Genomic DNA, 288,358 nt, shown 5'->3' with positions numbered 1-288,358 from the left:
ATTTAAAGAATCAAATATGATTAAAACTACATAAAATATACAACATCATATAGCGGAGAAAAATGAGTGGGCTGGTGATCAATAGTCTGTAAATGCTTGGGTGAATTAAAAAGAAGTCTTCAGTTCCTTGCAGAAACACACCAATAAAGTAAAATAGAAAAATTCCTTCGGTAGCACCTTAAAGACCAACTAAGTTTTTATTTTGGTATGAGCATTCGTGTGCATGCACACTTCTTCAGATACCAGATATCTGAAGAAGTGTGCATGCACACGAAAGCTCATACCAAAATAAAAACTTAGTTGGTCTTTAAGGTGCTACCGAAGGAATTTTTCTATTTTACTTCGATCCAGACCAACACGGCTACCTACCTGTAACCACACCAATAAAGGTTCATGCTGGATCAGCCAGAGAACATTAAGGAGGTCATTAAGGAGAGACTGTCCTATAAAATGCTACATAGAACAACCTTCTCCTGGTTTTGCACCTATTTATTGTATCCCACATTTTTATCCAAGGAGATGAAGGTGGTGTACATGGTTCTCCCGCTCCTTAATTAATCCCCACAACAACCCTGTGAGGTAGGTTAGGCTGAGAGGAAGTAATTGGCTCAAGATCATCCAGTCAGCTACGTGGCTAAGTAGGGATTTGAACTATGGTCTCCCAAGTCCTGGTCCGGCACTCTAACCACTGCGCCATAAGAGCCCAGTAAAATTGGGGGGAAATGTGTCTACCAAACTGCTTGACCTGTCCATTAACTTTCTTGTTAAAATCCCTTCTCTAAACCTGGCAACAGCTGGAAACTGGCAAAGCTTTTTCTTTTTACTGCCTCAAGTTGAGGGAGGTAACTTCCATGCTTTGGATATAACGCTCACCCAAACAGCGTCATATGGTAAGCACGCCATTGAGCAGGGGTTTCGTTCTTTTAGAAATAAATTATTAAAAGTTTATTGGCATAAGCACATACCAAAGAAAATAAAAATGATGGATATGGTGAATAAAAATGATGTAAAAGTTCAAAAATAAAACACAGATAGAGAGGAGGGGTAACCCCACCCCCAATAAACTACTGAAAGTACAACGTCACTTTCAGTTGTTACACGAGGAGAAAAAGATGGGACAATTCAGTTCTAAAACCTCTCCACATTCTTGTCTGTAAAGCTGGGGGTTTAGTGGGCTGTTCAGTTGAGTTGGCATAGGAGAAAAAAAACTTATGCCATATTGAGTTAAAAGGATCCATTTATGATGAACCATTAAGGACTCTCCGTTTATATGTCAGATATCCTGACAATGCAATGTCCCATACTTTCACTAGCCACTCCTCCTGAGAAGGATGTGATTTGGACTTCCAATGGGCAGCCACTATCAATCTGGCTGCTGCAAGAAGCAGCTAGATCGTTCCAGGGATTGAGCCTCAAGCCAAAATCATGTGTAGTTAAAACTCATTGGGTTCAATGGTGGGTGGGATAGCCAAAGTGGTTTTTTCCTGGAACTCTGCCCTCTTCCCACCCCTTTTAAATTTATCATCATCCTCATCATCATCATTATCATGCATGTGAAGCTGAAAGCGTACAAGTTAACTGTGCGTAAGTTGCGGGCTTGCTGTAATTCTTTGCAGATCATTTAAATTTAATTTGTGTTCAGAAGGAAAGTCCAGATTCTTTTCAACTGAGCTATTCTGAACTAATTACCCTCAATCTTTATTCTTATGCATTCGGCTTTTCACTCTTATGACACCTTGTTCTTTTGTTGTTGCTTTTTTGGATTGACTTCGGTCCAGTTCATTCATTCGTGGGGTTTTTTAATACTGAGATTTGTGTGAGCTGAAAATGTCACAGTGATATTCTCCAAACCTTGTACCAAGGTAAGTAACAGTTACTGTGCCACAGCACTTGATAAGCAAGCATAAGCCACTTAGAAGCCTTAAGGTTGGGTTGCTAGTAATGGATTTAGGGTATGGCAAAATGTACAGAAGGGAAAGGAGGAGGTGGGGATTATAAGGAGAATGATTTTTAAAAATCTGCCTGTAGTGCATCCATAGTGTGATCCTAGAAAGCCAAGTTCTCAACAGTTTGCTTACATTTACTTGAATAATAATAATAATAATAATAATAATAATAATAATTTATTTATACCCCGCCCATCTGGCCGGGTTCCCCCAGCCACTCTGGGCGGCTTCCAACAAAACATTAAAATACAGAAATCAAACATTAAAAGCTTCCCTAAACAGGGCTGCCTTGAGATGCCTTCTAAAGGTCTGGTAATTGTTGTTCTCTTTGACCTCTGGTGGGAGGGCATTCCACAGGGTTCCCTGTAACTTGGCTTCTCGTAGCGAGGGAACCGCCAGAAGACCCTCGGCACTGGACCTCAGTGTCTGGGCAGAACGATGGGGGTGGAGACGCTCCTTCAGGTATGTCTATGTCCTCCTTTAAGCTTGTAAAGCACTACACTGCTTACTACTTCTGCATCTGTTCCACAGGGACACCAGTAGTTTCGAAACCGTTCATATGAAACTGGCCTATCCTTATTTTTGCTGCAGTTGGGGAAACAAATTAGTAATACAGGAACTCTTATACTGGAAAAAGCTCAACACTTCTGGCAAAGGCCCTGAGAAAGTTTTGTCTTTGGCTTGGAATATTCAAAACTATTTGATAGAATGTGACCCTTTCTCCAAACTTTCTAAGATCCAGAACAACAGACTTCTAAGTTTGGGTCCTCCAAAGCAGAAAATCTCTCATGATTACAGAAGCTTTATACATGACTGTTGCAAACTTTTTAAAAAATTAAATGCAATACTGCTGTTATTTTCGTTACGCTCTGAGAAAATAAAAACTTATTTGTTTAATGAAAACTTAATTGAAGAGCTTTGCAAAATGAATGCATCTGCCAAGTGATATTCTTAGCTCCCTGTTTTCCCCTTATTTTTGTAATGTGTTTCCTGATAAATTCTTGGCTTGTTCTCATTTTCTGTGAGCCTTTTTTTTTTTTTTTTTGGCCTATTGAACTAATGCGTTTAAAGTCATGAATAGAGCCAGAACTATGTCACATGAGGGTCACAGATTCCATAGCTTCCTGTTTATTTGTAAAAGGGTTGTGGAGGTTATTCCCAGAAACTTAATTAGAAAAAAGAGGCAGCTGGGGGTAAAGTTAACTTATTTTCAGAAGAAGAAATCTAAAACATGAACACGCAGCCCCTTTGTATCCCAAAGTCACAAACACCATTCAGAATAAAAGAATCAGGTTAGATATGGTTGTGGAACTTGCTTCTCTTGAATGGTATAGAATCTCCTTCCTTTATGATTGCCAAAGAAAAATTGGATTGGCATCTATTGGATATATGTTATCCTATGAATTGAACAGATGACTATGGGTAAACCACTGAGAAGATCTTTTGAACAGGTCTCATTTCAAAAGAAATAGGAACTATGCAAGTATATACTGCTCCCGTTCATTTAAATGAGGATTGTGCAGGAGAACGCCTGGCTGGACTGTCCCCAAGAGGATCCTTTGCAATCCAGTGACTTGAATCAGTTGACTTAATCAAGTAGTCTAAGCAAAACAGATGGTGTAATCATTACATCTGAATTAGCAATCCCCCCCAAATCCTTTTGTTTCCTAGCCAAAGCACATACCAGATCCTAAAGCCATTTGATAGATTTGTAAAAGGCTAATTTGTAAAAGGCTATCTTTCCAGAAGTTGGTGTGTGTGTGTGTGTGTGTGTGTGTGTGTGTGTGTGTGTGTGTGTGTAAAAATAATAAACACAATATTGATTGAATTCAAGTACTGTATTTGAAAGAGACTGTGTTGATTTACTGAAGGGACCTGTAAATCCTTGTTCCCCATCATTCTCCCTTCCTAAACTAGCTTGGGGGGGGAGTGATGATGGAGCCTCCCAGGCTGCTAGGATTAGATTAGATTCATTCAGTTTATGTATTGCTTCACAAAAAAGGGTTGCCAAAGAGATTTACAGGGACAGCATAAAAACCATTGGGACACAATAAAAATTCATTGGGAAACTTTTAATATTCATGATATGAGTGCCCTGGCAGAAATTCCTGAGGAATTCATGGCTTCCATTGGTCTCTCCCAAGAAGATGCCCTTAACACTATTCTTTCATCTTTTTACAGGGCCAATGTGATGTGGACAATGACCTATCAGGCAGGTGAACCTATTACAGCTGAGCACCCGGGCCTTGCACCATACCTTTTGCGCTAGCCGCTAGGCACCATTTTATCACCCTGTTTATTTTTAATCGTCTTTTAATTAGCAGTAAAACACACACACACACACCTATATTAGTGGAACACCACTTAAATGAGTGTTATAACAGTATAACAGTAAAATGCTAATTTAGAAAATGCTTTTTAAAAAAATCATTTCACACACACATGTATATGCTTCCATACTGCCTACCAATCTATCTGTCTCTCTCTCTGTGTGTGTGTATGTGTGTGTGTGTGAGTGAGAGAGAGAGAGAGAGAGAAGTGGCGAAAGTTTTTTGGTGTTAATAAAAAGATCAATGTATACTTCTTGATGCTTTGGTTGAAGAAGATGACCTCACTGAAGACCACATATTATTAATGCCACCTGGAAGCAACATCAATCTGTTTTGCTTGTCTGTTTTGGTGCTCAATAAAACATAAGTGACCTGGGTGTGGTGGAACTTTCAGTAATTTTGTTGTCGTGATAAGATCACTATCAGGTTCCTTTTAGGCTTCTGGAGCACTGAGCCTCTCCAGGGATAGAGTACCGACTAGGATGGTCCCTCCTAATGGACTCATGTATCCAAATGGTTTCCTGGCAAATCTTAGGGATTTCCCTGTCACTTATCAGGTAATTTTGTCGAAGGCCTTTAGAACACAGAAATAGACTGAGGAGTTGGCATGATTGCTCCTGACCACCCTCTCTTATGTAGGAAAGCCAAGCAAATCCCCTGGTTCTATGGGGAGCTTGGAGTGATGAAACAAATGGGACAACATATAGAGTGATATTGGTGGAAAAGTAAGGATGAGCCTGACTGAACATGCTCTAGAGCCCATTTAGGGCTCATTCCTTGACACTGGTAGTGATGAAGACATTTTTGTTCTCCACCACCATTGTCTCTGCACAGAGTTGGGTGGCCAGGGGCCTATTGCACCCAGGCCCACAATATGGTAGTGAGGTCTATTCAATAGCCTGCTATGACCAATTTGCAAGAAGCCTTTCAGCCAAAATGATCATAGCCATTCTGACTTGGATGCCATAAGAACACAAACCACGGTTATTGCAGATCTAGGTTTTGCAGCTTGCTCTTAACTTATCCAGTTGTTATGGATACTTTTCAGTTTGTGGATCTTGAGGTCATGCACAGAATTGTTGGAGAAGTGATACAGATCCCATGATGTGTATGCCCTTGCCCTTCATGGTATAGAAAAGCCATCAAGGGGCAACTGGCTGAGTAGGTAGTGGGAGTGGTGAATACCTTTCTGCAAGAAGCAACTGTTCCACTGGGAATAAAAGAGATGGTAAAGGTACCCCTGACCATCGGGTCCAGTTGCGGACGACTCTATAGGCCGAGGGAGCCGGAGTTTGTCCACAGACAGCTTCTGGGTTATGTGGCCAGCATGACTAAGCTGCTCCTGGCAAACCAGAGCAGCGCACGGAAACACCATTTACCTTCCTGTCGGAGCTGTACCTATTTATCTACTTGCACTTGTCATACTTTTGAACTGCTAGGTGGGCAAGAGCTGGGACCTTCCGATCGGCAAGCCCTAGGCCCTGTAGACTACAGCGCCACCAGCATCCCTTAAAAGAGGTGGTAATAAGGCCTTATTTTTTTTATAAAAAAAACCCGTCCTGAACCCCAACATGCTGGATAATTTTCACTCCAGTTACAATAAAGGAAAAAGTCAGGTATAGATTGCCCCTCTGCAAGATGAAGAGAGAGAGGATTATTTTTCCAATTCCAGCTTGAAGCTACAGAATCCTCTGTATTACAGCCAAATCTTGATCAACTGCTTTGCTAACTGATCCAACTGCTTGAACAAATTATATCCATTATTTCAGGGGCTATCTTGTTATTTTATTAAAAGGATTGTTTCATTTCTATAGAACACCATTAAGCGATTCCATAGTCCCCTACAGAAATAATCCTGCCATTTTATATTTCAGCCAAAAGCAAAATCTGAGTTGTTTAGTATGTTTGTCTTTTTTAAGCAGTTAAGCAAGGTCTTTTTTTCTTTTTTCTTTTTAACTGGCGGATGGTATTACAGCCAACTACCATTAGGTGTCCTCTAGCAATAACTATTCCTAAATATAGAACTCCCATGTAACAATGGAAGCCCTGCACTGGTTAAGCTCAAAGGACTTTGATTCTGCTCAGTTTTACAGAGCAAACAAAAAAAGGACCTTTGTTTGATTCTAGGAATGCATTCAACGTCTTAAAAAGAACAACAAGTCAGGCTTTGAGGTGAGAAGGAGGACAAGAAGTGTGGAAGCGTTTTTGCTGATGTGGACTATATATGTCTTTTTCTACCTTTTCCATCAACACAGGCAGTCAAAGCCTACAAGCGTTGTCGTCTGATGTTTGTCAATACACGACTGTATTAAAGGAACCCGATGCGTGCCTCCCCGTACACATCTGAAAAAGTGCCTCTCCCTCCCTTTCGCCAGCAGTTCAGAACCGTCACAATTTTCTCTCCGTGCTCAAACACGCTAGTTCTTGGCTCCTCGCCAGTACAGGCAAACTACACATGCAATTTTCCTTTTACAGAACCTGGAGGCTGAGCAAGAGGGCACAGAGGTACGTGACTAAAACATCCGAACTTCCTCTTTCATAAGCCCATCACATGATGGAAGCAATTACAATTCCAGCCTTGTCTCTGTGAATTGCAGACGCATTGCCTCACCCTAGAAACCCGTCTCCCTCCCTCTCCCCTCTGCCTCTCTCCCCTCCTCTTTATGTGTAGGCAGCAGTTGCTGCAGCCGGCTTGGAAAGGATCCAATTTCACTCTGGAGAAAGAACGAGGGCAGAGGGTGGAAGACAAAAACAAAGATCTGTTTACTAAAAGTATACAGCTTCTTCGGGTGGTGGGGGGGGGGAGGAAGGCAGAGAACGCAGCTGACAAAGAATTCGGCAGAACAGAACATAAAAGGCATGGCGGCTTTGGAACTGAAAACAAGCCGCGTTAACTCTTGCCTGTCCAAACAAAAAAAAATGAAGCGGAGGTGGGGAGGAGGTGCCGCAGTTGCCATTTCTTTTCAGACAAATTCCAGACGTTACTGATGGCCGTCCATTGTGAAAAGAAATACATTTCTCAGGGAGATCCCAGCTTCCCTGGTTAAACAGCGCCCGCACAAATGTAAATATTATATAGACGTGCCGATTTCGTTTCCTGCACACACACAAAATGATCCTGCAAGGCTGTTTTATGAGGTTGGACAACGATCGCATTGTTTGACGGGGCCACGGAGGGGAAGGAGCGGGAGTGGGCGTAGATGACTGGCTCAGAGCTGTGTGGGGAAGCATAACTAGGCGAAGAAGGAAGGGCAATGTTTACGTTTCATCTAGCCTCGCTGGGGAGGTATCAGAGGGCAGGAAACCATTAACCCCTCATTGCACGGGCGGGGCGGGGGATCGAATTTCTCTTAACGTATCACCGGTTGCAGTCTTCTCCAGTTTAACGGGGAAGGGAATTGCTTGTGGGAAGGGGGGGGACTTTGCACCATCTCTTTTGCACAAGTCGGCTTGTGTTCGGCTCGGGTAGCCTTCAGCAACCCCACTGCATTGGTTTGTGTGCTGATTGGATTGGCTGGCAGCCCTTGAAAACGCATCGACAGCATCGACTCTGGAAATCCCCGCGGGAGTCCTGCCATATATAAATGATTGTGAAAAACAACACGGAACGTGTTGATACAGGATTAAATGCCTTCTACGATATTTCGGAACAGGTTTATTAATGTGATCTAACGAGGTCAATAAAACCGAGGGTGGTTTGTTGGGGGGCGGGGGCGGGGAACCAAACAAACCCTTCCGCTTCATTAGGAAAAGCTGTTCAAACAGTAACTGCATTTTCAATAGCAACACAGCAGAAGCGTCAGCAAGATTCCTCTCCCCGCTCGCTTTGCCAATCCAGTTGTAAAGATAATAATCTACACTCTGCTCTTCCAACTCACAACCAGCTCATTCCAGTTCAAATGAGTTTGGTTTAAATAATAATAATCTGCCCTGGGAGTGTTTGAAAAAAAAAAAGACGGTAGGAAAGTTGACAGCTCATGTAACTGAGTTTGCGGATGGCGGAAGAGTTAATAGCAAAATACTGCAAATTCCGCCTGAAGGCCAGCGGGCTGAACTGCCGTTGCTAATCGGCTCACACGCCAGGAGGGTCTGTAACTGTAAAGCAGGCTTAGGGTACGAAAAGCTGCTGTTGCTGCTGTTACTGCAGCAGGGAGTAATTGGTCTTATGGCGGCGGCAGCAGCAACAGCAACAAAAATGTGAAAGCTAGCCAGGTTGTAGCACCCGGATGTGCAATGCCAAATCGTTCTCACACCACCCAGCGAAGTCTGAATGAAAGACGAGCGCTGCGCCTCGGTTAAAAAGCAGCAGCAGCAAAGGCTGGCAAGGCGTGCAAGACCTAGGGGAGAAAGGCGCAGCACATTTCGCCATTTTGCACCCGTCCTCCACGGCAGCCTACAAGGAGGGTTTCATACTACCTTAAGTAAAAGTTAAGCCTGGGAGGAAGGGAGCGCTCATCGCCCAGAAATAGCAGCAGAGAGGGCGGCGCTTAGCGCTGTGACGGCGCAGCGGCGGTGCTGCCTGTAAGTCTTTCTCCGTCCCTGGAATGTGCATTTCGTTTAACAAGGCATCGAGTGCCAATGGCATAGAGTCACGTCTCCCGACTGCGGCTGCGCACGCCAAGTGTAGCAGAAGCCCTTGAACAAAATGCGAACGTCAGAGCTCCCTTCTCCCTCCCTTCCCCTTTGTAACCTACATAACTCAGCAACAGCAATACTGTGGGAATGGTGACCTAGACGCAAGAGTTTTAGGGAAACGCTTCCACTTTGTTTACTCGGCACAATCCCATGCGCGCACACAGTGGCACTAACATATACACACACAGTAGGATCACGCCTTTCCTTCAGGAGAAACGGGGTTTCGTTTGAGGTTTTTATTTTTTGTTATTATTCGTATGCAAATCCCGGATGGAAGAAGAAGAAGAATAATAATATCTGAAGGTTGCGCGGGGTGGGAAGGAAGCAATTGTTTGGAAAATGTTACACGGAGAGGTGCGGGTGCACGCGCTCTACCTCTACCATCTGCATAGCACACACTGCTCCTGTCTCACGATTAAAAATAGCAGGAAAGAAAACGGGATGTCCCCATTTCGGAAAGAAATTGCTTTTTTTTTAAACAGATGAATTCATAATGAACTTTGCTACTAGCAAGCATAGCCAAAGCAGTGATGAAGCATAATAGATTTATGAGCTTTGAGAATATTGCCTGCGTTGCAATACTAGAAACCATCGCCCCCTCGCAGGTTTCTAGTGCCTTTTTTCCCAGTGGGGTTTCTCTGGAGCAAGAGATTTATTCCTATGCCTCGTTTTGTTACGAAATATAAATATTCCACTTGCTGCTAATTCCAAAAAGAACACATGCATCGATCCTCTGCACTTACTTGGGAACAAGACTCGTTGAAATCAGTGGGACTTTACTTCCGAGTAAACACATAGGGTTGCGCTGGCAAATTGTACAAGGATGACTAGGTCAAGTTGCAGCCTTTACCGTAAGGAAGCGACTTTGGAAAAGCATTCATACGTCTTAATTGAATTCACATTTATATGGCAAGTGAATCAAATTATTTCAATGGTTCTCACTGTCAAGTTAGTATACTTGGGATCGTAGCCTCAGGTTGTCTGATTCTATGCGTTCTTAGTGGTACTCTGTAGGCATGCTCTAGCCTACCCTTCTTGGAATTTAGTAGGACTTACTCACAGGTAAGGCTACCATCTTATTCACAATTACCAGAGATGGTGAATGCAGTGACGTTTACTTCTGAGTAGACATTTCTAGGATTGCAGTGTAAATATGTTTGCGATCTGAGTGTTGAGTTGGAAAAAAATTCCCCTCGGATTTACTTCCCAGTAAATCTGCACAAGGATTTTGAAAAATAAATAAATCCTGATGCAACTGAAGGGAGTGGCTGCTCTCCGAAAGATTCACTCATAATACTCTCACAATATCCCTTCCTGTAGCTCGTGTACTATAATTAAGCCTTTTTACAGGGGGCGGGAGGAGGCAAGGGAAGATCAGGGGTTTGAGCTAAAGGGAGAGCTTTCCAATCTAGAGAATCAGACCCCGAGCGATTTGCCGAAGGTCACACGATGAGAGGCAACGTCGTAGCTCGAATTAGACCAAAGGATCAAATGGTAACCTAGATTTCCAAATGCGGCCATTGCAGTATGCAAAAACCCCTGTTTGAAACAACAAGTAGTGTCATAATAAAGCGAAGCAAAATGTGCACTGGGGGAGGGGGGAGTCCAGCCAACATTACTATCATGGAAGCCTTGCCTAGAAGAAGGCAGGAGAAGAGGAAGGCCCCCAGCTCCCCATTTTGCATCCATTCACATGCGAAAGCCCTGCCGCTCCCTCCTCCTCCCCCCTCCATTCCTCCCGTGTGCTGACTAGAAGAGAGCTGGTTATTCTTGCAGCTCTTGTTGTCTTGGCAGAAGTTCAATGAGCAGCAGGAGGAGGAAGGGGGAGAGCCGAGCACGCAGGCGCTCCTGGGCACTGTCGAAGAATCGAGTCACTGGAGCAGAGCGCACCAGCGGCGGCGGCGGCGGCGGCTTCTGGAGTCCCCGCCCCAATGCGAGTGTCTGGGCGGCCGGCAGCCGGCGGGCAGCGCTGTAGTAGCGAGAGCGCGACGCGGGCAGAGCGAACTGCGCGCTGTACTGGGGGGGTCGGAGAGCGTCTGGTTTGGGCGATGCGTCTCGCCGCGTCCCGGTGAGCAACTGCAGCCTGAGGGGCTAGGAGAGCGTGGCCCGGGAAGAAGCCGGCGGTGCTTTTCGCCCTCACCCAGTCTTGGAGCTGCACTTGTCGACGGCGGGAGGCGGCCATCGGTGCAAGAGGCTGCAGCGGCTGCAGAGCGCAGAGTCTCCCCGGTGGCTCGCAGAGCAGCAGTGGGAAGAGGAGGCAGGGGAGGAGACTCGGGGCGCTCGCTGCCCCTGGACTCGGCCATGTCGTCCGCGGCGGTGGCGGTGGCGGCTGCCTCGCGCAGGCAGTCGTGCTACTTATGCGACCTGCCCCGCATGCCCTGGGCCATGATCTGGGATTTCACCGAGCCCGTCTGCAGGGGCTGCGTCAACTATGAAGGCGCCGACCGGGTGGAGTTCGTCATCGACACGGCTCGGCAGCTCAAGCGGGCGCACAGCTTCCAGGAAGGCCGGGCTCCTCCGCCACCGCACGCCAAGCAGCAGCCGCCGCCGCTCAGCGCCAAGGAGATGCACTCGGCCGCCGTGGCTGCAGCCGAGGCGGCCGCCCGCGCTCAGCCGCAGCCCCACGAGCGCTACTCTCTGGCGCCTGCCGCTTCTTCCGAGCGGCCGCCGCGCCTGGGACCCGAGTACGGAGCGGGCAGCCGACAGGTCAACGGCATCCTGGTGCCCAACGGCTTTTCCAAGCCCGAGGAGCCGCCGGAGCTGAACCGCCAGAGCCCCAACCCGCGGCGGACGCACGCCGTGGCACCCACCCTGGTGCCCCTCATGAACGGAGCTTCCCTCCCCGCCGCCATCAACATTAACAGCCGCGCTGCGGCGGCCGCGGCGGCCTCGTTGGCCGCTATCTCCGGAGCGCCCACCCCGCTGCAGGTGTCGGTCTCGCAAGCGCAGCAGAGCCAGCAGCAGTCCGGGGAAGTGGGGGGGCACAAGCGGCCCGGCTCGGTTTCCTCGTCGTCGTCCAGCAGCGGTGGCGGCAGCGGAGCCAGCGACCTGGAGGGCAAGGACAAGGGGCAGCAGCAGCAGCAGCAGCAGCAGGCGCGGGGCTCGGCGGACAACTTGGAGCAGCTCGGCGTGGAGAGCAAAAGCCGCGCGGCGGCAGCGAGCGCCGAGCAGGAGTGGATGGGCAAGCCCAAGACTGTGCGAGACACCCTGCTGGCCTTGCAGCACGGCGGCCACGCGGTGCCCTACGAGAGCAAGTTCAAGAAGGAGCCCGGCATGGCGGGCGGGAGGCTGCTGGGCTACGACAGCAACGGCGCGGTGGCTAAATCAGGTGAGCTGCGCTGAGGGGGAACTGGGGGGCGCGCGGGGGGGGGCGGGCGAGCGTGTGCTCTTGGCCTGAGCAGGGGGAGGGGCTGGCGGTGGGTTTCTGGGGGAGAAGGAAGGGAAGCACTCCCCCCCCGTCTCCTCATGGAAAAGACGAGCCAGGGTCGCCATTTCGGCCCAACATCCTGGTGCTGAAACACCAGCGGCGTGTTTGGTGTAACATGGATGAGTCAGGGCGCTTTGCTGACAGACACTGACAGAGGGTTTCCCCTCCCTTGCCCTGGCCGCATTCTTTCGCAAAGGGAGCTGAGGCGCGCAGGGCTGCTACGAGCAACAGCGGACATTTTACTGAGCCAGGCGCCATATGTTCCGCATATGCTCAGAGGCGCTCGCTTTGGGCGTGCAAATAAGGATGCAGAAGTTATCTGGGCTCGGCAGATCCCGCGCGCCCCTCACGACTGCAGCTCGGCTGGGGCATAGATTTCCCTTGAGCCTGAATGGGTTCTGAGCGAGTGGAAGATTACAAAGCTGCAAGCGGCTCTTTTGGCCGGCAGCCAGCGTGGGAGGGTGGTACAGTGTGGGCACATTTGAATGCATGCAGCATGTACTGTAGTGTAAGCGCTGGCACGGCGTGTTCACATGCCGATCCACAGCCCCAGATAAGCTGAATTTACTGGGGGTTTAAGCTGGTTTTATCCGTTCGAATTCAGCGAGCAACTTGGCCCGAATCCCAAGTGCTTGGCGTGAACTGGCTATGTGGCATCGCGACCCCTGCCGATTTGCACACGTTTTCTGTGGCTGTGCTTCTGCGACACTATATCTCCTCTGCTGTTTTGCTCCGTAGGGGCACGGGCTGCGAGGAAGAGAAAGCCTTCTCCAGAGCCGGAAGGTGAAGCCGGACCTCCTAAAATCAATGGCGAGGCGCAGTCATGGCTACCAACCTCGTCAGAAGGGATGAAGATCTCCATGGCAGCTGCGTCCTTCATGTCCCCGCCGCCGCCAACTGCTTCGCCTCATTCCAACCGGACCACGCCACCCGAGGCAGTCCAGAACGGCCAGTCCCCGATGGCGGCGCTCATTTTAGTTGCAGACAATGCTGGGGGGAACCATGCCTCCAAAGATGCCAACCAGGTCCACTCCACCACCAGGAGGAATAGCAGTAGCCCGCCCTCTCCATCCCCTATGAACCAAAGAAGGCCAACCCGGGAGGTGCAGAGTCAAGGGGCAAATGCCGGAGGGATGGAGCCTGTGCACCCCGCCAGCCTCCCAGACTCTTCGCTGGCAGCTAGCGTCCCCCTGTGCTGCACCCTGTGTCACGAGCGCCTGGAAGACACCCACTTTGTGCAGTGCCCCTCTGTCCCATCCCACAAATTTTGCTTCCCTTGCTCCAGACAGAGCATCAAACAGCAAGGAGCTAGTGGGGAGGTCTATTGTCCCAGTGGGGAGAAGTGCCCTCTGGTGGGCTCCAATGTCCCTTGGGCCTTCATGCAGGGCGAGATTGCAACCATTCTTGCAGGAGATGTGAAAGTGAAAAAAGAGAGGGACTCTTGACTTTCCCAGTTTCTCAATGCAACGTCAACCTTAACATAAAACTGCTTGAATTGTATATATCTATAAATACCTATAAATATCTATATATATTATATATATATATATATCTCCAAGACAAGGGAAATGTAGACTTCATAAAACATGGCTGTATAATTTTGATTTCTTTTTTTGAATACATTGTGTTTCTATATTTTTTTTGAAGACGAAAGGTATGTACTTAATGTACTTTTTCCCCTTCTTTTTTTTTTTGGTTATAGCAATTATTTGTTGTGCTTCCTTGGTGAGTTACTGTTTTCAGTGTAGGCTGTGACTTGCGCTGCTTTTTTTAGAGAGCACTTGGCAAACCAGAAATGCTTCTAGCTGTGTTTGTATGCACTTGTTTTTTCTTCTTCTTCCTCCTCCTCTCCTTTTTTGTTCTTTTTTTAAAATGCCAAATACATCTGACATTGTAAAGAACGCCTTACTGTTGGTGGTTCCTTATTTTTTGCCCTCACTAATTCATGCTGGAGGCATGCAGGTTTTAGAGATAACATGGCATTAAAGGTGTTCATAGGATTAAAGTGGGAATGCCACTCAGTCCAGTCCAAAGACAGGGGAGAAAGCACAAGGGGTTTCATTTGGAAAGTCATTCCCTTGCTGCTATTGCTGCTACTGCTGCAAAAATGGCCAGATTTTTCAAGTAGTTTTGTTTCCATAAGGAGGTTGCCTTCAGAGCATTATGCTAAGTGAGGCGCTGTTGCTTTAGGAATTGGGGAGTTTGTTTTTTTCTTAAAGGCAGAGTTGACCACAGTTCAAGAGGTTGGTTGTAAGATTGCAAAACTGCATTTATTCAATTACGTAATGTTCCTGCAGAATTTTTGTGATAAGTTAGTTTATTGTCTTAACTGTGCATTGGTGCAGACAGAATAGCACTGCCATTTTTTAAAACAAATCCATACCTTTTCAGCACCATTTAACATCACCACTTCTTCCATGTTCATGTGGAAAACTCTGAAGCAGATTTTATTTTTATTTTTTTATTTACTTAATATAGTGCAGGTGGGCTTTGATCTTGCTTATCACTTAAGTATGATAATGTTGTTATTGTTACTATTGCTGACATCATGTTGCCAGGTTGTGGCAGGTAGCACTATGGTAATAACAGCAGCATATGAGGCTTTTACCTGGCTTGCCTATTACGGCAGCATAGAGATTAGTGAAAAATTCTACCTGAAATTTCATAATACTTGTGTTGGAGAGAACTAATTCTCATCTAAATGGAACAGCTTGGGATTTAAATCAACTCCAGTTTCTTGCCTTTTAGACTACTTTCAAGAATTCTTTTGTAAAATTATTATTTTGATCACACTTTTTTTTGCATCAGACAGCAACATTTTTAATCAATAAATCATCAGTTACTAGAAATAGTTAAGCCTTACTGTAGTGATTCTGTGCTGTTTACAGTTGTGTTAGCAACACTGCTGTGCAAGCCCTTGTGCTAAGTGTTTATAATATGTCACATAGACTTGTTTGAAGCAGAAAGATGGTTATACGGTCCCCATCTCTGTGGCAAATAACACTATACATTTTGATGTTGAGAGAATCTGTTCAACTAGGTTTAACAGTTTTTGATGCTGTTGGGTCAGACTGTTCTTATGTGTTAATGTTCAGACTGCTATTGAATGCAGAATAGATTTTGGTAGGCTTCTTTTTTTTTAATGGTCATGACATTTGGAAATCCAAACTGCACATGCACAGTAACTTTTCTTTTTTGAAGCGTTTTAAGTACACCCACTAGCATTGTGTTCCATATTACAGGTCAGTGTAAATTAAATAACAAGATTTGCATGATAAACCAATTCAATGCTCTTTAAAATGATAGAAGTACATATAGTGCAGACTGGTGTCTTATGTAAACACATGTTTAGACAGTTCGAGAGGGAAAAAACGCACATATATACAACTGTAAAGGATTCTTTGGAACCACTATAGTCTGTGGAAATATGTATTTAGGCACTTTATTAAAAATTGGATTTTGAATTGATAGATGGTAACAAGTTCTTAAGAATCTCTTTGACATGATACCTCATGTATTATACCAATTTGTATGGAGAAACTGCATTCTAGGTAAGAGAATATCCATACCAAAATTTTCCTGGAAAGTTCGTTGTGATGTCTTGGCATGTAGTTCAGATTTGAGCTTCTTGACTTGAAGTGGGGATGATAGTAACTTTTTTCTTGCTAAGACTATTCAGGCTTGTCAAGGTATTGAAAGGCATTTGATCTAGATCTCTAACAAAAGCTCTTTTACTACACTTATATCCTGAATAAGTGTCTTCATATATTGTAGCCCAGTAATATCACTGTATGTTCTTTAAAGTAGTTTAAATAGTGGGAAAGTTTAGGCCTTGTCATACCACATGATGACAGCTGGAACACATTTCAAAGCTCTCCACCTGTTCAGTCAACTCCTTCCAAACCTGTTAAGGTGACCGGTTCTAACATGCATTATAAATTCATAATACAGAAACGTCATAAACTAGTACATGATTTTTTGATCAATTGGGCCTATTGTAATTTTAGTTTGTTTCCTGACAAGTTTATGACATCACCACAGTGGATCACATTATATTTACTATATGTTTTCTTGGCTACAACGTTTTTTTAAAGTGCTTTAGCTGCAACAGTACTACCATTAATCTCTGATAATAATGCAAACCTTGATTCCATTGCAGCTAGTGTGAACTGAGTCATTAATTCCAATGGAGTCAGGCTTTGCACCCTTACTTTTTTGAAGTTTTTAATGGTGATAATTTGTATAGCAATAAAGCAAAATGTTGTTTTAATGAAGAGTGTGATTGTCAAAATCTCACCTTCATTTACACTTTTAAGTTACTTTTATTGAAATATCACCTGCACTATGCTTTCATTGTTTATAGTTACTAAACTAACACATTACTATTTTTTCCTATTATTTTTTATCTTTTGCATTGAATAAAATGAAACTAGGAGCTTTAAACACTTTCTGCGAGTTTTTGTTACCCTTTTCATTTTTTTAAAAAATACTGCAGCTACTGAGGTGCATAGTAGCCAAATCAACTGGATTTTTAAGAGACTGCCCTCTTTTGCTAGACATAAAAACAGAACCTAGGCTAAGAGCAGTACAGCAGAGCAACTGTAAGTGTACTATTTTTTTTTCAGGAGGGCTGACCATCCTCCTGACATAAAAGTAGAAAGAAGCTCTGTAATTGTACAGTGGTCTATGAAGCCTTGAGCTATGTACCTTGGGAAATCAGGAAATTAGGAAGAGGTTTATTTGGGAGGGTTCTCCCAATGGCTTTTTATGGTAACAGGATCCTGGGAAATTTTCCTCTGTGCTAGGGCCAAAGCCTTCTCACCTTACTACCAAGAAGAACAGACACAGTGTTCTGCTGACATGAGAGAGTCATTGAGGGCAGGTGATTTCACTGTCTACCTTGCAGCTTTGCAAAAGGTTCTTTTAGCTGGAGGTGTTAAACCCTAATATAAACAACAAACAAGGCTGGTGGCAAACAACTATCCTATGTATATGCAAGTGGAAGAATCTTTCCTTGAATTCAGTCCAAATAAATAAGTTTAGCATTGAAATGCTGGCTAAATATATATAGCGTTGGGGTACTTGACTTTCACCACAATAATGTGGTGTGGAGAAACATGAACAGATGCAGCCTAGATGCTCCCAGTCAAAACAAGTACCAAGTAGAAAAACTACTATTTGAAACGTTACTGGTTATGCGCAAGATTGGGAAAGGCTAAGGTATGATTATGATATATTATTCTTAGTTTTATAAGAACTGGATATTTTTAAATACAGTATAATTTAATTATTTAAATAGGAATTCTGCATGAGCACCAAATACAATACTCCGCAGAGGTATAAGGGGTTGCAAGTTGCTTAACACTAAAAGTTGCACTGTTAAAGTGGGGAAATGAGTTCAGCTAAAGATAGTTTATACCAGGCATCCCCAAACTGCGGCCCTCCAGATGTTTTGGCCTACAACTCCCATGATCCCTAGCTAACAGGACCAGTGGTCGGGGGAAGATGGGAATTGTAGTCCAAAACATCTGGAGGGCCGAAGTTTGGGGATGCCTGGTTTATACAAATAGCCCAGTCAAAATGTGTTTTTAAGCCAATGACTTCAGTGGGACTAAATTTGTTTTAAAAATTCAAGGGCTCCTGCACTTCAGACTGAGCTGAAAAGTTCCAGTTTACAGTTACAGGATATTCTGTGGCTGATGGTGCATATGCAATGCTATAAATAATTCAATTGTAAAAAGTGATACAGGTATAAGCCTTTTTTAAAAAAACAAAAAACAAAAAACACTAACAAATTGCATTTATGTGGAAAGGATGGCCCATCAATTTCAATGGGATTGTTTCTATGGTGCGACTGCTGTATTTAGGACTGCATGCATGGAAAGATTTGAAAAGTAGTTTATTTAAAACTTGCTCCTGCCAAAGACTGCAACTCTAGTCTTTTTTGTTTGTTTTAAAGGCATTAGCAGATGAGAGTTCTAATAAATAGCTAGGAGGCGCATGAAAGCAGTGGGGAGAATTGAATGGCCCATTATTTCCCACTCTTAGTAGACATACCTGTATCTGAGATTACAAAATAAAGGTGGCTGTAAAAGAAACCACTTACCATTGCATATAAAAGTGCCCTTGATTTTTATCAAATCTACTGTTACAGGTTACTGACCAGGCAAGTCAGGTGTTTTTCAAACTCTTCTTGCTAATGGACAAGGTTATTTAGAGATAGAGAAAAAAATCCTGCAGGCAGCTTATAAAATAGTTTTACTTGGTAAAGGGTAATAGGTTTCCCTTCCTAATTATTGAGTGTAGATGTGTAATCATTCAGAAAATGTTCGCTGCATCTGGGCCACACGAAATCCTGAGTCACCCTCATTTGCTTGCCTTTGTTCAAGAACTGCAGATTGAGAGGACACGCCTTTCCTCAGTCATAGACCAAGGTCAGGCTGTACTAACAGATGAATGGAATACATATTTATCCATTTCATTATTCCAGACTGGAGAAGGGACACTTGGACTATTAACTCATTGACTGCCTTTGGTTAAGCTGTTGTCATCAGAAATCCTGATAAAGCATTTGTTTTTATCATGATATTTTTTATCTTGAACAAATTCCTAACCAATAAGTGACACTTTAATATAATGCAACAAGTTGAATGAGTAATGTGTTTTAAAATATATGTATTTCTCCTCGTTTTAATTTAGAAAAATTACCACAATGCTTATATAGTTTTACTGCACTTGGGGGGGGCATAAATAATCAGTGTCACATTTATAAATACTTTTCTAAGGCTTTCACACAATTTAAAATCCAGTCCTTCACCCACTTAAAGTTCTATCTTATGCACATTTCTGTAGAAGCAAGTCTTTCTGGATTCAGTGATTACTACAGAAACTGGAAATGGTTTGGGACCTGCAGCATGGCACTCCAATCCTGAAAACAATTAGTCAGAAACAAGTCCTCTGTCCAATTGAATTTACAAGCTTATATGGCAGATTTGATAGTGTTGTAGATTACTTCAGGAAGGCATATTCCTACCTCCCCCACCCATGTGGTGATATGTTGATTGGAGTGTAAAGCAAAGTGTATGCTAAGCATATTCTTGGCTTTAACCATTTCAGTTACACATGTTCTGACTGCATATCCAGTTTATCTTAGAATGCCTGGGCTGCAAATTATACATAGAAATACATCCTTTTGAAAATGGAATTTACTTGTGTACATTTAGGACAAGATTGACAACACAGAGAGAATCTGGGCTACCCCAACCACCCAGTCCTAGAAACATTTATGCGGCATCAAGTTCAAATGCCTTCCTTTAAAAATACTTCAAGGACTGCAATCGGCTTGTGCCATGGAAAGTTGAGAGTGTGGCATAAAACTGAGGATTTGCCTTGTAATGCTCTTCCTTAAGCACAGTGGTGGGGGAAGCCGTCCTCCTTTAAGGAGATGCAGCTGAAATAAAGACAAGAAACAAGAGGGAAGGTTTCCTAATCCCACAGTGCTGACAATCAGCAATTATGAATTTTGCAGGTTGGGAGATAGTGGAAATAACAGGGTGTAGGGATTCTGCCTAGTAATTCAACAACAACCAGCCACATTTTTTTGTTTTTTGTGTAAAACAGCTCTCCAGGGTCTCAGGCAGGAGATTCGCCCCATTTTCTGCTACTTGACCATTTAACTGGAGCCACAAGACATTGAATCTGGAACTTCTTATAGCAGGAATCCTTTTAATCTCAAGTGCATCATCCCAGTGGCGAGCAGAGCCACAGGCAAAAGCTGTTGAGCCATCCAATTTCACATTTGTACAGCAGGCTAGATTCTACACACTTTCCACACTCCCCTCTGTATCCTTCATCATGACAAGCAAAGAAGCATTATCAGACACCAAAGACATATTCCAGCTGGGCAAAAGCATACAAGGAGGATGGAGAGTAGGGCCAGTAAGGAGTGTGGCCTGGGGAGAGACTTAGAGGGTGACCTCATGTTCTCCACCCCCATTTTATAGGGGGAAATTGAGCTTTTACCACTAAGCTACAGTCTCTTACCCATCTGAGGTTTCTGCCACATTTTCAAAAACAAATAAACAAACAACCTTCCCCCCCTCAAAACAGTTATGGCTATGTATTGGAAATTTTTTAAAGGATCTATGATTACTATTAGTCCCATTATATGGATTAAGATCTGAGGTTGAAAAATTACACAGGTACGAGTCAACAGATGGATCTAAAACAAAAAATACTTGGATTTCTGTTCTAAGTGAAGACAATGGGGTTGATGCCACAATCTTAAACATATAACAAGCCACGCTGAAAATGAATGGAATTTACTTATATCTGGCATGATTAGGACTGGGGTATGGTTTGGTACTTCAGTTTAACTGGGTTGTAGACTGAGGTGCAAGGGCTACTCTGCCTATTACTTGTGTGGGGAAGACCTGTGTTTGGAAAAATGGGTGTGCCATACAGGGGCACAATTGGGGAGCCATGATTGGCTGCCATTCCCTCACACTTTTACGCATCTTAAAAACCTATCCCTTTTAATGTGTGAAGCCCTTAGTTAATGAAAAATAGATATTAAAATCTTGGCAGTTCCAAAAGCCAGAGCTCCAGTCACTGGAAAACATGCTAACATTGCATTAGCATTCCTAGAACTAGCTCCCAGCATCAGAGGTGCTTTTACCGAACTGTAGTCTTGTGGTTTTTAAAGGTTTTTAAACCCTTACTTTGAAAATAAAGAGATTGTGTAGGTTAGTAAATGATTAATTTCCTTAGCAAGCACCTGAGCTGTAATCTAGCCATGTGTTCTCTGTGATTAAGGTTTGTTCAAGGTGCTCACTGTGCCAGACAAAGTCCTAAGTTCAAACAGTAATGTTTACACAACCAAGTTCACCTTCTCCTTACAGGTCTGCCATCCCAAGCATTATTCCACATAGCTGCTGGTTTCCCTCTCTACCCTGCAACCGCAGCACTCTACAATGGGGTAGTTAAATCTGCCTCTACGAAGAACAACCTGCCTCATCGCGAGGTGAAAAAAAACATACGGATTCTATTCTACAAACCAGGCCAAATAGTCTATATGGCTGTATCTGATCAAAATTCTGAAAATAGGTTGCAAACTCAGATTGTGTAGGACTCATCTGACCTGTTTTCTACTTTATGTGCCACAGTGACGTCTGCTGAGTCATCATAGAAGTGTTGAGTTGGAAGTGACACCCAAGGGTCATCTAGTCCAACCCCCTGCAGTGCCCAATGTGGAACTGAAACCCATGCTCTACTGACTGAGCTATCCAGCTCCGCCTCTGATCACTTGCAACTGTTTCAGCATGCAGAGATCAGAACTTGTGGTTTTAATTCTTCAACACCATTTTGATACTTTCTGTCAAGCGCTTTACAAATTTGCTAGATAACAACAACAAGAAGAAGAAGAACTCAGCTAAGGTGGCTGCTTTCTTTCAGAAAGGAGACCTTGCAAGTGTTGCATTACAGGTCAAAAGGCAGTGAATATCCATGTCAGGAAAAGCTGAATTTTATTAGATATCTGCCTGATAAACAGTAACCAGAAAAAAAGTAGCTTAAATCACTGGAAAGCTACCAGTCAGCTTACACAAGCAGATCGATATGCTTCTGCGTGAGGTGCCTGCAGCAATGGGCAAGTGAGACTGCAATTCTGAACACATTGGCTAGGAAGCTTGACTTCCAACAGCTTGACCTCACCCCCCAAAGGCACACTCATCCACTGTTTCCCCAGACAGAGAGATGCCAGCTAGGAGGAAGCCAGTCCAGTGAATGCAGTAGGACTTACTTCTGAGTAACATGCCTGGGATTTGCTGCAATTATGTGCCATATGCCATACAGATGCACGTATAAGGCCTTCTAATTTTGTAAGCCCTGTTGTAGTTACTTGCAAGTTTATGCCTAAGCCTATTCGTTTTCTGAGTTGTGCAACTTTCTTCTTTACATCACATACTGACCTTTTTGTTTCAAAATAAAATGTTTTCCCCCATTTCATTTTTAAAGGGTAGTTCTGGGAATACATTTTTAAGGGGGGGGGGAGCCAAAGCACATAACCTTCAGAAGAGGCCCGGGTACACACCCACTCCAAGCAACTTTTTGTACAAATGTGACAACAACAGGGGGTTGGACTAGATGACTCTCAGTTGGGTTAGAGCAGGCATCCCCAAACTGCGACCCTCCAGATGTTTTGTCCTACAACTCCCACAATCCCTAGCTAAGAGGACCAGTGGTCAGGGATGATGGGAATTGTAGTCCAAAACATCTGGAGGGCCGAAGTTTGGGGATGCCTGGGTTAGAGCGTGGTGCTGATATTGCCAAGGTTGCAGGTTCGATCCCGCTATGGGACAGCTGCATGTTCCTCTTAATAGGCACCCCACCCTCAGAAATCCCGTCGCGGGAACGGGGGTGCGCTGGGCAGAGCCAGCTGAGAATAAAGACCCCGGCATTTCCACTGGGCGTCTAGGGGGTCCCTCATGCAGAGGGGGCAGCTTGGATCTCTATTAAGACTTTCACTCGGATCAGTCCACAGCCACCCCCAAAACGCTGGACCACCTGGAGCAATGTAGCGTGGCCGCAATGCGGACGAGGGAGCCGGGCGGGCAGGCAGAGCTGCCACCCGGAAGCCTCCCTTGGCAGCTCCCATGAGCCCCTCCTGGGCCGGGAAACTGCACCAGCTGCGCCCACTATAATTAGAGTGAATGGCACAGGCGTGGCGGCGGCGGTGGCCCCTCCTCCTCCAAGGCCCCGGCAGGAGAGGAGCTCCCTTGCTCGGCCCCTCGGGCCTGCCGCAGAAGGACCAAGAAAGGAATCATGCCGGCCAGCTCCACTCTTGATCTGGACGGGTCACCTCGTGGTGAACCAAATACGTATAGCAAAGCGGCCCAAGCCGCTCCTGGCAAGCAGCCGCTTTGCAAAAGCGAGAGTCGCGCGGCGTTGCGCAACCCTGGGGAAAGAGCAAAGCCGTGACGTGGCGCGCCGCCACAGGCTAGGCGTGCAAATGGCCAAGGGGTGGATTTGGGGCTTTGGGGTGAGGCGTCAGCAAGGGTTACCCGGGAAGGACTGGTTTGGAGATAGCTACACTAGCAAGCTTGGCCTGGGGAGAAGCATGCAGCTGACGGCGCTGTTAGGAGACTTTGGGAAACTGCCTGGTTCCCAAACTCCCAGCAGCACCACTTGAACATTGCTGAAGGATCACTTAATAATGTTTGTGCCCGTTGTAGCAATCGCAAAGTGCTGTGCTAGACACTGCATGCTTTTTGATTCTATTTTTACAGGCAAGCCACTTGAATGAAGCTCCCAGACCAGAGTTTGGGAACACCTGCCCTAACGTAGAGATTTATTTATAGTTATTCATTTCGGAGCAGGACTGTAAACTGATATTCTCACATGCTTTTGCGCGTCCTGCTCTCTAGAGCAGAGAATAATCCTGGGTGTCATAAACTCCAGATTATGGTTACCAGATTTTTTTCAATGAATACAGGGACACTTTAAAATAAATAAATTAATTACATGCTTTATTATCCCTAATTACACCTATACATCAGCTGTTTTGCTGTCTTGAGAAGTCCGGAGGAGGAGAGAAACCTGGGGGGTAGAGTTGGAAGCAGTGTTTGATAATAAGACTGTGGGATGATCACAGAGTCGCAGATTTGGAAAGGACCTCTGAGGGGCACCTAGGCCAACCCCCTGCAATGGAGGGACATCAATTCAAGCAGCCTCAACTTAAAAGAACAAGGCTTCCCTGCTCCAATTTGACTTCTGCAGTTCCTTGGCCATCAAGGACATGCTCTCATTCACGCTCTCTCTCATGCTCAGCTGCCTGGTTCCGTGCCAGCTCCGCCGCCACTCCAGTTGGCCAAGGGGATCTCACCCCTCCGCGCCTTGCCCAGCAGAGAAACCGTGTACCTTGCGCACCCTCCTGGACAATGGCGTGCCGCCCGCCTGTGACTCCCAAGCCTACCCCCGATCTCCTGCCCCCTTCCCCCTTTGTTTTGAGAATTTCACGGGGTGTGAAAGAAGAGCTTTGCACTTTGCCCAGCAGAGAGAAACCACGTGCCTTGCACAGCTCCTGGGCAACAGACGCCCACCCACAATCTCTCAAAACAAAGGGGGCAGGAGATATGGGGAGGCTCTGGAGTCATGGATGGGTGGCACACTGTTGCCCAGGAGGGTCGCAAGGGTGCCTGGTTTCTCTGCCGGGCAAGGTGCAAAACCCTTCTTTCGCACTCTTCGATCCCCCCACCCACCTCTGCCTCTGCCTGCGCAAAAACTATCTTCCTACCCCTCCAGCTGCATATTACTCCAGGAGAACAGGGTGTCATGTTTCCCGGGGACATTTAATGAAATCCAGGGACATTCTGGGGACAGAATTTGTCCGGGGACAGATTTACAAATCCAGGGACTGTCCCCGGGAAACGGGGATGTCTTGTAACCCTACTCTAGATTGGTGCTGCCAACCTAACTCTAGAATTTCCTTTTAAAGGTCCAGTGGCAGTTCCTACTGTAGCTATTAACTTTTTGAAAGTGGGTGTTAAAGTATCCTCTCTGCTTAAAAGAAGTAGAATTAAAACTTACGCAATGCTAATATTTCTTGTTGGCACTGTTTGTTACCCACTTTTCACCACTGGCTCTGCAAAGCAGTTAACAAATGTGAAGCTTAATAAACTTCCATCTTACCCATCAAATAAAATTTTACCAAGCAGGGCAGTTTACATACAACAAGAACATATGAAAGGTTCAACTGCAGCTTTTTTAAAAATTGGAATTCATACGAGGGTCTATTTTAGCAGGGAGTTCTAGACGTTTTGCAAGTGTATGATAAGAAACTATTTAATAAAACATGGCTCTTTAATTTCATCAGATGAAGCCTATGGGGCAATTTCCCGTTTCCAACAATTACCTTATTGATCAAAGGAAGATATACTGTGCCAGGGCACCCAGTCTTCCTACTGCCATCACCCTTTTCTTATCTGAATTCAACTTCAACATGTTTTAACTTAGCTACAGCCTCCAGACACTTGAATCAGCACTGAGGCAGCAGCTACCAGCTGCTTAGTTACCAAAACAGAGGGCTGTGTGTCATAGGCATATGGATGACAGGCAACTGCAAAGCTCTGGAGGATTTCATCCAGCGGCTTTGTAGAGATATTAGTGCTATTGCCAATACTGACCCCAAAATGACAGGCCTTGAGGGGCTGATCTTCCCTATCTCATCATCCCTTTGGGCATCTTCATTATACAGCCTCCGGCATATGCAGAAGACACACCTCTTTACCCTGGCTTGCAGTGTCTATTTTTAGGACGCACTTTATTTTTTGGGGGGGTGTTATATGTTGTTTTGAACAGTTTTCAATTGTTGTGTTTTAATATTGCAAACAGTCCTAGGACCTTATGCAGGTAATTATTAAGAAGAATCCCTTTTTGAGTAAGTCTCTGTAAATAAAGGTACTGTATTCTAATAATCCTCCAGTAAATTCTAGCCATTGTAAATAAGAAGTCCACCATGTTGGGTGCCACTTAGGAGGTCTAGAAGAGCCAAAGGGGAATTATTCTTTTTCTGGATCTCAAGAAATACACCTAACAGGGCCTCCTTTGAATGTCTGCTGTCTCCCCCCACATTCCACTTTAAGTTTAACTTCTGACTCCATCTGTGGCATCAGCATTGGCCAGCTTTTTATAACCTGTCAGTTTAGATGGCTTTGTTTACCGTCTAGCCTGATGAAGAGTTCTGGAGAACTCAAAAGCTCGCACACTATTTCGTAATATTTTGGCTGACCTAATAAAGGTATTACCCCAATGTGGATATTGGAATGTTTCTTATGGGGTAACATGATTACCTTGTCTTTCTTTCTTTCTTTCTTTCTTTCTTTCTTTCTTTCTTTCTTTCTTTCTTTCTTTCTTTCTTTCTTTCTTTCACAGATCCAATGCCTACTAAAGCTGTCTCATTACCATAGCCAGGAAAGAAGCCTAACTGAAAGGGGTTCTGCCTGGGCCCTAGACTTTCACTAGTTCTAGTACTTAGCTCACAAGTATTTACCTTCCAGGTACGCAGGCTGAAGTCATCCAAGCACTGGAGATTGTGGGTGTGTCAGATACGCCTATGGTGGCACCTGAAATGGATCAGAGCTGAGCAGTTTCATCAACCATGAAAATAATCACCATGAGTTCTGTATACCAAGGGTATAAGGGACTTCGAGACAGGAGAAGGAGTAATAAAGTGCAGTGCCTTCATTTCTGTCATTTCTTCTTTTTCTGTTAGAATGTTTTGAAAATTGACAATATTGCTTTACATCATGTTACTTTAAAACGCCATGCCCATATTGCAGAAAGGCAGGATATAAATATTTTAATAAATAAACTATCTTACTTTGTCAGCTATCCATCCTGCTCATTCATCCACAAGATCCTTGCCATAATTGCCTCTTGTCCTGCAGGGATGGGGAACTTGTGACCCTCCAGATGTTGTTGGATTATAATTCCCATCATCCCTGCCATCTGCCATTTTGACTTGGGCTGATGGGAGTTGTGGTCCAGCAGCACATGAAGATCCACAGGTTCCCCATTCCTGTTGGACAAGCTTCCTCAGAGCATTCCGGAACCCAACTGATCCTTAAGTCTCTGTAAGCAAGTCACCCTAATGCGCTCCCCTCCCAAATCTGTCTAATCTGGCAATGCTGCTAGCGATCATAACCAAAGCCTAATCTCAAAGCCTTGTCTCTTCAAATCATCATGGAGTGTCATTTGCTGGCACAAAACAGTCAATACAAAGTGTGTCATGCTAGTGGTGTAAGCGCCATTGCAACATTACATCTGCATCAGACCCGGAGTTCCCATGGACAGTTTGTAACCAATGGAGCCAAAAAAGTAATATGAAAGCTGTGTATGCACAAGATACAATTTTGTACTTAATGACTATGCATGATTTCAGTAAAATAATACTGTGCACATGTGTGCCATTTTTTAATCACAGAATCTTCTTGTGATTCACAAGCATTTAATTAATCCTCATACCACTCACATAAAGCAGGCATATGCCAATAGGGCCATCTTCCAGATGCGGAAACAGAAACGCAGAAAGGAAATTGACTGAGGTCAAAGAGCAAGCCATTGGCAGGGCCAAACAGAAAATGCAACACTTTTTCTCTTGGCGTCTTACTAGTGCACTGCTAGCCATATGAGGAAGGGGCTGGGATACGTCTGCTAGCAGAAAATGTTGCTGCATTGAGAGGAATATACCACTCATCAAGCCATGCTTGATGTTGGAAAAGATAAGTGCACAGTTTATGGGGGTGGAAAAGGGAAGAGAAGTTTATAATATCAATAATAAAAATCAAATTAAATGTAACAATCAAAAACCCACCAGTTTAATGACCTTGAAGTGATGTGACATGCACAAACCAATAGTCACGCTTGCTTGGAAAATATTTTCAGTTTTTCTTCAATGGGACTTGCTCCCAGGTAGGTGTGAATAGGATTGCTGCCTTGCATTTCCTTTTTATTCCTTTTTAGTATTGTTTGGACAACCTGCAAAATCTGTTTGCAGCACAGAACAGGTGACTGACAGTGAGTCCAAAGAACTGTGTGAACACATCTCATTTGCACCAATCTCTTGCCATAAAGTAACAACTGTGTCATTTGCTAATTATTTCTCCTGTTTGCAGTTGAAGGGGTTATTTTAAATATCACCATCACTATAAACTTATTTGGATTACAGTGGATTTACCATATTGAACACAAAGTTGTCTGGCTGCCACTCACTGTTGTCAAGCCAATATAAATAATAACTAATCCAGCAGACGGCTCTCGCTTTGATCTTGTCTTTCTTCTTTATGAAAAAAAGGCATGTCATAATAGCAACAAGATCTTTCAGGCAGAGTATTTCTGGGAATTTATGCACTTGCATTGGTGGTTAGTACCTTGGCCTTCCGCCACTTCTCTGAAAGTACGAAGAGTAATGGATTTGGGGTTTTAAAAACATTTTGTGTGTGATCTCACTGTATGTGAAAGGTGCCAGAGAGGCAGTTCAGAAGACAGAAGTTGTCTGTTTGGCTACAAGCTAAGACAGGATTAACCGGCATTGTTTTCTTCACTTCCACAGATACACCTTGACCTTAAATGTGATGAAACCCGCAGGCCTATTCAGTTTGAGGACAGCATGAAAAATGAAGGGCTTTAGCCTCCCTTTCTCCTGAGGCAGTGGTTTTTGAGCACAAGGGTAGCCTGAGACATTTTGGCACATGATGTGCCCGCATGTGGCAAAAATATACATTTTAAAAATGTAATAATAAATGTAAATATATATTTACAGTTATATTATACTATAGTAACATTTACATTTACATTGAGAGTCCCATGGACTGCAAGAAGATCAAACTTATGCATTCTTAGGGAAATCAGCCCTGAGTGCTCCCTGGAAGGACAGATCGTGAAGCTGAGGCTCCAATACTCTGGCCACCTCATGAGAAGAGAAGACTCCCTGGAAAAGACCCTGATGTTGGGAAAGGTTGAAGGCAGAAGAAGAAGGGGACGACAGAGGACGAGATGGTTGGACAGTGTTCTCGAAGCCACCAACATGAGTCTGACCAAACTGCGGGAGGCAATGGAAGACAGGAGTGTCTGGCATGCTCTAGTCCATGGGGTCACAAAGAGTCAGACATGACTAAATGACTAAACAACAACAACAACAACGTCATATTTACTACCCTTCAATAGCACCCAAAAATGTTGCCAGAGGAGAAAGCTTGTATGGTTTAAGTGTTTTACTGAAACCACCTGCAGATGACTCCCCAAGCTGGGATGCAATTGCTGTTGTGTGAGGGAGAGAGCAGGGATGGAGTCCCACCCGCTCCATCATATTCTTGTCACTGGCCTGCAGAGGGGAGCTGCCAGTGTGATTTGGAAACCTGGAAGGTCACAAGTGGGGGATGACTGCCCAAGGAGGACAGGCTCCCCATGGCAGCTGTTCAGCCTCCAACATAGGCAGAAGAGAAGGTGGCCCTCAGGATGAAAAAGGTTCTCCACCCTGACTTCTGTCAATGCCAAGAGTAGCTACAGCAGTGAAAACTTCTGAATGTCAGGCCAGCTAAAGACACAGAAGCAAGCAAGGCCAGTGAAAAGATAGCAACCTTTACGTTGAGGGAGAGGAATAATAATAATAATAATAATAATTATTATTATTATTATTACCCTGCCCACTCTGGGCGGCTCCCAACAGAACATTAAAAACACAATAAAACATCAAACGTTAAAAACATCCCTAAACAGGGCTGCCTTCAGAAGGCTAATAAGTATCTGCAGGCTGAAAATCCTCACATTTGTATTTGCAGGATTGGGACCTAGAGGAGCGGCACCAATCATATTTTCTATTTCTCAGTCTGTCCTTTCCCAATCATCTTTTTTAAATGGAAAATGTTATTATATGTAATAATTTTTTGAGATAGGAATTATAGTTTATTACAAAGAACATTATTATCATTTATTCATCATTTAAATTAGAGCAGATTTATATTTCAGCATTTTCATTAATATGTAATGTAAATTATTTAGAGTAAATTGTGTCACTTGTAGTGCTTGGGAAATGACAATTAAAGTTTCTTGTTGTTTTGATAGAGAAGGATGAGGTGGCAGGAGTTGTCATCGGCTAACTTCATATCCTAATGAGTATCTGAGTAATAGACAAAATACTGAAAGAAGAAGAAGAAATATTATGGATGTGTTTGACTGTAGAAGGATAATAAATGGCAGAGGGGAATGATTTGAATTTACCAGTTGAGAACTGATTAATGATTCCTATTAACTTGCTAAGGGGGACTTCACATGATAGTGCAAAAATTCTTATCTGTATCCCAGAAGAGTATATTCTTGCAAACTGCTAATATCCAAGAAGGCTGTATTCCTGCAGACTCTGGTTAGAACCGAAGCAGTTTATATTCTAAAAGAAAATGTAACAGTGGTCTACTCACACCCTGTATTGCAACACCTCACATCCAGGTACAACTATAATTCAAATTTCCCTCAATTTCTGCTTTTATTCTATCCCCCAAATCAGTGATGCAACTAGGGTACGCTAGACCCTGAATGCAATGATCTTAGTCCACTCCCCTTTCGCACCCATGTGAAAAGATTCTGTGCATGTGCAGTTTCAGATTTTAAAGTCACTGACATCTTGGCACCATAATGACTGCTGGGGTTCTGATTGCCCACCAAACTTCAACTTGTCCACCTTTGCTGTAGAGGATAGACTTTTTTGTTCTAGCTGCTCTTGAGAAAGGATGGAGAATTTAAAATGAAACTCTCCTATCCTCTTCCACAGCACACGTCAACACGGCATATGTTGCATATGTTAAGACAGCATATGTTGTATATGTCACCATCATATATAACAGGGCTGCATGCTAATTCATATACCAAAGTGTTTCCTGTGCAGTAGTTTTGTAAAGTTTGACGCACCCCGGTTTATTTTGACTCGTTTCTACAGAAGATGTGCATTTTTATCCAAGATGTGTTTTTGTTTACAATCATTTTAGCTGCAAAAAAATAAAATAAAAAAATGTCTACATAGCATAGTAGGGTCTCCCAGTGTGACACTTAAAAGGTAAAGGTAAAGGGACCCCTGACCATTAGGTCCAGTTGTGACCGACTCTGGGGTTGCGCGCTCATCTCGCATTATTGGCCAAGGGAGCCGGCGTACAGCTTCCAGGTCATGTGGCCAGCATGACAAAGCCGCTTCTGGCAAACCAGAGCAGCACATGGAAACGCCGTTTACCTTCCCGCTATAGCGGTTCCTATTTATCTACTTGCATTTTGATGTGCTTTCGAACTGCTAGGTTGGCAGGAGCTGGGACCAAGCAACGGGAGCTCACCCCGTCACAGGGATTCGAACCGCTGACCTTCTGATCAGCAAGCCCTAGGCTCAGTGGTTTAACCACAGTGCCACCTGAGTCACTTAGACTCTCTTAATATCCTTAATATCTAAGTGTGACACTTAGACTCTCTTAATATCCTTTCTCAGTGGTAGGCTCTTAGCTTAGATTCTGTGTGGCAAGTAATGATGATATGCTTATACAGTACAGCACAGGAGAACCAGTGCTGAATTACCATTGCAATTGCTCAAGAATAAATCTGATGTAGCCAGTCACTTCTCTCTTGACATCAGCAAACAGTAGAAAAAGGACAGCCCATTTTTTGTGCAAAGCTGGGGAAACTTGCTGTTAATGGGTTTGGATGCACCACACAGCACAACCCTGTTCTTGTTTATTTGGGAAGAAGCCCCACTGTGCTCAATGGGGCTTCCTTCCTGGAAAGTGTGTTTAGAATGGCAGCCTTTAGTTTTATGAAATAGGCTTTTGCCTAGGGGATCCAGGATCCTTTGTTTCTAGCATAGCTCCGAACCCAAAGAAGCATAATCGAGCAATGATTCTGAGGTCTTCTTCCAGCTTTTATCATTCCACAGAGAAAAGGGAAATAGGTTGTTAAACAACACGATCTGTTTAATCAGTCCAGTGCACAGCACTAAAAAGATGCTGTTCTTTTTCTGGAGAGTTCCCCAGTGGTGCTGAATATAGAAACACTAGATAAGTATCAGCTACATGATGGCTCTCAAGTACAGCCTGTGAGGGTAAAAAGCAGGCAGAAGCAGTTGTGGCCATTAACTAACTCACTCACTCTCTCTCTCCCTCCTTCTCCCTCTCCCTCTCCCCTCTGCTCTGCTCTGCTTTTCTTTTGTTAGGCCTGAATCTGCTGGAGTTTATTCCAGATGAATGGCTGGTGCTAGTATTGTTTCATTTACTCCCTCGTTGAAAAGATGAGATTTTGCCATGATGTAATACGGGTAGGAAAACCATTTGAAAAGTCAAAGAGGAGCCCACATTTATTTTCTAATGTCAGGTAATTACAACTGATGGCCTGAATCACCCTCATGTGAACCACCCTGAGACTCTGGATATAGGGCGGTATATAAATTCAATAAATAAAAAATAAATCTCTCCTTCTGCCTTCTCCACTCTGCCTAAAGATGCTTATCAGATGCACGTTCCGATGCTTATCATATCCCACGTTCTGGGAGTTGAATCTTGCTGGATATTAGTGACTTACTATTGCACAAACCATATCTGAGATCACTAATAAAGGCAAGGTTTTATCTAGGAATTAAAAGAGGTTCTATATACTGAGAGGGCCAGAAAGTCAGAGCCTGGTTTAGAGGAGAGCCTTCCCTTTGGAATGTGAGAGAACTGCCCAGTCATTATACTAGAGCTACTGGTATAATTTGTAACATGAGCATTTGGACTTTGATTACAGATTCTAATTTTGTCAGAGCAATTAGAGTATGTACACACACACGCTCTTAGCAGTTCTATTACTGAGTCCTTCATTCGGCACTGATAGCAGAATAACTGGTTAGATGAAATGGATAGGATAGGAGCCCTACTGTATTGGAGAGAGTCTAGCATGGAGAGACTGTTTGCCTGTGTGTGTGTGTGTGTGTGTGTGTGTGTGTGATAGGTCTGTGTAGACAGGGATGCCATTAGTTAAAAAGGCTCTTGTATTGCGAGGCAATTGCTGTAAGGGAAAGCATGCCTTTTATTCTGTTTCAAAGGACTACATGTACAATCAGGCAAAACAGCAGGGGAAGTGCTCTGCCTGAAAAGAATGAAAAACAAAAACAAAACCTTTGAAATACAGAAGATTGCACAGGGCAGGGCAAGGGATCATGTGCCTTTTTTCCATTAGTGATATCATAGGCACTGGTAGTCAATAGGAGTCTATGACAGTTGCATCATCATCTCACTCACAGCAATCTCATCTTGCACACAGCACATGCTGGCAGAAAGATCATTGTTGCCAGGACAATTTTCATCCAATGGTGGGAGCAGCATTCAATTTCTGCCTCTGATTGCCTTGGTTCTGCTCTGCATGTCCTGGCTGTGATCCTGGAAGTGTGTGTGTGTGTGTGTGTGTGTCCAGAAGAGTTTGCCCAGCAGTAGTCTGGGCAAAGGGAGAGGTTGCTCATGTGCACAATGGCATGCATGCCATGCAGTGTGCATAGCCCTGGCACTGAAATCAGTGGGTGCCCACCCCCTTCATGGGGAATTTTGTGGGTGCCCAGGCACCCAGGGCCCCAGGGAGTTGGCACCTATACTTGAGGTCTTCTTCTGGTGGTATCCACGAATCCTTTGATACAGTGGTCCCCAAACTTTGCCCCTCAGAGAATACTTGAAAATTGTGGAGGGTGCTGGTGGAATGCTTAATATTCTTTCCTGCCTGTTGTAACAGTTGTAAGGTTTTTTTTAATTCAACTTGTTGCTTCTTTTATTTCTTATGTTGTATTTTTATTGTATTACAATTTGAATTCCATACAATTCAAATTGTGAAGTGTTTTACGCAGGTGCACTGTAGACCACCTGAATGGTGCTGGGGAGGGGAATAATTCACTCTCGAATGATCTCGATGGGGGTGGGGTGGGAGCTCCTGCAACAATTTATTATTATTATTATTAGAAATGGGAAAGCAATAGTGCATTTCCCATCTTGCCTAGTTTGATGCACAGCATAAAGAAACAGCATTAGAGGAATAAGACTGCTGCCAGGCAGGAAATCACCCACATTTCTCTCACACAGTTGGCTTCTACATAGAGGACACCAAGGTAGCCACAGCGTGTAGGATGTTTAAAATGTCTCTCTACTTTTGGGCTATATCATGAAAGTTCCCACAAGTGTCAAAGAGAATTTTTAAGGTACTGGAGAGAAGAGATTTATGCTGAAGGAAGGGGATACGGATGATGGATCTAGGCAGCTTTGGAAGATCTTATCTGCAGGATTTGGGAGAGACTGAAGTTGGCTGATTTAATAGAAAGCTTGACAAGACTATACGTGGAAGATTTTTGTTGATTAAGTGTGGCCTGTTTCCTAAGGCAAGCTCAACCTAGAGCGAACATACCCTTTTGCCTGTAAAATGGGAAGCTGTAAAATGAGTATGATATTTTGTTCCTGCTGTAAGAGAGAGCCCTGCTCCCAGGAGCATTTCAGGTGAGTGAGATATTTGCAGGGGTTTCCTGAGACTTAGCTATGACAGAGTCTGGCTGATTTTAATAAGAGTCATAGTGTCATCCTGTGTCTGATGGGGCTTCTTTCCTAGTCAGTGTACAATGTCAGTGACATTGGCTGAATTAGGCTCAAAGCACCTAAATTACAAAAAGTCAGCAATGATCATAGCCTAATAGAGGTGACTCTTTGGCCTTATTCAGTTAAGCATTAGGGTTCCTAGGCTCTCCTATCTATCCCTTTCCAGCCAAGCTGCATGGAGGATATCCTTCTTTTTTTGAACTAACCATTGTTTACTGTTACTTCAGAATCTGGGAAAACTGGATTAGGGAAACAAATAAACAGCAGCTTATGATTCTTGTTTGTTTCCCTACACACCATAGTTAAGATTAACCAGTTTCAGATGAAACAATAAGCCACAGCTAATTGAAAATGGAAGCAAAAGCACCCGCCTCTCTGTTCTCTGGACTGCTTTCCAGACATGTTTATTGTGTTAGTTTTCCTGATTATAATGCTAATGCTTCTGTCCTGAATTCTAGCATTCTTTTTACCTGTTGTGTTATGGTGGAGAGAACTGCATGCCAGAATATTGACCCAAATTTTGTCAAATGAAATTACAATGCAAAAGTCCTTCATTTTTTCAGGCTAGCAGGGTTGCAAACATTTTTTTTTCCTGGAAGCAAATAACATGGAAACGAGAGCTAATCTTCCGCTAGATTTTGCTAGTTTTCCTGCAGTGGTTATATCAGGTAAGGAAACGTTGTGAAAACTGAATAAACTGCTGTCTGACTGTAGCTGAAGAGAAACCAAAAGTGACCTATTTGCCCACCTGAAAGATACTCGGAGTTGAGAGTGAATATCATGCTCTTTATTCAGCTTGTAGTAGCAATAGAAGAAGACGAGAAGAATCGCTGTTTCCCCAAAACGTCTGCTTATATACCGTACATTATTTACACAATGAGCCTTGTGTGATTGGCTACTTCAGGGCTGCACCTGTCGGCCAATCAGGTTGCGGATTGACTTCTGCCAGCAGCCTGATTGGCTGCTCTTGCAGGCCAATCAGGTTGCGGATTCACTTCCACCTGGAGCTGGATTGAGTGGCTCCTGCGGACCAATCAGCAGTACATAACACCACTCCTAGTTGTAGCCAATGAAATTGTCTTGCCCATGCAAGGACCTTCCACTCCCTCTCCTCCCCCTGTGCACCTTGATGCACACCCCCCCTTAAAAAATACCTGTGCTGAGGAACAAATGTTCCAGAGAAGAAGAAGAATTCCTTACACAAACAGGACAGAGCAATATAACCTCCACATGAGCTTTGTTCAAGGAAAAAAATCAGGATGAGTGCAGTGGCAGAGAGCAGGCGGGGTGGGGCTGGCATGCGTACTAGGGGTGTGGTCATGTCCTGGGGGTGTGGCACGCTGCCTGCAGGGACGTGGCACCCAGCACGGGCAGGTGGGGCAGCCGCGATGGTACCCCACCAGGATCTTGCTGCCGGGGGTGGTGCGCTACCCCCGCAATCCTCTTCTGCACTCCACTGGATGAGTGCTCAATAAACCAGTCATCTGGAGGAGCCCATATTTAACTTTCCATGGATATATGTGGCATTGCCCAAAAGGAGTCTTCGTCCATTGTCTGATCCTAGCTTGGAAATGAGATCTTCTTACAGCTATCAATCTGCTAGCATCAGGGCTCTGGCAGAAGCTATATAGGATATTTCTTTCTCCTTTTTATTTTATTTAAAACATTATTAATCTGGCCTTCATCACAATACGATATCCAGGGCAGGGGTACAATGATATAAATTTAAAAACAAACCCATACAATCGTAAACATAAAAAATAAGAGGAGGAGATAAAAATCACAGCAAGGGCAGCAATAACAAGAATAATCAAAATGGAAGAGATGAGAGAGATGAAAGATGGGCAAATGGGAACAAAAGCAAAAATGGTTTTTTTAGAAGTATGAAGAAGGCAGAGGGAGAGGAATACAAAAGTAGCACTAAAACAATTTATTCTGCTGATTATTTCATGGAGCTCGGAGATTAAACAATTTCTCATTTGTAATGAACTGTATTTGTCCTGGGTGGCAATAAAAATATCAAAAGTAATATTTAGAACTTGTATGCATCATAAATACTAACTCATTAATACTATTTCCACATAGCTACTATATCTAAAGTATGAACTTATTTTTTTAGCTCTTCAACATCTAATATTAATCAAATACTTAGCAAACAAATATGACAAATACAGGCCCAACATGATAAAAATGAATTCCTGTGGAATTTTAATTTGCAAAATAAATGCCACTACATTAATAAGGCTTAAATGTGTCATCAAATATTTAACAATTGATTTTGGAATCAGTTGTGTTTTTGTTCCCCAGTTTTCTTAAATTAGCCACATAAAATAACCCATAGGACCTGATCCTGCAGCCTGTAGACAATTCATATTGCCATCTGTTAGCTGCAAGGATTAGGCTTAGTGCAGCCCGTTTTTGTGTCAAGATCTATTTAAAGAGCCACATTACATTTAAAAAAAAATGCTCTTATGATAACACTAACACACATCTCTTAGTTGGATGCAGTAACCTTGCTGTTAATTAACGGATAATTTCTTCCAGTAACACTTCAGCTTTTAATTGTCATGCAAGAAATTTAAAAAGCTTTAGACGGGTTATTGCAACATATATTATTGCAATGTACATGTTTTCTGCAGATTAAGTTCAATACCATCAGATATAAATTTACGGGAAGAATGTGTCTCTACTTTATAGTCTAGTGCAATGATAACTCTGCACACAAGCAAAAATAGGAGGAGGAAGCACCCTTTCCTGTTTCTGGCACTTCCAAACCATTGTGCATATGGTCTTTCTGTTCTGAATGCTGAGGAAGCTTTCACTATTTTACTATTTCCCAAAAAGCGAAACCTTGCCACTGCTTTCTTGTTTTGGGAGCCCGGCACAGACAGCAATACAGATTTATCTGCTATATGGCAGTTCTCTCTATGACACTGTTGCCACTCTGCACCCAGACTCAAACAGCTTATAAACAGGACACATGGACCTTCGCTTGTTCCCTCTCTGCCTGAGGCATCGTCAGCAGTGCTGACTCCAGACATTCCAACCTGGATGCAGTTCCTCTAAGACAGGGGTAGGCAACCTAAGACCCGGGGGCCGGATGCAGCCCAATCGCCTTCCCAATCCGGCCCGTGGACGGTCCAGGAATCAGTGTGTTTTTACATGAATAGAATGTGTCCTTTTATTTAAAATGCATCTCTGGGTTATTTGTGGGGCATAGGAATTCGTTCATTGTGGATCGGCCCCCAGCTGAAAAAGGTTGCTGACCCCTGCTCTAAGGCTACCACCAGCCCTATACCTCACTTTCCCAAACAACAGAGAGCACACTCCATGCTTCAGAACAGGGAGAATCTGCCACAACTGGTATGGATTTGCCAGCTCCAAGAATCACAGAGTGTATTGTCTCAGCCTGCACTCTGTAAAGCTGACAAAACATGCAAGGACAATGTTAGAAACGATAAGGGACTGGAGATGAGCAAAGACATTTGCATAAAAAGGCAGTGCATTTTCTAACATAAATCCAAGTTTAATTATATATTACGGTCTAGCTACAAGCCTGAGTCTGTTTCCAAACAGTTTCCAGAACAAAACCTCAAAAAGTTATTTTTTTAGCATCATGTATACAATTTGTGCCATCGGCTAATTAATGTGACATAGGCCCCCTCCAAACAACCTGCTTACTGAGAAATCCAAATTGTTTTGCACAAAGCTTATGCGGAGGTTAGATTATATCTCATCTTTATTGAGCATTCATTCTGATTTTTTTTTCCCTGGAGCCATTATATGACAATGAGCATTCATCCTGCACTCAGTCTGATTTGCTTGTGGGTTATTTACATGTCTTCCTGTCAGTCATTAGTTCATCTCACACTTTTCAATGCATTGCCCCATCACCTTACAGACCACAAAAGGTGTTGTAGTTTCCTTAAAAAGAAAAAAAGGATTTGTTGTGCTAGAGCAACAGATTCCTTTAAACCATTTCAAATTTGGAAAGCTATGCCCTCAAATCTCTCTTGCAAAATAGTGGCAGCCTGAAGGCACCCACTGAAGAGAAACAGGATGCAGTGAACGCAGTTTCTACATTTGTGTTCAATTTCTTTAATGAATATTGTTTACTTCATGTGTGTGAAAACATGATAAAATTCTACTACTTGTTTACATTTATTTTATTCATTTAGGGAAAAATATAGTCCCCTTAATAAAAAAAAATATACCTATTACAAAATCAACACAACTTTTAAAAACGAGCACACATTAAATATGTCTGGGTAGGCTTGCTGAAATAAAACAAGTTTCAGCAGGCATCTAATACTGAAGGCAAATACCTAATGACAAAAGGCAGGGAGTTCCAACACATAAGCGGTGTCCCACCAATAGACTCCCCCAAGTGCAGAATGAACATTATATGGCACTAGCATAAGTGCATCAATGGATTCCTCCCTCGCTGCCAATAGCATCTGTCTTTCTCCAGGAAAGCTTTACCCCTTTGCTTTCCTGACTGATACATTCGCATTCCCCTTTTCGCTCTGTATTTTGACAAATACCTGATCTGCTATCCTTTCTCCAGATAACTTGACTACAGCACTTGCACAGCAAGAACCGAAAACTGACTCTGATAGGGGAGAAGCAGCGAAATGTGTTATATGACAAAAGTGATGGAATAATCCCTTGGATTTGTGTGAGGTGACTTGCCAGGCCCCTTTTGTAGCTATAGGAGGAAATGTCTGCATGTCAACCAAGGATATGCTTTTGGATGAACAGGCTATAGCAGAGGCCCCCAGTTTTTCAGGAGCCTTGCTTGCCGTGACTGGGCCATGTCATTCGTCCAGCCTGGCTTTCCTCTACTGATTCTGTGCCATATGCATTGAGGCCTACTTGTGTGCTAGTCACCAACGGTGGGTGAAGTATTTAATGCTGGCTGCTGTTTTCCTTGCGACCATTGCTCATTCTGTTTCCCCCCTCTTCCAAATGGCTCCTTTTCCTCATCAAAGCATGTATTGCTATGATTTCTTTGGCAAAGCTCAGTTATGAAGCACTGTTTCTCTCTCTTGGGCTGAGAATCTCAAAGAGTCTGCCTCGTTCTCTAATTCAGAGATGGGGCCCCTTGTGGACCAGGTTTGAAAGGTAGTCAGGGCTGCTCACCTGTCAGTCACCTGATGTGACAATGATGCCAGGTAAGGATTTTCAGGACTTCAAAGCGCCACACAGGGCTTGCAGTGTGTCTTCTTTTATAATTAAGGGGCTGAAGCACATCACCCCAGTACACATTCTCAGTGGAGCAGAAGCAGCCAGCACCTTCATATGCGCATGTGAAAATGACAGGGCCGTTTTTACCTGGGGGTGCAAGGGATGCGGGACACCTGGGCGCTAAATTCTGAGGGATACCAGGCGCCCGCCTCTGGGAGGAGTAAATGTGAAAACTGCAAAGGCAACCCTTGGGTGGCAGCGCAAGAGAATGCAATGTCGCTGCCATGGAGTCTCGACAAGACAAACCCTGCCAGGTTCCAGACGTGACCCCCTTAGAAGATAGGCCTCCGCCTCGCAGGGGAAACTTGGGAGGTCACTGCCTTTCACTGGTGGGGCTGGAGCAGGAAGGCACTTCCCTCGGGCCCAGGGCCTAGCGGCAGAGTGCAGCGACCTCGGGGCCACTGGCACTGGGCGGATATTTGCACCCCGGCGGCGCATATGCTAAAGACATATGACACAATGACATTGATCCATATAATAATAATAATAATAATAATAATAATTTTTATTTATACCCCGCCCTTCCCAGTCAAGACCGGGCTCAGGGCGGCTAACAACAAATAATATCAACACAAATATAAAAGAAACAATTCAGTTAAAACAACAGAATAATACAATGTTAAAATTCAGTTTTAAAGTTAAAAATCTACGAATAAGATAAAACCATTATAAATAAAACCTTAGGGGAGGGTAACCTTGGGGTCAGACTGCGTCAGTCCGAAGGCCAAACGAAACAGCTCTGTCTTGCAGGCCCTACGAAAAGATGACAAATCCCGCAGGGCCCTAGTCTCCTGAGCCAGAGCGTTCCACCAGGTCGGGGCCAGTACTGAGAAGGCCCTGGTCCTGGTCGAGGCCAGCCTAGCCACCTTGTGACTCGGGATCTCCAATATGTTATTATTTGTGGACCGTAATGTCCTCTGTGGGTCATACCGGGAGAGGCGGTCCCGTAGGAGGTCCCGTTGGAGATCCTATCGCAAGTTTGCGATAGGATCTCCAATGTTAAGTTCAGCTAGCTCTGCTATTGGAAGTAAAGAAACAGGAGGCCAAATATTACATACTACAGTACTTAATCTTAAACTGGAAGGCTTGATAGCAGAATCTTCAAAAGTGAAAGCAGGGCCGGCTCTAGGGGTAGGCTGGGTGGCGCGGGGCGCCGGGTCGGCAGGGGGGCGCTGCGCGGCGAAGCTGCACAGAAACCACCAGCCATGGGAAGAAACAGGGCGGGGCGGGGGGGCGGAGCGATCTGCGCACCAGGGCGCCTGATCTGCTTAAGACGGCCCTGAGTGAAAGAGTTTATATGCAGTGCAGAGAATCCCATGCACACCCCTTTCCGATCATTGTGTGTGTGTGTGTGTGTGTTCAGAAAGGTGATCTTTGTGCTCACCGCTCATGAATAACTGAACACAGTAGAACAAAGCTTTGCACCGATTCAGAAAAAAAAGTGTTTGACATCTTATATGCAACGAGGAATTTTTGCCAATATGTCTTTTGGAGGAGACAAACATGATTCTAGTCCAACTTGATTGCAAGCCTTTGGAAGCTATTTTTCAGGAAGCTAATTATTTATGGTAATTTGAATCCTCTGTGAATTGGGGATTTCAGCTCTTGCTTGGCTCTGGAGAAGGGCTTCAACAACAGTGACAGCTACTGTATTCTCTAGCTGAGCATGACATGCACTAATCATTATTCTGGTGTGGTGAGCAGACTCACAGTTTCTCAGTCACAAGAAACATGTTCCTTTGGGCTTCATCCTTCTAACTTTTATTGCTGGTGCTGTGACTTGAATAGCAATTCAGGTCTCTCAAGTACAGCAGTGGATGCTACGTGCCAGCAAAGCAATGCAAAGCAAAACAAGACCAAACCATTTTCTCCAAACCACTCACTTAGAAGCTGCTCCCCTCTCTGCCCTCCCTTTACAGAGCGTGTCATAGATTATTTAGTTTCTTGTTAATCTTCTTTCACCTGTATCTGTAAGAGAAACGGATTGATCTGAGCACATTTGTAAGGACAAATCCCCCTTTGTTTACGCAGTGCTCTGTGCACCTAAGTCTTTTCAAAATGTCCTTAATAGCCTTGCTTACTATTCACAGTGAGCTTTCCCTTCTTCCAGCATCATAGACCAGCCCACGATGGGCAGAGCTGTGGTCAAACTGCCATGGTACATCCTCAGTTGTGGACGGATCCACCTTTCTACTCCCCTCCCCCAATTGCTTAACAGTGGGAAGGTGTTTTGTTTCATTGGCTTACTTACCTCTCCAGTTTGTTGTTGACATGCTGAGAGGTTGCCTAGAATGATGGCTTCATTTCATCCATAGCTGTGTCCAGAACATGTCTTGAAAGGCAGGCCTATGTAAAATGCTAGTCGTTGAGAGTGTACTTAAGTATGTGCCCATTAACCATCACTGTTCCCAAACATCTGGGATTAGGGGGCAGGGATTGTATGCGAAAGGAAGCAGAGTACAAGCTAAGTGCTAATTAGAAGTAAACAGCCTGCATTGAAGGTCAACAAGCATGCATCTCATCCATAAGAGATGAATGTGGTCTATTTCTAAGCGTTAGGGCATAGCTATTTAAGACTGCAGCTAAATCAGTTTTGATCTCCCTCCCGTTCCTAAAGATGAAGAAAATTATTCACATCTCATAGTAGCAGGAAAATAAATCATTGTTACTTCCTGACAGCATTATGATCATTGGCACTGCATAGCATTTCTCGTTCTGGATGACGAATTCTGATTAGCATAGTTGTAGTAAACATCCCTTAGCTGCTGATTGCAGAAAACGTCCAATATTCTGTTAAATTCACTTTACTGCAGACTTTATAATTCACCAATATAACTTGCACATCCTCATTTAACTCCCCGCAGCATAAATCACAAGGTGTTATACCCTGGGTGCAAATGATGAATGCAGCTAATCTCTTTCTTTATCATTCCTTATAAGTGGCCTTAAAAATATTATGTTCCCTTTCATTTCTAGCCTTTGCCTGCTTGCCTGTGTGGGTGCTTTTACGCCTGTTTCCATAGCAACCGGCTCTATTGTATTTAAGACAGTAGAAGAAAAGGATTCATGCGGATCTGACACCTTGCGGCAGCTAGTATGGTGCATTGTCCTCTTATTTCCTGCTCTAATTTCTCCCATCCCTGCCTGCTCTGAAGCTGCCCCTCCTGCACAGTGTCTTAAATCTGGGTAGGTTGGGGGTGGGTGGAGGATCATGAATTTAATTATAATTCCTAATCTTTCTTTAGCTTCTTCATGGGTGGAAAGTAATGCCACAAAGCCAATTAAAGTGTGTGTTAAAGACGGGTGCCCTTAAATAATTATATCTGAGGACTTAAAAGTGATTAACAGTGTGTGGCATCCATTTAATAGCCAGCTAGGAATTTGGAAAGTAAACTTTTTGCAGGAAAACATGCCACATTAATAGATGCTGCTGTCTTACCATTGGCCTGATTCAACGGTAGCTTTTAGACACCCACACACAGCAAGCGGCCGCATCTTGTGTGTCATCTTCATCCTTTGAACTTGCCTTTAGGAGAAGGTAGAGACAAAGATCCCATGTCGGAAGGAGCACTGTGGACTACCGTGATGCAGTGACATTTGGGTATGTGTATTTGTGCCCTGAAAAATTAATGAAAAAGCAAGCCAGCTGGGGTGAAATCCACCAGAAGGTATTCCTGCATGAGGCTTGAGGACATGAATAAGAGTTGCGCACAGACTAGAAACATAAGACACTTCCTTATACCACGTCAGACCATCTAGTTCAACATCATCTGCACAGACTGACAGCAACTCTCCAGATTTTCAGACAGAGGAACATCCCTAGCCTTACCTGCAGATGCCCGGGATTGACCCAGGAACCTTCTGCAGGCGAAGCAGAGACTCTGCCACTGAGCTATGGCCCTCGACTATTCCCAAGCCATGCATTTCAATGAAGCTTGTGGTGGAGGACTTCCTAGGAGATTGTGCCAGTTCTGCAGTCCCTCATACAAGTCCTGTATCTGCAGAGAACCAACTCATGGCACATGCTAGGGAAGAATGTTGGGATTCTCTATGCATGCCTGAGTGCGATCTTGCTGAGTTCTCTTTCGACCACCATGACAGCAATCAAGGAAGCAACTCAAAGGAATAGCTCCTGTGTTTAAAACAAAACAAAACACGACCTGCATGAAGCTTTAAGCTGCCATCAGAGACTCTGCTGTTTTCACTGCAGCAGACTAGCATGGAGTCTACTAAGGGTAACAGACTTACAAGCTTCCTTGCTTGTTTTCATTTAACATGGCTGTCTTTTTGGAAATTGAATTGAAACCTGAGTATAGGCCGTAATCAGATGTGATGAAGCCTGTGTTTGTTTTGCAATTGGAGACAGGTTCTTGCTTTATGCAGTGCTTCCCGCCCCCCCGCCCCCCCCCAAATGTTGAAGGGTACTCTCGTTTTGACTCAACCCCACCACCACCATTTTATAGTTCAAATCGGGGAAAATAAATACAATAAATACAACAAAACTGACCAATCACCATGCTAGATTCCGACTCCCACTTGACACATTAAATGCTCGCTTTCCTCTGAGACTCAGGAAACACTGTGACAGGAAATAATAATAATAATAATAATAATAATAATAATAATAATAATAATAATAATTTATTATTTATACCCCGCCCATCTGGCCGGGTTCCCCCAGCCACTCTGGGCGGCTTCCAACAAAACAGAAATTCTAAAATACAGAAATCCATCAAACATTAAAATACAGAAATCCATCAAACATTAAAATACAGAAATCCATCAAACATTAAAAGCTTCCCTAAACAGGGCTGCCTTGAGATGCCTTCTAAAGGTCTGGTAATGTGACAGGAAATGAGGCCACCATCGGGGGTAGCATCAGACAGGGCCGGCTCTACGGCAGGGCTGGGTGGCGCAAGGCTGGGAAACAGGGGGTGGGGGTGGCGCCGGAGGGATATTCGCACCACGGCGCCAGGGCACCAGATATGCTTACGACGGCCCTGGCAACAGAACTGACCATTTGCCATGCTAGAGAAGAAACTATAATTTTAAGTTTCTTCTCCCATTAGATTCAAAAAATGTTTAAGGGTATGTATACTCCTATGTCCCCAAAGGAAAAAAACAACACTGGCTTTATGTAAACAGTCAAACTCATAAGCCATGTGCCATGTACAGAACCAAGACAAAGCCTCTTATCCACGTTTGCTTTGCTAGGTCTGCAGTGGCATTGGAGTAAATGTATTCAGTCCAGTTGCACAGCTAATGGCAGCAGTAAGGAATTTTGCTGAAAATTTATGAGACTAAAAAAATGAACGCATGAACGGTTCCAGTTCTGCAACTCTCCCCAATGTATCATTCTTACAAAAATGACCAATCTCAGTCCATCCGTCTCACTTGCCTGTTTTTTTAAGGCCTATGCATCAGATCTCTTCCCCCACCCTTGAGTTTAAAATGCCTCATGCCTCATTTACTGTGCTGCAACTCATCCCATCAGCACAAACAGTATGTTCTTGCCATGGAGCGTTATCTGTGGGAAAAACCATGTTATTAATTTGTACAGGTAACATTTAAAATGACAAAACAAAACAAAGACAAATCCAGCACAGAAACATTATTCATAGGACATGCTGCTACTCTAACCAAAGTTGTGGCTTTTGTACAAATCCACTCACAGAAAGCAATGATCAATGAGAGAACAGAGCGTTTTTTGGAGGCACCCGTTTCCCTCTCTCTCATTATTATAGCAAATGGCTTTACTGATGCAGATGCATTTAAAGTGCCAGACTTTGAAGTTGTAGTTTTATAAAGGTATATTTTAATTTGGGTATAAAAGAGCTCGATAAATCAACTCAGTTGCCTTCGGTGGAATTGTGCCATCTTCCAACAGGGTAGAGTCTGGCCTAGGCGAAACAGTATTCCTTTGTCAAAAGACCTTTATTCTTATTTTCACAGACATGGCAGCCAATGGCCTCTTATAGAAGCTTCTCTGTACTGTATATGTGTTCAACATAACATTGTCTAGCTAAATCCAGGCATTGGAGGAGACTGATTTTTGTTACTTATTCTAATTGACTTTGCAATAATGCCCCTCTCTATTTTTTTATAGCAAGGAATTGCTCTTGAATGTCACTCCTGCATATCAGTTTCATATTTCTTTCTTTCTTAAAAAAAGCAGCCAAAAAATAAAATAAAAATGCAGCTGCATACCAGAAATTCAGAATCCCTACAAAGCCTCTGCTGTACCAATTCTCTTTTTTGTCTGACTCACTAGGGCTTTGGCAGCACTCCAAGATTTAGGAGATTGGCCAGGAGGTGGGGGCGGGGGGAGGGAGGGAAGGACAGCATCCTGAGCATACCAAATGCCTAATTTTGATCTGTGATTCTGAGCACTCATTTCCACTTCACAGACTCGACTGAGCCATGCCACGGAGAGACAAATCCCAGAAGTGGAGGGAGGAAAGATGAAAGCCGAAAAGAGCTGCATTTATTAAGCTGTTTTTCTTTCGCTGAAAAGAAGCATTTATCAGTGATTTCATATATCATGTGAGAGGTGGCTCCTTGCCAGTTTCCAGGGATCCAAACAATCCGCTGACATCACATACTAACTATAGAGTGGCAGCAGCAACAGTAGCAGAAGCAGCTTTTGCTTAGGTGGAATAAATAATGCAGCTGTGGTGGCACACACAGGACTTCCGTGACATGGTCTTTATTTAGGCTGCGCACACACTGTACATTTAAAGAACATGGCTTTCCTCAAAGAATATTGGGAACTTTTGTTTTCTTCCCAGAGCAACAATTCCTGGCACCCTTAACTACAGTTCCCAGAACTGGTGGGGGGTGAGTGGGAGTCATGAGCTTTAAATGTATTGCATGTAGACAACCTACGATTGGGCCTTGAAGAATCTCTCCTAATTGCAACAGTGAATGCTAGCTGCTGAGGTCAGAACCGTTTCAAAGGATGCCGGTATAATAATCCACCAGGAAATTCTCCTACTACAACAAGCCTCTTTGGAATGAGCAGGGCCGGCTCTAAGGCAAGGCTGGGTGGCGCAATGCGCCAGGGCGCCGGGCCGCCAGGGGGGCTCCATGCTGCTGTGCCTGCGGCAGCTGCGCTGCATGCTGCGCCCGCCAGACAGCCGTGTTGTGAAATGGGGCGGGGGGCACCGGAGGGATCTTCGCACCACGGCACCAGGGCGCCAGATACGCTTAAGGCGGCCCTGGGAATGAGCATGAGCAACGGATTAACATGGCAGCAGTACTCTAGAACTGCACATCTCCTTTACTGCCTTGTGCAGAAGAAAAGCCAGTTGCTGCTCTGTAAATGATGTTGTCATGCAGTTGACCTGGTTACTTGGCATCCAGGGTGCTCCCTCTCCTGGTTTGGGACGTGGTGTGTATACAGTGCTAGACACAATCTATATATCTACCCTATCATTTTCTTATGAAATATTGCCTTTTGATGTCTTTTTCTTCAAAGTAGCTTTGTTGCAAAAAGGCAGCCTCACTGTGTTTTAAGCTGGTAATGTGTGCACAGCAAGTGCTGCAACCAGCACTGGATTTATGTATAAGCTAAACAAGCTATAGCTTAGGGCAGGCATCCCCAAACTTCGGCCCTCCAGATGTTTTGGACTACAATTCCCATCTTCCCCGACCACTGGTCCTGTTAGCTAGGGATCATGGGAGTTGCAGGCCAAAAATCTGGAGGGCCGCAGTTTGGAGGTGCCTGGCTTAGGGCCCCTCTCTCTTGGGGGCCCCAAAAATTTTATAGGGGAAAACACTGGATGTACATTTCCGAAATATAAGATAAAAACAGATAAAATAAGACCTACATACAGCAACAGTGTTTTGTGTTGTGTAGGCTCCTATTTTGTTACGTGCAAATGGCTTTAGATACCTATTAGGTCCACAAATTACCATATAGCATATATTCAACACACAAAAAAGCAACAATTTGTTGTTGACAAAGGACAGCTGGACATATAAAGGGACCCATTACCTTCAGTAGCTTAGAGCCTCATCAAACCTAAATCTGGACCTGGCTGCAGCTAAGGGTTCTGTATGCATTTTCACGAACATTGTTTGGAGAACTGCATTGCAAAATTCAGATACATGCCAATTTTGAAGTATGCGTTTCAGTTCTCATATTATTTCAGATAGTGTAGATTTGATAGATGTGCCTTTAAATGTGAACTGAATTTCTCCCCCTTCCCTAGTGGTAGCCACTGTTGTGGGACAATTACAACAATTTCTCCAAGCGTATCCAATATCCATTTATTATGATGGGATCGCCAGGATTGCATCCTGCTTTGTGCTTTGTTAGAGCAAAATGGAGATTTTGTCACAGATGGAAACTGTAGAACGCCACTCCCCAATGCATAACTTTTCAAAACGACAATAAGCTTATTCATCTTAAAGAGTATATAATACAGTAAATAACAACACCCATTTACATAAAACCTTTTTTTGTCTACAGTTCCTCTGCCCTCAGAAGTTCAGGGAGGGGGCATTCTCTGTGGCAGGCTCTAAGTTGTGAAGGAAACCCCACACAGAGGTGTGTCTGCATGCTGTTCATTGAAAGAAAATTATATGAAAATGATGTGTCGTTGGTACCTAACACCTAGTAAAATTGCGAAAATGTACAAAACAAGTTCAAATCTGTGTTGGTAATGTAAAGGGAAGGAGGGTACTTTTTACCATATGTGGCGGACATGTACACTGGTAAAAGCTTTCTGGGAAATGATACATAATGAATTAAAGAAACTGAGTTGTATCTTTTTAGGACCCACCTTATTTATGTGATTGTAAGTTGTTTTAGACGGTTTGTAACATTGTGTTTGCTGTAACCTACCCTGGAACTTTAGGGTGAAGGGCAGTTACTAAATAAATATTCACAAATCACATTTTGTACCATTTTCATTGTTTTGAGAGGTCCTGTGATTTTTGTCTGCTGTTTGTTATGCTCACATGATAATTATTCTTTCCCCTAAAAACCAACTAGGAGGCCTTGCCGATAGCCACAGCCTGGGGGACCCTGTGGTACAGACTCTGGATTGCATTGTCCCAGTTCTTAGATCCCCCAGAGAGGTGGTTTTTGATCAAGGTTTCCCTGGCTATCTGATCTGACTCAAGGGTTCTGACTCAGTAGCTCGAACATTGTACAAGCTACTTACACAGAGCCCTCTTTGGATTATGCTTAGAGAGTTTCTGAAGTTGTTTAAAGGCTGGGACAGGTATAATATGTCGTTGGCGGTATGATTCACTTCAAACAAGGGCTACAACTGTGTGATGAGCTCTGTAATTAGTTCCCATGTAATATGTTATGTTAAAAATCAAGGTGTGTGTGCCCTCAGAAAGTGTATTTTGCCTATATTGCTGCAGCTTTATGTGCCATTTTGTGTAGCAAGTTCTATAGCATGAGCCTATGCAACGTCTTCCTAAGTCAATGTGGACGGAGTTTCACTGGAAATATGTAAGTGATCCGCCTCTTTGTTGCCATGTCTTTTGTCTGCGAAAGAAACCCGACACACCCAGTTGACCTCTACTCTGCTTTCTGGATAATCTTCCAGGTCAGAGTCTGAGCATCTTTCATCACTTGTGAAACTAAAACCATTGCTACTGGTCAGAATAATGGAGTGCTTCTAGTTTAGCCTATTCAGACTCCTGTAATATTGTATTCAAGTCCAGAGCATCTCAGGCTGCAGTCCTGTAGTCAGTTACGTGCACAAACTTGTCAGCTGTGGCTTTGTGGGGGGTGGGAGGTCAAATGGAGTACTAGAGAATTGACTCGGCTTACGTAAGAGCATCACATATCGAGGCCATGGCTTGTTTCGTTTTGGACTTGTATTCATGTATTTACTGTGTAGGGTTGATATGACGTATTAAGCATTAGTCTCATTTCCAATTGTAATTAAAAAATTGACCACAATGAATATATGATGACACATTCATCCATACTTTCCTCGCAACTTCATTCATGGAATTAAGTGAAATTTTGTGTCTGACATGTTTTCACACTTTCAAGGGCCCCTGGGTTTCTCTCTTTCTGAGGGTCCCCAAAACCATACGGGCCAGCACTGGACTTAGCTGTGTTCTCTGTAATATCAGCAGGTTGCAGATCAGTTTGCCACTTTGCACACAAAAAAATCTGCAAGAAGGGTATGAATCCAATGTGGATATTAGTGCCATTTCCTGCTAGTCTCTGTTAAGGCTAATGCGGAGGCGGTGGCAGTGATTTCTTTTGTAGCAGTATGCACTGTGCTAGCCTCTATCCTACAGCAATAAGGAGAAGAGGGGAGGAATCTTGCTGCAACAAAGCAGATTGCTTTCCTGCTACAGAAAATTCAGCGTGACCCTTTAAACCATGGGTGGGGAATCCTTTCCAGCCCAAGGGCGGCATTCCCTTGTGCCTAATCTTTGATAGCCAGGCAGGAGGAGAGAGAACAGCTGTGGGTGGGGCCAATGCAAAAAAATGAATGGGGAAATGGAAAAAGTGGATGAAGTCACCTCTCATTCTTAAACACACATAGAGAGATGCATTCATACACATCCACACTTTATATTCACACACATCCATATTCACACACAATCCTCCCTCCCTCTCTCACATACTCTTTTTAACCCCTCCTCAACAGCAATTAGGCTTGGCGAAAGCACTGGAGCTTTTTTCAAGAGTAATTTGCTAGAGGAGAACAATCTTCATGGAGATTGAGGCACAGAGGAAGGGAAAGAAGGCCAACCCTTCCCTCTCTAGCTGCAAAGTTCAAAGAAACAAACACAAAACGGGAGGTGTGCACTCTATGCTGGAGTCAAAGGGAGGCAAAAATTCTCCAAAGAAATAAAGAAGGATGTCTGCTGAAATGTAGGACGTTGCTGCAGAGAGCACAGCTGTCACTTCTCCACTCCCCCGGCTTTGAAGAGCCATACGGGCACTTGTGCAATAGATCAGAGAGATACGCTCCTCCTGGAAAGTTCCAACACTCACAAAAAGAAAGAACATTTTAAACCATTTTAAAGTACAGAAAATTATGTGCATGTGCGTGTCAGCGTTCTCAGTGACAATGTCATACGCACGATCCAATAGCAACCACTTAAGTTGTACACGCATATTATATACAAGATTTCCCTCTGTGTCGATGTGTCAATAAAAGCAGCCACAATGATCAGCATAATTTCTGAATGCAAACCCAGGTACACACACACACACACACACACACACACTGCAGTTTGCTGGGAGGAGTGGGGTTGTTGTACTGCTTCTCACTTTCCCGCTGTTTGCCTGCAAAAACAGGAATCTAGAGATGAGCACACCATTCACAAATGGCAACCATGAGTCAGTTCACTGGAACATAAAATTCCTCTTTTGGCATTCAGTATTCTTGTTAACACACAAGGGGTGAGTGAGCTGCCTGCCCCTGCTATTCTAATTATCCTCTATGACAGGTGGGGAATTGAGAGTGGAATGAGGCCCTCCACGTCTTTGTATCAGGCCCTCACAGCCATCTCTTGGCCATGCACCTTCCTTGCCATCCCACCCACCTACCCAGTGACCTGATTCACACCCTCCTGGAGTGTTTTTACCTGGCTGAAATGTGTCCTTGAACTCTGGTTGGTAATGCCCCTTGCTTACCTGGATGAAGGATAGACTGTTGGGTGTGTTTAGAAACTAGAAACTAACTAACTAACAACAACAACATTATTTATACTCTGCTGATCTGGCTGGGTTGCACCAACCTCTCTGGACGGTTTCCAGCACATATAAAAACATAATCAAACACTAAAAACTTCGTACTGTACAAAGGTGACATTTATGTTCATTGCCCCAACCAACACTGACATGTGGCCCCCAGAAGCTTGCACAGAAGGGAATGCAGACCTCAGGCTAAAGAAGGTTCCTCAACTCTTCTCCATGAGATACAGTAGAGGACAATCTTCAGAAGCGGGGAGCTCCCTGTACTTGTATTTTCAACTGTGTAGGGATCCTCCAAGACTATATGAGGTGCCCCACTTCAGAAGGCCTCCCTCCAACTCATGAATTGGGATCAAACTGGTGATGAGGGGAGCAGAGAGAATGTGCTCATCCCTATGCCACCGGCCCCCAAATTAAGAGGTTTATAGCATGAAGAGGCCCTAAGCCTTCCAAGGAAAGCACACTGCTTCCACCCGGACTTGTGTCGCTATGAAGAAACCTTTATTGCATTCTTGAATGCTTGGCTGGCATCCTATTATGCAACTGTGAGAACAAGTCAAGGAGTTGACTCTGCTCCCTCTGGGGTGCGATGACTCAACCCTATCAAAACTGGTTCACCTGCTGTGATTCATTTTCATCACCAGCCTTGCATTTGTCATGCAGCAACACTTGTATGCTTTGTAAGAGCTTCTCCTGGCTTTCATGTTGGGCGCAAATATTCACACCTTCCTTTCCCCCAAACATAGCATAGCCTTGTCATTCATCGCATGTAAGAGATCACTTTTCTACAATGAAAAACTAAACACATAACACACTTTTCCTTCAGATCCGTGCAATTTTGCCAGTCTGGATAATAACTGTAATAAAACAACTTAGATAAACATAGATATTTCTTTGTCTTTTTCTTTCCCTGCTTATTTTGTTTAAAATGCTTGGCCGTAACCACAAACCCTTTCATTGGGAGAAAATGGCCATTTCCTTCTGACATACATTTTATAACCAAAGGAGTCCTTTAAAAAAAGAAGAAGTGATTTGTGTATTTTCTGGTACTCCTGTTACATTAGAGGAAATTTATGTGTTTTTTAAAGGGGGCCTATAAAAACATTGTGCTTGGATCACTTTCTCCCTACTAAAGCAGAGGCTAGTACTGTTTGCAGAGCAGTCTTGCGGTTACATTGTACAGTACTGTGATTGGAGATACACTGTTGCTGGAGAACAGCCATTACATCCAAGCCAGGGGCAGGAGGGAAAACATACACAGACACGAAAATACAGTCTACCCATCAGAGCCCAGTCATTGGAGTGGGGTTTTGAGTTGGCTGTTTGTGCCTGGAGTTCTGAGGCAGTACATCTGTTGGGGTTCTAGACAGAGAAGCATCAGCAGTAGGCTCAAATGAATGTGCTGTAAGGCCAGGGTGCATTTTTGTGTACAATGAAGAAGGCCCCAGCTTTAATCTCCAGGTAGGACTCTGAAAGATCCACAGCTTGAAACCATGGAGAGCTGCTGCCAGCCAGTGTACACAAAACTGAGCTAGATAGACCAATGGCCTGACTCAGCATAAAGCAGCGTTCTACGTTCCCCTGCTCCCAAGGGGCAGGAGATGTTCTGTGGGTTGGGGAATATATGAGCAGGGGGCCTTGTGGGGACCAAGTTGTATTCCTTCATGTAAAGTCTATTGAAGCAGATAGGTAGTTAAATGATGAGGCAGGCATGATGGATTTCCTGTGTAAGAGCAGAAGCAACCCAGGTCCCCCATATTAATTGGTGGTGAGGCCTAGGCTTTCACAAAGAGAGGCATGGGGCTTCTACTGATTACTCAAGCTGCTTAGCTAGCAGATCTACAGAACAGGACTGCACCCTTAACTGTTATTCCTGAAACTGGGGTCATCTGAACGTACGCATGCAACACCCTTTTAAAGTGGACGGGAGGCATTCGTGCATGTGTGCACCTGCCTTTGTGACTGGATGCCAGGCCTGTACAAGCCAGATCTTCAGCTGGCTGGGCAGATTCAATTGTCCTCAAACTTCATCTAACAAAGTCTATTTGCCCACGAGTGAGTTGTGGATGTCCAAGGGACAGATAATGAAGCTAGTGTTGTTGTTTTGTTCTGTTCCTCTCCATGGGATAAGGAAACATGACTCCCTAGCACTTCATGTTTTTTCTTCTCCTCCTCTTTCTTTCTTTCGTTCCTTTCCTTTTGTGCAGACTTCTTCCTGCAGCATTTCCCCCAGCCCCTCCCTTTCGGTCCTCGTGCTGATCACAAAGGAAATCTGCTTAGCCTTTGCTTTTCTCACACATGTTTCAGATGTGCAGGGGTGTGATTGTAAACAATGTTGTCAAATGCTCCAGAACTGTCTACTCCTACCGTGTCTTGTTCCCATCACCCTAGGGGGGTTCCAACAACAGGGCGTAAAGCAAACAAAGCAAAACAGTAATCTGGCGTTCCGATTGCATATTTATTTTTTCGTTTTGTTTTTAGAAAATGTTAATGATAGGTTATGTGATCACCCTAGGTTTGGCTTCACTTACTCTTTATTAAGCACATCTGGTATTTTGTAACAATACAAGTAGCAGGAGATTTTGGCATGCAGAATTACCCAGTGTTGCCATGCAGGATGGAAACTCATCAGGGAAGCCAGCGAACTGCGCAGCTCCACAACCTTCTTGTACTCTGGGCATCTGGCCAGAATAGCTAAAATATGTGGATTGGCACAGAGTTCTTGCCACGCAAACACTTCTGGAAATTTCTGTGTTTGGGCCTGCCAGGTCCTTTATGCGTAACATGAGGTTCTCTCTTCCTGAGCAAGTCGGCTCTTAAGTCCTCACTCGCCTGTACAGTTAAAAAGAAATACAATATCTCTGAGTCAAGTTTCCATGTCTCTATTGCCAAGGTCACCATTTCAATGAATTAGTAGGAATTTCCTAAAACATTTGTTTGAGTTGCATTAAATGTAACATGTGGAAGAGAACTCCTGTTTCCTGGAAATTTTTGAAAGGAAAACTGTCTCATTTCATGGATACTGCCCAGCATCTGGGAAGGAATTCACACACACACACACATATTTAAGATAGCACCATAAAGTGATTTGATTTTGAGAAAAAGTTCTCCTACCAGTCAGCTCGATATCCTTTGCAACCACAAATATGACAGAGAGAAGGATAAGCAACTTGTCATGGTCAAAGAGGTTGGGTCTTATCCAGTAACTGTAAGAAAAGCAACTGTTCCCTACCTCTGAATGTTGCATGAAATTTAGGCCTGGTATTAATGGATGCTCTGGGCAAAGCTTGAGCTATCTTATTGTAGAAAGTGAGAAACTGGTATGGGACACATAATTTGACATCCTTAAAACATCAACATTTGAAAAGCAGAGTTTTACCTTATAAAGCAGGGGTGGGGCACCTGTGACCCTTCAGTCATTGGTGGACTGCAACTCCCTTCATCCCTGACCGTGGACCATGCTTGCTGGGGCTGATGGGAGTTGGAGTTCCACAACATCTCCTCCAGCCCTGCTCTAAGGATTAAAATTATGCAAACAATGGCTGGTGGAAGCTGACAAGCGGGAAGTCTCTTTTCTCCCTCATTGTTCGGTGGATAGGATATTGTGGGTACAGCAACCCTTGTTTGGTTTTGATTCATGGCAAGATTCTGACTCATGACAACATTTCAGAATTTCCCTCTTCATCAGCAATTCATAGAAAAGGGATTTGCTAGCTTTCATCCAGAGCTATTCAAGCTAGACATGTGCAGAGTCAGACAACTTTGTTGGAATAAGGAATGCAGAGCAAGCTACTGTTCAGAAGATGGGGAACTAGATTTCAAATTGCACAAATCTCCTCTTCAGGTATAGGTGGCCACAGTGAACATTAAAAATAAAAGAGAATGTTACCAGCCAGACTGAAGTTAATCTAATAAAAATGTTGGGTTTTACGGCGTTGCTAGTGTGAGGCTGCTTCCAGAAGACCTGTTCGTTTGGCATCTATCATGACTTGTTTGCACAAAGCAGGTTAGACAATGTCAACTGTTTAATGAGCATCCATTCTGACTTGTTTGTGGAGAGGTTATGAGACATCACAGAAACAATCGTTACTCCGCCATTTCTGGTGCATTTCTCCATGACTTTATTTAATGAAAAAGGTCTAGCTTTTTTCCTTTTTCCTTTTTAAGCAGGTTTGTTGCACAAGAGTGCCAAACGCACTTGGGTTGTGCAACTTGATTTTACTGGTAGTCACTGAATCCTGCTTGCGAAATAGTAACAGACGGGAAGCTGTCTTAGTCAAATGCAGTGAGATATTTGCCCCTATGACGTGGCTGGGGCCAGCCCTGGTACAGGGTAGCCACCTCCCCCTCCCTCTTCCCTGTCTCTCTCAGCAGGAAGTTCATGAATGAGACTCGTATAAGACGAGTGAACAGCTTATGAAGTGGAAAGAAGTGGGGAAGTTTTGATCAAAATTGCAACAGTGCATGGTGCAGCGATGTGAAGGCTTTGTTATGTACCCAGGAATGATGTTACAGGCATTACCTTGTGCCATTATCACATGACCATCCCCACAGAAAAACACCCACGACAAGATTTACAGCTTGCCAGCAACACCAATTATTGGATTGCGTACACAGCAGTTGCCCCACTCATAAGCTCCTGTGCCCTATAGCTCTTCTTAGGTTAACCACAATGTGTGGGAAAGCCATAGAGGTTGTGGGTTGTTTTTTTATTTGCTTAACATATGGGACATAAATGTACCTTTGGAGCCTGTCTTGGCCTACTGGGTTTTATTTATTTATTTATTAAGTACTCAGAGTAGACCCGTTAAAATTAATGGGCTTAAGTTACTCATGATTAATGCCAGTGGGTCTACTGTAAGTAGGAGTAGCTTTGGATACAATCCACTGATTCCACATAAGAAGATTGTTAATGCGGGTTAGAACATACAAGGGGGGAAAGTGGATATTTATTTAGGCCAACTTTTGCATTCATGTTACAAATCAGCTTAAAACCTAGGAGAATTCTAACCTTAGATGTGAAAATGACCGAAGGGATCCTGCAGGACTGAGCTAGGAGATGTTGATCTGTAAGAAGGTAATATAGTAGCTAGCTCTTGGTCGTCTGATGCCATTCCAGCCTTTGCCAACTTCCACATGTTTGGGACTATAAATTGTAGGCCAAGACCTCTGGAGGGACCAAGTTGGTGAAGGATAATGCTATCAATGGCTACTAGCCATGATGGCTGCACACTGCCTCCACGGTCGGAGGCGGAAATGTTTCTGAACACCAGTTGCTGGAAACCATAGGAAGGGAGAATGCTGTTTGACTCAGGTCCTGCTTGTGAGCTTCTCATGGACATCTAAATGACATTGTAAGAACAGGATGCTGCACTAGATGGGCCACCGACCTCAGCCAGCAGGTATCTTCTTTTGTTCTAATGAAGGCTGTCTTATTTATCTGCAAGGAACTCTTCATTAAAAAGAAGAGAAAGAAACAGAAAATAAAATTCAGGAACACCTGGCAGACTTCTTCGAAACCGTGTTTGCTTGATACATGTAAAATACAGACCATACTTAATGAATAACAGAGGCAAGGACAAATAATAACACAAATCTGTGCATGCCTACTCAGTAGTATGTCCCTTTGTGCCCCAGGTAAGCATGTAAAGGATGCTTACTTCCAGGTAAGCATATAAAGGATTGCTACCTGAGTCATTTAAAATGAATTAATGACTTTAATTGCAGGCTCAATTATTTTTTCATTCCCAGGAAACCAACCAGTTCTGTCTCCTGCAATTTTTATAATGAGTGAAAAATGGTGGCAACCATCTCAAGAATTGCCCTGAACAGATCTGCTTTTGCACACTGGATTCTTAACTGTCAATGAGGATTATCAAGTTGCAAACCCCATACAAATGTTGTCTGAAGATTACCAAAGTTGGCAGCAAAGCGATATTTTTCCTTCTCCCAACGCCTTCCAGGGTTATCCTTACATATAAGATTTGTTTTCTAACTTTTAATTTAGCATATTTTGAAGTTTTTAAATAAAGTTTGTTCTTTTAGTGCCTTTGTCTGGGATCAGCACCTGGCTTTCCATTTACTTTTAAGTGATTGCTGATCCATTGCTATTAGATGTACCTGTGGGGACAATCTATTTGCTGATGAAGAATCATCTTTGAAACAGTTCATCTATCCAGGAAAAACTGTTCAGTTTGCTGCTGTCTTTTGCTGTGCTCGGAATACCTTATTTCTATGTTTGGAGCACCTTTCACTGCATATTTGCAGGATATTGACTGTTGAAAGGCATTTTGCTTCCATATTAGTGTTCTTTGATAGTGACTGACCACACCTACTTTTTCTGTTAATGGAACATTTATTTGACTCCTATTATTTGTGACTTTATGCACGTATTATGCACCTCTTTGCTGTTTATGAATTGTGAAACAATATAATGTTATAAATTTATTGTCACTACATTATTAGCTGCGTGTTGCTTGTGGTTGTTCAGAGTTTCTATTTACTGAAGCATTCGCTTCCTTTTGTCCAAGCAAGCTGAAAGCACTTGTATATTGAAATAAAAAATAAAAGCTTAAAAATTAATTGGCCAATTGTTCATTGCATCTAGATTTACATTACATTGTCCAAACACTGGAAATACTTATAATGTGTGCCGTTGGACTACAGGTGTGATATTTAGCCCTCATGGAAATAGTGACTCAAAATGATATTTCTTCATGGTATTAAAAAAATCAAATAAATTTGTTTTGACTTTGCACTCACTTATGTTTTATGTTAGCAATAAGTGCCAAAGTAAAAATCCACCATCCTATTATACTAGAATTTGGGGTGCATGGCACTGTATTTTTTTATTTATTTACACACACACACACACACACACACACACACACAAAACTTTATTGCAGTCCATAGACCCAAAATACTCAGAACTTTTTATTGTTGCTGTTGTTTTAATTTCATTTTTGTATTATTCACTTGTATTCATGGGTGCATATTTGTACTTGCATTCACACTGATTTGTAGTCACTGTATCCTTCCTGAAAGAGGCTCCTGGGAGGCTGGGGAGACATTGCTAGAACAACTCTGGGGTTGGGACAACTGGGTAAATGTTTTTAAAGGGTCCAATTTTGCTTTTGCTTTTGTCAGGTTGATGTGGGTTAAATGTTTAATTGGGGTTGGCTGTTATTTTAATTTGGGTATAAGTGTAAACTGGTTTATTATTGCTATTATTGTTATTATTGGTTTCTTGGTTTGCTTGTTTGTTTGTTTGTTTGGTTTTTTAATGTTTGAGGCATTGTTGTGTTGTAAGCCACTCAGAGTGGCTGGGAAAACCCAGCAAAATGGTTGGGATATAAATTTAAAAATTATTATTATTATTAACAAAAGTCCTCCCAACTGGCTTATACCTGGTCCATTTCTCAGCTTCCTTTACAGTCACTCTGACATTTGCAGTCTTAATTGATAATTTTGCTTGTCTGAATGTGTGTGGGATTATTTATTTTATTTCATAAAGTGAGAAAATTGAGGGGGGGAAGAATCACAGTCATGCTTTAAAGCATACAATAGTTAAAATATGAAAACAGATTAAAAGAGAAATACAGGGAGCAGGAATCAACTGATGGGTCCCCCTAGCAGAAGCTCATGCCAGTACTTCTGCTAGAGAAACAGGATTTCCCACTCCACTCCTTCCCAGTGCACCCAAACTTGGTTCAAGGAGGTGAGCACCCCCCCCCCCCGCCGAACAATGTGAGGGGAGGGGAAATTGTTCCATTGCAACGATTGCCACAGCGCTATGTTGAACTCCTCCCCAAACCCCCTTTTGACATTCTCACTTCTCTGAATTTTGCAATGCAACTCTCTAGCTAAGTAAGGCATACAAAATAGTAGTAACGATAATGCGTTATAACAGGGAACATTATTTTGCAAAATAGTGTATATTAGACAAAACTGCGTCCATTTAGAGAGAAATTCACTCTAAAGTGCAGGTGAACAAATTGATGCAGAAAGGTGGAGAACCGAACTTAAGACAGGAAAAATGAGAAATGGAAAGAAACCACCCCAGAGTAATCTATCCCTAAATGGCAGTGTACTTCCTACCAACACGGTTGTATAAATCAGACTGTGTGTGTGTGTATCCGGAAGGGGGCTCTCTGGGCATCTTGTTAAGATTCCACCACCAAACCGAAGGGAAGCTGGAGGTGATTTCATTGCCTCTGATGGAGTCAAGCAACTTGCTTCTCTTTCTGCCTAATCATCGCTGCCAGACATGACTGGTCCCCAGAACTCATGAAAATACTTTTGAAGAGTAAAATCTTTGCCTTGGGAATTAATCAGATTCTACAGTAAGTGTCAGATATTTTCAAAACAAATTTCCTCAGGGGCACATAGTAAATAAGCCTGGGTGAGAGAACATGTTTTCTTTCCCTTTCCTCCCGCCTTTCTTGTTCCCCTCTCCTGTCGTCGTCCCCTTCTCTTGGATATCAGAGGGAATTGGTCTCCTTAATCGGTGGGACAGTTTCTCCAGAAAGGATAGTGACGGATAGCTAGCAATGGTTTGTGCTCAGTTTAAAGGCAGAACTTGCTACTGAGTCAGAAATCTTTGGATCGTTGAAATGGAGGTGGTTTTATTAGCTGCATTATTTTACTTGGGAGCGGGGGGGGGAAGAGAAATTAGGGGCAAACTCCACTATATTTTATTTCCGGGCTTGGAATTTGGCGGGGGGGGGGGCGGGGTAGTGGAGAACGATCTCTTTAATGAAATCCACAAATCCTGTTTCTCCACCCACCCACCCCCAGCGAAAGCAAAAGCATAGTACCTATGCCCCCCCTGCTATAATCTGCATTATCTAAAGTAGTTTTATCCTATTCTGAAAGGGGTGTTCAGAGCAGCTTCCAATATCAAAGATATGGCAGTTCCTTCCTTCCGATTAATAATCTAAAAGATGTGACACAAAAGGAAAAGGTACTGGGAGGGAGGAAGAAAAAAAGCGAAGTTTAAGAACTAGTTTAAGTTACTAAGTTCTTGCAGTGAATAGCTGGAATGGAGCAATTTGGAGCCAAAAGGTGCTGGTCTTTCAGCAGAGCCAACAGAGCGGTCCTGTAGCCCCATCTTTCCCAGAGCAGATGTGATGGGCGGTACGGCCACAGGTGCGGTCTCCTCTCTCACTTTCCTGTAGCCTGATGGAATGGCCTGTGCTAGATGACAACTGAAGCAGAAGCATGACGAAGCTGGCCTTTTAGAAGCGATTCACGGCAAGGTTCAAAGACTCGCTCTGGGATTCACTCAAGGTTAAATTGCGAAACTGAACTGCAGTATGTTCAAAAGCATTTGCTGCGGTTACTTTTTATACCACAGAGTCACCAGCAATGCAGAGATGCTCCTGAGGAATAATGGTGTGTGGTCTGAAGCACAATGGGGGTGGGGGAGGGGGGTGGGGAGGCAACTGTCCCCACCCTCTTTAAATGGTGCTCCCTGTCTGATGTACACAACCCAGAGCCTCAAACCAGCACTTCCAGAAAGTGAGCAGCTAGTTTGGACAAGTTCTGACTCAGGGTGTTCCCAGACAGAGGCTTTTCGGTTTTGTTGATGTCAGGCATGATCAGCATGTCTTGCACCTAAAAGTCACATGATGGTTGTGAGGATTCCCATGCTGCCGTCCGCTGCAAGGACAATAGCTTGGGTGGCGCATTCTTCCCCACTGACTTTAGCACTCAGCTTCCCAGCTTATCTTCAAACTGCAAGTCACCCTCTAGAGCAGTGTTTCCCAACCTTGTGCCTCCAGCTGTTTTCGGACTACAATTCCCATCATTCCTGACCACTGGTCTTGCTAGCTAGGGATGATGGGAGTTGTAGTCCCAAAACATCTGGAGGCACAAGGTTGGGAAACACTGCTCTAGAGACACCTTTCCTCCCACTTTCAGTTCAGCACTCAGAGAAGGAAGCTGCCCCCCAGGTGCTGCCTGAAACTGTAGCATTGTTGCATAGCTTTACTTCAATTCTGATTTAAGTTTGGCATCTCTTTCTGCCTGGAGAAGTCCCTGACTCCTGTATTATCTGCCATCTGATGACGCTGGATGTGGGAAGATCCAAAACAGACACAAGGAAGCACTTTTAGTTACAGGTAGGTAGCTGTGTTGGTCTGCCATAGTCGAAACAAAAAAAAAATCCTTCCAGTTGTAGCACCTTAGAAACCAACTAAGTTTGTCATTGGTATGAGCTTTCATGTGCATCATTAAACTGTGGGATTTGCTACCATGAGATGTAGTGATGGCCACCATCCTGGCTGGCATTAAAGGGGGTTTAGAGTAGACAATTTCATGAAGGTTAAGACTCTCAGTTGCTACTTGTCATGGCGGCTGCATGTTGCCTCCGGAAGGCACTTGCTGTTGCCCTCATATATTGCTTTGCAGACTTCCCATAGCCATTGGATTGGCCACTGTGAAAAAAGGATGCTGGACCTTTGGTCTGATCCAGTTGGGCTCTTATGTCCTTACATGGGCTAAGCTCTTATGTCCTTACATGGGCTAAGCTTTTGTGGACCCAAAACCGATTTTCCATCAGCTGCAACAGACATACATGGCGACACCCACCCCCACCTCTGCCAACACCCAGCAGCCCTAAGGCATGGGCAATGAGGAGGTGATGGGATCTGCAGCCTGTCTTGGTTTACTGTGGCATGCTGATACTGCCATTAGGTCAGCAATCCTCACAATATCCATGTATGGTAGGCAAGTGTCATCATTCATATAGCACAGGTGGTAGTTGAGGCCATGAGATCACATCGCATCTGTTTGGGCACCAAGGCTGTAATTTTATACCTATTTACCTGAGAGCAATTGTACTCAGTGACTAAGTAGATATGCATAAGGCAGTTCTGTAAAGAGAGGGTCGTTCTGTGAGAATTGCATTTAACCTGCCTGTTTAATGACAGCAGCCATGGGGGAGGGGGAGGATTGGAAGAATGACATTCAGGAGAGGGGTGACAAACTTTCTTTTGCTAAGGCCCCCTCACCCTGCAAGCAATGGATGAGAAACTTCCATTGACACCCATGGAATCTTCCTGGAAGTTTCTTGGGATGAACTTTAAGACTCTTGCACTCTTCCTCTTGTTCCACCCACCACTTCCCCTCAGGAAAACCTGCTGTTTACCGCTGAATTGGAGCAAGCATCAATCACGTTTTCTGTTTATTGACATTTGTTCTGATTCAGCAGCAAACAGCAGGTTTTCCCAGGGAAAGAGGGTCTGTGCCTAGAAATCATGGGGCGTGAGTGCTCATGGCAGGGGGGAGGCTTAAGCCTTGGCTGCCCTAATTAAAGGGGGAAAACAGGCACATTTCACTTAGCCAGGTTTCCCAAACTTGTATCTCCAGCTGGTTTTGGATTACAGTGGTACTGTACCTTGGTTCTCAAACTTAATCTGTTCCGGAAGTCCGTTCCAAAACCAAAGTGTTTCAAAACCAAGGTGCACTTTCCCATAGAAAGTAATGCAAAATGGATTAATCCGTTCCAGATTTTAAAAACAGCCCCTAAAACAGCAATTTAACGTGAATTTTACTATCTAACGACACCATTGATCCATAAAATGAAAGCAATAAACAATGTACTGCAGTCACACAATCAATCCATCAGTAGCTGAACTGGGTTCTACACAGTCACACACAAAAAAACGAGCTGCAAAAACAAAAACGCAAAATAAATAGCAAAAACAGACAGACCTCAGTGTAACACTCAAAATGGAAGTGTGGCACTCAAAACGGAAGTTTGGCACTCAAATTGGAAGCATAACACTCAAAACGGAAGTGTGGTGCTCAAATTGGAAGCGTTAACACTCAAAACGGAAGCGTAAAGTCGGACACAACTAAACGACTAAACAACAACAACAACAACACTCAAACTGGAGCACATTCGGCTTCCAAAAAACGTTCAGAAATCAGAACACTTACTTCCAGCTTTGCAGTGTTTGGGTTCCAAGTTGTTTGAGTACCAAGGTACCATTGTACAATTCCCATCATCCCTGACCACTGGTCCTGCTAGCTAGGGATGATGGGAGCTGTAGTCTAAAAACAGTTGGAGACCCAAGTTGGGGAAACCCTGGTTTAGACTCTGGTAGCAGCTTGCCTCAAGCCACCCATGAAGGTCATGGCTGAGGTGAGATTTGAACCACGGGACCTTACAGCTCCTTCTCTTAATCCCTACTGCTACACAGTCTCTTCCTTTGGGTTGGCAACTATTAACCATAATGGTTCCTAAATTGTACCAAACTTATATGATCAGCAAGACAAGGTGTTGTCGCACCTCAAAGTATGAGAGCTGACTTGTATTTAACAACCAGCTCTCAGCTGGGATTTGTGGGTGTAAGAAGACATACCCTAAAGGGAGTGTCCATTTAATGTTCTCAGTTGGCAGCCTTGACCTTCCTATTAGCATGGACGTTTCACATGTCCACCCAGCTTCCCATTGAGTCAGCTTTTGTCACAACACTGCAGTTATTCTAATTTTGGAGGTGGAATATTACAGGGCTTCACCTGACACGGTAGTAGTAGAAGTTTCTGTCGCGCGGGAGAACAAACCACACCCTGGTTTGTTTTGCTTGTGCATGAGAAAGACATGTGTTTAGTCTGCATTTGAAGGAAGATGACATCAAACAGAAAGGGTAAGTGTGTGTGTGTGTGTGTGTGTGTGAGAGAGAGATATAGTCAGAGGACACTGCAAACAGTTGCCACATCCTCCTTCCCTGTAGATGACATTCCTGTCTTGATTGTGGCCTTGCCAGGAATGAAATGCAAATCAGGATTTGCATGGTAATTTTATACAATTATAGGTCTTTTTGTCATTGGGGATGTGGCATGAAAATACCCCAACAGGTGCATCACTGCATTGATAGTAGGAGAAGCCACTCCTGTTGAATTTATGTCTGCCACAGACTGTTAATGGTACAGGAACCATGCCTGGGGTTAGGGGGGAAGGTGGCAATGCCATTCTGGAGGTACAAGATCCTTATCCAATCCACCTCCAGCACAGATTACTCCATTGGATGTAGGTTACGGAGAACCAGAGTAAGAGATGCACATTAGCAGGCTTTGTGTAGGGAAAATAATATTTAACGCTGTGCAGCCAGATCAGATGACTTGTCTAAAATTACCACTTGTTATTTGACATCATCGTCTTTCTCAAATAGTTTCTCTCCGAGGCATGCCGTAATATCAGAATGACACCAGCGAGGTGGGGTGTTATGAGTAAGAAGCATTGCATGATAACACCTGAGTCATACTAATTGAAGCATTCTCTATGTGAGAGAGACTAAGAAGGCAACACACCCTGCAGGGCACTGAGACTGATATGTATCTTGTTTTTAATATTCTGAGCACACCCTTACCTGGAGTCAACTACGTGCCTACTCAGAAACCTAGGCAGACTCGTTCAGAGTCTTCAAGTTTCCCCTCTGAATTGCAACCTCACTGTGCCAGCACCACAACCACTGCATTTGTGTGAGTTGCAAGATGAAGTGTCCTTGGGATTTGTGCATCTGCTAGAAAGCAGGAGGCTTCCAAAGAGTCTGCCATGCTGGGAGGGCCAGCATGACGGACCTCCGAGCTGTGAAGCAAAGAAGGCAGGCAGGGCTCTGCAGCGCATGTAATGCCCAATATATCCAGCTGTGGAAATGGGACATGAATGATGTGCAGGCTAAGCATTTGGGTGGATGGGCAACTGCCTGAGAGACCAGGTGTCACTTTGACACAGTGACTTTTGGAGAGGCCTGTGATGCAGAGGCTTGGAAGCTGGGTATGGGAAGGTCAAGTTCAAATCTCTACTTAGCCACGACACTTGAGTTGGTAAGAGGCCTTGAGCAAGTTCAGCTGCCACCTCTCAGCTTCACTTAACTCAGAGGGCCGTAGGAAAGGCAACATGGGCTAATGGTTGCATATGCATTCCTGAGCTCCTTGAGTAAAGGGTGGGCCAAAAATCCAAATTTGCTGTTTCTATGTGCCCTCAAGCTTGGTTCAGAAGCTGCAGCTGGTGCAGAATTTGGTGGCTGGAATACTGAAAAGAGGACTGCACAATGCACACAAATCTTCAGAGAAGTCCTAGCTGATGGAGCCGCAACCTGTCTAATGTCATCTGGCAGCAACCTCAAGAAAAGGTCCTTCTCTGTAGTGGTACCTATGTTATGGAATGCCTGCTCTCCTGTAATTCATAGGCAATGACTGTTTATGTGCTTCCAACGTTTATTAAAAACTCATTTGTTTGCTTGGGCTTCCCATAGCAGCGGTGGAGAACCTTTTTGGCTCAGCAGACCAGATCTTTATCCCTCCCCCTGCAATAAGCAGGCATTCTGACAGGTGAGCAAGACCAGGCACATCTCCACTTGCCCCACACATGATGTCACATGTATCAGGTGTGGGGCAGGTAGGTGTAGGTCTTGGAAAACATCCTCATGGGCCAAATGGGCAGGCCAAATTTAACTTGTGGGTCAGAGGTTCCCCAGCCTTGCCTATACTATTGTTAAAATTGTTTTTAATGCAGTTTTTATTTCTATCTTTGAAAACCACTTCATTTATTTGCAATGATTAGTGGTGTGTGTGTGTGTACACACACACACACACACTTCACACAACTCAGTTGCTTCAATTATCTGAATGGAGAAAAATTGGGAGAAGCCCAGCTACAACACAGGTGATGACAAAGAGAGAACCAACTGAATGAAATAATTTTTGCACCATTAGATGAGCAGATCCAGGTTTCAGCCGAAGAAACCCTTTTTCATGGACCACATTAAATATGTGTAATGAAGCACAGTTTAGCACAATGACTGTAATCAAGAGTTCTGTGTGTATTGCAAAGGAATGGAATAAGCTTGTGCAGGGTCACTGAGTAACTTGGGCTGCTCAGCATGTGGTTTGTGGTTACCTGTCATCTCTAATGGAATTTGAATCTCGTTTCTTAATTTGCTACCTGTCAAGACTTGGTTTAGTAAAACTGTGGTGATGCACAGTCAGGTAATGTGGGAAAATCCAGCTACTTCCTGGCCAGTCCCTGTGTTAGCTGTGAAAGTATTAATACAGGCCTGCACTTCTCTTTAAGGATGCAGATATAATTTCTCTGGGAATTAGCAAATGTGGACATGTAATATGGTTCCCCCAGAGCACTTACCTGGTCATTTGTACCCCAGGTTATGTTTAATTGACATTGAGATTTTCAGTTTGGACAAAATGCTTCCAAGGTGTCTCAAGGATCAAGAAGGTCGTTTACAACAGGTTGCAGCCATTGACCAGGATATAACTTGAGTAGAAACACATTGAGGCTCTACAGAAAGGATAAAGCCAAGAGCACAATATTGAATAAACTCTAATCTTTGTGTGCCCTAGATTTCTTACTGCACCCAAGGAATTTAAAATTGCATGGTATTAGATAAGCACAGTGTACAATAAAACATGTTAGGTAAGCACAGTGTACAATGAAACATAGGGACGCGGGTAGCACTGTGGGTTAAACCACAGAGCCTAGGGCTTGCCAATCAGAAGGTCGCGGTTCGAATCCCCGCGACGGGGTGAGCTCCCGTTGCTCGGTCCCAGCTCCTGCCAACCTAGCAGTTCAAAAGCACGTCAAAAGTGCAAGTATATAAATAGGTACTGCTACAGCGGGAAGGTAAACGGCGTTTCCATGCGCTGCTCTGGTTTGCCAGAAGCGGCTTTGTCATGCTGGCCACATGACCTGGGAACTGTACGCCGGCTCCCTCAGCCAATAACGCGAGATGAGCGCGCAACCCCAGAGTCGGTCACGACTGGACCTAACGGTCAGGGGTCCCTTTACCTTTACAATGAAACATATATTCTTATGCGCTTCCCCTAATATTTGTTTTTATAAAAAGCATAGTTTTTAGTTCTGGGTGGTTTAGTTGCACTTCTATGTTTGGGAAAGACTGCCAGCATGCTCAGTTAATATTCTGTTTCTGTTTGAGGACTGTTTCTGTTTGTACCAAGATAAATTTTTATTTTGCAGATTTCCATTATTCTTACAATACATCCAATGCCTGTCAGAGGGCTGAAGATGCTTTCAGTGTTATAAACAGCTGGACAACATTTAATATTGAAGCATCACATTCCTATTTCGGCAAAATTTCAAACATAGCAAACTATAGCTTTGTGTTCCGTCATCCTCTGCATGCATAGAAACAAAGCAGAATGAGAAAGCAGCATAGGTAATTCAGACAAAAGGGAGATGCCTAGTGACTTATTTCTATCATTCCCAATAAGCCAATGATTCCCTAATGCTAATTTGAGACCAACCAATGGAATGTAGAACAGAGTCTGGTCAGTTAATTAGTAAGCGAGCATTAACACTATCAACTTGACCAAAAGGGCAAATTGCAGCTATTGTAGCTTGCAATTTGATTTAAGGTGGACAAGCTGGTAACCCAACAAGATTGTGTATTAACTATTCTTTCATCATGGGACTGCAAACATTTATACAAAACAAACCACCTCTAAATTAAACTCTTAGCTATTGCAATCCCCACTGCCCTCTCTGACCTCAAGGAGATGCTTTGCTACAATTCCAAAATACCGGTAGTTATAGAGAAAAGCTACCGTATCTTCAGTTGAAGTATTCTCCTTTATCTTCTCACCTCTGGTTTACACTGAAAAATTGAGTGTTCTCAATACACACTTTCCTCCATATGCAAGACAACATTCCAACTCAAGGAGATTTTGACAAAACCAGGAGTGGGCAGCACTGGACACTCCATGGGGCAACAGCCGCCAAGTGAAATAATTCTCATTATATCCTTTTCCTCTCAGTCCAAATTTTAATCACCCAGCTCCACAGGCATTCTAGTATGTCTTGGCTTTTACAAAGCATAGTTAACGTTTATCACTTTGAGGTATGGAGTTAGAACAGGAAAATGATTACATTAGAACCCTCCTTTCCCACGCTTTAATACAAAACAATTTTTTTTCCAGATTCAAGCTGCTTGTTTTCTCCTCTTTCTGTGCTTTCTAGCACAAGCGCTCTATTCTTCCTAGTTGAAAGTCTGCTGAAGTCAATGAAATGGCTTCCATACATTTTTTTTTATTTTCGTTTTTTGCGGGGCAGAGAGGTTGTAAACTAGCCTCCACATGTTGATATGCACAGATTTACGAACCCATGGCCACATATGCAAAAGCACCAATAATGTTTCACTTTGATCATTGCAGACTTTCTTATCACGTTTTTCAGGATATTAGGTGTTTGGAGGCATTCCATTTTTAAAACAAAGCAAAACAAAACCCTGCTTTGCTTCTTGCTTTTCTTGTGAAAAAGAGCCCTACAGAATATTGATTGCAGCAGAGAGCTGCTGTGGTTGATAGCTAAGCACTAACCCAGATAGGGCTTAGCATTACATCAGACATCAGGCGAGAGAATCTGGCAGCATGCCAGCCTGTAAAAATGGAACGCATTTGCGTCACTGTTCCCTTGGTAATGCTTCTCGGAGCCTTGTCAGCTGTCCCCCCGAGGTTGTTTCCTTAATATGTCAACAGACATTCCTAAATCTTTAATGCTGAATAGCTCTTTTCCTTCACCCAAAACAGTTAGGTGACAGATTTTGCAGTGCGTACCACAGAACACAAGTCCAGTTAAAAGAATATACTGTAAACGTTTAAAGTCATTGTGGTCTTTTTTTAAAGGTTTATATTCATGCTGGAGAATCCTCTCTTTAAAGATTGGCTTGCTGGGTACATGAAGAAGAAACACAAGGCAACTTGACAAAACTGCTCTCTCGCTCTCGCTCTCTCGCTCGCTTTCCCCCCATTTCAACCCTATGTTTTAGAGAATGAAATAATGTCCACTTGGTATTTCTTATTATTGAAAGAGTGCTCTCTGACTCTGCTTCAGAAATGGATGCTAATAAGATGCCTCGGAAAAGAAAGCTCTCTGGTTTTTAAAATTGTGACAGCAGTGACCTCTAGCTTCCATAAATAATTTGCTGAAGTGTTAAGGATGGTTTGACATTGCTTTAAATGTAGCTTCCCCAAAGTGCACTTTCCCCTCCTGCTATATGATTGAATATATTCTCTCTCTCCATATAAAATAGCCACCCATATTAATATGTCATTCCTTGCAGAGCACGCCAACTTTGGAATAAAATCACAATCCCCCTCTGAAAAAAAACTAACGAAGAATAAGGCTAGTAAATAGATTCTGCACCAGCAGAATGAACATGCTTGTGTTAGTCTAATTTACATGCCTTTTCCTCCACCCAGTGCTTTTTTCTGGGGGGGGGGTGACGCAGGGGTACGCATACCCCCAAACATTTTGTGAATCTAAGTTTGGCCTCATAGAGGGGGTAGTATTTCAATATGAGTAAGAAAATGAGAGTACCCCTAAACATTTTTAATAGGAAAAAAGCACTGCCTCCACCCATTAAATAAACCCCAGTCCTCCCACCCCTCATTCTATTAAGATGCCCACTGGTTTTTTCTCCACCCATCTTCCAAGAAACATGGCGGCTGGTGGGCTTGGAGATACAGTGCACTAGTTTTGAAAGTGATTGGTCTTCTCCCCTCATCTATCCCCTCTAAAACAAGGGGTTGCAGGTTTAGGAACGTGGTGGGAGAATAATACCCCAGTTGTGTTATTCAACGGACAGGCAAGCACAAAGTGACCGGCACTCTTTTAGAGAGTTGAATAGAATTATTCGGGTGTTGAGAAAGACTCTCTGTCCCTCTCTCTGTGTCTAGTTCCTTTTGTCACATCATGGTGGTTACAATCTGCCGTGACATCTTTTATGAACAATACCTAGATTTGAACACTGATACCCTAGAGGCACAGTTTGCAGAGAAAGGTTCTTGACACAGGGATTTGCTTCACAGGCTGTTGACTTTCTGTACATGAGTCTGTTAGAACTGTTGGCTTAGGTTCTGCTGAGAAGGGAGTGGGAAGGAAGCTTCCTGTGTTTTTTAACCCCTCAGACACCAGTTCTTTCGTTACAAAGTTCTTATAATGACCAGCCACAGTGGAAAGAGTTAAGGGAGCAGAGTAGCAAAATATTCTCTCTACATTGGGTTCTTTAGATCCAAGCACCTGTGCTGCAGAAAGTAAAAATGATGTCATTGGAAATTAAAGATCTGTGGACATTTTCATTTCACCGCAAAAAAATAATAATGCATTAAAATGAAGACATGTAATTCGGATGAATGACACTTGCATTATAACAGACTTTTCAGCTTGTTTCATCAGAGTTAGGGAAATGCTGTCCCAGTTTGGTAAGTGCTGTTTGATGTAACAGGTGATTTTGATGACCGAAGCTAGATTTCAGTTGTAGATATAGTGAGGGAAACATAGACTATATTGCTAATATGATAAGGACTATTGAAGCACCCATCACTTGCATGGACTGGTGCAAGGCCAGTCTGGGATAAAGAGCCCCGTCTCTGAGGTGCAGGACTGAATTAGAATCTGCTAAATCATGGCATCTGGTCCCCTAAATTAAAGCCATGTGGAATGCCTTCTGTTCCCAACCCTTAGGCTTTAAAACCTGGTAATTAGTAGCTCTTGTTTCATCTTTCTGACTGGTTACAACCTGCTACAGTACATGCACTCTGACAAAACAACAGATGAAACTAAGGAACCTGGGCTCCTTCTGAAGCAGACCCCCTTGACAGTGTGTTATGGCTCAGGCCCTTCCGTTCACAATTTGGTAATCTAATGCCCATTTGAACCACACATTAAAAGAAAATTAGCTGATTGGATCATTTGATAGTAGTATACAAATGAACTATCTCCGTTGTTAAAAGCTAGCATAGTACATGAACAGAAATATGACGACGCAGGCACTTGTGGCCCACAGCAAACAGGTTTCACAGGCAGAGTGTCTGATGCATCAGATAATAAAAAGGAAGGGGCATTTGCCTTCAGGCATCCAGCGTGAAGAGAGTTTTGTTTGCTTGGGCTGTGGCTTTTTGCAGAGATTTAAAGAAGGGGCCAATGTAACTGTGCCACACTCAGGCAACTTTAGGAGTTGATGCTCAAGCAGAGTTGTAGCTACGGAGGGGCAGGGGGCTAGCCGGGTGCTTTGTCCCAGGTGAAGCCTCCAGAGGGGCGCCACTGAGTCTCCCAACTGGTGTGTTTCTACACAAATGTGTTGTGGGTGGGTGTGCCAAACTGGGTCTTCGACCTGGGTGAAATAAAGCCTAGTTTCGCCCCTGCCTCAAGTATCCACCATATTTTAATAGAATTTCTATTTTTTCACCTTTTTCAAGGGTTGCATAAAGGCCATTCCAGGCTTTGGGTCTGGAAGAAACTCAAAATCTAATGCCATCTACATCATATATTTATAGCACATCACTTTCCCCAAAGAATCCTGAGTTAAGAGGGAATTCCCATCCCTCTTAAACTCCACTATCCAAGCTTCTCTGGGGTGAAAGTATGTTGAAAGTAAATAGTCAAGGCATAGCCTTGACCACACCCCGATCAATGCGCTACTTGACCATGCCTGTATTGTTTATCTTTTTTCTTGTTTCACTTGCTGACCTTATATTTTGAAGCAATTGTTTAATTTCCCTGGTGGTTTGCCAGTTGCCCTTAGTACCTGTGTCACACAGTACAGCAGCTCTCATTCTTCAGGAGCATGATTAATTCAGTTAAGCCCATTCAGCCAAGAGGCAGAACTTTGTAAACACTTGAGGGTGGTAACATCACAGAAAATATATTTAGGCATCTGTTTTCTCCATCAAGCATCTATTGGAGTGAATGCTTGGAATTTCCCTGGGCTGACCTGGTGAATATAGGGCTGCAGCACCTTTTATCAGTGGGAAAGAGGGGATTTCAGCTGGTCCAGCTTTCCACCACCCCTGTCTAGAAACCTCTTTTACATGTCTTAAAGGTTTTAAGCTCTTTACCCCAAAGCTCCTATACTGTAGCTTTAAATACATTTGCTCTTTGGAAGCAACGAAAAGTATTTGATATGAATAATAACTTGGCTTGCTTAGTTTTCTTCAACTCCAGACACAAGACCTTTTAAGATTTAGAAGACCATTTCCCCAATGAACTGCCTAAAATAGAAGTTTGAAGTCCTTTCCAAACAATAAAGACCAGAATAACAAACACACAGTTGCTCATAATTTGTCACACAGGAACTATCTTCTATGGGAAGTATGCAATCCTATACCTACTTACCTGGGAATGAGGTCTATTCAATTGACCTTTCTTCTGAGAGTAGACATGCAGGATTGCACTGTTAAAGACAGAACATTTCTCCCGGCAATGATTTGTGACCATGAATGGCATTTATTGGATAGTGCCTGCGTCAACACTTTTTTCAGTGACACAGACCCCCTCCCCCCTTGCTTTGCATGTCCTACCCCCTTTCACTTGGGAACCAAAACTTATGCGCACCTTTAATAGTTATGTCGAGCAGCATGTCAGACTGAAGTTATTTCACATCTATTAAAAGGTAGGAGTCTTGCCCCCCTTTTCACCTAGCCTCCACAAAAGGAGGTGGGCAGCTGCATATCCACCCTACAATCATTATGTTTACTGAATATCATGTTTGTTTAAAAACTTAACTAAAAATCTAATCAAACGTATTTCATTTTTACAAATATTTTGGATGGCTCCTCTTGACTTGGGTGTCTTTATGAACTGCCCCATATCTCAAAACAGTTCAGTTCTTGCTACAATGCTTTTTGATTTCTTCCACCCTATCCAAAAGTCCCTTTAAAATGAAATTAGATCAGTACTGTACTGAACTTCTTTACAACCAGTGGAAACCTCTTTGATTATGGTTTTTCTGCCACCTGCTGGATTGCAGGTATAATTGCAACAGCAGTCCAAATTGCTAGAGTGCTCCAACTTTTCTTCAAAGTCTATATGTATACTAATTCATCTCCTCACTTAAGTGTATTTGGCTCCTTCCCACTTATTGGGTCATAAGTGGGAGTAGCTGGGGAATAAAATAATTGCCCTTCCTTCTTGCGTAAATTGCACAGGAAAGCTGCTGAGGCCAAAGTCTGCCCTAAAGACTTGTTTCCCAATCTCAGCTACGCAAGGCTTGCTTGGGTTACCCAATACATGGATGGGGAAGATAGCTTCACCCACCGTACATCTGCAAAGCAACACATTCCTAGATAATGTGATACAGGGTTTGCATTCCAGAGCCTGATGTAGGCTTTCAAAGCAGATTCTGGTCCCTGACATTGGTGCATTGCTGCCAAAATTCAGCATGATGCTGGTTAATTTGTATTTTATTTTAATCTTTATTTTGATCTTCCATTGCATCCAAATGATCAGGAGGCTGTATCCTTCTATGCCCAAAAACACCAAGCACAAACTGACAGTGACAGCAAGTCTTAAGGCAAACTTTGCGGAAATCCCATCAAATCCACAGTGAGTCCTTAAACTGGATCTGAAACAAATGTCTGACGGGGCACTTGCCAAGGCTAGCTAAACAAATAAATGGAGAAGCCTTGAGTCATACCAGTTCCTGTGGAATTTGTAGGCTGAGCGCTCCCTGCTCCAACATTGGAATATGCATCATCCAGCATGTCTTTACATGTAACATGACTATCCACCTCCTGACCTTTCCCCCAAATCATTGTACAGTACTTGGGAGAGGTACCAAGCTGCTGGGACTTGCAGGAGCAACCCCATTGTAAAGGATATAAAGTGGCTGAGGAGGCTTTGCTCCTTGATCATGTGGGAAAGCTCCGAGTTGCATTTAATTTACATTTCATTTTCAAATATGCTGTATAAAGGTGCCTGCTATGTGCAAAGATACAGACATCTTCTCCCTTTATTTGATTTATTTATGGATAAAATGAAAGTGTTTGTTAATAGAAACAACTCAAATACAGAATGAGTTTAGTTTTTATAATAATAATAATAATAATAATAATAATAATAATAATAATAATAAATAATAATAATAATAATAATAATAATAATAATAATAATAATAATAATAATAATATTGTCTAAACTCTTGGTTGGTTTAGCCTAGGCCAAAATTAAAGCAGCGACAATGCCATCCTGATGCCTTTTAAATTCTATTGGAGTCAATGGGTCTTACACCCAGGTAAATGGGTTTGGGAGTACAGGCTAAAGTTCCTTATTTAAACTATGGGAAAACCCCATGCTAGCTAACAAAGGCTTTGCCAAGCTCTCCCGTCTAGCTCCTCTGGGCCTGCTCCTACCATAGAGCCTTCAACCTGCTCTTGCTGTGTCCTCTACTCTGCACTGAGCTATTTTGTTACAAGATTGCTCCATACCATATTCAGTTGCTCCCCCTCTTTGGTTAATTTTCACAGCACAATCTCAGTATTTGTGGTGCATTCAAGTGTAAGAAGCATGTAGAACATGTGTTGTAAAGCACTCAGTTGTTAACAGTTTTCATCAGTAGACTACATTATGCCCACAGGCGTTCCTCAAATTCAATCCTTAACATTTCAGATTTGTTTCTGTTGTCAACTCCTGGACTCCCAACATCCCTGAGTGGTAAGAAATTTCTGGGGCAGACATACTACCTGAGTTTGGTTTCTTTTCTTATTAAATTTTTATTCCATTTTCTTTTTCTATTACATACATCACATATCCATGACATTCTTTTTACACTCCCTCTCCCCTCCCCTCCCCTCCCCTCCCGGGCTTCCCCCAACTTCCACTTCTGATTTATTTCCCCCTTATTTCATACTGCTGTTTCTATAAAAAATACACTATATTATTTCTTCATCTTCTATATATATTTGCTAATAAAGGGGTGTGAGTGTTTATTTAAATCCTGCCATCAAGTCAATAGTCTTCCTTTGTTTCTGCAAATATACTATAAATGGTTCCCATTCTATTTCAAAGTCACTGTTGTCTTTTTCCCAAAGTCTGTCCGTCAATTTTGCCAGTTCTGCATAGTTTATCAGTTTTTCTTGCCATTGTTCTTTAATTGGCATTTCTTCAGTCTTCCAATTTTGTGCTATCAAAATTCTCACCGCTGTAGTAGAATACGTCCTCTTTTCTCTTTGCAGAATAACGTCCTCTTTTCTTTCAGTATATCTTGGCCTAAAATACCTAGCAAGAAAGCTTCTGGTTGTTTAACAAATAATATTTTCAACATTTTCTTCAATTCGTTATACCGTATATCATTTCCCAGTACAGTTTTACCTTTTTGCAATCCCACCGCATGTGATAAAACGTACCTTCTGCCTCACATCTCCAACATTCTTTTCATTTTTATACATTTTTGCCAATTTGACCAGTGATATATACATCTATACATCATTTTCATGTAATTCTCTCTCAACAATATACAATCCGTAAATTTCAGATTTACTTTCCACAGTTTTATCCAATCTTCAAATTGTATATTGTGGCCTATATCTTGTGCCCATTTAATCATTACCGATTTTACTTCTTCATCTTTGGTTTCCCACTCCAAAAGGATATTATATGCCTTTTTAAATAATTTCGAGTTTTCTTCTATCACTTCCTTTTGGAATTTGGAATTTGGAAACTAAATATGAAAAACCTTTCTTATTATCTTCTTTGAATATATCCTTTAGCTGTCTATGGTGCAACCAACTTTGGAGATGTTCTTTTATTTCTTCATATTCTTTCAATTTTAGTTTCCCTTCTTGTTCAACCAGTAATTCTCTGTCTGTTGGCCTCTGTCTGCACCTACAAGGCCAACAGACCACTTTCTCCCCAGTCCTCTTTCAAACTGCAGAATTGCTGCTGCTTCCTAACTCCTCAAGGTCATTCTCTTTTTCTTTCACACATACCTGCCCTTTCCCCTCAGAGAACAGGACAATCCCTCAAGCAAAAATCTGATGGCTTTCTCTCAGTATCAGGAAACCCTCTCCTCACCCATTGTTGAGCCATCAGCCAACCATCCAAGGCTATTAACATTCTTCCTTTCATCCAATAAACAAAGATACCATGAACACATGGCCCAAAAAATCCAATGCTTAGGGGATGCAAAGCAGGGCCAAGGGGCACACACAGCTGTGCCTCCCCAACCATGCCATGTTCTGTGTCTCACAGCTGCCTCACTCTGCCCAACAGTAGCTGCAAGTGCTTTACCTCTGTAGGACCGGCTACACTTGCCAAAATGCAATTTTCTGCACATTTACAAAAGATGCTGGAGCCCATATTTCTTGGCACTTGGTCATCCCAGCAGGAGAATGTAATGGCAGGTGCTGTTTGGCCAAACCTCTAACAGTGGCAAAACTCCTCCATGAAGAGAGCTATTTATCCAGGCTATCTGCTGCTCTGTCAACAGCAAGTTTTTCTGTGGCACTTTGCTACCCCAATGCACTTAACAGACTACAATTAATACTCCCATTTTAGTAATAGCTTAGTAAATGGGGTAGCATGCTCTTAAATATTTAAGTATAAAATGTGGGTCAAGAAAAAGTAGAACTTGTACATGGAATTTAAAAATAGACAGTACAGTAAATGCATTTACTAGTGGGGTGAGCATCATAGCTGCCAAGTTATCCCTTTTCTCGCGAGGAAGCCTATTCAGCATAATGGAATTTCCCTTTAAAAAAGGGAGAACTTGGCAGCTATGGTGAGCATTCCTTTAAAAAACACTGCTACTCTTGGATCCTGGAATTTTTCTGATCCTGGTGCCTTTGAGGGTGGGGCACAACACGCCCTGGAACCAAATGTGATCACCACTCTCAGGCCTCTCTGTCTGATTCTTGGTACTCTCCTCACACCACGCCTCCTCTCCAACACTCCCCATTTTTGCTTTAGTTCACGGCTGCTACCGTAGCAATGCTCAGTCTGAAAAAGGTTCCCCACCCCTATTCTGAGTTAAAATGCAAGAAGGAAGAGAGCAGGCTCAAAGAAAGACTTTTTATAGCATCCATCAAGGGCCCACCTCTGATGCTCAATTAAGGAGACTCTAAGTGATATTGGAGTGAGTCAGGAGTTTTCAAAGCAATTGGCAAGGATCAGCTGGGCCCAGGCTGTTGTGTATATGAGCCAACTGGGAGGATTAGCCACTTATTAAAGGGAAAGTGCTGCATTAGGATCTGTTTTCTAATGCTTTTGCATTTGTTAGCAGCTGTGGGGTGGTGGTGGTTCCTTTTCTTTTGGAGGCCATCATCCCCAACTAAACAAATGAGACACTTGTATGTTTACCCTGGGGGGAAAAAACTTTCAAAGGGATTGGAGGAAGTGCAAGGAACTCTTTGAAGATTGCTGTTTGAAGCACAAGCCAAACTAATGTGATATTGACACAAAAATCCTTACTCATTCATCCATTTGTTTTGATTCCTGCCATTAGAAGGTCTTCAGGGTGGCTTTCAGAGAAATAACAACATATAATTTACTCTAGGGCTGTTTCTCAACCCACTGGCATATAGCATTGCTTTGTGGGTAGCATATCCCCATCCCTTGTTTTTGTTTTTGTTCTGTGGTCACTTTAATGGCAATAACTTCTCTCTCTCTCATCTCATCTCATTACATTTTTGTTTGCTGCTACTGCTGCCTTAGCTGTCCAAGCTCTCCTCCTCCTCCTCCCTCTCTTGCTCTAGGAAGGAAGGAGGTAGAGAGTCTCACCTGGTCTAGCACTAGGTGTGCCCTGCATTAAATTACAGAGATCAGGGCTGCCACCCCATGCTCCTGCCCCCAGATGGCCCTGGTGGTTAGGCCCTAGTTGTACTGTCTTTTGCTTTATTGAGTCAAGATGTGAAGTAGCTTGTTTATTTGATACCTTTCTAAAAATATGCAATTAAAAATAAATGATGGGAGTTGCTTGTGCTTGTGAAATGCAGAAAATGCATTGGGCAGAACATTTCTAAAAAGAAATGGGGCTTTAGAGAGAGAAAAGACTTGATGGTTTGTATAGAAAAGCTACAGTCCGCAGGTCGTTCATAAGCAGATTTCTGAAAAGTATATGTTTTTATCTTTGTAACTTCCATAAAACAAGGCATTTCAGTATTATCTATTTTCCACACAGTACAAAGAAGCATGTGGTATAATATCAAGGCTTGTGCTGGCTCAGTTCAATGAGCCAATGAGAACATGTGGGATCTAAAAGACCTTTGAAAGAGTAAGTTCCTAAGGGTAGAATTCCACATCACACACTCCCAGTTGTTCCATCCTTGCAAGCATTGCAGCTCCCCACCCCCCACTCTCCTGCCCCCTTTGCACTGTTCTGGGGGCTCTCCTGACCCACCCCATAGACAATTCTATGAAGCATAGAGAAGAGGGGGTAAAGCCCTCTTGCACAAGTGGAAGTCCTTGCATGCAGATTCTGCTGACATGGCTAGTTAGGTAAATCTTGCTCCAAATGTTTAATAAAACACCCCTCAAAAACTAAATCAATGTTGAATATCCTTTGTCTAAATTTTGTCTCCATTTTGCTCCACATTCATGGCACAAAATTCTTGGTTCTGGACCAGTTTTATGAGGCTCTTTAAAAAGGTTAATACAGATCAAAATTTTATTTTATTTTAAGGATTATAAATTTCTGAAAGGCTATTAAACTTTTATTTCCATTCACCTGTTCTTCTACGGGGTGGGGGCAAAATAGTAGGAAGCCTTGACGATAGCACCATCTGCTGTTCTGAGAGAAACACGGCAAGCTGTTTCTAATGCAGTCACTGCTTATAACGAATTCCAAAGAACAGACTTCAAAGATAAAAAGAATAGCAGAGAACAAAATGGGACAGATGCCATGCTCTTGAATGTCTCATTGAGAGGCTACTGATTGCTATGGGAGTCACATGCACATTCAAAAGCTTGTTATGGTAAAATGCCTCCTCCATGTTGAAGGATAAGAGCAGTTAATCTCACAAGGTCATATAAACAAATCCTATGTGTATGCCTTTTCACGAGAAAATATACTTGTGTTGGCCTCTAAATGCATAGCTGCCAAGTTATCCCTTTTTTAAAGGGATTTTCCCTTATGCTGAATAGGCTTCCTCGCGAGAAAAGGGAAAACTTGGCAGCTATGTAAATGCCATTTGGTATCATGTTCCTTTTGTGCTGTATTAATTCAATTTTAATCACTCCACTTCATATAAATAAGGTTATCTCTGGGGCAATTTATTCTAGTCACTATGTCAGTTTGCCATATCAGCATTTATAGTAATGTTGTGAGACACAGAGAAAGTGAAATCATATCTTTTACTGTAAATTACTATCTGTTACAAAAATCTGAGTGCACACCTTCTTTATGCACAGGGGTTCAGACACAAAACAAAAATAAAACACACATTCTGTATCAAGGCCAACGTACCCAGTTGCTTGTGTCTTTCAATGAAGCAGGTGAAAACAATTACCTTCCTCCAGCATGAATAATCCAGCAAAAGCCTTTCACTAGTTGCACATACAGACACATGTTTGGGTGCAAATGAACTAGTATGACCCAGTTCATGAGTTGCTCTGCTCCTCTAAGGGTGGGAAGAACCTCACAAGGATGCTGCAGAGGTTCTTCCCACTGATATCCCCTTACACCCACTTGTGTGAGCATTTTGATTTAGTCAGAACACCGAGTGCAACCCTACCCTCAAAATTACAGCACAGAATCGGAGAATTGTAGTGTTGGAAGGGACCATGAGGATCATCTAATCCAACTCCTGCCATGCAGGAATCTTTCTTTTTTTTGCCCAATGTGGGGCTTGAACTCAGGACCCTGAGATTAAGAACCTCATGCTCTGTGTTTCAGACACGAATGGACAACAGTCATGCGTCTGTTTATGATAGGATTTTGCTTAGTTATGCAGTGCAAGTTTTAGAAAAGGGCCTAGAACACTACTGGGTCCTGCTGTCACTTCAAGGTCAATTTTGTAGAGCACAAATTCTGACATAAACGTTCTGCTTGAGCAGAGCAGAGGGCTTTCTAGTTCAGCATCCTGCTTCCCAAGGTGGTCCATATGATAGGGACGGCTGTGGGCAGGATTCCTGCATTGTAAGGGGTTGGACTAGATGGCCCTTGAGATCCCTTCCAACTCTACAATTCTGTGATTCTATGCTTTCAGAAAGCACACAAACACAAAGAGGGCAAAAGCCATCTCCTGCTGCTGCTGTCGTTCCCCAGCAACTGGTCTTGTTTCAGCATGAATTATAGGATCAATTTAGAGAATGGCTCTGGCAGGTGCAGCCTACTGATCAATTCAAAGCTGTCACTGGCTGGCAAATATGGGACTTACAACCACAACTTTGGAAAACGTTTTTCTATAAGACTCTGTAGTCTGGGGAAGAGTGGGGTACAGGGGGGAGGTATTTGTTATGTGTGTATTATATCTTCGTGTTATTTTTGAGTATCAATGAAAACAACTTTTTTTTAACTGTCACTGGCTGCAGTGCACAAACCCTATACTTTGGTGCAGCTCTTTTGCATGTGCAAGGATACTCCAAATAAGTTATTTGAAGACTGGCCTGCGAAACCCACATGACCCATAAGCAGCCTTCCCAGGCAAGCTGTCCTTTAGTTTACACGCCGCAGCCTTAACGTTCAAATCTTTGATCCAGTCCTGGTCGTAAGCGGTTCCAAGGACATTAGAAACCCATTCATTACCCAGCACAGTGACGGGGTGGCGAGAAGACAAATGCGGGCAGGGGGAAGTTGTGTGGTTTCACCTGCTGAATCTCTGCCTGTCAGGGGTACCGAAAAGGCAACCCGTGCGAAAGGCAGGCCTATCATCAAACTAGTCCTCGCTTTCCCCGCAGCCACCTTAAACGCAAGGGCTGCTGGGAGAAGAAAGCGCGAGGAAAGGCGCCGGACAGACCTGCTAGGCCGCGCGCGCGCTCCCCGCGATGGACGCGGTCTTAGCCGACGCGCTGCTCTCGCAATGCCCGGACTGGGGCGCGCTGTTGCGGGCCGTGTGCGGCGGTGGCGCCGAAGGCGGGCCGCTCTCCGTCGAGCAAGCGGAGACGCTGCGCTTCCTTCTCGAGCGGGTGGCGGCGGCGGGCGGGCGGAGCGACGAGCGGGACGCGGCGGCTCGGCGCGTAGCCTGGGAGGCGGCGCTGGGCCGCTGCCTGCCGGTGCTGCTCGGCGGCGCCTCCTCGCCGGGGGAGTCCCCGGAGGAGCGGCTGCGCCTGGCCAGAGCCGCGTGCGGGGCGCTGCGCTGCTGCGCCTCGTTTTGCGGAGCCCCTTTGGCGGAGCGGCTGGCGCGGGAGTCGCTGGAGGCCCTGGAAGGCAGCGCGGGGAGCGGGCGGTTGCAGGTGGAAGCGGCCGCCGAGGTCCTGGCCGCCGTGGCCCCTTGGCTGGAGGAGCCGGTGCTGCTCGAGCGAGCCGTGGCGGCGGCCCTGAAGCTGCTGAGGGGAGATGGAGAGGACGAGGAGGAGGAGAAAGGCTTGCTGGCGGCCGGGAGGCTGCTGCCGGCGCTGGGGCGGAATAGCGCCGCATTGGGGCTCGTGTGGGAAGGGCTGATGGTGCTGCCACCGCCGCCCAAGGGTGCCCCGCAGCGGGTGAGCCGGACCCTGTTGGTCTTGAGCGCCCTCTCGGACGCGCTGTTCCCCGCGAGCGCGCATGTGGAGGCGGCTGCTCAGCTACTCGACGCCAGGCAGTGCAGCAGTTTCTGGGAAGTGGTGCAAAAGGGGCTGACGGAGAGCGATGCCCTGTGCAGGAAAAGAGCCCGTTATTTGCTGAAGCGAGCAGTGGATGTCTCTGATAAACTACGCCTGGAGTGCAGGTGCAACCGGCACAGTGGAAATGGTACAGCCCTGGTGATGTAGCATCCTTGCTTAACTTGTTTCCACAAATGCCATGACACACACAACAATCTCTTTTCTCTCAGCCACTTCAGCATGTGTGCCTTGGTCGGCTCTGTGACCTGTGGCAGGCTGGACATGTGTATTATTCACCACGTATAATATCCGACCTACGGCTTAGCTCCACAGAGCTTTCTAAATATGGGTTAGTGCTGACTTTGAATTTTGCATATGGTAGAGGATAGCCGTGACCAGCAAGCCATAGGGTGCAAGTGAAAGACAGGCCTTTTCTCCATGAAAAGCAGTGCCCCACACTCTGAAATGAATGACATTACCCGTTATCTTGTCTGCATCCGTACATGATTACAATAAGTGCATAACATTTGTGTGCTTTAGCTGGGATGTAATAAAAGAACAGGTCTCTTTCAAGCGTTTGTCAAAGAGAACACATGTACACACGTCTTGCCACAATGCTGTATCTTGTAAAAATGTCCCTTGTATGCCACTGGTAAGGCACAAGACATGCCATCTTCACTTGTGCTTTAGTTTTTAAGTAGCCCCAGGTTTGTGTCATACTTAAAAGGTGCAGCCCCCAAAGCTCTTGAATGGCACATTGGTGAGATGCTCTGAGTAGTGTTAAATTTAAGAGACTGGTAGAAAGTGTGCAAGTCTCTTTGGTTCTGCTTTAGCGAAAACAGGAGTTTGTCTATCATAGCAAATGTGGATACCAAAACCACAGCGGTGTGCCTCTAAAGGTGTCTATAAACTTATTTAGATGAGCAAACAAAATGAGAGGACCTTCACTGGAATTATAGTGTTCTAGGATGCTAGCTGCCTTTTTCTGAATTGTATCATCAGTCCATCTAGCTCAGTATTGTCTACAGTGACTGGCAGCAGTTTTCAGCCAAGGGTCTCCCCCAGCCCTACGGTACCTGGAAATACAAGGGAATGAACACTCAGATCTTCTGCATGCAAAGCAGATGTGCTATCACTGAGCTACAACTCTATCCCCAAACACGATTTCTTGTCAATGGTCTATTCTTGCAGATACTACTTAAGGAGACAACAACCTTTTAAAAAGGTTTTGACTGTGAAGGAGGATTGGCAAAACAGTAACCAAAGTGAAGGCCATTGCTTAATTGTTCATGCAATACCTCATTAAGCATAAATTTACCTTTTCACTGAGAATGGAAGAGAAATGCTAATGAAAGCATAACCCAAGGTTAGAAATAAACATTAAGGATAGAAGAGAGACACCTAAAAATCTGGTGGCACAATTCTCACAGTCTTTCCTGGTAACGTAATGTTGTTCTACACCTCAGATATACTTATGGGGAGGAGCCTTTTTCAAACCAAAACCCATGGGATGTGGTGTACTTGTCATATACATGAGTGGCCAGTTTGATGGCAGGTGGTGGAGCTGCTGGATGTTAAGATGTGAGTTGCAATAGTATCACATCTGCATTGCACTCCCTATTATATTATGCTTGACAAAATGATAGTGAGCCAAGATAGGAGGAGGCTTCCGTGGAAATAGGTTGCATTCCCCTCTGCATGGGGAGGAAATGGTCATGCTCTTGACCTACATTAATACTTTTTGCTGTCCATATAAAGTTTTGTCCAGTAATACTGAATGATTGCAGCCTGTGCTTTCAGTGCATACTGTTGTCACGGAGAGAGATATTTTTATTGACACTTATAGGCTTGGTAAAAAGGTATATAGCCTTTTCATGATAGCGACATTAAACTGGATGTAGTATCACATGTTCCCTTTGATTAGAGGGAAGAGAAGAAATTCCTCTAATTTGCTTGTATTGTATTGCAGAACCACATCTGTTCTGGTGGTGTGCAGAAAAAAATGATCAACTTACTCAGTTTTGGGAAAATTACATCTTAATAATGGAGACTTTGGAAGGAAATCAGGTAAGTATGTAACATTTTTACAAAGTGCTGCTGTGAGTTGCTGTTAATCATTGTTGCTATGAATATGCAAAATAACAGAGGGTTGTTCTATACAGTGAACAAATGCTAAATGCTGAAGCCAGGAAATGTAGAGACTGTTTCTTAAACAAAAATCCACCATGCATTTTGAATGTAGCATTTTCCCTCTTTGCATGTTTATGGGGGAACTGGAGTTTAAAAAGGGAAACGACCGCTCATTCTTAAGTTATACTCCTCCAAGTTCCACTGAAGTAGACCGCAGCATCAGAATTATGTATAGATTTGCTGTTCACAAGGGGCTGAACATTGGTTACACAGAGACACTGTGTTATAATTTCTATTATTGTAAAGTCACTATGTTATGTAATTTCATGCCAGAGGTCAATATCTAGCTCTTAACTATAGTTATGATACTTTTCAGTTACAGAATAAATTAATGTAATAATGTCTGTTTTTCAATTTTAGATACATGTTATAAAGCCAGTATTGCCAAAGTTAAATAGTTTATATGAACATGCAGTATCAGAGCAAAACGGTAAGGCTTTTTTTTTAGAAAAGTGCCAATAACTTTGTCAGAATCAAAGGATTGGTTTTATGTTGCAAAAATTCCTGTCACTTGGTCGCTCAACAGCTTAAATAACGCTTTTTCAGGTCATAGGTTGTAACACTGATAATACAATATCAGTTAAGAAATTCAGTACAGTACAGAACAATGGGACATCAGAATTGCACCCCACATTGAACATTCAACATAATGCATGTGGCCTGAAAGTAGTCTTTCTGTAATTCCTTCCCATAAAAACCATGGTGGAGGGGAAAAACCATGGTGGAGGGAGGGTTGCAAGCTAATATTACATTGTTCATGGGACGAGAGGTGTGTGTGATGCCCTGCCACATTTACATAATATAGAAAAAATAGCAGTTAATTGCATGAATTATCCCTCAGTTGCACAGGGCATATCAGGACAAAAGTCAATATGAAAGGTAAGAGCCATGGGAATAACAGGGACCTTCCCAGCCAGATTCAGGTGGATGTGCTATACAATGAAATGACAGTCTCTCAAAACTCTTTTTTAATGTGATTAGATGTAAATATATTGTGAAAACCTATAAAGGTACATATGAATAATATGTGTCCCTCCCTCCCTAGTTCCCACATCTAGATAAAATATATGTCCAGATTACTGTCATTGTGTACTCCTGTAAAAATTCGATATTTTTTTTTGCAACAGATAGTTGGGTGTTTCACCCATCATGGCATATGTGCATTTACAAAAGAATGTTTGAGAGTGAAAACAAAACATTGACAAAGGAAGGTGTAATTCACTTTCTTGACATCTGGCAAACGAAACATATCCCTATGTCACCAGGATTTTCAGAGGTAAAGTTTTCTTCCCTTTATTCTCCTAAGATTTCCTGTATTGTACCTTCTGAAGTTTGCTCCTTTGTCTATATTATTCTGAGGGTGTGTGTTAAAAGCTTGGTGCTCTTGAAGGGAACAAAAGGAAAACATAATTCTCTTCGTAAGCACACCAGCTTGTCCACCAGTGTCTAGGGCACACACTGCCTTGTTTGCTCTGATTGTAAGGAGATTGTAAGAGAGCAACAATTGTGCCCATTACCCTGGTAAGGTCCATCTCATTTTTGAGATGCGGGAAAAGTGGTATTGAGTAGGATCCTTCTAGCCATAGCATTTTTGGTGAATAATTGTAATGGTAACAGATCTGCACTTTTTATTTTATTTTTAGGGGAATAGCCTCACTACATAATACAGTTTAGGAAATACTTTTGTTTCTCTTTCTCCCTGCTGTCATGTATATAAATCTTTTGGAGTATTTTTATCTTTAGCATGTTTATAAGGCTGATTCATAATTTCTTTACCCATTTTGTAGCTTGAATGTGTTGTAAAGCCAGATCCACAGTTTCTCTGTAGCAGAAATAAATTTTACAGTTCCATACAGACTTTTCTACTAATATAGGTCTGATTAAACATCCATACATGTTTTGCAGGACAAATACCATTTTCGTCTGTGTTACAGCTTTTAATACAAGCATGCTTTCTTTTTCTTTTTCTAGTTTATTATTGGCCCTTTAATGGATGCTCTTTCGGAAAGTTCTCTCTATAGCAGGTAATAAATTATTCATTGACAACTTGTTGAATTTCTATAGATACTAAAAGATAAACAGATTTTTAATGCCACTTGTGTAGGGCTGAATATTTGCAGTTATTTATGGATTTTCCTCCATTGAGGACAGGGATTGAAAAAAAAATCCCACCAGGTTTCATTGCCATAGAATTATGTAAATTTACAGTACTGCAGGCAGTTCTAATTGTCCTATCCCACAAAAGATGAGAGAGAACTGGAGCAAGTACAGAAAACATTTCTCTCAGATTTCTAGATTTTTAGTATTAAATGATGATGATTATAATTATATATAAAAAAACTTCCTAGGTGTGTTAGGAGGATGTTCTTTTGTTGGGATGGAAGCTTTTCTAAGTAGACCAGTTCTAAGTACTGGAGTGGAAGTGGGAATCTTGGGCAGAACACTGCCACATCCAGAGGCTCGATGTGACCAGGGCTTCAGCATTTTTCTGCCTTTTTATTTCTGTATTACTTATCCTTACCCTTAAATTGTCCCACCCACTGAAACCAATGGGAGGGGAAAGTAATTACACCAGCTTCAGACTAGTGTAGTTATGGGGTCTAATCTGCAGGGGGTAAAGGGGACTCTGGCACATTCCCAACCTATTCCATTTTGGCCCTTGCTATGGCAGTAGCAGCTGGTGCTGCTCATACACTTACACAGCTTTCTGTGGATGTACTGAGAGGTTTCTGGGATGGATGTACCTTCCTTTGACAGGGGTTAGAATGGTTCTGTTAATCAGCGGTTTACTAGCTCAGAATATTTTTGCTCATTGAGAGAGGCTAGCTTGGTTCCGATATATTGGTCTGATATTAAAGGTGGCCTGCCTTTTTAACAAAATGAAAACTTCTGTCAATTAGCCTTTAAATTATTTTATACTGCAGTGTATCAAATATCTGTATAGAGGTTCTAGTAGTATGTAAACTGTATTTGTTCCATTGATAAAGTTGACAGTTTTGTCTTTGAATTTCTTCCACCATATTTCTCTTGTTTTTTTAATTTAACAGGTTACCAGGTCAGATTATCGGAACCTGTCCTCCTTTAGGAACGAAGTTGCAAATGTTCTTGGCTACCTTTTTCACAAGCCTCCCTGAGAAAGAAAAAAGTATGTTTATTTAAAATATTTTGAATTGGAATTGCATAGAAGTCATTCATGCTAAGTGGCCAAAGTAGGGAGGTGGTTGGAAAGAGAGGAAGTGGCTGTGTGTGCCCGGTATATAAAGCCATCTCACTTCTACCCCACTTATGCCATGAGTCTAGCACAGTTGTATGCAAAAAGTGCCCAGCCTTCGTTCTCATAGCTTTGTTTACATGCATTCCCCCTTGAGTATGGGTGGAAAGACTAGAGAAGCTGGCAACTACTGTGCAAGGGCACAAAGCTACCCCTGTTCTTGGATTGCTACATTCCTTCTATTCTTCCTAACCTAGATAGGTCCTGAAGGGACCTTTACTTTTTCTCATTTATTATATTGTCATCCCGTAGTCCAAAATATAGGGTGCCTTGTGTCTCTTCCCAGGCCTCATCTTAAGCTCCTAACAAGCCCATGAGAAACATTAGGCTGAGAGAGACTGATTGGCTCAAGGTCACCCAGTGAGCTTTATAGCTGAGCTAGGATCCTTGATCCTTGTCATACTCTAAGCACTGCCCTACATTGACTTTCCTTTAGTTATGCTTTCCATGGTGGTTGGGGTCAGAATCTGAGGGATATGGTGAAAGTGTGTACACTTAGGAATCATTCACAGTGAATAGTAGGTTTGTGGTGTTATTTTGTGTGAGGGTTGCATTCCTGGCCCCTGTGCATGTTGGGGGAGCCTGTCCTGCCCAGTTTCACTATGTCCCCATTCCGCCCTTCTTCTGGGTCCAAAAGGACCTGCATGTTGGCGGTCATGCAGCAATTGGACGTGTGCAAAATGGTTACAGCCTATACTACCATGTTTTTCTCTGCTGTCACGTCCATCTGATCGCTCAGTCAAACAAGCTGTTGAGGCTGGAATTAATGAAGAGATCATTTGTATTTAGGGAATGTAATCCATTTTTCCCCCTTGGAAAAGTGGATTTCTACTGCTGGGCTTACTTTTGGGGTTAGCATTGTTTTATGTTTAACAAAAATCTTGCTTTTCTTTTGTTTTTTAAAGGTAGTTTTTTGTTAAAGTTTATACAGAAGATGAGCAATAGGCACTGGTGTGCTGTTCCAATTTTGTTTCTGTCCATGGCACTGGCAAATATTCCAGCATATAGAGTACTAGATACCAAAGGACTCCTAGCTCTGAGGTAACATTCTGAGTGTTGTTTGTGTGACTAGTCTTCAGTTCATTGTTTTAACTTTTCAAAGCATGTATCTTATCCATTTGCAGAGATGTCCTGCAGTGCACCATGATCACCCATCAGATTCTCCTACGGGGAGCTGCTCAGTGCTATCTTCTTAAAGCAGCTATACTCTTGACAGATGTCGTAAGTGTTCCTATTCTGAAATATAGTTGCACTGGGAAAGGCATCAAATATAGCTGAGTACTTTTATAAAGCTTTAGTGGGTAAGGTTTGCTACTTCTTTGGATTAAAAGATACAGAATTTTAGAATCATTTGATTACCATTCTTAAATCTCAGGTGAAATGTTTTCCTCCTTTGCTTCATTTTTCTAGATGCCATGTTTTCAGAAAACAAAAGCTTGGGCATTCTTAAACACAACATTGTGGCATTAAAATGCATGACTGCCCTAAGTATTGTGTTAGACTTGCGATGACATCTTCGCATATTGCACCTTGCACTTTGTTCTATTGGAACTGCTCTGAGTAGAAGACTTGCGTTGTGGTACTTGGCTATTAAACTTGAAGGAGTTTGGAGTAGGGAGAGATTGTAACATTGCAAAATGATTAACACATCTCTGAACCTAAATATTGTTTTCCTTGGTTTCAAATGAATGTTACTTAAATTTCTTTCCTTAGGAGAAAGTGTCCCTTTCAGATATTGCAAACTTCATTGTATCTCTGAAACCAGAAGAATCGTTAGGCAGAGGGACTCTTTTGTGGACAATGGTGAGAGAAGTGAAAGCAAACTATTGTGAAATTGGTTAGTCATTATGGCATTTTAGATGTGTATTATTATGATTACGATTAAGCCTTTTGTGTTTCTGTGCTGTAAACTGCCCTGTAATCTTTGAATGTAGGGCAGTATAGAAATTTAATAAATAAAACAAAAATAAATAAAAAAATTATTTTGTTTTTCTTAGCTTTGTAATTGGTTGCGTGTAAATGACAAGCACTTTCGAAAGCCTTTAAACTACAATGTGCTTCAAGACAAAACTGCATTAAGTGTTTATGCACAATCCCTTGTGGAGGATTATCTGAAAACACCTATAGCCAATGGTAAGTAGTTTTATAAATATTATAAATAATACTGTTTATGTAAGCAATGAGCACATTTGTTAAGTAGTGAAAGCAAACTATTCCTAAGGATTGGGAATTATTTAGCTCTGCATAAAGTGTTTGGAATACTTGCTGGTTTATATATGATGTTGTTTTGAAGATGGTGCTTTGTGAGGAGGGGTCGAAGATCAGAGGTAGATTGCAATGTAATATATTTCTGCACACCTTACCAGAATCCCCAATTATGGTGAAATCCTTTGTTTGTGGGTTTCATGCCTCTTGGCAAACCACTTTTGAATCCAAGAGGAGTTTGAAAAGCACTGGTGTGACATGCTGTTCAAAGCAAAAATGTCAAAAATCCCACTGTGTGTGCACAAGTCCTTCAGCATATATAAAGTAGCTCTTTGCTTCCTAGTCATTTTGTATTAATTTCCTGGGGTTTATCCCTCATTAAAGTCACTAGGCATATTGTTCACTAATTTAACTGGTAATAGGATTTCCAAAGTCCTGGTAAATTATTAAAATGACTGAAGTTCTCAAGCTCAATTCTTATCTCAGTTGCTTCTATGTTCTATTAACTAAAGAGTCTACTTCAAAGCATATCGTACAACAGCATTCATAAAAACAATCAGCTTCATTGCTTATTTCATTTTATTTCTGTGCGTGACACTTCTGTCACAGACATTTAGCTACAGAATGCATTATCTCAATATGTGTTCTCTAGCAAAGCCCCTTACCATCGTTGATCCTTCTCCCTTTCCCTCCAGAACCACTTTGCTGGCACAGGAAAAGCCAGTGGTGTTGACTCGGAGCCCCAGACTGTGGGTGCCCAGCGTGCTACAACGTCATGACATATTCGTTCAGGCAGAGCTCTGCAACATTGTAAAAACTAGTATTATTTTTTTTACAGCTGCAGAAGACTGCCTTATGCCTGACTGGTTTGAAGCTAAACTTGTTGCTACGATGATTCTGCTGGCTGCAGATGTGGAAGAGATGAAACATGTATACAGGTAGATACCCTGTTTTCTTTATATTTGCTTTGGATGTGGACCACAAGTCACTGGAGCAGGCTTTGTCCTATTAGCTTTAGTATATTACATCCAAGGAAAGGTTAGAGCTAAGTGGCATAATGTAAAGGTTGTATATAAGAAATAGCACCAAAAATCATTGGGTTCTTAAAACACTTTCTTAACAATGACATTTTGAGTTGGCTGTAAATGAGCTGTTCGTCATATTTGGTGTAAGGCAGCTCACAGATTGGCTTAAGCACAGAGATGTTTGCTTGAATATTTTGTGGATTACCGTGCCTACATCTTGCATAGAAATTTATTGTTTCTTTTCAATGTGTGTTGACAAAGTGATTCGTACAGATATTAACAATCTTTTGTGACACAACCAGTGTATTCAGAGGTATTTCAGGATCTTTGCGTTCAGAATTCCTATGAGCAACTGTGGATTGGTGGAGTGTTGACTTATTGTCTATTCATTGATTACTACCTAGAGGCTGGGACCATAAGAAAAAAATGACTTGATTGGGAATTTGTTTTTGTTTTTTTAAAGAGAATTGAAAGTTGTTTGGGAGACCACATTGCATGTGTTTCTTCTGTTCCACTGTTGTCGCTGGCCAAACAGGCTTTACAGATTTTCTGAATAATATAAGAGAGAATGAGAGAGAGAGACGGAGAGGGAGCCAAAAGTAGGTTATGTGTCCCCAGTACATGCAGCTTTCTGTCCTTCAAACTGCCTTCAGCTATCAAAAAAACCCTCCTGTCATCTGTTACTAACCAATGTTGTGTTTTCCCAGAGTATAAACAAATGTATAAACAAATTTTGTTTATTAAGTTTGGTTTATCCACTCTATAAAAATAAACACTGCCAGCACTGGGTGTTCCAATGTGACCATTCCTGCTTGATAGCATACAATGTAGGCTGAGGTATGTTCTGCTTTTTGCTCAGTGGGAAAGTGAATGCAGTTTATCCACCCAGAAGTCAGCAATACAGACAGTGGAATATGTTTCTCTTTTTAATGTTTGTTTCATGTAGTGTCAATGGCAGCACAGAACGGATTGAGCTGAAGGCTCTCTTAAACCCTCTACTAGATGTCTTGTTGAAACTTGGCACTAATCCCTACATCTCATCACTGAAAACCGATAAAAGCCTACAGCTGCTATTGAAGCTACTGCAGACTTGTTCAATCAAATGTTCCAGTCCACAAGTTGGTTAGTGGTATATTCAGTATGTTGCTCTTATGAATCTTGCCCTTTTAACTGGTGTAACCAAATTAGGCTAATAGACTCATTAAAAAAAGTGTAGTAAGTCGCTTTAAAACAGGAATTCATATTAAAAGCAAATGGCCGTATTAAAAATGTCCAGAATGCATCTAATAAGGAATTACTATATTCTTAACAAACATCTAAATTCAGAGATAATTTGGATGCCACAGAAAAAATAGGCATAATCAGCCACTGTGTAGTCTACAGTTAGTGTTGATAAACCTGGTAATCTTTGTTCTGTTTTGCCTTACAAGTAGGGGTTCTATTTTTCTTCAGAATGATGCATACAGACTGAAAAGTACTTCTAAAATATAATTGTTGTTTTAAACATCTTTGTGGGTTTGATCAAGAGGTTTGGTAAAGGTGAAGGGGGCTGGTGGAAGTGTTTTGCTGCCCCATCCTCCCATCAGCAGGCCCCCAACATCCCCACCCCACCCCAAAGTCCTTACTGAAGGTCCTGGGACCCTGCTGAATGGGCTGCCCTGTGGCACAGGAGGGTGGGGAGAATGGGAGAAGTTACCTCTACTTTTCAGGGATCTCTCCCTACACCCAGCACCCCATCCTCTGCCCCACATTCCACCTCATTCAACAGGGACTCCTGTCCATAGGGAGAGGCTTTTCAGGGCAGCGGAGGGAGGGAGAGGGTGGGAAAATTTGATTCTACCAGCCTCTTTCAGCATGCTTTATCTCTGGATTAATTCTTTTAAATTGTCATTCAAAATGGCCCCAATGGCCTTTAGAATGCCAGACATTTGGAAACTGGGGTGATCAATATGCATTCTACTTTCTTTTTTTTAAGTAAAAGCATGCAATTGAGGACTGTGGACTGTGATTTGGTGTGTGTGTCTCTGAATGCTATAGCCTATTATATGCTTTACCATGGTAATTTCAATGTGTACTACATCACATGTGTATAATACTGTAAGCCTGCAACATTTAACTTGTGCCCTTTCAGCTTTTACACACATGGCAAAAACCCTAAACCCTAAATAAAAAGGGGCAGGAAGCAGGCAGGGTTCCTGGACTTTGGCAATCCTACTTGCCCTTGAACCCAGTGAGTTTTGGCTAGACACAATTTTGGTTTTAGGGGCAATCCCCAGAATGCAACCCCTGCATAAGTTGCAGGCTTACTGTTCAGCTTTGGGAATAATGGTACTACCATAGCTGCCAAGTTTTCCCTTTTCTCGCGAGGAAGCCTATTCAGCATAAGGGAAAATCCCTTAAAAAAAGGGATAACTTGGCAGCTATGGGTACTACCAGTGTTTTAATTAAATGTATCTTCATACAGATGGGATAATAGCATTTCTACAGAATTCATTTATGACTGCCACAGAAAGTATTTTGGATTTTCTCCTCAGAAGACTTACAGCAAATGAATTAAATACCGTAAGTACTTAGTGTAAATATTGGTTTGGAATTATTATTTTAATTCAGAAGGTTAGCAATATTGTGAAAGTGTATTCATTTGGAATGTTCAGAAAAATATTTAAAAGAGAAATGCTTTGTCAACAAACATTGTGAAAAGCATTTACCAAAACAGATGTTGTAAAAGTTCTCTCTAGCCATGTAAAAATATTTGAAACCAAATGCAAAAGTGCAGATCCAGTCACACAGTTAAAATGAGTATGTTGCTTGACAAGTTATTGTGATGTGTGTGTCTCTGAAGTTATTGTGGTGTGTGTGTCTCTGAATGCTATAGCCTATTATATGCTTTACCATGGTAATTTCAATGTGTACTACATCACATGTGTATAATACTGTAAGCCTCTTTGGTTCTCAAACTTAATCTGTTCCGGAAGTCCGTTCCAAAACCAAAGTGTTTCAAAACCAAGGTGCACTTTCCCATAGAAAGTAATGCAAAATGGATTAATCCGTTCCAGATTTTAAAAAGAGCCCCTAAAACAGCAATTTAACGTGAATTTTACTATCTAACGACACCATTGATCCATAAAATGAAAGCAATAAACAATGTACTGCAGTCACACAATCAATCCATCAGTAGCTGAACTGGGTTCTACACAGTCACACAAAAAAAAACGAGCTGCAAAAACAAAAACGCAAAATAAATAGCAAAAACAGACAGACCTCAGTGTAACACTCAAAATGGAAGTGTGGCACTCAAAACGGAAGTTTGGCACTCAAATTGGAAGCATAACACTCAAAACGGAAGTGTGGTGCTCAAATTGGAAGCGTTAACACTCAAAACGGAAGCGTAAAGTCGGACACAACTAAACGACTAAACAACAACAACAACAACACTCAAACTGGAGCACATTCGGCTTCCAAAAAACGTTCAGAAATCAGAACACTTACTTCCAGCTTTGCAGTGTTTGGGTTCCAAGTTGTTTGAGTACCAAGGTACCATTGTACAATTCCCATCATCCCTGACCACTGGTCCTGCTAGCTAGGGATGATGGGAGCTGTAGTCTAAAAACAGTTGGAGACCCAAGTTGGGGAAACCCTGGTTTAGACTCTGGTAGCAGCTTGCCTCAAGCCACCCATGAAGGTCATGGCTGAGGTGAGATTTGAACCACGGGACCTTACAGCTCCTTCTCTTAATCCCTACTGCTACACAGTCTCTTCCTTTGGGTTGGCAACTATTAACCATAATGGTTCCTAAATTGTACCAAACTTATATGATCAGCAAGACAAGGTGTTGTCGCACCTCAAAGTATGAGAGCTGACTTGTATTTAACAACCAGCTCTCAGCTGGGATTTGTGGGTGTAAGAAGACATACCCTAAAGGGAGTGTCCATTTAATGTTCTCAGTTGGCAGCCTTGACCTTCCTATTAGCATGGACGTTTCACATGTCCACCCAGCTTCCCATTGAGTCAGCTTTTGTCACAACACTGCAGTTATTCTAATTTTGGAGGTGGAATATTACAGGGCTTCACCTGACACGGTAGTAGTAGAAGTTTCTGTCGCGCGGGAGAACAAACCACACCCTGGTTTGTTTTGCTTGTGCATGAGAAAGACATGTGTTTAGTCTGCATTTGAAGGAAGATGACATCAAACAGAAAGGGTAAGTGTGTGTGTGTGTGTGTGTGTGTGTGAGAGAGATATAGTCAGAGGACACTGCAAACAGTTGCCACATCCTCCTTCCCTGTAGATGACATTCCTGTCTTGATTGTGGCCTTGCCAGGAATGAAATGCAAATCAGGATTTGCATGGTAATTTTATACAATTATAGGTCTTTTTGTCATTGGGGATGTGGCATGAAAATACCCCAACAGGTGCATCACTGCATTGATAGTAGGAGAAGCCACTCCTGTTGAATTTATGTCTGCCACAGACTGTTAATGGTACAGGAACCATGCCTGGGGTTAGGGGGGAAGGTGGCAATGCCATTCTGGAGGTACAAGATCCTTATCCAATCCACCTCCAGCACAGATTACTCCATTGGATGTAGGTTACGGAGAACCAGAGTAAGAGATGCACATTAGCAGGCTTTGTGTAGGGAAAATAATATTTAACGCTGTGCAGCCAGATCAGATGACTTGTCTAAAATTACCACTTGTTATTTGACATCATCGTCTTTCTCAAATAGTTTCTCTCCGAGGCATGCCGTAATATCAGAATGACACCAGCGAGGTGGGGTGTTATGAGTAAGAAGCATTGCATGATAACACCTGAGTCATACTAATTGAAGCATTCTCTATGTGAGAGAGACTAAGAAGGCAACACACCCTGCAGGGCACTGAGACTGATATGTATCTTGTTTTTAATATTCTGAGCACACCCTTACCTGGAGTCAACTACGTGCCTACTCAGAAACCTAGGCAGACTCGTTCAGAGTCTTCAAGTTTCCCCTCTGAATTGCAACCTCACTGTGCCAGCACCACAACCACTGCATTTGTGTGAGTTGCAAGATGAAGTGTCCTTGGGATTTGTGCATCTGCTAGAAAGCAGGAGGCTTCCAAAGAGTCTGCCATGCTGGGAGGGCCAGCATGACGGACCTCCGAGCTGTGAAGCAAAGAAGGCAGGCAGGGCTCTGCAGCGCATGTAATGCCCAATATATCCAGCTGTGGAAATGGGACATGAATGATGTGCAGGCTAAGCATTTGGGTGGATGGGCAACTGCCTGAGAGACCAGGTGTCACTTTGACACAGTGACTTTTGGAGAGGCCTGTGATGCAGAGGCTTGGAAGCTGGGTATGGGAAGGTCAAGTTCAAATCTCTACTTAGCCACGACACTTGAGTTGGTAAGAGGCCTTGAGCAAGTTCAGCTGCCACCTCTCAGCTTCACTTAACTCAGAGGGCCGTAGGAAAGGCAACATGGGCTAATGGTTGCATATGCATTCCTGAGCTCCTTGAGTAAAGGGTGGGCCAAAAATCCAAATTTGCTGTTTCTATGTGCCCTCAAGCTTGGTTCAGAAGCTGCAGCTGGTGCAGAATTTGGTGGCTGGAATACTGAAAAGAGGACTGCACAATGCACACAAATCTTCAGAGAAGTCCTAGCTGATGGAGCCGCAACCTGTCTAATGTCATCTGGCAGCAACCTCAAGAAAAGGTCCTTCTCTGTAGTGGTACCTATGTTATGGAATGCCTGCTCTCCTGTAATTCATAGGCAATGACTGTTTATGTGCTTCCAACGTTTATTAAAAACTCATTTGTTTGCTTGGGCTTCCCATAGCAGCGGTGGAGAACCTTTTTGGCTCAGCAGACCAGATCTTTATCCCTCCCCCTGCAATAAGCAGGCATTCTGACAGGTGAGCAAGACCAGGCACATCTCCACTTGCCCCACACATGATGTCACATGTATCAGGTGTGGGGCAGGTAGGTGTAGGTCTTGGAAAACATCCTCATGGGCCAAATGGGCAGGCCAAATTTAACTTGTGGGTCAGAGGTTCCCCAGCCTTGCCTATACTATTGTTAAAATTGTTTTTAATGCAGTTTTTATTTCTATCTTTGAAAACCACTTCATTTATTTGCAATGATTAGTGGTGTGTGTGTGTGTACACACACACACACACACTTCACACAACTCAGTTGCTTCAATTATCTGAATGGAGAAAAATTGGGAGAAGCCCAGCTACAACACAGGTGATGACAAAGAGAGAACCAACTGAATGAAATAATTTTTGCACCATTAGATGAGCAGATCCAGGTTTCAGCCGAAGAAACCCTTTTTCATGGACCACATTAAATATGTGTAATGAAGCACAGTTTAGCACAATGACTGTAATCAAGAGTTCTGTGTGTATTGCAAAGGAATGGAATAAGCTTGTGCAGGGTCACTGAGTAACTTGGGCTGCTCAGCATGTGGTTTGTGGTTACCTGTCATCTCTAATGGAATTTGAATCTCGTTTCTTAATTTGCTACCTGTCAAGACTTGGTTTAGTAAAACTGTGGTGATGCACAGTCAGGTAATGTGGGAAAATCCAGCTACTTCCTGGCCAGTCCCTGTGTTAGCTGTGAAAGTATTAATACAGGCCTGCACTTCTCTTTAAGGATGCAGATATAATTTCTCTGGGAATTAGCAAATGTGGACATGTAATATGGTTCCCCCAGAGCACTTACCTGGTCATTTGTACCCCAGGTTATGTTTAATTGACATTGAGATTTTCAGTTTGGACAAAATGCTTCCAAGGTGTCTCAAGGATCAAGAAGGTCGTTTACAACAGGTTGCAGCCATTGACCAGGATATAACTTGAGTAGAAACACATTGAGGCTCTACAGAAAGGATAAAGCCAAGAGCACAATATTGAATAAACTCTAATCTTTGTGTGCCCTAGATTTCTTACTGCACCCAAGGAATTTAAAATTGCATGGTATTAGATAAGCACAGTGTACAATAAAACATGTTAGGTAAGCACAGTGTACAATGAAACATAGGGACGCGGGTAGCACTGTGGGTTAAACCACAGAGCCTAGGGCTTGCCAATCAGAAGGTCGCGGTTCGAATCCCCGCGACGGGGTGAGCTCCCGTTGCTCGGTCCCAGCTCCTGCCAACCTAGCAGTTCAAAAGCACGTCAAAAGTGCAAGTATATAAATAGGTACTGCTACAGCGGGAAGGTAAACGGCGTTTCCATGCGCTGCTCTGGTTTGCCAGAAGCGGCTTTGTCATGCTGGCCACATGACCTGGGAACTGTACGCCGGCTCCCTCAGCCAATAACGCGAGATGAGCGCGCAACCCCAGAGTCGGTCACGACTGGACCTAACGGTCAGGGGTCCCTTTACCTTTACAATGAAACATATATTCTTATGCGCTTCCCCTAATATTTGTTTTTATAAAAAGCATAGTTTTTAGTTCTGGGTGGTTTAGTTGCACTTCTATGTTTGGGAAAGACTGCCAGCATGCTCAGTTAATATTCTGTTTCTGTTTGAGGACTGTTTCTGTTTGTACCAAGATAAATTTTTATTTTGCAGATTTCCATTATTCTTACAATACATCCAATGCCTGTCAGAGGGCTGAAGATGCTTTCAGTGTTATAAACAGCTGGACAACATTTAATATTGAAGCATCACATTCCTATTTCGGCAAAATTTCAAACATAGCAAACTATAGCTTTGTGTTCCGTCATCCTCTGCATGCATAGAAACAAAGCAGAATGAGAAAGCAGCATAGGTAATTCAGACAAAAGGGAGATGCCTAGTGACTTATTTCTATCATTCCCAATAAGCCAATGATTCCCTAATGCTAATTTGAGACCAACCAATGGAATGTAGAACAGAGTCTGGTCAGTTAATTAGTAAGCGAGCATTAACACTATCAACTTGACCAAAAGGGCAAATTGCAGCTATTGTAGCTTGCAATTTGATTTAAGGTGGACAAGCTGGTAACCCAACAAGATTGTGTATTAACTATTCTTTCATCATGGGACTGCAAACATTTATACAAAACAAACCACCTCTAAATTAAACTCTTAGCTATTGCAATCCCCACTGCCCTCTCTGACCTCAAGGAGATGCTTTGCTACAATTCCAAAATACCGGTAGTTATAGAGAAAAGCTACCGTATCTTCAGTTGAAGTATTCTCCTTTATCTTCTCACCTCTGGTTTACACTGAAAAATTGAGTGTTCTCAATACACACTTTCCTCCATATGCAAGACAACATTCCAACTCAAGGAGATTTTGACAAAACCAGGAGTGGGCAGCACTGGACACTCCATGGGGCAACAGCCGCCAAGTGAAATAATTCTCATTATATCCTTTTCCTCTCAGTCCAAATTTTAATCACCCAGCTCCACAGGCATTCTAGTATGTCTTGGCTTTTACAAAGCATAGTTAACGTTTATCACTTTGAGGTATGGAGTTAGAACAGGAAAATGATTACATTAGAACCCTCCTTTCCCACGCTTTAATACAAAACAATTTTTTTTCCAGATTCAAGCTGCTTGTTTTCTCCTCTTTCTGTGCTTTCTAGCACAAGCGCTCTATTCTTCCTAGTTGAAAGTCTGCTGAAGTCAATGAAATGGCTTCCATACATTTTTTTTTATTTTCGTTTTTTGCGGGGCAGAGAGGTTGTAAACTAGCCTCCACATGTTGATATGCACAGATTTACGAACCCATGGCCACATATGCAAAAGCACCAATAATGTTTCACTTTGATCATTGCAGACTTTCTTATCACGTTTTTCAGGATATTAGGTGTTTGGAGGCATTCCATTTTTAAAACAAAGCAAAACAAAACCCTGCTTTGCTTCTTGCTTTTCTTGTGAAAAAGAGCCCTACAGAATATTGATTGCAGCAGAGAGCTGCTGTGGTTGATAGCTAAGCACTAACCCAGATAGGGCTTAGCATTACATCAGACATCAGGCGAGAGAATCTGGCAGCATGCCAGCCTGTAAAAATGGAACGCATTTGCGTCACTGTTCCCTTGGTAATGCTTCTCGGAGCCTTGTCAGCTGTCCCCCCGAGGTTGTTTCCTTAATATGTCAACAGACATTCCTAAATCTTTAATGCTGAATAGCTCTTTTCCTTCACCCAAAACAGTTAGGTGACAGATTTTGCAGTGCGTACCACAGAACACAAGTCCAGTTAAAAGAATATACTGTAAACGTTTAAAGTCATTGTGGTCTTTTTTTAAAGGTTTATATTCATGCTGGAGAATCCTCTCTTTAAAGATTGGCTTGCTGGGTACATGAAGAAGAAACACAAGGCAACTTGACAAAACTGCTCTCTCGCTCTCGCTCTCTCGCTCGCTTTCCCCCCATTTCAACCCTATGTTTTAGAGAATGAAATAATGTCCACTTGGTATTTCTTATTATTGAAAGAGTGCTCTCTGACTCTGCTTCAGAAATGGATGCTAATAAGATGCCTCGGAAAAGAAAGCTCTCTGGTTTTTAAAATTGTGACAGCAGTGACCTCTAGCTTCCATAAATAATTTGCTGAAGTGTTAAGGATGGTTTGACATTGCTTTAAATGTAGCTTCCCCAAAGTGCACTTTCCCCTCCTGCTATATGATTGAATATATTCTCTCTCTCCATATAAAATAGCCACCCATATTAATATGTCATTCCTTGCAGAGCACGCCAACTTTGGAATAAAATCACAATCCCCCTCTGAAAAAAAACTAACGAAGAATAAGGCTAGTAAATAGATTCTGCACCAGCAGAATGAACATGCTTGTGTTAGTCTAATTTACATGCCTTTTCCTCCACCCAGTGCTTTTTTCTGGGGGGGGGGTGACGCAGGGGTACGCATACCCCCAAACATTTTGTGAATCTAAGTTTGGCCTCATAGAGGGGGTAGTATTTCAATATGAGTAAGAAAATGAGAGTACCCCTAAACATTTTTAATAGGAAAAAAGCACTGCCTCCACCCATTAAATAAACCCCAGTCCTCCCACCCCTCATTCTATTAAGATGCCCACTGGTTTTTTCTCCACCCATCTTCCAAGAAACATGGCGGCTGGTGGGCTTGGAGATACAGTGCACTAGTTTTGAAAGTGATTGGTCTTCTCCCCTCATCTATCCCCTCTAAAACAAGGGGTTGCAGGTTTAGGAACGTGGTGGGAGAATAATACCCCAGTTGTGTTATTCAACGGACAGGCAAGCACAAAGTGACCGGCACTCTTTTAGAGAGTTGAATAGAATTATTCGGGTGTTGAGAAAGACTCTCTGTCCCTCTCTCTGTGTCTAGTTCCTTTTGTCACATCATGGTGGTTACAATCTGCCGTGACATCTTTTATGAACAATACCTAGATTTGAACACTGATACCCTAGAGGCACAGTTTGCAGAGAAAGGTTCTTGACACAGGGATTTGCTTCACAGGCTGTTGACTTTCTGTACATGAGTCTGTTAGAACTGTTGGCTTAGGTTCTGCTGAGAAGGGAGTGGGAAGGAAGCTTCCTGTGTTTTTTAACCCCTCAGACACCAGTTCTTTCGTTACAAAGTTCTTATAATGACCAGCCACAGTGGAAAGAGTTAAGGGAGCAGAGTAGCAAAATATTCTCTCTACATTGGGTTCTTTAGATCCAAGCACCTGTGCTGCAGAAAGTAAAAATGATGTCATTGGAAATTAAAGATCTGTGGACATTTTCATTTCACCGCAAAAAAATAATAATGCATTAAAATGAAGACATGTAATTCGGATGAATGACACTTGCATTATAACAGACTTTTCAGCTTGTTTCATCAGAGTTAGGGAAATGCTGTCCCAGTTTGGTAAGTGCTGTTTGATGTAACAGGTGATTTTGATGACCGAAGCTAGATTTCAGTTGTAGATATAGTGAGGGAAACATAGACTATATTGCTAATATGATAAGGACTATTGAAGCACCCATCACTTGCATGGACTGGTGCAAGGCCAGTCTGGGATAAAGAGCCCCGTCTCTGAGGTGCAGGACTGAATTAGAATCTGCTAAATCATGGCATCTGGTCCCCTAAATTAAAGCCATGTGGAATGCCTTCTGTTCCCAACCCTTAGGCTTTAAAACCTGGTAATTAGTAGCTCTTGTTTCATCTTTCTGACTGGTTACAACCTGCTACAGTACATGCACTCTGACAAAACAACAGATGAAACTAAGGAACCTGGGCTCCTTCTGAAGCAGACCCCCTTGACAGTGTGTTATGGCTCAGGCCCTTCCGTTCACAATTTGGTAATCTAATGCCCATTTGAACCACACATTAAAAGAAAATTAGCTGATTGGATCATTTGATAGTAGTATACAAATGAACTATCTCCGTTGTTAAAAGCTAGCATAGTACATGAACAGAAATATGACGACGCAGGCACTTGTGGCCCACAGCAAACAGGTTTCACAGGCAGAGTGTCTGATGCATCAGATAATAAAAAGGAAGGGGCATTTGCCTTCAGGCATCCAGCGTGAAGAGAGTTTTGTTTGCTTGGGCTGTGGCTTTTTGCAGAGATTTAAAGAAGGGGCCAATGTAACTGTGCCACACTCAGGCAACTTTAGGAGTTGATGCTCAAGCAGAGTTGTAGCTACGGAGGGGCAGGGGGCTAGCCGGGTGCTTTGTCCCAGGTGAAGCCTCCAGAGGGGCGCCACTGAGTCTCCCAACTGGTGTGTTTCTACACAAATGTGTTGTGGGTGGGTGTGCCAAACTGGGTCTTCGACCTGGGTGAAATAAAGCCTAGTTTCGCCCCTGCCTCAAGTATCCACCATATTTTAATAGAATTTCTATTTTTTCACCTTTTTCAAGGGTTGCATAAAGGCCATTCCAGGCTTTGGGTCTGGAAGAAACTCAAAATCTAATGCCATCTACATCATATATTTATAGCACATCACTTTCCCCAAAGAATCCTGAGTTAAGAGGGAATTCCCATCCCTCTTAAACTCCACTATCCAAGCTTCTCTGGGGTGAAAGTATGTTGAAAGTAAATAGTCAAGGCATAGCCTTGACCACACCCCGATCAATGCGCTACTTGACCATGCCTGTATTGTTTATCTTTTTTCTTGTTTCACTTGCTGACCTTATATTTTGAAGCAATTGTTTAATTTCCCTGGTGGTTTGCCAGTTGCCCTTAGTACCTGTGTCACACAGTACAGCAGCTCTCATTCTTCAGGAGCATGATTAATTCAGTTAAGCCCATTCAGCCAAGAGGCAGAACTTTGTAAACACTTGAGGGTGGTAACATCACAGAAAATATATTTAGGCATCTGTTTTCTCCATCAAGCATCTATTGGAGTGAATGCTTGGAATTTCCCTGGGCTGACCTGGTGAATATAGGGCTGCAGCACCTTTTATCAGTGGGAAAGAGGGGATTTCAGCTGGTCCAGCTTTCCACCACCCCTGTCTAGAAACCTCTTTTACATGTCTTAAAGGTTTTAAGCTCTTTACCCCAAAGCTCCTATACTGTAGCTTTAAATACATTTGCTCTTTGGAAGCAACGAAAAGTATTTGATATGAATAATAACTTGGCTTGCTTAGTTTTCTTCAACTCCAGACACAAGACCTTTTAAGATTTAGAAGACCATTTCCCCAATGAACTGCCTAAAATAGAAGTTTGAAGTCCTTTCCAAACAATAAAGACCAGAATAACAAACACACAGTTGCTCATAATTTGTCACACAGGAACTATCTTCTATGGGAAGTATGCAATCCTATACCTACTTACCTGGGAATGAGGTCTATTCAATTGACCTTTCTTCTGAGAGTAGACATGCAGGATTGCACTGTTAAAGACAGAACATTTCTCCCGGCAATGATTTGTGACCATGAATGGCATTTATTGGATAGTGCCTGCGTCAACACTTTTTTCAGTGACACAGACCCCCTCCCCCCTTGCTTTGCATGTCCTACCCCCTTTCACTTGGGAACCAAAACTTATGCGCACCTTTAATAGTTATGTCGAGCAGCATGTCAGACTGAAGTTATTTCACATCTATTAAAAGGTAGGAGTCTTGCCCCCCTTTTCACCTAGCCTCCACAAAAGGAGGTGGGCAGCTGCATATCCACCCTACAATCATTATGTTTACTGAATATCATGTTTGTTTAAAAACTTAACTAAAAATCTAATCAAACGTATTTCATTTTTACAAATATTTTGGATGGCTCCTCTTGACTTGGGTGTCTTTATGAACTGCCCCATATCTCAAAACAGTTCAGTTCTTGCTACAATGCTTTTTGATTTCTTCCACCCTATCCAAAAGTCCCTTTAAAATGAAATTAGATCAGTACTGTACTGAACTTCTTTACAACCAGTGGAAACCTCTTTGATTATGGTTTTTCTGCCACCTGCTGGATTGCAGGTATAATTGCAACAGCAGTCCAAATTGCTAGAGTGCTCCAACTTTTCTTCAAAGTCTATATGTATACTAATTCATCTCCTCACTTAAGTGTATTTGGCTCCTTCCCACTTATTGGGTCATAAGTGGGAGTAGCTGGGGAATAAAATAATTGCCCTTCCTTCTTGCGTAAATTGCACAGGAAAGCTGCTGAGGCCAAAGTCTGCCCTAAAGACTTGTTTCCCAATCTCAGCTACGCAAGGCTTGCTTGGGTTACCCAATACATGGATGGGGAAGATAGCTTCACCCACCGTACATCTGCAAAGCAACACATTCCTAGATAATGTGATACAGGGTTTGCATTCCAGAGCCTGATGTAGGCTTTCAAAGCAGATTCTGGTCCCTGACATTGGTGCATTGCTGCCAAAATTCAGCATGATGCTGGTTAATTTGTATTTTATTTTAATCTTTATTTTGATCTTCCATTGCATCCAAATGATCAGGAGGCTGTATCCTTCTATGCCCAAAAACACCAAGCACAAACTGACAGTGACAGCAAGTCTTAAGGCAAACTTTGCGGAAATCCCATCAAATCCACAGTGAGTCCTTAAACTGGATCTGAAACAAATGTCTGACGGGGCACTTGCCAAGGCTAGCTAAACAAATAAATGGAGAAGCCTTGAGTCATACCAGTTCCTGTGGAATTTGTAGGCTGAGCGCTCCCTGCTCCAACATTGGAATATGCATCATCCAGCATGTCTTTACATGTAACATGACTATCCACCTCCTGACCTTTCCCCCAAATCATTGTACAGTACTTGGGAGAGGTACCAAGCTGCTGGGACTTGCAGGAGCAACCCCATTGTAAAGGATATAAAGTGGCTGAGGAGGCTTTGCTCCTTGATCATGTGGGAAAGCTCCGAGTTGCATTTAATTTACATTTCATTTTCAAATATGCTGTATAAAGGTGCCTGCTATGTGCAAAGATACAGACATCTTCTCCCTTTATTTGATTTATTTATGGATAAAATGAAAGTGTTTGTTAATAGAAACAACTCAAATACAGAATGAGTTTAGTTTTTATAATAATAATAATAATAATAATAATAATAATAATAATAATAATAAATAATAATAATAATAATAATAATAATAATAATAATAATAATAATAATAATAATATTGTCTAAACTCTTGGTTGGTTTAGCCTAGGCCAAAATTAAAGCAGCGACAATGCCATCCTGATGCCTTTTAAATTCTATTGGAGTCAATGGGTCTTACACCCAGGTAAATGGGTTTGGGAGTACAGGCTAAAGTTCCTTATTTAAACTATGGGAAAACCCCATGCTAGCTAACAAAGGCTTTGCCAAGCTCTCCCGTCTAGCTCCTCTGGGCCTGCTCCTACCATAGAGCCTTCAACCTGCTCTTGCTGTGTCCTCTACTCTGCACTGAGCTATTTTGTTACAAGATTGCTCCATACCATATTCAGTTGCTCCCCCTCTTTGGTTAATTTTCACAGCACAATCTCAGTATTTGTGGTGCATTCAAGTGTAAGAAGCATGTAGAACATGTGTTGTAAAGCACTCAGTTGTTAACAGTTTTCATCAGTAGACTACATTATGCCCACAGGCGTTCCTCAAATTCAATCCTTAACATTTCAGATTTGTTTCTGTTGTCAACTCCTGGACTCCCAACATCCCTGAGTGGTAAGAAATTTCTGGGGCAGACATACTACCTGAGTTTGGTTTCTTTTCTTATTAAATTTTTATTCCATTTTCTTTTTCTATTACATACATCACATATCCATGACATTCTTTTTACACTCCCTCTCCCCTCCCCTCCCCTCCCCTCCCGGGCTTCCCCCAACTTCCACTTCTGATTTATTTCCCCCTTATTTCATACTGCTGTTTCTATAAAAAATACACTATATTATTTCTTCATCTTCTATATATATTTGCTAATAAAGGGGTGTGAGTGTTTATTTAAATCCTGCCATCAAGTCAATAGTCTTCCTTTGTTTCTGCAAATATACTATAAATGGTTCCCATTCTATTTCAAAGTCACTGTTGTCTTTTTCCCAAAGTCTGTCCGTCAATTTTGCCAGTTCTGCATAGTTTATCAGTTTTTCTTGCCATTGTTCTTTAATTGGCATTTCTTCAGTCTTCCAATTTTGTGCTATCAAAATTCTCACCGCTGTAGTAGAATACGTCCTCTTTTCTCTTTGCAGAATAACGTCCTCTTTTCTTTCAGTATATCTTGGCCTAAAATACCTAGCAAGAAAGCTTCTGGTTGTTTAACAAATAATATTTTCAACATTTTCTTCAATTCGTTATACCGTATATCATTTCCCAGTACAGTTTTACCTTTTTGCAATCCCACCGCATGTGATAAAACGTACCTTCTGCCTCACATCTCCAACATTCTTTTCATTTTTATACATTTTTGCCAATTTGACCAGTGATATATACATCTATACATCATTTTCATGTAATTCTCTCTCAACAATATACAATCCGTAAATTTCAGATTTACTTTCCACAGTTTTATCCAATCTTCAAATTGTATATTGTGGCCTATATCTTGTGCCCATTTAATCATTACCGATTTTACTTCTTCATCTTTGGTTTCCCACTCCAAAAGGATATTATATGCCTTTTTAAATAATTTCGAGTTTTCTTCTATCACTTCCTTTTGGAATTTGGAATTTGGAAACTAAATATGAAAAACCTTTCTTATTATCTTCTTTGAATATATCCTTTAGCTGTCTATGGTGCAACCAACTTTGGAGATGTTCTTTTATTTCTTCATATTCTTTCAATTTTAGTTTCCCTTCTTGTTCAACCAGTAATTCTCTGTCTGTTGGCCTCTGTCTGCACCTACAAGGCCAACAGACCACTTTCTCCCCAGTCCTCTTTCAAACTGCAGAATTGCTGCTGCTTCCTAACTCCTCAAGGTCATTCTCTTTTTCTTTCACACATACCTGCCCTTTCCCCTCAGAGAACAGGACAATCCCTCAAGCAAAAATCTGATGGCTTTCTCTCAGTATCAGGAAACCCTCTCCTCACCCATTGTTGAGCCATCAGCCAACCATCCAAGGCTATTAACATTCTTCCTTTCATCCAATAAACAAAGATACCATGAACACATGGCCCAAAAAATCCAATGCTTAGGGGATGCAAAGCAGGGCCAAGGGGCACACACAGCTGTGCCTCCCCAACCATGCCATGTTCTGTGTCTCACAGCTGCCTCACTCTGCCCAACAGTAGCTGCAAGTGCTTTACCTCTGTAGGACCGGCTACACTTGCCAAAATGCAATTTTCTGCACATTTACAAAAGATGCTGGAGCCCATATTTCTTGGCACTTGGTCATCCCAGCAGGAGAATGTAATGGCAGGTGCTGTTTGGCCAAACCTCTAACAGTGGCAAAACTCCTCCATGAAGAGAGCTATTTATCCAGGCTATCTGCTGCTCTGTCAACAGCAAGTTTTTCTGTGGCACTTTGCTACCCCAATGCACTTAACAGACTACAATTAATACTCCCATTTTAGTAATAGCTTAGTAAATGGGGTAGCATGCTCTTAAATATTTAAGTATAAAATGTGGGTCAAGAAAAAGTAGAACTTGTACATGGAATTTAAAAATAGACAGTACAGTAAATGCATTTACTAGTGGGGTGAGCATCATAGCTGCCAAGTTATCCCTTTTCTCGCGAGGAAGCCTATTCAGCATAATGGAATTTCCCTTTAAAAAAGGGAGAACTTGGCAGCTATGGTGAGCATTCCTTTAAAAAACACTGCTACTCTTGGATCCTGGAATTTTTCTGATCCTGGTGCCTTTGAGGGTGGGGCACAACACGCCCTGGAACCAAATGTGATCACCACTCTCAGGCCTCTCTGTCTGATTCTTGGTACTCTCCTCACACCACGCCTCCTCTCCAACACTCCCCATTTTTGCTTTAGTTCACGGCTGCTACCGTAGCAATGCTCAGTCTGAAAAAGGTTCCCCACCCCTATTCTGAGTTAAAATGCAAGAAGGAAGAGAGCAGGCTCAAAGAAAGACTTTTTATAGCATCCATCAAGGGCCCACCTCTGATGCTCAATTAAGGAGACTCTAAGTGATATTGGAGTGAGTCAGGAGTTTTCAAAGCAATTGGCAAGGATCAGCTGGGCCCAGGCTGTTGTGTATATGAGCCAACTGGGAGGATTAGCCACTTATTAAAGGGAAAGTGCTGCATTAGGATCTGTTTTCTAATGCTTTTGCATTTGTTAGCAGCTGTGGGGTGGTGGTGGTTCCTTTTCTTTTGGAGGCCATCATCCCCAACTAAACAAATGAGACACTTGTATGTTTACCCTGGGGGGAAAAAACTTTCAAAGGGATTGGAGGAAGTGCAAGGAACTCTTTGAAGATTGCTGTTTGAAGCACAAGCCAAACTAATGTGATATTGACACAAAAATCCTTACTCATTCATCCATTTGTTTTGATTCCTGCCATTAGAAGGTCTTCAGGGTGGCTTTCAGAGAAATAACAACATATAATTTACTCTAGGGCTGTTTCTCAACCCACTGGCATATAGCATTGCTTTGTGGGTAGCATATCCCCATCCCTTGTTTTTGTTTTTGTTCTGTGGTCACTTTAATGGCAATAACTTCTCTCTCTCTCATCTCATCTCATTACATTTTTGTTTGCTGCTACTGCTGCCTTAGCTGTCCAAGCTCTCCTCCTCCTCCTCCCTCTCTTGCTCTAGGAAGGAAGGAGGTAGAGAGTCTCACCTGGTCTAGCACTAGGTGTGCCCTGCATTAAATTACAGAGATCAGGGCTGCCACCCCATGCTCCTGCCCCCAGATGGCCCTGGTGGTTAGGCCCTAGTTGTACTGTCTTTTGCTTTATTGAGTCAAGATGTGAAGTAGCTTGTTTATTTGATACCTTTCTAAAAATATGCAATTAAAAATAAATGATGGGAGTTGCTTGTGCTTGTGAAATGCAGAAAATGCATTGGGCAGAACATTTCTAAAAAGAAATGGGGCTTTAGAGAGAGAAAAGACTTGATGGTTTGTATAGAAAAGCTACAGTCCGCAGGTCGTTCATAAGCAGATTTCTGAAAAGTATATGTTTTTATCTTTGTAACTTCCATAAAACAAGGCATTTCAGTATTATCTATTTTCCACACAGTACAAAGAAGCATGTGGTATAATATCAAGGCTTGTGCTGGCTCAGTTCAATGAGCCAATGAGAACATGTGGGATCTAAAAGACCTTTGAAAGAGTAAGTTCCTAAGGGTAGAATTCCACATCACACACTCCCAGTTGTTCCATCCTTGCAAGCATTGCAGCTCCCCACCCCCCACTCTCCTGCCCCCTTTGCACTGTTCTGGGGGCTCTCCTGACCCACCCCATAGACAATTCTATGAAGCATAGAGAAGAGGGGGTAAAGCCCTCTTGCACAAGTGGAAGTCCTTGCATGCAGATTCTGCTGACATGGCTAGTTAGGTAAATCTTGCTCCAAATGTTTAATAAAACACCCCTCAAAAACTAAATCAATGTTGAATATCCTTTGTCTAAATTTTGTCTCCATTTTGCTCCACATTCATGGCACAAAATTCTTGGTTCTGGACCAGTTTTATGAGGCTCTTTAAAAAGGTTAATACAGATCAAAATTTTATTTTATTTTAAGGATTATAAATTTCTGAAAGGCTATTAAACTTTTATTTCCATTCACCTGTTCTTCTACGGGGTGGGGGCAAAATAGTAGGAAGCCTTGACGATAGCACCATCTGCTGTTCTGAGAGAAACACGGCAAGCTGTTTCTAATGCAGTCACTGCTTATAACGAATTCCAAAGAACAGACTTCAAAGATAAAAAGAATAGCAGAGAACAAAATGGGACAGATGCCATGCTCTTGAATGTCTCATTGAGAGGCTACTGATTGCTATGGGAGTCACATGCACATTCAAAAGCTTGTTATGGTAAAATGCCTCCTCCATGTTGAAGGATAAGAGCAGTTAATCTCACAAGGTCATATAAACAAATCCTATGTGTATGCCTTTTCACGAGAAAATATACTTGTGTTGGCCTCTAAATGCATAGCTGCCAAGTTATCCCTTTTTTAAAGGGATTTTCCCTTATGCTGAATAGGCTTCCTCGCGAGAAAAGGGAAAACTTGGCAGCTATGTAAATGCCATTTGGTATCATGTTCCTTTTGTGCTGTATTAATTCAATTTTAATCACTCCACTTCATATAAATAAGGTTATCTCTGGGGCAATTTATTCTAGTCACTATGTCAGTTTGCCATATCAGCATTTATAGTAATGTTGTGAGACACAGAGAAAGTGAAATCATATCTTTTACTGTAAATTACTATCTGTTACAAAAATCTGAGTGCACACCTTCTTTATGCACAGGGGTTCAGACACAAAACAAAAATAAAACACACATTCTGTATCAAGGCCAACGTACCCAGTTGCTTGTGTCTTTCAATGAAGCAGGTGAAAACAATTACCTTCCTCCAGCATGAATAATCCAGCAAAAGCCTTTCACTAGTTGCACATACAGACACATGTTTGGGTGCAAATGAACTAGTATGACCCAGTTCATGAGTTGCTCTGCTCCTCTAAGGGTGGGAAGAACCTCACAAGGATGCTGCAGAGGTTCTTCCCACTGATATCCCCTTACACCCACTTGTGTGAGCATTTTGATTTAGTCAGAACACCGAGTGCAACCCTACCCTCAAAATTACAGCACAGAATCGGAGAATTGTAGTGTTGGAAGGGACCATGAGGATCATCTAATCCAACTCCTGCCATGCAGGAATCTTTCTTTTTTTTGCCCAATGTGGGGCTTGAACTCAGGACCCTGAGATTAAGAACCTCATGCTCTGTGTTTCAGACACGAATGGACAACAGTCATGCGTCTGTTTATGATAGGATTTTGCTTAGTTATGCAGTGCAAGTTTTAGAAAAGGGCCTAGAACACTACTGGGTCCTGCTGTCACTTCAAGGTCAATTTTGTAGAGCACAAATTCTGACATAAACGTTCTGCTTGAGCAGAGCAGAGGGCTTTCTAGTTCAGCATCCTGCTTCCCAAGGTGGTCCATATGATAGGGACGGCTGTGGGCAGGATTCCTGCATTGTAAGGGGTTGGACTAGATGGCCCTTGAGATCCCTTCCAACTCTACAATTCTGTGATTCTATGCTTTCAGAAAGCACACAAACACAAAGAGGGCAAAAGCCATCTCCTGCTGCTGCTGTCGTTCCCCAGCAACTGGTCTTGTTTCAGCATGAATTATAGGATCAATTTAGAGAATGGCTCTGGCAGGTGCAGCCTACTGATCAATTCAAAGCTGTCACTGGCTGGCAAATATGGGACTTACAACCACAACTTTGGAAAACGTTTTTCTATAAGACTCTGTAGTCTGGGGAAGAGTGGGGTACAGGGGGGAGGTATTTGTTATGTGTGTATTATATCTTCGTGTTATTTTTGAGTATCAATGAAAACAACTTTTTTTTAACTGTCACTGGCTGCAGTGCACAAACCCTATACTTTGGTGCAGCTCTTTTGCATGTGCAAGGATACTCCAAATAAGTTATTTGAAGACTGGCCTGCGAAACCCACATGACCCATAAGCAGCCTTCCCAGGCAAGCTGTCCTTTAGTTTACACGCCGCAGCCTTAACGTTCAAATCTTTGATCCAGTCCTGGTCGTAAGCGGTTCCAAGGACATTAGAAACCCATTCATTACCCAGCACAGTGACGGGGTGGCGAGAAGACAAATGCGGGCAGGGGGAAGTTGTGTGGTTTCACCTGCTGAATCTCTGCCTGTCAGGGGTACCGAAAAGGCAACCCGTGCGAAAGGCAGGCCTATCATCAAACTAGTCCTCGCTTTCCCCGCAGCCACCTTAAACGCAAGGGCTGCTGGGAGAAGAAAGCGCGAGGAAAGGCGCCGGACAGACCTGCTAGGCCGCGCGCGCGCTCCCCGCGATGGACGCGGTCTTAGCCGACGCGCTGCTCTCGCAATGCCCGGACTGGGGCGCGCTGTTGCGGGCCGTGTGCGGCGGTGGCGCCGAAGGCGGGCCGCTCTCCGTCGAGCAAGCGGAGACGCTGCGCTTCCTTCTCGAGCGGGTGGCGGCGGCGGGCGGGCGGAGCGACGAGCGGGACGCGGCGGCTCGGCGCGTAGCCTGGGAGGCGGCGCTGGGCCGCTGCCTGCCGGTGCTGCTCGGCGGCGCCTCCTCGCCGGGGGAGTCCCCGGAGGAGCGGCTGCGCCTGGCCAGAGCCGCGTGCGGGGCGCTGCGCTGCTGCGCCTCGTTTTGCGGAGCCCCTTTGGCGGAGCGGCTGGCGCGGGAGTCGCTGGAGGCCCTGGAAGGCAGCGCGGGGAGCGGGCGGTTGCAGGTGGAAGCGGCCGCCGAGGTCCTGGCCGCCGTGGCCCCTTGGCTGGAGGAGCCGGTGCTGCTCGAGCGAGCCGTGGCGGCGGCCCTGAAGCTGCTGAGGGGAGATGGAGAGGACGAGGAGGAGGAGAAAGGCTTGCTGGCGGCCGGGAGGCTGCTGCCGGCGCTGGGGCGGAATAGCGCCGCATTGGGGCTCGTGTGGGAAGGGCTGATGGTGCTGCCACCGCCGCCCAAGGGTGCCCCGCAGCGGGTGAGCCGGACCCTGTTGGTCTTGAGCGCCCTCTCGGACGCGCTGTTCCCCGCGAGCGCGCATGTGGAGGCGGCTGCTCAGCTACTCGACGCCAGGCAGTGCAGCAGTTTCTGGGAAGTGGTGCAAAAGGGGCTGACGGAGAGCGATGCCCTGTGCAGGAAAAGAGCCCGTTATTTGCTGAAGCGAGCAGTGGATGTCTCTGATAAACTACGCCTGGAGTGCAGGTGCAACCGGCACAGTGGAAATGGTACAGCCCTGGTGATGTAGCATCCTTGCTTAACTTGTTTCCACAAATGCCATGACACACACAACAATCTCTTTTCTCTCAGCCACTTCAGCATGTGTGCCTTGGTCGGCTCTGTGACCTGTGGCAGGCTGGACATGTGTATTATTCACCACGTATAATATCCGACCTACGGCTTAGCTCCACAGAGCTTTCTAAATATGGGTTAGTGCTGACTTTGAATTTTGCATATGGTAGAGGATAGCCGTGACCAGCAAGCCATAGGGTGCAAGTGAAAGACAGGCCTTTTCTCCATGAAAAGCAGTGCCCCACACTCTGAAATGAATGACATTACCCGTTATCTTGTCTGCATCCGTACATGATTACAATAAGTGCATAACATTTGTGTGCTTTAGCTGGGATGTAATAAAAGAACAGGTCTCTTTCAAGCGTTTGTCAAAGAGAACACATGTACACACGTCTTGCCACAATGCTGTATCTTGTAAAAATGTCCCTTGTATGCCACTGGTAAGGCACAAGACATGCCATCTTCACTTGTGCTTTAGTTTTTAAGTAGCCCCAGGTTTGTGTCATACTTAAAAGGTGCAGCCCCCAAAGCTCTTGAATGGCACATTGGTGAGATGCTCTGAGTAGTGTTAAATTTAAGAGACTGGTAGAAAGTGTGCAAGTCTCTTTGGTTCTGCTTTAGCGAAAACAGGAGTTTGTCTATCATAGCAAATGTGGATACCAAAACCACAGCGGTGTGCCTCTAAAGGTGTCTATAAACTTATTTAGATGAGCAAACAAAATGAGAGGACCTTCACTGGAATTATAGTGTTCTAGGATGCTAGCTGCCTTTTTCTGAATTGTATCATCAGTCCATCTAGCTCAGTATTGTCTACAGTGACTGGCAGCAGTTTTCAGCCAAGGGTCTCCCCCAGCCCTACGGTACCTGGAAATACAAGGGAATGAACACTCAGATCTTCTGCATGCAAAGCAGATGTGCTATCACTGAGCTACAACTCTATCCCCAAACACGATTTCTTGTCAATGGTCTATTCTTGCAGATACTACTTAAGGAGACAACAACCTTTTAAAAAGGTTTTGACTGTGAAGGAGGATTGGCAAAACAGTAACCAAAGTGAAGGCCATTGCTTAATTGTTCATGCAATACCTCATTAAGCATAAATTTACCTTTTCACTGAGAATGGAAGAGAAATGCTAATGAAAGCATAACCCAAGGTTAGAAATAAACATTAAGGATAGAAGAGAGACACCTAAAAATCTGGTGGCACAATTCTCACAGTCTTTCCTGGTAACGTAATGTTGTTCTACACCTCAGATATACTTATGGGGAGGAGCCTTTTTCAAACCAAAACCCATGGGATGTGGTGTACTTGTCATATACATGAGTGGCCAGTTTGATGGCAGGTGGTGGAGCTGCTGGATGTTAAGATGTGAGTTGCAATAGTATCACATCTGCATTGCACTCCCTATTATATTATGCTTGACAAAATGATAGTGAGCCAAGATAGGAGGAGGCTTCCGTGGAAATAGGTTGCATTCCCCTCTGCATGGGGAGGAAATGGTCATGCTCTTGACCTACATTAATACTTTTTGCTGTCCATATAAAGTTTTGTCCAGTAATACTGAATGATTGCAGCCTGTGCTTTCAGTGCATACTGTTGTCACGGAGAGAGATATTTTTATTGACACTTATAGGCTTGGTAAAAAGGTATATAGCCTTTTCATGATAGCGACATTAAACTGGATGTAGTATCACATGTTCCCTTTGATTAGAGGGAAGAGAAGAAATTCCTCTAATTTGCTTGTATTGTATTGCAGAACCACATCTGTTCTGGTGGTGTGCAGAAAAAAATGATCAACTTACTCAGTTTTGGGAAAATTACATCTTAATAATGGAGACTTTGGAAGGAAATCAGGTAAGTATGTAACATTTTTACAAAGTGCTGCTGTGAGTTGCTGTTAATCATTGTTGCTATGAATATGCAAAATAACAGAGGGTTGTTCTATACAGTGAACAAATGCTAAATGCTGAAGCCAGGAAATGTAGAGACTGTTTCTTAAACAAAAATCCACCATGCATTTTGAATGTAGCATTTTCCCTCTTTGCATGTTTATGGGGGAACTGGAGTTTAAAAAGGGAAACGACCGCTCATTCTTAAGTTATACTCCTCCAAGTTCCACTGAAGTAGACCGCAGCATCAGAATTATGTATAGATTTGCTGTTCACAAGGGGCTGAACATTGGTTACACAGAGACACTGTGTTATAATTTCTATTATTGTAAAGTCACTATGTTATGTAATTTCATGCCAGAGGTCAATATCTAGCTCTTAACTATAGTTATGATACTTTTCAGTTACAGAATAAATTAATGTAATAATGTCTGTTTTTCAATTTTAGATACATGTTATAAAGCCAGTATTGCCAAAGTTAAATAGTTTATATGAACATGCAGTATCAGAGCAAAACGGTAAGGCTTTTTTTTTAGAAAAGTGCCAATAACTTTGTCAGAATCAAAGGATTGGTTTTATGTTGCAAAAATTCCTGTCACTTGGTCGCTCAACAGCTTAAATAACGCTTTTTCAGGTCATAGGTTGTAACACTGATAATACAATATCAGTTAAGAAATTCAGTACAGTACAGAACAATGGGACATCAGAATTGCACCCCACATTGAACATTCAACATAATGCATGTGGCCTGAAAGTAGTCTTTCTGTAATTCCTTCCCATAAAAACCATGGTGGAGGGGAAAAACCATGGTGGAGGGAGGGTTGCAAGCTAATATTACATTGTTCATGGGACGAGAGGTGTGTGTGATGCCCTGCCACATTTACATAATATAGAAAAAATAGCAGTTAATTGCATGAATTATCCCTCAGTTGCACAGGGCATATCAGGACAAAAGTCAATATGAAAGGTAAGAGCCATGGGAATAACAGGGACCTTCCCAGCCAGATTCAGGTGGATGTGCTATACAATGAAATGACAGTCTCTCAAAACTCTTTTTTAATGTGATTAGATGTAAATATATTGTGAAAACCTATAAAGGTACATATGAATAATATGTGTCCCTCCCTCCCTAGTTCCCACATCTAGATAAAATATATGTCCAGATTACTGTCATTGTGTACTCCTGTAAAAATTCGATATTTTTTTTTGCAACAGATAGTTGGGTGTTTCACCCATCATGGCATATGTGCATTTACAAAAGAATGTTTGAGAGTGAAAACAAAACATTGACAAAGGAAGGTGTAATTCACTTTCTTGACATCTGGCAAACGAAACATATCCCTATGTCACCAGGATTTTCAGAGGTAAAGTTTTCTTCCCTTTATTCTCCTAAGATTTCCTGTATTGTACCTTCTGAAGTTTGCTCCTTTGTCTATATTATTCTGAGGGTGTGTGTTAAAAGCTTGGTGCTCTTGAAGGGAACAAAAGGAAAACATAATTCTCTTCGTAAGCACACCAGCTTGTCCACCAGTGTCTAGGGCACACACTGCCTTGTTTGCTCTGATTGTAAGGAGATTGTAAGAGAGCAACAATTGTGCCCATTACCCTGGTAAGGTCCATCTCATTTTTGAGATGCGGGAAAAGTGGTATTGAGTAGGATCCTTCTAGCCATAGCATTTTTGGTGAATAATTGTAATGGTAACAGATCTGCACTTTTTATTTTATTTTTAGGGGAATAGCCTCACTACATAATACAGTTTAGGAAATACTTTTGTTTCTCTTTCTCCCTGCTGTCATGTATATAAATCTTTTGGAGTATTTTTATCTTTAGCATGTTTATAAGGCTGATTCATAATTTCTTTACCCATTTTGTAGCTTGAATGTGTTGTAAAGCCAGATCCACAGTTTCTCTGTAGCAGAAATAAATTTTACAGTTCCATACAGACTTTTCTACTAATATAGGTCTGATTAAACATCCATACATGTTTTGCAGGACAAATACCATTTTCGTCTGTGTTACAGCTTTTAATACAAGCATGCTTTCTTTTTCTTTTTCTAGTTTATTATTGGCCCTTTAATGGATGCTCTTTCGGAAAGTTCTCTCTATAGCAGGTAATAAATTATTCATTGACAACTTGTTGAATTTCTATAGATACTAAAAGATAAACAGATTTTTAATGCCACTTGTGTAGGGCTGAATATTTGCAGTTATTTATGGATTTTCCTCCATTGAGGACAGGGATTGAAAAAAAAATCCCACCAGGTTTCATTGCCATAGAATTATGTAAATTTACAGTACTGCAGGCAGTTCTAATTGTCCTATCCCACAAAAGATGAGAGAGAACTGGAGCAAGTACAGAAAACATTTCTCTCAGATTTCTAGATTTTTAGTATTAAATGATGATGATTATAATTATATATAAAAAAACTTCCTAGGTGTGTTAGGAGGATGTTCTTTTGTTGGGATGGAAGCTTTTCTAAGTAGACCAGTTCTAAGTACTGGAGTGGAAGTGGGAATCTTGGGCAGAACACTGCCACATCCAGAGGCTCGATGTGACCAGGGCTTCAGCATTTTTCTGCCTTTTTATTTCTGTATTACTTATCCTTACCCTTAAATTGTCCCACCCACTGAAACCAATGGGAGGGGAAAGTAATTACACCAGCTTCAGACTAGTGTAGTTATGGGGTCTAATCTGCAGGGGGTAAAGGGGACTCTGGCACATTCCCAACCTATTCCATTTTGGCCCTTGCTATGGCAGTAGCAGCTGGTGCTGCTCATACACTTACACAGCTTTCTGTGGATGTACTGAGAGGTTTCTGGGATGGATGTACCTTCCTTTGACAGGGGTTAGAATGGTTCTGTTAATCAGCGGTTTACTAGCTCAGAATATTTTTGCTCATTGAGAGAGGCTAGCTTGGTTCCGATATATTGGTCTGATATTAAAGGTGGCCTGCCTTTTTAACAAAATGAAAACTTCTGTCAATTAGCCTTTAAATTATTTTATACTGCAGTGTATCAAATATCTGTATAGAGGTTCTAGTAGTATGTAAACTGTATTTGTTCCATTGATAAAGTTGACAGTTTTGTCTTTGAATTTCTTCCACCATATTTCTCTTGTTTTTTTAATTTAACAGGTTACCAGGTCAGATTATCGGAACCTGTCCTCCTTTAGGAACGAAGTTGCAAATGTTCTTGGCTACCTTTTTCACAAGCCTCCCTGAGAAAGAAAAAAGTATGTTTATTTAAAATATTTTGAATTGGAATTGCATAGAAGTCATTCATGCTAAGTGGCCAAAGTAGGGAGGTGGTTGGAAAGAGAGGAAGTGGCTGTGTGTGCCCGGTATATAAAGCCATCTCACTTCTACCCCACTTATGCCATGAGTCTAGCACAGTTGTATGCAAAAAGTGCCCAGCCTTCGTTCTCATAGCTTTGTTTACATGCATTCCCCCTTGAGTATGGGTGGAAAGACTAGAGAAGCTGGCAACTACTGTGCAAGGGCACAAAGCTACCCCTGTTCTTGGATTGCTACATTCCTTCTATTCTTCCTAACCTAGATAGGTCCTGAAGGGACCTTTACTTTTTCTCATTTATTATATTGTCATCCCGTAGTCCAAAATATAGGGTGCCTTGTGTCTCTTCCCAGGCCTCATCTTAAGCTCCTAACAAGCCCATGAGAAACATTAGGCTGAGAGAGACTGATTGGCTCAAGGTCACCCAGTGAGCTTTATAGCTGAGCTAGGATCCTTGATCCTTGTCATACTCTAAGCACTGCCCTACATTGACTTTCCTTTAGTTATGCTTTCCATGGTGGTTGGGGTCAGAATCTGAGGGATATGGTGAAAGTGTGTACACTTAGGAATCATTCACAGTGAATAGTAGGTTTGTGGTGTTATTTTGTGTGAGGGTTGCATTCCTGGCCCCTGTGCATGTTGGGGGAGCCTGTCCTGCCCAGTTTCACTATGTCCCCATTCCGCCCTTCTTCTGGGTCCAAAAGGACCTGCATGTTGGCGGTCATGCAGCAATTGGACGTGTGCAAAATGGTTACAGCCTATACTACCATGTTTTTCTCTGCTGTCACGTCCATCTGATCGCTCAGTCAAACAAGCTGTTGAGGCTGGAATTAATGAAGAGATCATTTGTATTTAGGGAATGTAATCCATTTTTCCCCCTTGGAAAAGTGGATTTCTACTGCTGGGCTTACTTTTGGGGTTAGCATTGTTTTATGTTTAACAAAAATCTTGCTTTTCTTTTGTTTTTTAAAGGTAGTTTTTTGTTAAAGTTTATACAGAAGATGAGCAATAGGCACTGGTGTGCTGTTCCAATTTTGTTTCTGTCCATGGCACTGGCAAATATTCCAGCATATAGAGTACTAGATACCAAAGGACTCCTAGCTCTGAGGTAACATTCTGAGTGTTGTTTGTGTGACTAGTCTTCAGTTCATTGTTTTAACTTTTCAAAGCATGTATCTTATCCATTTGCAGAGATGTCCTGCAGTGCACCATGATCACCCATCAGATTCTCCTACGGGGAGCTGCTCAGTGCTATCTTCTTAAAGCAGCTATACTCTTGACAGATGTCGTAAGTGTTCCTATTCTGAAATATAGTTGCACTGGGAAAGGCATCAAATATAGCTGAGTACTTTTATAAAGCTTTAGTGGGTAAGGTTTGCTACTTCTTTGGATTAAAAGATACAGAATTTTAGAATCATTTGATTACCATTCTTAAATCTCAGGTGAAATGTTTTCCTCCTTTGCTTCATTTTTCTAGATGCCATGTTTTCAGAAAACAAAAGCTTGGGCATTCTTAAACACAACATTGTGGCATTAAAATGCATGACTGCCCTAAGTATTGTGTTAGACTTGCGATGACATCTTCGCATATTGCACCTTGCACTTTGTTCTATTGGAACTGCTCTGAGTAGAAGACTTGCGTTGTGGTACTTGGCTATTAAACTTGAAGGAGTTTGGAGTAGGGAGAGATTGTAACATTGCAAAATGATTAACACATCTCTGAACCTAAATATTGTTTTCCTTGGTTTCAAATGAATGTTACTTAAATTTCTTTCCTTAGGAGAAAGTGTCCCTTTCAGATATTGCAAACTTCATTGTATCTCTGAAACCAGAAGAATCGTTAGGCAGAGGGACTCTTTTGTGGACAATGGTGAGAGAAGTGAAAGCAAACTATTGTGAAATTGGTTAGTCATTATGGCATTTTAGATGTGTATTATTATGATTACGATTAAGCCTTTTGTGTTTCTGTGCTGTAAACTGCCCTGTAATCTTTGAATGTAGGGCAGTATAGAAATTTAATAAATAAAACAAAAATAAATAAAAAAATTATTTTGTTTTTCTTAGCTTTGTAATTGGTTGCGTGTAAATGACAAGCACTTTCGAAAGCCTTTAAACTACAATGTGCTTCAAGACAAAACTGCATTAAGTGTTTATGCACAATCCCTTGTGGAGGATTATCTGAAAACACCTATAGCCAATGGTAAGTAGTTTTATAAATATTATAAATAATACTGTTTATGTAAGCAATGAGCACATTTGTTAAGTAGTGAAAGCAAACTATTCCTAAGGATTGGGAATTATTTAGCTCTGCATAAAGTGTTTGGAATACTTGCTGGTTTATATATGATGTTGTTTTGAAGATGGTGCTTTGTGAGGAGGGGTCGAAGATCAGAGGTAGATTGCAATGTAATATATTTCTGCACACCTTACCAGAATCCCCAATTATGGTGAAATCCTTTGTTTGTGGGTTTCATGCCTCTTGGCAAACCACTTTTGAATCCAAGAGGAGTTTGAAAAGCACTGGTGTGACATGCTGTTCAAAGCAAAAATGTCAAAAATCCCACTGTGTGTGCACAAGTCCTTCAGCATATATAAAGTAGCTCTTTGCTTCCTAGTCATTTTGTATTAATTTCCTGGGGTTTATCCCTCATTAAAGTCACTAGGCATATTGTTCACTAATTTAACTGGTAATAGGATTTCCAAAGTCCTGGTAAATTATTAAAATGACTGAAGTTCTCAAGCTCAATTCTTATCTCAGTTGCTTCTATGTTCTATTAACTAAAGAGTCTACTTCAAAGCATATCGTACAACAGCATTCATAAAAACAATCAGCTTCATTGCTTATTTCATTTTATTTCTGTGCGTGACACTTCTGTCACAGACATTTAGCTACAGAATGCATTATCTCAATATGTGTTCTCTAGCAAAGCCCCTTACCATCGTTGATCCTTCTCCCTTTCCCTCCAGAACCACTTTGCTGGCACAGGAAAAGCCAGTGGTGTTGACTCGGAGCCCCAGACTGTGGGTGCCCAGCGTGCTACAACGTCATGACATATTCGTTCAGGCAGAGCTCTGCAACATTGTAAAAACTAGTATTATTTTTTTTACAGCTGCAGAAGACTGCCTTATGCCTGACTGGTTTGAAGCTAAACTTGTTGCTACGATGATTCTGCTGGCTGCAGATGTGGAAGAGATGAAACATGTATACAGGTAGATACCCTGTTTTCTTTATATTTGCTTTGGATGTGGACCACAAGTCACTGGAGCAGGCTTTGTCCTATTAGCTTTAGTATATTACATCCAAGGAAAGGTTAGAGCTAAGTGGCATAATGTAAAGGTTGTATATAAGAAATAGCACCAAAAATCATTGGGTTCTTAAAACACTTTCTTAACAATGACATTTTGAGTTGGCTGTAAATGAGCTGTTCGTCATATTTGGTGTAAGGCAGCTCACAGATTGGCTTAAGCACAGAGATGTTTGCTTGAATATTTTGTGGATTACCGTGCCTACATCTTGCATAGAAATTTATTGTTTCTTTTCAATGTGTGTTGACAAAGTGATTCGTACAGATATTAACAATCTTTTGTGACACAACCAGTGTATTCAGAGGTATTTCAGGATCTTTGCGTTCAGAATTCCTATGAGCAACTGTGGATTGGTGGAGTGTTGACTTATTGTCTATTCATTGATTACTACCTAGAGGCTGGGACCATAAGAAAAAAATGACTTGATTGGGAATTTGTTTTTGTTTTTTTAAAGAGAATTGAAAGTTGTTTGGGAGACCACATTGCATGTGTTTCTTCTGTTCCACTGTTGTCGCTGGCCAAACAGGCTTTACAGATTTTCTGAATAATATAAGAGAGAATGAGAGAGAGAGACGGAGAGGGAGCCAAAAGTAGGTTATGTGTCCCCAGTACATGCAGCTTTCTGTCCTTCAAACTGCCTTCAGCTATCAAAAAAACCCTCCTGTCATCTGTTACTAACCAATGTTGTGTTTTCCCAGAGTATAAACAAATGTATAAACAAATTTTGTTTATTAAGTTTGGTTTATCCACTCTATAAAAATAAACACTGCCAGCACTGGGTGTTCCAATGTGACCATTCCTGCTTGATAGCATACAATGTAGGCTGAGGTATGTTCTGCTTTTTGCTCAGTGGGAAAGTGAATGCAGTTTATCCACCCAGAAGTCAGCAATACAGACAGTGGAATATGTTTCTCTTTTTAATGTTTGTTTCATGTAGTGTCAATGGCAGCACAGAACGGATTGAGCTGAAGGCTCTCTTAAACCCTCTACTAGATGTCTTGTTGAAACTTGGCACTAATCCCTACATCTCATCACTGAAAACCGATAAAAGCCTACAGCTGCTATTGAAGCTACTGCAGACTTGTTCAATCAAATGTTCCAGTCCACAAGTTGGTTAGTGGTATATTCAGTATGTTGCTCTTATGAATCTTGCCCTTTTAACTGGTGTAACCAAATTAGGCTAATAGACTCATTAAAAAAAGTGTAGTAAGTCGCTTTAAAACAGGAATTCATATTAAAAGCAAATGGCCGTATTAAAAATGTCCAGAATGCATCTAATAAGGAATTACTATATTCTTAACAAACATCTAAATTCAGAGATAATTTGGATGCCACAGAAAAAATAGGCATAATCAGCCACTGTGTAGTCTACAGTTAGTGTTGATAAACCTGGTAATCTTTGTTCTGTTTTGCCTTACAAGTAGGGGTTCTATTTTTCTTCAGAATGATGCATACAGACTGAAAAGTACTTCTAAAATATAATTGTTGTTTTAAACATCTTTGTGGGTTTGATCAAGAGGTTTGGTAAAGGTGAAGGGGGCTGGTGGAAGTGTTTTGCTGCCCCATCCTCCCATCAGCAGGCCCCCAACATCCCCACCCCACCCCAAAGTCCTTACTGAAGGTCCTGGGACCCTGCTGAATGGGCTGCCCTGTGGCACAGGAGGGTGGGGAGAATGGGAGAAGTTACCTCTACTTTTCAGGGATCTCTCCCTACACCCAGCACCCCATCCTCTGCCCCACATTCCACCTCATTCAACAGGGACTCCTGTCCATAGGGAGAGGCTTTTCAGGGCAGCGGAGGGAGGGAGAGGGTGGGAAAATTTGATTCTACCAGCCTCTTTCAGCATGCTTTATCTCTGGATTAATTCTTTTAAATTGTCATTCAAAATGGCCCCAATGGCCTTTAGAATGCCAGACATTTGGAAACTGGGGTGATCAATATGCATTCTACTTTCTTTTTTTTAAGTAAAAGCATGCAATTGAGGACTGTGGACTGTGATTTGGTGTGTGTGTCTCTGAATGCTATAGCCTATTATATGCTTTACCATGGTAATTTCAATGTGTACTACATCACATGTGTATAATACTGTAAGCCTGCAACATTTAACTTGTGCCCTTTCAGCTTTTACACACATGGCAAAAACCCTAAACCCTAAATAAAAAGGGGCAGGAAGCAGGCAGGGTTCCTGGACTTTGGCAATCCTACTTGCCCTTGAACCCAGTGAGTTTTGGCTAGACACAATTTTGGTTTTAGGGGCAATCCCCAGAATGCAACCCCTGCATAAGTTGCAGGCTTACTGTTCAGCTTTGGGAATAATGGTACTACCATAGCTGCCAAGTTTTCCCTTTTCTCGCGAGGAAGCCTATTCAGCATAAGGGAAAATCCCTTAAAAAAAGGGATAACTTGGCAGCTATGGGTACTACCAGTGTTTTAATTAAATGTATCTTCATACAGATGGGATAATAGCATTTCTACAGAATTCATTTATGACTGCCACAGAAAGTATTTTGGATTTTCTCCTCAGAAGACTTACAGCAAATGAATTAAATACCGTAAGTACTTAGTGTAAATATTGGTTTGGAATTATTATTTTAATTCAGAAGGTTAGCAATATTGTGAAAGTGTATTCATTTGGAATGTTCAGAAAAATATTTAAAAGAGAAATGCTTTGTCAACAAACATTGTGAAAAGCATTTACCAAAACAGATGTTGTAAAAGTTCTCTCTAGCCATGTAAAAATATTTGAAACCAAATGCAAAAGTGCAGATCCAGTCACACAGTTAAAATGAGTATGTTGCTTGACAAGTTATTGTGATGGAGGAGCTGGTGTAGTATTCACATTGGTTTTTAACCAAGCTTTAGTGTGTGGTGTGCAACCCAGGCCACTGAGGCTGTTAGATTAATGTGAAGCAGTTGCCTGTCATAACTCGAGCAGAATGGGGAGATGGGTGGGGACATGCAGACCTTTTATTCTGTGACCTGCTCTTGCATGCTGCCTGCCTACACATTGGTGCATTCATGCCAAGCAGGGGGACAGAAGGACATTAGGACTCTGTTAATGCTTTGAAGAGCTCTCTGCAGAACAAGAAAGATTAGATCTGGATCTAATTAACCATCAACATAGTTTTGCATGCCCAAATGTATCTTATATCAGCAGCCTCCTGTGTCACATGACAGTCTACTTTTGAAAGAGAGATTTGTTTGTTTATTTTCAAGGCAGTCCATGATGTGGCCTGGAGGCAACATGCCAGTCAAAAATTATACTGAGCATTCCTAAAGCAGCTACTTTGTAACTTGGCATTACTATTAAAGTAACTAATTGTGCAGACTGTATCTCCTAGGTATTGTTTTAATGGACACCTGTAATAACGTATCCCTTCAGATTTCAGATCTGCAGCGCTGTCATTTATATCTAGAAGTGTTGTCAGAGCTGATGAACATTTGCTCAGTCAGTGGCTGGAAAAAAGGACCATCGATCTGCAGCTTCATCTCCTCTCTGATAAATACCTGTCTCTGCAGTGTTCAAGAGGGAAATAGTGAAAAGGTAATTTTGTCTTAAGTTGAGTCATAATGCTTAGGCAGAGTGCACATATTTTCACAAAATACTCCTTTGTACTACTTTTGAAGGGACACGGGTGGCGCTGTGGCCTAAACCACAGAGCCTAGGGCTTGCTGATCAGAAGGTCAGCGGTTCAAATCCCCACGATGGAGTGAGCTCCCGTTGTTCGGTCCCTGCTCCTGCCCACCTAGCAGTTCGAAAGCACGTCAAATGCAAGTACAGTGGTACCTCAGTTTATGAACACAGTTGGTTCCGGAAGTCTGTTCATAAACTGAAGCGTTCATAAACTGAAGTGAACTTTCCCATTGAAAGTAATGGAAAGTGGATTAATCCGTTCCAGACGGTTCGCGGAGTACTTAAACTGAAGCGTTCATAAACTGAAGCAAACTTTCCCATTGAAAGTAATGGAAAGTGGATTAATCCGTTCCAGACGGGTCCGCAGAGTACTCAACCTGAAGCGTACTTAACCCAAAGCAAGGGTGTAATTGGTTCCGGAAGTCTGTTCATAAACTGAAGCGTTCATCAACTGAAGCAAACTTTCCCATTGAAAGTAATGGAAAGTGAATTAATCCGTTCCAGATGGGTCCGCGGCGTTCGTAAACCGAAAATTCGTAAACCGAGGTGTTCATAAACCGAGGTTCCACTGTAGATAAATAGGCGGGAAGGTAAACGGCGTTTCCGTGCACTGCTCTGGTTCACCAGAAGCGGCTTAGTCATGCTGGCCACATGACCCGGAAGCTGTCTGCGGACAAAGGCCGGATAGAGCGAGATGAGCGCCGCAACCCCAGAGTCGTCCGCAACTGGACCTAATGGTCAGGGGTACCTTTACCTTTACTATTTTTGAAGACTGAGGAGAGCAGCTTGGATTTAAAAATGCTGTGGCACTGTTCTGTTTACAGCAGAAAACCAGATATCCCATAATAGATACAGATACATTTACCAGCTAATGTTTTCCAGTTTTCTGATGTGTAGTCTAAAAGTAATGAAAACAGACTGTGGTCAGATATCCCAATTTTTAGTGCTGTATTGAAATAAGACTAGATCAGTTAATTAGGGCCAGGATCCAAAGAGCCATGAAACTGATTATTTGAGCCAAGTGCCCTCCATGTCTAATGGCAAATTGCTTTTGAAAGTGGGTGGGAAGTTTCAAAACGAATTTGTGGTGTCGCTTTGGCTCCAAGCCAGCACAAAATACCTAAATGTAGCTACTGAAAAGGAATGTAAAGTGAAACACACTTCTCTCTTTGTGCTTTGATATCAAGAGTTTGGGCAATAGGTATAAAAAGTAGAAAAACTTGAAATAAAAAGTGGCCATATTTTCTCATCTTGTGTTAGATGGGTCATGTGGCAATTATACAAATACTTACAATTTGACATTAGAAGGAAATAGAGTCCCTGCCTAATTCCATACCCAGCCTGCTGCTTTCCTCCAACCCAAAGACAACGCCTTCCTTTAGGCCCAGTCTTCATATCCTGCTTTCGCTATACAGGCCCTGTTCCCATCCCTTTGTCTCCATCTTGTGTAGAACATGCCATGCTTCCTCCTCACAACGTTAATCTAATCTATTCAAACCACCTGGCAGCTGAATATATGCTGGAGGAGGAAAAGGGGCTTCTCTTCATCCACCTCATTTGCTGAACAGCTACATAAAAAATGTGTCACTTAATTGGGTTTTTAAAATTAAACTCTTTAATATATTTAAGATTCAAAGGGTAATGCTCCTATGTGGAACAGACCTTTTATTCTATATTCAGACTGGTATAATTATTTTTATTGATATTTTTCTATTTCCCCCCATACTTTATTAGAACACATTGTAAGAGTTTGAAAATTACCTGTGTAACTTCGCTTTCAGGAGGTAAAACTTGGGGAACAGATTCAGAAGGTAGTGAGTATGGCATCGCTAAGTGTGATTTGTGAAATTATTGATCAGAAGCCAGATCTTCAGCTTGAATCTCTCCCAGCATTTGAAACCCTAAAAACAACTATTTCCTGTGCTCAACTTAACCATGTATTAAAGAAGCCTTGCAGTATGGAAAAAGATAGGTATTTGTGTTAATCACTTTAACAAATTTTAATTGGCGAGAAATAATCTACTATTCTAACTTCCATCTGTTTTCTTAAATCCTACCTTTATATATATAAATGCAGAATACCTTAAAGGCTTCTTTAGTCTTCTGCCATACCTGTTCTAGATGTGTTCCTATTATCCCATTTCCTAATATGTAAGCATTTTACTCGTAGGATTTAGAGTGCAATCCTAACCATATCTATTCAGGAGTAAATTCCATTGAATTATATGAAGTTTAATCCCAGGAAAGTGAAGTTAGGATTGCAGCATTAGTTAAATTCTATGTGATTATAAGCTTGGAAGTATGTTCCCAGTTATGTCTGTGGGGTTGTGCTGTTTATTCATTTTTTTGGGTCTTGAGCTGTTGCTAATTTAGTCTATTCCTTTCCTTGGAGTACAATACAGTACATTTCTCTTTTTTTAAAAAAGCAAAGGTGAACTGAAATATTTTTCAACTTTTATTACAGTTATCTTGAAGAGCCAGCATCTCATCAAGGATGGGGAAAAATTGTAGCATGTTATATACATGATCAGTGGGTTTGTCTTCATTTTGTTCTAAATAATTATCAAAAGCTTTCTAAGGACAAATATATAGAGCACTTTTTGCCAGATGCTCAAAAATGCACAAGAATTTTACAGTCTGCACTGGAAGCAGTGACAATTCTTCCTTCTGATCATATCTTACCTGTGTTTCATTCCATGAAAATAGTCGTTTCCAAGGTAAATGGTTTAAAACAATGTATGACTTTTTTACATGGCTTTATATTTTCTGAAAAACTAAATGCTACTTCTTTTTGTTTTTAGCTTTTGGAAACCTCTGAATCTCTGTGCATAGAGGCTTTTGACTTAGCATGGAAAATTATATTTGCTCTTAGTAACACACAGCTGATCTTTTGGCCCAATCTAAAAGCTTTTGTTCAGTTTGTGTTTGATCCTGAAATTCTTGCTGCTGCAGCAAAGAACAAGAGTCAGGCATACACCAGGATAAAAGAGGTAAATGTTTTACATTTCTTGTTCTTCCTGCAATCTCTCTTCTTGACAGTTGTATTCAGATTATCATATCTCAGCTTGTTAACCTGAGGTGCACACAAGTGCTTCTGCACATAGCCCTTGAGCCATGGTTAAACTTGGAATCCCCTGGTTAACTGAGAAACTATGGTTACTGAAATATACTCGGAGTCGAGAGTGAATTTCATGCTCTTTATTCAGCTCATATTCATCAAGGAGAAGAAGAGAAGACGAATGGCTCTTTTCCCAAAACCATCTGCTTATATACATTATTTACACAATGGGCCTTGCGTGATTGGCTACTTCAGGGCTACACCTGTGGGCCAATTATATTGTGGATTGACTTCTGCCTGCAGCCTGATTGGCTGCTCCTACAGGCCAATCAGGTAGCAGATTCACTTCTGCCAGCCGCCTGATTGGCTGCTCCAGCAGGCCAATCAGGTTGCGGATTCACTTCCACCTGGAGTTGGATTGGGTAGCTCCCGCTGATTCTGAATCCTATTGTTCTAGGATTCCGCTCAGTACATAACAGTTACTAACTCCGGAAGAAGCCAGAATCAAATCATTGTTTAAATTTGGTTTAATATCCTAGGTTGTTCTGGAGCTGGTGACCTAGTTTCCCAGTTCGGAGATCAATTAGAGACTTTCTGATATAATGGCAGCTCATGTGAAAGGGCCCTGTGCCCAGGCAAAATCTTGTTTAAGAGCTATGATTGTCAAAACTTGCTCATGATCTTTAATTGAGCTTTCCCCCAGGTCAGCATGAAGTAAGTATATGGAAGCTTGGTTGCTGTTATGTTTTTAACCACTAAATCTAGGGATGTAGCTCAGTAGTAGAGAATATGCTTTGCATGTAGAAGATCATAGGTTCAATCCCTGGTACGGTTGGGAGAAGCTCCTCCCTGAAACTACAAAAGCTGCTGCCACTCAGTGTAGACAGTATTGAGGAAGATGGACCAATGGTCTCATTTGGTAAAAGGCCACCTCCTATGTATCTATGCAGAATATAAGCTTCCTCCCATTAGACTTGTGTAAAAATGACAGCTAAGGATATAAACTATGTATGCTATACAGTCAAACCTCGGATCCTGAACGCCAAAAACCAGGAGGTAGATCCTCCGGTTTTCTATCATTTTTCAGAAGCCATACATCAGACGCGGCTTCCGCTGAGTGCAGGAAGCTCCTGCAACCAATCGGAAGCCGCACCTTGGTTGCCGAACATTTCGGAAACCAAACGGGCTTCTGGAACAGATTATATTCCGCAACCGAGGTTTAACTGTATAAACTATGTATGCTTTTGTTTTACTTCAAATCCATGTTTCTTAAACTTCTTAAAATGCAAGAGAGTATAGGAGAAAAAAATGTTACTTAAACAGTAGTATGCAAAATGTGAACTTCTAATGCAAACTTGCTTTTACAGAAGTACTTGTTTGTACCCACTGAAACAAGACTTGCTCATTTTAATATATGCTAAAACCGGTATATGATTGAAATGATTTCCCCCCCTCTTTAAGATCATATTTCAGATGATTGAAATGTCTTCAACAAGGACTGGCGTCTTTAATATGTTGTTTACTCACTGCTGTCAGTCTTGGCTATTTCCTACTTCTGATAACCCGAATGCTGTTGAAAAGGCTTTTTCAAATGCTAGCAATTACAGTGAACTTGTCGTAGAGGCCTGTTTATTTGGAACTGTTTTCAGGCGTGATCAAAGGTAAAAACAAAAACACTGTTACTTTTGTGTTGCACTTGGGAAATATTTGCTGATTTATGTAATAATTTCCACAGTTGGTTTTTGTTGTACGGTAACAAAAATAACAAAGGGTCGTATCCCATGGTGTCTGTACAGAAGGGGAACAAAGTTACACTTGAGCATGGGGGCTTCCCTTTCCTCTTCTACTACCTCCAGCTCTCTGCATAACCCCAATACAGTCGTACCTTGGTTTTCAAACAGCCTAGTTCTCGAACATTTTGGCTCCCGAACGCTCGAAACCCGGAAGTGATTGTTCTGGTTTTCAAACATTCTTTTGGAAGCTGAACATCCGACAGGGCTTCCGCAGCTTCCGATTGCCTGCAGGAGCTTCCTGTAACCAACCAGAAGCCGCACTTTGGTTTTCGAACCTTTTGGAAGTCGGACGGAGTTCCAGAATGGATTCTGTTCAACTTCCATGGTATGACTGTATTGACTCTAGAGAGTTTAGGGATCTTCCTCAGGAGATCTTGAGCATGGAGGGAGAAGAGGAAGAGGATGTTGCATTGTGCAAGCAGGACTTGTGTCATCTTGAAGATCAGTACATTTATTATGTATTATTTTGCATGGATCTGTACCACAAGACTTTTTGTTGTTCTTGTGGATTTATCTATTAATTATTATTATTTTATTAAATGCAAAATGAAGCATAAACAAAATCCTCACAGGAAACAGGTTAGAAATATTGAAGCAGAGACAAAATATGGGGGTCAGAGATAGCAACAATACATACCAGACTTTTCATATAATAGAAATTATAACAAGTCTATAAAAATAGAAACATAATTAACATGGAGGTTCCTTAATTTCTCAGGGTAGTAAACTGCATTTCCAGCAAACCTGCACAAATTTCCTCTTTTATTGTATCATCCATTTATAGGCTGGGGTGAAGTTCAAAGTAAGTTCAAAAGTGAAGGACTTAGGCCCTGTTCGGGCATATCTAGGGTTGGAAGTGTGCTGGGCCCAAGATGGCAGCTGCCTAATTAGTCAGCAGAACAAAATTAAACAGCTACTGACTACGTACAGGATGCAGGATTGCAAAGGGGCAGCGGTACCTATGGATCCAGGTTTCATAAAAACACTTCATACAGATGAGAGTCCTGTATTTGAACATCCTGATGTATATCATTCTGTAATTGGAAGTCTATTGTATCTAGCACAATGGTCCAGACCTGATATTAGCTATGCAGTAGGCATACTAAGTAGATTGGTCTCAAAACCCACACTAAATGCCTGGAAAGGGGTAAAGCAAGTTCTGAGATACCTCAAACAGACAATTGGCTATATGTTACAACTAAATTCTTCAGAGGATGAAATGTTGAGTTGCTACTGTGATAGTGACTGGGGAAATTTGCCAGATAGAAAATCTGTCACAGGATTAGTCATAATGTTCGGTGGAGCTTTAATCAGCTGGCGATCGCGCAAGCAAAACGTCGTAAGTGTGTCGTCAATGGAATCGGAGTACGCCGCATTGAGTGAATTATGCAACGAGGTGGTTTATTTCAAGCGTTTGTTAGCAGATTTAAATGTAAATTGTGGTGAACCAGTACAAGTTTACATTGATAATCAGGCTTGTATAACCTTAAGTAAAACAGAGGGTTTCAAGTCACGTTCCAAACATATCGCTGTAAAATACCAAAATGTTCGTTGTAGTGTACAAGACAATGTAATCACATGTACTTATGTATCAAGTGAAGAAAATGTGGCAGATGTATTAACTAAACCATTGGCAAAGATAAAGAACAAGCAAATGTGCAAGGGTTTAGGTTTGCTGGAAAAATGAGTGAACAGTAAAAGTTCCTACACAGGTGTTAATAGATGTTAATTGTCCAGCAGAATCTGTGAGGGGGTGTTCAGTTTCTGTTAATTGGTTAATTGGTTCTCATGGGAAACTTACAGATTCTGGCTTCACACAATTAACTCAAGGCAGTGTCAATTTACTCTTGGCAGAAAGCCAAGGTCTGCCTGACCTAGAAACTACTCTCTTCTGATTGGTTAACGACCAGCACTGAACTCTGTTATCAAGGAATGCTAGCACAGTTGGTTTTTGTTAGGTGTTAGGAGTAGAAGTGCTGTGTATATGGTTGGAGAGAGAAAGAGAAAGGATTTGTTTTGCTTTGCTTTGTATGCAAAAACTCTGCTGCTTTTATTTTCTTTTAATAAATCCTGTAAATAGTTATTCTGCGTCTAGCCGACTAGTCATTTCCACCTCAACTAGCTTCTGCGCTGTGCAGGAAAACTCTGCTACGTTTGGGCTAAAGCCACTAGAGCTATGCCTGACACTTCAAAATTCTAAGAAGATTGGTATCATTATGTTGTTTATATTAATAATGCAGAACAAAGACATTTCTCCCTTTTATGTGGATTTATGATGGCAGGGAACCTTAAGCTAAGTAATATAATATAATAAGTAAATATTGAAAAAAATCTATTTTTTCTTCTCCTTTTAAATACATCAAGACTTGTTCAGGAAGTATGTGCTTTTATAGAAAATCTTGGAGATGAATGTGCAGCAAATGTTGTTACAGAAAGGTCAGTATTTCATCACCTGGTTTATGTACCATTCACTGGATATGTACCATTCATAACATTCATCTCCTCAGTTGTGTTTCTTCTGAATCATTGTTTCCTGAATTGTGCTTCAGAAAAAATTATATAAATAGTAGGGTGCTAGGAAGTCATTATGAAAAAGAAGATAACAAGGAAACTGTGCTCTTACAAACTCTATAGCCAGGATCCAGAAAACTGCACAACTACTTTTGTTCATCCAATGGGATTCTGGGCTTGTGTGTTTTGAACAGCAGTCTTCCACACTTTTGAAACTGAGGAGAGTTTCAAAAGTTGTTTGCCATTTGAAGATGGGAAGTGAAAAATCCTCCTAGGCATGTCCAAGCCTTTTGGACATGTGTAAAATAGCTCTTTAGATTTTGATTCCATAGGGTCAGACAGAGACAGCATGTTGAGCTAGGTAAATTCTTAATCTTGTTATAAGAGCCACATTTGACCCTCCAGCCTCAGATTGCTCATTCCTGATATATGGCATAAATCATGCTGGATAGCTTCAACAAGATTAATTCCACAGTTTCAAACTTGATCCTGGTAGGACATCTGCCTGTAAAAATGCAAAAAAAAAATAGCAGCCCCGCCAAATTAGAATGGGGGGAGGGTTAGGGTTAGGGTTATTGTGGTTCTCTTAAGTATATGTTTGCACTACTGAAATATAAAGCTGAAATGGGGAGTGACTTTGCAAAAGAAAAAAGGGAGCACACGGTCAGAGGAGCAAAATTTTTTTTAAAATAATATATTATATTACAGTACAAACAGAGATGACCATTATGTGAGAGTTTGTGCCATCAAATTTCTGTGCTTGCTGGATGAGGCAAATACATTGCACAAGAAGTTTATAGAAGACTTCGTCATGAAACTACTTGATAGGGTAGGTATCTGTTTATGGTGCTTCGTGCATATGTCTTGCCCTTGACAATTGGACTGCTCTGGTTGCTGGGGACAAAGCGGCTCCCCATCTCTCACAGAGGTTATTTCCATACTGTTAGTATTTTGTGGCAATCATGCCCTTCATTTCTTTGCTTTCTTTGCTGTCATTGTAGCTTGTAATAAAGATAAGATGGAAAGTGGAAAATAATGGATGGAAAATGTGAAAGCCTGGGGTGTGTGAGTGAGGCAGCTTATCCAAAAGTTGCTGCTTATATGACACCTATTAATCACGGGGCAAGATATACAGCAGCAGCATGTTAGCTATGTCAGATATTTGTGTTAGCTGCTTCAGAATATGTAAGATTGCTCCTGAAGAAGGAACCAGTTCCAAAACTAGATTGAGCTACACTAAACTTTAATAGTTGTCGCTTTTGAGAACCAAAACTCCTTTTTGCATTCTGTATATACTGTAGATATCTACAGCGTTCTAATCCGGGATGTATTTCTGCAGCTAGAGTACTGTCATCTTCATGAGAGTTGTGTACAGGTCTTCCTTGCTTGTGAATTGCTGCATTCAGTGATTTTCATCCAGCTTGGGAGATGCTAGGAAGAAGTATCCTGCATCTGCTGTCCTTTTGACCTAGACTCTCCCTTGTGATTAACCTTTTCAACCAAAACTGAAAGAAACTTAAAGTACCAAAGCATTCAGCTTGAGCAAATTTATATTCTCTGCAGGGTGAACTCATGTCCAAATCAAAAAATCGCTATTATGTGAACTCCTTACAACACAGAATTAAAAATCGACTGTGGCAGACATTGCTAGTTTTGTTTCCGAAACTTCATAAGGTACTGTTTTTCATGGAATTTGTTTTTATTACTTATTTTATTACTTATGAAGGGAAAGTTAATTAATAAAACAGCTTTTCTATTTATAAAATGGGGTACATAGTACCACAAGTATGTAAGACTTCCTTCCAGCATATAATTCCCCCTAAGAAGAATTGCTTAGAATTAAGAAGGTACGGTAGGTTGCTTTTGTGGCTGTACCCTTTCTTAATTGACTGGCTAAATTGAAATGATTGATTTGCTCTTTTACCGCTTTTTATTTGTTGTTGTCTGTTTTGAAATGTTAACATTGATAAATATTTTAATTGAGCATCATGATCATTTTTATGCCATTTTGGGAAAATGTGGATGCTTTTTTTAAGGCAGCATATAAACTGTAAATAAAAGTAAACATTTTGTTGCAGATCCCGCTTGTACTTTTAAGATTTTGTTCTGCCTTATCCATTGCATTCCATATAAGTTAAGAGCTACCTACCGTAGTATAGAGCGAGCTCATGATGGAGCAGATTTTAGCTTATCTAACTTATGTAAAAACCCAACATGAGCCATTTCACCAGATTTGACCTTGATGTGTTAATTTCCCACTTTTGCACAGGATGAAAAGTAAAAAATGCATCTTGGTCAGCAATGATAAATTAGAGAAATTGGAGAAGTGTAGCGTTCTAATATTGAAATTGATTCAGACTGTTATTAGAAAAGAAAACTCTTTAAAAACCCTAGGAGGGAAAGAGTAGTGTGTTTTTGTGTAATTGATTTACAATGTATAATTGATTTCATACCTGTTATTTTATCTAGGATATTTTAACAAGAACTATTGACAGGATTCTACAAGCTGGACATAGTAATAATCAAGCATCAGTAAAGTACTTAATAGAATGGAATATCATATTGATTCTACATAAGTTTCCCCATTTTCTTCAAAAGTTTTGGGATTGTTTTAACTATGTGAGTAGTAAGGTATTTAGTTGTTCAATTGTGAATAAGTCATATATGTTTTTATTGAGTCCTCAAGTACTTTTCAAGTATTAAGTTGTTTGCTTAAATGGATTCCAGGGACAGGGGTAACATGTACCATTGAATATATTGACATTGATAATATATGTAGTAATTGTGTTAAAGCAGTTAAGCCCCTGTATTATGCAGGCATGAATGACTGTTTCTGGATTCAAAATTGGTTGATAAGCTGTAATTAAACTATAAGGAACTACATGCATTGGGAAACCTTGATACTAACATGTGGCTTATTTTTCAGGGTGAAGACCAGCTTAAAACGAGCATTTGCACATTTTTAGCAGTGATGTCGCATTTTGACGTAATTCTCCAAAATATATCTGAGAAGGTAAATTTTTTTGGTTGAAACTAAGAAATGGGGTGTAGGGAACAAATGATAATCCCATAACTACATCTTGTTGAGGTTACTGCAATGTGTTTTATGGGGCTGCCTTTTAAGACCACTCAGAAACTTAAAAAACCAAGGCCTATCTACTCCAAACCAGTGGCAAACCACTGGATAGCAATTACAAGCCAACTAGCAGTGTATGAGTGCAGTAGCTGTCTCCTGCTGTTAATCCCCTAGCACAGGCATAGGCAAACTCGGCCCTCCAGCTGTTTTGGGACAACAACTCCCATCATAGCTGCCAAGTTTTCCCTTTTCTTGCGAGGAAGCCTATTCAGCATAAAGGAATTTCCCTTAAAAAAGGGGAGAACTTGGCAGCTATGACTCCCATCATCCCTAGCTAGCAGGGCCAGTGGTCAGGGATGATGGGAATTGTAGTCTCAAAACATCTGGAGGGCCGAATTTGCCTATGCCTGCCCTTGCAGCTGGTATTTAGAGATATGCTGCCCCTGATTCTGGAGGTAGAATATGGCTATCATGACTAGTAGCTGCTGATAGCTCTTTCCTCCATGAAGTTGTCTGATCCCCTTTTAAAGCCATCAATATTGGTGACTATCACATCTTGTGGTAGCAACTCCCATAGTTCAGCTATATGCTGCGAAGTAGTACTATACTTCATTTTCTCCATTCAACTTCATTAGATGACCTGGGTTCATGTACCTTTCTGCCACACCTTTCTCATCTTACCCCTCCTGGCAGAATCCTACCCCCCCCCCCCCAATGCCTTCACTTGGCTGGATTGCTGACTAGCACAGGTCACCATATATTGCATGCTTAAAACAGTTTCACTGATTCCCCATGCATTTCTAGGTTTAAATAAGTGGTTCCAACCTGTAAAGTTCAGTATTTTGAAGACCACTTGCTCCCATTCAAGCCTGCTTGTTCATTAAGGTCATCTGGAGAGGCCCTTTTTTTAGATACCTCCAGCTACAGAAGTTAGTGAATGGTGACTGAGAATCAGGTCTTCTCAGTAGAGATGCATTGGCTCTAGAATGTCCTCCCTAGTTCTGTGCACCTAGCGTCTCTACTTAGGAGTTTTAGGCTGCATGTGAAAACAGCTCTCTCTCCCCCCCCCCCGGCCGCCTCTTTAATAACTACGTTGTAACATCACAACACGGTATTCCCAAACTCGTCCCTCCAAATGTTTTGGGACTACAATTCCCATCATCCCTGACCACCGGTCCTGTTAGCTAGGGATGATGGGAGTTGTAGTCCCAAAACATCTGGAGGGCCGAGTTTGGGGGTGCCTGCTTTAGAGTGTATTATTATTATTAATTATTTATTAACAATATTAAGAAATGTTAATTGTTTTTACTTTGAAATGTTTTGGCGTTTGTTTTGCTCTGTGTTTTTAATTTGTAGGCCACCTTGAAAATATGTTATTGAAAGATGGAAGATAATTTATTATTATTTATTAAAATTATTATGCATTTGCGAATTTATATGTTGGTTTATAATGCTGCAAGTTAGCTAAGAGTTGAAGGACTATGCATAGACGTATACTTTTATATGGACTAAAAACTGGAGTAAATCTTGTGTTTGGATGTAGGATTTCTTGATAAAACTTCAGTTGAACTTTCAGCTCATTGCCGTGTCAATTAAAAAATGTTTCACATTCGGAATTTGATGAGTTATAGTTAAATGACTTCTTACAAGAAATGTATGAACTACTAAAGGAATGCCTTTCTCCCTCTAGACACCAGCCTTGAAGAAAGCCCTCGTCGTTGTTCTACAGTGGTGTTTCCATCACAATTTCAGTGTTCGACTTTATGCTTTAATCGCCCTTAAGAAAATTTGGGGAATGTGCAAAGCATTGTGTGTGGAAGATTTTGAAGCTTTAGCTCCAGTTATTGAATGTAGTCTCAATCAAGCAGAAAGCATGCATGGAACAGGGTTAGTAGCACATAATTCATTTCAAATACTGCTATGAAACTAGTGATGCTCCAAAATGAAAACACTTTCTAAACCACTTATGGATGAATCTAATTTTTTCAAGGAGCACTTTGTTATACCCATAGTTGTGTTGTCTCATCTGAACAAGGTAGAACAGTGTAAAATAAACCAAATTCAGCAGTAACAGATAAAGTGAAATTTTGAAAAATGTCTGGGGATTTCTTTGTTATAAAGTGAATTTTTGAAAAATGTCTGGGGATTTCTTTTATATCAGAAGCATACCTGACCTGTGAAGCAGAAAACTAGACTTGTCTCTTTAATTTTCATAAACTGACTTGCACTCCACTTATATGAATATAGGTCAACCACTTCCTTGTTATTATTGATGGATGAGATAGAAAATACTGGTGGTTTGTGGAGTAAAAGGGAGAGACCAATAGCGTGGCAATTTGTTTATTCTTTGGGAGACTGTGAGGTTAAATTGATCTGAAAGTGCTGCATTAATATATGACTTCATATCTGGAAGAATGTCGAGTGGTGAACCAAATAAGGCAGGTAATAACAGTGTAGGTGTATAAAGTAGGATTGCTCTTGTATAGTTCATTGTATATAAACAAAATCATAATGAAATCCTAAGCATATTTACTCAGAAGAAAGTTCCATAGAGTTCAGTGGATCTTAGTCTTGTGGGAATTATTATATTATATTATATTATATTATATTATATTATATTATATTATATTATATTATAATCCTGCCAGAACCTCTGAAATGGGACAAGTTATAGATCTAAATCTGATAACTGATATATACATACACACATACACATATATATATGTTGTGATTCACAGACCCACAAGTGAGTTTTCCCAGCTGTTTGTTCTGCAGCAGCTTCCACTGCCAAATTGTGGAACTACTGTTTAAATTCCATAAAAAGCAGCTGCAATATGTAATTTGCCCCAAGTGTTTCAGCAGAGAAAAGGGCTGGAAGAATTGTGATGCATATTGCTTAAAACCGTTGTCATGAATCAATGAGTCGCAGCCATGGAATCTAACTCACAGATCTGTGCATGCTCAGGTTTGATTTATTCAGTGGAGAGACCTCAGCTTTGTGTGAAAGGAAACCATGTGGAGATTAGGTCCCTCTATTGAAATGCGGGTGGCACTATGGTCTAAACCACTGAGCCTAGGGCTTACTGATTGGAAGGTCAGCAGTTTGAATCCCCGTGATGGGGTGAGCTCCCGTTGCTCAGTCCTGTCAACCTAGCAGTTCAAAAGCATGTCAAAGTGCAAGTAGATAAATAGGTACCGCTACAGCGGGAAGATAAATGGCGTTTCTGTGCACTGCTCTGGTTTCGCCAGAATCGGCTTAGTCATGCTGGCCACATGACCCGGAAGAACTGTCTGTGGACAAACGTCGGCTCCCTTGGTCAGTAAAACGAGATGAGCGCTGCAACCCCAGAGTCGTTCGCAACTGGACTTGACTGTCTGGGGTCCTTTATTGAAATGATGTGCTTCTGCACCACAAAAAAAAAACACTCTTGATCGAGGCGATGTTGTGTAATTCCTCATAATTACCCTTGTGCTTACTAGTTGGAAAGTGACCAAATTGTAATAGAAAAGAAGAATTATGCTGCAATCCTTACCAGACTTATCTGGGAGTGAGGCCCATTGAATTAAATAGGACTTACTTCTGAGTATACATGATTAGGATTGCCTTTTGGCAATGTTTTTAAAAGAGGCTTATTGAGACATTTTATTGTCATACATTATAATATTATCCTTACAATGCAGGAATGCTAAAAAGAATTGGCAGCGCATCCAAAAACACTTTTTCTTTGAAAACTTTCATCCACTTAAGGATTACTGTGTTGAGGTAAGTACATAAATATTCAGTGTTTTCTGTTTGTTTGTTTGTTTTTAAAAAACAACCTTAGGTCTGTCTAATCGATGACACTCCCAATGTGGATCAAGGAGACATGACTTCAAATTTCCACTCATTAAAGTAACTAACCGGATGACCTTGGGTCATTAAGCAAAGGCATTTTTGTGTGTGTTGAAAACATCAAACTCACTGCCAAAGTCATCCTAATTCTGCACCATTTTGTTTTTATATGTGTGCTTACTTTGCCTAATGTACAGTTCAGTCCTGTGCAGGTCTTCACAGGCATAAGCCCCATTGTTCTCAGCAGGACTTACTTCCAGATAATACATGATTGCTTCCTTATTCAGCTTTTGCTACAGGACCCTTAAATCACACACACACCCCAGATATTTGGAAATTCACTAAACCCCTTCTTTTCAGAAGAAAATGAAAGTCCAGGGTCTGAATTTCACGTTTCTGTGCAACTTCATGGTGTACGCAACCCTGAACCTCATATAGAAGCCTGTGCTTTGGGAAATGACTACTTACTTGGAACATGTCTTATTTTATGGATTGCCATTATGCAGTTAGAGAAGGTGGGCAGAGCAGTTCAATTAGGGTGGAGAATCTATGGTGGGAGAACCGCCAAATCCAGAGTCCTCCTGACCAGGGTGGAAAAGCACAAAGTACACCAACTCCTGGACTAAAGTATTTTCCCTTAAGATCTTCTTAATATACCCATAATATGGCCATTTTATTTCCCTGCTGTCATTGTAGGTGGGGTTGTACTCTAAATATGCTTGCCTTCCATTAAAGTCAATGAGATTTAAGCCCAGTCATACTTTGGAAGTTGAACGGAATCAATTCCAGAAGTCTGTTCAACTTCCAAAATGTTCGAAACCCAAAGAGTTGCTTCTGATTGGCTGCATGAAGCTCCTGCAGCCAATCAGAAGCCGTGGAAGCCCTGTCGGATGTTCGGCTTCCGAAAGAACATTTCAAACCAGAACACTCACTTCTGGGTTTTGATCGTTCGGGAGCTGATGTGTTCGGGAGCCAAGGCATTTGAGATCCAAGGTACGACTGTACACTGAAATATCAGTGGGACAGACTGAACCATCATTTTGTTTCTCTTATTATAATAGGGCACTAATGCTTCACTTTGACTGGTTCATGGCTAATATACTTCGGCATTTTCAGTGCTAGTTCAATTTTCCAAATATTATTTTTCAGACAATATTTTACACCTTGCCGCGTCTTTCAGAAATTGCAGAAGAGGAATTGATTTCTCTATCTAAGTTTAAAGCATTCACAGACATCCCACTGAGCTCAACATTTCCATTCTCTCATTCTCGAACTTCACTTCTTGATCTGAAGCAGTGTGACTGGTCTCAGCAAGATTTGGGTAAATAACTAGTGCTGGCTTAATTAGTCATGTATATTTTATATACTTCTTTTAAAATTAATTGTGCAGTATTTTAACAACACAAAATGTTAAATGGTTATGAAGAATATTATCTGCCCTCAGTATTTCATTTCTAATAATCTAGGATTCTTAGCAGTTTGTTGCATTCAGGTAACTTAAATATTCAATCTTAGGTTTGAATTCAGCTGAATCAAGCAGCCAAAGGCAATGGACAGATGTTCAAAAAAAGATAATTCCTTGGAAGAACAGTACTCCTGATCTGGAGCTTGTGTTTCAAGATCGGGCTACTAAACTTGGAAAAGCAAACAATAAACTGATTGTAGTGGCTTCACTCATTGATAAACCTACCAATTTAGGAGGTAAGATCTTAGCCACTTGAAACTACTAGTTAGTACTTGAAAGTATGTTATGTGACGTACATTTTTTTAAAAAAAGCAAAATTTATATATTGAACCTCTATATATATTAAGGTTTCCAATGGAAATTGCATTTAATCATCAAACTACAGCACAAAAGAGAAGTGCCTTTCACTTTTTTCCTGACTTTCCCCCCTGATATTACCATAAATTTGTGTACTCTAGCCACTTGTAGGAATTAGTTGTTTGCAGGGCCATGTTATAGGCTGATGAGGATGCTTAGTTTAAGATCAGCATCTAAGTGTGCCATTCAATTAGTGAAATATGACTCATATTGAATGAGTGTGTTCTGCTTATTTGTAGGCTTGTGTCGTACATGTGAAATATTTGGGGTGTCTGCTCTCATTGTTGGCAGCCTTCATTATATAAATGACAAGCAGTTTCAGCACCTCAGTGTTTCTGCTGAACAATGGCTTTCCCTTATTGAGGTGAGTAAAGAGTATATTAATTGTAGACTACTTAAATGTAACTTAACTTGCCTCAGATTTTCATGAATGGGCTTGCCTAACATTGCATGGGATTAAAATTCTTTATGCTAGTGTTGAAGTGTTATGTATTAGTCTGCTACCTTTACAACTCTTTCCTGTGATTGACTGGGTCGAGTCTCTGGCTGTTTTACTACAGTTAAGCACTTTGACATTTGATTTCAATGGGAACGTTAAGCATGTGTGTTCCTGAATATATCTCCGACTAGCATTGCTGGAGTGGGGGGCAAACCATGGGAGTGAGGGCTATTGTCTTCATAGCTTGTTTGTGGCATTTCTGGAGGCATTGGAAATGAGTTGCTGCACTAGATGGATTCCCAACCTGATCCCCCCCTTTTTTTGTTTTGATTGATTGAACCTAGCAGTGTGGCTTTATGAATCTTAGAAGGATACTGTATCGGTCCACATAATTTTAGCCTTTCAACTGATCAAAATCTGACATATTTTGACTGATACAGCTATTTTGTACTGTATATTAATAGATGTTTGCATTTAAACATTTCTATACTAATCTCACTTTTTAAATATATATATATATATATGTGCAGGTAAAGCCATTCCAGCTTGCTGATTATTTGGAGCAGAAGAAAATGGAAGGCTACACTATAATAGGTGTAGAGCAAACGGCTAAAAGTTGTGATCTGACAGAATATTGTTTTCCAGAGAAATCCCTCTTGCTGCTGGGGTAAATGAAAAAACAACAACTTTTAAAATATAACATGATTCTAAATAATTTTTTGGTAGTGAAAGCGGAGAATTGTAGAGTTTGAGGAAAATGAAGAGATCAGCTATAATTGTTGTTCCCATTTACTGTAGTGGCTGAATAGGACTAGAATAGAAATATATGAAGGCGTCAACCACCCAGCTGTCCATCATTGTGGTTTTAATTCTGATGGCCCCCTGGTGTGGAACTTGCTCATGCCAGATATTTTTGTCATCCCCATTCAACAGGGCTGTAGGCTTATTTTTCATGTGCTTGAAAGGGATGTAAAACAGTGACACATCAGCTCATTACACCATATAATAGCACTGAGCACTGTTTTCAGGAAGTGAATTTCAATTGATCCATCTTAAAAGCAATACTAGTTATGAAAGGGATTGAGGAAAAGTTACCAGTAGCACCAGTGGCTCCTCAGGCAGGGTCTTGTTACCCAGTATCATTTTATTTGGATATTCCTTGGATTAAACCTGGGTCTTTTTGCATGCTGAGTAGATGCTCTCGGACTGAACTGCATCCCCTCTGCTAACTGTGGTACATGTTTGTGTGCTTCTCTTGTCAGAAATGAGCATGAGGGAATCCCTGCAAATCTGATTCAGCAGTTGGACACCTGTGTAGAAATTCCTCAGCAAGGAGTTATCCGGTCACTTAATGTCCATGTAAGTGGAGCTCTGCTCATTTGGGAATATATAAGGCAACAGATCGTCAAGGAAAAAGAATGAAGATAAATACATCAATCTTGTCATAGCTGTTGCTCTGATGGTGCTAAGAAATTCATGGAGTAGAGATACTACACAAAAGAATAAGTTTTGTATTTTGCATGCCTTCATTTTTTTAAAAGAACACAAATGCCTTAAATCATGACTGTATTGAAATATTCATTGATGATAAATACTCTTTCAGTATACAAGTTTCTTGGTGTAGATTATGTTGCTGAAAATATCTCTTTATATTCTTCTTAGGTGGGTTCCAAGTAACCATTTTGTAGCAGGGTGGCAACTCAAGTTTGTGGGTTCCCTGCAACCACACACAGAGCTGCTGGGGCAATGCTCCTATTTTATCAAATTAATATGCCAACAGACTCAATATGTACACTGGCATGACTGCACAATAACTAGCATTTGGCTAATTTTATTTATTCACTTGTGAAGATCGACTATCAAAATGAATGTAAGCATACTATTAATACAAAGGAAACTACTTGAAAGAAGAAACTGGTAATGAACTCACAATGTAACATTTGAGTAGATACAGTGCACCAATTTGTCCTTTATTGGTAGTAGCAATTTCAGTGAGGTGCGGTTGGGAGCCTCTTCTCTTCACAGTGCACTTCAAAGTGGGGCCTTCACACCGATGCCAGATAAACAAGTATAGCTTTTGAAATTATTTATAGGCCATCACTGTCCTTTACTGATACTGACACTTTTCAGGATCACTCAAGTGCTCTTCTTCTGCATGCTCCTTTGTTGTGGCTGTATTTATAAAAGCTGATGAGTAGCTATGACTTCTCGGTTGTCTCTGAAGGCTGAAATTCTCCTGCTTCCAACTTTGCTTTATATTTTAGATAATCTCTTCTTCTATCAAAATATTTAACCTGTTTTGAACAAGATCGCTGTTAGGAAATGAGATTGACACAGTAAAATTCTAGTGTAATGAAAACAGGAAGAACCTCTTTTGATTATCATTTCAGCATTTCAGATCTGGATTTGTAACCATGTTGATCTACTTTGAACATTTGATTTCAGGGTCCTCAACTCCCTTAAGGGACAGGTAGGTAGCCGTGTTGGTCTGAGTCGAAGCAAAATAAAAAAATTCCTTCAGTAGCACCTTAAAGACCAACTAAGTTTATATTTTGGTATGAGCTTTCGTGTGCATGCACACTTCTTCAGATACCTGAAGTATCTGAAGAAGTGTGCATGCACACGAAAGCTCATACCAAAATATAAACTTAGTTGGTCTTTAAGGTGCTACTGAAGGAATTTTTTTATTTCCCTTAAGGGAGTTATATTACCTAGTTATATTACCAAACAGTTCTAATGTCTTCTTACAGTGAAATGTGAGGTACCACAATCAACCCTACCTAATTGGTCAGGCAAATATCTCTGAGATGCTCACACAACCCTTGAGGTATTTGATACAGAGCATTACAATATACACCCTTATCAGTGCTATGCAAGTTTATAGGGTTCATCTCATTGCTGGTAAAGACAAGTATATACAGTGGTACCTCTACTTACGAATTTAATGCGTTCTGAACGCACATTCGTAAGTCGAAAAATTTGTAAGTCGAATCCCATAGGAATGCATTGGGAGAAAAAAATCGTAAGTAGAAGCAACCCTATCTAAAAATTCGTAAGTAGAAAAAATCCTATCTAAACCGCATCCAAGATGGCGGACGGAGCTCCATTCGTAAGTAGAAACATTTGTAAGTAGAGTTATTCGTAAGTGGAGTTACCACTGTACTGGAAACCTAGGAAGCCACCTTACAACAGTCAGACATAGCCTAATGTTGTCTACAGTGACTGGAAGCAGCTCTTCAGGGTTTCAGAGAGGAAGTCTTTCTCAGTCCTATCAGGAGATGCTGGAATATTTTTGGGGGGGGATTTGTGCTGCTTACCCACTGTTGTGGACACACATTTTCAAAAGAGCACCTAAGTTTCTCACACTTCGATGCCTCTTCCATATTATCATCTAAGCACTTCCAGTACTCATCCCGAGCTCCCCAGCAAGCCTTCCTTTCCTTCATTGATGGAGCTGTCATTTCTGTCACAAGAAACAAAAGTTCGCTGTTATTCTTGAACTACTTTGGTGTTCCATAACTTAACAAGTCACCATCCAATCCTACACTTTATTGAACCTAAAGTGTTTTTATTTGAGACTTAACATCGAATGTAAAATGTTTTTTAAGTGGTTTTTTTTAAGTATTTTGAAAAGCACTGTATTTATAAGGGGGCAATATTGAAATGAAAAGATCATCATAGCTGCGAAGCCTGTTACTTTGTATGCAGCCTGTCAACATTGTTACAGTTACAAGAAAGCAGTTAAAGGCCTATGTGGTTTAGTTAGACCTGTCAGCTATCTGAAGTATAACTGTGAACAGCTAAAAGAGGGGTTAACCAGCAGCCCCCCAGGGGTTGTTGCACTACCAACTCCCATCACCCTTGACCATGGTGGGGGCTGATAGGAGCAGTAATCCAACAATATCAAAAGGGTCATAAATTAGCTGCCCCGCCCTGTGGCATATAGCAGATGATCCCGACAGTAATTGCCCGAAAGGACTGTCATAGCCTTGCCCAGTCAATGTGGTCTGGTGGTCAGTGGAGACAAAAGAACCTAGAAAGAGTTTGAAGGGCTAAAATCTCTTAAGAATTGAATTCGTGAAAGCAATAACAGTCTTCACATTTTAAGAGAGCAATTCTTGACCAAGTTTCAGGTGATTTAAATTCAAAATTCAGGCACAGCTTCCTTTCTTGAGCTTACTTTGCATATATTGCCCCTTATATTATGGTTACCATATTTTTTTTCAAGAAATCCGGGGACACTTTAAAAATAAAATAAAAAATTCATGCTTTATTTTAGGAAAGGGTTGCCCAGAGTTCTGGACCTTTTTATGGGGGGGACTCCAAAGTTGTCGGGCACGCACCTAAACACAAGGCAGACGGAGAAGCCCGTCTACAAACGCCCCCAAAAAGAGGTTGGTGGGGGTGGGTGGGGAGAGAAATTGAGTAAAGGTGCTCACTGGTCTTGGGAAAACACGCATTAAACAGGCACACAAGGCACGGCTTCCCATAACCGGGAGACTGCTGGAGGGCGAGTGTAGTCTCTATGGAGATTTAACTGGCGGTGGTGGTGTCTCGTTACCAGAGGTGGACAAACAGTGGACTCGCACACAGCCCTCCTCACAAGAGAGGCTGCTGGTTCCAGAGGTGCAGAGGGAGGGAGGGAGGCTCCGTCTCCCAAGAACGTTTCAACCCCCACCCCCTGCGCCCCACTGCCGGGGACAAGGGGCGCCGCAGCACCTTCCTCCCGCCCCCCGTTTAACTCATCATCTCTGCAGCGGCCCTTGGAGGGAAAGGAGGGAGAGAAAGCAAAGGAGCCCACACGCCCACCTGCCTTCCTCCCGTTTCCCCCTCAGCCTTCGCTGTCACTCCTGTGTTCCCTTGAGAAGCAGCCGTCATGCTCCATCTCTCTCTGTCTTGCAACACAGCACAACTCTTTTCTATGCCTCTCCTCCTCTTCTTTGCCACCTCAGCGCCTCACTCGCCCCCCCCCCCCAAAAAAACTTGGGCATGCAGAGCCTGCAGCTCTTCTGCTGCGGGCGGCTCTGCACAAGTTCAAGGTGAGCGTTGATCGAGGAAGCGAGCCAGAAAAAAGCTCTCTGCCTCACGCCTTGGTTTAAATAGCCTCCACCTCAGCCAGCCGATTGGCCAGCTCAAACTTTCACATGGCCGGGACCTCCGGTGCTGCTCGCTGCCATGGTGCCTAGCCGGAAGTCCCCAGGCATAAATCCGGGGACATTAATTAAAATCCGGGGGCAGATTTTCTCCGGGGACAGATTGGTGAATCCGGGGACTGTCCCTGGGAACCAGGGACATCTGGTAACCCTACCTTATAGAAGGACATTGGTGCAACTGCTGGCAGCCCTTACCGGCCACCACCTCTTCTAGTCACAGAAGTGGAGCTCGCTAGGGTTAGAGTTGGCTTTTTTTCTAGCATGTAAAGCACTGTTCGACTCATGTCCTGCTTTTGGGCTTCCAATAGGCATCTGGTTGGCCAATGTGAGATCAAGACACTGGACTAGATGGGCCATCTATCTGATCCAGCAGGCACTTCTTATGCTTTGGGAGCCTTTGGAGGGGGTGCAATTGTGTAGGCCACAATCTGCCCTACTATTACATAAATATACTGAGATTCCAGGGATGGCATTGTTTGGTTCACAGCAAAGTCTAAAACCCAGAGATTTTAACTGTAGTAAAACAAACTGGCACACCTTATGTTTAAGGAGGCACCATTTGATAAGTTCTCCCAAACGCGATCTTAAAAGCAGACAACAAAGTCTACAATGCACTGTTACTTAGTATTTCAAGAACACTTAACACCGTGTAAGACTGGTTCGTTGTACAAACAGCGTACAAAACTCTACTGAACACTAGAAACCCTACAGTTTGCCACTTGCATTGGGCACATAAAATAATCCCAGGTTGTCAGATGAAGAGTTTTAAGAGGCCCGAAAACATTGTATTGTTGGGGAGTTGCCACATTGCACGCGACCAACCTGAGCTGCTGAACTGGGGCTAAAGAACGGGGCTCCCCAGGGCACCTATCCTAAAAGTCCAGTTTCTGCCGTGAATCGCCGAAAGGAGTGTGCGCGGACTATCCCGCAGTTTCCTTCCAGGGGCCCCGCGGAGCCGACTGCACGGAAGGCGCCGCGCGACCGAGTCCCGCACCCTTGCCGCGGCTAGAGAACGATGGCAAGTGGGCACAAGGCAGGGGAAGCGCGCGAAGGAGGCTCTGCTTTCCCTCCACGCTTGGCTGCTGCAGTCTTGGGAGGGGGGAGGGCAGGGCGAGCGCCCGCTCTCACCTCCTCCTCTCCGCCCGAAGAAGGGTTGAGAAGGGTCTCCCCGCCCGACAGAAGCGGCCGCTCCTCTGCGGGACGCTAGGCTCGCGACCTCCAGACAAGGTGAGGGTTCTACACCCGCCGCCTTCACTTACCCGCCGCACTTCCGGCTGAGCTTGAAAAGCCCGGATGTGCATCCAGGTGACGAACACACACACCGGAAGCGCCTACGCGGCTATCATGGAGCGCCTGAGCTTATTATGACAACGCGGAGGCAGACAGAGAGAGAGAGAGAGGGAGAGGAAGAGAGAGTCTCCCCGCCTACTGCGTTATAGGTTGCGCGTGCGCACTTACGCAGCTTGCTTGGCGGCTTTGTTGCTAGGCTACTGCCCGGCTCCTTCAGTGCTGCTCTGCGGGCGGGAAAACAAATGGGCTCAGGATGAGGCCCTGGGACAGGGCAGTGTCCTAAGAGAAATGAATTGCAATTCCATTTCGTGCGTCCTAAAAGGTTTGCGCGTCCTAATTTCGCTGTTAATATTTTGGTGCTTTCGAATAAATGGCAATAATATAATTCGGCAATCGAGTGAAAATCTGCAAAATTGCCATGTATTTTTTTTTAAAGTTTCAGTGTTAAAGCAGCGGCGTCTGCATTAGCAGGTGGGGATTTTTTGAGGATGGAAGCAGATCAATTAAATTGACATTTGCAGCTGGTTTTGGTAGAAAACGGACAGGACTGTCCTTACGTCACTTTGGCACCCGCCGTGCTTGCAATTGTGCTGCCCGAGAAATTCCACTTTTTTTTAAAAAAAAAAATTAAACTTACTTCCTGGTGTGTGTGGTGAACTATACGCGCTTTTGGAAGTCACGGCAGGCCAGAATTTGTTAAGAGACGATGAATAGAAGCGGAGAATTCGGGAGGCTCCGAAAGCGCAGCGTTCCTTTGTCGCGCAAGGGCTGCCTGCTGCCACCATCCGAGCAGAGATTCTGTGGGAGGTTTTTGCTTTGTGCTTGGTGTCAGGTCACCTCCGCGAGTCGCGACAGAGGCTCGGCCATAAACGGCTGCAAAACGGAACAACTTTATTAATTCCTCCTGATTTAGCAGCAGCGCTGGCGACTTCAGTTTGGACGCAGCGCCGCCTACGGTTGATCTAGCAACATAGGAGCCTAAACTTCCCATATTCTGACAGTTTGAGGAGGGCAAGTGTCCAGCTGGTTGCTTGAAAGTTGCATTTCATCCCTGAAAGAAGCATTTTCATGGACCCCAGGAACCGAGGAGTTCAGGGCTACACCATGAAGGACCAATGATGGGGAAGTTCCTCTCACAAAAACAACTACTTCCCCAAGTCTGAGTAGATTTTCTCAATTGAGTCACAGCCTATTTCCTAAAGGCTGAGAGTTACAAAAATCTTCCCTTGGTGTGCGAGTGAACTCTCTCCTCCCAAGTGCTGGCTCGTTTCCATGGGAACCAAGGAGCTGCACTTCTGAACTGTGTGGCTTTTTCACAGCATTTAGGTAAGGGTTGATCTTGAAAAGTATTGAATGACTATAATTCTTAAAAGCCTTCCATAAAACACTGCAGGTCTATGCCACTTTTGAACTCCCAAGACAGACACAATATTATCTTTTTAGCTGACATACATGTACTTGCTTTGTTTAAGTTCTTCTTTTTCTTTTGCTGTATGATTTTCTGTAGAAAATTGGCAGCTTGTTGTTAATTTGCTGTCTGTGGGGAAAATAACCTAAAGCAACATTGTTGATACTTAGTGGCTGGAGAAAAATGCAGAATGGGTAACTCTATAGACAAGCTCCCCTGTCTGGAAGAGGATGCCCTTCTGATCTCTTTTTCCTCATTGGGTTATAGAATGAGTTGCCCTGTCATGATTACCTTAAAATAGCATCTCTCTGATGCAATGAGTCCTATGTATTCCCAGATAAATAACTCCTAGTGGTCAGAATAGGCCCAATTAATATTTTACATTAAATCCTATAGCAATGATGAAGCTACTGAATTATATACCTTTTCATTTGATGGATTGGAGACCACTGGATGCCTCGTGTAAGCTCCTTTGAGCTTTCTAAAGGCAGAATGAGACCTGTGCATTATTAAAAATTATTTCATTTCCTTATTTAGGGACGTGGCCATAACTCATTGGCAGAGCGTCTGCATTGCAGGCAGGGCAGTCTCGAGCAGGTTGGCCGCCCTGGCACCTAGGGGCGGAGATTGCTCTGGCGCCCCCGCCCTCGCAGGGTGCAGCATGGTTTCCGCACGGCTTTGCCCTGGCTCACCGCACCACCGGGGGTCTACCTAGAGCCGGCCCTGATTGCAAGCAGAAGATCCCATCTTCAATCCCCACACATCCCCAGTTTAAAGGGTTAGGTATCAGGTGAGGGAAACAATTTCTGCCCGAGACCCTGAAGAGTGGCTGCTACTCATAATTGATAGTATGGGTGATAATACTCTGTCAGGATGTAAGGCATCTTCCTATAAATGGTAGTCATTCTCAGAGGAACCATGGTAAATTTGAACAAGGAACAAAAACCTCAGGATAGATATGCTAGAATCTGGCCAGGTTTGGTGTTCTTCCCCCAATACCTTAGTGAAGACTACAGAGCCCTCTTCCAGTGCACAAAGTCATTGATTGAATCCTGACTGGCAAGAATATAGTGTAACCCAGGGGGTAATTTCCACCACTGATAACCCTCTTTCACTGCCCCCAGGAGCCGCCTACCATCTCCCCTAATTCCTGAAACTACCAGTTGTCACTAAAACCTAATGTGTGTCCTGAACCCTTAAAATGGGTCTGTGGCCATTCAGCCTTTGCCCCTCTTGATTTCTTCAACCTGCAGCTCATGCCTGAAACTGTCAGTGCCAGAGGAAAGATCCCTCAGGACTATTAGCCTACACCACAGGGTTGTCACTGGAGCAGGGACTTCCCTCTCATTACTGAATCTACCTGAAATATAACACTAACTTAATGCTTCTTGTTCAGATGAATTCAAGAGAAGTTCCTTGGCAATGTGGATGATGACATTTTTAAACAAAGAAAGCTCCTAGTCAAACTAACTCTATACTGTACTTATATTCTCTGAGCCAAGCTATGTATCATGGGGGGCTGTCTGGCAATGAATAGTCTGACATAACAAAGCCACTTCATCTATCTAGCTCAGTACTTCTTCTCTCGGCTGCCAGCCTAGCCCATAAGAAAGTCTACTGATTAATATCATACTATGCTTACTCCGAATGTGACAGCTAAAAAGGTTGCCAAGTACTGTTTTCAACAAAAAAAAACAGTACCCCATAAGAAAGTCTACTGATTAATATCATACTATGCTTACTCCGAATGTGACAGCTAAAAAGGTTGCCAAATACTGTTTTCAACAAAAATGTATATTTTAATTTACATAAATTTGAATTTAGGGTGCACTTTAGGGTTTTCAATTAGAGTTTTTAAACTTCTGTTAATTTTTCAATAGTTATCATGCTCTTCTCTGCTTAGTATTAAAACTTCCCAGCTGAGTGCAGCCTCATTTTTTGTGTGGCTATTGTATTGCCCTGAAAACTATTTTGGTAAGGGAGCATGCTGAGCGGCAGTCTTCATGCTGAGAATGGCTTTTAGATAATGGAAGCTCCTTATATCCAAGTCATTGTATAACATTTCTCAGATAGTAAAAAGAATCTGAAGACGGCTAAGTAGCTAAATAAACTAGACATTTTAAGTGCAGGTCTGTTGTGCTTTAACAATGCAGTATTAGTACGTGAAAAGATGTGCAGGTCTTTGAATTAATGCCATTGCTTTCACTGAAAATTTCTTGTTGCCATAGGAAACTAACTATATACCACTGAGTACCACTGACTACAGTATCTTTCAGTACTGGTTTAGTTGTAGTTGTTGTGGTAGTTGTAGTGCCTCAAAGAAAGCCTTGTTTTACTGCAGTTACATCTAGGAGCCTTATGCCCTCAGATCTCTCTCTCCTTCTCCCAGTAAGTACTAATTTGATGGCACAAGGTTGTGCTAGGAGCTGGACTGCTGCTCTTAGCTGAAGCTCTCACCTGTGTCTGTCTGCATCTCGATCCTCTCTGCCCTCCTTGTATAACACAACTGCACAGTGCATAGGCTTCTCCAGGGCATGGGCACAGTAGCAACCACCAATTCTCTTGTATAAGCAAAGAAGGTAGGCAGGCTGGCCCACAGTTCTAAAGCCAAGGGCTGAGGTGTTTCATAGCATCATACCATACCTCTGGCACTGGATGCTGGACTGGGCTGCTGGGCCAAACGACTACAGCTCTCGAGTTCCTTGGGAATACATAGCACCGTTTTTAGGAAGATCTACTTATTGTGTGTGTTCAGGACTTGAGCAGAGTTTCTGAATAGAGTAAAATAATCCATGAGCCTGGTGAATTGTTGTAGAAAAGAGTTTAACTACTGTACATTTTCCTGTTGTGTTTTAGAAACCTAATTTTCATTAGTGCATGCAAGAACAAAATAAATGCCCTATTCTGTTGACATTTGAATAGAGGACTGTTCTGTTTTGAGTGAGTCAGAATATTAACACTCTTGCTTTGATCTTAGTTGCACATACTCCATTTGAATTAATGCACACTTGAATAAGCAAATGGCTCAGTTTTCATTTGAACAGTGCAGATTAATTCTGGCAACTATCTTTATTTTTTGGTGGGCAGGGGAGGGGGAATTACAGATATGTAAAATCTCTAGACACTATGTATACATAGTGCACTTGCTTAGAATAATTTCTAAAAGGTTTTCAAATATTAACAAATAGAATAACCACATCCAGGCTTTTTTCCTATCACCTAAATCTTGCCGACTAACAGGGTGTTACATAACTCATTGTTCACATGGCTGGCTGGGCTGCATGTCCTGGATAACATTTTCAACCTATCTTTTAATTTAAGAAATGTACATGACAAAGGGAGGAAATAATAAATTGTGTAGATAAATTTGTATTACTATCTAGATCTTTGGGGAGGTCCTTCTTATCTGCATGCTGCATCTACCACTAGTACAATGTTGCCTATGCATAGTGTTTCGGCTCAGTGACACACTGGTAGGTCTCAAAACCTAGAAAAATATGGGTGCACTCTAGCAAAAATTAGGTACACCTTATTCCTTTAACTAATCCCAAGTGTATTTAAAATATTGAGGCTGCAGTTCTAACCCCTAACCATACTGCTGGTGTGTGTATGTAGGATTCAGTGAATATCCCTGCCCACTAGCCACCACAGACACTAGATGCACTGTAGCCTCAGCAAGCATAGCGGAGGAGACACTGGTCCAGGGGATGGCTTCCAAGTGGGGTGTTACAGGGTCTGGGTTGGGGCTGGGGCTGGAGCTGGGCTGAACCATGGATCCATTTTGTTGTAAGCCAGTCCAGCTCCTGAAGGAGGGCCTGTTCTAGGCCTCATCTACTACTCTGGAGTGGAGCTGATGCAGTTTTTTTAAAAGAAAAGGAAAAAAGAAAGAAAGGAAAATGCCTACCCCACCTTCTGCCTTATACAGCAAGAGATGGCAGGGCTATGGATGTGCCTGTAGATCTGTTGCTCTGCATCTCCATGGCCCCCTTGAAGTACTGCTCTTCCCACTTAAGTGGTTTTTGATATAAACACAATCAGTGTAGCTGAAACAACCTGGAGAAGGTATTTTTCAGGTTCACAGCACTGGGCTTGTTATCCGTTTCTTTTCTTTTGACACTTCCACACAAGTGAAATATTTCTTAGTAAAAATAACACTATATCTAACCAGAAGATAGGAAGCAGAAGCAGAAGCCATTGACTTGGTATGAACTTTCAGTAGTTTTATTAGTTTTTTCAAGCAAATAATTGAATCTGAAATTGATTCAATAAAAATTTCAGAAGTGAACGCCACCTCCATTTGACATGTAAAAATGCCACGGAGACAGCATGTACCATTGGGTTATGGCAACATTTCAAAATAACATTTTTAATTTGTATGTAGCAATGTAAACTTCAAAAATAGTAAACTATAACCTTTGCCTCTTTCTTTGTACATATCACATAGTCTATCACAGATAGAAATTGAATGGCGAACCTAAATTGTAGAAGTAAACAGCTTGGTGCTTACAAGTTTTGTAAAAAGTGTTAGGTTTGATGTTGATATCTTGTGTGTTCTTTAAAAAATAACCACCCTCAAAGCAATGTAATAAAAGCAAGTGGCAATTCACCTCTTAGTCCCCTTTTGTATATCATCATAAACTTTGTTCCATGTAAGTGGCTGCTAGCTTTATTGTTGGTTTTTAAGCAAGGTTCTTACATGCAGGGCTTGATTCTTTTCACACTCTCAGAAATATAGATCAGGAGGAGAGTCCCACCTCAAGACCCATGTAAGTGGGAAGCAAATCTGACCTAGCAAGAGACCTTGAAGTCCCCAAGTGTTCAGCACTCCCATTAATCAGTGGCTTGAAGCAGGCACTCATTGATTTCTTTGGGAGTTTCAAGAGCACTGTGTCTGCAGAACAAGCTCTTCATGTTGTAAAGACCAATGCAGAAGCAACTTGCAGTGTGACCTACTTCTACACAGACAATGGACTAGATTTCTGTAGAAGGCACTGTATTTTCCCTTGCATGAGAAAAAGCATGGATTGCAGTCATCATGCACAGTTATAAAGATTGGATGCACTACCCGAGAGAACTTTTCCTGCACAAACTCTATTGAGATGGATGGGAGTCATGCAAGACACCATGCAGGAAGAAGCCTGCTATGTTCTTGCACACCTGCTATTCACTTCAATGAGGCTTTCACAGGAAAAATCCCTGGCTAATGGTGCCCTGATACCCTTGACTGCTGTCACCTTCATGCTTTTGTGCAAAACTTAACATTTTATCCTGCCTCTGCTCTGGCACTAAGGGCACTAATCTTCACACAGACATTTCTCCCCCACCCCACCCTCCACCAAAAGATTTTCTTTTGGTTTATATGAAAACATTTATAGAGTACAGCTCTGGTAAAAAATAAGCTTATGACATAGTACAGCATCTGTTTCCCCCCTCTATATATTATATATATTTTTAAATCACAGTGTGCGATGTGTCATTCAGTACTTAATGTTCAAAATATATGCCCTGCTTTTCATGATGATTGATCATTAAAACAATATATGCAATATAATTCATTTATACATTACATTCATTTAAAAAGAATTCAGTTTTTGCCTTTTTAAATGAGTTCTCTCAAGTGAAATATCTGATGTGAAACAGTGCAAGCAATTTGGACATGCTGAAACATGATGCCTCAGACTCTATTATTATCAAAACTGTACATCTATGTACACTGTATTGAACATATGTGCTTTGCAAGAAAAGATCTGTTAATTCTAGCATATAACATTAAGACTTTCCATAAAAAAACAACATTAGTGTGAGAATGATGACATGGATGGGCGTGTTCTCCTGCTTTTATTTTGTAATCCTGAAACAATGTCTCCATTTCCTTCCGGTATCTCTTCCTTCTTTCGTACTTTGAGGCGAGTGAGGATCTTTATCAACCACTCATCCCATTCCTCTGGTAAAAGCAGCAGCAGGAAGCCCAGGCCAATGATTACAATGGCAATTACGCGGACGCTGTTGAATTCAATGTCACTCAGGTAGTGATCAACAACTGCATGAAACATTGAACTAATATCATTAAAAGGTACAAAGCATCACATACTCTACAGAATATCACATAACTAACAGCAAAGAGCCCACATTTCAATTCAGTTTCACAACCTTAAGGCCCCAAACATGCAACCAAACCACACTGATGAAACTAAACATTACCAGTGGTATTAAATACTGCATAGGCTTGAATACAAATAACTAGTTAATGCATGCTCAAGGGCACGTATTCTTGTAGGTACTCTTGTTGGTATAAAGCATTTCTCATTCATTTGCTTCTTGCATTTGGGTTAGACTACGCAAGCAGCGGCAGTCCATTTTTCCTCAAATCAAGTTTACACATGATGCAAGGTGAAATATAAATACTATAAAGAAATAAATTGCCTAGAAGCGTGTTTGGTCTTCTCCTGTTGCATGTGGTTTAGATACCTTGTTTCAAAACATTTGAAAGGATTGCTCTGTGGGTATAGTGCTCCTGTTCTCTGTTTGGAGCACACTGGGGTGTGGGTTATGGAGGCTAATTTGTGACAGAAGGGTTGTCTGATAGAGATGATCACAGAAACCTCAATCAATTAAGCTTGCATGTCATTAGGTGGTAAAGAACATTGCAGAAATAGCACAGTCATAAGCTCCAACCAAAAATACCTATCAGATACTGCTTTTTATCTCACTGAGGAGTCACCTTCTGCTTGTCCCGCTGCTTTCCCCCAGTAAACCTGCTGTTTACTGTTGAATCAGAGCAAACATCAGTTTTCCTTTCTGGGTACGGGACAAGCTGAAGTGTGGATGAACCCTGAGTTTGATCTTACAGCTACTAGTAGTTTAGGATGGGTATTAAACTGCTTATTCCTTACAGATTCCCCCACTCAAAACCTGCATTCATACTCTCGAGGCTCATATTGTCTACTGAAATGGCTATCTTTTTGAATTTCCTTGAATATGATTAATGATTAACATATAATTAGGAATCAATCAGTTTACTTTTTCAAACCATCACTTTCACACCTGGCACCGAAATAAATGGGACATGCATAAAACCTCATTATGGTACCTATAGAAAATTAGAGATAAATGCTTGAAATCAATTTATTTTGATATTCTTAATTTTTTAATCTAAAGACCAATACTATAAAATTATATTATTTATGTATAGGAAGAATAAGAACTCTGTAGTTCTTTAAGTATAAACCAAGTATGGAATATTCTATACATACATGTGGATATAATTTAAAATTTATTAAATTTATTATACTTACCGACATTTACAGGTACACTTAGTACAATTCCAAGAGATATCAAGGTAGGATATGTAATAGCAATCCCAAAATTTAATAAAATATTGAATGCTGAAATAAGAAACAAAATTATTTCATTTTTGAGAGAGTAGTTGTAAAACCAATCCTCTTTAGTCATGCAGGTTTAATTAGTTCACTTTAAGCAGTCTCATTTCAACCAGTGTGAACATTTGCTAGTAAAAAGTGTAAAAATTAAAATCTATTGAAATTCTCTTAATTTTGCCCTCATAAAGAGGTTCCTCATGTCTAATTTCTTGTATAAAAAGGAAAAGTTCCAGCAGATATGCAATTTGATTTGGGGTGTTGAAAAAGATGACTGAAGGTGGAGATTCAAGATAGGCAAAAGGAAGTATTTTACATAGCACATTGTTAGATTACAGAATTTACAGAAGCAAGGTGTTGTGATGGCCATAAACTTAGATGTCTTTAAAAAGGAATTAGACATATTCATGGAGAATAAGGTTCTCAATAGTTATATGCTACCTCCAGAATCGGAGCAGCATGCCTCAAAATATCAGTTGCTGAGGAACAACAGCAGGAGGGGGCTCCTGTCCTCCTTTGGGGCTTCCCTTAGGTGCATGGTTGGCCACTATGGGACACCGGATGCTAGACTAGAAGGACCTTTGGCCTGATTCAGCAGAGCTCAATCCAATCCAGTTGGCTATGCTGGTCTGGCAGGGGATCAGAGGCACTGCTATTATTGGAAGATTATCAGAAATGCAGCATTCACTTACTCAATAATAGGACTGAAAATCCGCAAATGCTTCCCCAAGGAATGTCATCGAAAGAACTCCAGTATTCAACTTTGGTAAAGTAAAGGATGATAGGAATACAGGTAACAAAAAGTACATTGAAGACCGCCAACACTGACAAAAATAAGGCAGCTTCCCCAAATTTAGCACTCCCCAGGAGAAGCTTAAACAAAACCTGTAACAGAGAAAGACAGATTGAAAACCAGGTGTCTTTATCTATATTTGGTTTTAAAATCTTTAAAAACTTAACTCAAAGCATATAATTTCCCATTTAAATAATCTTTTCCCTGTGAAAGTCCCCAACACGTTTGAATGGTCTTTTCCTGACAGTCCTCTGCAGGCTCCGGTCATCCCTGCTGCTTGTGCACCTTTTTCTTCCACACTTTCCCCTTCCACATAACTTTCCATTAATGTGCTCTGATACAGCACTTTGGGAACATCCAACTTCTTTTTCAATTACCTTTTGAGGCTTTCCCCTCCTTATGGAGGGTCTCAATGATGGCTTTCTGCACACAACTGTCAGGTCAGCAGCCTTTCCCATGATTGTGATTCCTACTGAAGCAGACTGAGAGACCATTTAAAGGCTCGAGAACCCTTTGCAGGTGTTATGGATTGAGTAGCTAAACACTATTCTAATTTTCTGAGATTGTGAATTTGGGGTTTTCTTCAGCTGTACGCCATAATCATCACAATTACAACAAATAAAGGCTTGACATATCTCGCTTTGCATGTCATGAGTCTATCTCCTATATTGGTTTCACCTTTTAAGTTGAATTACTGAAATAAATGAACTTTTCAACAATATTCAAATTTTTTGAACTTCACCTGTACAGGTTGTGCCATCATGCAAAGGCAGGTTAGTGCTTTCTGTATTCTGTGAACGAGCAAGAAATAGCTATGGATGCCAGGGCTTTCTGCCACCATGGTTACAATGTCATCAGTGCTTCATTGGAGATGGGGCTGAATACAGCTCAGTTTGGGAATGTGTTGGGGTCATCAAGGATCTATATGATCTTATGCTGGCCTGAGAACAGGTATTTACCAGTAATTGCCTGCTATTGGCAGCAATGTTAGGGAATGTTAGGGAACAGGTGGCAATCCTAATGGATTGGATCAATATTAAAATGCCGTTATTTCCCACTAACACCTATGGGATGTAAGTCATTTTTAATTGATTTTAATGGGATCTAAATGCAACTAACATAAGACTGCATCCAACCTGATGAGTTTAAGACAGGGGTAACGAATATGAATTGTTTTTAAGTTCTTCCAAGGAACCCGCAAATTATCTTACATGGTTTTGTGTATGTGTCTGCACCACTGTAACTAACATGTAGCAACTTTCTAGCTAGGATGCTAATTTCACTAAACTCTGATGCAGTTCTTTAATGCAAACTGCCTATATGGTTGCTGAACAACTCCAGGCACGCCTGGAAGAAGCGGACCATTTGGATCCCTTCCAGTCGGGATTCAGGCCTCATCATGGGACTGAAACTGCCTTGGTCGCACTGGTTGATGATCTCCGGCGGGCTAGGGACAAAGGTGAGAGCTGTTTCCTAGTCCTGCTGGATCTCTCAGCTGCTTTTGACACCATCGACCATAACATCCTTCTGGACCGTCTAGAGGGGTTGGGAGCTGGGGGCACAGTTATACAGTGGTTCCGCTCCTTCCTCCTGGGCCGTGTTCAAAAAGTGGTGGTGGGGGATGAGTGTTCAGACCCCTGGGCTCTCACTTGTGGGGTGCCTCAGGGTTCTGTCCTCTCCCCCATGCTTTTAAACATCTACATGCAGCCGCTGGGAGAGATCATCAGGGGGTTTGGGCTGGGTGTTCATCAATATGCGGATGATACCCAGCTCTACCTCACTTTCAAACCAGAACCAGTGAAGGTCCTGTGAAGGTCCTGGAGGCGGTGGGAGGATGGATGGCGGCTAACAGATTGAGGTTGAATCCTGACAAAACAGAAGTACTGTTTGTGGGGGACAGGAGGCGGGCAGGTGTGGAGGACTCCCTGGTCCTGAATGGAGTAACTGTGCCCCTGAAGGACGAGGTGTGCAGCCTGGAAGTCATTTTGGACTCACAGCTGTCCATGGAGGCACAGGTCAATTCTGTGTCCAGGGCAGCTGTGTACCAGATCCATCTGGTACGCAGGCTGAGACCCTACCTGCCTGCAGATTCTCTTGCCAGAGTGGTGCATGCTCCAGTTATCTCTCGCTTGGACTACTGCAATGCGCTCTATGTGGGGCTACCTTTGAAGGTGACCTGGAAACTACAACTAATCCAGAATGTGGCAGCTAGACTGGTGACTGGGAGTGGCCGCTGAGACCACATAACACCGGTCTTGAAAGATCTCCATTGGCTCCCAGTTTGTTTCCAAGCACAATTCAAAGTGTTAGTGCTGACCTTTAAAGCCCTAAATGGCCTCAGTCCAGTATACCTGAAGGAGCGTCTCCACCCCCATCGTTCTGCCCAGGGACACTGAGGTCCAGCACCGAGGGCCTTCTGGTGGTTCCCTCGTTGCAAGAAGCCAAGTTGCAGGGAACTAGGCAGAGGGCCTTCTCGGTAGTGGCGCCCGCCCTGTGGAACGCCCTCCCATCTGATGTCAAAGAGAACAATAACTACCAGACTTTTAGAAGATATCTGAAGGCAGCCCTGTTTAGGGAGGCTTTTAATGTTTAATAGATTACAGCCAGATGGGCGGGATATAAATAAATTATTATTATTATTATTATTATTATTATTATATTCCACTGAACAGTTACCGTTACCTCATATTTATCATTCAGGAACTCTGAAGCCCATTGCCAATGATAGGCCTTCAGTTGCAAATGCCAATCCTTAGTAGCTTCAGGCTTTGTCAGCTTTGTGTTTTTACCACAGGGCACCGTTAAAAATGGGGAGTTGCTTCACCCAAAGGTGAAATGCAGTTTAGATAAAGTGTTGTTGCCAGTGGAAAGAGATATACATAATTAATTCTGCACTGCTTTGAAGAGCAGCAGGTATTGTTGTTATGATTTCCACAACAATATTATTGCTCCAACCTCAGCTGATTTAATATTGGAATGTAGAAACGTAAATCGGAGCAAAAATCCCTCAAGGAAGAAAGCTGACTAATGTAAGGTATTGTGCTATAGACCCTGTTTTGGATTGTGCCACTCATGCTATCTCTGGATCTGCTGTTTGGCCTAGCAAGCATATGCATAAGCCATAGATTCCTGTATTGCTTGTGAGTGGCAGATTTGCTGATTCAGTGCACTTGGCACTCAGAAAGCTACTGAGTTAGCAGTCTGCTGCTGCTGCTGCTTCTCTTACCTTCATGACAGTTATCATACAAAGTGGCACAAGGCACTGAATAGCTCAAGGCTATGCCAGGACACCTTCCACTGTTCTTGATACTGAAACCATTACTATCTAAATGGCATATTTTGATTGGTGTCTGTGATAACTATCCACCCCCCCCCCCAAAGGTCCTTCCAGGTATAATTGTTGGCATTACAGAGTGGCTACTTCTTCACTACACACTGTAAAAAGAATGAGTACAAGCCATCAGATGAACAGCAGATACATAGAAAATTCATTTTGACAACTTTGCTTAGGAGTGATATGCTAACATGACATTGGATGGCATCTGCTGCCCCCATTTACTTTCAGAAGACTTGCTTCAGGTCATGAAGGGAACACTGTATAAAGTTTCTGTTCTGGAGTCCTAGTGCAAAAATCAGCTCCCCCCCCCCACACCTCTGCTAAGAAGCTTGTATGGCTATTTATCCCCAATAATGTAGCTAATGTACTAAAGAGCCCTGCTTATTCTGGTGCCTACTATCCTATGTTTATACAATCAGTATTAATGGTGTTTACCTCCCTCTTTCCAACCCTCTTCTTTTTTGTTATCCTGACAGCATTCTGATTTTACATGAAGGAGTGTTATAGACAGAATAGCAGAAGTGCTTCTGCAAACAGAGCTGGCTATTGTTGCCATATTGTCTGCTCCTTATGCTGACTCAATTATGGACCAGAAGGTTCTAAATTTAAATTTCAGCTGCTGTTCTCCTAACACCCACAGGCAACCTGCCTCCTAGCTGTTTCACTGAAATAAGACAGCAATGGAAAGAAGGCAATGGAAAGAGCTCGCCTCTATCAAATACAGGGGGAAAATGACAGCAAAGGATTTAAACCACCAGCTGGTGGCAGACATTTCTCTTCCACGCACTATTCTTATGTCTGCCTTTCACTATGCACAGTAGGGAAACAACCCTGATATGTCTAAAACATGACTGAATAGATTCTCAACAATCTGAAGAAATAACACTGTAAGATTCTTAAGAGGCATAAATAAACACAGCTTACCAAATGTCACAGAGAGATATAAAATGGGAAGAGAACCCATTTATTACCTTCTCTCCATCAGAAGACTGAAGCATACTCACCTTATAGAGGGCTGATGTTGATGCAGATCCCACAACAAGTGCTATTCCGATAACTGAATGACTGTGGAATCCATCAGCATAAGTCATCATGACTATCCCTGCAATAGCAAGTATAGCAGCCACAATCTGTTTGGATACATAGAAGCAACATGTTAATGTTCTCTCAAGCCCAGGAAAAAGGAGTACCTTAACAAAGAAGATATCTAATTTGTATCTTTTGTAAGACTGCGACCAGTATTAAGAACTTTTAAACGGTAATTGCTTGTATTATAAAAAGCAAAAGAAGTGAAAAAACAGTCACAGTGGGGCTCTATGAAATCCCAACATAGCAAGCAACTGTGTTGTTCTTCAAAGTACAATCTCCCTGTACAATATTCCTTGGATGGTCACTTTATGGTCACTAAAGCATGTTGATTCATACTCTGCAGTTGGAAGTACCATGCTCCATGACAAAGAAATTACAGGGTATTGCAATCATTAGTACTAATGCAAGTATCAAAATCTCAATTGTTTGGTTAGTAATCTCTAAACGTTTGTGTGTACTATAGGAGAACATAAACATTTGCAGCAAGGGCATCTGAAACAAAACTCACAGAATGATAAATGTATTGAAAAATGGTCTCTCTTCATAAATTATTGGAATAATAGGATACAGTACAGCCTTTTGACTTTTCCATTCTACTTTATGACCCAGTCCTTAATATTTTTAGAATTCTCAATATACTTACTATTCTTCGGTACTTTCAGTATCTCTAACATTCTAGAATTTCTAATACTTGATTCCTATCTTCCCATAAATTATTGCTCTCATAAAATTTTATCTATGACTACATGCCTAATTTAAACTTAATTCATGTCTTTATTTCTGCACATTTTGTAACTTGATCTTAGAAATATGTATTTTTCCTACAAAACAGGTGACAAACCTTTTTCAGCCATGCTCAATACTCTAGGTGCTACATCTCAACGTGGTTGTGGTTGAAATGTAAAGGTTGGTGTGGCCAAAGTGTAAAAGTGGGTGTGGTGAGGGGGGGAAAGTCTTTTGATATGACAATATCACAGTGGGGTACTTGTGGATGCAGTCAGAAAGAGAGAGAGAAAAGGATTAATTGATCAACTGAACAAAAAAAATTAATGGGCAAAAAACTGGAGGGTCCTTGTGGTTTTTGACATGGCATCACAGCGGGGAGCCCATAGGAGCAGCCAATAACTTTTTACAAACATACACACACCTTTTTTTAAGTGGCAATTTTTTGGGAGTCAGAGGGTCAATCCCAGTTATGCCATCCCTGCTTTAAAAGAAAGCCACGGGAAAAGTATTGTGTTGAACACGTTCAGAAAAGAAGTGAAAATACTGTAAATTTAAAACTATTCATTGTGTGTAAGCTACATTCAGTTATTAACTGGGTTGCTTCGAAATCAGTAAGATTTTTTTTTCCTAATAGAACTAATAGCTTAGTGTCTTTCAGTTTGGAAACAAAGGAGGGTCATCCAAAAATGTTAGGGTGTTGTGGAATTCTCTAGGCATGCAGAAGAATATAAGTTTGCAAACTGAATAAAATGAATTAAAAAACCCAGACAACTTTATAGGGACCCATTGGTTCCAGGTTGTACAGAATGTTAAAGCATCAGTTAAGGACGGTGGGGAGGAAAGTAGTGTGGGTATGGGGGGAAAAGAGTGAATTGGCCTGATCTAGCCCCTACTGGGGGGAATTAGGATTGAGTGGGATCTGTGCCATGGGCTTACAAAACTCCCCTTTCCTTACTATATAGTACTGAACTAGATGGACCAACAGTATGATTGATTCTAAGGTACTATTAGAGATATAGGCATTGTTTTACAGGAAGAATATTGGAATGCTACTGTTCAGCACAATACCACCACCACCCTCCAGTAAAAACCGTATCTGTGAGGTGCTTGAATTCTGAAAGTGCATTTTTAATCGGAGGAGAAAGGGCTTTCCTCCATACTTGCTAAAATTAGTGTGTTCTAATTTACCATTTTCTCAAGGGAAATCTGGCAAGAACATTTACTATTTTCTCAAGGGAAAGCTGGCAAGAACATTACAGCTTTCTATCAATCACCTTTGGCACGATGATCCCTATTATGTCTGTGAGACATATTCCAAGAAGCGTAGATCACAAGACCTCTCCTCCTACCAGAGGTCAGCGGAAGCCGGTTCTTGCGTCGGCGGGGGGGGGGGGGCGTATTCGCCCCCCTGCATCAATTATCCCAGCTGCCGCGTGGAGCCCGTCAGCTAGCCAAAAGGGCTGGCTTGGGGGTGGAATTTAGCTGCATTTAAGTGGCCGCAGCAGCACTGTGCCCCCATTCTGCTTCCTGAATTCATTGGATCACCCACCCACCCTCCCTTTAGGTCATATCTATGCTTTTGACCTTGCTTTGGAATTTGGTCGGTTGTCTTGGTTGCCCAGGGGGCCTGGTAGGAATTTTATCTATTTGGAAAATTGGAACCAGCCTCTTGATTTTTTGCCTACCTTGTAGCAAATCGTCACAACTTTTCTGGTATTGGCAGTTAGGCATTGGAATATGTGTGGTGTGTTGGAGGGCAGGTTGTGGCCATCACCAGCCCTCTCCTTGTTGGGTATTCCATTAAAGGGACCCGGCGGTTGTGGATCCTGTCCGATGCCCTGCTGGTGGCTAGGGCCATGGTACAACCCCCGGTGACATCAGGGAAAGCTTCCAGATGTATTTGTATCAACAAGCTCCTCCCACTAACCCTCGAATGACTCCTTGCTGAGCAGGGTGGAGTCATGTATAGATTGTTTGATCCAATGCCTAAGCCAATATGACTCACATGCTGTAACCAATAAAGCTGTGGCCTTATTTAGCCCATTAACCTAAAATACATGTGTCCTTGTGTCTTATTTATCTCTAGCCGCCCAGAGTGGCTGGGGGAACCTGGCCAGATGGGCGGGGTATAAATAATAAATTATTATTATAAATTATTATTATTACTAAGCGGGTGGCGGGTCCTCGACTCACAACTAAAATATCCTCCCACCCAAGAAAGAAGAATGTGCCTTCTTTGCTTTTATTCAGTTCCTTTGGAGGCAGCTTGACCTAAGTGGGTGGGTGATTATGTATGACTGAACTCTCAACTGAGCATAGAGCATTCCTATGAAAAATGGCCTTATTTGTCAGGAAGCTTCTTTCCTTTGGAACCGCAAGCTGTCAATTTGAGACAGACAATGTTTAGAATGTTATGGAATAGTGTTTAACTTTTTCCTCACAAGAGCTTATTTGAGTCCTGTGTTTACTACTAATTTTCTGGCAACTTCTGTCACATCATTAGTAGAAAATAAGTAGGAAAAGGTGCAAACCAAAATTCCGAGATTTCTCATAGTCACCCGAACCATATGCTCACAAAGTATTTGGTTCCACTGTTTAGGAACAACTTCACCCAATAGCCTTTGAGGTTTCCTGAAATAATTTGTCAAGATGTATTTAAAGGCACTAAAACCCATTTTGACAGCCTTCTGATTTCCAAAGTTTGGATTAAAATGTTCACTCATTTTGTCTAATTTGGGTGGAAGGTGGCCAGAATAGTAGGGAAGGTACAGAATGTATTGAAATAATGACTGGACTCACCATGCAAAAAATGTGCAAGGTACCTCGATTCAGATTTTGCCCATGGTTGATGGGAGTCTAGAGTTTTCACTCATCTTCTGTATATTTAACACCCATTTACCCCTATTTAGTCTGCTGTACTAGTACTGTATACAATGAAAGCTGTATCTTTTTGCTCCCCTTTTTTGCTGCTATTGATTTGCTTTAGTTTTTTTAAAAAAACCTGATGTCTCCTGTGTGTTTATTGTTGTAGTGTGCATATTTTGAAATAATTTATGATTGTTTGTGATGTAAGCTGTCTTGAGCTTCTCTTCCGAGGCAGAAAGTCTAAATATATATGTTTTAAATAAATAACAATGTATGTATATTTACAATAACATATTATTTAAACAATGGTGAATGTTTTTCATGGGGAATAGTGAAACTGGCATAGAGGCAACATTACAGAAGAAAATAACATCCACCAACAGGCGCAAAAGGAATAGTTGACCATAGCAGTGTTATAACACCCTGCTACATACCATAGCACAACAGGCTAACAAGTCATGTTTCTATGTTTCAATGAAAGTTTATTTTAATTGCCAAAATTTAATTTCTTTAATTGCAAAAATATATACTGTATTCATATGTAGGAGCTTTATGTTGTTTCTTTATCCGTGCAATTTATAAAGAATTTTATTCAAAAGCAAAATCTATCAAACATATTATGCACCATGTATTACAAATTTTGCATGATTCTTTTTGCTACTTTGCTGCAATACTTTTGAGCTCTCTTACCTACCAATTAGGGGGGAAAAGGTTGAAATTTTTAGTCCCAAACTCTTGAACTGATTTCATAATGCTATACACAGTTGAGCTTCTCTCCTTTGTTGCTTTGCATGTGGAAAGAGAGAATATCTGGCTTTAAACAAGTGTGCATTAGGTTTTAAAATCAACTGATGTCCATGAAAGAGAGTGAATTTATAATCACATTTCAGCCTACTCTTTTTTGGGGTGTGTGTGCATGTTAAGAGTGTACATAGGCATTTATTTATTTAAAACAGAAATGACAAACCTTTGCCCCCTACATATTGCTGGACCACACTGCACTTCATCCCTGACTGCTGGTCATGCTGGTTGGGCTTGATGGGAATTGGAGGCACTAACCTGGACCCCTGTGAACATGTACATTTGTACACTCAAAGACCATCTGAAAAGCACTTTAGTGAAGGCCAGTAGTCCAGGAAGGGTTGAGATTTATACTTAGTAGGAGATAAATCTGCTTAACAACAGAACTGACTAAGCATGAAATCCTCTTAAAATATGCAAATCATTAGTAAGGCCTACAAAGCACGAAGTCTAAATTTTGGCTGTAGGAGGCTTCACTTTATTTTTAATATATTTTTTTCAACTAGAATAGAAAAGCAATATACGTAACACCATATATTCATGTATCAGGTAGTGATAACTTAAAGTAGGAAGTTAAAATGATTATGTTCACCAGTAACTTTGTTTTGGAATGAACATTCAAAACCTTAGGAAATAACACAGGAAGATCCACTTTAAAGAGTAAAATGCAATCTGTTATAGTGATGTTTTCCCAGTAGGGAAACTCCTGAAAAGTTGAGTGGTGGAAAAACAGGTCAATAATCACTTACCCTTACTCCCATGAATCTGTCCCTGAGAACAATCCACGAAAGCAAAAACACAAAAGCTTTGTTGCAGCAGAACAACACGGAGACGTCCGTGGTGTTTATTTTTTTTATTGCATGTAAGTACAGGTAGTTTGTGAGTGTCCAAAGTACACCAAAGGGTGCTGCCTTGGTAAAAAATGCTTTCAGTGTCATGCCGTTGTCTCCAAAAAATTGACAGCACTCCCTAAAACAAGAAAAGAAAATGATCAGACCCTCTATCTTACATATTCTGTAGCAGCTGTAGAATCAAACCAAAGACTTGGTTAAACTTCTTTTGTTTTTCAAACCTGAAAAACCTTAATTTTTATTTGTAAGTTTCTGCAGAGCTTCAACTAAGACTGAAAAACGTAACATTCAGGTTACGAGATGAGAGAAGAGTTGGAATTAAAGGAGATACTGTATCCTTCCAAATTCCCTCTATTGCCAGTTCCATTATAGAACAATCAGAAATGAATTAAGACATATTTGGGAGAATTAATACATGTGTGGCGTTTATTTAGTTTTTTCTGGGAGCGACATATTCTCCTGGGCTGACTTGGTGGCTTGGGAGAGGGAGGCACAGTAATATAATGGTTCTACTCCTAGCTGAGGATCAAGTTCCAGTGACTGGTGTAGGGGAATTTTGCTTGGCCCCAAGGGAGTTGTGTTGTGGCATCCTGCAAAGTTCCAACTGATTTCCCATGCCTTTTAACCTCCATATGAAGCTGTGCAGTGAGTGGTGCAGTGAGTGGTGAGCTGTGCAGTGAGTGGGAGTTGAAGGAACAGTGCCATCAATATATGAATGACACCCAACTCTTATTTCTCCCTGTCACTTGAATCAGGTGAGACTGGGCAGATGCTAGGGCACTGCCTGAAGGCAGTATTGGGTCAGACTATTCTAATGCCCTTGAAAACAGTTCAGAAGCTTTAACTAGTGCAGAATGTGGCTGTCAAGAGTCTTGACTGACTCAGTTGCTCAGAATAATATAACACTGATTTGAAGAACCTACAGATACATGTCCACTGTGCATAGGGAATCCCTTTCTACTTTCCCTCCAAAAAGGGTGAGGGGTTGTTTGGAAATTAAGGGCAGTAAAAGCTTTTCTAAGGGCAACAAAAGTTAGGTCTTGAAAGTAGTATATAAGCATATGCTGTCCATTTCTCTCAAAAACAATTTCTGAAATTGTTCAACCAAACCCACAAGGTATCATTAACAAACAATGAACACAAACAATAATTCTGTAGTTTATTATGACAAAAGTATCTCAAAGATGGGGCTGTAACAATGCAGAGAAGGTTCAGGGACATACTTGGACTGATGGCTCCCAAGCTAACTTACATTAAAAAAACCCTTTTGGTTCACCATGAATATTAAACAAGCTTTTTTTAAAGGTTTTTTTTTTTAAGAGTTAAAGCTTCCAAGGAAATTCCAAGTCGTAACAAAAATGAAACATGGATCTTAACTTTCACTTTCCCCCTTTACATGCACTAAATTGTATTAGACATCTTTATGTGAATGTAGTCAAATTAGATCTGTGTGCTAAAGAACCAACGAGCCTTCTTGAAATGCAAATTACACAATATCACTTCATTGCAAAGTAGGCTCAAAAGAATGGCAGGAAAATTAATTTTATAACACAGCAGAACAGAAAGAACAACACTGCTTCAATTTTTGCATGAACAAAAGGTCTCAAGGTTCCAATATTACAGAGCACATGTCAGATACTGTTTGTGATGAAGTTCTTGACAGTATAGCAAGGTCATCAAAGGGATGAGGCCCACTTATTTCTGCTAACAAACCATATTTGGTGCAGTAATATTCACATTTAGCTGAAAAAAATGAACAGGAAGGTGGATCAAACACTATAATGTAAATGCAAATGCAAATGCTTACAGAATTGAATAAGGGAGTCAAATGCACCATCACTCAAAACTCAGTAATGAGGGCTTTTCACTGAAATATCCAAGTGCAAAGCATTTGGGGGGGGGGATGGAGCGATGAGGTGCAGTCTGCTGGCAGCACTTTGTGGGAGTCAGAATTTCTTAAATATTAGTTTCCCCCCACCTTTCCTCCAAGTTGCTCAAGGTGGTATGCATGGTTCTTATCCCAAGAGTAAAAGAAATGCCCTGTCTTCAGCAGTGCCATTGTGTTCCTCAAGGGATCAACATAAAAGTTGCTAAAGTGATCCAAATGAAAAAGAGAAAAGCAAAATCTTCCTTGCTGAGAAGTACTGTATGAGGAATTTGCTGCAGTGTAGGCAAGGTGCCAACACCAGAGTAGTAAGATGCAGTAATAGTTCCAGACATTAAAACAGCAGAGCATTCAAGTAAATGCCTAACCAACTACCGTTATATCTTTCTAAAGAGTTCCATTCCTTGGGGGGGGGGAGTTCATTAAAGATCTTTCAAGAAGATTTTTAAAAATCTAGCTCTTCCCTTTAGCATGCCGATATTCTGTCCTGCCCCTAAGTAATCAATGAGGGAATGGTAACAATGCTGCAGGGAAGAGAGCCTTGCTATGGGTATAGCCCCATGTTCGAAAAACACGGAACTGAGAGGCATCACACACAACAGTTTGATGCATCCCATGTCTGCATATTTTTGTACCATCCACACAACACTGGCCTCATTCAAGTGGCAGCCTGCACTCTTGCCCTGTCCCCAATTCAATTTGGATTTTTCTGATTCATGGGTAATGTGGTAAAGGAGGGGAAAAACAAACACAAAATGGTATGTGGAAATATGGAAACACCGAAGCACATTGTGTGGATGGAGTTTTTGTGTGTGTGTGTGTGGTGATGTTTTGCTGGGTGCTGTCTAATTACCTCACCCACTATTTTTGCTTTATCGCCTGAGCACAACTTAGGCATTTTGTTTCTATCAGCCCCAAGGAAAGGATGAGAGGGTGGAAAGCAGTGATTTAAAACAATGGTAGAAATTTGAGTAAAGCATATAGCTGCCAAGTTATCCCTTTTTTAAGGGAAATTCCATTATGCTGAATAGGCTTCCTCGCAAGAAAAGGGAAAACTTGGCAGCTATGGTAAAGCAGGAGTGGAAAAGCACTGAGAGGAAAATGGTGGTTTTAAACAGCAGCAGATGTTTGAATAAAGCAGGGATGGAGCAACACTGAGGATTTTTCTTTCTTTTAAAACAGTTTTAGCAAGGAGATATAGCAGAGATGAGTACAGCACAGAAGGTCTCTTTTCACTATATTCAAACTTTGTTTTAAGCTGCCATTTCAACCACTCAACCATTTCACCCACCACTCTCACTCTAGTATCTAGTAAAACCTCTGTCATTGTTTTAAACTACCACTTCCCCCCCCACCGCAGTGTCTCTACCTTCTTGCTGTACTCATAAATTCTCCCTCTTCCATTCCTCAGCTGCTTCAGGTAGAGAGCTAAAGGGCACGGGAGCCCTCAAATATTCCTAAGTACTTTCACAAAATATTTCACTTGCAGTACCATGTGCTGTCTTCAACATGAAGGAAGGTTGCAAACAATGAGGGAATTGAAGGCATGGAAATGTGTGTGAAGATGAAAGCAATGGATATACTACTACTGTTACTACTGCTACTACTACTAATAATAATAATCTGGCCAATAATTATATGTAAATTCTATAATTATATTTAAATTATATTTAAATAATCTGCCACAATAATGCTAATAAAAATATTTATTTTCTTACATTTCTATTCCACCTTTCTTCCATCATGTAAACCAAGGCATAACATCCAGAATGTGGCAGCTAGACTGGTGACTGGGAGCGGCCACCGAGACCATATAACACCGGTCCTGAAAGACCTACATAGGCTCCCAGTACGTTTCCAAGCACAATTCAAAGTGTTGGTGCTGATCTTTAAAGCCCTAAACAGCCTCAGCCCAGTATACCTGAAGGAGCGTCTCCACCCCCCATCGTTCTGCTCGGACACTGAGGTCAAGCGGTTCTCTCACTGCGAGAAGCAAAGCTACAGGGAACCAGGCAGAGGGCCTTTTCGGTAGTGGTGCCCGCCCTGTGCAATGCCCTCCCATCAGATGTTAAAGAGATAAACAACTACCTGACATTTAGAAAACATCTGAAGGCAGCCTTGTTTAGGGAAGTTTTTAATGTGTGACATTTTAATGTATTTTAATCTTTGTTGGAAGCCACCCAGAGTGGCTGGGGAAACCCAGCCGGATAGGCGGGGTACTACTACTACTACTAATTATAACATGGGCTTCCTAGGTGGTCTCCCATTCAAGTGTAGACTAGACTCAAACCTGCGTAGCATCACTGACATGGTGGTCACATGAGTCTTCAGACTACCATATGCTGGGACCTGAATCTTTTCTGCAATTCTGCTTATCTATATTACTGCTATACCTGTTGTATATCCTTTTTGCATCTTCAGCCACCCGAATATTGGTCAAGAATTGCTGTCTTCAAATGTAGAGTCTATTATTATTATTATTGCTCTCACAAATTCCATTTTTAAGAGATTTTAGCTCTTCTTCAGACTCTTTCTAGGTTCTTCTGCTGTCTCCGTTGACCATCAGACCACATTGACTGGATGAGGCTTTGGCTGTCCTTTTGTGCAATTTCTGTCAGGATCACCTGCTGTATGTCTTAGAGTGGGGGAGGGTGGCTAACATATGATCCTTGGGTATTGCTGAATTACTGCTCCTGTCAGCCCCCACCAAGTGGTCAGGCAGTCCAACAACACTTGGGGGACTGCTGGTTATCAAAACAGTAAACAGTTTCATAAGCAGTTTGTATTTCTGTTGTATTTCATCAGAGATGTTTTGTACATTAACATGAGACATTGCAACTTGAATGGGAAAACACATTTTACTTTCATTGATGCTGTGGAACTACATCGATTTAAATATGCTGTGCAGTTGTGGTTGAAATTAAATCCTTCCATCTTCAGAGGAAGGAGGGATAGAAATTATTTAGCTGATCACAAGCAGAATTTAGAACAATCTATCTGTCACATGGGCTTTTATGACTTGCAGCAGCCATTGGAACTGTCTGTCTTCCTTAAGATATTTAGGCTGAGAAACAGAGCCATCAACTTTATTTACTAAACTAATAACCTGTTACCAAAATAGCCTAACAGTGCCTCTAAATCAGAATTAAGTGAATTAAACGAAAACTTCAAAATGCTATGATTATACTATGATAATAAACTTGCATGAAAATATTCCAGTCAGACACCTATCTATAGATTACAGATTTATTTTACTTCAATTATAATTTAGGCCAGGGGTCCCCAGACTACGGCCCGGGGGCCACATACGGCCCCCGGGGACCCCCACTGCCACTGCCCACTCTTACCGGCACGGTGCGGTGCGACTGCCAGCTTCCGACCCGGAAAAGCAATGGAAATAGCTTGTGCGCACGCGCAAACGTCATTTCCGGTGTACTTCTGGGTCGGAGGAGGCTTCTGCACATGCGCACAAGCTATTTCCGGCGCTTTCTGGGTCGGGAGTGTGCCAGAAATAGCGTATGCGCATGGGCGCGCACAGCCGCGCACTCCCCTACCCTCTGGCCCACCCCGCAATCGGCGCGGCGGGCATCCGGCCCAAAGCCGGGTAAGTTTGGGGACCCCTGATTTAGGCATTAAGTAAGGTGGCCTCAGGCAGAGACACATGAAACCCCAAGAACAGGACTTGACTTTTGAACTTGCAGCAGGTTTACTCCGATTTAAAGCTTCCAAAAAAGTTCCTTTAAAAAATCCAATTATTTTTAGGTTTTATTTTAGGCTGTCTTTCTCCTTCATGTATACATGTGTGCACACACAATGACCAGGGTAGATTCAAGTTACATAAAAGGAGGTTCCAACCAGTGCTTTTTTTCTAGAAAAATAGGTGCCAGTCAGGGCCGTCCCTAGGCTTGGGCTGGGTGGCGCACGGCGCGCCTAGCCATCAGGGGCGCGGAAGGGGCACCGAACGCTGGTGTCTGCCTCCGCGCGCCTCTGCTGTTGAGCAGCTTCAGGCCGCTCTCCAGAGGCGCGCAGGGAGCGCTGGCCTGGGGCCGCCTGAACGGCTGAGAGGTGCAGTGCGGCGGCCCCAGGCTCGCGCTCCCCACGTGCCTCCGGAGCGGGAGCCTGGGGCCACCTCCTCTGAACAGCTGGGAGGCGCGGCGCGGCGGCCCCAGGCTCGCACTCTTTGCGCAGGGAGCGGGAGCCTGGGGCCACCTCCTCCGTGCCTCTCAGTTTTTGAGCGGCTTCAGGCTGCTCTCTGGAGGTGCACAGGGAGCGCAAGCCTGGGGCTGCCTTCTTCGTACCTCTCAGCTCCCCACGCGCCCGCCTCACTGGGGGCGCCGGAGGGATCTTGGCACCAGGGCGCCAGATATGGTTAAGACGGCCCTTGTGCCGGTACTCACCAAGAGGTTGATACAGTAAGTGCCACATGTTTAAACAAAAACCCCAAAAAGAGAGGTGCTGGTACAGTGTATCCTTAAGTACCCTTTGAGGAAAAACCACCATTAGTTCCAACTAAAAATCAGGAAAAACTTTCTGACAATAAGAACTGTTTCACAATGGAACAGACTCCCACAAGAGGTAGTGGACTCTCCTTCCTTGGAGGATTTTAAGCAGAAGTTGGATGGCCCTCTTTCAAGAATGATTTAGCTGAGATTCCTACATTGCAGGGGGCTGGACCTGGTTAGAGAAGGCTGAACTGAAATACCACTGAAGACCAAAACTAGAGAAATAAAAATGGCAAAGCTTTAACATCCTAATACTAGAATATAAACAACAAAATGGAAGGTAAAACCTGCACGAACTGGAAACAGAACTTTACAATAGGATGTCTGGAAGCCACAATAGGACACCTGGAAGCCACAATTGTACAATTGCTGATAAAAGTCTAAGCACTTGACAACTTAATAATTGAATAATCAGCTCCAAAGTGCCTGGTACTCTTTTTGACGCCTAACACTTAGAACCGTTGCAAAGAGAAGTTCAGTGAGAACTAAGTTAGGTGAGGAGCAGGACAGAGAACCTCTGAAATTTCTAAGTTTAGACAATTATATAGTCACTCTATCACCTGTAAAAATTCAATACTCATGCAAGTCAAAATTCAAGTAGTCAATAAAGTACTTGATAACCCTGAACATATCCATAAAGCCAAGGCCTCTATAAAACCAACAACACTATAAAATATTATATGAGTGAATCATCTTGGTAAACCTCATAGGCCATTTATTCTAAGTATCAAGTAACTCTTCAATAACATTTTAAACAGCCCCAAGACACCATGGATGTTCTCAAAACAGGTGTGCTATGGTCCATGGGGTCACGAAGAGTCGGACACGACTAAACGACTAAACAACAACAACAACATGATGTACAAAACAGATGACCAAAAACAAACAAACCAAATGACCATTATGTAACAGAAAACTTTGGGACAACCCTTGCTTAAGTTGTTAAAATGTATAAGAATTTAATGCATTTTTTGCCTTATTAATTAAATTAAGTTATGCTCTCATCTCTTTCAACCAGGCAGAATCAGAAATATCAATCCAGTATAGTATACTGTCAGTAGAAAACCAGGTTGGGGCATAGTAATGTGCTGACTCGCGTACTTGGACATATAAATCAATAAAACTGCTCCATAGCTATCCCTTCCCAGCTATGACCTCAACAGATCCCATAATCTAATCATAGTCCGCTGACTAGAACCAGTAGATGACTTTGAGATTTCTTGAAAAGCAGGAAGAAATGGTGAATAACGTAATTCTGTGTAGTTAATTCTCAGCCTGTTTCCTGTAGGAGGTTTTTGGCAAGAACTGAGGATCACTGTCACAGTTGTGTCATGATTTGATTTTGCCTGTAAATCTGTTTATGAATTTGGCATACTTAGGCATTCTGGAGATAATGTTGTACAGCTGAAGTGAGATTTAAATCAGGGATTTCCCAGATTAGTGTAGTGCCCCATGACTGCAAAAAGAAATAGGTTTTCAGCACTAAAGGCTAAACCAACCTCTCCAACCTTCCCAAGAAGACTTGGGAAGAATAAGAATAACAAAACCAATAAAAAGGGATAAATTTGCAGTCTCAAAACAATTCAATCTGAAGGCCAGAAGTAAAGCAGTAATATAGCAGCAATATGGTTGAAATTACAACATAAAAGCCAAGACTAACCTCAAATTAATTAAAAGTGGATGTAGCCAGACAGGTCTTTAGAGTCCCCCCCCCTTTTTACAATTTTTAAAATTGATTTTCCATAATTTTAAACAAATTGTCACCAAGTCAATACAAATTCAATACAAATTTAAAAAGCTGACTCCCCCCATGTCCCCTCTATTTTCCTCCCTCCTTTGCTGCTCCCAATAAAATAACTTTTCCAACTATCATTTCAAAATACATTCATCCCTTCTTCTTACACATCACCTGTTCAATTACCAAATTCTGCTATGACTTTTATACATTGTTACAACCTGTCCTCAAAATAGTCAAGTAGAGTAAATACTCTTTTACCTATCTATAATAGTCATTCATCAATTTTGATGGAAATGTTTCAACGTTTTAGAGTCCATTTTAAAACAATCAATGGGGGCGCTAGGTGCACTTCCCATAGGAGAGTGTTTCATGGTTATGGGGTCACTACTGAGAAGGACCTGTATCTTGTATCAATCCACCTGATGGACCTTACCGGCAGGTCCACAAGTAATGTCTCCATGAATAAATAGAGAGAGAGAAATATTGACCACAAATATATATTGTAGAAACTCAACTCTTAGAAAAATGTATAGATCAAATAGGAAAAGGCTAAAATATGAAAAAATTCTCATGAAAAATGCTTTATAAAATGGGAATCCTCTCAGCTGTGTAAGAAAATAATTACTACCACACCACATTCAGATATGTAAATGATTGCTTTAGTTTTCCTGGTTATAATGCACTTCTGGTTTCTAACATTCCCTTTACACTTTCTGGTTGCATTATGGAACTAGGGCTTTCTGATAGATATACTACCATGTCACACTAATTTTCATACCCATGTGGTGTGGCATAACAGCAGACATCATTGGACAAGGTACCACTCCGCCCCCTTTTATGTACATGTGCACTTCTGTTCCCCCATGAAAATGTCTGGAAAGAATGATGTCCTGGCAAACTGCATCAAATGTCAACAAGGATTTTTTTCATGGGGCTGGGGAATAACAGGGTTGCAAATGATATTTTCCTGGAAGCAATTAAAACTGAAATGTGTGCTAAACTCCCACTAGATTCCATAACTTTTTCAGATGAAGCTTTTACATTGTGTGAAATTCACATAAAACACAAACCTAATCACGTAAGGAAATGTCAGAAAAAAATGGAATAAAATTCTGTCTGAATGCAAGCTGAACTTCTTGAAGACCACTAGAAATATCAAGGGAAGGATACATTGGTGTTATCTGTGTTTGTAGCATGATGTTTTGAAGCAGCTGTAATACTGTTATTTAATTATTTACATTGACTGTTTCCCCACCGCCAAACCATTGCTATTTCCCTTTTTATTTCTCTTTATCAAACAATTCCTAATCATATCTTGTAACAATATGAAGGAGAATTTAATACAATACCAAGTAAAGCCATGAATCTGCCTTACCTGTATTTTTGTTGTGGAGACTGTTTTTCAGCTGACTTACAAACATGTCCAATGTAATACAAAGGAAAGAATAAAAAGTTCCAGTTTGTTGCAAACCATGTCAAAGTGAAGGGTGCATCAAATTTCTTAAAGGTCAGTTTTGCTAGCTGGGTTGAACCTGACCAGGAGGAGCAGACGCCAAGCACCACCAATACACCCCAGAAAATTTTCTTAAGCTGGGTCACAGAGCATGTCCAGCAACATCGGCTCCTTCTTCCACCAGCTTCCATCCCAGCTTGTGCCTGGGCTTCTGCTGGGGCTGGGGAATCATGGGAACGCTCATCCCCTGGGGAAAAAGGGAGAAGAGAAGACAAGATATGGATGTTAGAATCAGCAAAGAATATTCTGCACAATTTTATTTTACAAGCAGCAAATCCTGAGATACTTCAGGCATGGTTCTCTACCCAAGTATATACATGCTATACTTCTAAAGCACACTTGAAGCACATTTTCTCCTTCAAAGAATTCTAGGCACTGCAGTTTTTTATGGGTTGGTGGGAATGGCCAAACATACACCTATTTAGTTCTAACAGAGAAAGAATAAGCCTGAAAAAATAAGAATGAAGGCTAGAATACAATGAGTAAGGATATTACTGCCAAACCAGCCAGCAATCACAATAAATGCACGAAGGTATTAAAAGGAGACTTATAGCCAGTCCAAATATAATATCTACTATGTGTTTGATTGATTTTATCATTGGAGTACAACCAAAAAACATACAAAAGAGGAAGCCACCACTATGAGATGCATATCACACCATTAATATACATATTTGAAGAAAAAGAAATCCTAGAATTACTAGCAGCAGGTTTTACTGAGCTTTACCTGTAACTCAGACTTTATTGGCTTTGCTCTAGCTGGGTCACTTTTTAAATAGTCTTTTGAAAGCACCCGGTGAAGTCATGGCCATTTAGGAGCATAAGGAAATACAATTTCTCTTGAAATTTGCTATACCAATCACAAAACATATATATGCAAACTTTACTTGTCCAAGTGTTACATACAACTCTTCTGTGTGCACTTTTCAGCCATGTGTTAAATACACTAGCAAAGGTGTTTACATTGCAGAAATACTGTGACACACAATACTTCAAGTATCACTTTACTATGAAAATGATCTCACACATCAGGGGTTGAATTCCAAGGATGGTCTTCTGATCTCTTACTGGAAGGAGTAAAGCACATGCCAGACAAAACACACAGCACCATTTTGGGAAGTAGTACCTGGGCTCCCCAAAATGTCTTTCTGTTTGCAGTGAGCGTCATTAAAACTTCCTTCCCTACTCAATAATAGGGGGAAAAAACCACAAGTGTTGCTTGTTTCTAATGATATGCTTTCATACCATGGCATAAATACACTTCAGTCTCAAATGGATTGTTCATAATCCCTATACAACCTACTGTTTAGCCCCTGGTGTGTAAAACCATCTATAATGTCAGAGCAGCACAGCCAATGACACGAATGGAAACTGTGATATCTGGGATTTCTATCTATCTGGGATCTCTATCTTGCAAGAGTAAAGCATGTCCAACTGTGATACCAGACTAAGTAAGCCAATAGAATCAAGAGAAGTAAACAAATAGAGGGGATAGAAGCAAGGAAGAAAAATGAAAGATTCAACCATCTTAGCAAGTATTGCTTGAACTCACTGAACACTAGCCCATATCCTATACAATGAGATAAGAATGGAAGTAGCCTAAAATTATGTTTCCCTGGAAACCATAGCCTACTCAAATCCAAATAATTCCCATTGTGAATTATTCCTACTATCTTCACCTGATTTGGCATCATAACTGCACTCCTATCCCAAACCTAATTCTTGCCTTCATAAAAATATTTTATCCCACTGTGGGGGTGTTCATGTAAGCAGATCAGTGCCTTCTGAAGCTTTGTTCTTGGGTTTGCAACTTGTGGTTTGTCTCAACCAAGACAAACCACGAAATTGGCTTTTGGATGACATGGCTAAGATCACAGCAGTGCAGCAAACTGCAGGACTGTGAGAGGAGCACAGTAGCTGTGATCTCTTTGAGAAGCCTCATACTTGCGCACTTGTGCCAAGGCATGGTTTGACTTAGTATTATATGTGAACCTGTCCCCCTCCCTTGTTTTTCGTTCTCCCCGCCCCATTTCATATTCTTGGGTCATATTAAGCATCTGCCCAATTACCTGATGCTGTGGCACATTGCATATTACATTTCTCCCTCTTTGCAATGGCATAGATTTTGACACAGTCCCTGTAGCACAGGCATGGGAGACCTGCTGTTCTCCAACTGTTGGATTTCAATACCCACCAGCAGCAGCCAGCTTGGTCAGGGGCGATGGGAGTTGTGGTGCAGCAACTTCTGGAGGGCCACAGACTCCTGTTGCATGTAGTGACGGCAATCAGCACTACTGGTTCTGTGTCATCCTATGCCATCAGAAGACACTATAACTAACAGTAGTAGAAAGAGAATGTGGGCCATGTGTCTGTCTATCCAGATATTTCCAGAAATAACATAGGAAAGCTAGATGTTATGCATCCTTTTCTGGCAGTACACTACTGGACAGGAACATTACTTGCAAAAATAAATGTGCTGCCATTGGACTAAACACACTAACCAAAGTGGGAATGGGTGTTTTGAATTATTGTTTCATGTACCCTTGTCTTTATTTAACAGAGACTAAACAAATGGCCAGCTCTGAGAGTCCTGACTATCTGACTGATTGTATACACACATTGTGGAAGGATTAAGTGCACACACCAAAAGGAAGGTCCTCTGCCCTTGAATTATAAGAATCACCAGTAGAAGATGTACTGTATATTCCTGCGTATAAGACTACTTTTTAACACAGGAAAATCTTCTTAAAAGTCGGGAAGTCGTCTTATATGCTGGGTCATATTTCTTATACTGCGACTATATCCCAAACTCTATATTTTAACTGGAAAAGTTGGGGGTCGTCTTATACGCCCAGTCGTCTTATACGCCGGAATATACGGGTATTTTAACAAAACTGATGAACAGCTTATCCCACAATAAATGTTGAAGAATTCCAGATTCTATGTTGTTTTTAATCTGAGAGGCTAACAGCATCATGAGAGTTGCTTCAGTCAAGTCTATGTGATTAATATTAGATAAACATGAAGTAAGGAGCTTGAAAAGGATCACAGCTAGAGGCAGAGATTCCTGTGCAGAGTTATACAAGAATAAATCCCAGTTACTAAGCCAGATTTAATAGCAGCATAATTAATTTTGTTATTTAGTAACTAGAAGAAAAATCTTAACTACAAAGACAGGATGATGAACACAGAGAGTAGTCTGAGAGGACATATCTGTGCAAACTTTAAAAAATAAATCCTTTTGCCTTAAGAGCTGGATTGGAACTCTCTTAAGTATTCTTGTATATTTAGTGGACACAGGTAAACTGAATGGATAGAACTGAGACTGGGCTTTGCATAGAACTGCAAGCGGGAGAATGAGAAGCGAATGAAAGAGAAAGGAGGATGCCTGGGTTTGTTTGCTTTCTGGGAGCGGTGGGATCAATATTGAATTTATTGTATTGTTTAAAATGCCTGTTTTATTATTAACTGAATTGTATGATTAATGTTTGTTATCAGTAACATCATATTTTTGTTATTAATGTAAGACGCAGTCCCATATTAGAAATATTTGAAACAAGATTCCCTAACAGTGAGCCTTTTATTTGAGGAGAATGCCTTAAAACCCCCACAAATGGAATCTCAGATAAGTTATGTCCATTAATACAACTATTTCTGAAGAACATTCCACACACTATGCAAGTACACTTTTTACATTTCATTTGACATCTAGCATCACTTACTAGGGAGACCATTAAAACCGCATCAAAAACTTTCATGTATTTGCTATTATACTTTCTAAAATCACCACTATTACTATTCTTTAATTGGTGCCACATATCAGTCAGAAGATCTATTTGACTGAATCTTTATTTATCATGAAAAGCAAAAATTCAAACACCCTACAGGTGGCATAATTAACAGAAAAGACAACAGAAAGTACTAGGGTTGCCATATTTTGAAGAGCAAAAAAAGAGGACACTATGACAGCCATTCAAAGCAAATAAATGCAATTTGTCTCAAATTTTACCCCTGAAAAAGAAGATGTGTCCTGGAAAAAGAGGACACATGGCAACACTAATTAGTACAAACTCAGCAAGAAGCATACTGATGGCCAGTAATAGATTATCTACCTAATTTAAGGAAAAACATTAGTTGCACTGATGGAACTAATTTCGAAGGGCAGCTTAGGAAAGTCAATTTGGAACAAAGAAATGGCAGACAAAAATGGTTTGTATACACCAGCCACTTCTCATTCCCTTTACAGGTTTCCCAGAAAGAAAGGAAGAGTCATTGTTTACAATATATATATGTGTGTAACATGTACAACACGAAACATTTTGTTATGTGAGTTGTTCTCTTGTTCCGAGTTTCATTTGTAAACAGTGTTTGAAGTACTAGCTCTTGATAAATCAAACAGTGGTTACTTGATCAGCTGCATGGGAGATTGTATAAATCTGCACTTATTATCCAGGATTAATTAAATAGCTGCTGTGTGTTTATGAAGAAGCAAAGTTGATTCAAATAACATTAATGCTCTCCAGCTTAGAATAAAGAACACTGAAGACAAAGAGTAGAGCTTCTTGTTTTTATGGCTTAGATACACAAAATCTGGGACCTATTGCCCCCATTTTAGATTGGGAAAAAATACAAAAGGTTTACAGTTGTAAACGATACAATGGGTGAGAAGTACTCAGGTAGATATCTCAGAATAATAAAATAAAGCTTTGCCAATATGCTATTGGGAAATAAAATGAGAATCTTTGTGGAAGGTTTGATGAAATAAAGATACACAGTGAATTGGGAGCTTCAGAATGAGCATGAAAATAGCTATAAAACTGAAGTAATAATGAAACTTGGAAGATGATAAAGGGATATATTTGGCACAACAACAAAAATAATAATAAGAGTGTGTGTCAGGAAGGAAAAACAGAACTAATTTCTTTTTCATTTAATATGTTTCAACTGCTTGTGGAAATTATGTGTGTTACCAAAGTTTAAACACACACTCTCTCTTATGTATGAACACTCTCACTGATGTTAAGCCTCAGGGGACAACAGTTAGTTTTATTATTTCACACAGTGTAAGGATGCTGAGTTTCTCAAGCCAGGTGACCCAGCAGTGAGGACCTAGTGTCTGGTTGCCTGTCTCACCAAGACAGTATGTCTGCTGAAAAGAGTGCAGGCTGACCTGTGTTGTTTAAAGGTGACACCTGGATAGCATTACAAGCCCTAGCAGTTGACTCAGCACCTTATCAGGAGACCCAGGCAACCAATGTATTAAAACCTCAGCTTGATCTTTGAGCATCTTGGTTCCTAGTGAGAACAATGTGCCAGACTAAGCACCTGCTCAGCACCCTTTCCTATATTCTGTCTTTGCAACTTGGCTACCTGCCTTCTTTTTACTACTCTGCTTACTCTGGCACATCCGCTTGTTAGCTGCTGTCTCTGTAACCTAACCTAACCTTTGCCATTCTTGGCTGCTTGCCTTTGGCCTCCACCTAGCTGATGGTTGGTTCCTTTCTAACTTTGGCTTCTGATCCTGTTAATAGGATGCAATTCCCCAGTGAATCCTGACACAGAACCCCATTTCAAGATCTTAAAAGTATTTGTTTAAGGAAAAGAAGTACAAACGGAGTTCTGGATTTATAGATAAGCAACAACTTTCAGCAAAGGTGCTTTCTTGAGCATTACAAGTCTCGCTGCAATTTACTTTACAATACACTGCTGATAATGGTATAGTAATGCAAAATGCTACTAGAACCCTGTTGAAGGGTAAGTGGCTTAGAGTGGGAAAATGATGGTGGTGAGGAACCATATTACCCCTCTCCCCATATTTTACCCACTCTAAAAATCTCCTTTCCTGAAACAGTTTTTTTAAGGGTGTTGAGGTCTCTTACATGCATTCACATGTAACTCATTGCTAGTCCCTTTTGATGATGTCAAAAGACATGGAGTTAATTTATAACAGTTCTTTTCTCCCTTCCAATGCAGCATCTGACCATTATGGGCTTACATACAGAACCCCAAGCATTAGTAAACTCAGGCTGTTTTACAGTCATCAAGTTCTTAACAAGAATCAAGCCCAATGTGAAAAAGTGAATCTCATAGAAAGTCTAGCTGTATTTTAGGCACAAAGAGATTGTAGGAGCGCAACCACACCATGTGCCATGTGGGGAAGAGCTGCTACATATTGCCCCCACCCCAAAGGAAGAAATATTTAAAGTATTACTACATGTCACCCCAATCTCCATGAGTGGTGAGAGATTCCATGAGTTGCAGGCACACTTTCCAGAGTCTGTGTTCCCTTTTGGGAAAATGGGGCACAGCAGAGACTATGGTGTCTTTATGGTATATGGTTTTATTTACACATATGTACAACCTGCATCTAGATGGAGGGAGTACAGAGCATTCACATCCTATGAGGGTCTGGCTTTCTCCATAAGGGCAGCATCAGATTCCAAGGACAGCAAAAAGTCTTATTCTGTGTTTCTTTGTTCCAGCCTGTCATCCCCAGTTCAGTTGGAATTCTGCCTCTCCTTCTCCTTCTCTCTGCTAACAGACTCCAAGGACCTCCCCCACAGCCTATGTCATTCAAAGCTGAAGCCCTAAACCTGGCCTCTCTGCCTGTGCCCATTAGCACACAGCAAAGAAGTGCCCCCTCAAATATTCATAACAGTGTGAAGCACTGATTTACAGGTACTTAATTATTCATACAGATAACCCCAACTAACAACAGGCAGAACCAAGAGCAAGTACTAAACTTCCACACTTTGTTTTCTCCTTGTTATTCCCTATCAGTGACATTTTAAACACAGCAACACTTGAGAGTGGTGAGTAATCTCACAAACCAGGTGGTTTCCTGGGTCAATGCTGACCTGGTTCCCATAGTCAGATGGGTAAAAAGGTCAAGGTATAGGACCCCTGACAGTTAAGTCCAGTCACAAATGACTCTGGGGTTGCGACGCTCATCTCGCTTTACAGACCAAGGGAGCCGACGTTTGTCCGCTCCGCAGATAGTTTTTCCGGGTCATGTGGCCAGCATGACTAAGCCACTTCTGGTGCAACGGAACACTGAAACCAGAGCAGTGCACGGAAATGCTGTTTACCTTCCTGCCAGAGCGGTATCTATTTATCTACTTGCACTTTTGGGGTGCTTTTGAACTGCTAGGTTAGCAGGAGCTTGGACTGAGCAACAGGAGCTCACCCCGTTGCGGGGATTCGAACTGCCAACCTCCTGATCGGCAAGCCCAAGAGGCTCAGTGGTTTAGACCACAGCGCCACCCACACTATCAGATGCATAGTATAGCTAAATTTCCCAGGAACTAAATATCTAATGCACTGATGTCAGGGATCTGGGAAGAGTGCAGAGAGAAGAAATGCCATTGTGCAATTGCAGAAGCACAACCAGACGCCTTCATCTGCCCAGGCAGACAAAACATGTTTCTCCCATATTGGTCTCTACAGCCACAGCAAGCGCTGTAACCTACTAACAATTTGACTCCCGCCCCCATTATCTCCCAAGACAGATGGATGCCAGCCAACCAAAGATGTCAGCTAAAGAGAATTTCCCAACTAAAGTTCCTGTAGCTGGACTACATTAATACTTCAAGATACCAGATGAGCGATAGAGAAGTGAAGGGTAATTGTTCAGCACTAGAAGTACTAGGAGAGCCAGTGTGGAGTAATGATTAGGGTGTTGGACAATGACCTAGGAGACTAGGTTTCAAATCCCCACTCAGGCATGAAGCTCACTGGGTGACCTTGGCCAGTCACTATCTCTTAGCCAGTGTGGTGTAGTGGTTAAGAGTGGTAGATTCGTAATCTGGGGAATCGGGTTCGCGTCTCCGCTCCTCCATGTGCAGCTGCTGGGTGACCTTTGGCTAGTCACACTTCTTTGAAGTCTCTCAGTCCCACTCACCTCACAGAGTGTTTGGTGTGGGGGTGGAAGGGAAAGGAGAATGTTAGCCGCTTTGAGACTCCTTTGGGTAGTGATAAAGCAGGATATCAAATCCAAACTACACCTCCTCCTCCTCCTCCTCCTCCTCCTCCTCCTCCTCCTCCTCCTCCTCTTAGCCTAACCTGCCTCACAGGGCTGATGTGAGGATGAAATGGGGTGGGGGTGGGGGAGAGAACCATGTACCCTGTTTCTCATATTTTAAGACATACCCATAAAATAAGCCATGACAGGATTTTAAAGCATTCAAGGAATATAAGCCATACCCCGAAAATAAGACATAGGCACAGCAGCAATGCCGGCCGTGGCAGGAGGAGGAGGAGGAGGGAAAAAATAAGACATCCCTTGAAAATAAGCCATAGTGTATTTTTTTGAGGAAAAAATAAATATAAGACGTGTCTTATAATATGAGAAACACGGTATGCCACCTTGGGCTCCTTGGAAGATAAAGGTGGTCTATAAATTAATTAATTAATAAAATAAACAAAGTTCATTTAAACTTTTTTTTTTACATTTAGAAAATCCTTAAAGAAGCAATATCCCAAGTAAAAAGAAGGCTGATAATTTATTTCAAGCCTCGTTCCCCAGGACTTGTCACTGATAGGAAGAAGGATGGAAAAGGAATAGCTTTTTGATAAATTAAGGAGGACAAAACTCCTTAATAATAAATAATAATTAATTATTATAGAAGTTTGCCAAAAGATCCACATTTTAACGCTACTGCATGGTGGCAGGTGCTGAAGGACAGCAATTCTTCACCAAGAACTTGAAACCTCTTTTAAATCAGTTCTGTTTTTGCTGATGCTAAGTTTTTAATCTTTGTAAACTATTTTAAGAAAAAATATATCCCAGGCTAAATAAATAAAGGTATTTCAAATTAATGTACAGAAATCTTACAAGAGGAGTATTATTTCTGGCAGACATAGCAGCTGGAAACTGAGTTGTGATAGTAAGGGAGACAATATGAATTGCAGGTTGTATATTACAGTACTCAACTTTTTCTAGTGACTGCACCTGAGACTGCAATTCCATCTATGCAATTCCATCTATCTGGGAGTAAGCACCATTTAACTCAATGGGGCTTACTTCCAAGTAGACATGCATGGCATTATGCTGTACAAAAAAGATTTCCAGGCTATGTTATGGGAAACACCATTATCAATAATGGTGGGGAGTTTCTCTGAAGGACAGTTTACCCACAGCTACAGATTTTCTCCTGCAATGTGCAAGCACCACAGAAGACATTGGGCGATGGGCATGTTTTAGGATATACTCACTTTACCTTGATCAACAACTGTCCTGTGTAGCTGTGTGTGTGCAAGGATATACCTGAAAAAAATGAATATCGTTTCTGTGGAGGACAAACTAATGTTGAAAATGTTTCCACCAAGAGAGAAATATTGATGGCCACTGGAAGAAATTGGAAGAAATCACCAAAGACTGAGGAGCATTAGAAATTCTGCCTACCATGATCTAGGGCCGAATATTCATTGTGGAGCAAGTATAAATCTGAAAATAATTAGCAGGAAAATGTAAAACAGCACAGTTTTAGACAGTTGTTTCACTCAGTATCCAATTCCTCTGTCTAGACCTGGATCAATCTTTCAATGGCCATGGGAGGGGCAACCAGTGAAGCAGCTGCTGACTTCCTGCTAAGTTCCTACTGCAGAATCATAAGCATTTCCATTCTAGCACCATTCTAGTGAGAAAAACTACCACCATAATAATGCTTCATGCTTTTGCTGAGATGAAATAGGACAGAGTACATGAACCTTCTTCCCTCTTGAAGTAAATCATCCCTCGAGCAACCTCTACACTCATATTTTCCAGGAGGAAAAATATACTGTTGATAAAATTTTGTATACTGTGTGAAATAACAAGCGTAGCACATACATGGTTGATACCGGTAGAAGAAATTTTCAAAAGACTTTTAAATTCTGCATATTAAGCAGTATAGAAATACATGAAGTAATCAAATGTGCCTAAATTCCACAGATCCTCAATAGGACTTGCTTCTGAATAGACAGGTTATGCTATTAACAAATGTTCCTTATTTATTTTCAGCAATGACTTACTTTCTACATGCTATCATGGTTGTTTTTTTTCATCCTCTAGCAGTGCAATACAAGACCTACATATCCTTGTTCTGTACATTCCAGTTTTTTTCCTTCAAGAAGTTATCATTTCCTGAATTCTCTCACTTCGTCATTGTCTCTTTTACCAACCATTTCTTAACTACAAAAGCAGTTCATCAATAAATAACTTGTATAGAAAGGCTGCAAAATACTCTTCAGAGATTTTCAGGAAATGATGGGAAAGACATTGGGGAGGGGAATATTGTAGTTACACAAAGTTTTCTACCCATTCCCACCACCCTTCTGAGTAATACCCCTCCCCACCATCTCACTATATATATAAGGGTCTGGTGACTTAGAATCATAGAAGAGACCACAAGGACCAGCCAAGCAGGAAACACCATCAAAGCATTCTTGACATATGCCTGTCAAGCCTCTGCTTAAAGACCTCCAAAGAAGGAGACTCCACCACACTCCTTGGTAGCAAATTCCACTGCCGAACAGCTCTTACTGTCAGGAAGTTCTTCCTAATGTTTAGGTGGAATCTTCTTTTCAGTGTACAGTATCTGAAGAAGTGTGCATGCACACGAAAGCTCATACCAATGACAAACTTAGTTGGTCTCTAAGGTGCTACTGGAAGGATTTTTTTTAATTTATTTTTTACTACATCAGACCAACACAGTTACCTGTAACAAAGTTTTTGTTGTTGTTGTTTAAAGAAAATGGAGTGAGTCAGACTCAAGGGTCCAACAAGTCCCTTGCAACTCGCAATTACATTTCCAGCCCTACGTACTTTTTCATGCAAGGAGTAAGTCACAGTGAAATAAATAAAACTTACTTCTGACTCGAGACATGTAGTTAGGGCTGCAAGCACAAACCTTTTCTTGCTCTCTCCTGAGCTATGTCCCTGCCTCCCCCCACATTATTCTCTGACTCATTCTCTTTTTTCGATTTCCTTATTCTTAAAGCCTACTATTACTAGTTTCAACTATTCATTGCTTTATACCAAAGAAAAAGGAAGACTCTAAGCAATTTAGAACATGGGGGGGGGATACAAAACAGCTAAAGCAGTTAAAAGCCAGGTAACAACAATGAGTAAACAAAAACAAAGTAAACAATATTTCTTGAAGTGATCCTCCAGCCACAAGGGTTCCAACTGTGCACACACAGTTGATCACATGATGCAGTGCACACACACCATTTGAATGGTAATGCTCATCAACTTTGGAGGGGCCCGCCGCCCTCAAATATTTTATTGGGGGGGGGGTGGGGTGGGAGAAGGGACCTCGGCCCCTAGGAGTTGGCTCCTATATGTCTAGCCATAAAATAAAAAGGACAAACCTCACCTACCCTATACTTCTAGCGGCAGAATCGCCACTTTCCACCCCAGTTGCAACAGTTAACTTCCCCCCTTGGCACCTATATCTTCTTCCTCGCCTTTCATAATGTCCATCTTTCTCTTTGCCTTCGCCATCCCTGATTCATCCATGCACCCCTTTCCCCATCTCCTTTCCCTCCTTCGCTGGCAGGGATCCCAGCGTCCTTCAGCTTCTTTCTCCTGCCCGAGGCTTGGGAGCACCCTCGCCTTGCGACGCCCCTCTTCTCCCAGCGCCCCGTATCCAGGGCACAGGCCAGCCAGCCTCTTAAAGCCAACTTCCAAGTTCAGCCGTGCGGTTGCCTCAGCTCAGCAGAGCATCTCTCGGAACTGCTGCTGCTGCTGCAGACCAACTTGAAATACAGCAGAGCTCTCCTGCCAGCGACTGGCACCATCCATCTGCCTGGCTCGAACGGGCCCTTTTTACCTGGCATCACAGCTGCTTCACAGACTTCGGTGAGCCCAGGCGACCCGACGCCTTCTCATAAAATTGCGGGCAGAGTTTGGGCTTCGCCTATATCCAGACCCCCAGAAAGCTCTCCCCTCTCCCCAAAAGGACCAGGACACCGGAGGAGAAGACAGATCTTAAACGAAGGCGAGAGAGCAGCAGCATGAGCAGCGTCTTTGGCTGGCGGCGAAACGCAACAGAAGGACACGGAGTTTCTTCCTCGGAATGGATGCCCGCCAAAATTACCTCACATCTTCTCTCCACCCAAACCCCGAAGCGGAGCGTTATGATGCTCCATCTCCCACTGGTGACGCCGGGCGACGTGGGCTGCGCCCCTGCCAATGCACCAAGTTCCCTCACGCGCACCCGGGTCCCTCCCGTCCGGAGGAATCGCCTCGTACCTGACGAGAGAACTTATTGCGGCGAGGGGGCTCCCGCTCCGCTCACTTTTCTCCCGAGAGAGAGGCGAAGGAAGGGAGAGAAGAGCTGGAGGAGAAGGGCATCCCCAAAGCCCGCATTGGCGAAAGCTCCCTTCTGAGGGAGTCCAGCGCCGCCTCCTCCCTCTTCCGCGCCCTTCGCCGGCACAGCGGCAGAGACTGCAGCAGGCGAAGCAGCCCGCCGCTCAGCCCCGCGTCCCCTCACCCCCGCCACGCCCGCTGCCGTCCAGCCACCGCAGAGTAGGTGTTCAGCTTCCCAGCGCAACCCACACCGAAGGAGCTCGGCGCGGCCCAGCGCCGGCGGGAGGTTTCCCAAGGCTCGTTTCGCCCTCGAGGAAGCCCGCTCGGAGCATTAGTTTTGCTGCAGAGGCTGACGCGCCGAAATTACCTTCCACTTTGGTGAGAGTCAGCACGGGGCTGTTGCAGGCGCTGAGAGGGGCGACCCTGGCCGAGTGTTTCTTCATGATGAGCCCTTCCGCCAGTAAGAGCCCGTCAGCCGAGCGCCTACATCCTGACGCCGGCTGGAGCTGAGCGCTCGGCTCCCCGGCCCGCTATCAGCCCGCCTCGGCGGCTGGCTGCCTGCCTCGCTCGCCTGGCCTCGCGTACCTTCTGCTGCTGCTGCTGCAGCTTCTCGCCGCCTCCTCGCTCGCACGCTCTCCTTTACTTGCAGCAAACAAAACGTCACCAGCCCAGCCATCCCCTCCGCCCACCCCCCCTCCACCGGCGGCGGGGCTGGAGCGCCGGGCTCTTCCACAAGCTCAGGGAAAGGCTGTCCCCAGTTAACAGCCGCAGTTTATCCTTGACTGGGTATTCCCGCAAGTTCCCAGAAGACCGAGGAGTTCCTTCCAGGCCCAGCAGAAGAGGACGAGTCCTTAGAGGCAGCTGCAAGGCTTGGAGTTTGTCTCGCCTGTTAACTCGCGGAGCTCGTTGTTCATTTAATCTCTGCAGTAGGTTAGCCATTGCTATCAGGCTGATTTAGAAACTGTAAGGTTCGTCTGAGAAGCTGAGTTCCACGAGGGCAGGGGTACTTTGCAATCCATTAGAATGCCTCAATGTAACACTATCCAAGGTACATAGTTGGTGTTCTTCCAATTCAGATATATTCACATATGTATGGTAGGCGTAGTCATCGCTGAGATATTTGTTAGCTGCTTAAGGGTGCGGCCTTATCTCTGAACACAATAAAAATGGAACCTTTTACTGTATTTGCACAACCAGTTTCTAAGTGGGCCACCCTCATTCCAAAATGAAATAATCTTTAAGCAATTCAATATGTTCATCTATACTAAAGGCAGTTTTCCCTGTTTAATTAACACTTTAGCGGAGCCAACACACTTACTGCACTTAGATCAGACTCTGAAGCGATTATGCTTGCAAAAAAAGGAAAGTTCCCCATAGCTGCCTCTGCTTCTTCCATGTATTTACAACCACACAGTACTACTCACACTTTGTTTCCATGCACACCTGTTGCCAGATGGGCACATTGTCTCCATTGTGAGATTTCCCCATAGCTTCAGTTTGCATCTGTGTATACTAGCATCATGTTAGAAGAATGAACTGTGTGGGATGCCTGACTCCACATGATCAACAGCCCACTGGGAGGAAAAAATATTTCTTAGCAGAAATCTGAAATTCATTTGAAATTGTATATCTTTTCTTATTGGGAATTTTTACTTTTGCAATCCAGTCTTTTTATTATTATTACAAAATAGGAAGCAAACACTACAACATTGCTCCATTCTTCAAACCTAACAGTTTCAATGATACCATAGGATTTTTTTGTTATTGCAGGGTGGGGGGGATCTGTGTTGTTGCTTTTACATAAATAAAATCCAGCAACAGTTTTCTCCACTGGGCTCCAATTAACAGGCGCCTGCTGGTTGCATTCCTCTGTGCTGCTGTTCCTACTTCAGACACTTGTCTGTCCCCCTTGTGGCTGGAGTTTCCAAATAGCAGCCGAAAAACTAAAGTACGGTAAACAAATGCAAAAAAATGAAGCAGAGCCACAGCCAGCATGTCAGAAAGGTTGAAGCCAGCAAATGAAATGCTGGTATGTGAGGAGCTCAGTCCTATATATGCAGCAACTAAAATTTAAAGCCAATGTGTTCACACTATTGAGCAAGAATAGTGGCATAGATCCTTGTACAGATATTCATGAAGTATGCAAGGTTCAAAAACCTTTCCTGGAGATCTTTCAGGGAGGACTATTTCCTAACATATCATACCTGGTACTGTGGTAGCAGTAGTAGCAGCAGCAGCAGCAGCAGCATGCTTAAACTATTCTTCTTTAATTACCTTCCACATATATGTCTCAATACAATGTACAAAGGAACAAGGGGACTCTATGGAATGTGAGCACCAGCATCCAAGCACCTGTTGCCATCTATTCCACTAGTAGTTTAGACCATATTGTAAGGAGTTGGTGTCTAATATCAGCAACTAACTTAGTTTTTATCTGTACTTCATAATTCTTGATATGTCAGATTATTATTTTGAAGTTGGTTGTAATGATAGGACTATTCACTGATCACAGGGCAGATAAGCGTATGGTGAGATAAATATATGCTGTGTAGAATTTCTGCATCCCTTCTTTGCAAAACCAGCCCCATTCCCTGTGCTAGCCAGTAAGCCACCTTAGTGGCTCTGTTTGTCTTCCATTGCTTTACAGGGAGCCGTTTGGGGTATTGGGAGTGTGCAACAGGCTCTTAGAAACATAACCCACTTCCCCATATTTGAAGAACAAGATCCACTGGAGTAATTAACAACGCTCTTAAACTAAGTTAAATCACTTTAACGGGGCTGTGGATCAGGCTGTTCGCCAGTGTATAGACATAACAGTAGGAAACAGCTTGCAAAAAACAGTAAACTACTCAGGAAGTAGTCACCATTTTCTAAATACTGTAAGATCATCATACATAAAATATTCTAGGAGGCACTCCCCAAATATAGGATTTGTAATATTGATATTGATACCACACACTTCTCCATTGTCTTCTGAGACAGTTGGTTGCCAACATATTTGATCATTCTTATGGTCACAATCTTTCTTTCTTTCTTTTAAAAAGGAGTGTACTTTTTATTTATCTCCTCTTTTGATTATGAGACCACATGTATGATGATTTCAATTATTCATTTAGCTAACTAGTGCTGTCCTTGTGCTGTATATTAATTTATAAAATGAGGGAGACAAAGTAAGGGTTAACACACCAACTTTGCAATACAAAAGGTCTTATGTTTTATCAGTGGCATCTCCAATTAAAAGGATCAGATAGGTGATGAGAAAACCTCTTCCTGGGATTATAGAGAGCCAAAACCTCTCAACAGACAATACTAGATTAGATATACAAGCAATCTGCCCTGGTATAAGGCAACTTTTATGGTTCTGTAGTCACTGGTTAAGGCTGACGCAATACTGCACTACAATTGGCTTCTCTATATGATCTTTTAAATGTGAATTCATGGTGATTTGCATTCTTGACACTGGTCCTAGTTAAAAAACGACTGGACATGAGAAGGTAAAGAGACTCCAAGTCCTGTCCATACATATCCTTACTCCTCCCAAATAATCTTGTAGTACCACAGTGCTTTGTGATTTCTGCAGTCTCACAACCTCTCTAACTCTAGCAGTCACTTCTTGATTATGACAATTACTTAATCATTAGTTCTTCAGAATTGCATCACATACCATAATATATTGCATGCAAACAACACTGTCATCAAGAAAGGGTATGCTGATTATTTAAGTGAAAAAATGGATGGACAGACAGACAGACAGACAGACAGATGATAGGGATTATCATTCATTTTGGGGGAAAGTATAATGAATTTGTATTATTTTCTGTATCAAAGTATGCATTGGAGAAAGCAGGTGCCAATCAATAAGTGAAGCGCAGCTACTATTCAACATCAATACAGCAATTCTTCTACAGTATTTTATAATGCAAGTCCTGACAAAAGGGATCCTGAGAAAACTTTTAACAACTCACATTGCATGAACACAGTGCTATCATTTTTTAAAAAAATAACAACAACCTTTAGATCTTTTCACATTCCAGCTATCATATTCGTTACATATACATCATTCTATATACAAGACTGGCATTTAGTGTAATGGATATGCAGTTGCAATATTAGCCAGCCACACATAGGACTATACCAAGACATTTTGTCTCAAGTGAAGGACAAGAGGACACTCTCCCAATTAAGAAGCTGACTGGCAGTTGAATCTAATGCCAACATTGATTATGGGATGGGATGACACCCCTCAGCCCACCTGATGCAGCATGCCAAGGTAGGAGTTCATGTGGCAACAGAGTGTAATTACTAGGGGTTCAGGTGATATAACCAAGGGCTGCTCCCAAGCATATACCACCTGAGGTGGCTGCCTCACTCTGCCTAATCATAGGGCCTGCCCTGGCCACAAAAGATGGTCTGGTCGGCAACAAAAGGTTAACATTTTGCCTGTAATACTGTAAAGGTGGCATCAACAAGTAAGTCACTGATTGGTTGCATATCCTTGTTCCCGCAGTAAGCCGTATACATGGGAGGAGAAGGAAACAATATTCCAGATGTATAGGAAAATGTGTTTCACACTTGGGAACATAATGGTGGTTTTAGACATGCAGAAGTTGCAGCAGAATCCAGAGACCAAATCGACCACCAGGCTCCAACAGCCCACTTCCCTGGCCATCTCTAAGTTTATATTTTCTCTCCATCCTGCTACTAGGATTCCTGTTTTCTTCAAGCATCCACCTCCCACTCCCTCTCCAACCCATTGCTCCCTTTAATGCAACCTTCCTGTGCTTCTTCTCAATCTCCTTTCTCTTTCTACACTAGAATATAAAAATACATTTGAACTATCAAAATCTTGTCACTCTGAAAACCTGCTTTATATACAGTACCAGAATGATGGCATAAAAAACTGTGGGAAAATATGAATCACACAGACAGCATGATTGTTGCTTTGCCTGCTTGGTGCATGACTCAGTAAGAAGCATTGTAACATATTAACAGCTGCCTTAGTGCTGCTTGAATGCTGTCAGAGAAGCTTAACAACACAGAGTTTTAAAATACTAACTTAAAGATTTATGCATGACCTCCTTAAAAACTTGCATCAGCAAAGCAGTCAACATAATGTATGTATTGTTTAAGGACGAGACTCAGTTGTACTCAATGAATTATCATGTTCGACATCAGCAGGATCAGGCATTCTAGATTCAACAATAATAAACCTGAATACTGCATTCATCTGAAATTTCAGCTTAGCTTTTTTCCCAGCATGGGAGCTGCCCTTAGGTGCTAAGCATATGGTAAATCACACTGTTCCCAGCACTGACAGAATGGATGAGGTTTCCATACCATTAACCAAATATTCAAAAACACTGGAGATGGGTTATAATACCCCTAAAATGAAGGCAGGTTACACAGGCAATAAGCCCTGCTGCATTTACTTAAGCTTAATCTCTCTTTGTTCTTCTGCTCTGATTATTTGGTTGATTTATCTCTGAGAAAAATCTTACTCATTTTGCATGCAGAGGATTGAAAAAAGGTCTAAATAGTTGTTGCTTTAAAAATTTATCCTGTTGACATTTTCAACTTGGTGTATGGAACCTCAGTCAGAATGTAGTCCTCCAGGGATCTCTGTCTGGTGCTCAGGATTCTGCCCGAGCCATGTCCCTTCTACAGGCCGCACCTCTCACTGGACCTAGGACTACATAATAACACCTATGCTTTTCAACTGCGCTGGCCATCAGTTCATTTCCAGGCTCAGTTCGAATGCTAGTTTTGACCTTTAAAGCCCTTCACTGCTTGGGACATAGAACCTCAAGGACCACTTGCTTCCACACAGGTGGGCATCGGGTGGGCAGGTGCCAGGAGGCTGTGGCCCCTGGCACAATTTTTTGTGGGAGTGTGAACCAGGCACCCCCCAGCACAGCACGGTGCTCCTCTCCACCCGCCAAGGGCTGTGTTGGCCCGCTTGGCTCCCTGCTGTATGGCCCTGCTTTGCTCCAGTGGGGGTGGGGTCACACTGCCAGCATTGGCAGTGAGGGTTAGGATGCTGCATCCCCCACCAGGTACACACGCACACCCCAGGCACCAACAACAGACGGCTAGAGCGGGTATGGTGACGGCCTTGCGACGGAGCCTGAAGAACATCTTATAGGACGCTTATGAAAGCCTATGAGATGGCTGTGAAAGCTGTTAAGAAGTCTTACTTCTCAGCTTCCATTGCATCCGCTAGCTCTCGCCCGGCACAACTTTTCAGAATAATTAGGTCTTTAACGTCCCCAGCAGGACAGCCAAATTTAAATACAAATTTGACCCATAGCTGTGAGGCATTCGTGAGCTTTTTTGCAGAGAAAGTCCTGCTGCTCCATCGTGACCTCCCTGCCAATTTGGATACACTAACAGAACTGGAGGCCCCTCGACTGTCCTCTGGTCCAGTATTGGACCATTTTGACCGGATACTCCCTGCCAATATGGACAGATTCCTCCGAGCTGGAAGGCCCACCACTTGCTTCCTCGACCCATGCCCATCTTGGCTGATTAGAGTGTGCCCAGATGAGGTGTGGGTCCCCCTGGGTGAGATCATCAACTTGTCCCTTGGCACAGGGACATTCGCAGGGGAGCTGAAGGAAGAAGCGGTGTGTCCACTCTTAAAGAAAGCATTGTTAGATCCTTTAGATCTATCCAATTACCTCCTGGTTTTGAATCTTTCGTAATTGAGAGAGCAGTTGCTGAACAGCTTGGTAGGTTTCTGGAGGAAACATCGGCTTTGGATCCATTCCAGTCCAGTTTTTGCCCTAGTTATGGGACCGAGACAGCTCTGGTCGCCCTAACAGATGATCTCCATAGACAACTGGACCGAGGCGGGTCGGGACTGCTGATTCTTTTAGACTTGTCAGCAGCCTTTGACATGGTTGATTACGAGCTTTTGGAGCACTGCCTTGTCGATGTGGGGATTCAGGGCACAGTCCAAAAATGGCTGTGTTCCTTTATCTCAGGTGGGGGAGAGATGGTGGCGCTAGGGAAGGAGATGTCATCGTGGCACCCCTTGGTGTGTGGAGTGCAGAAGGGCACAATCCTTTCCCCGATGCTTTTAAAAATCTTTATGCGCCCCCTTGCCCATATTGTCCTGAGTTTCGGGCTGGGTTGTCATCAACATGCTGATGACACCCAGCTCTATCAGTTGATGGGCGGCCATCCTGAGTCGGCCCCGGACACACTGACCAGATGTCTGGAAGCTGTGGCTGGATGGCTACGTGGGAGCTGGTTGAAGTTAAACCCTTCGAAGACAGAGGTCCTCTGGCTGAGTCAGGATGGCATGGGGTTGGGGGGCCAACTCCCATCTCTTGCAGGGGCTCAACTTGTGCCAGTGCCTTCTGTCAAGGCAGCATTTTTCCATCTCTGCCGTATCAAGCAGTTGGTCCCTTACCTTTCCCGTCCTGATCTGGCCACAGTGATCCATGCGACGGTCACCTCCAGGCTTGATTACTGTAACTCGCTCTACATGGGGCTGCCCTTGAATATGTCCAAGAAACTCCAGCGGGTGCAGAATGCCGCGGCGAGGCTCGTTACGGGGTCCTTGCCGCGGGACCACATTCACCCAGTGCTTTTCCAGCTGCACTGGCTCTCGGTGGAGTACAGAGTCAGGTTTAAGGTGCTGGTTTTGACCTTTAAAGCCCTTTACAGCCTAGGACCCTCGTACCTACAGGACCGCCCTTCCTGTCCTGGTATGCCCCACAGACGACCTTAAGGTCCATAAATAGCAACACTCTAGAGGTCCCAGGCCCTAAGGAAGTCAGATTAGCCTCAACCAGGGCCAGGGCTTTATCAACACTGGCTCCGGCCTGGTGGAACACTCGGGATCTGATTTCTTTCTGCAGGACCTGTAAGACAGAGTTGTTCCACCTGGCCTTTGGCTTGGAATCAGCCTGATCCCCTCCCCCTCTTTCATTTTCCTTCTGTGATGAAACCCCTATTTGGGGACTTTTTTTCTGGCCCACGTAGGAGCAGTCTGGATAGTTGGTGAAGATTTGACGTTTTCTCCCCCCCCAAAAAACAGTTTTGATTCTGGGCTTCCACTGATGCTGCATTTTAGGTTGTATTTTAATCCTGTTTTTAAGTTGTATTTTAATCAATTGCTTTTATACCTGGTGTTAGCCGCCCTGAGCCTGGTCTTGGCCGGGGAGGGCGGGGTATAAATATTACTACTACTACTACTACTACTACTACTACTACTACATACTGTACTCCTGTTGCAAAGGTTGCTAAGATTCAATGTAATAGCCCATACTTTCTCTACAATTTAAAGCTTTGACAAATCAAGGATGGACACATCATATTAAAAACAACCATGAAAGCAGTTTCAGGTATGTTCTCATTTCCCCTCTGCTGAATGGCAAGCATTAGTACTGTGCTTTCATTATTTTTTACCTTGGACCTCGAGCCTTTAGGGAAACCCTACAGTGCAAATCCAGAACACCTCTTTTATTTTGGAGGCAGTTTCTGCTATATTATTTGTAAGAGCAGCTGCTGAGAAATGAAATTTATGCAGAGAAGCTTTAGTGAAACTGTTTTATTGCATTATGTCTAAGTTTAATATTGAATTCTGAAGACTGGCCTGATTAGAAAAGAACAAGACGCCATTTTTAATTTCCCACTGCTCATTCCACAGGAGAAGCCACAGTGGGAGACCGGAATTAAAATATTTTTTACTACCGAAATGCAGTCAGACTGCAGAACACAGCCTATTCCAGGACTGTGCTGGTTGTTACAGTTTAGTTTTCAAATAATATTTTTGCCCAATGCATGACAAACTGAAAATCTATTTTAGAGACAGCCAGTTACCTTTAAGGGCATGTTGTATTATAATCATGTACACATACCTTCCCAACTAGATGTCAAGGTACAATAGTTATAAAATCTGTGTGCATACATTCCCAAACTGTATTTTGTTTGATCAATGAATTTGTATACATCATAGAACTCCAAATTAGCTTAAATTGTACAACCTGAATTTGCTGGTAATTGAATCCCACCTGGGAAGGCTACTCATGATGAGTAGATTCCAGAGATGACTGCAGGCTGCTAGATGCAGCAAATCCGTTATCAGCTATTAGATACATTCTTTATGGTAAACTGATCCAATGTTCCTTGCAATGTTGGTTCAGACATTACACTGAATATTGTGGGGAAATGTGTACTTCTTTAATCAGGGACTTACTTTTCCTGTAACAAAACAACTCCACCCAGAATATGAAGGAAAGTATACTACGGTAGCAGTTCGAAAGCACATCAAAGTGCAAGCAGATAAATAGGTACCGCTCCAGCGGGAAGGTGAACGGTGTTTCCGTGTTCTGTTCTGGTTCGCCACATGACCTGGAAGCTGTACGCCAGCTCCCTAGGCCAATAACGTGAGATGAGCACCGCAACCCCAGAGTTGGTCACCAACTGGACCTAATGGTCAGGGATCCCTTTACCTTTATACTAGCATAAGACATTTCATTTCATGACTATACCTTCAATTAACTCCCTGTTATACATTAATTTGACTGCAAAACACAACCAAGTTATTCCAGAAAAATGACTTATCAGCAATTCTTAACTTTTTTTTTGCAACACCATTGCTTTAACTACCAAAAAAATGGGGGGTGGAGAGAAAGCTAGCTACAGATTAGCAAGTGCAAAAGCACTAAACATGAAGGCATATCATTGGATGAAGGGCAGTATAGAAATTTAATAAATAAAAACATATTAGAATGTTCAGGTGATAACTCTAAAATTATAGCACATGATGAGTGTTATATATTACATATATTCATCCCTTGATCCATGCTCCCTCTGCAACTACTTCCCCAGTATTGAAGACCTTCAGAGAAGTTCATTAGAAATCTCACTGATCCTCTTAAAATGAACTTCAGAGTAATTAAAGGATCCATTATTTGACTAGTAGCTTAATTATAAAGTCCCATTGACTAACTGCAGTGTACATTTATAAAAGTCTCTCAAAAGAGAAGTTAACAAAGCTGCTGCCTATATATACTGTTTGCAACACCTGAATCACCTGCAAGTACTAATCTCATAATAATCATTTCATCAATCAATGGGAAGCTTGCAGCATGGAGCTTAGACCTTAAATGCTGCTGATACTCTAATCTGAATTATTATTGGAGGCTGCAGAATGAGCTCTTTAACACTTGACAACCTACCCACCTTTGAAATTGCATTAGTGCAGCAGAACGCCTAGGGTTCAGGCAACTTGGGATGCAGCAATTGCCATGGGGCATCTTGCCAGATACAAGGTCTTGCACAAGTTAAATGTGGGCACAAAGGACATGGGCGTAGGCAGGGGGGCAGGAGGGGGCAATTGCCCCCCCTAGAAGCAGGGCCACTGGCCAGCCTGCCCCACTGCCCGCCCGGTGCCGTCTCCCTTCTCCCTGGCTGGCTGTGGGGCGGGCGGCGGGAAAGCACCAGAGCCGTGCAAAGCGTTTGGCTGGCTTTCCCTCCCTCCACCCCACAGCCAGCAAGGGAGAAGGGAGACCTCCCTTCTAGCCGGCTGGCTGTGGGGCGGGCGGAGGGAAAGCCAGGCAACCGCTTTGCGCGGCTCTGGGGCTTTCCCTCCACCTGCCCCAGCGATTGCAGAGGGGGAGGAGGGGATCGGAGCAGCCCGATTTCGGGCTGATCCTGGCTCCCCCTCGTCCCTTCCGATCACGGAGGGGGAGGAGAGAGTCAGAGCAGCCGGATTTCGGGCTGATCCTGGCTCCCCCTCGTCCGTTCCTATCGCGGAGGGGGAGGAGGGAGTCGGAGCAGCCCGATTTCGGGCTGATCCTGGCTCCCCCTCGTCCCTTCCTATTGCGGAGGGGGAGGAGGGAGTCAGAGCAGCCCGATTTCGGGCTGATCCTGGCTCCCCCTCGTCCCTTCCGATCGCGGAGGGGGAGGAGGGAGTCGGAGCAGCCCGATTTCGGGCTGATCCTGTCTCCCCCTCGTCCCTTCCTATCGCGGAGGGGAAGGAGGGAGTCGGAGCAGCCCGATTTCGGGCTGCTCTGATGTGGCCCCGCCCCCGCCCCTTGGCCCCGCCCCTTGCTCCCCGCCCCTTGCCCCCCCTGATTTTCATCCTGGCTACGCCCCTGACAAAGGATAAATCAGTCAGGAATAATGCAGAACAAAATCTTATTCATTTCAACAGGATCAGCACCACCACCCGCTCCTTTATGCTATGTTGAAATGCAATGCTCTTTAACCTCGTTATGGCTTAGGTACATTAAAACCAATTAACTCAGAGTGTACCAAGCCTGGTCAGGTTAAGAAACAGAAAGCAGTAGTGCACATGTGGTGGGGCAGAGCTGCCATCCCAACATTGCATCACTGCAGCCTGGTGAGGTTAAGAAACAGAAAGCAGTAATGTGAAAAAGAGTTGTCTTTTATATTAATCCTGCTCTAGAACCCAAATTGATTCATAAGGATGAGAAAGGGAGAATGTAATAATACAAAGAAAAATTCAAGGAGAGAAAATTATCTTAGTTGGAATATATGCTCCAAATGAGAAAAAAACAGCCCCCCCCAAAAAAAACTGGAAACAGAATTACTTGAATATGCAGATCAAGAGATTATGCTAATGGGAGATTTCAATAGACTTCCGCATTAGAAAAGGATAGATCAGCTAGGAAAAAGGATACAAAAGAAGGCAGACTACCACAACCTTTTTTTGACTTGCCCCAACCTTTAAATCTGATTAACATTTAGAGAGCAAAACATTTGTTTGATAAACAGTTTGATAAACAGTTTGATAAACAGTTCACTTTCTATTCTCATGTTCATGACAGCAGTTCAAGGACAGGTGCTTTATGGATGTCCAAAGAGTTGGAGACCAAAGTAAAAATAAAAAATCAATCCCAGAACATTGTCAGATCATAATTCCATGATAATGGAAATTCAAAAAGGAAGTCCAACTACATTTAGATGGAGATTGAATGAAGATTTATTGGAAGATCAAAATTTTATGGGAAAAGTGAAGAAGGACTTGGGGGATTATTTTGAAATAAACCTCCAGGGTCAGACTAAATAACAAATGGTCTGGGATGCAAGTAAGGCGGTGATGAGGGGACTGTTTATACAACAAAATTCGATTAAAAGGAAATTGAAAGGAAAAAGGGAAAAAGAAATCTTAGATGAAATTACAGAAAAGGAGAAAAAATGGTCAAAAACAGCTAACAAGGAGTCAGTAAAGCAGGCAATTTAAATATTACAAACCCAATACTCCATGATAGTAAATGAAGAGATAAGTTGGGAAATAAAAAGAGTGAAGCAGAACTATTTTGAGCATGCCAATAGATCAGGGAAATTGTTAGAATGGCAATTGAAAAAAAGTGAAGAAATTTCATTAATAAAATTAATGTAAATGCGAAAATTACAGATAAGATGAAGGAAATAAGAGATGCATTTGTGAAATATTTCTCAGATTTGTATAAAAAAGGAAATGAAAAAAATTCTGTATAGTTAAAGCTATGGTTTTCCCAGTAGTGATGTATGGAAGTTACAGCTGGACCATGAAGAAGGCTGATTGCCGAAGAATTGATGCTTTTGAATTATGGTGCTGGAGGAGACTCTTGAGAGTCCCATGGACTGCAAGAAGATCAAACCTATCCATTCTTAAGGAAATCAGCCATGAGTGCTCAATGGAAGGACAGATCCTGAAGCTGAGGCTCCAATACTGTGGCCACCTCATGAGAAGAGAAGACTCCCTGGAAAAGACCCTGATGTTGGGAAAGATGGAGGGCACAAGGAGAAGGGGACGACAGAGGACGAGATGGTTGGACAGTGTTCTCGAAGCTACGAACATGAGTTTGACCAAACTGCGGAAGTGGAAGACAGGAGTGCCTGGCGTGCTATGGTCCATGCGGTCACGAAGAGTTGGACACGACTAAACGACTAAACAACAATAACAACAACAAATTATGTGGTTATAAAATGCTTTATGTGCTTTCCCTTTCCCATACCATAAGTATGCATGCCATCCATATCTATTGTCGTGTCCTTCCAAATCTAATGCTTCTTCCTTTCCCACTTTTATCCAGTCCCTAATCCAAACCAAACATGCAGCCTTGTAATATAATTTAAGGTTTGGGAGGGCGAAGCCTCCTCTTTCTTTTGTATATGTATCTTGTGTTTAATCCTTGGCCATTTGCGCCCCCAGACAAATTTGGAAATATCCTTTTGCCATCTTTTGAGGCAATCATCCTTAACCATTACTGGGACTGTCTGAAAAAGAAAGAGCATTTTCAGCAGCACATTCATTTTTATTGCCGCAATTCTTCCTAACAGGGAAAGGTTCATTTGTCGGCAAGGTGATGTCTCTGCTTTTTAAGATGCTGTCTAGGTTTGTCATTACTTTTCTCCCAAGAAGCAGGGGTCTTTTAATTTCGTGACTGCTGTCACCATCTGCAGTGATCAAGGAGCCCAAAAAGGTAAAATCTCTCACTGCCTCCATTTCTTCCCCTTCTATTTGCCAGGAGGTGATGGGACCAGTGGCCATGATCTTGGTTTTTTTTTTAATGTTGAGCTTCAGACCATATTTTGCGCTCTCCTCTTTCACGCTCATTAAAAGGTTCTTTAATTCCTCCTCACTTTCTGCCATCAAGGTTGTGTCATCTGCATATCTCAGGTTGTTGATATTTCTTCCGGCAATCTTAATTCCGTCTTTGGATTCATCTAGTCCAGCCTTTCGCATGATGAATTCTGCATATAAGTTAAATAAGCAGGGAGACAATATACAACCTTGTCGTACTCCTTTCCAAATTTTGAACCAATCAGTTGTTCCATATCCAGTTCTAACTGTAGCTTCTTGTCCCACATAGAGATTTCTCAGGAGACAGATGAGGTGATCAGGCACTCCCATTTCTTTAAGAACTTGCCATAGTTTGCTGTGGTCGACACAGTCAAAGGCTTTTGCATAGTCAATGAAGCAGAAGTAGACGTTTTTCTGGAACTCTCTAGCTTTCTCCATAATCCAATGCATGTTTATATTTGGTCTATGGTTCCTCTGCCCCTTCGAAATCCAGCTTGCACTTCTGGCAGTTCTCGGTCCACATACTGCCTAAGCCTGCCTTGTAGAATTTTAAGCATACCACATAATTAAGAAATCATTAATGAGAGTGTGGGAAAGGTATGAGGATTTAATAGAACAAAAGACACCTTGGTGGTTATCACCAATAAGCTTCGTTACTCAAACTGCTTGGAAAAAAGGGAAAGTGGTCTACATATAGAGATCTATTGAAAGATCAAGAAGGAAAATGGAAATTAAAAGACTATGAAGAAATCAAAGACCATTTTCAGAGTTGGTTGCATTACAGAAAATTAAATGAGATGTTTAAGGAGGATAAAAAAGGTTTAACTATACAATCTCCAGATTTAAAAAGGAGGTTATAGAAGAAGAAGTGAAACTACTGAAGAAAGCATACAGTATTCTGCTAGAATGGGAAACAAAAGACGAGGAGGTCAAATTGGTTATGATCAAATGGGCGCAAGATATAGGACACAACATACAATTTGAGGATTGGGAAAAACTGTGGAAGGTAGATTTGAAATTTACAGATTGTTCTCTTTTGAAGGAAAATTACAGGAAAATGATGTACAGATGGTATATTACACCAGTAAAAATGGCAAAAATGGATAAAATCGGGTCAAACATATGTTGGAAATGTAAAGAAAAGGAAGGTACCTTATATCATATGTGGTGGGAATGTAGAGAAATAAAAAAAAATTGGAGATGATATATAATGAATTGAAAAAGATGTTCAAAATGACATTTGTAAAAAAAACCAGAAGCATTTTTGTTAGGGATTCTAGGACAAGACCTGCCAAGGAAAATCAAGAACTTATTTATGTGTGCGCTACAACAGTGGCAAGAGTCTTGTTAGCACAAAGATGGAAGAATGAGGAAATCCCAACAAAAGAACAATGGCAAGAAAAATGATGAGCTATGTGGAGTTGGCAAAGATGGCATATAAACTACATGAGAAGGACAACCATAACTTCAAAGAAGAATGGGAACTTTCTACAAATTACTTAAAAAGACAACAAAAGGATTTGGACTCCTTGGCAGGTTTTGAATAAAGACCCACAATTTATTAGTAGAACATATGGTAGATAAGACAATGATATGTACAATTTTATAATATGCAGAAAACGATATGTATAAACAGATCAGAGAGGGGAGCTGAGGGAAGGCCTTAGAGGGTGGGAGAGGGTGGGAGAGGGAGCTAAAAGGGGGGGTTGTAATTGGCTATGCTATTGGTAATTTGTATTGTTTAAAACTGACCCAGCACTCACATTGGTGCATCCATGCAACCTCACCACACTCTGCTATTGGTAGAAAGCCTGTACTCGGTTGTGCACTAGACCAATAGATGGTCCTCCTGTGATATGATGGAAGCTGAACTATGGAGCAAAATATGTGTATGCTTGATTGCCATGATCCTTTCATCCTCCTCTGAAGTAAAGGGATCATGGGACTGAATCTACATGCATATAGATGTATTCAAATATGTGCCATGCCATACATTCTGTGTGGTTGGGGGCATGGTGCACACATGCCTACTGCTCTGCCACTTATGTATACAGGATTCTTGCCTCACCTGTGTGAACCAGCCTCTGGTTTCATAAAAGTGCTTTTGTTAGTATCGGATTTACTTTTATTGCTGCAGCATATTTTGAGAAGGCCAAGGGCATGTAGTTAAGATGCATTTTTGACAGCTCTAATTAAAAATGTGACTGAGCTCTTTTTATTAGCTAAATAGTGTGTCTCATTATATAAGAGACAGCACAGTTGTACTCTGCAGTAGATGTAATTTGGAATATTTAGCAGAGTGCTTAAGAGCAGAATTCCCTGAACAGCAGTAAACCAGTATTCTTGGCAATTATGCAACATATAGTAAATTCACTATACAATTACAATACTGGGCTAGAAGAACAAAAAGGATGCTTAACTTTTGGCATTCAGTATGTCCTTTTGTTTTCAGATAATGTGATAATCCCTCCCTGTGTGACACTTTTTTTAAAAAAAAACAGCTTCACAACTACTCAACAGCTTGTCCCATCCCAATAAGCAGTTTCATCAAGAGGACACTACTGCCTCTGCCCACCCCATTATGGACCACTGCTGTGTGAAGGCAATCAACCAAGGTAGATGACATTGCCAAGCATGGTGCCCCTGGAAGGAGCTCATCTGCTGCATTGTTGTTTGCAAAAGACACACTATGATAGCAAATTGTATTACCATAATAGTATCTGAAAAAAGAGAACCTGTTGGTTGCCAGAAATAGTTTTTGCTACTCTCCTACCCCACAACTTTGATCAATAAAACTTTAAAAACCTAGATTTTGGTAAATCGTTTCCGCCTTCCAGCGGGAACACCTTGCACTCCGGCCCCCTGAGCGCACCCCATTGCCTCAGCGTGGGTGCGATTGCATCCCGGTTCATGCTGGGGGGATGTCCTGGCTACCCCACCGCCAGAGCCACCAACCCAGTGGCTCTTGGGGGCGTGACCGGGACGATTTAAACTCCGGCAGGAGGCTAGCTTGGCCCGTTTTGCCTCGCGTCACGATTCTCCCACCCTCTCTCCCTTCCTTTAGGCTGACCCATTGGCCTTGCTTTGGACTTCGTTCGGCCACCTGTTTTGAAATGGGGGCCAGGTAGGAATTTTTCCATTTGGCAGATTGGCTTGCCCACTTGGTTTTCGCCTACCTCTTAGCAATCATCACAACTTTGTAAGGTGGCGGTTAGGCATTGGCATAGTGGTGTGTGGGGGAGGGGAGATGTGGCCATCACCTGCCCCTCCATGCTTTAGGTATTCTGCTAAAGGAATCCAGGGGTCTGGGTCCTGACTGAAGCCCACGGAGGGGCTAGGGCCATACCATGGCCTGGGGAACCCTGAGGTGCTCAAGTCAGTTCACGGTGGCCAGGCTACCTCTTCAGGAGTTTACCCTTGCCAGACTTCCAGCAAAGCGGGCAGGAAGTCAGTTGTAGTCTCGCTTGCCAGTGCCTAAGCCAATATCTCTCACATTCTGTAATCAATAAAGTTGTGTCCTAAATTCGCCCACCAACATTAACTTTAATCTCTGTGTCCTTGTGTCTTTATTTCTCGGGAGTGGGCTTGGGGGGCCTCGAAGCACAATTCCAGACAAGATTTAAAAGAACAGCACTTCTACTTTGCTTAGTAAATGAGAAATCCTGTGTTCACAAACACATATAAATTTTCATTGGCTTTATAGACATGTCAATCAAGGTGGCATTGTCACCAAGGATACTATTATGAAAGGCAAGACAATCTCACTGAAGATAAAATATGATTATATATTAGTTTCTCTGGTGTCAATTATTACTTGACTCCAAAACAGCAAAATTTCACCACAATGTGACTAATAGATTCCATGTCATTTCCTAATTATATATTTTTAAATCAAGATAGAAAAATCTGATATAGATCATATTAGAATCTGCCTCCTGTGATCTGCCCAGTCATCATAATATGTCATAGGTCTGTGAAATGCATGACTCATGTGCACACTCAAAATATACTTATAGTTGACTTGCTGCTTGTGGGGATGCAGGTGGCACTGTGGTCTAAACCACTGAGCCTCTTGGGCTTGCCGATCAGAAGGTCGGCGGTTCAAATCCCCGCAATGGAGTGAGTTCCTGTTGCTCTGTCCCACCGCCTGCCTACCTAGCAGTTTCAAAAGCGCATCAGTGCAAGTAGATAAATAGGTATTGCTGTGGCAGGAAGGTAAACAGTGTTTCCATGCAGGCCTGAAACCAAGATGAGCACCACAACCCCATAGGCACCTTTGACTGGACTTAACTGTCCAGAGGTCCTTTATCTTTACCTCTTTTTTTTACTTGGCTGCTCCATAAAAAGAGAGAGTGAGGCACACAGAGTATTTAGAGTTGTCAGGCTACATGCGTTTTGGTGTACTAGGGTTCTTCTTTATGAAGGAACATATATACTGAGAGACAGCAGTTAACTACTGGTTCCTAGAGCATCTTGATCCTGCAGCTCCTTTTTACTACTGTTGTCAGTTACCTGCTCTACCTGCTCTGAGCTGGTGAGCAATGAGAGACTATGACTATGTCCTTTTATATTTATTTTGGTTTTTTTTTTCATTTTTCCTTCACTCTTCTACACAAAATGATTAAGAATTATTTAAGAATAAGGTTATGAAATGGGAGATAAGATGTAATTTTATGATGTTTAGTTAAGATTTGGAAATGGTAGATTTAATTATTAATAAGGATTGTAAGAAGGGGAAGTGAGGAATTTTGAAGAGATAAGATGTGACAATATTGTTATTTTTCTTTTTTGTATTTCATTTTTTTTTAAAAAAAAATTCCTTTTCCTTTTTCGTTTTTCTTTTTCTATGTAAAATTCAATAAAAATTTATTTTTTAAAAAGAAAGAAAAGCACACATGAAAGGGGAATAAATATTGGCACAAGGAGCAAAGCAAAATGAAATCCAAAAATCCAAAAAGTGTGCTGTTTGGTACCACACATCCGTACCCAGTAAAACCTGGAAGGATCTGATGCACATTGTACTACTTAATGCAGCTACATTAAGTAATGCAATAGTCTTAAGTACTGAAGTACCATCATAATTGGTACTTGTACTGAAAATTATGTGATTAAAAGAGCACTGGGAATAATTAAAATACGATCAAGTTTCATACAGACTTATTATGCAGAGACTTCCTTTAGGCATTTTATAGCTTGGCCACCAAGGGGAGCACCAATGAACCATTAAGCTCAAATAACAAATCAATCCACTGGCCAGGGGAACCAGTTTGAGAGGAAGAAGGAGATTGTGCTTGCAAGGAAAATGGCTACAGTTTTGAATTTTGTTTCTGGTTGACAGGGGTGCTATGTGGTTTCTTAACTTCATAATCCTGGTAGAACTGAACAAATGTGTGAGTCTAATACTGTCTGCATGTTTACTATGGCGCCCTCATATTACTTACCTGGCATGCATGTTTCTAGATTTAAAACACAATTAAGTCGCCACTGGCCACTTCTTAATGTGTGGACTACTTTAAGGATGCTGTATTTCTCTCTCTCTTTGCAGAGGGGACAGGTAAACCCCACCCTGCATAATCAATCACATGACAAGGAACACACACACACACACACACACACACACCATATGGATGGTAATGCCCATCAACTTGGGGGGGGGCATCCCCCTCAAATATTTTAGGGGACCTTGGCCCCTAGGAGTTTCTCCTATGGCTGACCTATGGCTCCTATGACAGTGTATGGCAAGCATACACTGACTTGGATCCAAAGAATCTCTTAGTGCAAGTTCTTCTAAATGCCACTTTTACTGCCTCTTTTTTGGGTCTTGGGTCTCCTATCACTGTGTCAGGTCTCTTCCATATGAACATTTCCCCTCAAGCCAAAACTTAGGTTTCCAATTTTGTTTTGTTCAGTTTTGAGTGACTGCATTTATAAAATGACTTATTGAAACCACTTTGGATGAATGCTTGTTCACCCATTTGTTATTTTCTGATCCAGCACCTAGCACAGCATATAAATACTCAATAGCATTGGAGACTCTATTCTAGATTTTCTAACTTATTAATGTTTCTCCACTTTGGGTAATGCATTTATTATTATATTGTACCCACATCATTTACTTTTATTCCTGAAATATACATGAAATAAGGTGGACCACGTATCCCCACCTATATATGGTAAGCTGGATGCAATATAGGCCTAACATGTGTATAGTGCTACTGAAATACCACATTGTGTAACATTACTTGCATATTAGTGTGTGTTAAAATCACAGCTAAGTGGTGCTACTTTAAGATAGTCATATCTGTAACTCTAAGTAGCCGCTGTGTGAAATATATATATACATACATATATTAATAATAATAATAATAATAATAATAATAATAATAATATATTATTTATACCCCGCCCATCTGGTTGGGTTCCTCCAACCACTCTGGGCGGCTTCCAACAAAATATTAAAATACAGAAATCCATCAAACATTAAAAGCTTCCCTAAACAGGGCTGCCTTGAGATGCCTTCTAAAGGTCTGGTAATTGTTGTCTATTTTTACAGTTTCAGTGTTGCTGCTGTTTATTTTCTTGACTTTTAGAATATGTTTGTATGTAATGCTTTTCTTCTTTAAAAAAAGGTGCTTGCACTCACCATGAAGTTGGTACAGTAAATATCACATTTTTAACCAGTGCTTTTCGTTCGTGTGTGTGTGTGTGTGTGTGTCGGTACTTGAGTACCCCCAGAAAAAAGAGCACTGCTTGTATGCCATATTCCACAAAATATGATTGCCCTGTGCCAACGTTCCACTGAAAGGGCATGCACATGACACACTTACAACAAACAAACCCTTCAAAAATTTAGAATGTACAAAATTAAAACAAACAAACAAACAAACAAACAAAAAAGCCCCAAACCGATAATACATAAAAACACACAGTAGGAGAAAAGCACACTGTCAAGAAAGCCTAGACTTCTGGTGCCATCTTGTGTTCAAAAGTCATGTGCTGATTTTCTGATCACAGACTATCTTTCTGGCAGCAATTCTATCCAGCATTTCAAACTTAGACTGCACTATCACTATCACTTAGGATAAGGTTACCAGATTTTTTTCAATGAATCCAGGGACACTTTTCAACTTCCTACTAAATAGTTGGATTTTGTCAGGGAACTGATTTGTAAATCCAGGGACTGTCCCCGGGAAACGGGAGTGTCTGGTAACCTTAACTTAGGAGCCTTTGAGGAAAGGGATTTTTCAATGTCTAGGACTTATTATGCCTTATGTATTCTCAGCATCTCTCCCAAATTTACCCAGATAGGGTAAGGGATGGCAGTTAAAATGTAAAAAATTGATATATGCTCATAAAACAGAGAGCTCCATTTGCTTAGAAGCAGCTATAAGAGCAGAAAGTCACACACAGGCTGTGCCGATTCCTCAAGTCCAAATGGCATTAGAGAATTATCACCAGGATCAACATTGATAAACTTTTACAATGAAGTGTTTCCCTAGGGTAGGGGTGGACTACATGCAGCCCTCCAGATGTTGTTAGATGAGAACTCCCATCATTCCCATAACTATTGGCCATGTTGGCTGGGGCTGATGGGAGTTGGAGTCCAACAACATTTAGAGGGCCACAGATTCTCCCAACTCTCACAAAGACAGCAGGATCACAATTACAGGTATCAATGCATTTGTGTGAGAGGCAGATCTCCCTTTTGAGAGAAGAGGGTAAAGAAAGAGAGATCTAAGATCCCTATTGAAACCAGAGGGTAAACAGTCAGTGGAGAACTATTGTCCTAGGTAACAGAAGCAAGAAACAGAGTGAAATCATGCACATGTGAAATTAGACTGCCCCAGCATCTTCTCCTCTTGATTTTACTGATTTGGGCCAATTTGGATTCAAGTCAAAATGATTGGGTTTCTACATCTGTAATTTAGGGGATTTTTTGAAAAACAATTTATTCATCCTTTGGTATTTTAGTAAAAGGGCAGAATTAAAAGTCTGATGTTTAAACTAACCTTCTACTGCACTTGACAAGCATATTTTGGTGTTTTAGTTATATCACAACTCACTATTTGTACCACTGCAGGAAAAGCATGCAGTGTTCACATCCCTTTAACTGGCTTTTCAGAAGACTTTAAAGCCATTAAGTGAAAATGCTTGCTGCTGTTAAAAGGCTGAAATACTAAGCAAGAATACTGGTGTCTAGACTTGGTAGTCTGCTGGATGAGGGTCAAGCAACTGCATCTTGGCTAGATGGAGGTGCTGTGGATGGGTGGTTCCTGAATCCAGATAATGAGTCAACTGCCTGATTTGGATGAGGTTGTACATACCCGCAAGAGCCAACGTCATAGATCCATCTTTGTTTTTAGAGACTCATGTAACCTCAGTGGCTAAGAGTACCTTCTGCCAGCTTTGGCTGGTAAGACATCTATGGATGTTTCTAGACTGGGATAGCCTGACCACTGTCAACAAGTGCACTGGAAACCTCTGGGTTTGATTACTACAATATGCTCTTTGTGGGCTCCCCTGCAGGTTGATCTGGAATATGCAACTAGTGCAAATTGCATCAGCTCCACTGCTCACTGGGGAAAACACCACCATGTTATACTGCTGCTGAAAGAATTGCACAGGCTGCCTGTTAGCTGCTAAATGTGCTGGTTTTGGTGTATAAAGTCCAATGCAGCTTAAGACCAGACAAATTGAAATATTGCCTCACCCCTTATATACCCACTGTGCTCTGCATGTGAGAGCCTCCTCGAGATATGACCTTATATATTCTGCACAATATAGGCCTTTAGTGTTGTAGTGCTTCTCTATGGAATTCCCTCCCATTGAATATTAGGTAGTTTACATCTCTATTGGCACCTTCCTTTTCCAAAAAGTATTTTAAGTAGAGATCTTTTGCAGTTTATACATGTATTTGAATTATTTTTAGAAATTCTACTGTTTGTGTGCTTTCTGTCCTATACTTTTCTGGGAGGAAGGGAAGGATACATATATAAATGATAATAATGATATTTAACACAACAATGCCAAGATGTTTGTGTTATCACCAATGCTTTCGGAAAGGTCACTCTGCCTATTTTACAGATATTTAAGTTGTCGAGTCTGTACTTTTTGCATTTCATTTTCTCTCACTATTTGTATTTCCCTCTTATGCATACGTGCTAACTTGGGATGACACTTCAGAAATCTGAAAGAATGGATTTTAAAGTGCTTAGCCAATAATTAATTTGTCACTTTCTAAGGTGCCACAAGACTCTGTTGTTTTTGCAGCAAAGAATATGTGTAGATAAGCAGAGCTGTCAAGTTGCACCAGAAAGCAAGTTATGTTGTATGAAGAAAAAAGCCACTTGTGATTGACAGATATACGGTACAATGAATCATTCCTATAAAAGGAAACTCTTTTGACAATAACAGAAATGGAAGAAATCTGAGTTTCTGATAAGCGTGGCCCTGCAGATCTCTGGATAATCCCACCCACATCTATGGAGGTGTATTTACTTTTCTGGTTATTCAAAGGCAGAGAGAGTACATAATGCACAGGCATTACTAAAATTACAGATAAAATCTGACCAGTCACTAAAATATGAGGCAAAAGCTTGCACGAAAGTTCTGCTTGTTCCCAGGAGCTTCTTATGCAGCAGGAAGTGTCAGGACAGATTAAAGAAAGTGCATGCCCCCTTTAACCTGGACTTTCATGGAAAGAAGCAGAGTATCCTTATACTTTATCTTTTTTTAAAAAAAATCCTGTTAGCGTCACAAGTGCAGGAGGCTTGTGAAGAACCTTCAGGGCTAGTTCACTGAAGTTAGAGCAATTACCCAGAGAACCACAGATGTGACCTCATTTTATCTCCAAAATAGAGAGAATTGCCTTTTGCATACATTGTTCTTATTGGAACATGATATACAGATCAGACTGAAGTTATTTGTAATAATAATAATAATAATAATAATAATAATAATAATAATAGTCTTATCCTTGAAAACAGCTCTCATTGGGCTACTTGAAAGATTGAAAAGGGACATTGGCAGATCAATGGATAATAAAATTTAAAGTTTCAGAGATAGGACATTTTTTCTTTGTTTACAATATTGAGGTTGAGTTACTTTAGATGGTAAGAAGGGAAGAAGATACAAGTGAGAGGAGGGTAAAGGGTGGAGAGCTATGGATGCTGGAGAAAAGGGAACTCTGTTGCTTATTTAAAGTTCTAGGATCAATGTCCTACACTTAAAAAAATTATTGATTTTTTAAAAACTGAAAACACAACAAAAATAAAGTCAATAAATTTGGTGAACCACAACACGTCACAGCCTGCAAGGGCTAAAGTACAAAGATGCAGAACAGCTGCAAAGGGATAATAAAGCATTTACAAAAAATTACTTTGCAAACAATATGTCTAAAATAAAAGCATTCTTCACTTGTGAGTTCCTCCATTACTGCAAATAAAGGTTCTGTAAAGTCTTAGGTGAGCCATATATTTGCATATGCTGGTGGAACTGAGCAACTGTGTGCCTCAATATTCATATAAGAAATAAAAGCATGCCATATACGAAAAGAATGGTCATTCAAGCTCAGTGTCTTATATTTACAGAGAAAAGGATTTCAGAAAAGCTTGGCGGGGAAATACCTCTGCTATAGTCCTAAAGAGGCTCTGCCAGTCACTCAGGGCACTATGAGACAGAGAAACATATGGTGTAAGTCAAGAGTTTTATATTGCAGTATTTAATTAAATGGTCTGCTGTGAGTCCTAGTGCCTGATTGTGACAATATTTCATAATCCATCAAGTTCTTTTACTAATTCTGAACTCAAACATATGTTCAGTAGTACTTTGTGGCTCATTTATCATGTGGCAAATGCACATTGCATTAGTTGTTTTATCCCTGTTATATAAACTATGTGTCTGCATTTGTGTTTCATTGCAATGAAGAGCTGGTCTCAAATCCAGCACAGTCACTAATGTCCTTTCACTCCATAAATCTGTGGGATCGAAAGTTAGGCTTCTAAAATTAATCAGCTGTTGTTGTGGGGTGTCATTAGCCCTGCTGCAGTGTCAGGATCAGGCCTGGATCAGAAGGCTGAGACCCAGCAGGAAGAAGTAATAGGGGGGGGTCCCTTTTTTGCCCTGACTTTAGCCACTTTTGAGGTGAGAGCAGGGGTGTTAGCTCTCCCCTCTGACCTTCTTACTGAAGTGAGAGCCTCAGAGTAGGCTGGGGAGGGGCATGAACAGCTGAGTAGGGTGGCTGACCAGGAGATGGTAGTGACCAAACAGAAGAGTGCAATGTTGCCACTTAGAATCAGGTGTTGCCTTTGCAGATCTGGAAGTTTCAGACCAAGAAAAACAAGAAAAAAATATTTTTGTAAGTGATAGCGCTTGGGTAAACTCAACCATAGGTGTCAGTAATACTCCATCTCTGATGTATAAAGTCCTGGATCATTCTTTGTTTCTCAAGGAGCCTCAAATAGAATACAATAGGTAGAAAGGATACGTATGTATGTTTGCATGTGTGTACACGTACACACACACACACACACACACACAGAGAGAGAGAGAGAGAGAGAGAGAGAGAGAGAGAGAGAGAGAGAGAGAGAGAGAGAGAGAGAGAGAATGTTAAACAGCCTCTGTCTGAGTAGGATCATCCTTCAACACACACACACACACACACATGGCAAATATGTTACCTTTTTATTCAAAGTGGACCTTGAAGGTTTGTTAATTTATTCCAGTGCTTCCTTGCACACTGAGAAAACAGTTCAGATTTACTAAGGATTAAATCATTGTTTCAATTTGTTCTGAATAAATGTCACTTTGAGAAGCCAAGCCAAAGGGGGCAGGAGAAGGTGAACCTGAAACTGATGAACTGTCCAGTCCAAAGCCTTGCTGGTGGAAGCTGCATTTTTCATTCTCCTCTTTCTGCAGTGTTTTATTATTATTTTTTAAAAAAGAAAATTATTTTCCTTACCGAAAGAGGAAAACAACAATTTTTGCACTTGAGGCAAACCACAAAAGGATGCCCACCCCACACCCCCGCCAGGGAAGAAGGAGTGAATGAAGATCTACACTGGGAACAAAGTGTTGGAGAGGGGTAGCTAAAAATCAACATCCCCCAAAGGCTGAAGTGGGAATCATAGTCTGTCACAGGGGGTGGTGTGGTGTGGGGAAGGGGCTCTGAATCATGCTGGCCAAAGGTAGACTCCAGGAGACCCCAGAGGGCAGCCCCTGACATTTCCTCCCTGGGGGTGGGAGGAAACAGAGGCCTATTTGCCAATACAGGCAGCTGTATTGATAGCATTGGGTGGGGAAGGGGTGCCAGGGGGATGCAGGTGTAGCTGGCAGCAACAGCAGTGGAGTGAAATGTATTCCTTTGAGGCCAGATCTGCTGCCCCCCATGGATCCTGCCACCCAAGGCAGTCACCTCACCTTGCCTCATGGGTGAGCTGACCCTGTCTACCACTTGTGGAGAAGGAGAGGTACGTAGTCCTATGGTCCCTAGGATGCCCTTCCAGTAACCACTGAATTGCACCCTTATTTAGGTTTCTAATGCAAGCTCTTTAACTTTCCTTGGTTAGTTGGAAAATGTAGGCTGCTTGCATCCAGAACAGGTTGGATTGGTTTTTCACCATGCATATGGTTTAGTATTTTTCTTATCTACAACTATCCTGTTATATACTTTGGTGGAGCCTTCCTGTCTCCAGGGATCAATCTGAAAATAATGAGTAAGTGTGAACATTATTTACCGTGTCATGGGATACAACTTTAATGTCATTACATTCAGTGGAAATTTTTGCTACTGGGCTGTAATTTGTTAGGACTGCTCACAAAGACTCTAGAAAAAAAAAATTATGTCAAATCTGCACAGAAAACACTGGAGGAATATCATCTAAAATACTTGTTAAAGCTCCACTAACATCTCTGATGAAGAACAGGAATGACAAAGGTTTCTAAAAGATCTTTTCAGATTTGTAAGTTAGAGCATCAAACACAGCCGATTGAAAAGGGCAGGCATTAAATTTTTGACACATATAAAGCATGTCATGTAAAACAGGCTAGTTATACTCTAGTCAGAATTTACTTTTTCTCTTGTGATGCTACAGTTCAACAGAGCCAGCAATGGAGAATAGGGAGTAGGCTACTTAAAATTTCATTGCATGTCTCAAGAAACTTTAATTCTCTGTTAGCTTACAACTAGAATGCTGCCATTTATCTGGAGTTAAATTAAAATTGGAAAAGTGGATTATTAAAATAAAATTATTTTAACATTCTGTATTGAAGAAAACAACCTGTGAGGCGCAACCTTGCATTTCAGGAGATAATTACTAAGACTGTTGCCCATTCAGGAGTTAGCTGAAATCAGACATTTGTTCAACTAAGTATTTTCTAGAACAATTAATTCTAAGTCTCAAGCTGACTCCTAGAGATTTCCTAGGGCCAATTCAGACATTAAATATAGGAGTTCTAACAAGAAATGAAAGGGGAAAAATCTCTGTCGCTGGTTCTCTAATGAAAAAAAATGAGCCAGTCATTTTTATGTCTTACGTTTTATTGTATTTCTATATACTTTTGTACATCATCTTGATATTTTTTTATGAGTGGGCTGCATATAAATATTTAAGAATACTTGAAACATTAAAGGCATAATTAGATATGATGAATGAGATCCATGACCAATATCTTCTGCAATTGTTTTCAAAGTTAACAGTAAACAAAAACACACTTGCACACATACACACATATGCAGGTCAGATTGGGACCAAAGCACTAGGAAAAGGTATGGCCTAAGCCTTTCCCCAGTATGGTTTTCTAAGTTAATACCTTCCCTTTTGGAGGGAAAGAAGACGTTTAGCGAAAATACTTCACTGGGTTTCCTTTTTCCTTGAAGAGCAGACATAGCATAGTAGCACAGTACATGCCTTGCATACGTAAGAACTTTATCCAGATCAGCCTCTGACTCTTTTGGTTGAAAGAACCTCAGGGAGCTATTTGCAGCTGCTGCTGAAGAAACTATGAGTAAAGTACTGTAGGTATTTCATTCTACTTAGCATTGCTAAAATAAATTGGGAAAATGTGTAATATATGTGCTAGACGGACTAATGGTCTCTGACTTTGTGTACAGCAGATTTCTAAGTTAGAAACTGAAAAGCGCAAAGTGTGTACACAAATATTCAGCAAGGATTTGGGGCTCTCATATCCTAGTTAAATTAAACCACACTGCAATATCTGAAAAGATATTTGACATACCTTGTGCATAGCAGATTGCCAGTATACTTGATTTTACCTCTCAGGCTTATCGCGCGCGCACACACACACATGCACACTGTCCAATGTAGTTTCTCCTGCAATTTACATTGAACAGATCTAGCTGCTTCCAGTTTCTAGAATGGTTTTAAGACTGCTGTGTCCATGCTTTCATTGTCATAAGAAAACATAAGTGCTTCGACAGTTGAAGAAAACGCTATATAAAAAGTTGCTATAAAACAAGGGGTGACTTAAAGCAGTCAGAAGAAGTGCAACAGAAGGCTCCTTGTAGACAGGAGTGGAAGTAAACGGTTCTGAACAGCAGGTACTCAGTTGCCCTTTCATCTCTTCCTGTCAGCACTGGTGAATCATGAACTTGGCTCCATAATGGGATGATCTTTACTGAGTCAAAAGGGTTCACCTCTACTACTGTGGATGAGGTCATGAGCACCAACAGCCAAAGAGAGCATTGTTTAAAGCAGAATGCAACTGAGATTTGCAGAATCAATAGCAAAGACCGAGGTGCTATCCAACATGCTGCAGCTGGTTGATCAGTGCTTGCTGCTGATAAACAGAGTATACTTCAGGTCATGCTTCAAGCAATCCAAAATGCAGCAAAGGAAAATACAGTGTATGTTATGAATGGCTAATTATGGGTTATTCTGCATTACCGTACTCATTTATATTAGATAGACATACTAGCTATGGAGCTTTCCAAGAGATTGCCTTTATGGTTAAATTGGACCCCAAGCTGCATTTGGATGCTAGCCTATTGACTTTCTTTGCTAGAGAACATTGTATACACAGATGAGGCAACCTGGTTTGAACAAAATGCTACCTATATGGAATACTGTCTGCTGCAGTTTTTAAATGTTCCTGCCATCATAACTAAACCAGGCTGCTCAGATGCGCATAAGTATGGGATTACAGGTCTTATGGATTGTCAGTCACAATGAATTATGGGGTTAGCACCCCCCCCATCCTGGTCACTCAAGTAAAGTGAAGAAGATGCTCTGAGAAAAAAAACAAAAAAAAACCAGCCACAAATTCAAAGCACTTGGACTCAGCAAAGTCAAGATGACAAATTAAAAGGGCAGCTATTATTCTGAGTTAATGTTACATATAAATAATAAAAATATGGCAGAGCCATAGCTGATGAGGCAAGCAATGAAATAGTCTGCAATTCCAGGTACAGAAGTTGAAGAACACCAGACACAGTGGAAGAGACCCAGAGTGCATGTGAATCCAGAAGGCAGAAAGCATCTGAGGCAACAACTTGCAAGTAGTGCTTCACTGTGCAAAGAAAAACTTGAAGAGGGAAAGGGGAGGAAAGAGGATATGTTTAATTAACATGGAGCTGGTGAGTAAAGTATTTTCAAGTTTCCATTTACTTTTATTTGGTTACATTTGCTGCTGCTGAAGAAACTATGAGTAAGGTACTGTAGTTATTTCATTCTACTTAGCATTGCTAAAATAAATTGGGAAAATGTGTAAGATGTTGATGACTGTGTGACATAGAGCCATGCCTGGTGTGGATGTTGAACGTTGGAAAGAAATTATTTAGGTATCAGCTGAATAATGACCCATACTAAACTAGAAGCCCCTGAAGTGTTATTATTAGGTTATACCCCAGTTTACATAATGCATGACCTAATAATGTACAGCTAATGTTAATGGGGGGGATCGATCTGTAGAATGAGAAATGGGTTCTAACCATAAAAAATGGTTGATTAAAATTTGGGAAATAATTTTCTATTAAAACATCACACCTAGTATGCCCAACATTTAATCAAATAAGTTTAAAACAATAAATGTAGAGGAATTATTTCAATTTAGAAAAAATGTTTGCTTGTTTACAGAATGCATGGTAACATGTTGTGTAGCTTGTTCCTCTCCCCTGATTCAGTTACGTATTTGTATTTCTCTTTTAAAATAATTTAAAAATTCCAAGGTAAAATGCCAATACTTTGTGGAATCTTAAGTGATACTGACTGGTTTGATAGCAATTGTGACATCACTGAAGATTAAACTCACTTTCATCAAAAGATGCACCATTTTTTAACTCTATTTTTTAGAAAACGAACTGTATTATTTTACTACTACTACTACTACTTGCCAATCACATTAATGATTTTTGCATTGTTTTTAAAGCTGTTTTATCATTGTACACCACCCTGGTATTTTTTGATACGGCGGTCTAAACTTTCATATATAAACGTAAATAAATCACTCTCCACTCAAACCACCCAAAGATGGAATAGTCTTTTGCCTCTAAATGATCATGCACCTTCTGTGATGTGTCACACCATTTCCCTACCCAATCTCCACTGTGACTGGATATTATCCTCCTTGTGTTTGATCAATGACAAATAGAGAGAGTAACTGAAATCAGTCCAGTTGTCTATTCCTATGCAAGAGGAAAATGCTATGGCAGCACTTCCCCAGGATGAAAATCATTATAATATTCAACAACAGTTATGTGTGAAGAGGACTTCTGGGTATTTGCTCCTCAGCCTATGATGATAGCCACAATACTTGTTTTCTGCCTATACCCTGATATGTAGCAATCAGGCATGAGAGCCAAATTCTTCAGAAAATGGGAAATGAAGACCAGCACTACTGCTTAAATTAATCAAAACATGTGCACAAGATAAATACGGGATTCATGATTCCACCCAATTCTACCAGCAACACATGGTGCACAAGCTGTTGTGAGCAACCTTCAGCACAAAGGAGATTGTGTAGAAATATTTTAAACAAATAACCACAAATCCCCAGGGTTTGCCTCACTTGTCAAATGCTCAGGCATTAGATTTGAATCACAGCTTAAATTCAGAGATTACAAAGGTCAGTTTGGATGAAGGAATTAGCAGCAGCAAACTGTTGCCTTTTACTCCCCTCACTTGCTCTGAATGCTTTCCTAAAGGCATAAAAGCACGAATCCCTTCTATAAATCTTTATTTTGCTTTCTGAACATTAAATTCCCTGCTAGCAATTTCATGGATTTGGGGGATTGGGGGTTGGGTTTTTTTATATATATATAAAAAAGGTCTTATTCAATTCCTTCTGTGTTTTGTACTATTGACAATTTTAGGAACAATATTGCTGCCTTTGCATCAGAATTCTGAATACATCTGTTGCCTATTAAAATAATGTGATCAACGCTATTATTTGGCAAACCATAAAGTCCAAAATCAGGCTTTTACAGCAGTATAACATTGAAAACATTAATATTAATAACATCATTAATAAAAAAAAGCTCATACCAGCTGGAAGGATGAAATGAAATAAATCACAATTGTGTTTCGTTAATATTTATAACCCAATCATCCATTGTGGAAGGACGTGTGGATCCAGAATTGGCCTCCACAGTCACTTACAGACTCATTGTTAAAACCGTGTTTATGGAAGACAATCTTACTCGGCTACGAGTGATCACAAGAAGAAGAAGAAGAAGAAGAAGAAGAAGAAGAAGAAGAAGAAGAAGAAGAAGAAGAAGAAGAAGAAGAAGAAGAAGAAGAAGAAGAAGAGTTCCTTCTTACAACTCCCTCTTTCCTACATCAAAGTCATAGGTAAGAGTTTGAAGGACCCAGGCCCTCTAATCGAAGTCCCTGTCTAAAAGACTGGATGATTACACCCTAAGGTCCCCCACCCTACAGCTGTGGGTTACAGCTATTAAAACATAACATTAATATTAAAATGCCAAAAAATAAGGTGGGTCCTAAACATATATTCCTCAAGTGTCAAAAGAGGCGCATCTTCAGCATTCTCTGAAGTATAATGAAGGTGCTGGGGGTGGCACAGGTAAAAATCTAAATCTGGCTAGGAGCAGCTAGGAGCCCACCTTCCCATGTGCTCCCCAGACTGCTCTTCTGCTGCTCTGAAAGGGATGAGGGCACTAAAACATCTCCTTCCTTGCCAAGGGCACAAGGGGAGCCTAGGTATATCTCTGGGTGCACCTCTGTGGGAAGGGAGTTCCACAAGTTTGGTGGTGCCATAGGGAATGACCTTTCCTGGGCGTCCACCCCCCCCAAAGCTTCTGAGTAAAACAATTATGAGGGCACCCTCCAACGATCTTGGCACCTAAGAGGGTCTTTACAAAAGGAGGTAGCCTTTCAGGTATTTGGGGCATGAATCATTTAGGGCCTGGAAACAAACTTGCAACTATTTCACAAACCAACGCATAACAGATTAACATATGCAATCCAGAAAACAAATAGAAAGGATATGCAATGGAGACAGGTGATGTCGGAGCAAACAGATCCAGATTGCGCTAACAACTGAGCCAGGCCACCACTACAAGGAAATAAAAAGGATGTTGGGATTATGGATCTGTCTGACTCAAATGCACACCATTACTGGTTTCAAGATATTGCTCCCATCAGAGCCGATGGCAAACTTCAATATCAATTTTTATGTTTCCTCCTTTTAATTGCTCTCCATGAAGCTTTGGAAGAGGTGAACAATATGCACTTTTGGAAGAAAGCAGCACTTCTAAAGATGATTACACCTTCAAGCAGAAATTATATGAAGGATCAAAGCTTCATTGCTGATGTCCAAGGCTGGAAAGTAATCCCAACATAAGTAGGTTCAGGTGCATCTGACATGAAAGGGTCTATTTTTAGCTCATGCTTTTAAAAAAATCTATTTTTTTTCCTTTCATGTAACCAACTATTTCATGTAACCAATTACTTGAAATCCAAATTGAAGATAATCGATCATTTAAGCTCTGTGAGGTTAATCATTGATTTTAAATGCTCCACAAATCAAATATATGAATCAGATATTATCTTTTCAAATTCATAACCCAGAGGCAGTAGATGGTAGATTGAGATCTACTGGTAGCTGTCTAGGTAGCTGTCTAGGTGATCTGAAGTAGAAAGGCAAGATTTCTTCAGATGCTTTTGAATTTCTGTGTGTTGTTCCTGTGATAAGAACAGCTCCATTTATAACAGTAACACAGAGCCTTACTGATGGCAAACCCTAGACACACTTACCGACCAAAGGAGGAGCTATAAGCAGTAGTGCTGATAAAAACACATTCAGAATGGAGTACAGTGGATGTTGTGCAAACACAACATAATCATCTGTGGCATTGTTCTGGTGTTGTGAAATGATAAGCTGATTCTTCTAGGGAAGGAACAGCCACATCCTTTAAGTGTATAATAATAATAATAATAATAATAATAATAATAATAATAATAATAATAATAATAATGTCACAGTGGCCGGAGTGGACTACTTCAGAGTAACGACGCTACGCAGCTCTGCATTTTATTCTTTTATTGGTGCTGCGTATTTACAGTGCTAAAGTCATTGCTATTTACACGGAGTGATGTGATCAGTCGGTTTCAGAACCTCCTAATGGCTTTTGGCGCGTCTTTCTCCAACACAAAAGCTTTGGCAAACCCATCCTCTTTCCCCTCCTCTTTCTGCGTAGTTCTGGCGTTGGGGGGATGGGTCTCCCTCCCTTATTCGCCCCTTCCTGTCCCACCTGGGACCCTGGCTCCTCTACCTTGCCTGAGCCTCGGACACGACTTCCTGCTTCCCCACTGGAATCGGAACTCTCTCTGCTTTCCCCTGTGCTCGGTGATTGGCTTGAACTCAGGAGGGGAGGGACTTCGCGATATCCCCTGTCCCTCACATCCACCCCCCTCCCAAGCTCTCCTTCACCCCTCCCCAGGTCCCCCCCAGGTGTCGGTGACGACTGGAAGCCTAAGAACTCAGTGCTTTCCGAGCCCGTTGGTGTGAACACCTCCCCCCAGTCCTGCAAGCCCCCCCCTTCCGCCTGGGAGGATGGGAATCCCAAAAAGTCCGTGGCGTCAGAGCTGGTGGGGGTAAAAATGTTCTGCCAATCTGCTCCTTCCTCTGACTGGGTGGATCTTGGTGACACCCATACCTCATCCTCTGGTTCCTCAAACTCCGCTTCCCAGCGCCATGGTGAACTGCTCTCCCGTGCTTCCTCCCCCTCCCCCTCCCTTTCCATGTGCCAGGGCTTGGGTCTATGGGGAAAGAGGGCGTGAAATTCTTCTACCAGGAATTCCTCCTGTATCTGAGTGGCTGGGACCCATTCATTCTGGGACGGTGGAGCATCCTCCCATGCCATGAGGTACTCCAGTCCCCCCACCCCCCACCTTGAATCCAGGATGGCCGTGGCCTCATTGAGTTGCTCCCTGCCTTCCCTCTCCCCCCCTCCCTCAGGGGTTTGTTCGCTGTCTCGGAGCCTGCTGCTTTCCCTGTACGGCGACAGCAGCGATCTATGAAACACAGGGTGCACCCTCATGTCCTCTGGCAGTGCCAGCCTGTATGCCACCGGGTTGACCTGTTGCGTGACCGTGAAGGGGCCCAACCTTCTGGGCGCCAGCTTTTTGCATCGCCCTCTGATGGGAAGGCCCTCCGAGGACAACCAAACTTTGTCCCCCACCCTAATGACCTCCCCCGGTCGCCTGTGGCGATCTGCCCCCTTCTTGTACGCTTCCTTGGCTCTCTCCAAGTGTTCTCTGAGCTGCTGGTGCACCGTCTCCAGTTCCTCTGCCCAATCCTCAGCCTGTGGGCCCTCCTCCTCCTCCTCCCCCTCCCTCTCTGGGAAAGATCTGAGGTCACGCCCGTAATTGGCCTTAAAGGGCGACACCCCTGTGGAGACGTGCACCGCATTGTTGTAGGCAAATTCTGCCAGTGGCAGGCGATCCACCCAGTCCGTTTGCCGCTGGCTGACGTAGCATCTCAGATACTGCTGCAGAATGGCGTTGACCCTCTCCGCCTGTCCATTGGTCTGCGGGTGTCTAGCCGTCGACAAGCTGACCTCCACCTGCAGGAGGTTCATGAGCCGCCGCCAGAACCTGGAAACAAATTGGCGGCCACGATCCGAAATAACCCTTAAAGGTAATCCATGCAGTCTGAATACGTGATCCACAAACAGTTTGGCTGTCTCTTCTGCAGAGACCGCCCTGGCACACGGTATAAAGTGGCACATTTTGGACATGAGGTCCACCACCACCAACACTGCGGTCTTGCCCCTGGACGACGGCAGGTCTGTGATGAAGTCCATGGACACTACTTCCCACGGCCTGTGCGGTGTGGCTAAGGGCTCCAGCAAACCTGCTGGTGGCGCTCTGACCACCTTTGCCCGCTGGCAGGTGTCACAGCCCCTTACATAATCCCTCACATCCTCCCGCACCCCTGGCCACCAGAAGTGTCTCATGACTAGGTGAGTGGTTTTATCCCTCCCAAAATGACCCGCCGTTGGGTTGTCGTGCATCTGCTTGAGGACCGTACGTCTAAGCTGGGTGGTGGGCAGGTACAGTGCACCCTTGTAGAAAAGCAGCCCCCTGCGTTCTGCAAAGTCGTTTGCCTGCTCCCCCCCCTCTCAGTTCTCTGAAGATGCGGTTGGCAAATTCATCCGCTGCCGTCAGTGCTGTGAGTTCTGCCTCGCTCACCACTGCTGCTCCGCAGGACCAAGCTGACGGGGGGAAAATGTGCCTGGGTGCCGGTGGCGCCTCCTCCTCCATGTACTCTGGCTTGCGGGAGAGGGCATCCGCCCTGACATTCTGCTCTCCCGGGATGTAGTGTATGGAGAAGTTGAAGTTCGAGAAGAACTCTGCCCACCGTATCTGCCGCTGGTTGAGCACCCTGGCAGTTCTCCAGAACTCCAGGTTCTTGTGGTCTGTGCACACCTGGATGGGGTGCTTGGCGCCCACCAGGAAGTGTCTCCAGTGCTGGAACGCAGCGTGGATCGCAAGAAGTTCCCGATCAAACACCGTGTAGTTTCGCTCTGGCTGGGTCAACTTCCTGGAGAAGAAGGCACAGGGTCTCCACTCTCTGTTGGCGTCCAGTTGCAACAAAATGGCGCCCACAGCTTTATCAGAAGCATCTGTCTCCACGCGTAGGGGCGCGTCCTGAACCACGTGGAACAGGTTCTGGTCTGAGGCGAACACCCTCTTGAGGCTTTCAAACGCTGCTTGCGCCTCTGGTGTCCACCTGAACTTCTGCTTGCCTCTCAGGCAGTCAGTGATGGGAGCCGTAACGCGAGAGAAGTTCTTGATGAACTTCCTGTAGAAGTTGGCGAAGCCTAGTAGGCGTTGGGCATCTTTGCGCGTCCTGGGGCTGTGCCAGTCCAGGATGGCCTGCACCTTGTCCTTGTCCATCGCCAGCCCCTTGTCTGACAGCTTGTAGCCCAGGAAGTCCACCTCCTTGGTGTGAAACTTGCACTTCTCCAGCTTCACATACAGGTGGTTCTCCTTTAGGCACTGCAACACCTCCCTGACATCCTTCACATGCTGCACTGGGTCATCGGAGTAGATAAGGATGTCATCCAGGAAGACCAAGCATTTCCTGAAGAGGAGGGACCCCAGGACGTGGTGCATGAAGGCCTGGAAGCATGCTGAGCCCCCTTGCAACCCGAAGGGCATCACCAGATATTCAAAGGAGCCCAGAGGCGTGAACATCGTGGTTTTCCATTCATCGCCTTCCCGGATCCTGATCAAGTTGTACGCCCCCCTCAGGTCTAGCTTGGTGAAAATCTTGCCCCTGCGTGCCGCTGTCAGGAGATCATCCACTCTGGGCATGGGGAAAGCCACTGGCTCTGTCACTGAATTCAGTCGTCTAAAATCCACCACAAGACGGCGCTGTTGCGTGTCTTTCTTGTCCACCCAGAAGACTGGGCTGCCCCCTGCTGCCTTGCTTTCTCTGATGAACCCCCGCTTGAGGTTCTTGTCGATGAAAGCGCGCAGATCCTCCAGTTCCTGGTCTGACATGGCGTACAGCTTGGCTGGGGGTATAGTTGCCCCTGGCACCAGGTTGATCTGGCAGTCAAAAGGCCTGTGTGGGGGTAGGTGGTCGGACTCCGCTTCGCTGAAGACCTCCTGCAGGTCCCAGTACGGCTTGGGTATCGCCTCACCCCCTTTGATGTGCATGGTGGCCACCGTGGCTATCGGAGGCCCCTCCCCTGGTTGGTGCTGCATGCAATGTTCCAGGCAAAAGTCCGATCCAAAAGTGATGCATCTCTGGTGCCAACTGATGGAGGGGTCGTGGCGCGCCAGCCAGCTCATGCCCAAGACGATGGGGGGGTCTGAGATGGTTGTGACGTTGAATGCCAGTGTCTCTGAGTGCCTTCCCACCGTCATTCTCATGGGGGGGGTTTGATGAGTGATGGCCCCTCCCAGCAGCTCTCTGCCGTCAATGGTTGCCACGTGCAGAGGAAAATCCAGCTGCAGAAGCTGGATCTGGTGCTCTTCTGCAAAGTTTCTCGAGAAGAAGTTCGCTGACGCCCCACTGTCAATTAGGGCGAGGACCGTCAGGGGATAGCCATTTGGGAGCGTGAGCGTCACTTCTAGAACCACTCCTGCTCTGGGAGGGGTGGGCTGGCTCTGCTCCTCTCTGTGCGGGCGGGTGGGCTGGGGCTGTTGTCTGCTGACTGTGCCTGGCTGCTGCCCCTTGTCTCCTGCAGCCAGGCTTTCCCGTTTCCCTGCTGTGGTGCTGCATCAGTGGGGGAGGGCACAACCGTTCCCGCCTTTCCTTGCCACTCCCTGCGATGTGGGCAGTCTCTGACGAGATGCTGGGGGGAGTTGCAGAGAAAGCAATTCCCACCCCTTCCCTCCTTGCGTCTTGGCGCCGCTGGGGTTTGAAAAGCCCGCGCGCGCGCGCTATCAATCTGCATGGGTTCCTGGTCTTGACTGGCCCCAGGCGTGGCTTGAAAGGGTTGTTGGGGGAGTGGCTTCTCCTGCGACCGTGGGAACCAAGCCCGCTTTGCGCGCGTTGCTTGCTTGTCGCTCCACCGGGATTCCTGTCTCACCCCCACCGCCAGAGCCGCTTTGCTCAGCTGATCCATATTACTGGGCTTTGGACCTCTCGAGAGCTCATCCTTCACCTCCTCATGCAACCCCAAGTAGAACGCCGCTTGCATTGGGGGTGACTCGAGTTCCCACCCCAATCTGTGCACCAGCATGGTGAATTTCGCCCAATACGCGCGAACTGTCATATTTCCTTGGCGTAAATTATGAAGTTCCTCCTTAGTCTGGTCCATATGACTATCGGACGAATACATCGTTTTCAAACCTTCTAGAAATAGTTTGACATTCTTCATGCAAGGATTCTTTGTTGCGATTAACGGTCTTAGCCACTCCCTGGCTGCCCCGGTAAGGTGCTCCACAATAAACGCTACCCTGTGCTCATCATCAGGGAACTCAGCGTGGTGCAGCTCAAGAGCATACACAATCTCAGTCTCAAAGCCCTGATATTCCCTCGGGTCTCCATTGAACTTGCTTACTAGCGTCCCGGCTCTCCTTCCTGGCAGCACTTGGACTTGGGGTGCCCCTCCCGCCTTGTTTTTCTCTGCATCCAGCTTGTTTTGGAGGTCTACCGCCACCGCCCTTAATTCCTGCTCTCTTTCCTGTAGCGCTCTCACCTGTTCCGCAAGTTGTAGCCGGTCGTCCTGGACCTTCTTAGTCTCTTCTTTAGCTGCCTTCAATTCCCCCTGCGCCTGCAGCGACAGCTGCTGCAGTTCTTGCTGGGCTTGCTCCGCGATCTGCCGCCATTTCTCCGCCTCTGACACGCTCATCCCGGCAACTCCAAAGTAGCCCAAAAAGGATTAGGAGGTTGCTGTCACAGTGGCCGGAGTGGACTACTTCAGAGTAACGACGCTACGCAGCTCTGCATTTTATTCTTTTATTGGTGCTGCGTATTTACAGTGCTAAAGTCATTGCTATTTACACGGAGTGATGTGATCAGTCGGTTTCAGAACCTCCTAATGGCTTTTGGCGCGTCTTTCTCCAACACAAAAGCTTTGGCAGACCCATCCTCTTTCCCCTCCTCTTTCTGCGTAGTTCTGGCGTTGGGGGGATGGGTCTCCCTCCCTTATTCGCCCCTTCCTGTCCCACCTGGGACCCTGGCTCCTCTACCTTGCCTGAGCCTCGGACACGACTTCCTGCTTCCCCACTGGAATCGGAACTCTCTCTGCTTTCCCCTGTGCTCGGTGATTGGCTTGAACTCAGGAGGGGAGGGACTTCGCGATATCCCCTGTCCCTCACAAATAATAATAATAATAAATTTATTTATACCCCTCAGCCACTCTGGGCGGCTTCCAACAAAACATTAAAATACAATAATCTATTAAACATTAAAAGCTTCCCTAAACTACTAAGTGTAGTAGTAGTTAAGATATGTGATTAAGTAGAGAAGATATGTGATTTTCCTGAGAGTAGACAGGGTATCACTTCCCTTATGTAGCATCCTAGACATTTTGTCAACTACAGGATCCATGAGGATTTAGCTGTCCCAATGGCAGGGATTAGAAGCAGCCATTGATGCTGTGGCTCAGCAGTGCCTTTAATCAAAATTAGATGAAAGATGGTTGGGACAGTTTGAAACTGCAGATAGCACCATATAAAAAAACCCATTTTCTATACTAAGATGTTGCTACAGTTACGCCAATATGAGCTACAGTACTCTATGCACCATCCTAGCTTTGCACACCTAGAGAAATATTAATTTATCATATTTGCCTATTGCTGAGATTTATTTATTTTTGTCTTTGGATATAGGTTTGCATTAACAGAGATCTAAAGCAAATAATCCAGATGAAAGAATCAGGGAATCAAATAAAATTTCATGTGAAACTCTTAATATTTTAAGTGTCATTTCTACAATTAAAAGCATTTTCATGCTTGCATTTTCCTCTGTAGTTGCCAGGCAACTATAGGACTTTGAAACCTTGAAATGTAGAAATAATTTAGATTGAGTTATTATAATCTTCAACATGTTAAAGGTCTGACTCATCTGCACCTGTTCTTGAGATGGGTATAATTAAAGATTATTGTAACTGAATACAATTACTGTATTGCCGAGGTTGGCTTTATACTGAAATCATTGTTGAGCACATAGCAGTAGCAAAACTGTAAGTAGCCTGGTTCTAAAACCAAGATGGTTATATCTTGGCTTAATAAGCAAAGATATGAACAAGCCTTGGACCTGTCCCTTCCTTCCAAGCTGCCTCAAGCGCCAAAATTGTGGCTTCTTTAAATGAAAGGTTCCCATTACATCAATTGTGGTTTATTCCTTGATTATTATTATTGATATGAAATCTTACTGTTGTTCAGGACTTCAGAGTATGCCAAGGAATGTGGTCTGGGGCTTGTTCATTGCTGACAAAGGGGTCCCCAACGGTGAAGGGACATAAAATCTGCTTTGTTGTTCTTTGCTGTTCTACTGTTAATAAAACTTCTTGGCTAACTCAAATCCTGAACACCAACTCTGGCAGTTGTACAAGACTATGTTTGGAGCAAGCTATAATCTTAAAGCATAGTTTAGAGCATCTCTGATTTCCCCTTCTGAAATGCCTCGAAAACAGTACTCCTCCCCAGTCTTGCTGCTGTCACACTAGCTAAATCATGGTTTGACTTGGTGTTACATCCAAACCTGGACTCATGGTTTAGCTTGCTCCAGGTAAGTCAAAGCTTGTAAATAAGGTGTGTTACTGGGCCTCTGTGTTGCAGTAGAAAATGTCCTTCTGCATTTGCACAACCAACAAATGTAAGTTTGCATTGTAAATGATTCTACTGCAGAATTTTAGTAGTATTTTTTTCTCCCCTTGCATTTTCTCACTGAGGTAACTTCTTGTAACCCTTGCAAGACACAACATGAAGTAATAAATCAGTCTCATCAGCAGGACAGAGGGTAGGCACAGCAGTACACCATCATTCTCTTATTAAGGGTAAGGCATCATTATTCACTAAATTTAATGCAAAGTGGATGGTGGAAGCAACTAATGTTTGGGAACCTGAGCCTTACCTGATGTTTGCATTGCTTAAGCCTTCAGCCCCCTTAGCTTATTTGTTTTATGCTAGCTCATACAACTTTTGCTTTTAAAAATATATTTTTGTTTCAAACCCACTCATTTAAACATCTGCCTGCAAACTACTTACAATCTATGATCAGTTAAGAAATATATTTTAAAATATTTTATACATGTACAGTAATGACGACAAAACAGAGTGGATTCAACAGTTGCACTGCTTTGTGTAGTGCAAAGACTGAATGTGCTCCTCAGAAGCTCTGGATACTTCTGCCTCCTCCCTCAGCTTACTTATATAAACAGTTATGCTGAGATGTTGATTTCAGTCAGTCTTTGTAAGGTTTGCTTTAAAACGGAGGGGAAGTGAAGCACAAGAATTTAGAGTATGCATCATGTTACCATTTGGCTTTGGTGAAATTGCTGTGACTTGCCCTAACCAGTCTATACATACAATAAAACTGTTGTGCATAAGCATGAATTTCAAATGAAAATATCCTAAAAATTAATTTCTAAAATGGATTGCTGCTAAAAGATTTGGAAGCTGCCTTTCCAAAACAGTTTTTTCTCCTTTGGGAGTACACAGATCAGCTTCCCTTCTTCTTCTTCTTTTTGTAACATAGTTTTTAAAATTAATTTTCATGCATGAAGTATATCAAGAATTTAACACTACAGTTCCTTCATTAACCTGGATATTTAGAGTCAGTGCCTGAAGTGCAGGGGGTGAGAGTGGGGAGGAAGGAAGCGGTATGACTTCAAAGTGCTGGGGTGGGGAGAGATGTGGGAGAGTAAGGGCAGACTCTGTTATGCCCACCTGAAAAGAAGAGGCATCTCAACTCCAAATACATACAAAGTAAGGAAGCTTAATGCATTCCCTGAAGTAATCAGTTTTACCACATGACCCAAGAGGTTACTTAGATTTTAAGTCTATATAATCCCAGGGTCTTTGGGTAAAATAAAGAGCCAAATGGAAATTAGTCTTCTTACTCATAAAATCAAGTGTCACAAAACAGTTTGTTATCAAACACAAACTTCAAATAATAGTATTTTTTTAAAAAAACAAACCCTAGAGTGGAGCTCTCACCTCTTGGTGCTTAGGCTAAGGGACTGTAGTGATCAGAGTTCTTGGCATGCAAGTAAAATTGCTTGGAGCTATTTTGATTGGTACATAGTAACAAATGCTTCTGCAAGCAATGACTTGGTACCTTACATATTGAAAGAGTCAAGGATGTGGCCTCTATCAAGCATTATATACATTTTGTTGAATACATAATAATTGGTCGTCCATATTTGGACTCCTCTGATTTGGATAACAGTGGGTGGTGCTGTGGTCTAAACCACTGAGCCTAGGGCTTACCGATCAGAAGGTTGGCGGTTCGAATCCCCGCGACGGGGTGAGTTCCCGTTGCTCAGTCCCAGCTCCTGCCCACCTAGCAGTTCAAAAGCATGTCAAAAGTGCAAGTAGATAAATAGGTACCGCTCCAGCGGGAAGGTAAACGGCATTTCCGTGTGCTGCTCTAGTTTCGCCAGAAGCGGCTTAGTCATGCTGGCCACATGATCCGGAAAAACTGTCTGTGGACAAGCGCCAGCTCCCTCGGCTGTAAAGCGAGATGAGGGCTGCAACCCCAGAGTCGTCTGCGACTGGACTTAACTGTCAGGGATCCTTTACCTTTACCTAATATTGAATGTCCCTTTTGGGATAAGGTATGAGTTTGGGTGGCACAGCTCCAAGCACTTTTCAGCCTGTGTTTGGGATGGAAATTCCCTTGGTTGCCATACTGGATAATCTGTCTCCTAAGAGACAGGACCTAGAAGGTGGTGCTGGGGGACTGACTCCGTACCCCTAATTTCCATATGATCTCTCCCAGTGTATTTTCATGGCAATGATTAAGATTTGAAATATTTTTTGTATTACTGTTGATTTTGTGTTGTTAACTGCCTTGAATTTCTCCTTAAAAATTGGTGGGATATAAGATTCTAAAATAAAATAAATATACTTTCCTCAAAGCTACAGTTCTCAGCATTTTCATGCATCACCCTATTCTTAGCAACAACATGTACGTAGTTTAAGAAAAGCCTTGCAAACTCCCCCCCCCCTCAATGGAAGCTTTTCTTCCAAAAGTAGTTTGTTAAAGGCAAATCAAATTTGGGAAGACAGAAAAACAAGAAATCAGAATAAATCAGTAAACATTATTTGTCTACTCAAATATGATCCAATTTTATAGCAAGAATAACCCATATAGGATTGTTCGATACAAAATCTTCAAGGATTAAAAAAAAGCAACAAAAAGATATAGAGGTAAGAATGCCTGATAAACCTAGAACAAGTTTAACTGTAGTAACCAAGGCAACCAAAAGAAAAATAATGAACAAGTGAAGTAGTCTGGTAGCAGAAGCCCTAGCTTCTTCAAAACCCTCTACACTGCAGAGCTGCTTGTGATGGCATTGCCAATATGGGGCAGACACAATCTTTACATCTCAGAAAATTGTTCCTAATTTTCTGTTCCTAACATTGCTACAGAAAAATACAAAGGACTCATCCTGGCTAGAGCTCTCTAAACTGGCACTAGTTGTTACTATGAATTTGCTGCACAGCTCTTATTGCAGAGATGGTCCTTGTATTGCATTGGCTGCAATCCTAAACATATTTACTAGGAAGTAAGCTCTGTTGCACTCAGTAGGGTGTGATCATTTTTCAGATTGCATTTCCCCCCCAAGATACTTGTTGCTTGTGTTGCAGAACATCATTAGAGTATGTGCAATTTATGTGAAGATTGAGATAATTCCCCACTTCCAGTAACATTTCCAGCTGATGCTGATCTTCAGCTTAATTGCAAAAACAAGAACAAAAAAAGCCATGAAAATCTCTGGAACGGGTAGTTCTACTATCTAATACTATACAAAGAAAATGAAACTAACTTAACCTAAAAGTGCCTAACGTGAAACTAACTGCAATAATTCACTCCTCCTTGTTACACAGCTTTTCAGGCCCCATGATGGAAACCAGAATGTTATTCTTATTTGTTAACTGAGTAATTTAATGCAAGCTATCAACAATCCAGAGAGGCCACAAGAACTTGGGGTTTAAATATCTCTTCTACCTCAAATAAGAGCATAGGAGTTCAGTACAGTCACTGTTTTTCTGCTCTCACAACCCACTTTTTGTGCAACCATAATAACTTCCTTCGTCCTTGACCTGACCTTAGATTCACATAAGCACATGCATGTTTGTTCATCAAGGAAACCACCTTGATTTTAACCCAGGAATTTAGGCATTTCTGGTTCTACTACTACAACTCAAGTGAATAGGCGGCACCCCGGCCCCATTGAACTCACAAGTTTTTAACAGTTGTGAAGTGTCCCTGTATAACTTGAAAAGCTGACTCTAAAGATACAGAGCAGGTCTATGATTGTCCAGTCCTACTGAGGATGAGTCTAACATGAGGTTTGAAGGAGGAAAAGTCTGGCAGGGGATAGAGAACAGTCTGAGGCCAATGAGCTAGAACTGTCTGTTCACTTTAAAGCTGAAAGCATGACATCAGGAAACAAGAGTAATCAAAGACAGCTCCTTCAGAACCCTGGACAGGTCCAAGGGAGCAAATTACTTCTTCACGGAGTGCTTGGTGCTAACACAGTTCTTATATACTCCCCCTAGCTTACATCCATTTGCTCAGAGGTCAGCAAACCTTTTCAGTCCACTGTCCCTCAGACCTTGGGGGGGGGGGCGGACTATATTTTTTGGGGGGGGAAATGAACAAATTCCTATGCCCCACAAATAACCCAGAGATGCATTTTAAATAAAAGCACACATTCTACTCATGTAAAAACACACTGTTTTCCAGACTGTCTGCGGGCCGGATTTAGAAGGCGATTGAGCCGGATCTGGCCCCTGGGCCTTAGTTTGCCTACCCATGCTTTTGCTAGGCACAGGGATGGACAGACCACTGTATTTCCATTTCATGCCAGTTTTGCATTTGCTCATTTATAAGTCTATTGTGTCTTGTTTCTATATTAATCTGCCATTTTTAAAATAAAAACAATCCCATAGAACTCTGTATTTAGATTCATATTCAAATACTCAATTTTTTATTAACAAAGAATCTCTTAAAAATACATATTTTATCTCAGCCTTCCTGATCTGGCAGCTCTCCCTTGAAGTCACTGCCTAGGTCACTGCTAGTGGTTTGCATCATGACAATGATTGTCCATCTCTCTTCTATGGAGCGCGTGAACACAGCAAATGCAAGAAGGTGCCTTAACCCAGGTTATTTTATTTCTCCATTGGGTGCCACATTTTCTACTCTGACTGCTAGCAGCCCTTCAGGGTACAAGAAAGGCTAGGTGAGCCTTAAAAACAAAACAAAACTGGAAATGGCGGGCAGTGAACTTGGAACCTTGTGCATGCAAAACAGGCAAATTCTACCACTGTCCTGTACGCCCTCCATGAAAAAGGGTGGGAGAAGAAAGGTTGTTTTAAAAAACACTGTTCAGGGGCTTTTTTACCACAGCTTCTAGTCTGTTTTTATTTCCTCTTGAAAACGGCAGTGAAAAATTAAAATGTGTTTTGAAATAACTTCATGCTGAAATTGTCTTGTTCACTGCTGAGACTAGAGGAAAAGGCTAATTTAAAAGCAACTATACAAGGAAAGGAAACTTTATGTACCATGTAGCAAAGTAGCTGTTGTGCACAGTTACTTGATTTTTCTTCCACCCTGGAAAGAAAGTAGCAATTAGGATGGGAAAAAGAAATCAGCCAGGTCTTCAGTTGGGACTGTGATTACAAAATGCTCTCACTGAAGGCAGAGCAATTCTGCCAATAAAGACACAAGCCACATGCAATGTGAGAAATTCATGAATGGGTCTCCCAGTCTGTTAAAAATTGGTTTAAATTTTCCACGATGGTATTTAACCCCTTTGCCTATGCCATTTTCTAGAATGGCACTTTCCCAAGCTGCTATTAATCGTCTAGCAGAAATAGTTAGGTATTTCTATCTTAACTATGTCCCTTCCCAGTAGCAATCAATGGGGCGGCACTGCTTACCTGCCTTCCGAATACCAAGTGTCATTGCTGGTTTCTGAGAGGGGGAGGAGTGATGCATGGGGAGCTCAGCACAGTGCAGGTGAGGTAGGAGTGCCAGGCTGGCTCTGCTGCTGCAACCACATCACACTGAGCTACCTGCACCTTCCCCTTTCAGGAATGGGAAGAGACACTAGTTCCTGTCAGTTCAGTGTTCAGAAAGCAGGTCTATACCACTCCACCAACCACGACTGCCCCCAGCAGGGCTAATAGCAGCTTCAAAGGGTGAGCTTTAGATCAGGAAAATGCTGCAGGAAGAAAAGGTTAAACATACATCCCCTTCAGTGCTGTGATGGCAACAAAATTTAAAGCAGTTACGAGAGGAGGATTTTTGTTGTACAGTAGTTATTCTAAGGAGAGACACACTCATGGATCTCCTACCTCAGATACTGTACGGTTTGGCCCTGAGTGACAAAGCTTTGCCAGTGCCACTGAGCTGCCCTGAGAACTTTCTTAAAGGAAGGTAAAAGGTAAAGGGACCCCGACCATTTGGTCCAGTCATGACCGACTTTGGGGTTGCGCCGCTCAGCTCGCATTATTGGCTGAGGGAGCCAGCGTACAGCTTCCAGGTCATGTGGCCAGCATGACAAAAGCTGCTTCTGGTGAACCAGAGCAGCACACGGAAACGGCGTTTACTTTCCCGCCTATTTATCTACTTGCACTTTGACGTGCTTTCAAACTGCTAGGTTAGCAGGAGTTGGGACCGAGCAATGGGAACTCGCCCCATCGCAGGGATTCGAACCGCCGACCTTCTGATTGACAAGCCCTAGGCTCTGTGGTTTAACCCACAGCGTCACCCGCATCCCTAAAGGAAGGTATATACATATATAATAAATACATAAGAAATGCATACTGTAAGATGATGATCTAACGAGTTAAACAATTTTTTACTTTAGGTTGCTAATAATAATAAAAAAGACCCTTGTGATATTTGTTTCTTGACAATGTGGCACAGTGGTAACTGTGTCCGTTGAACCATATCCAAAACCCTGCTCAAGACATTAAGCTCACTAGGTGACTATGAGTCATTTATGTCTCAGCCTAACCTACCTCACAGAATTGTTGTAGAAATAAAAGGGGTTAATCCCATGTATGCTGCCATATGTTTCTTGGAGGGATCAGACTGATAATCTGTCTATCCAAAGGCAACAGGGCATGGGCGTACCCAGCATGGGGTAGGGGGGGCAGCTGCCCTCCCCTAGAAGCAGGGCAGCTGGAGAGGACAGGCAGGGGTGCTGCCTGCTGTGCTCCGCCTCAGCCTGTTTGGCTGAAGCGAAACGGCAGCGGCAGCGAAGCTGCCTCTGTTGAAAAAAACCTGAACCTGGACCTGGGCTAACTTCAGCCCACACTCTTTCAAGTCACAGTGAGCACAGCACATAAAGTGTTGCCCCACAATGCTCCGCGGCACTTCATTGGGGCAGCACTTTCTGTGCTGTGCTCGCTGTGACTTGAAAGAGTGTGGGCTGAAGTTAGCCCAGGTCCAGGTCCAGGTTTCCTTCAACAGAGGCAGCTTTGCTGCTGCTGCCTCTTTTTAGTCACCGCTGCCATTAAAGGAGTGGGCAAGGCAGGAGTGCAAGCGCGGGTGGCTCCGTGTGCTGCCTTGCAAACGGCCCCCTTTTCTCTGGGGGGCGTGCACGTTGACCATGCCTCCTAGGGGGATCCTGGCCACGTCATGGCCAGCTAGCCAATCGGGTGGCTGGGGGCGTGGCTGGTGTGCCCCCCCTAGCTTTGATCCTGGGTACGCCCATGCAACAGGGAACTGGTGTATTCCACATGGTTCCAAGCTTATGCAGATGCACATGTGGTGATGTGCTATTGCACACAAGCCATTGCAGCTTCCATACACTAACATATGTATACTGAGCCCAAGTCATTGTTTCATTTGCTTCTACAAAATCTCAGTGTAAATTTCGACTGATTAGGGAGATTAAGATCAGGACCTAAAATCATCAACTCAGTGTTACTGTTTAGTAATGTGAACTCTGCAGAGACCTGTGCTGCACTTTATATAATAGATAAAATAAAACAGAGGCAGAAGAACTGCATACAAAACTATTTTTTCCTGCTTTAGTTTAGATTTTATCCTACATCTGTCTTTTTCATTAATTTCCTGTGTTTACCCTTTGTCCTCTTTATTTCCCAACAGACACTCATGGCCTTTTCAGTGAGTAACATGAGCTTACTTAATATGACATGCTTTTTTCTAGTTTATTCATTAAAAGTAGCTTACCTCCTCTATTTAGTATAAGTAGATAATAGTAAAAATAATCCATTATTCAAAAATTGAAACCAGATTCTCACTGTGAGCATGCCAACTGGTAGACTTAATAATGGTCTGAGATTTCAGAATGATTAGGTATGGTTCTATAAGTAGTTCCCACTATGTATTCATTATATATGCATCTGTAAGAGTGCATATTACACTTGTTCTGAAGTAGCCACACTGATTGCATAATAGCTTCCAAGTCCAATTCAAGGTACTCACATTAGTGTTTATGGATTTTTTAAAAAAATGGATCCCAAGTATCTGAAAGTGTGCCTCTTTCTCTATAGGGTATTAAGGTCAGTGGAGGAGTCCCTTCTGGTAACTCCACCAAGCTCACAGAGGTTTGTGTGTGTGACTTGTGAAAGAGCTTGGTGATGAACCAAAATAATGGAGAACTCCCCACAGAGGTACATCTGTTTCCATTAGCTGCTGAAGATCTCCTACTTTATCCCCTGGCCTTTGAAAATTGAAGAATTGGTTTTGTTGTCCTCCTTGTAATGTGTTGTATGGGAGTATTCTTTTGGGGTCACGGGTGGGATTGTTGTTGCTTATTGTTTCATTGCATTGTGTTTTTATAAGCTGTAACCCTCCCTAGGACTCTCTGGTGAAGGGCAGGTAAAAGAATAAAAATAATAATAATAATGATAAATTGAGCTTAAATACCTTCCCAATCATTGGCACAAAGGCAAAAGATAAACCCAGTCTAACCACCCTTGCCAGGAACAGGATAAAAGCATTTTTATTTTATTTTGCATAAGCTATTGTTCACTATTGCTCTTTAAAGTAGAAATGATTGCTTGATGAATGCAGGAAGATAGGTCTCCTTTTATCTTGCACATCCATTAAAAGATGCTGATCATTCCACATTCAGAAGACTGATCTGCAACACAGTTCAAGACATTTTAAAGGTACTTGGGGTGGGAATAATTGGCTGCAGTTGCCTTAGGAACAAGCACTCAATGGCTAGCACAGGCAGAAAGGCAGTCAGAACATATAAACTGCTGAGGGATATAGACCTGGAAATTCTAGTACACCTACATTTATTCAAATATTTTTCCTTTGGTGAAAGTGTGTTGAAGAGGAATATTCTAATAGCACAATCATATGCATGTTTACCAAGAAAAGTAAGCTCTGCTGTGTTCAGCGGGGCTAACTCCAGGGTATGTGTGCCAAGGTTTGTATCCTCCTAAGTTACTGTACATTCGAATTTTGAAAAGAGACCATAAAAATAGAGTAGCAGAAATCAGAGAAGCATTCCCTTTGAAGTATTCAGCTTACTGAATTTCCATTATTTAGAGACTTCCATATCGCTTTAAGTTTTATTTCTTTATTAAACTTATCTGTCCCTTGCCACCTAACATGTCTCCAAGCAACTTACAGTGGAGAATATATACATAAATACCTTATAAAATAGAACAGAAAAAGCAAACCATACCCCTAACAGCAATAACAATTCTGGCAGCACAACAGCAAAAAACAAAACTATACTTTCACCCACCAACCAGCAGAGAAAAATAAAAACTCAAACACCAGCTTCCTGCTCCAGGTCCCAGAAGGCTGCCACATCAACCCAGCTTTTTTCTGTTTGGTTTCATTTGTTTGTCTTTAAAGTTGATCCTGGCATTTTATTATTCACTAAAGAACTTGTGATTTTAAGCTGGATTTAGAATGGGGCATCATGCACAGCTAAAGTCCTCAAGAGCAGGTTTTTAATTTTTATTTATTTTAGAGAAAGCATTTGTATATATGCACTCTGAAGAAGAAAAAACTTCACTTTCCACCTTTAAAAGAATTGGGTACAATGTGCACTAGGATCCACACTAAATGAATATTCCACTAATGAAAGGCATATTAAGGAAATAGTGCAGTGTTTCTCAAACAGTAGACCAGGACGCACCAGTGGACCTGCGGAACTTTCAGGTGGGCCTCAGTGCCACTGTCTGCCCAGAAAGAGTTAAAAGCCCCCTTCCATTCTGCTGATCGCCTCCTTTATATAAGCCACATTTCTGGAAAGAAAAGTTTCTTATAGAGCTGGAAAAAGGTGTGGAAAATGACAACCAACATGATCAAGGGGCTGGAATAACTCCACTATGAGAAAGGTCATAACATTTGGGAATATATAGGTTTTTTGGGGTGGGGGGAAGGAAAGGGAAGGGCAGGAGTATATAAAATTATACATGGTTTGGAGAAATTAATATAGTACTCAGGATCATCCAATGAAACTGAGGGTGGCAGATTCATGACAGACAAAAAAGGAGAGAATTTCATTACACAATGCATACATACAGAATTAGCTAACACAAGATATAGCAATGGCGAGCCGTAGACTCAGTAAAGGTGGCTTTAAAATGGGATTCGACCAATTATGGTGAGTAAGACTGTCAATGGCTAACTGATAATCATAGCTATGTACAACCTCTAGTATTAGATGTGAATACTAAACTCTCATGTTGTGAACACAATATTTTATTTTTGTGGCTTAACCTTCATTGAAATCTCCTTTTTAAAAATCATTTTTTTAAATTAAAAAAACTCATTATTTTTTTAAAATTTAAAACAATCCACATACAAAAAAACAAGCAGAGATCCTGCAACCTATCAGCAATAAGAATAATGGCGTGCAGGTGCACTTTTAATACTTTTGCAGCAGACTATGGACAATAAATCAGCTTTACATTAATACAGATCACAGTTATACCAGCGAGTATCTCCAGAATGAATTATCTGCAGAGTACTGCCTATTTCTACCGTGTTTCTCCGAAAATAAGCCATACCCCGAAAATAAGCCATACCCCGAAAATAAGCCATAGTGATAGGCAGTTTAACCTTGTTAACTTAATAAAAAAATAAGACATCCCCTGAAAATAAGCCACCGTGGTTTTTTTTGGAGGAAAAATAAAAATAAGGCGGTGTCTTATTTTTGGAGAAACACGGTATAAACACTGGGTAGAATTCTGTGTTGCATTATGATGAATGCTACAGCTGCACAAGCATCCAGATTGACTGAACCCCTCTCTCCTTCCCCCATGTGCTGTTCTCCTGACCTTCCCCCCAGCCAATTGGGGGCATGGGGGCACATGGGGGGGGGAAAGCTTCATTGCATAACTGGAAGTCTTTGCATAGGGCTTGGGGTAGATTTAGGGATAAAAGTAGAAACAAACCTGCCCTGTATTTTTCTCTGATTCCCCCACCATCACCTATTTATTGGTGAAGGCTGATCTTCTTCCTACAGCCACTGGCTGGTAGCTGCCAAGCTTATGTCACAGGGTGCCCCTTCGAAAGACACTGGGTCATCTTTCTGGGACATAAATATGTCAGCTGCCAGCCAGGGCTGCTGAGAGGAGCACCAGCAAATTTCACAAATATTTCATTTTGCTTATTACCATGAAAGCTCTGTGTTTCTGCCGGTAGGAGATTTTCTCTAAACACAAATAGTAGCTCCAAAGCTTTGTCAGGACCATGGTAACAGAGGAAAGGAGGTTGACATGCTGCAATGTCAGAAATTACCTAATAGCCTGCCTCTAGCAGCTGCTTGCCTATTAAACTCAAATATATGTTTAATGCCACTTCTTGTTTGGTCCTCTGACAAACTATCACTGCACTTTATGCCCCATCCTATGATCTGTTCCTGTGTTAGTCCAACTGCTTATATATTTGGGTCACTAGATTCATTACAGCAGTTTGTCTGAACATTTTTAGTAAAAAAAAGAAACAAAGAAAAGTTAAATGTTCAACCATATATACTATTAATAGACAAGTTAGACTCCTACCCCCCCCCCCAAAGGGCGAAGTTCTAGTATCACTTAGTGGTCTCAGTTTTATCTGTAAAAAGCACTGAGCACATTGACTTTCCCCTTGAAGTTTTAACAGCAAGCATGTCTGAGGCCATTATAATAAGCAAAACAAAATAATAAACAAGACACAAAAAGAATTTCAACTAAAACTATCCTTATTGTACATACTGTATTTGTTACAAGACAGAAAGAGAGATGTTTATTGAGCTGAGGCAAATTACAGTACGTAATTATTCCAACAAGCCACCAAAGCTACAACAGTTCATTATTCCCAAAATCATTCCAGAATCATAACAATACAGTTAGCTTGTCCATTGCTATTACCAAGAGTGCTTTCTTCAATCACTGAGTTTTGATACAGACCATTAGATTTCCAGTGTTTTGCAATAACAGCATTTTTGGCATGTAACTTTAAAAAACCCAACAAGACTCCTATGCCTGCACACACCAGAATCTTTCAAGCAGTTAAACAAAACCATTAAGCAATCATATATCGATTTGTTTGTTCTTGTGTTGCTGTTTTTAGTGTAAAGTGCTTTGAGTTTGTGGGGAAATTGTTTAAACATGTTTTAATAAACTTTTTTTCCCTATTACTAACATAAAGTAATCAACTGATTGACCTGATCAGAAATTGCAAAAGGCCGGAGAAATAATGTAATTCTTTAGTGGTTATAATTTATCACAACGGTAATTTTGATGGGACTAAAGAGCTTATACAGCTCTTGGTACACAGATGGGCTGCCACTAGCTCGATCAAGTTCCCTTTTCCCCATTCTCATCCTGGCGAACCAGAGCAGCGCACAGAAACGCCGTTTACCTTCCCACCAGAGCGGTACCTATTTATCTACTTGCACTTTGATGTGCTTTTGAACTGCTAGGTGGGCAGGAGCTGGGACCGAACAACGGGAGTTCACCCAGTCACGGGGATTCGAACCTTCTGATCGGCAAGCCCTAGGCTCTGTGGTTTAACCCACAGCACCACCCGTGTCCTGAATTAAATTATATTAGTTGAAACAAAAAAGTGGAAGAGAATTGTAGAAACAGCATATCAACATTTTCTTCTAGGACACTTTAAACAAGACATGCACCACTAAACAAACATTTGAGGCTCTGTCCTACATTATTTCACAATTCTCTTGTTGAGGGTGGGAAGTGAAGTAGTTTTTAACATGTCAGTGAATCCTGTCTCATGGGAATTTGAAGGCAATGCAAGGAAAGCATATATATTAAGGGTAGCAATATGAACAACAGGAATTCAGAAATGGTGGGGATCAAGATGCCTCCTCTGCATATTTGAGTCGTTACAATGGAGATTGCATATCCTAGATCATTTATTTCTGTTGCTTTATGGATATGACATTCAGTGGCATGGTTTATGTGTTTTAATCTCCAGTACCATACTCTATCTACCCTGTTGACGTATAGCTGTTATGAGATATTTTGGTGCAATCAAATGTTTTATTTATTTATTTTAAAATGCAAAACATTTCTAGCAATTCTTCATTACATTGCAATTCCAGAAATGGTTATGATTCATAATATAACTTACACATACACTACAGACAAATTAAAACATAGGTGGACAAATCACAACTGGATAAATACTTGAAATCCATTCTGACAGTAAACTAAACTCCAGTAAAGGCCCTTGGCTAATAGCCAGGTCTTTAACTAAAACAGAAAACCCAACCAAATCAGCACTATTCGTCCCTCAGAAGGGAGCGAGTTCCAAACTTGGGACTGCGGTAATCCAAAATGACTAACACTGCAACCCTACGCTTCTCTACTTAGAGGTCCCACCAGGGGCGGAGGAAGGGGAGTGCAGTGGGGGTGAACCACCCCATGTGTCATCGCTGAGGGGGGTGACATTTGGTGCGCCACCCACCTGCAACTCCCAATTCTATCCCAAGTCGTCGGGGTAAGGGGGGAGCTGCGCCGCTTTGCCGATAGCATTTTCCCCTCCCCCCTTCATTTTGACAGCTCAGGGGGGAGGTTTGGGAGTTGCGGGCAGGCAGCACACCAAATGTCCACCATCAGTGGCTCGCTTCATCCAGAGCTGCAGGCCGTGCGCACCGCTCTGTGCACCCGGGTGGCTATCCTACACCTGTGAGGGCACCCTCTGTGCCCCGCCCCCTCGGGAGCATGCCCCACCTGGGCAGTGCGGGTATATGCTCTGCTGCTGGGTCCCACCCACACTGTTCCATGAGGACTCCTTCTTACTATTAAGGAGCCTACATATGCCACTGAGTTAGTTTATAAGGAAAATGAAAATGAATTACTATCTGTTCTGCAGTTCCTAGTCAGGGCCGGCTCTAAGGCAAGGCTGGGTGGCACAGGGCACCTGGGCGCTGGGCTGCCAGGGGGGGCGTGCTGCTGCGCTCGCTGCAGCGGTGCTGCTGCGCTGTGTCCGCCAGACAGCCGTGGTGGGAAACGGGGCAGGGGGAGCACTGGAGCAATCTTCGCACCACGGCGCCCGGGCACCCGATATGCTTAAGACGGCCCTGTTCCTAGTTTTTGAAAATGAATTGGCTTTGAGCACTGCTCCATTTACAACAGACTATATGATACCTGTACAAAACTAAACTTTTATACTGTGGTACCTTCGGTTACGAACTTAATCCATTGCGGAGGTCCATTCATAACCGGAAACCGCTTGTAACGTGAGCCGTGGTTTTGCTACCGGTAATGGCGCCTCCAGCTGCTGCCGTGCCGCAGGAGCAAAGTTTGCAGAAGGGGCATCTACTTCCAGGTTAGCAGAGCGCGTAACCAGAAGCATTCATAAGGGGGGATGGTATGTAAAATGAGGTACCACTGTTTGTGTGGCAATGTCCCTCCTTCCCATGTAATAAAGACTCGTGAGGCAGTGATTAAGATTTAATTGGGTGGTTAAGGCCACAACTTTATTAATTAATGTTGAGCGGAATTGGCTTAGGCATTGGAACCTAACAGACTATATCCGACTCCAACCTGTGTGTTGGAGTCCTTGAGAAGTTAACCACCAGAAAGGAGCCCCGCAATGTAGATCTACTAGAGCTCCTCCTGTGGCCACCGAAGGGGCGTGCCCTACGGCCCAGGCAACTCCAGGCTCAGGACCAAGCCTCGCCCCCGGAATCCTTTAACGGAATTACTTCTCCAAATTTGGGCAGCTGATGACGTAACCTGCCCCTCCTCCATCTAATTGTTATGCAAATTTCCAGCGCCTAACCGCCTAACCTAAGTTGTGACGACATGCTATGAGGTAGGTGAAAAACCCATCATGGCTAGCCCAGTATGTGGAAAATCCTACCAAGCCCCCTGGCCAACCAGGGCGACCAACTGACGTCCATAGCAGCGTCCCCTTACCTCTTTTTAAGGGGTGGGCGGGTGGGTGAATCATAGCTGCCAAGTTTTCCCTTTTCTCGCGAGGAAGCCTATTCAGCATAATGGAAAATCCCTTAAAAAAAGGGATAACTTGGCAGCTATGGGGTGAATTGTTCGCTCCGGCGAACAGGGTAGGAAAGGGACTGCCTTCCTGCCTGCGGAGCGCTTTAAAGTTGTTGGCTCCGCCCCGACCGATCCCATTGGCTGGTCGGGGGTGATGCAGGCAGGAAGCTACCATCGCGTAGGGGCTGATCTCGCAGCCCCTACGCGATGGTTCAGTCGGGCAGCCCACAACCCCACTTCTGTCGCAGGCGCGGAAGTGGCTATATCTGACAATTCCATTATTGATTGCTTTCAAGCATTCCTCTTTCACTGAGGAAAAGGAACTGCAACTCATACCATTATTATTTTTTAAAGTTTTGCCATTTTTAATATAGTAAAAGGTAGTACATTATTATTGATTTCATTTCACTGAGGAACTCCATCCCATGCAACACTCCAAAGCTACTAACTATATTTACTTATCAAACCTTTATTAGGCATTTTACAAATAAAACCATAAAAGAGAAAATCACATATAAGAGCCTTGAAATATACCTGTATATTAAAAAGGCAACAGTTGGCTACATAGACTGATTGTGTGTGTGTGTGTGTGTGTGTGTGTGTGTGTGTGTGTGTGTGTGTGTAATCTGTGGTTTTCCCTGTTAACCTGCTCCTTGGAGGACTGCTACTAAAAACTCGGCTACCCCCGCCATTACCCTTTGGTCAACATCAGATAGGCAGAATCCCACACTTTCACCTTGCTGGGGTTCCAGACCACCCAAAAGAGGGGACAGCACACATTGACAATGGACAATGTGTTTTTATATGTGTTTTATATGCTGTTTTTATATGTGTTTTATTGTTGATGTTTTTACTAACAATAAAAACATCAACAATAAAACACATATAAAAACAATTTAAATTCAGCAAAGAGATTGACTGGGATAAGAATCTGCACTTAAAAGGTTTGTCGAAAAGGATAGCCTTCAGTAGGTGCCAAAGAGACAATAGAGAAGATACTTCTCAGGTAGTAAGGGATTTCCAAAGGGTAGGTACCATGACTCTAAAAGACCCAATTCCTACATCATGCAGATTTCTTGATAGGAAGATACCTGCAGAAGGCTCTTTCTTGAATAATGCAGTGATCAGATTGGTGCATGAGAGATGATGTGATCATTTAGGTGTCCTGATCCTAAGCTATGTAAGGCTTTATACATCAGTACCAGCACCTTGAACTAAGCTCAGTAGCTAAATGGCAGCCAGTACAATTCTTTCAGCAGCATTGTGACATGGTGGCAACACTCTGTCCTAGTGAGTATTCAAGCCATTGCATTTTGCACTAGCTTCAGCTCCTTGGCCAGTTGTAGGGCAGCCGTACATACAGTGCATTACAGCAATCTAATCTGGGGGTTATGAAAGCCTAGATAAAATAATAGAATGGTAGAGTTGGAAGGGACTCTAAGAATCATTTAGTTGAACATCCTGCAATGCAGGAATCTCAACTAAAGCATCCATGACTGATGACTATCCAACCTTTGCAGGAGAGTCCAGCACCTTCCAAGAGAGTCTGTTCCACTGTCAAACAGCTCTTACTGTCAGAAAGTTCTTCCTGGTGTTTATTTGGAATCTTCTTTCTTGTAACTTAAAGTCATTGGTCCGACTTCTATTCTTCCATGTGACAACCCTTTAGAAATTTGAAGATGGCTATCATATCTCCTCTCAGTTTCCTCTTTTCTAGGCTAAACATATTCAACTCCATCAACCATACCTTATAAGGCTTGGGATATCAAAGGCTCTGATCTGGCACTCTGAATGTGGCCTGCAGCATCCCAAGGCCTCTCATATTCCACCAATGAAGCTATGATTGGCAACACAACACAACTCCAAGCTACTGCATGCCAATCCAAAGCTCTCTGGGCCATCCTGTATCCTGCCCTTCATACCACTTGTACAATTAGAAACAAGTATAGGTATGACCTGCAAGAAAATGTTGCAATGTGAAGCACTACTATTCAAGCACCCATCCATGCTCTCTTCCAGGATTTCAGAACTCTTCCCTTGGTTTTCTGTCCCTTCATCCAGTGTCCCATAGCTACTGAGCCTTAAAGGTCTAATTTGGCTGTTCTGGGTTCTCCATCCTTATGCTTCCCTCTCAAAGTGTGTTTTTTTTAATTAAAAAAACTTCTGCCAAGTTACTGTACTTCATGTTTGCTGATACCTCCCCTCTTGTGCATGGATGGTGCCATTTTGGCAATATAAGGACCTTTACACACTGCTCATGAAGAAGAGTGAAACCCCCAAGGGAAAAAAATATAGCCCATACGTGCCCATTATCTTCAAGCAGCAAGCAAAGGTATGCAGAAGAGGAACAGATGGTCCAAAGCTCTTCCCTGCCCTCTTTCTCACTCTACCTCATTTTCTAGCCTCTGCATCCTTATTTTATTGTGTCTATAATCTGAGCCATAATGCTGACATAGCTAAAGGCATATCTCATCCAAAATACTTACTTGCACGAACAATATTTAGGATTGAACCTATAATAAAAGTGAGTAATATCTTTATGACAACTCCCAATATGTACACTAAAGAACCCTATAAGCTAACACAGTTGAGCTATATGCTGGAAAAAATATATGGCAGAACATTACTAGAAAGGGAGGCAGCTATATTTTTTCTGCTGTCTGAAGAGGTCCTCAATGATACCATAGCGTATTCAAAAGCACACAAAGCACAGTGCTTGAATTTCTGCATTCCCTAAAACTATCAGATTCCCAGATAGATCAGCAACAGCCTGCAGGCTACTTTCCAACAGGTGGCAGATGGAGAAGCTGTTTGCTTCTCAGGCCCAGGTGGCAGAGGAACAGTGTAGATTAATTCCATCCTTTGCATGACCTACAGTTTAAAAACAATCTAATAGGGAATTGCTAATCTGTAGAATTCAATGCACACTGTAAAAACTTTTTCATAAATAATTTTCTAATTGCCTTCAATGTTTTAACGTGCAATCATATTATGAGGCTTCATGCCTTTTTCATTTTTACTTGTTTAGATAGCAATCAGATTAATGTTCTACTACATGCAAAATAGTGGGCACAGTACATGGCAGGAACATGACAGAAAGTAGTTAAGGAACACAAATTGAACCATGCATTGTTTTGCACTTATTAAATACTATTAGTTAAAGACTTCAATTTTAAACATTTTAACTTGGAAGTCTCATTGATTTGGTGGATCCTAATCAATCTTTCAATCTAGCTTTATTGTGGTCAAAGACCAGACAGGTGAGATCCTAAGAAGTATGATAAAGGTAAAGGTAAAGGGACCCTTGACCATTAGGTCCAGTCGTGGCCGACTCTGGGGTTGCAGCACTCATCTCACATTATTGGCCGAGGGAGCCAGTGTACAGCTTCCAGGTCATGTGGCCAGCATGACTAAGCCATTTCTGGCGAACCGGAGCAGCACATGGAAATGCTGTTTACCTTCCCGCTGTAGCGGTACCTATTTATCTACTTGCACTTTGACGTGCTTTCGAACTGCTAGATTAGCAGAAGCTGGGACCGAGCAACGGGAGCTCACCTCATCGCAGGGATTCGAATCGCCAACCTTCTGATCAGCAAGCCCTAGGCTCAGTGGTTTAACTCACAGCGCCACCCACATCCCTTCAAGAAGTATGATATAACATGCCAATTCCTTGATAAAACTTGACTGAATTTATTCCATTTTTTTTTAAAAAAATTGCCTTCCCTCCATGTATATTACACTAAGCCAGTGGTTTCTTAGAGAAAATTTGCATTCTTTGATTCATAGTCTGAGTGACCACTAGCATGATAAAACATTTTTCAAACCCCGCAGAAGGCTGACCAGTGTTGGAAGCAGATGTCTCAGACCCATATAAACAAAAATCACATATGTTGCCACTTATTTATGCCCAACTCACAAACTGAATTCATTACAGCTCAAGCCAATGTAAAACAACAACAACTGACACTTGAGCATGCCACACACATAACCTTTCTAGTCTGCATTTCATCCAACCCCCAACAACTCAAATCAGACAAGTTAGTGGTCACTTGCAGAACAACTGGACCACAATGCCAGCTATTCCCAATCCTGTTCCTTCCTCTGTGCTCCCCTCCTCTGCATTCCCCTGTATATTCTCTGTACAGTATAGCTGTGTAATCACAGAAAAGTGAACATTGCTTTTCCCACAGCTAATTTCTGCATAATAATTCTGATAGTTGTGATTAAGTGCAGGTGATTCTTTGTTTTTCTCAGAACACACAGTACTTTTCAGGTGTAATATGCAAAACATATCTCAGCAATATGATAAAACATATGCATAACTTTGAATTCAAAGCTACCGGTATGTAAATTCAAAAGCATTGCTACCTCTTCTTTAGTCATAACTTCCACCAAATTAAACAGATTCCAAGAAACAGATGCCATTAAAATATTGCTGTGGAGAATTAACATTGCACATTAAGCTTTGGTTACAATTAGCATTCAAAGACAAATTTTAAATCCCAGAAAGCAGGTTATAATTGAGCCACGGATGTGATCTTTCTTACTTCAGCAAGTCTACCCACAGTCGCTCAACATGAAGTCAATTGGACTATTAGTCATCATGTCAGAAAGGAGCATTAACAACTAGCTCAGAAGCTGCCCCCCATAAGGTCCAATCTGGCAGAAACACCAATAAAGATATTTCTCTTAATGGGCAATAGGGCCATTCATGAGACAAGGTACCACTCATTTTAAGACTGAAAGAATAAAGCCTGCAAGGCAGTCATTACTGCAGAGGTACAAGTAGCAAGCCAGTTTTTGCCAACAAAGCAGACAACACTTTATCCAAGAAGTTATAAGTTCTTATGTAACTTTCAGTAACATTTTTAATAAACTGTAACTCTTTATGAACAATTATAAAATCCTGCACAGCACACTTTCAACACCTCCTCCTTCACGATAATGTGTCTCTGTCAGATAAAGAAAACCAGTATCAGCTGCATCAAGCTACAGCTACACATCAAGGCACTCTGTAAAAACAAAACACTCACAATCCTTTGGAATATCCCTCCCTCCCAAGGCAAAATTCTAAAACTGTGAACGATATCAGGATAAGATAGATTTCATTTGTAAACAATTGATCCCCCTTTTACTATATTTTTATTAAGTTTCAAAACAGCCTGGATAGCTCAGTTGGTTGGAGCATGCTGCTGTTAACACCACGGTTGCAGGTTTCATCACTGTGTGGGACAGCTGCATGCGTTGCAGGGTGTTGGACTAGATCAGGCATCCCCAAACTTCGGCCCCTCCAGATGTTTGGACTACAATTCCCATCATCCCTGACCACTGGTCCTGTTAACTAGGGATCATGGGAGCTGTAGGCCAAAACATCTGGAGGGCCGCAGTTTGGGGATGCCTGGACTAGATGATCCTCAGGGGCCCTTCCAACTCTACAATTCTATCTGTTCTAACATACAGAATATACAATCTCAACCAAAACCAAAACGTTTTTGCAAATAGACAGCTATGGAACTCAACACCGCCTCAAAACTGGCCTGTGGAAAAGTTTGTTGATGCAAATCAAGTCCAGATCATGCTGCTTTATGTAATAGATCTTAAACAATTTTTATGTTCTTATTTTTCATTTTTAGGTTAATCCATGAGTTGGTTGAGACAACCAAATGAGATGCCACCCTGAACATGCTCAGTCACAGTTAGGATGCCTGGTAGTGGCATCTAGTGGTGGGGGACAACCATGTTCAGCAATACTGGTGAAAATAATAAAGTTCAACCAAACCATTGCAAAAGTGCCTTTTTTCATTTGTCCCTATGCCACTTTTACCTTCTGAGTTTCTTTAGAAGTCCCATTTGCCATACCCTTTGCTCCCACAATGTAGTATATTGGTCAGAACAATCCTTCCAGGGCCTAGCAATGATGAAGCTATCCAAAGATGGTTAATTAGGTGTTTCCAAAGCAAATTCCAATCCAATAAAATCCAATGAAAATTCATAGAACATTTGTCTCAAATATAACAGTCCAGCCATAGTGTGGTTTATTCACTGAGTTCAAATCCCTTCTTTTGGATTCTAGTTGTCTATAAATTATTTGAGATCCAGTTAATTTGTACTTATTTAGCAAATAACCCATATCTCTTTCTAAATGCTTAGTCTTCTTCCTCACACTCCTCTTAAAGCCAGCTCCTTCTTTCAGACACTGTGTTACAGCAGCTCCCATAAAAAAAAACACCATCTACCTCATCTCCTTAAAATAATGTTTGGAGCAACCTTTAACTTGTTGTTGTTTTTTCGTAAGCTGATTAGTTATTGAAGTGGGGTTAAAGGGCCATGGAGCTGAGGTAGTCGTAAGACTGCAGAATATTAAAGGAGGCCTCTAGGAGTATGTTTGCATGAGTCCTGTATTAGCAGAAGACACTCTTTATAAAAAGAAAGTGGTTTACAATATACAACATATGAGGGCCGTCTTAAGCATGCCGGGCGCCGTGGTGTGGAGATCGCTTGGCGCCCCCCCACCCCATTTCTCACCACGGCTGGTGGGCACGGCCCCCTGGTGCCCTGCGCCACCCAGCCTTCCCTTAGAGCCAGCCCTGCAACATATTCTAGTTGGCATCTGGTGTTTTCCTGAGGAGAAAGTATATGTAACTACAGCCTCCCAAACAGATCTTGCTCCAAAGATCCCACAGCTGCCATTACTTTAAAAATCTAAGTTGCTTATTGGGAAGTCTGTGACCTCTGTCCCAATGTCTTGTTTCACTGGGACAGAGGTAGTTAGATAACAGTTCAGGTCTGCTCCTAGTAACATTTTGCCACTAGACAAGGCCCTTGTTTTCCTGAGGCTTTTGTTAATGAATTGTAATTGACCCAAATGGGTGTGTGGAGTGACCAGGTGCATTTGATTTGGCAATACCTCTACCAAAACAAATCTCTCAAAGCCATCCTTTGTTTTTTGTTTTAATCCAGTATAGAACTCAGGATGATTTCCATAAAAATCCTGGGTGCACTTACAGAACTTAGATCATCACTTTGCCCCATCTATTGGCCTTCACAATTTTACCTATTCCCATTTTTTTAAAGCTTCTTAAAATAATACTACACAACATTTTTAACTTATGTGGAATCTACACACATATAAAAAATGCTGTGAAAATGCCTTTGTAAAAAGCGTTTTGAAAAATATATTGAATTTGCTGTAGCTCACCTTTGCTATCTAGTGTCACGTTTGTACATTGCACTGTACAACACACCTTAAATGTTTTATTTACCGCTTGTTAAAGGTAGGTAGCCGTGTTGGTCTGATGTAGTCAAAAAAAAAAAAATTCCTTCCTACGTTATCTGAAGAAGTGTGCATGCGCACGAAAGCTCATACCTATGACAAACTTAGTTGGTCTCTAAGGTGCTACTGGAATAATTTTTATTATTATTATTTGCAGCTGTATAGCTGAGTCCTTAACTGAATTTGTGGAGCTGCTACCTGACCGCTGCTGAACATCAAGCTGGCGTAGAGCAGCAATATCACTTGCTACCCCTATATGGAGGGCACTAAGGAAAAGAAGATTGTCAGCTCCTTATGTGGGCCTCAAAAACCAAAGGCAGACTAACATTGAAGACCACAGCTGAGGCTCAAAGCCAGTGGCAAATATGAATTCGAGAACATTGTATATTCCAAGTATTTGCTGTCAGCTAGATAGAGCCTTGTCAAAAGGTGAGAGCCTGCATCAGAAGGGACTTCAAATAAAAGGATGGACAAAGATTGCATATTGCAAAGAGATTTGGAAGGCACATTTTCAGGTGGACATTATCCAGTATTTTCCTTCCTGCATCTCCTGGATTGGCATTTCTGTCAAGCTGGTTCTCAGCTGTCATTCAAAGTCTCACTATCATCTACTTTCACCATATTTTTGTTTGAAGGTCCCATCTAAGTGGGATGGTGGATGATATTAATTTCCAATAATCCCAAGAGATCTCTAGCACCTTTAACATTGGAGGTGGAAAGCACTGTAGTCCCTTGCATGACAATCATCCAAATTGGGAATCCCCAGTGGTATTTTACACACCCTCCTGGAGGCAGCAGGTCCATGGGCATAGCTCCCAATGTTCTGAGGTTTTCTCCAGGGAAGACTAGAAGGATCATGAGAAGCTTTGTCATGGGAGATGTCTTTCAGGGGCCTCAGTAGCCTCTAGACTTCTTCCTTCTTTGAGAACCATGCAAAACAAATGGCCACATCTCAGGGGAGTGAGTACTCTCTTGGCTTAGGGACTATTGCACAACAGGCACAAAGCAATACACAGAAAATTCATGCTCTGAAAGGAGCATTTTGAAACAACCCACCAAAAATTCCTCAAGACTTTTATTCTACCACCTCTCAAAAAGTTAAAATTAACCCGGCAAGGGAAGCCTCTTTTGAATATCATAGTCAACTGGCAGATTTATTCAGGGCGCAGGTTTTATATGTCTTCTGAGGCCAAGGTGAGCCCCTTTAATTATGGCTGAAAGGGGGGGGAGCCTGCCAGTGTCATTGCAATGGTCAAGATCCAGACTACCAAAAGTAATTTGGGCACTGACTTTCAGGGCTAGAGATCAGATGAGTCAGGAATACCACCCACACAAAGACCCAATTTGGAAACTGAAACTCAAGCTGAGTCCAGCAACCATTGGAATCTGACACTTTGAACCTAAAACCCTTCAGCCAGGATACCCAGAGACTATAGTCCAGGATCCAGAAACCATCACAGAACCAGCATCCTTGCTCCTCACCCACACACAAAAGGCCTTGTGTGCCATCTGTTTGCCACCACAGGCAATGTGCTTGGCAACGGAGACACAAGAAAATGTCAGGCCAGAGATTTGCTCCTTAAAGGATCTCCATTTTCCAGTAAGGGGGCAGAGCCTGGTGAGGTGGTAGTCAAGCTGAAAAACTACATGAGCTCAGCAACTAGTCCTTCTAAGAAGTTGTCTCCACCTGAGTTTCTTCCCTGAGACCTGTCCAAGGTACTGAAAGACTTGTTTCTGACTACTTTTGTTTTCTGACCTATGGCCTTCAAGTGGGTACAAACTCCTTGCTGGTCAGTCCCCTGCTCTAAATTCATACTAGCTAGCTTCAGACTCTCCTATGGACTCATCTTTCCCAGGAGTGTACAGCAATTACACAGATCTTATCTGTTTCCATTGCCCTACTCCCTCAAATAAGTGAAGTGCAAGGGATCAGCCCTACAGGACACATTATAGTGGTCCATTCATATTACAAATAGTGTGTGAGATATTGGCCAGGTCCCTGTACATCAGGAAAGTGCGCAGTAAAAATGATAGGTAGAAGCAGTAACCAAGAATTCTTAGAATCCAAACTAAGAAAGGGTTGAAAAGATCCCCTATAATGCACAAATACTCAATTAAAAGAAGGAAAATCCCATCACTGGGTTTTTTCTCTCCAAGGACCCCCAACTGCCATCACTTATGCCTCATCTGCATTCAGTTGCAACCTATACATCCTCATCTAGTCCATTGCAGTTGCCAGACACTGGCTCACGGGAGAGCTTTAGCTCCTGGATCTTGATAGAAAAACAGAGCTGGGTGTCATCAGCATGTTAATGACATCCAACTCCAAAACATTAAACAGTTTCAGCCACTGACTCCATGCAGATATCAAAACAGAAATTTGTGACACTCCACAAGGCATTTTCCAAGGGATTGAGTGGCTATTTAATTTTAATAAAGCCCTGTTTCCATATTTCAGAACTGACAGGATGGGCTCTTGAACAACCAAGCTGCACCATTATTGAATGCAGAAATTCCAGACTTACCTCCTGGTACCATTGCGTCTTCTGAACCAACATGTTTGGAGAAAGGAAAATGAGAAGAATGAATATGTTTCCTCCTGGACAACTCAGGAGGCATGTTATTGTGATGTCACCATGCAAATGCAGAAAATTCATAACACGGAATTTGGCACCCCTTACAGATGATTCGTAAAATGGGCCGGGAGGGGGACCTTCCTGTCTTTTTGTATGATAAACACACAAAATAGGCACACTGTCTGTAACAACCATCAGTGCCCTGAGATATTAGAGAAATATTTTGTCAGATTTTGGAAATATGAAAACATGAATCATGATCAGTGTAGTGTTATACATTGTATTGATTATTGTACACATTTATAGCACAATCCAACACAACTCTTCTCAGAAGTCGCATTAAATTCAACGGGGCATGCTTCCTCATAAGTGGGTATAGGGCTGCAACCTGGTAGGAACGCCAGCATTAACTGGTGGTGGTGGTTGTTAAAAGAATCCTATAAGAATTTGTTGTTATTATTATTATTTATTTATTCCCCACCCATCTGGCTGGGTTTCCCCAGCCACTGTTCAATATATTCTTTAATATATTCACACAAGTACAGATTTAACTGACCAAAAGCATCCATCACAAGTAAGCCTAATCACTTTATTACATTAATGGTATTGAGAAATAAAGAATTATACCTTAGCACCAAAATTAACATTCTGTATTGGCCTGAATATAAGCCTCACTTTTTTTCTCAAATTCTGACCATGAAAAGTTAAAGTGTGGCTTATACAATCATACCTCGACATCCGAACGCTTCGACTTCCCTTCCGAAGTCGACAACCCCGGAAGCACTTCAACATCCGAAAACCTCAACTTACGAAGACGGCCGCGGAACGAATCGTCTCCGTACGTCGAGGTACCACTGTATTCATGACATTGTGGTATGCAGCCAGGAGCACAGGGCAAACAGCACCAGGTGTACAGCAAAGTGGTGCCTGCCCCACACGTAGCGAGGAAGGGGAAAGGCTGCTGGCAACACAGCGTGGCTCCCCCCCCCCGCAGTATGCAGCCAGGAGCAGCGAGGAATGGAGTGGCTTATACTCCGGATTTTCCCTTCCCCCCCTCCAGTTTTAAAGGTGCAGCTTATATTCAGGCCAATACGGTAAGTAGCGTTATGGCTGCACCCTAACCATGTCTATTTAGGAGTAATTTCAATGGTGTTTACTCCCAGGTAAGTGAGGTTAGGATTCTGGCATGAAAGTCCACTTTGCTTTGATTAATACTGTTACATGCCACCCCAATCTTAGAGCAGTGACAGATTCCAGGGGTCCAAGCACCTACCCAGGGTCTGTGTTTCCTTTTGGAAATGAGGCACAGTGGAGACTGTGGTGTCTTTATGATATATGGTTTATTTACACACCTATACCACCTGAACCTACAACTGAGGGATTCACAGCATTAACACACCAAAAAGGTCTTGTTTTTCTCATAGTTGCAGCCTTGGACCCAAACAGAAATCAGCCATGGCTCTCTGACCCCTCTGCTCTAGCTTGCTGCCTTTCACAGCCTGCAACCATTTTCCTCCTAGGTTACATCACCACCAATTGCAATCCTAAACTCTCCACTTTGCTTTGTCTCTGCTAATTATCTCAGAGCTCAGGGAAGGGGAGAGTCTGACACAGAGTCTTCACTTTGTTAACAGCTCATTTCCTTTGCTCTCCTTTAATGGCCCATCTCTCAGGTGATCTCATAAGGAAGCTGGCCTGATTTATATTTTAATCCTTGCTTGATTCACGGTTTTAGGGAAGTCAAGCATCCCAAATTCATAATAATACAATATGTGCAAATCTGTTTAGAAGTTGAAAGCAATTCATTCAATCATCCAGCTGTATGACATTTCCCGGATCAATTCTATGTATTGAGGACAAAAGCTTCACTTGCCATTTAATCTAACATTTTTTATTCGTAAAGAAGCCCTTTATGCCACAGTGACCTTTCATAAAATCCACATTTGATCCAAGCTTGAGCCCTAAGATGAAATCCTTTCCTAAATCTGAAGAATTATATGTTTTATATAATAATCACCACAGTGCCCCCCCTCAGACAACCAGAAAGTTCAGAACGCCTCATGTCCCCACATCCTTTTGAAACAACAGACACACACAGAAAGAAGGCAAGTTCACCCCCATCCACCCATCTGTTATCAGTCTTGCTATACTGACACAAAAATATATAATGCATGGCATATACACACACGCGCAATGGGTCAGTGCATCTGGCTGTTAACCAAAAGGTTGGTGGTTCGAGCCCACCCAAGGATGGCTGTGGGCAGAATTCCTGCATTGCAGGGAGTTGAAATAGACAACCCCTGGGGTCCCTTCCAACTCTACAATTCTATTATTCTAAGACAGCTGTGGAAAAGAAGGAGCAATAAACTAGCCAAATAACAAAGGCCATCTCTTATCTACTTTGATAATACAAGATACAAAAACCCACTGATTCCTAGAAGAGGAATCAAGGGGTTAATTCCAGAGTACAACCTAAATCCTCCCCAGGCAGTTTGAGAAGGTTCCTTGTGACAGAAAGTTGAGGACTGTGTGTGTGTGTGTGTGTAATACATAGCTGCCAAGTTTTCCCTTTTCTCGCGAGGAAGCCTATTCAGCATAAGGGAAAATCCCTTTAAAAAAGAGATAACTTGGCAGCTATGGTGTAATATAGAGAGAATGGTGACTGCTGCTGTGAAGGAGGCAGGGATAAACAAGGGACTTACTTTTGTAGCTGGCAGCCCAGGGCTGATAGCCGTAGTAGCCAGTAATCCGTAGAATCCTTTCCTCAATAGAGGTGAGCCCCACGGTCGCACTAGTGAGGTCTTCCACAGATCGGGACCATTTCAAATCCTCTTTGATTGCCTCATCCACTACTAGGTATTTCAGCTGCCGGAGTTGAGGGCTGATGTCTGACAGCCTCCTGGGGCTGACGTCTGGAGATCTCCTCATGCCACTAGAGGCAGAGACAAGAGAGATGGGTGATTGGAAGGTAAGGCAAAGGTGAATGTAATAAATGCAAACATTATCAGGAACAAGGTGTTAATAATGCAGCAAAGAGGAATACAGGCAGCTGCCTTAGAATCCCAGAATTGTAGAGTTGGAAGGTACCCCCAAGAGTCATCTAGTCCAACCCCATGCAATGCCTTACGTCAAGCCCCACCACCGGTCCACCTGGCTACTGGGTAAGTATTGCCTACACGGACTAGCAGCGACTCTCCAAGGTTTCAGGCAAGGGTACTTGCTACCCCTACCTGGAGATGCAAGCGATTAAACCGGGGACCTTCTGCGTGCCAAGCAGATGCTCTGCTCTGACGGGGCTGCGGTCCTTCCCCGCTGAGAGCACTGGGCACAAAGCGCAAACCTCCCCTCAGCCTAGTTCTACTACTATTTCGCCTAGTACAACGATTAGTAGTGTGTTCCGCCCCCCCCCCGAAAACGTGGTCTACTTTGGTCTTCTGTCAATAGGCGCCGAGCCCCTCCTCCTGCGAGCCCGCCCGGACGGAGTCCGGTGCTGCGCCGCTCTTCGCGCAACCCCGAGGGGCTCGAAGCTGCCGCGAGGGAGCGCGCCTTCCCCCTCCGCTCCCCGCGCCGAGCTCGCCAGGAAAGGCTCCGGGCGAACTTTCCGCGCCAAAACCACCACCTCCCTTCTCCGCACAAGCACACCGCTTCCTCCGCTTCTCAGACCCAGCAAGGAGCAGAAAAGAAGAGCGCGGCCGGGAGAAAGTGAGCAGCAAGCAGGAGGAGAGGCTGAAAACTTTGCTCCCGGTGTTCCTCGTCTTCCCTCACGGGGTCGGCGGTGGGTTGGCGCAAAGGCGCGGCGGAATGGCTGCGTGAGGGAACCTTTGCTGCGCGCGACGCCCCCCACACCCAGCCCCCCGCCGCCCCCCTCGCCCCGCACTCACATGGCGACGGTCTTGCCCCTGGCCGTGCCGTTGGGGAACTCCCGAATCCCCATAGGGAAGAGCAGCGGGGGAGTGGGGGCTCCCAGGCTTCAAGGAAGGCGCAGCCGCCCCGGGCTGGCGGGCTGGAGAGACGGGGCGGCGGCCCCCGCGCGGGTCGCCAAGGCGAGAGGAGGAAGGAGGACGGAGCCGGAGCTAGCGCTTGCCGCCGCCGCCGCCGCCGCCGCCGCGCAGGCACGGAGTTTGGAGCGGCCGGCGAAGAGCTGCTGCTGCTGCTGCCGCCGCATGAGAGTCCGCCTGCCTGAGTCCCCAGCGCGGGCAAGGCGTCGGCTCCCGGCTGCAACCTGCTGTCCGTGTCTATTGCTGCTGCTGCTGCTGCCGCCGCTGCTGTTCGCCGCCGCCGCCTCTCCAGCAGTGAAGCGAAGGAGGAGAGCAACGCTCGTCGTCGCCCCACTCGCAGGCAAGCGCCGCTCTCGCTCGCCTGTTCTCGGGGGGGAAATGTCGCGCTCCCCTCAGGGGGAGCCCGCTCGCCCTTCTCCTCCCGCTTTTCCTCCGCGCGGTGAATGTGGCGCGGCGGCCGACAGGGGGAGCCCGTGCGCAGTTCGTGGGGAGGGGGAGGGAGCGAGGCCGCCATAGAGAGCGGCGCCCCTCCTCCTGGCTTGGGAAGAAAGGCAGCGGGTGGGAGGCAGGCGCCCTCTGCGAAGCCTCGAAACACTTTTCTTAGATTAGTTTCTATTTGATCTCAGCGCGGAGCGGGTTTTATATTCTTGAAGAGAGAAAGGGGTTTTATGCGTTTATTTCCAAAGGGGTAGGAGAATTAGCTCGCGCAGCAATAGCAGTCAGTCCTTACATTTGTTATTGGTGATGAGGATGATTTTGGAAGAAAAAGGGGGGGAGGAAGAAGGGAAATATTACGAATTCAGCTCCTTCATAAGTAGTGGCGGCCCTGAGTGAGGTAGGCGCATTTTGGGTGTCAGGAAAGGGCAGCAAGTGGTTAGTCATTTACTTAGCTGTAATTGTGTTTTTTACAACTCAGGAGCGGAGAGGTGCTTGTGGGATTTTCGGCCTCAGGTGCCAAATTGACTTGGCTGGCCTTGGGTACTGTGCATCTTGTCTTGGAGGTGCAGAGAGAGGAGATTTGCTGTCCTGCCGCAAGCAGCAAAATGTCTTGGGCCAACCTGCTCGGTGATTCAGCCATTTGTCATAGCAAAGAGGACCCAAGGTGGCAGAGCACCTTTATTGCATGCAAAATGGCCCAGGTTCAATACCTGGCATCTCCAGGTAAGGTAGGGCTCCTGTCTGAAACCCTGGAGAGCGACTGCCAGTCTGTGTAGACAATACTGGACTATTGAAGGGTCAATGGCAGCTTCCTATATTCCTGTCTCCCCCCCCCCCACTCCATGCCTCTAGAGAAAGAGGGAGAATGAGAATGATCTTTAAAATGAGGGTCAATTGAAATCAGCCCAGGAATGCTTACTCAATCAGCCAGTTTTTGTGAAAATCCAAATGGGAGCTGAAAGCTCCTTCCTTTGACCTTGGGATCTTTCTACTGCTTCTTCTATTACATGACAAATAATGGTGGCAAAGCCAGAAGCAGCCCCAACAAGAGGCAAGGTGAGGCAGCTGCCTCAAGCTCCCTATTGTGCCATTAAAGGAGGCAGAATGAACCCGATATAGGCAAATCTGACCCAGAATGTTTTGTGATGTTCTCCTGCTCAGTCCCCACTGAAATTAGTGTGAGCTGCTCAAGAACATGGTGGTGCTGTGTTCACAATGAGGAACATAGAAAGCTGACTTCTACTGCATCAGACCAACAGTCCATCTAGCTCAGTATTCACTGGCTGGGAGGAGCTCTCCAGGGTTTCAGCCTGGGATCTTTCCCCAGCCCTAACTGGAGATGCTGAGGATTGAAGCTGAGCCATTTGGCATGCAAAGCAGATGGTCTACAATTTTGGGGACTTCATCAACTTTCAGGGTGTTCTGTTTTTTACTTTTTGAAATACGGCAGCCCTAGCTGTGGATAATTTCAAGAGGGATGCCTTACAGCAGGCGTAGGAAAAAGACAGATTGGAACCTACTGGTAGGTCTCTGAGCGATTTGCAGTAAATTGGTAAGGGTTTCTGAATCCTGGCTGTTTTACAACAAAATGGTTTTTTCCACCTAAAGTAAGATGCTGAAATGAAGAAAGCTGGATAGGAGAAGGTCTGTAGCCCGGTGGTGCAGAGCACATGTTTGCATTCAGAACGCCCCACCTTCAATCCCTGGCATCTCCAGTTAGGGTTGAGTGATCTTTCCACCTTAAATCCTGGAGAGCCACTGCCAGTCAGTTTGGGCAATGCTAGGCTAGATGAAGCAAAGGTGTGACTCAGTATAAGGCAACTTCCTATGTTAACTCTTGTGTGAAAGGACTGTAAGTGGAAACCAAATGGTTCTCCTTCAACTCCCCTCCTTCTAACAGAATAGGAGGGGAGGGTGAAAATTCACTCTTCCTTCCCGTAATGCCCACACCATCTATTCCGGGGAGTCCCCAACCATCCAGAACAGATTGGGACGCAGCAGTGCGGGGGTGTGGGTGGGCAGAGAATCAGCAAACATTCCCTCCTGCCTCTTCTATTAATAGTCACTTCAGCTGGAGCAACTGGATACAACTTTGTTAACTCAGTGCAGTTATGATACTGGGGGGGGGTGTCATATCTTCAGAATGCATTCAGAGGCATCCTGTTTTGTTTTAAAACTATGGCTGTGGTTGAATGATCTTGGGGTTCTAGAAAAAACAAAGAAGATCAGACAAGCCTGAAGTCTGCACCCATGCAGGTATGGCCATTTTAAGTCCCAATTCACAAGCTTGCATGCAAAGGGCCATTCCAAATATTTGCTGCAAAATGTTTACTTGAAAGGGAGCTGCAGGCAATGGTGGGTCCCTGACTAGTGTGTTACCTGCATGGTATACATTTGCCATAGCAATGCATACTGTTTTAAGTATTGTAGGTGTGCATTTAGAACATTACAGGCTTACACCAAAAATGGAATGTGTGAAGTGGACAGCCTTGCAAAGCAAGTGCAGCTAATCCAGGTAGTATCTTTTAACATGGCTTGTCTCTCATAAGCATTCTGTTTGCCTGATAATGGTGCCGTCTCCAGGGTCCTGTGTGATTTACATCCCTTGCTGCTTTGGGATCAATAACACCAGAAAGATTAAAAAGCTGGTGAAAGCAAGAAAGCCTATATAGCAACTTCTTGATATGCTGCTCATGGAGGAAAGTGAGAATGACCCTAAAGTGTCATACTGCAGCCCGTTTGTCTCTGATAGCCATCAAATACATCAGCCTCTCGAATTCAGTTTCAGCAGCAGCCTGCAACTTGGTCTGAAGCAGAGGAAAGCATCTCAGTGGAGATGGGGCTGAGCTTGAGACAGGGTTGTGCCTCTTCGTTCCTGATACTTGGTTGCCAAAACAACATTGCTGGGTTGTGGTGGGGGGCAGCACTCACCCGATTTCTTCCCTCTGCAAAATTATGAAAGGCATTCAAGTCCTCGTCTGCTTCTTTTGCTTTTGTTCCTCTATAATGCATGTGTATTGGTGATGCATTACAGAGGAACAAAATATATACGGTATTCATCTGACAGCTCCTTATTAATGGAAGACTTCTGTTTATTTTTTTTTAACTGTCTAGCAAACGGCAAACAAAATCCATCCAAACATGATCTTAGGACTTGGAAAATGAGACAAGATTCATGCATGTATCACATCTTGTGGCCAGACTGCATGTTATATTACATGTGCAATTGCATCTTTGCTGAAACAACAAACTTGTTTAGTATGGCCCACTGGGAGTTGTCCAAGGTCCTGATTTTCCTGGCCTGACCCATTGGAGCCTCCAATACTGTACTGTACTCCTTACCACTTTCCCTGTAGGCCTCATGTCCCAGCAGAACAGAATAATACCCCTCTCTCCATACACCACCATCCCGGTCCCCCTCCCATACTATGACACCAGCCAAACCCATAAGACAAACAGTTACATTGAACCTGATCGTATATTTAACATAACATGTAGTTTGGCCCTCAATGGAGATGTGATATAAAGGAGCCTAGCTGATCAACAAGGTTCTTGTGTGTACCAAGAGATCAGGAAGGCGAAGAGGATTTTTTTTAAAAACTTGTAATGAGATATGTCATGGGGCGCCATCCCTTCCTTTTTCCTGGCTGTGTGAGTCCTCTACTAAAGTGTAAGATATTTCCACCGGCAGTGTATAGTTTCTCCTGGTTCAGCATTCTTATGAACAGAGGTATATACAACTAATTGGCGCAGTGAAGTGAGACACTGGTTCAGCTCACATCTCCATCATATTCTGTTCGTCTTGTTCCTCAGACATGGAGAAAAACAACAAAACTTGGCATCGTCATGCAGGATAGAGTTCTACATTTAAACTCCGGAAAGATTCATCTACCTGATTTCAAGGGGATGAAGTTGTCGAACACATTAACTGTGATCTGCTTGCAGGGTGGGAGTAACTGATGGGCAACAAAAATGCCCAGTTCAGAAGGAAAATTAAAAGGAACCTATAAACATAGAGTTGGCAGGGGAGTCTGAAAGGCCATCTTTTCCAACCCCCTTGCCAATTCAGGAAATCTGCTGCTCCAGCATCCATGGCAGGTTCTGGAGCTTCTGTTTAAAAACCTCTAATGATAGGTCTATTTTGATTGTTAGAGGTTTCTTGTAGCATGTAAGTATGTATGAGGCATGGGGTAATGTCTCAATCATCTTGCTTGTGAAAACAGAGATAATAGAAGGCAGGCCAATATGTAGTTATCAGTTTGTTAATAAAGATGGTGGGATTGACACAGATCTAAATTGGTATGCTTAGACCTGGATGGATCTCTACCTAGTATTTTATTCTGATGGTTGCAAAATAAGTATTTCAAAGAAACAGCAGAAGAACTATCAATACGCTACGTATCAATATTTTCTCTGGAGCCCAGAATCATCTGGCTGTCCTCCTTCAGGATCTTTAAGGAGACATTTCTTTGAAAATGGCATTTTTCATGTTCATCTTTATGACTACACTACCTGTTCTACAATACATTCACCTTCATTCACTTTGGCTTGTCAGTGTTTCCCCCAGGAAGCAAACATGTTTTCACCAAATAAATGAGTCAACCTAGAGGCGGATAGTATGACTGGCATGACAAAAATGACAATTTAAATGTGCTGAGACCAGTGGCAGAAGATGCATTATGTCATCTTACCTACGTTCATCAGTACATATGCAGAGCAAAGACAATGGACTAAGTATATTCCTTTTAGTCTGCACTGTGCATGCCATTAATGTAGGATAGGACAAGGGAAGCTACTTTAAAACAGAATACGTATATACTATGCCCAATGTATTTTTAAAATGTGAAATACAAAATAGTTAATGCAAAAGTCTAGGAGTTGCATATCCAACACTCCTGATTCCCAATTAACATACAGGCTTCAGCAACATAGTCCAAAGCAAACTGCTTTGAATGCCCTATTGAAACCAATACTACTCATTTTCAAGACAGGCTTCTTATAAAATATTTACTGTATATTTAGAATTGCAGCATGATCTTTTCAGAGAGGTCTCACTGAGTTCAATGGGACCTATTCCAAGTAAATGTGCACAGGATTGCAGGCTTCAAGCCCAACACCTCCAGTTCTTTAGATAAGTGAGCCATATGTGGTTTCCTTACTGAGGCATACCACAATACTACACATAATATAAAAGTTATTTCCGCTAAAGGGATGGAGAGCTTCTGGCTCTCCAGATGTTGCTGGATTCCAACTCTTAGAGATTTTAAAATATTAATGGTTTATAAATGCTTTTAAATAAATAAGGACATATGACAAGCCTGCTGCATCAGGCCAATGGCCCATCTAGTCCAGCATCCCATTCTCTGGCTAACCAGATGCCTTTAGGAAGCCTGCAAGCTGGACATGAGTGCAGCTGCAGTCTGCTCACTGGTGCTTCCCAGCAACTGTTACTCAGAGGCATAATTTCAGATGACATAGTCCATGGTCTGGGATTATGCAAGTTGCAATCCAGCAGTATCTGGTGGGTCACAAACTGCAGTTGGTTCACCTGGATCAGTATTTCCCGATTTCACTCCAAGGCACCAGGCAGAGTCCTGCCCCCCAACCTTCTACTCAATAGCTTTTATCAGGAATTGATGGTTATTGAACCTTGTACCTTGGTCATCCAAAGCATGTGTTTTGATAGTTTATTGCCAAGTTCTAGATTTGAAAAGTATTATTAAATAATTTCATCAAAAGTTTAATCCAACACTATTTGTTGAGAATAAGTTGAATTCCCATTTTTTTATGGACAGAGGCTTTAAAGTAATAAATAGTATTGATTGCCATTGTTTTTACTGGCAACGATCATTTTTGTGCCAATCTGAGTCATAATATTTGTGAGCGTGAGGCTTATTGGCTTGCTGTTATTGCTCTGACTTCAGACATGGCTAAACTAAAGCAACAATGTATAAGTTTATAAGTGCCAAAAACACAGGGAGGGAAGGAAACCCCTTTTAGTTTTTCACACACACACACACACACACTCCAATTAAAGGTGTGTAGCACACAGACACACACACACCACACCAACCCCTGAACCTAATTGTAATTTGGCAACCTTGGGTGAGAATCTTGCTCTTAATGCTTCAGAAATGCATCGAAGTGGGATCTGAACTTGCTTGTCATAATGGAATTATTATTATTATTACTATTATTACTATTATTATTATTATTTATACCCCACCCATCTGGATGGCTTACAGCATATCTAAAGACATAATAAAAAACATTCAGTATTAAAAAACCTCCTGATACACAGCTGCCTTCAGATGTCTTCTAAAAGTTGTCTTATTCTTAATCTCCTTGACATCTGAATGGAGGGCACCACTACTGAGAAGGTCCTCTGCCTGGTTCCCTGTAACATTGCTTCTTGCAGTGAGGGAAATACCAGAAGACCCTCGGAGGAGAACCTCAGTGGCTGAGCAATGTTGGGTGGAATGATTGCCTTAGTGTGATGCTGAATTCCTCCCTGTATCTTGAGGATGGTGTACACTCCTGGGAGTGGCATTGCTGCCATTTTCCTAGATGGGCAGTGTCAGGGGATTGTTGCGGCTACTCTCGAGTAAAGACGCTCCAGTCCGCTCTGTCTTTCAGAGTTTTATTGTGCATATTATTTATAGTGCAGAGGTATCAGAAAACATGACTGCCTAGTCTGATTCAGAACACGGCAATGGCTGCTTCCGGCTCTTCGGCCAGCATAAAAGCCTGGGCACCCCAAAGCGCCTCCCCCTAGCTCTGCGTGTGGGCACATGCCTCAATTCGGGTGCCGGAAGGGGCTGCGTTCCTTTTCCCGTCCTTCGGCTGGAGCGTTGCAGAGGCTCCAGCACCTCGCTGCACTGTCCTTCCCCCTCTGTCCAGCTGGGTTAGTGCGTAGGCTCTGACACGTCTGAGAGCCCTCTCTCCACCCAGCTCCATTCCTCATTCCCTCCTCCTGTCCCTCTGCTAGTGCTGTCACTGGGCAAAGTGCTGGTCAGGATGTCTAGGGGAGGGTCACTGTAAAGAGTCCCCCTGACAGGCAGGGTGGGGGCAAGGTCAAAGATGCATGAGCACACCCAGAATTTGGCATTGTTGTTGTTTAGTCGTTTAGTCGTGTCCGACTCTTCGTGACCCCATGGACCATAGCACGCCAGGCACTCCTGTCTTGCACTGCCTCCCGCAGTTTGGTCAAACTCATGTTTGTAGCTTCAAGAACACTGTCCAACCATCTCGTCCTCTGTCATCCCCTTCTCCTTGTGCCCTCAGTCTTTCCCAACATCGGGGTCTTTTCCAGGGAGTCTTCTCTTCTCATGAGGTGGCCAAAGTATTGGAGCCTCAGCTTCAGGATCTGTCCTTCTAGTGAGCACTCAGGGCTGATTTCCTTCAGAATGGATAGGTTTGATCTTCTAGCAGTCCATGGGACTCTCAAGAGTCTCCTCCAGCACCATAATTCAAAAGCATCAATTCTTTGGCTTTTTTCTTCAAAAGCATCAATTCTTTGGCGATCAGCCTTCTTTCTCACTTCCATACATTATGGTCCAGCTTTATGGTCCAGCTTTATGTGGCATCTGTGGCCCTTTATGGTCCAGCTTTATGGTCCATACTTTATGGTCCAGCTCTCACTTCCATACATCACTACTGGGAAAACCATAGCTTTAACTATACGGACCTTTGTAGGCAAGGTGATGTCTCTGCTTTTTAAGATGCTTTTTAAGAATTTGGCATAAATCTGATATTTATGAAGTGTGAAAACTCTCAGAAACAAGCTTTTTTTAACACTAGGAAGAGGTCTGTCTGTTTCTGACATTTTTCTACAGTGGACAAGTTTACTATCTTCCAATGTGTCCACATTAAAGAGATCATAGGAAATTAATTAAGTGTAAATATTTGTTGACTGAGAGATGTTTGCTGTATAAGAAGGCAGGCTTATGCAATGTAAACTTGTGAAGATGTTCCAGAAGGCCTGTAAACTCCACCTTGGTTATCAAAATTACCCCGTGACCAATTGGTAGTTGTGGCAAGAATGAGCTCATATATGTTTATTCACTTGCTTTGATATATGCTAATTGGCCTGCTTTGATGCTGTGCATATCTGTGGCCCTGGGATGCTGGGCTCTGACCATAAAAATTGGATGTTTGCCACCTATGCAAACTAAGTTGCTAAATTACAACTTATTACTAAACTGAAAACTATGGAGAGACCTGGTCTTGGATTCTTGTCTCATTACATATACTAAAGCTATTTTTGGTCATCTGCATACCATCCCTTGCTTTTTCCTGTAGGACTAATGGCAGTCGTTAACAGTCGTCAACAGGTTTACCATACCCATTTGGTCAATCACCCATCTCCTACTACTCTTCTGAGAAAAACCCCAGCCCACCCCCAGCCCACTATATATAAGGGTCTGGTGACTTCTGCTTCAGTGTATCTGAAGAAGTGTGCATGCAAGTGTGTCCGAAGGGGGGCGGGGGTGATCCGCCCCAGGTGCCACTATTAAGGGGGGGTGACAAAATGGCAGCTCCCGGGCTACTTCCTGGCAGGGGGCAGGGAGTGGGGAGCCATGTGGTGTTGCCAGCAGCCTCCCCTTTCCCCTGACGGGTCTGTCTGGGAAGGCCTTCGAGTTGCAGGCAGGCTGCATGGAGTACACCATTGCCCCCCCTCCCGGGCTGCTCTCTGGGGGTGGGGGAACTGCGTGGCTTTGCCGGCGGCCTCCCCTTTCCCCTTGTAGTTGTGAGTGGGCTGCGCAGCCACACACTGTTACACCCAGAACAAACTTAGTCGGTCTCTAAGGTGCTACTGGACAATTTTTTAATTTTTGTTTATTTTGACTGCGTCAGACCAACACGGCTACCTACCTGAATCTGCCACCTATGCAGGTGGACTAAAAGGAGGTTCTGACCCAACTGGCACATGCTTCTTTTTTTAATAAGTAATGTATAAACATTTGCTCAGGCACAGACAAGTCATGACGGTGGCTTGCTGTTTCAGTGTCTGACCCAAATCTGTAATGGCAGCACAGGTTATGATAAAGCACTAGAATTGATCACTCTGGCATTTTTCACATGCTTCTTTGGTAACTCTGCACCAAACCACTCCCAGGGGCCCTCCTTCGGCAAAATGTAATTATACTGCAACTATATTGAAGCAAGTTCTTGGTTCTCTGAGAAAATCTTTCCAGGAACATTGTGCTGGAGTCCAAAGAAGTTATGCTTTAGGTGCATTGAATCTGTTGCTTTGCGATTCTTGTGGATTCTGAACAGAGACACCAATGAGTGAGATATACATGCTGCAGCCCCCTTTTCTGCACAGCTACCAAGGGAACAGGAAGCAGGGCCTCTTTCCCACCATAATCTCCGTTTGTGGGGTCCACCTCCACCATTTAGTTTTGGAAAACAGCTTTCCACTGATTTGATCTTTTTTCCTGTCGAACAATAAAATAAAATAAAATGCCAAGATGCTTCATTAACATGCTTGGCACTGAGCTGCTTTGGCAGCAGCCTGCTCTTGTTCTGCCAAAGGGCACAGGCTGTGGAAATTCAGGAAGCTTCGAATCATGTTTGTTAAAGTTAAGTCAGGAGCAGGTCACCTTCTGAGAGGACCTTGTTTCTTAGGTATCCTGATGTATTTTCCCTCCCCTACCACTTCAGAAGATGCTTAACAGGCAGAACAAAAGCCGCAAATAGCAGCCGAGTTTATTATTTTGGTTACCAAAAGCATCTTACTGAAATTCAGGTCTGGTGTATTTTCTTTGCCCATTAAGATCAAAATGCAAATTCCAAACCTCCCACCAGTAATCCTCTCATGATTTGTGTTCGGCATGCATTGAAGCTATAATATTATAATCTTAACATCCCAACTCTTAACTGCTACACTTAAACGTATAAAAATAAAAGTTAATCTGATCCTCCAGTTCGATGCCCATATGCCTAAAGGATATTTCCTTCTGAAAGACCATTAAGCCTGATTCACATATCCATGTTCATCACTTGATTTAAGAAGGATATCAGGAAACTGGAACAAGTCCAGAGGAGAGTGACAAGGGTGGTGAGGGACCTGGAGACCAACTACTCCTATGAGGGAAGGTTGGAGGGACTTATTTAGCTTGGAGAAGAGGCAACTAAGAAGAACAGGCAGCCTCAGTTTCTCCTTCGTTAGTGAACTTTAAGCAGAGGATAGATGGTCATGGAAGCTGTATAAGTGAGTTTCCGGCATTGTCAGGAAACATTGGCGTAGATTAAATCTGAGGTCCTTTCTAACACTATGATTCTACACTCAACATTTAGACCAGGTTCAGATACAAACATTCTCAAACCCTTCGTGCAAGCTCAGGTGATTAGAATGTTTCCTACCTGCTGTAAGCCATGTTTTGAAATCTTTAAAAATAATAATGAAAAGTCAGTTTCCAGGCAGAAAGTGTTGGTTTTGACCTATAAAGCCTTAAATGGCTCAGAACCACAATACCTCAAGCACCAACTCTCCCCATATGAACTGGCCCGGACCTTGCGAACATTATTCTGGAACGTGTCCAGAAGAGGGCAAACAAAATGGTCAAAGGCCTGGAAACGATGCCTTATGAGGAACGGCTTAGGGAGCTGGGTATGTTTAGCCTGGAGAAGAGAAGGTTAAGGGGTGATATGATAGCCATGTTCAAATATATAAAAGGATGTCATATAGAGGAGGGAGAAAGGTTGTTTTCTGCTGCTCCAGAGAAGCGGACACGGAGCAATGGATTCAAACTACAAGAAAGAAGATTCCACCTAAACATTAGGAAGAACTTCCTGACAGTAAGAGCTGTTCGGCAGTGGAATTTGCTACCAAGGAGTGTGGTGGAGTCTCCTTTTTTGGAGGTCTTTAAGCGGAGGCTTGACAGGCATATGTCAGGAATGCTTTGATGGTGTTTCCTGCTTGGCAGGGGGTTGGACTGGATGGCCCTTGTGGTCTCTTCCAACTCTATGATTCTATTATATGATTCTATGATTCTATCTGAGGCACCTGGGATCTCATGCGCTCTTGCCACGACTTGGCAGAGACAGGGATAGGCTTTTGTAACAATTTATTTAGGCACCAGGCAAAAACGTTCCTCTTCAACCAGGCCTTTGGCTAATTAAGCATTCCAGGCCTTTTAAACTGGGGTGTGTGAGTATTGTTTTGGTTTGTTATTATGGTATGTATTTTTCTGTTTTTATGTTGTAAACTGCCCTGTGATCTTCGGATGAAGGGCAGAATAGAAATTTAATTAATAATAAATAGAAGTACTGTATAAATGGTATTCAGCTTACCTTTTACAGCTTATGACTTCACTTTTTATCATCATTATTTTATCATCATTTAGATAGTGTTTATGTTATCTGAAGTGCTATGTTCTTGGTAACATTGCCTCAAAGTAAAGCTTCATTCCACTGATTTTTACCTAGAACAGAAGACATCGAAATTGAAATTTAGAGCTACTTGAAGGAAGGTCATTTTCGTAGCTAGTACCCCAACAACTTTAAAAACCTTTTTAAAAATGTTGCAGATGCTTTTTACTATTCTAGCTCACTGCAGACAGTACATTAACCCAGGCGAGTAATCAGTTCAACCACCCCTGGCTGCAGTTATCAAGAATGAACATACATAACAAAGGCAGAACTGCTGCGTGGATATCCTAGGGTTGTGCCATATTTCACTGAGGGATTGGACCTTTGCTGTGTGCGCTCCTCTGTGTGGAATTCATTTCTTCCCGACATGCACTTCTCTTCCTCTCCCATAATGAGAAAGAAAGTGGCTTCTTAGATGATATGCAGATTCCTTTCCAACTCTGTGATCCTGTGTTTCTTCTAGAAAACTATGGTGGTTTACAAATGCATGACAGTAAAGTATTTTTCCTAACTCACACCTTTTCACTGATCTCAGCAATTCTGCTCCAGCCAAAAATGTGCCTCCTGATGAGATTGTGGGATCAGAGTCTTCAATCAACACAGCACTCATAATAAATCATACATAACAGGCCTCCCAGACTCTCTCTACTATCAACACTGAATTCATAAATTATGTAGGAAGAGCAGAGGAAGAATAAAGCTCTGGATCCCAGCAGGCCAAAAAGAGAAGAATGACCTGTGGCTAGAATGAGAATGTCTTGCCTGATTTTGTCACTGGTTTGTAAACACAGCTGGCTCTGCATTCCAGCAACAGCTCTTTATCACTGATTCACAGTTCATGGAGCAAATGCATCTGCTTCCTTTTCATCACATAATGCCGTGGCTAAACACCCTCATCTCCTTTAATATATAACTGGGAGTGGCATCTCTGTAACCATATAGTGGAATTTACATGCAAGCAATGGCCAATTGTATGATCCCACTATTATTGTATGATCCCACTATTTGTACCCATATGTTTGCCATATTTTGATATTTTGATGAGCAAAAAGGAGGACACACCTGACAGTTTCTGGTTTTAACTATAGATCGCTATGACAACTCTCATTTTACACACCCATGAAAAAGAGGACATGTCCTGGAAAAACAGGACATATGGCAACCCTACTTTGCAACTGCAAAAAAGTATCATTTATACAGCAAATGTGTTTTCTGTGTAAAGCATGAATCAGCTGTGATAATTATGAGCTTGGGAAGCCCAAGTTTAGACTCCAGCTTATCTATGCAACACACAGGGTGAGCAAATCACCTTCTCACAGCATAGTCTCATAGCAATCCTATGATGTCAGCTAATGGCCAGACTGGGCATTAAATGTATCTTTGCATTGGCTGTGCACTTTTTCAAAATGCGAATAGCAGCTGCCAACAACATTCAATGCCAACTTACACTTACAGTCATGTTCAGTTTGGCCTTAACTTGATCCAATCTGAGGTGGAGTGCAGATATAGTCTCTGTTTTAAAAACTTTTTATCCATGTAGTTTTATAATCACTTCTTGGAAGTAAAAAGGTTTCTTGGGATTTTAAAAAAATCCCCAGTGTTGCTTTCTCTTTCAAGTTCAGTGCTTCAGATCTTGAGGGCTGATAAAGCTCAGACTTGTGTTGCTGTTTGTTGATGGTATGCCATTGCTAGGTGTTCTCAAGTCAGGAGTGTTTGATGGCTCCTTTCATCTGCAGGGTGTTTTTCACAAACGCTGAGCTCCTACAGATCCCAACCAATTCTGAAAACAGCTTTAAATATTTGGCACCTATGAAAACCAATTTGGTGGAGGCACTAAGTGGCAATCATGAGATGTCTTTTAAACAGGGCAAAATAAAGATTAATTAATTGATCAAACCTTCAGAAATCTGTATGCAAATTAAATAATAGTTATTTCAAAAAAACAACAACACTGTGATTATTGTGCTTTTATTGTGCTATGCTATTATTTCCTTATGGGACCCAGGTGGCGCTGTGGGTTAAACCACTGAGCCTAGGGCTTGCTGATCAGAAGGTTGGCGGTTCAAATCCCTGTGACGGGGTGAGCTCCCGTTGCTCGGTCCCAGCTCCTGCCAACCTAGCAGTTTGAAAGCACCTCAAAGTGCAAGTAGATAGATAGGGACCACTACAGCGGGAAGGTAAACGGCATTTCCGTGTGCTGCTCTGGTTCGCCAGATTGGCCATTTTTGGTGCCCATAGATGGGCGGAGCGACACCGGAAGTTACGTCGACGCAACTTCCGGTGCCACACGGCTGCCAGTCCCGGATTCTGCAGTCCGGGACTTGGAAGGTAAGGTGATAACCAGTGACAAAGTATGTACTTCCACAGGGCGTTTTCCAGGGATACAGTGTTAAGTTCCATGCGTAACGCTGTATTACTTACACAGCTGGGCAGTTTCAATATCCTTCTTAGAAACTGATTTTGAATAACCTCTAGGTAAGATAGGTTGGCAAAAGTCCCCCAAGTTGAGATGGCATAAGCAATTGTCGGGATCACCTTGGCCTTGAACGCTTTCAATGCCGATGGGATGTGAAGGGCCGCATCGGTGAAGAAGAATCGCAAGATCGCCAAGGAGATAGCTTTGGCTCTGTTTGTAACATAAGCTACATGGGCCTTCCATCTAAGGTTATTTTTTTTAATTTTTTAAATTTAATTTATTATTTATACCCCGCCCATCTGGCCGGGTTCCCCCAGCCACTCTGGGCGGCTTCCAAAAAAACAGAAATTCTAAAATACAGAAATCCATCAAACATTAAAAGCTTCCCTAAACAGGGCTGCCTTGAGATGCCTTCTAAAGGTCTGGTAATTGTTCTCTTTGACCTCTAGTGGGAGGGCATTCCACAGGGTGGGTGCCACTACCGAGAAGGCCCTCTGCCTGGTTCCCTGTAACTTGGCTTCTCGTAATGAGGGAACCGCCAGAAGGCCCTCGGAGCTGGACCTCAGTGTCCGGGCAGAACGATGGGGGTGGAGACGCTCCTTCAGGTATACCGGACCGAGGCCGTTTAGGGCTTTAAAGGTCAACACCAACACTTTGAATTGTGCTCGGAAACGTACTGGGAGCCAATGTAGGTCTTTTAGGACCGGTGTTATGTGATCTCGGCGGCCGCTCCCAGTCACCAGTCTAGCTGCCGCATTCTGGATTAGTTGTAGTTTCCGGGTCACCTTCAAAGGTAGCCCCACGTAGAGCGCATTGCAGTAGTCCAAGCGAGAGATAACTAGAGCATGCACCACTCTGGAGAGACAGTCACTGGGCAGGTAGGGACTCAGCCTGCGTACCAGATGGAGCTGAAAAACAGCTGCCCTGGACACGGAGTTGACCTGTGCCTCCATGGACAGCTGTGAGTCTAAAATGACTCCCAGGCTGCGCACCTGGTCTTTCAGGGGCACAGTTACCCCATTCAGGACCAGGGAGTCCTCCACACCCGCCCGCCTCCTGTCCCCCACAAACAGTACTTCTGTCTTGTCAGGATTCAATCTCAATCTGTTAGCCGCCATCCATCCTCCAACCGCCTCCAAGCACTCACACAGGACCTTCACCGCCTTCACTGGTTCTGATTTAAAAGAGAGGTAGAGCTGGGTATCATCAGCATACTGATGGACACCCAGCCCAAACCCCCTGATGATCTCTCCCAGCGGCTGCATATAGATGTTAAAAAGCATGGGGGAGAGGACAGAACCCTGAGGCACCCCACAAGTGAGCGCCCAGGGGTCTGAACACTCATCCCCCACCACCACTTTCTGAACACGGCCCAGGAGGAAGGAGCGGAACCACTGCATGACAGTGCCCCCAGCTCCCAAGCCCTCTAGACGGTCCAGAAGGATGTTATGGTCGATGGTGTCAAAAGCCGCTGAGAGATCCAGCAGAACAAGGAAACAGCTCTTACCTTTGTCCCTAGCCCGCCGGAGATCATCGACCAGTGCGACCAAGGCAGTTTCAGTCCCATGATGAGGCCTGAATCCTGACTGGAAGGGATCCAAATGGTCCGCTTCTTCCAGGCGTGCCTGGAGTTGTTCCGCAACCACTCGCTCAATCACCTTGCCCAAGAATGGAAGATTTGAGACTGGGCGATAGTTGGCCATATTGGCCGGATCTAAAGATGGTTTTTTAAGAAGCGGTTTAATAACCGCCTCTTTCAGCGGGTCTGGGAAGGCTCCCTCATGGAGAGAAGCATTTACCAACCCGCGAAGCCCATCGCCCAGCCCTTCCTGGCTAGCTTTTATAAGCCAGGATGGGCAAGGATCAAGGAGACAGGTGGTTGGTTTCATTCGTCTAAGCAGCCTGTCCACATCCTCGGAGGTAACAGATTGAAATTGATCCCACAAAACTTGACTAGACAGGACTCTAGCACTCCCCCGCCCTGGCCCTGCTCCCACGGTGGAGTCTACCTCTTCCCGAATCTGAGCGACTTTATCTGCAAAAAACTTTGCAAAATCATTGCAGGAGATCATGTGGCCCGTACTGGGCCCGGATGGAGCAGGTGGTTCCGCTAAATTGCGAACCACCTGGAAGAGTCTCCTGCTGCTGTTTTCTGCAGATGCGATGGAGACGGTGAAGAAGGTCCTCTTCGCCGTCGCCATTGCCACTTGGTAGGCTCGAAGTTGAGCTCTAGCCCGTGTCCGGTCTGATTCAAAATGAGTTTTCCGCCACTGGCGCTCTAGCCGTCTCAACGACTGTTTCATTGCCCTCAGCGCCGGGGAAAACCACGGGGCTGTCCGGGCTCCATGCAATCTGAGAGGGCGCTTCGGAGCCAGACAGTCAATAGCGCTGGTTAACTCCGCATTCCAGCGGGCCACCAGGGAATCAGCTGAAAGGCCATCGACATGGGATAAAACATCCCCTACCACTCTTTGGAAGCCAATTGGATCCATTAAGTAGCGGGGGCGGACCATCCGAATCGGTCCCACCTCCCTGCAGAGGGGAAGGGTTGCGGAGAAGTCCAGTTGCACCAGAAAGTGATCTGACCATGGCACTTCTTTTGTTTCGCTTTTACTTAATGCCAGATCACCAACATCCATAGAGGTAAACACCAAGTCCAAGGCATGTCCGCGGCTATGAGTTGGGCCAGACTTATTCAGGGACAGCCCCATGGTGGCCATGCTTTCCACGAAGTCCCGAGCGGCTCCTTGTAAGGTCGTGTCGGCATGGATGTTAAAATCCCCTAAGACAACCAAGCTAGGTGTCTCCAGGAGCACATCCGACACGACCTGAAGCAGCTCGGGCAGGGAATCCTTGGTGCAGCGGGGAGGTCGGTACACCAAAAGGAATCCTGTACTGCCTCTATTGCCCAACTTCCAGAACATGCACTCAGAGAACTGGGTCTTCCCAATAGGACGCCTGGTGCAAACTAATGACTTCCTAAAAATCACTGCAACCCCCCCTCCCCGCCCAGATGGCCTGGGTTGCTGTGCATAAGAGAAACCTGGTGGGCAAGCAGCGCCAATAACGGGCCCATCGGCTTCCTCCAACCAGGTCTCTGTCACACATGCCAGGTCAAATCCTCCATCCACAATCAGGTCGTGAATGGCGGTGGTCTTATTCATCATCGACCTGGCATTGCATAGCAGCACCTTCAGGTCATGTGGGTATCCCTTGCCTATTCTAATATCCGTCCGGTCAGGACCAGACCTGGAGGCAGGGATAGTCCTCAGACAACGACTAAGTCTGCCTCCTCGGTAATGACATGGTCTGGTCTTAGCGTAACTCCTCCTCCTACCCGTGACCACTGAGATCGGTTGTTCCAGTGCACACACCCCTGTGGAATCTGCCCCAGCCATTTTGCTTGCTGGGACCCCCTCCCGGGCAGCCCTGACCCCTCCCCTTAAAAACAAAATAAAACCTCTGTAAAAAACAGCAAAGAACTCAACAAAAGAAGAACACAAAGAAGACAATAAAACAATAAAACCAAAAACAATAAAAATTACAAATACACTAAAATTTAACAGATTCCCACACCCAACTAAAAATCCCTCCCACCTACCACCCCAAACACAATAAAACAATAAAACCAAAAACAATAAAAATTACAAATACACTAAAATTTAACAGATTCCCACACCCAACTAAAAATCCCTCCCACCTACCACCCCAAAGAAGATAAAAACATAAAAAATTCTTTAAAAAGCATTTTAAAAAGAACTCTGTGCTGTTTCAAGTTCCCCTGGGCAGCACCAGTAGCAGAGCGGCGGCAGCAGTCCTTTATGAGGCCTTCCAGGCCCCGCCCTAGACCAGGTGGAAGGAGGCAGGGACAGGGCCTGTGGGCACTCACAGCAGGAGAGAGTCCTGGGCAGCACCAGCAGCAGAGCAGCGGCAGCAGTCCTTTATGAGGCCTTCCAGGCCCCGCCCTAGACCAGGTGGTATTGAAATCTATAGACTTGTTCAATGACCCTCCCATCAATTCTCCAATTATGGAGTTTCCGGCTCTTAGAGAAAATTAGGATCTTAGATTTTACATAGTTAATTGTAAGGGAATTTGTGTTACAGTATGATTCAAATTTTTTTAATGCCCTCCTGAGACCTACTCTAGAAAAGGAAAGGATGACTGTGTCATCCGCATATAGTAATAAAGGGCAGCGATAAAGTGCTAGGCGGGGTGCATGAATCCTTTCTTGAGCCTCTATTAGGGGAGTCCTCATATCGCTTATGAACAAATTGAACAGGAAAGGAGCCAATATACAACCCTGTCAGACTCCTCTGTTAATGGGAATTGAATTGGTGAGATCACCCTCCAGGGTGAGTCTCACTCTGGCCGCTGAGTTCTCATGGAGTTTGATTATTAGCCAGAGGAGCCTTCTGTCGATGCCCCAGCGGGCAAGTTTTTCCCAGAGGATGCTCCTGGGGATACTATTGAATGCTGCCTTTAGGTCAATGAAGGCCACACAGAGTTGGCCACCCTTTGGGGTGGAATATTTCCAGGCAAGATGTTGTAAAATTAGAATATGATTAGTTGTTGACTGTTTTGGACGGAATCCAGCTTGTTCAGGCCCAATTAATTTTTTCTCTTTGGCCCATTGGGTAAGTCTGTTCAACAGGAATAATAATAAGAAGGAGAATAATAATCATATTTTTGTGAATCATAACTTTGAGCTTTTATTGAGTTGTGCTGAAGTTTCAGAAAGTGAACCAACAAGGATTTCATTGATTCTCACAGTGGCTATTAATGTGGTCTGAGACATACTGTAGTTGTCTCAGTGTCATTATATTGCATAGAAGTCAGTGGAGGTAAACAGCACTTTGGGCAACAAATCCTTGGTGGCTGCATTTGAGAAACCACAGATTAGCCTGTTAGCTGTGACATTTTTCACTTGCCAAACATTGTACCTCAACAGCTTGCTTCATGCAAATTTCATAATCCTTCAAAAAGAAGTATGTTGCTAGGTGAATGGTAAGGCATTTGCCAATTAAATAAAGTGCACAGAATTGTGCTTTCCTGTTAACAACTGTGGCTCTGCAGCCAATTTAAACAATACACATTGAAAGAAACAATTTCCCCTCCTCCTAGTTAGAGAACTGCAGACCCTGTACCTACATGTCAAAGTGAGTTTCCTTTATATTCCTATTAGTTACAAACCAGTTTTTCAGCAGCCAATAATCAACCAGTGGAAACATCCAACTGTTACTTTTTGCTGCAATTCATTAGGCAACAAAGCAGTGATTTAACAAACTCCTACAACATTTAGGAGAATAGGCTCCATATTTCTTAGTCTTTTAAGATATGTTGATGATGCTTAGATTTCTCTCTCCCATCTCTCTTGGCTTTGGTCTTCTGTATGAGTTTTAAAATCATGTAGGATTGTGTACGATGGTGGAGGAGTGTGGGCAGGCAGGTATATTGACAGCCAAGAAACAGTTTGTGAGTTGCATGGAGTCCATGAAATGCTCTTAGGCAGTCAGCAGTCAGAATCCCGATCAGCATCAGCCAGAAGGATGAACAACAATAAATGATAAGAGGAGACTTGAGTGACACCACTGAGCCTTGCTGTCCTTGAAACTGGCCTTGCTATTTTGCATATGGTACCTTTACCCACATAGTCACTGAGGGGACACCAATTGGCTGATTTATCATTGTAGCGCTCAGCCAGGACAATGGGAAAAGGTCCAGGGACACAAAGGGACATCCTTGCACAACTTCCCTGAACTGTAAGCCAGGCTGCTGAGGCTCCTTAGAGTGCAATAAGACCAGTGTCAGCAGATGAAACCTTCAGGAGGATGAAGAAGAAGGAGAAGGAGAAGGAGAAGGAGAAGGAGAAGGAGAAGGAGAAGGAGAAGGAGAAGGAGAAGGAGAAGGAGAAGGAGAAGACAACACCACTGCAGCCCTCTCTAGCCTTTTCCTTTTGCTGCTATCAGCCTCCTCTAGAGAGGAGATGAAGAAGACAGCTGAAAGGCATCTAGCCTGGTGAGAAGACCCCTCCCCTGTGAACTGTATTTAGACCAGGGTCATGGGTGTACCCAGCGAGGGGTGGGGGAGCAGCTGCCCCCCCAAGAAGCAAAAAAAATTACCATATTTTACAGACCATAACCCGCACCTTTTCCCTCCGAAAACTGAAGGGGGAAAGTCACTGCGGGTTATGGAAATCGGGTTGTTTTTGCCCCCTCTGTGGACAGGAACGTGGGGAGGGTGAGAAGCAGCCTGAGATTGGACTGTTTTCGCCCCCTCCGCGGCTGCAGCCATCAACAGGAATGTGGGAGGGGGGAGAAGCAGCCTGAGCTGGGGGGGCGGTGGACGGGAGCTCCATCCTTCCTTCCCCCCTCTTTCTTTCCTTCCTCCCTTCCTTTTTTCCTTCCTTCCTTCCTTCCTTCCTTCCTTCCTTCCTTCCTTCCTTCCTTCCTTCCTTCCTTCCTTCCTTCCTTCCTTCCTCCCTCCCTCCCTCCCTCCCTCCCTCCCTCCTTCCTTCCCTCTCTCTTCCCCTCTCTTGCCCCCCCCCTAGTTTTCATCCTGGGTACACTCCTGACCAGGGTGCTGAGGTTTCTTGGAGTGCAGCAAGACCAGCATCAGCCACTGGAGGCTTATTGGCTGTTAACTCTTTTCTTTTCACTCAGTACTTTTATATTTATTGTTTCTTTTGAAATATTGAAGTTATCCTATGTTGGTTTTTCTCCTCTTTGAATTTATTGATGTGTTTCTCTCCCCCCCCCCCCCGCTTAATATTTTGTTAAGTGAATGCTTGTTGTAATCCCCTTTGGGCACATTTCAATGTGTGAAGGTGGCATATAAATCAATCAGATCAATGAGTGGGGAACTGACTGTGCAGACTGTACATTCCATTTCAGTTTTGCAATCAACTGCAGCCAAGATGGGCTGAGAAGGGAGGAGGGGAATTTAAATGTGTGAAATATGGAAATCAGGTGAATTCCTCTGTTCCTTGAAATAAACAACATGAGGATGTGGCTCAGGAGAAGAACTTTTCTTTGACACCCAATTCTTCTTCTGCGGCGATCACTCGTAGTCGAGTAAGATTGTCTTACATGAACAGTAAGTGTAGGCCAATTCTGGATCCACACGTCCTTCCACAGTGCAGACATAGGTTTCCAGGTGAGAGTTGATCATGGTGTAGGTTTGCCAAACATGCCTTTCTCTTAGCACATTTCTCCCTTTCAGCCTGAGTTCGAGCATCTTCAAAGTCCATGACACCTTTGGTAAATGCTGTTCTCCAATTGGAGCTCTCACAGGCCAGTGGTTCCCAGTTGTCAGTGTTTATAGTTTTCTTTGAGACCTGTTGTCCATTTACTGCCTGATTGCTTGTTTTATGCAGCAACATTTGCTACCATGAAATTCCCTGCCTCGCCTCACAACATCTGCTTAGGGACCCCCATTTATTCCTCGTGGTTTGTGTCTTTCCAGACTTTCTAGACTTTCCACTCTGTAATTGACCAACCAGCCAATATTCCTTTGAGAAATGCCAGCGCATTTCTTCGAAAACAACTTCCTTTGAAGTTTCTTTTTGGTAGATGGCAAGAGCTGTGGCTTGATTCTTTATTCTTTATTTTAAACACATTTATTGCATATAATACACATTTCCTCTGCAAATATATAGCCTTCATTGAGGGAAATGAGCAAGGCATCAAACTGACCATTGCCCTTAATATCAGGGCAAAGAAATACAGACATTTACACCCAAACGTTTCCTCTGGACATTGTATAACACAGGGTTTGGTATGCCTGTTCTGGTGTCACAGAACTGGAAGTAATATAGGTGAGTTCCAATTGCTTAAGAATTTGTGTGTAAAGGAAAAGATGCCAGGTTTTAAAGTAGACTGACCTTGAACTTAAAAAGGTAAAGGTAAAGGGACCCCTGACCATTAGGTCCAGTTGTGACCGACTCTGGGGTTGCGCCACTCATCTTGCATTATTGGCCGAGGGAGCCACCGTACAGCTTCCAGGTCATGTGGCCAGCATGACAAAGCCACTTCTGGCAAACCAGAGCAGCACATGGAAATGCTGTTTACCTTCCCGCTGTAGCGGTTCCTATTTATCTACTTGCAGTTTGACGTGCTTTCGAACTGCTAGGTTGGCAGGAACCTTGAACTTACCTCCATGTAATTGTCCTGTTGTGGTGGTTCTTTATATACAGGTTAGCTCCAGCGGGCCAAAGCACACTCTCTGTATGAACACCTGTCCTCTCCATGGAAGAGGATGTAGAAGCTTGCAAGAGAAGCAAAAGGGATAGTTTGTCAGTAGAGCAGTAGACTCTTAATCTCAGGGTCATGGGTTTGAGCCCCGCATTGGGCAAAAGGTTCCTGCATTGCAAGGGGTTGGACTAGAAGACTCTCGCAGTCCCTTCCAACTCTACAATTCTAGGATTCTATCATTCTGCATTCACACTGCAACATTGTGGACCTCTTTGCATGGCAGTGTATTGCAGCCTTCCCCAAACTGGTGTCTTCCAGATATTTTGAACTATAACTTCCTCCAATTTTTAACAGTTCTGAAAAACTGCAAAATTCAAATGGCAGAATTGCTTGTAAGAACGTGAGTCATTTTGCTACTATTATTAAATTGCATTGACTTGAAATTGTCATAAATATGTAACAGATATTTCTCCCCTTTCTTAGACATAGAGAAACTCAGTCCCTGTGGGATACGATGTAAAAGTTTAATTAATTGAGGGAAAGAAAACTAGAAAGAATATTCATTGACTATCAGTGGGGTGGCTCAATGTAACTGTGGTGGAAATGAGGCAAAAATGAACAGTGAAATCGGCAGCTTCTCTGCATACCCTACTAGTATCATCATTGCCTGCTTTCCAAATGCTAATTGGTTCTCTTCAGAGAAAAGAAATTATCCCATTGATATAGCCATCTCATAGGGAATTGCCACCCAGACCACAAAAGCACTTGCATATTTCACTCAGATGGGATATGAGCTGGGCCGGATTTAAGTTTGATGAGGCCCTAAGCTACTGAAGGTAATGGGGCCCTTCATAGCTGTCCTTTGTCACCAACAAATTGTCGCTGTTTTTTGTGTTGAATATGTGCTATATTGTAATTTATGTTGTTGTTTAGTCGTTTAGTCGTGTCCGACTCTTCATGACCCCATGGACCAGAGCACGCCAGGCACTCCTGTCTTCCACTGCCCCCCGCAGTTTGGTCAGACTCATGTTGATAGCTTTGAGAACACTGTCCAACCATCTCGTCCTCTGTCATCCCTTTCTCCTAGTGCCCTCCATCTTTCCCAACATCAGGATCTTTTCCAGGGAGTCTTCTCTTCTCATGAGGTGGCCAAAGTCTTGGAGCCTCAGCTTCAGGATCTGTCCTTCCAGTGAGCACTCAGGGCTGATTTCCTTCAGAATGGATAGGTTTGATCTTCCTGCAGTCCATGGGACTCTCAAGAGTCTCCTCCAGCACCACAATTCAAAAGCATCAATTTATGGACCTAATAGGTATCTAAAGCCATTTGCACATAACAAAATATGTATTTTATCAAAGTAACTGTTGAACTGAAATACAATTAGGAAGAAGCATATTAATATTAATATTTTTAAAAAATCATTTAAAATTTTTGCCCCCACCCCAGAGAGTGGGGCCCTAAGCTATAGCTTGTTTAGCTTATATGTAAACCCGTTATTGGATATGAGCGGCTCAGGAACCACAAAGCCCCCCCAACAGCCAAGGACTTTAGTAGGCTGCCACCTACTGCTCATGGTTATTACTACAAGTGTTGTAACTTATACTTTTAAGGAGCCGTTTCAAGTATTGGTCTTTGGGACCTACAGATACAGATAAATCTTCCTCATTCCTTGCTATTCTCCTTGGAGCAGCGTGAGGAAATAACATGTTGTACTTCCAAACCTTATGGACTATTTCAGCCAGTATGAGCATCTATCAAACAAGACAATGGGCCTTAGGATAGCTGATAGCATCACTTCTCTCAAAGAGACTGTAGCAGATGCCTCCCATTTTCAGATTAGGGGTGCTTGAAGATAACCACAATATAAATCTGCATGGTTCTAACAACTACACCATTCATACGATTAGGGGCCATTTTCATTGAGATGATGGTAGTTTGGCAGATGATTACTGTGCAAGTTAGGAATACAAATGACTTGACAGAATAGGACAGAAGGCTCTATTCTTATTGAACGCATACATGTGCAAGATGTATGAGAACTGTAATTAACAGCAGAGCCATAATTAACATTTGAATCAGGTATGCACCAAATTGAAAATGAATTCTATAGTTATCACATACAGATAAGAAAAAAACACCCTCATTATTTTAATGGGTTTTTTTGTTTTGTTTTTAGAGATTTCAGTGGATTAGGAACCATGTTTAGCTTAAAAGGGAAGGATTTGAGGTGGGAAAACAAGAAGGGTATTAAGAATTTAAGCCTGATTTCTAAGATATAGACCTGGCTCTCAAACTCAAACCAAGTATTTCTACTTTGCCATAGCAGGTATCGGGGTGGGGTGGGGTGGGGAGATGTTTGCACAAGACGACAGGACTGCAAAGGGAATGGGTGGAAGGAGCCACAACTATATCTTCTCCCACTCTATCATGGTATTTTAAAGGCGAGGTATGATATTATTGTTGTTATTAAAATTTATATACCACCCCTCATCCAAATATCTTGGGGTAGTTCACAAGATAAAAATACTGGATAAAAGCACAAAATAAATAGTTAAAACAGAACCAAAACAAAACAATAACCCCTGTCCCACAAAAACATTTAGAACTATGTAGAATATTTATCAGTATGAGGCCTGGGTGAAGAGAAACATTTTTGCCTGGTGCGTAAAGATGTATAATGAAGGTTCCAGACAAACCTCCCTGGGGAGAGCATTCCACAAATAGAGAGCCACTGCAGAAAGGGCCCATTCTTGTGTTGCCACCCTCCGGACCTCTCATGGAAGAGGCACACGAAGAAGGGCCTCAGTTTAAGATTGCAGAGTCCAGGTCAGTTTATATGGGGAGAGGTGGTTCTTGAGGTATTGCGGTCCTAGCACTAAGAGATGGCAACAGAAGGCCATACATGTATATCTACCTCTGCCGTCATGAATATTCAGGAGGAAGTCCAATGTGGCTACCAGAGACATTATTACAGATTTTTAATAAGCCCCAGCCAAGAAACCACCAGCTATTTAGAAACATAGCCATGCTGATTTTATTAAGATTCAGCTCGATAATGAAAGTTGCTGTTCTCTTTATTCCATCTGCATAACAATGGAACTTGTTAATGAGGGCCTGCTTTAACTTCAGCCTACAAGAGCCGTTAGCCACATAATTAATGAACCTGTCTTCTAAGCTACAAAGTGTCATGTATGGCTCTGAAAAACTTTTGAAACTGAGGCTAATCCTTCTTATTGAAAGCACTTTTTAAAAAATAATAATAATAATGAACTGTATGTGGTACAGTTTATAATGAGTTATCTACTCGTGCTGCATGACATCAACAGATCTTCTTCCCACGATTCCTATTAAAAAACTAATTAGATATATCAAAGGGGGAGGGAAGCCTCCCACATAAACTCTTATGAACTCATGTTCAAAGGACACCCACTTATGTACGGATTTATTGCTAAAAATATTTCAAAACTGGAGCTGGTTGTGAAATATTTTATTTATTACATTGATGTCTTGCCTTTCATCTGTGCAATGCAAGAACCTACCAGCCAAGCACAGCTCAGAAGTGGACCTGCTTAGCTTGCTGTGAAGTGGTTTGGGGCAAAAGCCCCTGTTCCTGGGGTGACCTAAAAGCCTGTGTCTCTTCCTACCTAGGCTCCGATTCCTGTCCTGTGCTGCTCAGCTGCTCGTACACATCAAATGCAGCAGGCAAACAAGGATTCAGGTATATTCTCCTGTCCATTCCCGTCCATTTCTCTTACTCTGATTCCGTTCATTAAGTGGCAGCCATGGGAAGAGAGTGATCCCCTTATGTTGTAATGTGGGGGGGTTGGTCGAGTCTGACCTTACTTGATAATGGGTTTCCAGGTTCAGAATATGCTCCCAAATTGGGCTGAGAGTAGCTTTTTCACATGTGTCCAAGAGGTTGTCTCTAAAAGCATGTCTTCATGCAGCTGCCAGAGGCATCTCATCTTATCTCCGGCTCTACAGGGCAAATATTGCAGAATAATGTTCACGTAGCGTTGAGCTTCAATCAAAAGAGCAGGCTCAGCTGAAACACATTTAATATAATGCATTTAGTAATATGTTGTTATAAAAATGGCTCCAAAATGTGAATTGTGTTGCAGTGTAAGATCTCTTCACAGGTATGAAAAGTGAACATAGCCAATTCCTATTTTCACCCATCTGAATGCCACACAGAGTCACAGTGTGTAGCCCACTACAGAAAAAAGGGGCGATCTTACCACATCAAGGTACGAGCTACTAGCTTTATGTTTGCGTCCTGAGGCTAATGTAAAATTGTACAAAAAGATCCATACTTCTCTTTCTTAATCTTGTCTTTTTCGTAGCACTATGTCCCCAATTTCCAGTGAGTAAGATAGCAGAGCGAGACGGAAAGATAAATTGTGACACCAACAAATGGAGAGGAAGGTCTAGATACAGACTTGCGAAGAGAGTTCTAACTGCTTGTAGAGGGAACAGAGCATATTGTCCAAAGCAGAGCTGGGAAGAAAGAAGGGCAGACAAACTATCAAATATAGCTAAACTGTGAATCAAACACTGAACACTCAGTTATGTCTTGTTTAATATGTCACACCAGCCATGTAGCTCCTGCTGAGAATGTGAACCATATGGGTGACACTTATTGTGGTGAGCTATATATAAATTCTTTTTTAAAAAAAACACACACCCACAACTATGCTTTAAAAAAAATCCAAAGAAAATGAGCATCCAATTATTTGCCCTTACACCATGTCCTTAATAGGTCTGTACAATATATCAATATATCATCCAAAGACGGTTTGAAGTCCATATTGTGATATCGGTTTCATAATTTTTGACCTGGCAATGTATTGCGAATCATGGGGTGTGTGCGCACACACACACACATGCTATGCAAAAATCACAATGCAGGAAAAACCGTAAAGCCAGCCAATGCCTCTACATAGTTCCATCCTTATTCCCCATCCTTATTCCAGACATCGTGATATATCAGTATACAGTAACATGATGCTTAGATGGTGATATAGCACAATGTGGAAAACCAGATATTGCTCAGCCCTAGTCCTCAGTTCAAATCACATGCACATTTATAGCTTAAGCCCCAAAAGATTCCCATTTAAAAATTCTTATTTTATTTCATGTATACACCAACCCACACTGTTTTGTCTTGTTATTAAATTGTTCATTTAAAAAGTAAATAAGGGAAGTGGGATGTGGTAGAAGGGGAAGAATCAGGATTCCAGAAAGGAAGAGGGAGGTAACTTCAGAGAACATAATGCTTCTGCAGTTTCTCTTTTCTGTAGTTCATGCAAAAGTTTTTCAAAATCTGTTGACAATGTTAATAAGATAAAAACATGTGCAGACCACACATGCTCATGTCATCACCAGGCTCCCATCAGACCCCTCATACACATGCAAGGCAGAAAAACTGGGAAAAGCTAAACAAAAAAGGTACCGTAATTATGTTGAACAACTAGGGTTGGGCACAAGTCTTTTGCCTGGCAACAGTAGTCTGAAAGGGTTGGGATATTTATTTTCCCCTCCCTTTGGTTTAGAATCTTCTGTCTATGCCTGTTTATATTTATTTCATGCCTGTAATTAAAAAACGTTAGATTTTATGCTTCTTCTTCTTCTTTTGTAAGACTCCTAAATGCTATGAACCCTAGAATTAAGGACCCCTGGGGACTGTAATAGTTGTCAAAGATCAGAAGCTACATTATATGGTTTGCATAATAAGCTGCAATCCCACCCCCTCAACTCATGACATATTAGATCATCCTTTGTCAGAGAATCGCATCCTTGGATACCACAGACAGGGATTCTGAGATGAAAGGCACTCAAACTCATACAGCTATTAGGAGGATGAGCCTGCCCCAGGTAATAGTTCAGATCCCAGCCTGTCCCAGAAGACTGGGCAAACCCCAAACAAAGGGGGAGCACTTCTGGGAAAGGCAGCTCAGAGTTGACTGAGCCCTAGGAAAAAGGAGGTTGAAATCACCACCCAGTCAAACCACCAGCTGCTCCAAGGCTCTCAATTCCTATCTCTCTGCACGTGTTACATGATAAGATTTTCTTTTGAGGTATTAACAATATTAATACATCAATGAATGACAACATTCAAATTGCAAATGGCAAAGCCATAAGAGTGTTTGGAGCAGGCTCAGGAATTCTAAGCAGCTAGCTAAGTAACAAAGTGAAACAGAAACCCTTGCAGCAATTTTGTATGTTCCAGAATTGAACTGCAACATACTAAATGTATCTACTTTGGACAGAAACGGTTTCAGTGTGTTGTTTGAAAATGGCAAGTGTCACGTATTCAGAGATGGGGAAATATTTCCTGAAGCACATCTAATCAATGGTGTATATGAGACTAATCTTTAAGAACCCCCGTCTGCATGTGTCTCAAAACCCGCCAGAAGGATGAGATGGACCCAGACTTATGGCACAGAAGACTTGACCACAGAGACACCAAAGCCATCAAAGAACTGCGATGCAAAGACCTTGCAAGAGGAATAAAGGTAACCCAAGATGCCTCAACCACAGCAAAGTGCGTAAGTTGCATTTCAGAGAAAAACATTAAACCTTATTTTCCTTCATGCACTGAGCAAAGAAGCATTAGAGTGCTTGATATGGTCTATAGTGATGTATGTGGTCCACTGAATATTCTCTCAATAGGGAAAAACAAGTGCATTTTAATATATTTAATGGTTCATACAAAAATGCAAACCATTCAAAGGACCTATGAACTAGGGGGTGTATCTAACAAAGTCATTGTGTGAGTGGAAGAAATTCTGCTTATGCAATGGAACTTCCCTTCCCTCTGCTCCCCTCTCCTGGAATCCATCCATTTAAAAAACCATCAAGTTTTGCCATTATAGGAAGAGGGAGATGCTACATGGAAATACCAGCTTGTGTTCTATGAAAGTGAATGCTATGGAAGTGAAGAAAGAAAATCTTATTGTGTGAGCTGCGTGTAACGAGAAGGCAAAAAAGACTGAGTTGTGGTGTGTAGCATGTGACACAAAGTCCTAAGTGAAGAGCAAAAAGAATAGAATCATTAACTGGAATCAGAGCAGAGATGAAATGCAAACTGACAGTGGAATTAAGGCTGATTGGCAAACCACAGGCTAATTATATAGCACTTAAAATGATTTTTTTATTTTTATTTTTTGCGACAAACTTAACAGCAGGCAGCAGAACAGAGCAGGCAAGCAGTAGCATTCAGGGAAGAGTCGAAGACAGAAATACAAATATTTTAATAAGGAATATGAAATTCATGCTAGGAAATACAGGCACCATTTTGAGTGTATGACTATGGCAAAATGAAAATACTTGAAAAAGAGCTTCCTGTTAATCAGCATATAGTTAACCTTTCATTGAAAGGTAACATGGAACTTGGCAGTAACTGGAAGGATGTCAAGTTTTCCTGAGCCCTTACCTGTCAAGTAGAAATATAACATCAGCAACCACTGAAACAGATTTAAGAGTGATAATGCTAAGGGCTATGTTGTGCTTTCATATTTCAGAAAACTGGGAGCGGGGGAACGTTTTTCTCAGCTTTTGGATAAAGAACAATAGGCTGTAATTTATTGCTGGACATGTTGCCTCTATCTTCTCTTCCATGATGTTACCAGTGTTTGTGGGACAAACAAGGCATTTGGGCATAGCTGATATTGGAGAACAGTTTGCTAGCCTTATTTCCATAATTCTAGATTCAGGTAGGTAGCCGTGTTGGTCTGACGCAGTTGAAATAAATAAATAAAATTGTCCAGTAACACCTTAGAGACAAAAAAAGTTTGTTCTGGCTATAAGCTGGGTATCTGAAGAAGTGTGCATGCACATGAAAGCTTAGCCTATACCCAGAACAAACG

General features: G+C 42.6%; 5 protein-coding genes across 9 annotated transcripts; 3 read left to right on the top strand and 2 right to left on the bottom strand.

Moving 5' to 3' along the window:
- Positions 1-9,171: 9,171 nt before the first annotated feature.
- On the top strand, positions 9,172-16,781 carry IRF2BP2 (interferon regulatory factor 2 binding protein 2). The gene is made up of 2 exons (XM_035108421.3): positions 9,172-12,239; positions 13,077-16,781. The coding sequence occupies exons 1-2, from the start codon at positions 11,213-11,215 to the stop codon at positions 13,781-13,783; spliced, it is 1,734 nt and encodes a 577-aa protein (XP_034964312.3). The 5' UTR covers positions 9,172-11,212; the 3' UTR covers positions 13,784-16,781.
- Positions 16,782-79,493: 62,712 nt separating this feature from the next.
- On the top strand, positions 79,494-96,391 carry LOC148686304 (tRNA (guanosine(18)-2'-O)-methyltransferase TARBP1-like). Its single transcript, XM_088666439.1, has 14 exons — positions 79,494-82,039; positions 83,861-83,958; positions 84,442-84,511; positions 85,209-85,357; positions 86,053-86,105; positions 87,129-87,226; positions 88,258-88,393; positions 88,477-88,573; positions 89,066-89,155; positions 89,350-89,485; positions 90,396-90,495; positions 91,529-91,704; positions 93,047-93,144; positions 95,307-96,391. Exons 1-14 carry the CDS (start codon positions 81,139-81,141, stop codon positions 95,400-95,402), a joined length of 2,298 nt encoding a protein of 765 aa, XP_088522565.1. The 5' UTR covers positions 79,494-81,138; the 3' UTR covers positions 95,403-96,391.
- Positions 96,392-110,220: 13,829 nt separating this feature from the next.
- Positions 110,221-143,094, top strand: TARBP1 (tRNA guanosine 2 -O-methyltransferase TARBP1). 2 transcript variants are annotated; one of them, XM_035108422.3, is made up of 30 exons: positions 110,221-112,766; positions 114,588-114,685; positions 115,169-115,238; positions 115,936-116,084; positions 116,780-116,832; positions 117,856-117,953; positions 118,985-119,120; positions 119,204-119,300; positions 119,793-119,882; positions 120,077-120,212; positions 121,123-121,222; positions 122,256-122,431; positions 123,774-123,871; positions 124,702-124,863; positions 126,735-126,925; positions 127,418-127,670; positions 127,755-127,943; positions 129,473-129,672; positions 132,169-132,240; positions 133,024-133,144; positions 133,879-133,989; positions 134,785-134,934; positions 135,242-135,328; positions 137,082-137,278; positions 139,073-139,154; positions 140,373-140,544; positions 140,739-140,924; positions 141,285-141,409; positions 142,015-142,151; positions 142,747-143,094. In XM_035108422.3, exons 1-30 carry the CDS (start codon positions 111,866-111,868, stop codon positions 142,904-142,906), a joined length of 4,797 nt encoding a protein of 1,598 aa, XP_034964313.3. In that variant the 5' UTR covers positions 110,221-111,865; the 3' UTR covers positions 142,907-143,094. The 2 variants fall into 2 exon arrangements, with proteins under 2 accessions (XP_034964313.3, XP_088522564.1); XM_088666438.1 differs by lacking the exon at positions 142,015-142,151.
- Positions 143,095-143,299: 205 nt separating this feature from the next.
- On the bottom strand, positions 143,300-148,053 carry COA6 (cytochrome c oxidase assembly factor 6). 3 transcript variants are annotated; one of them, XM_035108426.3, is made up of 3 exons: positions 147,897-148,053; positions 144,802-144,947; positions 143,300-143,778 (listed from the first exon to the last, which is right to left on the bottom strand). In XM_035108426.3, exons 2-3 carry the CDS (start codon positions 144,943-144,945, stop codon positions 143,683-143,685), a joined length of 240 nt encoding a protein of 79 aa, XP_034964317.1. In that variant the 5' UTR covers positions 144,946-144,947; positions 147,897-148,053; the 3' UTR covers positions 143,300-143,682. The 3 variants fall into 3 exon arrangements, with proteins under 3 accessions (XP_034964317.1, XP_034964315.1, XP_034964316.1); XM_035108424.3 differs by lacking the exon at positions 147,897-148,053 and adding an exon at positions 147,460-147,874; XM_035108425.3 differs by lacking the exon at positions 147,897-148,053 and adding an exon at positions 147,766-147,874.
- Positions 148,054-153,534: 5,481 nt separating this feature from the next.
- On the bottom strand, positions 153,535-258,513 carry SLC35F3 (solute carrier family 35 member F3). 2 transcript variants are annotated; one of them, XM_035108427.3, is made up of 8 exons: positions 257,956-258,513; positions 256,777-257,006; positions 176,674-176,998; positions 167,072-167,291; positions 161,846-161,971; positions 157,404-157,596; positions 156,631-156,720; positions 153,535-155,375 (listed from the first exon to the last, which is right to left on the bottom strand). In XM_035108427.3, the coding sequence occupies exons 1-8, from the start codon at positions 258,006-258,008 to the stop codon at positions 155,131-155,133; spliced, it is 1,482 nt and encodes a 493-aa protein (XP_034964318.3). In that variant the 5' UTR covers positions 258,009-258,513; the 3' UTR covers positions 153,535-155,130. The 2 variants fall into 2 exon arrangements, with proteins under 2 accessions (XP_034964318.3, XP_034964319.3); XM_035108428.3 differs by lacking the exons at positions 256,777-257,006; positions 257,956-258,513 and adding an exon at positions 189,471-189,744.
- Between the last annotated feature and the right edge of the window lie 29,845 nt (positions 258,514-288,358).

Source organism: Zootoca vivipara, chromosome 3, assembly GCF_965207765.1.
Source record: "Zootoca vivipara chromosome 3, rZooViv2.hap1.1, whole genome shotgun sequence".
Lineage (NCBI taxonomy): Eukaryota > Metazoa > Chordata > Lepidosauria > Squamata > Lacertidae > Zootoca > Zootoca vivipara.
The sequence above is the reverse complement of the archived record's forward strand: the minus strand, read 5'-3'. Positions and strand labels throughout refer to the sequence as shown.

Excerpts from the sequence above, each read along its gene's own strand:
- COA6 (XM_035108426.3), bottom strand. The coding sequence starts at position 144,945 with ATGACAGCTCCATCAATGAAGGAAAGGAAGGCTTGCTGGGGAGCTCGG. Across the intron at positions 143,779-144,801 it reads ATGTGTGTCCACAACAGTGG|GTTAAATATTTTGATAGAAG; the intron begins GTAAGCAGCACA and ends TGTTCAAAACAG.
- LOC148686304 (XM_088666439.1), top strand. The coding sequence starts at position 81,139 with ATGGACGCGGTCTTAGCCGACGCGCTGCTCTCGCAATGCCCGGACTGG. Across the intron at positions 85,358-86,052 it reads TGTCACCAGGATTTTCAGAG|TTTATTATTGGCCCTTTAAT; the intron begins GTAAAGTTTTCT and ends TTCTTTTTCTAG. Across the intron at positions 88,394-88,476 it reads AAAGGACTCCTAGCTCTGAG|AGATGTCCTGCAGTGCACCA; the intron begins GTAACATTCTGA and ends ATCCATTTGCAG.
- TARBP1 (XM_035108422.3), top strand. The coding sequence starts at position 111,866 with ATGGACGCGGTCTTAGCCGACGCGCTGCTCTCGCAATGCCCGGACTGG. Across the intron at positions 126,926-127,417 it reads TGCAGTATGGAAAAAGATAG|TTATCTTGAAGAGCCAGCAT; the intron begins GTATTTGTGTTA and ends CTTTTATTACAG. Across the intron at positions 134,935-135,241 it reads TTTGGGATTGTTTTAACTAT|GGTGAAGACCAGCTTAAAAC; the intron begins GTGAGTAGTAAG and ends CTTATTTTTCAG.
- IRF2BP2 (XM_035108421.3), top strand. The coding sequence starts at position 11,213 with ATGTCGTCCGCGGCGGTGGCGGTGGCGGCTGCCTCGCGCAGGCAGTCG. Across the intron at positions 12,240-13,076 it reads CGGCGCGGTGGCTAAATCAG|GGGCACGGGCTGCGAGGAAG; the intron begins GTGAGCTGCGCT and ends TTTGCTCCGTAG.
- SLC35F3 (XM_035108427.3), bottom strand. The coding sequence starts at position 258,008 with ATGGGGATTCGGGAGTTCCCCAACGGCACGGCCAGGGGCAAGACCGTC. Across the intron at positions 257,007-257,955 it reads AGGGGCAAGACCGTCGCCAT|TGGCATGAGGAGATCTCCAG; the intron begins GTGAGTGCGGGG and ends CTCTGCCTCTAG. Across the intron at positions 167,292-176,673 it reads TCTCCACAACAAAAATACAG|GGAGTGCTGTCAATTTTTTG; the intron begins GTAAGGCAGATT and ends TTCTTGTTTTAG.